Source organism: Lepidochelys olivacea (genome assembly GCF_965140295.1).
Source record: "Lepidochelys olivacea isolate rLepOli2 genome assembly, chromosome: 6".
NCBI classification, from domain to species: Eukaryota; Metazoa; Chordata; order Testudines; family Cheloniidae; genus Lepidochelys; species Lepidochelys olivacea.
Window position 1 is genome coordinate 109,167,919 of NC_140416.1, and position 227,949 is coordinate 109,395,867.

The 227,949-nt window shown below is 44.6% G+C and overlaps 2 protein-coding genes and 2 long non-coding RNA genes across 8 annotated transcripts; 2 read left to right on the forward strand and 2 right to left on the reverse strand.

The window, feature by feature from the left end:
* Positions 1-41,206: 41,206 nt before the first annotated feature.
* Positions 41,207-52,743, reverse strand: CKB (creatine kinase B). 2 transcript variants are annotated; one of them, XM_084632388.1, is made up of 8 exons: positions 52,592-52,743; positions 50,776-50,991; positions 49,496-49,650; positions 48,069-48,201; positions 47,008-47,179; positions 44,986-45,109; positions 43,862-44,051; positions 41,207-41,577 (listed from the first exon to the last, which is right to left on the reverse strand). In XM_084632388.1, the coding sequence occupies exons 2-8, from the start codon at positions 50,966-50,968 to the stop codon at positions 41,399-41,401; spliced, it is 1,146 nt and encodes a 381-aa protein (XP_084488514.1). In that variant the 5' UTR covers positions 50,969-50,991; positions 52,592-52,743; the 3' UTR covers positions 41,207-41,398. The 2 variants fall into 2 exon arrangements, with proteins under 2 accessions (XP_084488514.1, XP_084488515.1); XM_084632389.1 differs by lacking the exon at positions 50,776-50,991 and adding an exon at positions 50,138-50,325 and having other exon boundaries at positions 52,592-52,685.
* On the forward strand, positions 51,021-58,231 carry LOC311522853. Its single transcript, XR_014712195.1, has 3 exons — positions 51,021-51,938; positions 54,966-55,061; positions 57,678-58,231. It is a non-coding gene; the product is annotated as an uncharacterized lncRNA (long non-coding RNA).
* A 3,161-nt stretch (positions 58,232-61,392) lies between these two features.
* TRMT61A (tRNA methyltransferase 61A) lies at positions 61,393-97,621 on the forward strand. 4 transcript variants are annotated; one of them, XM_084632451.1, is made up of 4 exons: positions 61,393-61,457; positions 64,480-64,844; positions 86,213-86,479; positions 97,052-97,621. In XM_084632451.1, exons 2-4 carry the CDS (start codon positions 64,514-64,516, stop codon positions 97,378-97,380), a joined length of 927 nt encoding a protein of 308 aa, XP_084488577.1. In that variant the 5' UTR covers positions 61,393-61,457; positions 64,480-64,513; the 3' UTR covers positions 97,381-97,621. The 4 variants fall into 4 exon arrangements, with proteins under 4 accessions (XP_084488577.1, XP_084488578.1, XP_084488576.1 ...); XM_084632452.1 differs by lacking the exon at positions 61,393-61,457 and adding an exon at positions 61,541-61,572; XM_084632450.1 differs by lacking the exon at positions 61,393-61,457 and adding an exon at positions 62,025-62,164.
* An 18,084-nt stretch (positions 97,622-115,705) lies between these two features.
* Positions 115,706-193,279, reverse strand: LOC311522895. The gene is made up of 3 exons (XR_014712209.1): positions 193,202-193,279; positions 173,994-174,036; positions 115,706-115,815 (listed from the first exon to the last, which is right to left on the reverse strand). It is a non-coding gene; the product is annotated as an uncharacterized lncRNA (long non-coding RNA).
* Between the last annotated feature and the right edge of the window lie 34,670 nt (positions 193,280-227,949).

Sequence of the window (227,949 nt, forward strand, 5' to 3'; positions counted from 1 at the left end):
TTTCTAAAAATGTTTGTTGGCTCTTGACTAACACACTGTGCGCTCTCCCACCCAAGTCACTGCCAGGTCTGATTTTGAAATCAAGCTTTTCTTCCCTTGGCTCGCAGGTAAAAAAATGTTCTGAGTTTTTCATGGCATATTTTAATTACTATATTTTGCGAAGCTTTCTTTAAGTAATTCAATTCAAAATATTTCTTGTCATACATGGAAACTCAGGAGTAAGTGAGAATTAATAAGCTCAACCAAGCTTTTCTCTCAAAGGTTACAATTCATTGAAGCAATCTAGAAACCAAAAAGGCATAGCTCTGAGAGAAATAGCTGCATTTGCCTGACCAGATATGTTTTAAGACCTTGGACCTTGCTGTGAAGGAGATGGTATATAATTCAGCGTAAAGGGCAGTACTAGCTGTTCCTCCAAACTTTAGTTTTCAAGTATGTTACCACAAACCTTCATCATTGATATCCCTGAAGGAAGTGACCCCTATAGAAATTGGCCTGGTCAGTGTGGGTTCAAGGAACCTCAGCCTTAGTACAAGTAGCACAAACTCTGGGGTACTAATTCTCTTATTAATCATTTGCATTATGGTAAAAGCCATAACCAAGATAGGGGTCCTATTATGCTGGGTGCTATTGAAAACAAAAACAGTAAGATGCAGTCCCAAAGATCTTACAATCTAAAATAGGCCACGGTCTGAAAAAAGAGGTATTGCTTTCCATATTTTACAGATGGGAATAGAAGCACGGAGATTAAGTACCTTGCCCATGGTCACATAGGAAATCTACGTTCAATTCCCAGGTCTGCTACAGACCTGAGTTCTAGTCCAGTCTCTTAACTATAAAACCATGTCTAAGGCCCTGATCCAGCAAGGTACAGAAGTACATTGCTTAATTTGAATCATGTGAGTAGTCCCATTAGTGTGAATGCTAGGCACATCCTAAAGCACCTTGCTGGATCAGGGCCAAAGCCACTCCCTTTGAATCAATGTAACAACATTTGTGTATTTCAGCGGCTCTAGACTGATGGGTTATATTGTGGTCTTTGTGCTTCCCATGCCCTAGAGCCTTTTGGTGGCAGTCTGTGTACAATGAAATATTTGGGAACCATATAGTGGAGAAGGAGGAGGAGATGTGTGATGTACTCCACTAGAGCGTGTTTCTTTAACCAAATGTTTTGTTTCAAATTTATATCTTTAAGGGCGTAAGACACTGCTGTGTTAGGACATTGGTCTAAACATTGGTTGGAAGAACAACCTCTTTAGGAATGTGAATACACATTTCAAATTTATATTAATGTATAATTTTTCAAATAAATTTGTGCAGATGGTGACTGTTTTGATCTGCATTTTACTCTCCTGGCTATGTGTATAGTTCTCATTTCCTTCACTCTTGCTAGAGAAGCCTTGGAGCTTTGCAGTGGAGAATGGCTTCATTTTATTAAAAATCACTAGTACTGCCAATTTCATCACCATTTCAGACATTGTGGTAAGTCAGGGACTGTTCTAGCCTTCAGTTTGAGTAGCAGTAAGTTATCTCTTAACAGTTTCAATATTATGTTTCTTGAAAGGCTCCCTACTTCAATAATCGCATTATTGAATTCTTATCCAATTAGAAAACTCTTAGGATCAACACTTTGCTTCAGTATGTAGTGAATTTTCAGGTAGAAACTAATGGAAGAAATAAAGTCCATCCAATTTGTTGATCAGCTTTCCAAGGTTCCTATCCTGTTGGTGTTTTCTTTCCAGGCATTGACACTATACTGTGTTCTCTGGATGCGTTCTTGCTGGATGTACACCTTTCCAGCAGAGGCACTAAGAAAAGCAATGGCACTAAAACTGCTGCTCAGAATTTGAATTATTCTTAAATTGTCTTTCTCAGACTTTCAGATTTGTCCTAGCGCTAAGAATAAAGTTTAAACTCGGCTGAATATGGTAGGCTTTTTGCCCCGGTAATGGTTGAGAGCAGAAGAGCTGTAGATGTTAATACAAATCCCCATTGCAATCTGTGTGGAGACAACTTAGTGTCAGCAACTGCTACCTCTGGTTTACATTTACTTATCTAGAACTGTTAAATGCAAATAGTAGTAGTGGCAATTCATCAGGTAAGTTGTTTAATTCAAAAAATGTTAAACATTCCTGATGGAAATTTAAAATGATGGTTATTTCTTCAGCAATTGCTGCTCTGCGTCTGTGGAGTGTTTCTATCAAAATCTGTTAAAATGCAAATATAATACATGCATACAAAGTGGTAGAGTTATGGTTGCTGGGGGAAACCATAGCACTGAATTCCCTGGCTTTGGGGTTTTTCAGTTCTCAATCACAACAGTCTATTCTTCTTACACATTAAATTTAATAAAATAAACATTGAAATCATACATTTCGTGTTTCAGTGTAGTTCTTAATCACACTGAATGCATTAGGTGCATTTAATTAGATATTCTCACAAGTAATCAGAGATTTAAATGATCTAATCAAAATAATCTTACCTGTGCTTTTCAATCTGTGGCAATGCAAATTGAATATAGTCATGAAGGAAAATGCTATTGTGTGTATGTACAAAACGTTATTTTCAATCATTCGACTATTTCTCAACCAATATTTTTCTAAGTTAGAGGCATTTCTCATTAAGAACTGGTTACCTTGAGCACTAGAAAAAAAATCCTTTTTAATTGAGTGCAAAAAAATCTGAAATTTTTTTGTAAGTGTAACAAGATTTGGGGTTTTTTCTGATTCAAAATGGGCGAATGACATTTAACTAATCTCTGCACAAATATTTCCCTGTGATGCAGAGAATAAACATGAAAACTGCCAGCCAAATAGGTAATTCATTTGGAAAGTAGTAGATCTTGAAGGTAGGGATGTAGAATGAAAGTGCCTTGAATATAATTACTCTGCTCCTGTGGCACAATAATGAAGATTAATAACAACTTGATACTTATAGAGAAAACAGTAAATGAAAGGCACGGCAGTTCCATTTTGTGCTTCAGAGGATGAGGACTGTTTGCTGGAATGGTCTTTCTTATGGTATCTATCTATTCAATCTTGTATTTAGCTGAGATGCTAAATACAAGGTTTTCCAAGACCTGAGGAGGAGCTCTGTGTAGCTCGAAACCTGGTCTCTCTCACCAGCAGAAGTTGGTCCAATTAAAGTTATTACCTCACTCATCTTGTGTCTCATATCTTGGGACTAACACAGCTACAGCAACACGACTTTCTTACAGTAGATTCTCATGAAACAGAGGTGGAGTTGTAGTGATCGTAATGGTTACAGGATGTCTCTCGAATTCAGAAACAAAAAGGAGCCACCATGGCTTGGTATTACTCATGATGTTGAGCAGTGACTCCAGAAAATACTCCATATGTTATAACTTTCATATGAACAGTAGAAGTATTGTAATTAACTTCGGCTTATTGCAAATCTATTCTAGAAAAATCTAGTGGAAGATATTTACTTGTATATATTTGATTGACAAATACCCTGGTGTTACATAATGCTATCTTTATCTCTTCATTACATCTCAGGGTCGTTCATAGGATTAATTTTTTTGTAAATTATGATTTTATCTTTTACATGGGAAAACAGCAGAGGTGCAGAAACCCTTTGAACTCCTCTCACCCTGTTTCTCCTCCCACTTCCCTATGAATTCATCATGATGCCCAATATAAGGGCTTGTCTACACTTACCAGGGGATCAATGCGCAGTGATCGATGCATCAGCAGTTGCTTTAGTGGGTCTAGTGAAGACCCGCTAAATTGACCACAGATTGCTCTCCTGTTGACTCCTGTACTCCACCTGAATGAGAAGCCCAAGGGGAGTTGATGGGAGAGCATCTCTCGTCGACACAGTGTAGTGCAGACCCTGTGGTAAGTAGATCTAAGTACGTCAACTTCAGCTACATTATTCCGTAGCTGAAGTTGCATATCTTAGACTGATCTCCCATAGTGTAGACAAGGCTAAGATTTGTCTGCTGGGAAGGGCAACAGCAATGTTTTTAAGATGAAATTCCTTTCCTGTTTTGTAAAGAGTAATAATCTCCAATTTCCTCTTTCTGAGATTTAATTAAATGGAATTATTTGCTTTGGTGTTTGTTTAAATATTATAATGGACACTTATCTGTGACTGTTCTAGTTAAGATTGTGAGCCAAGGTATTCCATGGTAAAAAGGCAACGTCAATGCCGAGTTATGGTTGCTTGGTTGGTATGTCATCCCCCTCAGAAGGGTGCAGAATAGGGTTAATGGTTCAAATTTAGATCCAAATTTCTATCTCCCTTCTGTTGATGTACCAAATTTCAAAGGAATCTGACTAAGCATGTTAATTTTAGAGGACTTAAAAATTTCAATCTTTTAAACATGTCACAAGCTCCCATGCCGCTGTAATAATATGATCTCTGATCAGTTTCCATTTCTGTTCCACTACATAACTTTCTGAAGCTTTGTGCCTATAGTTATCCATGTTTGCTCTTACAGAATGTTTTTATTTTTTAAATCTTCAGCTAAATCTTGCTAGCTGTATTTGGAGTTATGAGAGGGTTATGGGGAAAAAACACTTCCCACATTCTTCTGTTTTTAAAAAAAAATCCTCACTTTACCGTAGCCTTAATTATTTTAATAAAGTTTGAAACTTTAGAGGGAGCTAATTTTCAAAGGTCTATTTGTTTACATGATGATAGATGTGTCTGGATTCAGCAGGCATGGAAATTTGCAAACTGCATAACGCAGCCATTGTCAAGCATTTTCATTGGATGGCCATCTTATAGGAGAGGTTTGTGCTCATCTTGTCACCCAATTGTAATTGCATAATTGTGCCAACTGTAGCAATTGTTTACTTGGAAGAATAATAGGGAAGTATTATATATTTTTAGCTTTAGATGCTTTTTGCTGTCAGAAACATGGATGAGTCAGCAGAATGTGACTGACTGTGCCCCCAGTTTGGGCCCTTTGAGTGTATTGAATGTGTGCACTAAACTGAGTGTTCTAACTGCTGTTCTGCTCTTTACGTACATTCTGTAAATGTTGCATTACAAACGGTCCAAAGCAAAATTGTGCAGTCTGAACTTTAAAAACTGTCTTTATCTAACTGTTCTCTCTACAGACTTCCTCTGGGATTTGAAACCTATGGGCAGGTGCTTTCCTTCTCTCATCATCTCCACTATCCATTCTGTTGACCAAACCCTCCCCTAGTTACACTTGTGCTACCCTACATCTCTTTGAACTGTTCCAGTGGTGCAAAAGCTCTACAAAGTTCCTTTAACTAGCCACATAGAGATTCCCCTAGCCAAGGGGAAGACGTGTTTAAGAGCCTGCTTTATACCACTGTGCAATGCCTCTTCACAGCCCTTAGGGTCAAGTGTGCAACCGGGAGAGAGAGGATGTGGCCAAAATGTTGCTGCGGTTAAATTCCTAGCTACTGGAATGGTGATTCTTTGAGTACTTGCGCGTGTCCATTCCACATTAGGTGTGTGCGCATCTCATGCACAGTCACTGGAAATTTTTCCCTCTGTGGAACCTGCTGGGTTGACTCGAGCGCCCTTTGGTGCCTTGTGCTTATCGCACTGTAAAAGGGGTCGCCCGACCTTGTACCCTCTCAGTTCCTTCTTGCCATCTGTGACAGTTGCTGGAACTGCTCCTCTTGCTTCGTTAGTGGTTCTCGTTTGTCACTCCATCCCTTCCTTTTTTTTTTTCCTTCCCAATAGTTTTCTCAGTTTGAACTTTAGTTAGTAGTTGTAAATAGTTGGACTCTCACCGCTTTAGCTGAGATTCCTCTGCTTCCTGAGCCGTGCATGCCTCGTTCTCCAGGCTTCAAGCCCTGCGCCTCCTGCGCAAGGCCATGCCTTTGAGGAATCCGCATTCCAGTTGTCTAAAGTGCTTGGGTGAGACTCATATCAGAGATTGCTGCCAGTTCAAGCTGAATACAAAGAAAGAACAGGAGGCCATGTTAAAGTCCTCCTGATGGAAATGGCGCTTAGACCCTCCTTGGAAATGAGCTGGTCGGACTTGGCACCAAGTATCTCAGTGTCAGTACTGAGTGCTCCACCCACTGTAAGTGACTCTTGGCACTGTTCCCTGTCACTGATGCAGAGAAAAAACAGAAGCAGCTGGCCAGGATGTTCCCCAACGCTAAAAAGGCCATTCATGGGGTGAATAGCAGAATGCTCCCTGCGTCTGGTCACTCGTCTGCCCCCCGCACAGCAGGCTGTACTGTCAACTCCATCCTGTTCACAGGCTCCACTGAGTCCAGTCCCAGGTCAGCCGTCATCACCGGAGGGACAGTGTGGCACCAGTGAGATAACGGTGCCATCCACTCCAGAGGCATTAGTTGTGGCCAGAGACTTTCTTTCACTGTTCGTACTGCCATCACTGGCAGTCCAAGAATCGGCATCATCAGTGCTGGAGAGCAGAAGGAAGCATGTTGCCCTGAGTTCCCATTTGGTACTGGGGCCATCGGTACCATCTAGAGGGTAACTGTCCCTGCTAGCATCGACGTGGGCTTCTCCATGTCGGCACCAATCCCCTGATCCTTTGCACCAACCCCTGGAATCAGTGGATACCACATCTCCATGATCCCTGGAGGAAGGCTAATTTTTGGAGCGGAGGTGGAGTCATTCACCCAGACAAGAACTCACTACCAGTACGCCACCTGTCAGTCCTATTCGATGGGGGATCCCAGTGTGGGGGTACCTCTGAGTGATTGGCCCAGTGGGCACTGACCTATGCAAATGCAATGGCCAATCTAGAACCCATAAGGCTTCACCTTGGTTCCAGTCCCTGCTCTGCGCGCACACACACACAAACACACTTAGTGGTGTCGGAGAGAGGCTCCTCTGTCTCACCAAGCAGCAGCGGACCCGGACTCCAGTACCGAGCCCAGTACTGACATTCAAGACCTGGACCTATGGGATTTGCGCCATGCAGAGGAAGAAGAGAAGGAACCCGTGACAGTGCAGGCCACTGCCGCCTCTTCCCCAGTGTCAGGGCCAGCCACATCGCACCCTACCCCCAGGATGACTTAAAAGCTTATCAGGGGCTATTGAAGAGGGTGACCTTAAAGCTAGGTCTGGAAGTGGAGGTCGTAAGAGTTCCCCCCCACAGCCTAGTAGACATCTTGGCCATGGTGGCCCCATCAAAGGTGACTCTCTTGCTCCTTCAGGAATCCAGGCAGGAGCTAGTTGGCAGCCGGTATCAAGTGGAGTGCCCCAAGGGTCGGTCCTGGGGCCGGTTTTGTTCAATATCTTCATAAATGATCTGGAGGATGGTGTGGATTGCACTCTCAGCAAATTTGCAGATGATACTAAACTGGGAGGAGTGGTAGATACGCTGGAGGGGAGGGATAGGATACAGAAGGACCTAGACAAATTGGAGGATTGGGCCAAAAGAAATCTGATGAGGTTCAATAAGGATAAGTGCAGGGTCCTGCACTTAGGACGGAAGAACCCAATGCACAGCTACAGACTAGGGACCGAATGGCTAGGCAGCAGTTCTGCAGAAAAGGACCTAGGGGTGACAGTGGACGACAAGCTGGATATGAGTCAGCAGTGTGCCCTTGTTGCCAAGAAGGCCAATGGCATTTTGGGATGTATAAGTAGGGGCATAGCGAGCAGATCGAGGGACGTGATCGTTCCCCTCTATTCGACATTGGTGAGGCCTCATCTGGAGTACTGTGTCCAGTTTTGGGCCCCACACTACAAGAAGGATGTGGATAAATTGGAGAGAGTCCAGCGAAGGGCAACAAAAATGATTAGGGGTCTGGAACACATGACTTATGAGGAGAGGCTGAGGGAGCTGGGATTGTTTAGCCTGCAGAAGAGAAGAATGAGGGGGGATTTGATAGCTGCTTTCAACTACCTGAAAGGGGGTTCCAAAGAGGATGGCTCTAGACTGTTCTCAATGGTAGCAGATGACAGAACGAGGAGTAATGGTCTCAAGTTGCAGTGGGGGAGGTTTAGATTGGATATTAGGAAAAACTTTTTCACTAAGAGGGTGGTGAAACACTGGAATGCGTTACCTAGGGAGGTGGTAGAATCTCCTTCCTTAGAGGTTTTTAAGGTCAGGCTTGACAAAGCCCTGGCTGGGATGATTTAACTGGGAATTGGTCCTGCTTCGAGCAGGGGGTTGGACTAGATGACCTTCTGGGGTCCCTTCCAACCCTGATATTCTATGATTCTATGATTCTCTCCACTCTGGTGGAAGAGGAGAAGGCAATAGCCAGGGCTTCCTTGCAAGCCACCCTAGATGCAGTAGATGTGGTGGCCCTGTGAAGATGCTCTTGGCTCTAGTCCTCTGGCCTACTGGCAGAGGTGCAGCAGTCCCTTCAGGACCTCAGGTTTGAAGGGTGCTCACTTTCCTCAGAGCAAGCAGATGCAAAGCTCTACAGCCTGAAGAACTCCAGATCCACCTTCAAATCCCTGGGTCTCTATGTCCTGGCACCTTCAAGGAAACATTTCAGGCCCCAACAGCCCACGCATTTCTCTGCTCTGCTGCCCTGTCAGGACCTGCAGAAAGCAAAGTAGAGGCTTTAGGTGCAGGTAACTGCCCCCATCCACATCAGCATTGCTACCTGACCCTCCCAGATACTCGGGGGGCTCCAAACAGAACTTTTGATGGGGCGCCTGAGGACATTATACCAGTTCCCACATCAGATCCAGTCCCCTATTATTTCCAAACCATTTGTCCCACTTCAGCTCAGCATTGTCATGCATCACCACAAACTATTGGGTGCTGAGCATGGTGGAAGAGGGATATACCCTCCAATTTTTTTACACCTTGTCCCCCCCACCCCAGTCCCTCTTCAAGGACCCTTCTCACAAGCAGCTGTTAGTCCAGGAGATGCAAGCCCTCATCCGGGTAGGAGTTGTGGAGGCGGTTCCTCAGGACTTAAGAGGGAAGAGGTTTTATTCACATTATTTCCTAATCCCAAAGTGGTCTCCGACCCATTTTATAGCTGCACTGCTCAACAGCTATCTCAAAAAGCTGAGGTTCCACAGGGTCTCCTTAGCCTCCATCATTCCCTCCCTGGATTCCAGAGGCTGGAGGAATGCCTCCCTCAATTTAAGAGATGTCTTTTTCCATATCCCAGTTTTCCGAGGCCACAGAATGTTTCTCAGGTTTGTTGTGAATCAGACCCTGTTTTCCCATTTGGCCTGTCAGCAGCCCCATGGGTCTTTATGAAATGCATGGCAGTATTGGCGGCCTTCTTGAGAAGGTGAGGAGTACAAGTTTACCCATACCTTGATGACTGGCTGATGGAAGGCTAGCCCCAAAGCATTCGAGACTAGGGATATTGAGTGCTGGTGCCTGATGAAGGGAACGCCTGAGCCCACCAGTCGAGGGTCCCTCCTCCAGTCAAGGACCAGAGTGGGCACTGTTAGCACTGTGTCCAAATGATGGTGATTTGGCAAGTACACAGAGGCCATATAATATTGAAGGGATGTGAGGTGCAGTCTCACATGTATGCGCCATCGTCTGAAAGAGGTCTTCTGGGAAGAAGGCCCTGGCCTGGATAGAATCGAGCACCTCTCCTATAAAACTCTATCCCCTCTACTGGGATGAAGGTTGACTTCTGACTGTTTATCAGCAAGCCCAGTGCTTGAAAGGTTGCCTGAATGAGGAGGATACTGGCCTTCACCTTGAAAATATCCATTGAAAAGCATTGTGGAAGAGAACTATAATGAGGTGTATCCTTGGGCTGGGATTTGGCAGCTGTAACACAACCTCAGCATAGGTTTCGTGGAATTAGTTATGTTTCATCCTGTTTGTATCAGCCTTTTTTTCCTCCACTGACACTCAAGTTTCTGGCCTTCTATCTTCATCCAGCACAGAGTGTTCAAAAGCCAAGATCTGTGGGGGCAGTGGGGAGAGAGGGCCACTTGTTGGTGTAATGGGATGTATAAACCCCACATGGGCAGTGACAAGGTTAAAGGGAGCTGGAGAGCCCAATTAGCCCATTCTATGGCACCTGGAGGGAAACAAGTAATTGAGGATTAGATCCTGCTGGGGAGAACAAGACTGGGCGGTTCCGAGAACAAGACTGCAGGACAAGTACAGAAAGACGGAGAGAGGAGACCTGTAGTAGGGAGCTTATACCCTGGGATTGAGCATGAAGGGAGACGGTAGCAAGGCTCAAGAGATTCCAGGCAGCTGCTCAAGAGGCTAGGAGCCACCCTGAGAAAGCAACTCAGTGACAAACTGGGGAAAGCTTCACACAGAGAGACAACTCCAGGGAGAGAGGGCTGGAGAGTGCTGCTCCATGACAGATGCCTGCAAACATTGCAAAGGCAGGGAGTAGTGAGGGATCATAAGAAACAGACCCTAGCTGCTTTTCACAAAGGCCCTGGGTTGGAACCCAGAGAAGAGGGTGGGCCTGGGTTCCCTACTATCACCCCTCTCTCGCCCCGGCAGGAGGGTGATGTATGCCTTAGGAGTAAAGGGGCAAGGACTACTAAGCCCAGCCAGGGCCAAAGGCCGGGTACATGGTCACTAAGACTTTGGGTTTTCGTTTGGCCTCTTTGTTACCCCACAAGGGATGAGGCTGTCAGCGTCCTGGTCGGAGGCTTGTATCGCAAGAAGGAATGGTCTATGAGGGGCACACACAGCTGCTGACGGGGGGTCAGAGACACTTGAACTTGCCTTACCTGAGGCGCCTCTCTTGGATTCGATGTTTGCAGAGATGATTAATGCAGTGCTGCCTGCCATCTTTTGTCCATGTCTGGGGTGTACCAAGTATCCCAGGGAGGTGAGGGGGCTAGCACAGGGCTTGCAGCGTCATCCATCCAAGTCTCAGTGATGCAGCCTATATCAAGTGCTTCATCACTGCTAAGGTCGCTCATTGTTTGCTGGCAGAGCTTGTTTTGATCAGCATCAGCTTTAGTTCATGTTCCTTTGTGCTGTCTGCTTCTGGCCCATGCCTCGGTAGTGCTCCGGTGCAGTGTACAGACATTAGGCATCTGGAATCTGGCTTCTTATGTCTGCTTTTCTGTTTCCATGAACAGTTCCTCCCTGTGGCAGGTGACGCAGTGGATTGTGCCCTGGGAAGGTCTGAGTGGAGGAGTCTGGGTTGCCACATGCCATGGGAAGGGTGGGTATCTTTTGGAGCTGTAACCTGGCTGAGCCCAGGGAATGGGTGCAGCTGGAGCAGGGTATTCCTGGAGTAGTGGTGGGTGGCCTGGTAGCATGGAACAGCAGTGAAAATAGTAATAAGCGGAAGAGCAAATGGCATCACACACCCATTTCCTCAAAATACACTGGCTGTGTTATGGTGCCCCTGGGGCTCTTACCTGCCTTGGGCGAGAGGAAGGGAGATAGCTGAGTCCCAGCTGTCAAGTGGACTCCTGAGCAGCCTGTAGGGGCCAAGGATGGGGCTCCAGGCTCCTCCCCCATAAGACAGCAGCATTCTGTGGCAGCCTCCTTCCAGGTGATGGTTTCTGGGTTGGGGAAAAGAGTCACAGCATCATTTTCACCTTTTTAGAAAATTTCTCTCATTTCCGTTTCCAAACTTTCAAAAGTGAATGGCGGTCCCTGCTCAGCAATGTCTGGTGGTTTGGCAGAAAGCTGCAGATGGTCCCTATTGATAATGAATATTCAATAATTTGCCAATAATCAATAACCAATTAATTGTTAGTTAAAGCTTGCATCAATTATTGGTTGTGATTATATGCTTAGTGAGAGGGGTACTTTAGAGTTCGGATTAATTTAATAAAAAACCTCAGCTACATTAGCTTTGATTAGATTTATTGATTTAACACATGGCACATACACAGAGGAATACGGTTAAAACAGCTGCAGAAGACCTTTCTCTGTAGCCTACTGAGAGCCAGCGTCCAGTCTGCGAATTATAGGGACAATTATACCCCTATCATTTTTTTTTTATCATTCCAGTCCTTATGTAGGTTGTTTTCTAAGTTCCCCTTCCCTTATAAGTTATAACTTTCTAGCTGCCTGAACAGCTTACAGTTAGTGTGACAAAGTGGGAATTTTTTGTAATTTTTTTATGACCCTTATGTGTGCCTCCATTTCCCCTATACTGTGTGCTGCTAGCAGGTGTGGGGGGAAGGCTTATGTTTGCTCTCAGGGCTGGCAAAGAGATATAGGTGGCTGTATGGGTGTATGTCACTTAGCTGCCTGAACAGACAGGATAGGTCATTAAAAGGACAGGCTGAAGCTGACACACATCAGTGAAAAGACCACGCACCAGAACACTGACATGCTCCGCCAAAGACCCAGAGGAAGGAGGATTTCCCTGTCCCTCAGCAGGGAAGGTGAACAGAGGCCTTAGCTCCAGAACAAAGGACAGTGAGCTGGGGAAATAAAGAGCTGGCTTCCGAACTGACTTAAGGAAGCAAGTCGGAGAGAACCTGAAAATGGAGTTCACCACAGTTTGGCTGGTGAATTGCTCTGGGCTGACCAGAATGGACTATGCTTTAACCTTTATTTTTTCTATACTAACCTAAGGGGCTTCCACTGGCTATGTTCCAGTTGACTAATAAACCCCTACTGTTTTCAAATCACTGCTTGAGTGTCACTGCAAATACTGGGTGAGCCGCAATCGTTCCTAAAGCACGTACCAGTCTCTAACCAGAGTCTCTCAGTTGGACTCACTGAGCAGAACACACAGCATGAAGCAGGAGTGCTGACACCCCAGAGGGTCAGTTTGAGTGCCAGTGAGGCTGGGTGGCCTACCCTGAAGTAAGAGTGAGACCCCCTTGGGGGCCTGCCATATCGAAGGGGCTCTTCTAAGAGACTGTTCTGAAGCTGGGAGCATAGCATCGATCTTGTGGATTTGAGACAATCATAACTTAGTCTTTCTTTGAGGGGTAATGTTATTCATTGTACCTCTTGGACACATTTTGCAGTTATTAAAATACCTGTAGCAACAAGTTCAAAACAAGTTAAAATTTAGCTGCTTGATAGGCTCCCACTCCTTAAAGTTAGCTTAACTGCAAGGCATTATAGGAGTCTTGCTCCCAGGCAAACTTTCTTGGTCTGTCTTAAGTTGGCTGGAGCAGGTCTCCACTGCTGCTGTCCAACTCCATGATTTCCACGACTTGAGCGTTGCTAGGAATTGGGCTTGAGCTCATCTCTGTTAGCAGTACAAAATGAAACCGCGACACCCAAAGGGAACTAAACCGGACGTGCAATAGCAAGTCTGTATTGCTCCAGTACAGCACCTTTCATGTGAGCATCTCAAAACAGGTCCCAACCTCCAGCTTCACCACACCACTGAGAGCCAGGTAGAAAGTCACAGGAAAGTGCTAAATTAGTTGTTTCATTTGTATGAATAAGAACATAGCTGGGAGATTTAGCTACATCCCTCAATAGTCACAAATCTGCAACCGGAGACAGTAGGGGGAGAAAAGCACATTCCCCATTCAAAGCCTAAAGCCTGCATTCAGCAAATGCAGCGAGGAGCTAAGAGCTCTGATATGAAAGTCATCCTCTCCAGCCTGCTGGTGGAAACGCAGCATTTTTGAATGGCAGTGCCATTCAGGGGAAAGTGATTACAGTTTTGACTGCAGAACGGAAAGTTGAAAGCCGCCTGTTTACTATTCTGGCTTCAGCAAACGTGACTTTGAACTAGAGCAGACAGGAGTTACAACTGACTTGTCAGAGCCTGTTTTACACGCTGGGCCAGGGCTTGACTTTGCTTCCATTTAAGGAACTCAAGTCGGCTCCCCGATTAGATAGCTTTGGCAGATCTACAATATGCTGTTCTCCATTTTGTGGCTTTGACTATCCTGTTGTGCCTTGAAATCTAGTCCCAGATCCTACAGCAGGGAAGGTATTGGTACCCTGGACACGTCAGAAGAGCCTTGATTAAACACATCAGCAATGGGTCATTACTTGTAGGTGAATCTAAGCATGAGTTATATTTAAAAATCAGCAGCAAAACCAGCAGAGCTAGAGGGCATTGCTTCTGTTTCCATGGGAATGAGGAAAATAAACCTGGCAGGGGCGTGCCCTTCTGTGCTGCATATTTCCTACAGCAACCTCTCCCCATGCTGAGATTTCTCTCTGACTATTCTCTACCACTGTACACCATTATTTAGCTCCTCACTACTCCTATGGTGGAGGTGCCGGGGAACAATTCATTTTACATTGGTTCCTTCTATCAATAATCACTTCAGCGATACAGCACTGCTCCGTCATGCATTATTCTTGTCTATTAGTTATATTGCAACTAGCAAACAGCTATGCTGGTCAGGATCAGTGCCCATTGTGCTGGATGTTGAACAGACAAGGCCCTGATCCTGCAAAGATTTAAACACATGCTTAACTTTATGCACTGTGAGAGGTTCCATCAGCCTCCCTTTGCAGGATTGGGCTCACAGAAGTAGATACAGGCCCTGCACCAAAAACCTGACTGACTAAGATCTACAGGCAGTGAGAGAGTGAGATAATTAAGTACAGTTCTAAAATACAATTTGTTTTAAAATGTTGTAGTTAATAAATTATCACCCAAATATCAGCTTTCCTCAATACCCCCTCAGCCCAGCCACTAAACGCTGGCTCCTTTCTTGTAGGCGTCAAAGCAGGAGTGGGTATTGAGAAGGGATTGAAGGAGGACAGGGTCATGGCCACTCTTAACTCTGTAAGGAGTAGCATGGGAGGAAGCAAAAAGCCATCTCAGAGAGGCAGAGCAGAGGGAACCAAAGGACATGGGATAAAAATGAGTGTGGATACAAAGGTTGGAAAGATGGGTGGTCCAGTGGTTAACCTAGGATGTGGGAGACTGGGATCTGCCATAGACTCCCCGTATGACTATGGCCAAGTCATTTAATTGCTATATGCCTCTATTTCCCATCTGTAAAATGGGGATAATGCCTACCTCACAAGGCTGTTGTGTAGTTAAGTACATAAAAGAGTATGAAGTGCTCAGATACTAACGTGATAGGAGTGAGATAAGTATGATAGATAACGAGGCAGAGTCATGAAGGATCTTTATAGGTTAAGCTCTCTAAGTTCTTCATGAACATTTAGTTAAGCACCCTCAAACTCAGTGAAATAGGCATTTGTCACCCCGGTTTACATATGGGGAAACTGAGTCACACTGACGGGACTTACCAAAGTCACATGAGTAAATGGCTGAATAAAGTAGAGAGCCTAGTAGTCCTGACTCCTTGTTCTAATCACTAGACCACATTGCCACCTTTCACAATTTTCTTTTCTTTTTATACCAAATCTTATAAATGGTTTCAGAAACATCAGAACTTCTCCTAGAACACAACAATGAGCTCGCCTGCCACACTGTTATAAACAATATGGTATTTGCCTTTTTTCCCCTCTGACACAAAGTGGAGGACAATTTGTTGCCTCATGCTGTAGGACAATTTTTTTCCCCCTTTATGTTGCAACTTGCCACTCCTACAATAAGATGCCATAGGCTGTTATGATATAAGATGTGATAACATTGCATAAGACCTGGAGTAAATCTACAGAGCTCTGTATTTGAACGTCCTGGGCATGGACCAGCCACACAGACACGTGGAAAGGCCCAGGAATGTCAAAATCATTGACAACACTCTGAGGTTGGTGCTGAAGGGATGGAAAGTTACTTCCCAATATGCAGAGCTGTTCTCCACTTATTGGATTGGAGGCGGCCTGAGGTATTTTTTGTCCCTGGAGAGAGAGACTCCTGAAATACTTCCTGTTTCTGAAGGGAAGTGGGGAACCGGAGCTCTCTTGAGGCTTGTATTTTTATTTTAATCATGAGAGAAGGAAACTAAAGCAGGGCGGGGCGGGGGGGACTCCAAATCATCTGTGACAAAAATACTGAATGACTGGCCCAGTGCAGACTGTGTGAGACAGGCTAGGGTGAAGGATTTTGCATGTCTGACAACAGAATTAGAAATGTTAGAGCATTACAGCAATTTCTTATGTAGTGTTTCTCTGGGGCTGAGGTTGTAGAGTGGAAAATAGGTGACCCCCATCACTCCACACCAAGTTCTGGGAGTATATCACCACCAGCGAGGGTGGGCTGGAGGAATGAGTGCAGGCTTAGAACTCAGCAGGCACTTAGCTCTAATCCTGGCTTGGGCCTGACTTGTTATATGGCTTTGGACAAGTCACTTTGTATTGGTCTCTGCTTCCCTATCTGTAGAATAGGGGTAGTGATACTTGCTTTGTGAGGATTAATTTAGTTAATGTCCATATGGCGCAGCTAAATGCTGTTATTACTAAACTCGACAGAGTTTAAGGAAAGAATATTCTTTCCAGGATCTGCTGGAGTTTGAGGATTAGAGTGACTATCTTCTCCATGCTCTGCAAATTTACATAAGAACAGCCAGACTGGGTCATACCAACAGTCAATCTAGCCCAGTATCCTGTCTTCCGACAGTAGCCAATGCCAAATGCTTCAGAAGGAATGAACAGACCAGAGCAATTATTGAATGGTCCAGCCCCAGCTTCTGGCAGTCAGAGGTTTAGCGACACCCAGAGTGTGGGGTTACATCCCTGACCATTTTGACTATCTAATGGATAGACCTATCCTCTGTAAACTTAGCTAATTCTTATCATTTTATTTTTAACCCAGTTATACTTTTGGCCTTCACAACATCCCCTGGAAATGAATTGCACAGGTTGACTGTGTGTTATTGTGAAGAATTACTTCCTTATATTTGTTTTAAACATGCTTCCTATTAATTTAGACTCATAGACTTTAAGATCAGAAGGGACCATCATGATGATCTAGTCTGCTCACCTGCAGATTGCAGGCCACAGAACTTCATCCACTGACTCCTGTAATAGACACACAACCTCTGGCTGAGTTACTGAAGACCTCAAATCATGATTTAAAAACTTCAAGTTACAGAGAATCCACCATTTACACTGGTTTAAACCTGCAAGTGACCTGTGCTCCACACTACAGAGAAAGGTGAAAAACCCCAGGGTCTCAGCCAATCTGACCCAGGGCAAAATTCCTTCCTGACATCAAATGTGGCGATCAGTTAGGCCCTGAGCATGTGGGCAAGACCCACCAGCTACATACCTGGGAAAGAAATTGCTATAATAACTCAGAGCCCTCCCATCTCTGGCCATTGGATATATTATTGCAGATCAGCTACATGCCATTATATGCAGTCTTGTCTTACCCACCCCTCCATAAACTTATCAAGCTCAGTCTTGAAGCCAGTTAGGTTTTTTGCCCTCATCACTCCCCTTGGAAGACTGTTCCAGAACTTCACTCCTCTGAAGGTTATAAACCATCATCTAATTTCAAGCCTAAACTTGTTGATGGCCAGTTTATATCCATTTGTTCTTGTGTCCACATTGGCGCTAACTTAAATAACTCCTCCCTGGTATTTATCTCTGAGGTATTTATAGACAGCAATCCTATCCCCTCTCACCCTTCTTTTGGTTAGGCTAAACAAGCCAAGCTCTTTGAGTCTCCTCTCATAAAGTCGGTTTTTCCATTCCTCGGATCATCCTAGTAACCCTTCTCTGCACCTGTTCCAGTTTGAATTCAGCTTTCTTAAATATGGGAGATCAGAACAGCGCACAGTATTTCAGATGAGGTCTAACCAGTGCCTTGAATAATGGCACTAACACTTCCCTATCTCTACTGGAAATACCTCGCCTGATGCATCGTTGGTCTGCATTAACCTTTTTCGTGGCTGTATCACATTGGCGGCTCATAATCATCATGTGATTAACCAGTACAACCAGTTCTTTCTCTTCCACAGTCACTTCCAACTGATAAGTTTATAGCAAAAATGCTTTTTGTTAGTCCCTAAGCCCTGGTCTACACTGCGGGGGGAGTCGATGTAAGGTACACAACTTCAGCTACGAGAATAGAGTAGCTGAAGTCGACGTACCTAGATCGACTTACCACGGCATCTTCACGCCGGTGAGTCAACTGCTGCTGCTCCCCCGTCAACTCTGCTTGCACCTCTCGCGGCGCTGGAGTTCCAGAGTTGATGGGAGAGCGCTCGGGGATTGATTTATCACGTCTAGACTAGACCCGATAAATCAACCCCTGATATATCGATCACTACCCGCCAGCCCAGTGAGTAGTGTAGACCTACCCTTAGTGCATGACCTGCCACTTTGAACTATTAAATTTCATCCCATTTCTATTACTCCAGTTTTCAAGGTGACCCCTGGTTCTTGTGTTATTGTGAAGGAATAAGTAACACTTCCTTATTCACTTTCTCCACACCAGTCATGGTTTTATAGACCTCTCTCTATCTCCCCTCAGTCGTCTCTTTTCTCTCTCCTCATGGGAGCTGTTCAATATCTTTAGGGTGACCAGATGTCCCGATTTTATAGGGACAGTCCTGATATTTGGGGCTTTTTCTTATATAGAGGCCTATTACCTCCCACCCCCATCCTGATTTTTCACACTTGCTATCTGGTCATCCTAGATACCTCTAATCATTTTTGTTGCCCTTCTCTGTACTTTTTTCTGATTTTATATATAATATATATAAAAGCGGGGGCAACCAGACCTGCACACAGTATTCAAGGTATGGATATACCATGGCTTTATATAGTAGCATTATGATATTTTCTGTGTTATTATCTAACCCTTCCCTAATGATTCCTAACTTTCTGTTCACTTTTTTGACCTCGAGTGCACATTGAGCAGATGTTTTCAGAGAACTATCCATGATGACGCCAAGATCTCTTCCTTGAGTGCTAACAGCTAATTTAGACCCCATCATTTTGTATGTATTTGCAGTCTGTCTGGCAGACTGACTCAACCTCGGACCCCTTTTTCTGCCTTGACAAGGAAGAAGGAATTCAGTCAAGTTTGGGCCATGTTTAAAGTACAATTTAATTAAATGTTTTACCTGAAGTGTGAATGCCTTAGTAGAAAAGGAATCTGTGGAAAACACATCATTTCACTGAAGTACCCTGGTGTGTCTGCCTGGCTTTATTACAGCATTTCACCTAAGGTTACTATTATTAAAGCAACCCATTTTGGAATATATACTAAAAGGCTGTTTTGAAAGTGCTGTGACTCTAATAAAGACAATATCCCCTATTCCCTTGACAGAAATTGAAACTTTGCATTTAGCAGTGATGCTCTGAGTTAGTTTCCCAGACCTGAAGAGCTCTGTGTAAGCTCAAAAGCTTGTCTCTCTTACCAACAGAAGTTGGGCCAATAAAAGATATTACCTCACCTACCTTGTCTTTCTAAAGTCTGGTCAGCTAGGGCCATCTGAGTTCAATTAAGGGCTGCCTGTGACCTTTATGATCATCTAGTCTGAAAAGCCGCTCTTCTTGTGAGAGAGAGGGAGGAGAGATGAGCTACAGCAGGGTGAAAAGGCTGCTCCTAAGTAGAAGGCTGCTCTCCTCCCTGTAAAGGAAGCAACTGAGCTAAGGGACTGTTTAGGGAAGGACTGGCACCCAGAGGCCAGCATAACAAGGCAACACCCCAGAGAGGGAGCAGGAGAGGAAGTTGGAATTTGCGTTAGGAACTTGGTCCTTAGTGTTTGGCTGAAGAGTGCTCCATAGGCCTACTCTGAGGCCCACCTTGTAAATACTGAAAAATAAAACCCAAGTGAGGCATTAAAGCTCTGCGGAGTGGGACTGATTTACTCCAGGCACCCCACCCCCCTCCTGAGGGGGGGACCCTGAGCCCAGAGAGGTGAGGAAGGTGTCTTGTATAACCACATACCTCCATGGCAAGCTGGCTGCTGCCACCCATGACTACCTCTACAGATGGAGTAAAGGGTCTTTTATCTCAGCGGGGTAGAAAGACAAGAAAGAACATGTTATGAATTAGCACACTGAGAAGTCTATGCTAAGATCAAAGATTAGTGGTTTACTTATTACTGCCCCCTCCCCCAAGCTTAGCATTAACTCGTGCTAAATGACCCACATGGGGAAATCAGAAGCAACAATTAATAAAGGTTTAATGGTGGAGGTTTTGTGTTTGAGAGTGGCAGACTCTAACAGCGCTAGGAAACTATAAAGCCCTCCCTTCCCCTCTCCCCCCCCCCCCCGTTAACCAGTGGGAGCTGTGTGCGTGCACATTTTACCACATGGAATGAGCTGCTGTATCTTGCCTAGTAGAATTACATTCCTTTCTAGGCTATAATTATCTCCACACTAATCCAGTCTTGAGTACTTTTTCTAACGTATTCCATTGTTTGCATCTTCTTGACACCTGTCTTATAACACCACTTAAAGATCATTTTCCTAGTCAGGGTTGGCTTTTAACTAAAGGGTGAATATAATTGTGCTGAAAAGGTTGGATTTTAAACAAGCCACATAATACACTGTGAGTCTGTACTGGTGGTTGTTTTTGGTGTAAGTTTCGCTCTGGTACTAGGTTGTCTAGTAGCTAAACACAAGCACAACAACAAAAAGTGAAATTGAAATGATCACGGTACAGCAGGAAAACACACACACAAGTATGCACTGAGAATAACAACTGAAAAAAGAGAGAACCAGTAGCTTGAAATAAGTTTTTGTTCTTTTAATGTTGACTTATAAAAAAAATCTTTGGTTAGAGTTTCTATATAAAATCCATTAAAATTTTCCTGGGAAGGAATAGAAACCACCTCTTGTGTTACCTGTTTGTGGGGAAATAACATCCTGATGTCAATCAATCCAAGCCATTCCAGAGGGACATGACTACAGCACAACCAACTTATCTTCCAAACTCCTGTAACACGGATGGGATCTAGAGTCTTTCCTCCTCATGTCACTGGTCCAAATTCAGCCCTGACTTGTAGTGACTGAGAGCTATTGCTGGCTGAAGGCTGTTCAGGGGCTTCTGTGAAATGAGTTGGTGAATGCAGAGCAGTTCCTAGAGGTAGGAGTCTATGTCACTAACCTGTCACCAGAATGACCTCCATAACTGGCACCCTGAGAGAGACTAAGACCCAGGACCCCAACTTACCTTCTTGGCCTCTAGAGGTTTTTGGTGATCATTGCAATGCTGATGTGACATACAGTTAGTCCAGATGAGTCATGGCAGATTGATGGGGCAAGGTGCAAAACCCGGTGCTACTGCTCCAACCTGCTGTGCCTGCTCTTGGCTAAACAAGGACTTCTGCCTCAACAAATGTAAATCCAGCACTAACCCTATTCAGGACCACAAGGCCTGGCTCAGTTGGGAGCTGTGTGTTCTAGGAGGGCTGCTCCATTTGAGCATTCTCTCTTCCATGCACTTGAGTTGAGTAGCCTTTTCCCCTAGTAACCAGTATATCCAGACAACAGTATCTTTCTGTCCCATCCCCCATCACACTATTCCTCTGGCATGTGTTAAATATGCGTGTTTTAAGGAGGCATCACAGAGATCCCCTCTCTAATTGTTAATGTCTCGAGGAGGCACAGAGGGGTTTGGACTGGATGGATCTTGGAGGTACTTGTAGCCTTCTGTAGGAATTGTTTTTTCTTTTTATAAAGCAGTGGCGTGATCCTCTTCTGCGGAGCGGAAGCAGCTTGAAAAGGCCATGTCTCATCCTGAGGGCAGGTGCAGAGAATAAAGATTTCTGATACAGGAAAGAACGCTTTGTTTTTGAATGGTTGATATGGTGGGTGGTTGATGAGAAATGCACTTGACCAAAGAGAAGGTCACAAGCAGAAACCATTTATCCCTTACATTTTTTATTCTGAATAACATAAGTAGGTGGTGGTTGATTTAACACACACAAAGTACAAAGCATTGCTTACAAACCAGCGGTGGCAGAGCCATGTATACAAGACGAGAGGAGTGTCATACTGCACTCTGTTATACCTGGATGTAATTCTCCATAGGATCATGATGCTGGGACTGGGCAACAGTGGATGGATCACTTGATCATTGCCCTGTTCTGTTTGTTCCCTTTGACGCAGCTGGTACTGGCCACAGTAGTCTAGATGGACCATTGGTCTGACCAAGTATGGCCATTCTTGTGTTCTTATCATCCACTCCAGGCATTTGTACCTAGAACTCATGGATGATATTGGGTGGTAGCTTTACCACACCCAGCTGAAGACCACTTTTTAGCAGCCAGCTATCACATTAGCTTTCCACCATATCTTGGGTATCATGTTCTTCTGTATGACATGGGACCCGAAAATAGACAGCCCGTATTGGCTTTTCTTCCCAAATCAAATCAGTATCTTAGATGTCTGTATACTAATGTGAGAAGTATGGGGAATAAGCAAGAAGAACTTGAAATGCTAGTTAATAAGCACAACTATGGTATAGTTGGCATCACAGCCTGGGATAATACGCATGACTGGAATATTCCTATAGAAGGGTACAGCACATTGGAAAGTTGGTGCCTGTCCAAGAAGCTGCATGTTAACTTCTGAAGAGCCATATGTGGCTCTGGAGCCACAGGTTGGCCACTCCTGATTTAGATAATGGCATAGAGAGTTTGCTTATAAAGTTTTCAGATGATTCAAAGATGGGAGGGGTTGCAAGTGCTTTCGAGGATAGGATTAAAATTCAAAATGATCTGGACTGGAGAAATGGTCTGAAGTACATTGGATGAAATTCAATAAGGACAAATGCAAAGTACTCCACATAGGAAGGAACAATCAGTTGCACACGTACAAACTAGGAAATGACTGCCTAGGAAGGAGTACTGCGGAAAGGGATCGGGGAGTCATAGTAAATCACAAGCTAAATATGAGTCAACAGTGTAACCCTGTTGCAAAAAAAGCAAACAACATTCTGGGATGTAATAGCAGGAGTGTTGTAAGCAAGACATGAGAAATAATTCTTCTGCTCTACTCTGCGCTGATACAGCCTCAGGTGAAATATTATGTTCAGTTCTGGACACTATATTTCAGGAAAGATGTGGACAAATTGGAGAAAGTCCAGAGAAGAGCAACAAAAATTATTAAAAGTCTAGAAAACATGACCTATGAGGGAAGATTATAAAAATTGGGTTTGTTTAGTCTGGACAAGAGAAGACTGAAAGGAGACATAACAGTTCTCAAGTACATAGAAGGTTGTTACAAAGGAGGAGGGATGTAACTTGTTGTTAACCTCTGAAGATAGGACAAGAAGCAATGGGCTTAAATTGCAGCAAGGGTGGTTTAGGTTAGACATGAGGAAAAACTTCCTGTCAGGGTGGTTAAGCACTGGAATAAATTGCTTTGGGGGTTGCGTGGCACCTCTGTCACTGGAGATTTTTAAGAGCAGGTTAGACAAGCACCTGTCAGGGATGGTCTATATCAGGGTTGGGCAAACTACAGCCAGATTCAGCCCTTCAGATGTTTTAATTTGGTCCTCAAGCTCCCGCCAGGAAGTGGGGTCTGGGACTTGCCCCGCTCCAGTGCTCCAGCTGGGGACTTGCCCCGCTTCATGCGTGTCATGGCTCCACACAGCTCCCAGAAGCAGCAGCATGTCTCCCCACCAGCTCCTATGCATTGGGGCAGCCAGGGGGCTCCGCACTCTGCCCCGACCCCAAGCGTCGCCCCTGCATCTCCCATGGAAACCATGGCCAATGGGAGATGCAGGGACAGCGCCTGCAGACAGGGCAGCATGCCGAGCTACCTCACTGCGCCTCTGCATAGGATTTGAAGGGGGGACATGCCGCTACTTATGGGAGCTGCTTAAGGTAAATGCCGCCTGGCATCTGCACCCCTGACTCCTCCTGTGCCCCAACCTCTGCCCCAGCCCTGATCCCCCTCCCATCTTCTGAGCCAATTGGTCTCAGCCTGGAGCACCCTCAGGCACCCCCAACCCTTCATCTCTAGCCCTACCCCAGAGTCCGCACCGCCAGCCGGAGCCCTCACCCCCCCCGACACCCCAACCCCCAATTTTGTGAGCATTCATGGCCCGCCATACAATTTCCATACCCAGATGTGGCCCTTAGGCCAAAAAGTTTGCCCAGCCCTGGTCTAGATAATACTTAGGCCTGCCGTGAGCGCAGGGGACTAGACTAGAAAACCTCTCAAGGTTCCTTCCTGTCCCATGATTCTATGACATTGTAGTAGTTCTGGTGAGACGTTGTTGAAGCCACAAGTTTTCCCTGTTTTAATTTATTTCAGTGCCTTTTCCGTGTCTTCCCTAACGTGGGGTTGGAAGTTTTCATCTTGGTCAAAAGTGGAGATTTCTTTTATTGACTCCAGTCCTTTTTTGATTGACACCTCAAAAATTGTATCTTTTTCTGCTTTAGCAATGTTGATCAGGTATGTGGGGACACTCTTTGGAGAGACCTTCTGTTGACGTGTATCTGGTGGGTTCTGTGGTGCCCCAAACTTCCTGACTGTCCATGCTTTCCTGATAGAACTTGATATGTCCGTTTCTGAGATTGCTTTTTCCCAGCATGCTCTGTGGGCTAAATTCAGGCTCTCTAGAAGATGACTGGCTATTTCTGGGTTAATGAATATTTTGAACAGCTAAAGGAAGTTTTCACATTCTTTGCCCAGACATGGTATACAGATCTTTGGCAGCCACATTGGATGAACTTGGAGATGATCTTAAAGATTGCTGTGGTAAACCTTGAACATGCTTAAACTACTGAGATTTTATGCAGCATGCAGAATGTATACTAGTCAATGAGCTTAGTGTAATTGTCCCAGTCTTCTTTTTGTAGTTCCAACTTAGTATCCAGGAGTAAAGTGGTTTAGTCTGTACCCTGATTGCTGACCAAAGCCTTCAATTATTTCTTGTAACACTAGCCCCATTTTATTTATATCTTGTATAAAAAGCATAAGGCCATCAGCATATAATGAAAGCTTTTCTATTCCCAATATTCTTATTCCCTGAACTTCTTCACCTCAATCTTTTGTTCTAATAGTTCCATAATTAAATCGAATAATAAGGGTGATAAGGGACACCGTTGGCTTGTTCCTCTGCATAATGGCATTGGCTCAGTCTTTGTGACATCATTTCCCCAAATACCTAATGTGACCCTGGCAGGACAGGTGCCAGCTCATGCCAAGGCCCCTTGGCCACAACTGAACACTGACAAATGCACCGCTGGAAAGCAGCCTGGCTCCCCTGTGTGTTAGTACTGTTAAAATAGGTATTAGATTTATGAAAAGGTGTTTCGACTTTATGAAATGCTTGTAAACTGCTGCATGCGTTAATCTCACATATCAGATCTATGTCCCATGTTATAAGGTAGCACTTTAGTGTTTGCTCTATAACTGTAAAACCACTTGTCAGGAAAGAAGTGTTGCCAAGTGTGAAATACTAGTTTATCACAAGAGGTGTTATCTCCTGCCCAACAAAAGAAGGCCCTGAGGCACCAGACAAGCCATTGTGGAACATCAGAAGACTTTGTTGATTGCTCCTCTCACATCCATGAAGAGGAGATGTGCATGGGGCCTCATCCCGACAGCTTGAACTCTGGTGGAAGGGAATAAAAATCCCAGACAGGAAGAAATTGTATGTTTATGCTGCTTGGACTCTGCGGGGCAAGGATTACTAAGCATAAGCAAAAGATCCCAAGTGCTTGGCCTGGATTACCCCTGAAAGACAAATAGAGCTTGATTATTATAGAAGTTGCTATTACCTTTTGAAACCTAAGACTGTAACTCATTTGTGTGTATTTTTATCTGCTTTAACCTTTTAAATAACTTTAATTTCTTTTTCTAGTTTATATATCTTTAGTTCATTTATTATAGGATTCACTTCAAGCATTATCTTTGGTGTGGGATCTAAGGTGCAATTGACCTGGGGTAAGTGACTGGTCCTTTGGGAATGGGAGTAACCTGAATATTATAGTGATTTGTTGGGGGGGAAGGGACCATCTATCACAAAGGCAGGCTAACCTGTTTGGCAAGATAGACTGGAGTGCCCAAAGGGACTGTCTGTGACTCCATGTCAAGGCTGTTATAGTGCTTGAGGAGTTCACATTTGATTCTTGGTTGGTGAAATCAAAGTATAGAACTCATAATCAATTTGGGGTGTGTGCCCTGCTACTTAACAGTCTGCCCTGAGGTTGGTGCTCTTGCTCCTGAACCACTCCAGACAGTTTGTCACCCTAGGATTTCTATAGGTTATTTTAATCCACTTCTGAAAGTGTTCCCAAAAACTGTATTTCTCCACCTTTCTAAACAAAAATGGTCATTCTACCAAACCTCTTCTGCATCCATAGTTAGAATGCAGATGTCTTCATTAGTGCTCTTAGAATGCTTTACCACATGCAGGAGTTTTCTTGTGTTATTTAAGTGGTTTCTTCCTTTTTATAAAAATCAATCTGTTTTTGATGCACTACTTTAGGCATTCTTGTGTCTAATCTGGATGTTAGTATTTTTGTTAAAATCTTACTATCTGTATTTGTTAAACAAATGGGCCTATAAGATGCTGGATCTGATAAATCCTTATTTGGTTTAGTTATCAAAACTACATCTGCCTGATGGAAGGTATTTAGTAAGCACTTTGTTGTCAAAGAAGACTGAAATATCTCAGCTCACAATGGAGTTACCTATATTTTAAACATGGAAGCTGCGGAGCCAGTGCTCGGGGCTCGGTATGGGCAGTGCGCAGAGCCACCTAGCCGCGCTTCTGACTAGGAGCAGCCAAGGATGGGTCACCACTTATGGGGAGCCGCCCAAGGTGAGTGCCCTCCGGATTGGGCACCCTGAAATCCCTTCTGCACCCCAACCCCCTGCCCCGAGCCCTCTCCTGCACCCAAACTCCCTCCCAGAGCCCACGCCCCACACCTCCTCCCACACCCCGCACACCCTCCCACACTCAAACTTCCTCCCTCTTAGTTAACTGGAATTTTTCACTTTTTCACCCCCCCCATTCCTGCAACATGCTGGATAAAAAGCTTTTACTGTACTACCCTTTCATTCTGTGTCAGTCTGGGCATTTTAAGAACTTGCAAAATACTAGCTCCTAATTCTTCCATGTTAACACATTTGCTAGTATATATCTCTTGGAAATATTCTTCTAGTATTTTGTTAATCCCTTTGTTTTTGGAGTATTCCATTTTTTGTCCTTAAGGTATGGTATGGCTGTTCTGGGTCTTCTGTTGGAAATCAGTCTGGTTAGTAATCTATGTTCCATTTCAGAGTAACAGCCGTGTTAGTCTGTATTCGCAAAAAGAAAAGGAATACTTGTGGCACCTTAGAGACTAACCAATTTATATGAGCATAAGCTTATGAAGTGAGCTGTAGCTCACGAAAGCTCATGCTCAAATAAATTGGTTAGTCTCTAAGGTGCCACAAGTACTCCTTTTCTTTTTATGTTCCATTTGATGCCATAAAATAGTTTCTGCGTGACTGACCAACGAGGCAATCATGAGTTCCTTTCCTTGTCATGGTACCTTTTTAGGTATCATTTTTGCTTTAGCTTCTTAGCAGTCCTCAGTAATTTTTCTTGACCTGCCTGGGCTTTTCAAACTGTCAGCCACAGTTTCTTCTCACTTGTTTTAACACTTTCCCTGATTTGACACCTTGTTCTGCTGTTATCACTCTACAAAGAGACTTTGAAATTCTATATTATCAGTTCAAGAGACTCATTATACAGAAAGTGCTCTCTAATTCCCTTCCTCTTATCCCAAATCATTTGCATATAGGCAGCCTTTTAATTCCTGCTATCATATTTTGGAAACCTTCTTTTAGTAAAGTGAGAACTGGTTGGCTTCACTGCTTGCAAAGGGATTTTAAATTCTCAGATGGAAGGCCCAATGTACAGCAAGTGCACTATAAATGTGTTTCGCACACAGTGGTTGTGGAGCACTGGCTGGTGATCTGCGGAGTGCTGACTGGTCACCTGGTGCTAGCACTCCTCCTTGTTTCCAAATGTTAAATTGCATTAAAAGAAGCTGAAAATATAACACTTTCCTACGTAAGCTAAGGCTGCATCTGCCAAGGTGATGTTATGTGACCACAAATGCAATGAAAGATGGGCTGCACATTCGAAAATGGCCCAAGAGGCAATCCCTCTGTTAAGCTATGACCCATTCTAGGGAAATGTTTGAGATCCCCTCCCCTGCCATATGTAATTTTTCACGATTAGTCAGAGTGGAGCATTAAGCATTTTGTGTGAGTCCTAGTACAAAATGGGGCCACAGCCTGGAACTCCATGAAATCTTGGAGTCACCCCACTGCAACAACAGTGACGAAGTCTTCAGAGAAGAGTAACACTCTGGGAAAACAGGACCTTGCGCAGAGAGTTCAGTAACATGAGGTAGGCCCTGAAGCCAAGCCCAGCAGCATTCCACACACAGTATTAATCTACACACACAAGCCTGACTTTCACTTCTCTCTCTTGCTTCATACCAGACCTTCAGAACAGCCGTAGGAAATATTCAAGTCTCCCCAGAAGGATTTCTTAGGCCTTCTGCAGATCAGTCACAGTATTTCTGTAAAACTGCAAAGCGATTGATTTGTGATTTCAGGTCCCCCACTTCCTGAGTCAGCAGAGCAGTGCAGCAGGGGCACTAGCCTGCTGCCATATACAACAGCAACATCCTCGGCCAGTTAGGAAGCGGTATTGACAGGTTCTGTGAGGATCTCCATCCTTGCCACTGGCTGGCTCCTAGGGGTAGGCTGCAGAGTGGAGGCAAGCAAACACCAGGCTCCTCACAGCTCCACCAGAAAAGCATCTCATGGCATTGAGAGGCGATTTCCCTTCTTAAAACCTCTTTAGAGAGATCTCTAACAAAGAAGAATGTAAAACTGTTTTCTTCCATTGGAAGAAGCCTGTTCTAAGCCCAGAGGTAACAAAGAGACCTTGAGTCCATATGAAATATCTTGTTCCTGCTTATTCCAGTTTGTGCATTTCTACTCAACTACTTCTGTACAAGCTTAAATATGGATGTTGCCCAGAGATTGCTATACTTCTGCACCTGGATATTATCATCTGCTGGTGCTCTTACCCTCTGCCAAAAATTCTGATCCTGCAGTAATGCAGGCACATTGAAACCTAAGCTCTTTGGAAAATACTGGAAAGCCTTTCCTCAGAATTAGCCTCATCGTGATACATGTGAACCGGAGTGTTGTGGAAATGTTCAATTACCCATTTTTAAAATGTATCTTAGGAGTTCAGTCTCCTGTGCAAGAAATTCCTGCAAATTCTCTGTCAGTCTCCACATGGTGCTGGGAAACAGACTGAAAAAATGCAGTCAGCTCAGACAGAGATTATTAGGGATTCGTGTGACTTCATAATGGCTGTTAAGCATGACTTGATAATGCCCATTGCAGTTTGTGGACCCCCCAGGGCACAGTCTGGCCCATTTGTCTGAAAGGCCAATTTTCTTGCTCTAGATTATTAAATTACAAAGAGCTTTGGGAAACAATCTCATTTACTTTTCACAGTAAAGGATGCTGCCTTTACTTTTGCATTTCACACAGTTGAGACAATGAAAATAGTGATGCTATGGCCCTGCTGAAGTTGATGGCAAAACTCCCATTGACTTCAGTGCAGTCAGGATTTTTTTACCCACAACTCAGCTTTGCTTTCTGTTCTCATGCACTTGGCACACATCTGTAATGTTTGCGTTGCAGAGGGCTGCTTAAATCCAAACAAAACTTCCATCTCTCCCCTTCATTTTCCATGAGAACATTTCTTGCAGTGTTAGATTTTTGCATAATCTTTTCCCCCCTTGCAAAGTCTTAAATTTCGGGCCCTGACAACATCCCCTTCCATCAATGAAAAGGAGTACTTGTGGCACCTTAGAGACTAACAAATTTATATGAGCATAAGCTTTTGTGAGCTACAGCTCACTTCATTGGATGCATCCGACAAAGTGAGCTGTAGCTCACAAAAGCTTATGCTCAAATAAATTGGTTAGTCTCTAAGGTGCCACAATTATTCCTTTTCTTTTTGCGAATACAGGCTAACAGGGCTGCTACTCTGAAACCTTCCATCAATGAAGTGACGTAGATTCAAGTGCTTTTGAGGGCAAGGATCGGCCTTCTGGTGTCATCATGATATTTGTAAATGATGGAAAACACCATGCATATGCTCAGTAAATTGTGAGGAATTAAAAATGAGATTCCTTGTATAAAGCAGCCTTATGTGAGTGAGACACTCTTGCAATAGAGAATCTCACTCATTGAGTAATGCAGAAAACTGTTGCAGTATGTAGAGGAGGTTTTGGAACAAATTGATCAATTGAACAGTAATGCGTCCCCAGGGCCAGGTAGTATTCACCCAAGAGTTCTGAAGGAACTCACGTATGAAATTGCAGGACTACTAACTATGGTATGTAACTTATCATTTAAATCAGCTTCTGTATCAGATGACTGGTGGATAGCTAATGTGATGCCAATTTTTGAGAAAGGCCAAAGGTGATCCTGGCAACTACAGGCCAGTAATTGTAACTTCAGTACCAGGCAACTTGTTTGAAACTGCAGTAAAGAACAGAATTTATTAGACACATAGATGAACACAATTTGTTGGGGAAGAGTCACCGTGGCTTTTGTAAAGAGAAATCATACCTTACCACTCTATTAGAATTCTCTGACGCCAGAGGCGGATTACATTTTTATAGGGCCCTGGGCCAGAGTAAGTGGGGGCCCCTCCCCACTGCTTCTATCTGCAGTCTTCCTCCAGCTTCCCCCTGGTGCTCCCACTGGGGAGCGGGCTCAGGGCGCTTTCCCCGCCTACCCAGCGCTCCTGCCAGGGGGGAGAGGGATTGGGTGTAGGGGCCTGGCTCTCCACTCGGCGGGGGGCCCCAGGGCATGGGCCCTATTGGCCCAGTGGCTAATCTGCCACTGTCTGAGGTGGTCAACAAACATATGCACAAGGGTGATCCAGGGGATATAGTGTACTTGGACTTTCAGAAAGCCTTTGACAAGGTGTGACGCTGGTAGACCAGGTCAGATCAGGGCCACGAGCCAATTCACTTGTGTATTAGTATAGATGAAAATGAGTGTAAATGTAAGAGTGTATTCAGGTCTTTAAACTCAGTGGTAGCGGATGACAGGACAAGGAGTAATGGTCTCAAGTTGCAGTGGGGGAGGTTTAGGTTGGATATTAGGAAAAACTTTTTCACTAGAAGGGTGGTGAAGCCCTGGAATGCGTTACCTAGGCAGATGGTGGAATCTGCTTCCTTAGAAGTTTTTAAGGTCAGGCTTGACAAAGCCCTGGCTGGGATGATTTAATTGAGGATCGGTCCTGCTTTGAGCAGGGGGTTGGACTAGATGACCTCCTGAGGTCCCTTCCAACCCTGATATTCTCTGATTCTGTGAAACTTCATGAAAACACGTGGAATGTTACTTGTATTGTTTTCACTTATCCCGTGGGGGGAGGGGAGCTGTGCTCCCACCAGCAATGCCCCAGGCCTGGTAGGGGCCCGAGTGCACAGGGAGGAGGCGGGGACCGTGCCACGGGGGAGCCCAGCAGTGCGGCAACCAGAAACCCCCGGGCCTGCTGCTAAGCCTCTCCCCTGCTTGTACTACCAAGTAGTACGAGCCTCTGTGGGGAGGAGGTGGGCTGGGGCTGGAGCGGAGCCGCAGTGGCTGAGGGCTCCTCTCCACCCCCACCACTGGCAGGAGCCCTCAGCTGGCAGCCAGCTGGCCAAGGGGAGCAAGTGGGCAAGGGCGAGGGAGAAGACAACCCTGGGCCCACCAGCTGAGAGCACCCAGGGGGAGGGGCTGGGCCGGAGAGGAACTAGTGCCCCAGCCAACATTGGGCCAGGCCAGCACATGGCACCCTCTTTGGCGGGCGCCCACCCCAAAAAGGCCATCCCTGGTCCCAGTGGTGCCCCAAATTTGCTGGTGCCCTATGCAGCCTCGTATGCTGTTTACGCTTAAGGACTGCTCTGCCCCCCTCACCACATGACCCCACTGTCACCTCCTGTAACACCACCCTCAGCTGTGACCCCTCCAGCCCCCTCGTCTGGAGCAGGGGGCAGCCAGTCAGATCCTTGGCAAAGGGGGGGGACACGCGTGCGATGGGGCTCCAGGAGGGAGGATGTGCCTTGCTCCAGAGCAGATGATGCCTCTTGCATACTCCTGACTGAATCCCCACACCTTCACACCCCTTTGGGCCCCACATAACTCCTCCTGCCTGTAATACTCCAGTCTCAGTCTGCCCCAAACTTTGTGCTTTCCCACTGCAGCCTCAGGCTCCACAGTGCCCAGGAGACCAAGGCACGTGAACATGGAGGTGCCCACGCTGCAGTGCCAAGGAGTCCAACTCCTTTTTCTCCTGTGCTGATGCTGGAGCAACTCACTGGGATGCCAGAATAGTGCAGCGGGGGGTCATGGCCCCATCACTTTTAGAAGTGGGAGGTCTATGCCCTCCCACTTGTTTCCTGCCTTAAGGGTACGCAATGGGGGGAGGGGATGGAGAGGAGCGAGCAGTGGGGGGGGGGTCTTGGGGGAAAAGGTGGAGCAAGGGCCGGGCCTTGAGGGAAGAGGCAGACCAGTCAGCACTCCGCAGATCACCAGCCAGTGCTCCACAACCACAATAGCTGTTAGTCTAGATAGTCAGGGATGCAACCTCATGCACTGGGTGTCCCTAAGCCTTGGGGAGGAGCATGGGCAGCTGTACCCTCCCTCACCCCCATTTCTAGAGAGCTTCCGGCGCTCCTGCTGGGTCAATGCGCCTCCAAAAACAGGTGACCCACGCTTGAATACTGTGTGAGTTGTAGTCACCCCATCTCAAAAAAAAAAAAAAAAAAAATTAGAAATGGAAAAGGTACAGAAAAGAGCAACAAAAATGCTTAGGGGTATGGAACAGCTTCCATATGAGGAGAGATTAAAAAGACTCTGAGTTCTCATCTTGGAAAAGAGAGAATGAAGAGGGGATATGACAGAGGTCTATATATTCATGAATGGTGCAGAGAAAGTGACTAAGGAAGTGTTATTTACCCCTTTACATAACACAAGAACCAGGGGTCACCCAATGAAAGTAATAGTCAAGTTTAAAACAAACAAAAGAAAGTACTACTTCTCCCATTGCATCATCAACCTGTGGAACTCATTGCGAGGGTATGTTGTGAAGGCCAAAAGTATAATTAGGCTCAAAAAAGAATTCTATAAGTTCATGGAGGATAGATCCATCAATAGCTGTTAGTCTAGATAGTCAGGGATGCAACCTCATGCACTGGGTGTCCCTAAGCCTTTGAGTGATAGATGCTGGGACTGGATGACAGGGGATGGATCACTTCATAATTACGCTGTTTGTTTCATTCCCTTTGAAACATCTGACACTGGCCACAGCCAGAAGACAGGATAGTGCGCTAGATGAACCATTGTTCTGAGCCAGCAGTTCTCAAACTATGAGGCAGGCCTCCCCTGGGACAGAGGGGCAAGAATGTGTCAAGGGAGGTGTCATAAATATAAAGGGAAGGGTAACCACCTTTCTGTATACAGTGCTATAAAATCCCTCCTGGCCATAGGCAACATCCTGTTACCTGTAAAGGGGTAAGAAGCTCAGCTAACCTGGCTGGCACCTGACCCAAAGGACCAATAAGGGAACAAGATACTTTCAAAACCCTTTCAAAAAGGGATTTTATCGCACTGTATACAGAAAGGTGGTTACCCTTCCCTTTATATTTATGACAGGAGGCCTGAGCTGTGTTTTTTTTTGTTTGTTTGTTTGTTTTTTAAAGAGGTCTGGCTGTCAGCCCCAGATGGCTGGGGCTCATGCAGAAGGGCCATGCACAGCCGGGAGGTGGGGATACAGAGGGCAGCCAGAGACCCACCTCCCGGGCTTGGGTTCTCCTCCTCACACCTCTCAATCCCTCACCAGGGGGCAGCCTGGGCTCGGCCTCTCCTTCTGTCACCAGTCCCTCACCAGGAGGCAGCGGAACGCCAGCTGCCAGCCCCGCCGCGCAGAAGTAAGGGTGGCAATGAAGTGCTAAGTCTGCTGTAAAAAGTGATCTCGCTTTTCACATGGGCACCCTTACTTCTGTGCTGCTGCTGGCCCGGCGCTGCCTTCAGAGCGGAGTGACGGTATAGGTACTTGTGGGGAGGGACAACTACAAGACAAAGTAGTGGGGGCCAATCAAATAAGTCTGAGAACCACTCGTCTGACCTCGTAAGGCCATTCTTGTGTTATTTGGATACCATTATTAAACACCCAACGCAATGAGGGCTAGAGCCCCAATGTGCACTTCAGTGTTACAGTGCTGAGTCTAACTTTAGACACCCTGCTGCCTGGTGGAATCCACACCCCAAGTTAGGTGCCCAAGCTCTCTAGAAAATGAAGGGGGAGAGTTAGATGCCTACACGAGCCAGCAAAGTAAGTGGAGAGCTGCCTAACGCAGGGTATGTCTACACTACAAACCCAAGTCAACCACCACTGCGATGCTGCATGTCTACACTACCCTCCGTGGGTCAGTGGTGTGCGCCCTCATCGGGAGCACTTCCACTGACCTAAGAGGGGCAGTGTGGGGAGCTGAGAGCCCCATCTCTCAGCTCTGCTAGCAGCTCCCTGCCAGAAGCCAGACTGCCCCACAGGCCCCCTCTGCTCCCCATTCCCTGCAAGGAACAGGGGAAGCTGTCCGGGGCTTCTCCCCCCCATGCACTATTCCCCGCCAGGAGCGTGGGGGAAGCCGCTTGGGGCTTCTCTGTCCCCCTACCCGCTTCCCACTGGGAGCCTGGCAGCCTTGTCAATTTCACAGCTCACCAATGACAAGGCTGCCAGGCTCCTGACAGGGAGTGGGTGGGGGGCCCCTTGGGCTTTTTACTCCAATTCCCAGCTGGTATTGGCTCTGAATCAGCCCCAGTTTCTAGCTCCAGTTCCCAGCTGGGATCGGGGTCCAAAGCGCCATGAGCTTCTCACCCCGGCTTCCAGCTAGGATAAGGGTCCACAGTCACCCTAGCGTCTCGCCAGGGATCCCAAATGGGATAGGGGTCTGAAGCCACCCCAGGCTTTTCGCCCCAACACCCATCCAGGAGGTTTGTCCAGCCACCCAGCTCTCAGAGGAGATCAGGGGCTTTCTTGTCAATTTCATGGCTCCAGCCGTGAAATTGACAAGACAGCCAATGTAAAGGATGCAGTGTCTACACAGACACCTAACTCCACATGAGACTCTCAGCCATAAACCTTCTCCTGGAATTAGGTACCTAAACCAGTGCAGAGAGGTTTTTAAGGCCTGGCTTGACAAAGCCCTGGCTGGGATGATTTAGTTGGGGTTGGTCCTGCTTTGAGCAGGGGGTTGGACTTGATGACCTCCTGAGGTCTCTTTCAACCCTATAGGGTATTCTGGCATCAGGCACTCTTGCTGAATCTGTTTCAATTTGAATAAAATACTTAAATATTCATTGGCACAGGAGTGCTTTAACCACTGTGCTATAGACTTGCACACTCTCTCTCATACCTTCGGTTAGCTGATCACAGGTGGCCTGATAGGAAAAAAATGTACTTGATAGTTTTTGCTGTTTTTCTCTGTTTATTTTTAACTTGTCAGTTAAATGGAGCCACTCCATGTAAAGTATTAATATAAGTCTGTGGGCACTCAACCAATTTAACCATTGACATCAAACTGTAGAATGAAAATACCACTTCTTACCTGTCTCTCACATCTTGGGCCAGTGCATCATAGCAGGGGACCCTTATTTAATTCATGCAGGAAATGCATTGCTTACCTGGAAAGAAGACTCGCACCACCTGAAAGTTTTGTTGTCTACTGTGAAGGGAACCATTTCTCCAAATGTACTATTGTAACCCAAGAAGTTAGACACCACAATAGCAGCATGCCATGCTTCTAAGTGGCCTGCAATTGCTGAAAAATGAAAGATTAGCGATCAGTGTAAGGTCAAATAGCTGTGGGGGAGGTCTTCAATTGAAGACTTAAAAGGTAATTGGGATCTGGAAAAAAACAGGAAAAGCAGAAGTATGTCTTGTTAATTCTGTTGTAGCACCTAGAGGCACCAGTCCCATTATGCTAGGCACTGTACAAACAACTGTAAGACAAATACTTGTTGTTGTTATTTTTGCATTACAGTAGTAAGTGGAGTCCCCAACAAAGATCAAGGCCCCATTCGGCACTGAACAAAGACATAGTAAGAAACAGTCCCCAACTCAGAGTTTCTGATCTAAATAGGCAAGACAAACAACAAGTGGGAGAGTGAAGAACAGCGCCTGCATCTCCTGAATCCCAGACCAGGGCTCTGCCTGCTGGACCAGGACCACACTGCCTCTCTATTAAATAGGTGAAGGTGAGGGAGGTGGTAATAATGGTAGAGACAACTGAAAATAACAGTATCAGAAAAATCATCCTGGAATTGAAATGGAATCCAAAGGAAAATGGTGGAAGCCCCGTCTCTTGAGACATTTAAAAATAGACTGGACAAAGTACTAGAAAATGTACTGTAAAGAGCAATCCTATACTGGCAGGGGAATAGCTTAGATGATTACATAGGTCTTTTCCAATTCTAATAGCACTGCTTCCAAGCTGTAGAGGATGAGTAGAAGACAAAGGTGATCATGGGTGGTGGGTACCATAGGCTGGGGGAGGCTGTGCCACCCCAAACAGCCAGGCGTGTCCCCATCCACACTCTGCCCCAGCCCCCACTCCTGCTTCTACTCCATGTGGCTGCTCCAGTCTCCCTGTGGGGTGGCCCTGGCTTGGAGCTGTGTGTGTATAGGGGGGGGGGGGGTTGGCCACACCACCCACTCCAAGGCTGGGGAGGGAGGCTGGGGGTGCTCTGGGGCTGGGAGGGGAGCTAGCTGCGGCGGTGGCTAGCAGCTGCAGTCGGGGGGGGGGGGGCTAGCCTCCCCCAGCCTACGGTTCACACGCTGCCCATGAAGGTAATACATAAGAAGCAAGAGCATGCCACAGGAGCCTACAGACCTATTTAACAGGGCAAGAGCAAACACGATGCCGAACAACCGATGCCAATTAATCTTTGTGAGTCAAGATGGGTGAGATAATACCTTTCATTGGACCAACTTCTGTTGGTGAGAAAAAACAAGCTTTCCAAGCTACACAAGAACTTTTCTTCAGGGCTGGGAAAGGTATGAAGCATGTTCCAGCTAAATACAAGCTCAAACATATAGTTTAGCGTAAGTAGTTAGCACATATTTCAAGGGACCATTAAAGGTGAAGCAGCACACCCCTGTAGTCATGGGACAAAAAGTACTAGCAAACCTTTGACAGTTGTTTCTGATGTTTGAGGGGGTAGGACAGATGAAATGCCAGAGAAGTGGGAAAAGGCAAACAAGCAAAATGCTTATGAGTGGAAAGAGGATCCAGAGCATTACAGACCAGGGCATTTATCTGTGATACTAGGTAAAGGATTATAACAATTAATAAAGCCATAAATCATGGCAACCCAATTTAATATAATTATTTCTTAAACCAGGTATACTCTTCATGGATAATGGCAATGCAGACAACATACATTGTCAGTCTAGTAGGTCATTTTATACATATTGCCTCGTGACAGGCTCACAGGGCTACAAGAGAAATGTGGACTAGCTGGCACTGCTATAAAATGGATACACAAATGGTTAAAAATCATGAGCAATCTTCAGTCACATGGCAGGAAGACAAATTGCGTGGGGAGCTCACTGTGTGCGCATTTGGGATCTAATAAATACAAAGCGAGGGCTAAATCCCTTGTCAGATAAGGATCCTGGGATTATAGCGAATGCTGCATTGAATGTGAATCAACAATGCAACTTGCACAAAGGGCAACTATTATACTGGTGTGGGCTGTATTTAACAGAAGTGGTATGTAATTGTTCCACTTTACTATGCATGTGTTAGCCCTGAAGAAGAGTCCTACACTGACAGGTGCTGCAGAATCCAAAAGAGAAAAACCAAAGAAAGTTCAGAAGAGAAGAATATATATATATATAAAAACCTGACAGGGAAGCTTTTGAGAAGTGCGCACATTCAGTCTGGAGAACAGATGCCTGAGAGACAACAGGATAACAGTCTATAGGTACAGAAGGGACTGCCATAACCAGAGCAGGGAATCAATTATTCTTCCTAGTGGAGAGAACGCAACAAGCATCACTGTTAATCTGTAGAAAAGAATAATTTGTTTAAATATTAGGGGAAACGACAGGCCATGCATCCAGCAATCAAGGAAGCTTGTGACCTCACCAATTGGAGCTACTTGGGGCTAGAAATAGCACCTAGCCATTAGAAATGGCTAAGAATAATTAACGTTCGCAATATTGTTGTAGCGGTGTTGGTCCCAGGACAGTACCGCGACAAGGGGGGTGCGGTAACATCTTTTACTGAACCAACTTCTACACAGAACTGAAGAAGTAACTCAAAAGCTTTTTGCTTTCATCAACAGAAGCTGGTCCAATAAAAGACATTACTCACCTGGTCTCTAAGAATAATTGTCACTTTGGTCATGATGCAGGGAATTAAATGAACAACCTATTGGAGGTCCTCTCCAACTACACAGAGACTTTGATTACCATTAATCTAAGGAAACTGAGTGATACTAATGAATCCATTAGAAACACTTTTTGCATGGATACATTATAAAACCTCTGGCTGTTTATGATCTTCTGCTTGAATAGTGCAAGGTCCCAACAACTCACCTGAGAAGCCACTGTTGCCTAGGGTGGGAAGGGAGAGTGTGTTTACATTTGTGAACTTCACTATCTGACCCACAGCATAAGAGTAAAATATTTGCAGACCTAACCAATGATTAGTAGTCCTACAATTTACCCATGAAAATAAAACTAGGTAGAACAGTGCTTCTTCAGAGTATTGCTAAGAATAAAACTATATGTTACAACTTTTAAGATAATTTGATAGGTTTTATTTCTTTCCTGAATCATAAGCATTAGGTGGGTACCAGTTCTGTTAGGTCATTGTGCCCAGCCTTCTGCCACAACAGGATTACTCTCTAGGATATTCACAATTGCTTTATACAAGTTCAAACCAAAACCATGCTCTTATTATTCCTCATGGCAAAGAGATGAGAATTCAGCTAATGATCCAGTGGTGAAAACAAAGACTAAAGAGAATTATTTTCCTTAACTAGATCTAAGAAATAAGGACTGTCCTGCAATTTTGGCTATGGATTTATTTGCTTCACCTACAGATTCTGTCTACCTTCTTGGAGACAGCAGAAGAAAAATAAGGCCTGGCTGGTACAACTAGATTTACATTAGCAACGATTGCAGCAGTGCTGTTGTGTGGAGTGTGGACAGGCACTCTTAAATTAAAACTCCATGCCTGTTAGATGAGACTCCAGCCACCTGCCAAGCATGTGTGGAATCATGAAGTGGACAGAAGTCTGAAGTCTCCCAAGAATGTACAGAAATAGCAGGTGGGTTTTACCCTCTCTCCCCTTCCTCCATAGCCTTGTAAAGAAAACATTCTTTTTCTGAATGCCTCCAACATGTAAATGTCACACTTCGTACATAGCATCAAGCCTCTTGTGAAGAAGCTCCGCCCCATCTTCAGCACTGCATTTTAACCATGCTGACAGAATAAAGAAATACCACCTCTAAAGCCTGGTCTACACTACAGCATTAGGTCAATGCAAGCCCCTTGCAGCAGGCTAGCTGTGGAAGTGTCATCACTTAAATTTGGCTCCCATTGACTTAAGTGCCTCTCTGTGCCTATTTAGCAATACCACCTCCCCAAGCAGTGGAGAGTCACATCTGATGTAATTAGATTGATGCAGTGTCCATGTACACCAGGGATAGTTGATTATTTTCTGTCAAGGTCCAAATTTCTTGGCCAAGGTATAGTCAAGCTCCAGACTCCAGAGAAAATTAAAAAGATTTTATGGTCCATTCAAAAGCATCTGACAGTCCAGATTTTCCCCTATTGTAGGCACAGTTTTGCCTGTTATTGGCTTTTAGGAACCATCCCACAATGCCCCCCCCGACAATACAATTGATACAAATGCTCCTAGTGAGGATGCGCATTGCTGACAAAGAGCCAAGTGTCCATACACACAAACAATTTAATAACTACAATGGCTGCATACTGACATAAGTTAGGTCAACAATTTTATAGTGTAGACATGGTCTAAATGGGAAAGCCACCAGCCTTCCTTCACTGAGATTTACATTTACACTGACTAGCATCTTCACTTATTCCAATGTGAGACTGAAGTTCTGTTTATGACATTTAAGGATACAGCAAGGTAAAGATTAAATCAGCAACATGAGTGTTCTAAAAACCACACATACCACACTTTATGAAGCACAACTTTGCATGCCCAAACTATCAGCTTGCCTCTTCTATATAACTGTTGGTTTAGAAGAGAGTACAGCTATGAGCTCATACTCTGGGGGGGTTGTATCTGAGCTCTGGCCCAGTACCAACCCTGCTACCACCATCTCTGGGATAATTGCTTGTATGAGTAATTATAAGTGCAGGTTAATTATAGTAATTCTATAGCAGGAGAGACTGAGTTGCTACCACATACAATGTTTTCACCCACAGCTTGAGAATGGTTATGGAACCAACAAGCTGCATCAAGATCCAGCTTGACTAGATAGTTTGTTTTAGGCTGGTGTATTGCTCTGTTTCAGGTTGAGGAAGCTGACTGAAGCCCAAGCTCTTTGTTAGCTCTCAGCTGAGAGCTATTTGTAAGAATAGGGAAAGACTCTATAGCAGGCAGCGTATTAACAAGCAACTGACACTCAAGTCAGCATCTCCCAGCTTCCCCAACAGTTGGTGTACAAGTCTCTGATACATGTTGAAACTAGGAGAAAGTATTTAGTATGCATGCTTTTGGAAAAGTAATGTAGTTAAGGCAGGTTTTTGACTACTCCTTTAGCATTCCTTCAACATGTGATGGATTAACCCTTCAAACCAAGAACTGGGGTGGGGGGGGGGGGGAAGATAATACTGGTGACTCAGTTTGGAGCCCTTTATTACACCCACTCTCCTACTATCTATTGTCTAGACTTAGAGATGTTAATTCCTTAGTTTCAATTCCTACTGACCTAGAGAGCAGTAGGGCTATTAGAACAAGCTTGAGGCCATGAGAAGCAACATGTATTGGCTGCCCATCTGTGTGACTGCAAACAGCCCCTTTAACAGTAAGGTGGCCCTGGTATGACAAGCCACAAAGCAGTTTACCATTGTCAAGATACTGAAAGGATTTACAAACAATACAGCAAGTGAGTCCAAGGGCTGACTGCACATGCTCAGGTCTTAGAGATGTGGCAGTTTTACAGGAGAATATTTTAACTGAAGCCTGAACATTTGTTCTTTATGCCACTTACCAGGATTAAAAAAAAGTTACAGCAACAACTAACATCACAGGTGGTGGAAAGACTGTTCCCCTAGAACTGCAAGTGGGTGTATCAAGTTCAGAATTCACTTCGAGGGAAGCAGCCCAGCTAGGAAGATACAACACTAAGTCCTGCCACTCCAAAAAGCTGGAAGAAACAGCCAAATGTCACTCTGCCTTGTGCTGCCATGCTAGATTTTAGTATTCAGACAGATTTGGTTTAATTAAGACACATTTGTCAGGCCAAAACAATAGTTTATTTCAGTTTTTTCAGCAACATCTCAGCCATCAAAAAAATAAACTCTAACACAGATGGATGGAAGACTGTTCTACAGTGTTACTAGTGGGTTTTTGACCCCAGGGCTTTGATTGGAGTGATGTTTATTATTCATCCAATAAGTTAGGAAGCATGGAATTAAAGTGCTTTCATTTCTGAGCTGGTATGAGGTCATCAATGGACTGGCCTTTTTCAAGGCGTTTTTCCATTTCAATCAGTAGCTTCACACCATCAACCACCATCTGCACCAGCTCTACCTCAGAGAAGCCTAGCCGGTCAGCATTGGAGACATCAAACACTCCTCCAACAGCAGCAGTATCCACACCCCCTGAAGAAAGAGGAGATTCAGTTTAGATTTGTGAAGTCCTTCACATCTTGTGTACTGCTGGAGAGACCACAGCAAGAGTCCACTTGGAGCAAAAGCGTTTCCCTTGCTGGCCTGGCAACTGGGACTACTGCATTCATACCTGGTTATGGACAGGAAGGTGGATGGGCATGGCTTGAACAGAGGGATGCTTCCAGTTTGCTGCTGAGTTAGTAGTACAGTACAAGTTCTGTGACAGGACTCTCCCCCTCCCAGCTTTACCACTACGAGTGACCCTTTGCAAGTAACTCAGCCTCTGTGCCTAGGATTATCTGCCTCATTGGCATAGCATTCTACTGGACAGAAGCCAGGTAGCTTGATGCTTTTAGAGTGTTTTGATATAAGTGATGAACTGTTCTTGTGGGACCAAAAACAAAAACACACACTTTCCTTAGCCATGACTGTAGCTGTGGGCACTCACAGTGGGTAAGCTGTCTATTCCATAGGCACAAGGGGAGGATTTGGACACGGACTGTAAATGGTGCTAACTAATAGCATGCTGCAGTGCAGTTCTGTAGACCTCTATGCCATTTGCCTCCACATAGACTATTTTTTATAAGTCATCCTGGAGTGCTGTCCCTCTACTGAATGCAGAGCCATCCCTTGGGTAGGGCAAATTGGGGCAGCTGCCTTGGGCCCCTGTGCTTTGATAAAAATCAGGACTGTCCTGATATTTAGCCCTTTGTCCTGCATCCAGAGGTGAAAGTAAGCTGGTACAGTCTGGCATACTGTACAGTATGCTGTGCTGGACTGGCTTCCCTGGTGGTGATTTAAAGGGCTGGGTCTCTAGCCCTGAGGGGAGCCCTGGCCCTTTAAATCACGACCGGAGCCCCAGGGTAGTAGCAACAGGGCTGCCAGTGATTTAGAGGACCCAGAGCTCTGCCATGGGTGGCGCCCCATGCCCTTTAATTTGCCCCTGAGCTCCCAGCTGCCTCTGAACCTGGTAGCTCCAGGGTGATTTAAAGGCCCTGGGGCTCCCAGTCACAGCTGGAGCCCCAGGGCCTTTAAATCAAGATTTAAAGGCCCCACCTCTTCTGTTTGAGGCCATGCCCCTGCTCAGGACTCTGGTGTACCGGTAAGTCCTTTAAGTTACTTTCACCCCTGCCTGCATCCCAACCGATGCATGATCAGGGCACCATTTGTCCTGATATTCAGGTGAGGAGGTGGGCAGGGAGGTGAGGCTGGAGGGTGAGCGAGGTGAGGAGGTGAATGGGGAGGTGAGCAGCAGACAGGAGAGGAGGCAGGCAGAAAGGAGGAGAGTGGTGGTCAGGTGGATGTGGGGGGAAGGCATGCCAGATGGACAGGTGAGTGGGGAGGCAGGCAGGAGGTGGGGGTGGTGTTGTGAGGAAGAGGTGGTGGTGAGCAGTGGCTGGGTGGGGCAGATTGTGAGGAGACTAGTGGGGAGGCTGATTTGTCCTGGGCCCTGCACCCCTACTAGGGATGGCCCTGACTGTATGAACTGGGAACTAGTCTTCTAGACACTGCTTCTGAGTAATTCAGGCTCCAAACCTACTTGCCAATAGAATATTTAAAGGAAGTGATTAATGCAGTTCTGTGGAAAAGGACCTGGGGATTACAGTGAATGAGAAGCTGGATATGAGTCAGTGTGCCCTTGTTGCCAAGAAGGCAAACAGCATTTTGGGCTATATAAGTAGGAGCATTGCCAGCAGATCAAGGGACGTGATCATTCCCCTCTATTTGGCATTGGTGAGGCCTCATCTGGAGTACTGTGTCCAGTTTTGGGCCCCACACTACAAGGAGGATGTGGAAAAATTGGAAAGAGTCCAGCGGAGGGCAACAAAAATTATTAGGGGTCTGGAGCACATGACTTATGAGAAGAAGCTGAAGGAACTGGGATTGTCTAGTCTGCAGAAGAGAAGAACTGGGAGGAAAGGGGGATTTGATAGCTGCTTTCAGCTACCTGAAAGAGGGTTCCAAAGAGGATGGATCTAGACTGTTCTCAGTAGTAGCCCATGACAGAACAAGGAGTAATGGTCTCAAGTTGCAGTGGGGGAGGTTTAGGTTGGATATTAGGAAAAACTCTCTCACTAGGAGAGTGGTGAAGCACTGGAATGGGTTACCTAGGGAGGTGGTAGAATCTCCTTCCTTTGAGGTTTAAGGTCAGGCTTGACAAAGCCCTGGCTGGGATGATTTAGTTGGGGATTGGTCCTGCTTTGAGCAGTGGGTTGGACTAGATGACCTCCTGAGGTCCCTTCCAACCTGGATATTCTAGGATTCCATTTCTCACCAGTGCCTCGCTTCTGCAGCCTCAGCCTCTTGAGGATTTCTCCAAACTTCTCATGCTTGCCAAGGTTAGGTAGTTTGATGTGTACACCACCACGGAGACCTGTCCCAAGGTTGGATGGGCAGGTCAGGATGTAGCCAAGGTGTGGATTCCACATGAACTCATAGTTTTTGGTCTTAAAGAGAGTTTCAATCTAGAGAGAGAAGACAACAACTTTAGCGGAGAAACAGACCAGGCAGTCTCTCAAAGGTTTAAGAATTTGAGGTTTGAGGACCATTTAGTGTCTCATTAATGTATCTAGCTCCATGATTCACCGTCCCTCCCCAGATAGTAGTATGACCTGAGTTGAACAGCTGCTATCAGTGGGACCTCTGAAGCTAAAGACCCCTGGATTTAGAAGTGGGGGCAACCAGCAGGGCATCCCCCCCAAACAGATCTTTGAACTTACTTTGTTCCCCAGTGTCTGAATGAGTCTATATTTAGTGGCTTTCAGGGTAGCATCTAAGCCCAGCTGTTGACATGGGCTTGTGGGAAGAGCGTGGATATTTAGTGATGTTGCCAAGCTTGATTTAGTGGCGTGTGTTCCTCTTTGCATGGGTGGACGTGGGGAGGAAGTGCTGGCTTTACTTCCCCCTCACACTAGTGAGTTAGCCAAGGTACCTAGGGCTCCAAGTAGGTGCTTGATGTAGTGGAGAACCACTACACGTTTACGGAGCCTCAAGACATGTTCCATTATTTGTCTGTAGCCAGTGGTAGTTCATATGTTTTAATGAAAACCCATGTAAGAGGAGGAAGCCAATCAGGACATTAGAGGACCTTCCTCTAGGCTTCATAATAATAACCTACTTTGTCAGAGTAGGTGTTTGAGCCTGTACACCCCTGGAATTTATTTGTGGAAAGATACACTAAGATGCTACCAGATGCCTAAGCTACATTGTCAGATGTTTACACAAGCACAATACAGGACTTCTACTTGCACTGAGACTCCATGCCACACAGTAGCAGTACATGGCAGTATATTTTTAGAGCCTGTTTTAAGTCAGCACTCTGAGCACTGCATCAAGTCCTGCACCATTTAAGGCAAGAGCAATTCTCTTTAGGCTTCTTGTTACAAAGGTTAACTTCACCTGTGTTAGCCCAGTACAGAAGCGGGTGAACACTTCCTTCATGTTGCCACCTTTCTGCATGGAAATAACTCTAAGGTGATCTTCCTCATTGATCCAGACAAGGAAGGTCTTGTTGTCATTGTGCCTGAAAGACAGAAGCCAAACAACCCCTTTCTCCATTTGCAGTAGAGTTTTACTCACTTGGATTGCCACCTGGAAATCTAAATCAGTCCATCTCTTATTTGGACTAACCCATTGTAAAGAGTTCATGTTGTACTGAAGATATGCTTTGACTTTAGTATCATTTACTCTTACATGACAGTTACATTAGATTTAGTTTTAACTCTGAATCTGCCCTTGTAGGTTAAAGGGTCAAATCAACTCCATATAGAGACCTTCCCAAAACATCAAAGGAAGATGCAATTCAGCTTTTTCTGCCCTTAACATCTGAAGAATGGTTATTTGACTCCTCCACCCTGCTTAGACATGACCTAAGTCTTAGACTATAGCCATCAAGATGTGCACATCCTGTGCACCCTTTCCTATGATCTTATTGCTCAACCTTGATGCCATGTCAGGTCTTAAATTAATTTGCAAGTCCCCTGGGACAGAGATTCAGTCCCTTTGTTCTATAAGGAGTCACTGTCAGGCAGCGTAAGGGGTGAAATACATTAGCAAATATTCCTGCTAGGGCAGCAGTCTGCACCTTCTATCTCACACCATCTATGGTATGCAAGGAAACATGAGGTGCAACCTAACTGACTTTGACAAGACAGTTAAGTTACCTTACATGCAGCAAGGACTCGCATGTGGAGTAGATTTAAGAAACAAATTTTGGATACTAATTTTAAGCTGCAGTTTCGAAGGAAGAATGCTGCAAGCCTGGTGACCCATTGGTCCATCTGCCCTTGCCTTTGGATTTTAGTTGCTGCTGCCAGATTAAAAAAAAAAAAAAAAAAAAAAAAAAAAATCTATATTGCAGTACTGATAAGCTAGTCCTCGACAGCAATCAAGTTGGGTACTGAATTGGTTAGCTGTCAAGATGAAGGTTACATAGCGTGTTAAAAGCTTCCATTTAATCAGAGACTAAGGTTTTTAGAGTCATGGCTCAGTCGACAAAGCTATCTAGTGTTATCTCTTGCAGGCAGGTGATGAGTGTTCTCTTGGAAAGGTGACCTACAAATGCGTTCAAGATCCCACTGTTGCATAAGACTGGAGGAATTCTACTGAGTGTAGCAAGAAGCTTTTAGTGACTCTTGTTGACCTGGGAACATTTGCAGGAGTTCAACCTTCAGTGTAGAGGAGAACAAGATACTTAAAATGTTCTTGTGAAAGCTTTTCTTCCACTAGTTGGTTGGGTGTTAGAGGTCTGACAAGTTAACTCCTTCCCTTTACTTGTTCCTGTGTCAAGGCATACTGCTAGCTTTCTAGACAGAAAAGTGAAGGCCTGATGTTTCCAATGCAAAAAAAGCCACGTAAGAGGCCAAGTCTTCTCTTCACCATAAGCAGAAAGACTGACACTAGTCCCCTTTTAGGTTTGCTTTGATTATATTGCTGCAGAAGGCATTGCTTTTCCTGCCTTGTGTTTTCAGTGAAGCCATTTTTACTGCAGTTATTTTTTTCAATTCCAAAAAGCTAGATTGCGTTAGTCATCATAGTGACAATGCCACTAGTTCACCATTAATGGATTTTAAGCTGCCTCCCTGCTCCCTTAAATGAATTATTTCTGCAGTGGAGCAATTCTTATATCCCCAGTAAAGAGGCTGAGAGCAACAGCCATACCAATGGGGGTGAACTTAAAGTTTGAGGGCTTTTTAAATTTTAGCTTTATGGGCTTGATCTTGTGGCCCACTGAAGCAGATATTAAAGCTCACATTTAAGTCAGAGCAGATTCAAATACCCCTTTAAAAGCAAAGACAATATGCAAGTTTCTGCCAAGTGAACACTGTTTCATTCAGCTAGATTATTCAGAACCACAGATTTCTGCCTGGTACCCACTGCAGACATTTTTAAAGGATTCTGGTTTCCATTGCATATACTCACCAAATGCCTCTGCCATCAGGCCAGTCTCGTGCCATTCCAGAAGCCAACAGGAGAGGAGAAACTGGTTTATCAAATAGGAAGTGATCATCGATCAGCTGCTGCTGCTCTGCATCAGTCATGTTTTTCAAAGCATAGTACTTTCCATTAAGGTCACCTTCCAGGCTAGCCAGGGCTGAAAGCAAGATTCATGTTTAGGACACAAACAGGATGCTAGGTGGTATTTTGATACAGTCCCAGCAATTGAGAGGCTAGACACACAAGCCTGGTGGCATTTCTGAAATGGATCTGTTTTGTTTCCTTCCTCCCCTTACTGTCAGGGACCATGCAGTGTTTGGCTCTTTCACCTTTGAAGGAACTATCAGGCTGCTGCACATTGTTGGGAGTTACTGTAGCCTTTATATCTTTAAAAGGGCATTTGTTTTCTTATGAGCTATGCAACTAGGGTTATTTAATAGGACCTATATTGCTAGCAGGAAGTGGTATTAGCTATGAATAAGCAAGGCCACTCCAGTCATTTAGAGGTTAGAGTAATATTACTCTCTGTATTGAAGAGTCCTGAGCAGAGTGGTCTCAGTACGAGGACAGCATTGCCACTGTACAAGACAATCTCCTAAAATACATCCCATTGAAACCTACAGCCCACTCCCACAGTGTCATCCTAGTGGAAAGCTAGGTGGCAAGAGCTGTAGTTAAGACCATGAGTGTTGCAATACATCACTGGATTTGAAAAGTCTAACACCTGCTCTAGTTGAATGCATGCTCACTTGTTATCCCACACAGCCAGGAAGGCCATCAAGGTCAGAAACTCATTACTTAATACAATCCAATTGCCCTCTACTGGCTTCCAATTCACTTCCAGTTGAGAAATAAGCTCTAGTTATTAGGTTAGACATCCAGCTACATGTGATAATTTGTCAGATTCCTAATTCTGCATTTGGTGCCCTAATATTTGAAATTTTTGAAGTTGAGGAGGTAAGCAAAAATATTCTACCTCCTCAATTGTTAGCCTCAGTTTGACACACATCGAAAGCCAGTCCATAATAACTGAACTTTCATTTTACCTTCAACAGAAAGCTTCTCGATAGCCCGTCTCTCTCCTCTGCTACAATGAGGGGGAAGACAGAATCCACGGATGCTCCTACCAGTTCTGACACGGGAACTTAGCACATAGCTGGGGTCCAAGTCATCACCACCCTATAAGAGATTGAGAAGTGCAACATGCCATCAAGTTCTACCCTGAATTATGCACAGCCCCTATTGGTTTCAGAGCATGATTTGACCCCAAAGCCTTCAATATTTGCGTAGGCTTTAGCATTAACTCAAACACAAGACATCATGTTACTACTTCATATTTTTAAGTGGATAAGCTAGTGTACTGCATGCATACAATCCCCTTGCGTCAGTGCTCTCAATACATTAGAGCTGCTTTCTTTTACTAATAGTTGGAAAAGATCAACTCATTAACAGAAGTTTAGATCTGTATTTGTCTCTACCCAAGTTTAGGGTTTTATTTCCCCTCCAGAAGTGGGCTGTAAATAAGGCAGCTCCTTGTTGTGTTTAGGTGCTAGTCAACTCTTGTAGGTAGCAAACAGAGTTATGAACTCAGGTTGCTACAGTTAAGAGTCTTCCCATTCAACTTTAAGAATCTACTTTGGCTACAGATCGTTCACACATGTTGTTAGGGATTCCCAGTAGTTTAATATTTCTGGAACAATTGGAAAGATCCTGAACTCAAACTACATAGTAGTGACTTCAACAGGTCAAGTCGTTTGTAAGATCCACTTGTGTACCAGAACCCAGCCTAGAGTTATCCTTAAGGATCCTGCAGGGTGAGACAGGGCTGCCCCAGAAGTCAAGTACAAATGTGGATGTTGAAGCTCACAGCGTTGAGAAAGCTGTGACTGTTCCACTAGAGCAGAGGGGACTAAGGGCTTGTCTACACTACCCGCCGGATTGGCAGGCAGCAATCAATCCAGCAGGGAGGGGGAAGTGGGGGGGAAGGTGTCGATTTATCACATCTAGTATAAATGTGATAATCGACCGCTGAGAGGTCTTCCATCGACTCTGGTACTCCACCAGGGCGAGAGGCGCAGGCAGAGTCAACGGGAGAGCGTCAGCTGTCAACTTACCACAGTAAGTAAATCTAAGTATGTCAACTTCAGCTACGCGATTCACATAGCTGAAATTGCATATCTTAGATCGACCCCACGCAGCAGTGTAGGCAAGCCCCAAGTCACAGCAGTATCTCAGGTCAGATAGGACAGGAGTAGTCATTCAAAAGTGGTTCCACCCAGCCTGTGCTGAAGAGTCCTTACTGAGAGACAGGCTCCAGAGAGCAATAGGATAGGAATACAGATTCTAACAGGTGGTCACACAAGTCACAGGAACAGATTCTGAATGACAGGGACAAGCAACTACACTTAGTTTTGCCCAGGTTTTTCTATACTTTTGTCAGATGTCTGACCACTGCTGATGAAAGACTCTATACCTGTAGGTGATCAGGATTCAAATCAGTCTTGTGTTGGTCACTTGGTTTGTAGCCTCCATGTCGGTCCTTGATAATTGGGTCAAGGAGATCCTTAAACACTTCATAAGATTCTTCATCACCAGCTACACATCCTACTGTCATAATGAAGGGATGGCCTGGAGTGGTAATAGAATTGTAAGAACCAGATTTGGGTGACGTTTGACTGTATCCCGGAACAGCATTAACCAGATAAATTTGTCCTTATAATGGTAGGTCTAGTCACTTAGGAATACATTCCTACACATACACACAAGACAAGAACCAGTTGAAGACAAATCTTAGACACTTTACATTTCATTAGCTGGATGAAATGTAAAGTTACTGAAAACCTATAACTGTTGCCAATAAGCTACGTTTGGACAAGATTTTTGTCCATGGTCAATTTTACTAGCTATAGTTTAATCAGATATTTTATGCTCAGGCAGCTCAGATATTGCATCCATTATAGTACGCTGGGCTTGGACTTCATGGACAACTTGATTTTTGGTTCAGACTGCTACTGATGGAGTTGCATTGCTCACAAGAGTCAACTCCACAAACTTAGTCAGCATACGCATGACTGATTTCAGCTGGTTCACATATAATATTCTCAATGCATTTTACCAGGATTATCAACCCCAGTCTGAATGACATCATCCAGGGTGAAGCCACTGGGTGTAACTCTGTCTCTCAGTTTCTTGTACAAGTCCAGGGTTAACACCTTGGCCATGTGGTTGTTGTGGGCGCTCAGGTCCGGGTACTCCTCATCAGAAGGCAGTCTCTGATTATTTAGTTGGGCCATTTTGATATTGCTAGAGTAAAAATAAATACTGGAATGTTAACACATTAATCAATCTGCTCCCCCTTTTTTTAAAAGAAGTGCCACAGAACTTCACATAGCCAGTTTGGAATAGGAAAGATCAGAGCAGCCAGGTAGGCCCTCAGAATGTCAAATTTTTAGTCATGGTGTTTGTAACTAAGTTACACTTTTAGTCAGATTTTGTTTCAGATCAAAGCATTTAGCAGAGAAGTTACATAATTTGAGTGTTTGGTCTGTCAGAACACTGCATGCATTTATAGTGTTCTCTGCATTGCTCAATGGGAGAAGGCCACCTTTAATCCTTAGTGGGCAGTGCTTTTGGGCCAGGACTCGCTGCTTGAGAGATTTTCACAGCTCAAGGAACCTGGGTGCTGTTATCAAGACACACTTCCTGTAATGAGGGAGAACAGATGTTTGTGGATCAAGAGGCTCGGTCCTTTACCTGGGTTGTCAACCCCAGTTTGAATGACATCATCCAGGGTAAATCCACTGGAAGTCTGTTTGTCCCTCAACTTCTTGTACAGGTCCAGGGTCAGCACCTTGGCCATGTGATTGTTGTGAACACTCAGGTCTGGGAACTCATCCGTAGCAGAGTACTTCATCTTCAGGAGGTTGTGGCTGTTTGAGAATGGCATGACTGACGCCTGACTGCAAGGTGCTAGGGGAGAAGAAAGGGGAAACCTCACCTTCAGTGCTTGGCACGCCCTTCCAGGCAGCCGCTGGAAGGACGCCATGGCCTGCACCAAGGTCACCTTGGCATGTACTCCACCTGCTTGCAGCCCAGTTAACTGCCTGGCCTCTAAGGCGCCTTCCACGGCCTCCTAACAAGGGCACCCTGTGGGCAGGGCTACCCCCTTCTCCCCACAGGGAGGGTGCAGAGCCAGGGGTGGGGGACTTGCCCTAGTCTGGGGAAGGGGGGCCAGGTCTCCCCCACAGGGGCTGTATAGGCAGTGCCCAGCCCCGCTGCGGAGAGCTCTCTCCCCGGCCCTACCCCAGCGGGGCCCCTTCAGGGGAGGGGGAACCCGCCTTAGCCCCAGAGCCGCGTGGCCGAGCTGCCCCCCCCCCCCCAGCAGAGGTGCCGGGCTCAGCAGCGGCCACCCAGCGGCCGCTCCTTGAGCTCAAGGCACCGGGCCACCTCCAGGCAGGGGGCGCAGCCGCGAGCTCGGGGCTGCAGCTTTTCTAGGCAGGAGAGCTGCGGCGCACCCGGCCCGGCCGCGTTACCTCCCTCCGGCACCGGGCGCTCGGGAGGGCGATGCTGCACCTGCCATGCAACCTGCCTGCGCCGAGAGGCAGTGGGAAGCGCACAGCAGCCGTTCCCCAGGACCCAGCACCGGCGGGGAGGGTGCAGTGCAGTACAATGCAAGCGCTCCCCCCCCCCCCCCGGGCTAGAAGAGGGAACGCAATGCAGCCCCTCTCCCCAGGCTCAGCAGCCGGGGCCAGAAGGACGATGCAATCTCGCCCCACCTGCAGGGGGGAGAGAGGGGAACGCAACACCCCGGCAACCACCGCGGGGAGCCGGGACCCAGCTGCAACCGCAATCAAATCCCGCAGGGAGCGTCCGGCTGCAGCAGATTGCCTGGGCCAGCCAGCGCCGGAGGGGAGAAGGTGAGGACCGGGGAAAAAGAAATTCCTCCGGCTTCCCCAAGCCTGGGGGGGCAAAGATCCCCAACACCCAGCGCAAGCGAGCCCGACCCTCTCCAATCCCTGCGGGAGCCCCGGCTGGGGAGAGCTCGCCCATCCCAAAAGCACTGTCTACCCACTTTGGGGAGCGGGTTAAACAATCCCCTACCCCAAGCCATTATGTAACAAAGGCCTCCCTTCGGGTCACCCGAGTGGGGGTGAATCTATGTAAATACCCTGCTAAATAGCGGCTTAGCCTGGCTTTAAAGTTAGAGCCGATCCAGTTTAACAAACCCTCCAGTGCCTGCATCGGGTTAGGTTTGGTTTTTCCTTGGTTATATTCTGGGCGTCCATATTATAATCTGTTTCCATCTCTCCCTTTATCTATAAGCCCCCCCCCCGCCTCCCCTCCTTTTTTCAGGTCCGGAGACACATTCCGGACCCTTTGGTAGCTAGCACTAACAAACAATACATTCAGCTGCAATACAATATTGACCCATTGGATTACAATTTCAGGGGGTTTTTTTGGGCGGGGGGGGGTTGCCTCGAAATAGTTGTATTAAATCAAACTGTCTAAAACGGGCCAAATAGATCATCCTCCCATTTTAGTATTGCCAGTCAGCTCCCCCAGCACTTACCGGGTACCACAGAAAAGGAAACCGCCCTTGTTCTTGCTCTTACACCCCCAAAGCTGTCACAGGGAGACCTATATGAAGTGGAGTCTCACCCCCACAGCCTCACCAGTTTTATATACAGCAGGAGCTGGCCTCCCATTGGCTGGTATTTATATTCCATTCATTCCACTGGAAGATTGTAAAAGGGAGGGGCGAGGTCCCTTAGTCTATTATAACCTATTGTTGCTTCCATTTTGCCAGGCCTCTTAGTCTCAGGGAGATGCTGGCTGTCTCCAGTTTCTCTGTGTTAGCCTGAGCCTACAACTTTCCTTCCAGGCGATCTGAAAATGTGAGGTTTTTTGGCTCAATGGCATCTAGTTGCTCTGGTAAAATGCAAATACTGTATTAATGCACACCCACTTTCCATTATTACAGTGTTTCCCAGCACTATTAGACCCACACAGCTTTTTTGCCATTCAGACTTGCTGCCTTTAGTAAATATTTAACAATGACTATAATAATCTGATGTAATAAAAGTACGGTCTTTGTGATGTTAGGATCAGCCTGACCTAAGAATCATGTGAGTGATTAACTGCCTCTGAGTTCACTGGTTAGAAACTATGATAAGAATAATGGCTGACGATCTAGTACCTATTCTCAGCCTCCTTGAAATATTAAAATAGTGAGTTTGTCTCACAGTTTAATTTGAAGGAAAGCATACTTGATTAATCAAGTACACCAAGCCTCTTATTTTACTGGGTGCAAAAAAAAGAGGGGGGTAGGTAGGGGGGAAGCTGCATTAGAGAGTTGAAAACAGAAATTAAAAGACTAAATCCTGCTCACTTTACTCATGAAAGTAGTGCTGTTAACTTTAATGGGATTACTCAGGTGAGCACAACAAGCAGGATTTGGCCTAAAGTTAGATGCTACTGAGGCTAAGGAAAAAGCAAAGTTAATGACTTTACTTTCAACCTGATACTGTTACACTTTATATTTCTTTCTGAAACATAGTTATTACAGTAGGCCTTACATTTGTCTGAGTGGAACAGGGGATTATACATTTATATAGGCTCAAATAAGAGGGCTTTTATTTTAATGTAAGTTATAACTGTCATGGGATATAAACCCAAGTTCCTCTCCCAATTCCTACTCCTACCATCATTATCCAAATTCAGGTAAAGGAAGAGTCAAAGTATTGTAAATAAAAAGTATTTGGGATAAGGAATGAACGTAGAACATGACTATAAAATAAAAACTCAGACCACTACAAACAAAATTGCATTATGTTTGGCACGGACGATATCTGAATTAATCAGGATCTATCTGATATTCAGAGGTGCTGAGCACACAGAACTCCTGCTGAAGTCATTGGGGGCTGCCAGTCTTCGGGCAGGCCCTTTGTCTCCGGGAACAAAGAAAAATCCTCTCAATATCCTTTCTATCTTTCAAACCATATTAAATCTCCTCCAAACTTTCTAAAGCCCCCATCTGTATGTACCAGTCAGGTGTGTTCACAGTTTGCACAGACTTCTAGTGCACAAGTCTTATCTCAATTATACTAGCATCAATTGGCAGTGATGACAGTAAGTTACACTATGGTAAAATGAATGTAAGTGCAAAATCAGAGCCATAGTCCTTGAAATAATACATTTGGCTATGGATGCTCTTAGTAACAACTTCTGTAATTTTGTCAAAGTTATTATGTCCCAATGTCATGTACAATTCGGATTCTGGATCATTTGGTGCAAAGTGCCAAGAACATGTTTGGTGCTATATTAATAATAATAAATATAAAGAATAATACACCAGTAATTTAATATTGTATTTCTGTGGTCTCTGATTTCTTCCCAGAATTGTTATGCACTCTTCTCCTCTGGTAACAGCTCCAGCTGTGATAATTCTCTTTAATTCCAGCCTTATGCATCCCACTGGGCATCCATTATGTTACAAAGGTCAGTTTTAGGTTATTCACGGATAAGGTCACATGATCTTCATTGCATCATTGCTAACCCTATTTTTCATTTTCAGCAAGAATTTTATAACTCTTTCATTCAATCTGCTGTTGCTTGGCTTCACTCCCTGTTTCCACACCAACAATGGAAAAACATCAACATATACAGGTCCCTTTGGTGGGCTCTGTATATGTTGATGTTTTTCCACCAAATGAACACTTAGGCAAGAAATCATCCTTTATTATACCCATTTTTAGATAAGCAAATTGTGGCATAGAGAGGTTAACTTGCTCAATGTCATGCAGCTTCTCAGTGCAGAGCTAGAAGACCTGATTCCAAGGCCCCTGCTCTAATCACTAGACACACTCTTTCCCTTCCAATATTCTAGAAGCAGGAATATCACTATTATTATAATTATTATTTATTATTATTTTATATTCCATCAGAGCCCTTGATCTGCTAAGCATCATCAACACACAGGGAGAGAGACGATCCCTGCCCTACAAAGCTTTCATCTGAAGAAGACAAGCAACATGCAAAAGGTGGGGGAGAAGGAGTCAAACTATGTACAATTCATATGTATAATAAATACATATGAACTGTACCCAATAGTCCCTCATTCTGTCCTTCATTATTTGGCAAATTTCTTGTAGTCAATATGACAGAAGTGGTCCCGTCTGACTTAGCTATCTTTGGATCACCTAGAATTTTGAGATTTGCTGAGAATTTTGCCTACATTGGATCCATAGTCTTTCTGTTACGTCAACCCCCCCGCCCTCCCCAGACGTCCCCAGTGGCTTAATTGTAAGTGTTGTTCAGTAGACTAAAGCTAATGCGTCAACAGACAGTGACTGACCATTATATCTAGTTCATCTGCTGAAAAACAATATTTTCTTCAGGTAAGCCCGTATTTGCTTATCCAGCTGCAATAATGGCAGCATTATATTGCCTTATATAATGGAGTAATTAACGTCCTGATGCTTGCTGATTTATACAGTAGGTTGCAGTAATGCAGCCCAAGATGGAGATGTGGGGTAATGATCCCAGATATTTCAATGTTGAGCTTTAGATGGTTGAGAATTTAAGGGAAGTCAGACACAGGCCGCACAGTGAACTTCCTAAGTGGCTTAATTAGAAAAGTTGTCTGTATATGAGTTCAAAAGGAGATGCATGTTACACATCTTCTGAAATGACCCAGGTAAACCTAAGATGAGTCTGGAGAATTACAGGGTAAACATTTCCTTGAGCATTCAGAAGAACATCCAGAACAGAGGAGACAGCCATAGATGGTGAACTACCATCCCCAACAGTTTTGTGTCCAATTCCTGAGCTGGCAAGCTGGGTTATAAATTGCCATAAAACAGTACTTTGAAAACAAGCCAGAATGTATGTGGATCAATATACTGGAAGGATTTGGCTGTTGCTGCATTTGTTTAACTTAACTTCTCTTCCCACACAAATGGAGGATAAATTTATCTTAACCATTAAATATACCTGCCTGACTATCACATTTGGCATGTTTATTGGCAATTTGTTTCAAATGTTTTGTCATCTTTGGCCCATTCATGCGAAGAGCTGAGCACCTCCTGTGAGTTGCTGAGCATTAACAGCTCTCATTGAAGTTAAAGGTAGCTCGGGGCTGGCAATTCCCTTGCTGGATCAATTCTTCGAACAACCACCTTTTCCCAGAATGCCATTACTCCAAAATAGTTACGCAATGTGGTAGGTGCAGACATACAGCCATATGGTTGTAAGGCAGAAAGGCTGCAGGATATCTGGGGTAACACAATCTAAGAAACTGCATTTGTTATGTCCTGGTCAGAGGAGGGTGTAACAAACTGGTTAAAAAACAGTTGTATTTGAACAGGCATAGTTGGCTCAAGAGGTAAACCAGACAACTGCTCCTGCTCCTGCTGACGGCAACGGTAAAGCTCCCATTGATTTAAAGGGGAAAAGGGTGGAGGTTCATCAGTTCTTTCCCATAGACAGAGTTTCCATCCGAGTTTGCACTGATCATGATTTCATTAGGTTTCAGGTCCACCCGCAGTCCTTGATCCTTTTACTTAATGCCCAATTCTCTGCTCATTGCTTCAAAATGTTATTGCATTAGATACCTACAAGATTTTTTGCCTTAATTATTGTGTATTATAAATTATTAGTTAATGAAGAAAAATGTATAGGATTATCTGCCTTGTCAGCATAGACAAGAATCTACAACTCCAAGCCCTGGTCTACACTACGGGGTGAGGTCGAATTTAGCCGCGTTAGGTCGATTTAAAAATGAATGCATCTACACAACCAACCCCGTTCCATTGACCTAAAGGGCTCTTAAAATCAGCTTCTGTACTCCTCCCTGGCGAGGGGAGTAGCACTAAAATCACCCTTGTTGGGTCAAATTTGGGGTAGTGCAGATGCAATTTGACGGTATTGGCCTCCGGAAGCTATCCCAGAGTGCTCTAATGTGACCACTCTGGACAGCACTTTGAACTCCGATGCACTAGCCAGGTACACAGAAAAAGCCCCGGGAAATTTTGAATTTCATTTCCTGTTTGGTCAGCCTGGTGAGCTCAGCAGCACCGGTGACCATGCAGTCCCCCCCAGAATCGCAAACGAGCTCCAGCATGGAGTAAAAGGGGGACACTAGATCTGATTGCTGTATGGGGAGAAGAATCTGTGCAGGCCAAAATCCGATTAAAAAGAAGAAATGCTAATATATATGCCAAAATCGCACAGGGCATGGTGGAGAGAGACTACAACAGGGACACACAGGAGTGCCGCGTGAAAGTCAAGGAGTTCAGGCAAGCCTACCAAAAGACAAAGGAGGCAAACGGTTGCTCCGGGTCACAGCCCCATACATGCCACTTCTATGATCAGCTGCATGACATTCTAGGCAGGGACCCTACTACTACCGTACCACTGTCCGTGAACACCTGCAAAAGGCTTACCATGGCTGCCTGAAAACCGAATTCTGTTGCCCAGCCATTTGTGATGTGTCACCATACTGGGAGGTACTCAATATAAAAGGCAAAATGTGACCTTGTACATAAAGCACATGTGCTGTCTGCTGTGAATTGCTTGATTCACTGTGGAAGAGCCTCCCTTTTGTTCTCAGAAATGTATCATCTTAAATTTTACTCTCCCTTTTTATCTCCCCCCAGGTGCAAATGTTTCTATACTCCCCCTATCATCTCCATCCGTGAGGTTATCACAGATTAGAAGGCAAAAAAAAAAGCACTTATGATAACATGTTTTCTGAGATCATGCAGTCCTCCCTCACTGATCGGGCTTAATGCATGGAGGCATTCAGTGGCAGAGGCCAGGAAACACTAAGTGAGCATGAAGAGCAGAGGCAGGAGGTGATGCTGAGGCTAATGCGGGAGCAAACGGACATGATGAAGTGTCTGTTGGAGCTGCAGGAAAGCCAACAAGAGCACAGACCCCCCCGCTGCATCCATTGTATAACCGCCTGCCCTCCTCCCCAAGTTCCATATCCTCCTCACCCAGATGCCCAAGAACGCAGGGAGGGGGGAAGGCTCTGGGCACTCAGCCACTCCACTCCAGAGGATGGCCCAAGCAACAGAAGGCTGTCATTCAAACAGTTTTGATTTGTAGTGTGGCTGCAATAAGGAATGTGGCCTTCTCCTTCCCTCCTCCCGCACCCCACCCCACCCAGGCTACCTTGTCAGTTATCTCACTTTTTTTTAATTAATAAAGAAAGAATGCATGGTTTCAAAACAATAGTTACTTTATTTCCTTTGCCAGCTGTGATCGAAGTGGGGAGGGTGGTTGGCTAACAGGGAATTAAAATCAACAAAGGGGGAGGATTTGAAGCAAGAAGAAACACACACAGCTGTCACACCGTAGCCTGGCCGGTCATGAAACTGGTTTTCAAAGCCTCCCTGATGCGCAGCACACCAAGCTGTGCTCTTCTAATCGCCCTGGTGTCTGGCTGCTCAAAATCGGCCACCAGGCGATTTGCCACAACTTCCCACCCGCCAAAAAACGTCTCCCCCTTACTCTCACAGATATTATGGAGCACACAGCAAGCAGCAATATCAATGGGAATGTTGGTTGCGCTGAGGTCTAATCTAGTCAGCAAACAGCGCCAGCGGCCTTTAAACATCCAAAGGCACATTCTACCACCATTCTGCACTTGCTCAGCCTGCAGTTGAACTGCTCCTTACTACTGTCCAGGCTTCCTGTGTACGACTTCATGAACCATGGGAGCAAGGGGTAGGATGGGTCCCCAAGAATTACTATTGGCATTTCAACATCCCCAATGGTAATTTTCTGGTCTGGGAAGTAAGTCCCTTCTTGCAACTGCTCAAACAGCCAGGAGTTCCTAAAGATGCGAGCGTCATGCACCTTTCCCGGACATCCCACGCTGATGTCAGTGAAACATCCCTTGTGATCCACCAGTGCTTCCAGCACCATTGAGAAGTACCCCTTGCGGTTTATATACTGGTTGGCAAGGTGGTCCGGTGCCAAGACAGGGATATGTGTTCCATCTGTCTCCCCATCACAGTTAGGGAACCCCATTGCAGCAAAGCCATCCAGTATGACCTGCACATTTCCCAGAATCACTACCCTTGATAGCACAACGTCAGTGATTGCATTTGCTACTTGGATCACAGCAGTCCCCACAGTAGACTTGCTCACTCCAAATTGATTCCGAACTGACAGGTAACAGTCAGGCTTTGCAAGCTTCCACAGGGCTATAGCCGCTCGCTTCTCAGCTGTCAGGGCAGCTCTCATCTTGGTATTCCTGCGCTTGAGGGTGGGGGAAAGCAAGTCACAAAGTTCAAGGAAAGTGGTCTTACACATGCGAAAGTTTTGCAGCCACTGTGAATCATCCCATACCTGCAACACTATGTGGTCCCACCAGTCTGTGCTTGTTTGCTGGGCCCAGAATCGACGTTCCACTGTATCAACCAGCCCCACTGCCACCATGATGTCCCAATTGCCACAGCCCATGCTTTCAGGAACATCTGTGTCCATGTCCTCATCACAATCATCCTTGTGCTAGCTCTCTTAGCCCAGTTCTGCACATACTCCAGGATAATGCACGAGGTGTTTACAATGCTCACAACAGCAGCGGTGAGCTGAGCGGGCTCCATGCTTGCCATGGTATGGCATCTGCATGGGTAACCCAGGGAAAAAGGCGCAAAATGATTGTCTGCCATTGCTTTCACGGAGGGAGGGGCGACTGATGACATGTACCCTAAACCACCCTCAACAATGTTTTTGCTCCATCAGGCATTGGGAGCTTAACCCAGAATTCCAATGGGCAGTGGAGATTGCGGGAACTGTGGGATAGCTACTCACAGTGCACCGCTCCAGAAGTCGATGCTAGCCACAGTATTGTGGACACACTCCGCCGACTTAATGCGCTTAGTGGGGACATACACAATCGATTGTATAAAATCGATTTCTAAAAATCGACATGTATAAAATCAACCTAATTTTGTAGTGTAGACATACCCCAAGATGGCTCAAGTGCTTTCTATTTGTGTGTACCCTTCCCATTCAAGGTCTCTGGGGCTCCTTTGCAAACAGAAAATGAAGTATTCTTCTACTCTTTCCTCTCTACAGAGAAATTTCCCATTGCCACAGGCCCATGTATAGGTCTACACCAGTGATCTTCAAACTTTTTCCATCACCCCCCCTCTTTATCCATAATGAAACCTGTCCATGCCCCCAGAAGAAGCACAGTCAGGAGGCATGGCTGGGAGCAGGACCAGAGCCATGGGCCGGGTCCAGAATGTGGCTGGGGTCAGGAGCCAGGGCTGGGAGTGGGGTCATGGCTGGGGCCTGTGTGCTGTGATTGGGGCCGGGAGACAAGGCTGTGGCCAGAGCTGCAGCTGAAGGCAGGGCGGGAGCGGAACGGGGACAGAGCGAGGCTAGGTGGCACTCCCTCCCTGCCCCAATGGGGACCGGCCTGGGTCCCGCTGTGCCCTCCCCAAATATTCCTCCATGCTCCCCTGTGGGGCGTGCCCCACAGTTTGGAGACCACTGGTCTACACACTATTTAAACCTTTAACATGCAATTTAGGTGATGGTGAGAGTTTATCACTCTTGGTCTTTAGAACATTGATTCTATTTCTCCTGAATTAATGTCTTTTTTCCCTATAGCCTATGTAATGGCTAGTTGTCATCAGCTCTTTCCCAGAATTAGATCCTTTGTATAATAGCAATGTATTCTAGAGAACTTATTTCTGAATTCTGCCTATTTTCCTCAATAGTTAGCATGAAATCTTGATCCCATTGAAGTCAATAGCAAAACTCGAATGACTTCAGTGGGCTGAGGATTTCATCCATAAAGTTTAAGATTGTGCCGGTGCATCCTTACTCTTAAAAAACACCACCAAGACAAAAATCGTATATTTTTTAAAAAGTCTTTAAGTTATTATTACCAGCTCAGATTATTGGTAATAACAACAATCTTTATAATGGGCTCCATAGAAAAGCAATTTACAAAGGAGGTAAGTATCATTATTAATATTGAAAGAATAAGTCACTGAGGCTCTGTGTGGGTGCAGGAAGCTGCCTGCACAGAGCTCAGTGTGGGATCAGAATCCTGTTGCATTTCATGGGCCTACCAGAATGAAAACAAACTAGGCAAATTCACTTTCATGCACTAGCAAAATGTTGCAAAAGCCTGTTGATTTTTTTTTTATTTCAGGAAAAAATGATATTACTAATAAGTTTAGTAAAATCTGTTCTTTTAATACAGCCACTACATTTTGGACCCAGACTACTTCAGTGTTCTTTCATTCAATGTCCTCTAAAGTCTCATTGAAACACAATGCAAAGTCCTTCATCAGCACAGGGAGATACTATTAAATACGCCCTTTCAAGGGATCCAGAATGAGCCCGTTCCCTCTTCCTCCAGTTGAGCAAGAGTGGGCAGATTAGATCTGAACACACAGCCAACTCCGGTGAGTTCATCCCTGTGGCTCTTGGTTTAGGGGGCGGGGTGCGTAAGGGACAGACCCCTGCAATGACAGCTCAGGCTCTGATGTGAGTGAGACTCCCAGGACCAGGGCTTAATTGGTAATGAAAGAGGAACCAGGGCTCAAGCAATTTTCTTTTACTTTAAGAACTTACATGGCAAACCCGGTGGGGGGGGGGGGGCTATGAACTGCTAAGCCTAGAAGTGCCGGGGCTCAGCCCGCCCACAATTTAAGCCCTGCTGAGGACTGATCCTCCCCGAGACAAGCCCACCGCAGAAACCTCCTGCTGATAGGAGAGCTTTAAAAATGCGCCTTACAGGGAATCCAGAATGGGGGAGTCTCCCCCGTCCCGGCCAGGAGCTGGGGGGGGGGCACTCGGGCTGCTCCCTGGGGCGGGGCTCTCCCCAGTCCCCGGGTCCCCACGTGCCGGGAGCGGGGTCCGGAATCGCAGCGCTGCCGGGGAGGTGGCAGGGGGCCGGGCTCCCCGCACTGACTCTGCGCCCGGCGGGGTTGCTGGGCCGGCAGGTGCCAGCTCGCTCCGGCGCAGAGGGCTCATGGGGAGGGAGGGAAGCGGAGCGTCAGCAGCCTGCGACCAGGGCGGAAGGAGGAAGCGGGGGTTTGAGCACCACGTGTGTGAGCCGAGCCGGGGCCGGTGGCTCCTTTAATGTCCCCGCCCGGAGCGGGAAGCCCAGGCAGGTAAAGGCACCGGGTGGGGCGGCTGCGGCTGGGGGAGGTGGGTGTTGTGTTACCCACTGGCCTAGGCTGGGGGACTCTGGCACCTGGAGAGGGGCGGGCACCCTGCGGCAGGGAAGGAGCCTGGGCCATGGGGGGAAGGAAGGGGCTGGGAGACTGTGAGGCCAGCTCTGGGTCATCTGTCCCCCTGCTCGCCCCACCCTCGAGTCTCCCCGCTTGAGTGGCCAATGTTAGCTTGACCCGAGCTGCCTTGAAGCATGTCACTGCGGTGTCGTCGCGAGCTGGACCCTTCGCAGCTTAATGCTGCTGCTTTCTAATCCCTACAGCATCTTCCTGCCTCCCCTCCCCGCCTCCTTTATTTGAGCGTCTAATTCTAAGGCTAGTAAATAGAGAATCAAGTTAACTAACTCTAAAGTGGCCTTAAAGCAGCCATTAGGTTTTCAAAACTGCTCTTAGCTAATTTGCCTCTAGATTCTAGCAGCTGAGTTTTTGTGTTTATAAAAAGTAAGTAGATAAAGCAGTTCTTCCTCTAGGGCTCTGTTCAGGAGTCAAAGATTTCCTTTGCTTACAGGCCAAGGAGGATGATTATAATAAACGCTATAGCTGATAGCCAAATATTGGATCTCGTGGCCCGCATATTTTATAGGAGTGTTTGTAAAAGAATGCTGTGTTTCAAACCCAGATGAGGGACTATGCAAGGCACCATAAATGTTATGCCTTACTTCTCTTTGTTGCTCCTGGTTTGTGCACCAGATTTCTGTTTTTATAAGGGGGAGTCTCTATTTTATATTGCACAATTTAACCCTTCAGTAATGTTTAAACAGCTACTTTTCCCCAGTCTGCAGCTGGAGATACAAAGTCTGTTTGGGAAAGAACTTCTTGAAGGCTGGAACTATTTTTGGTTTACAGGAATATAAAATATTTTTTCCATTTCATAGCTCAGGTTATTCTAGCTTTATACAGTTAAGTAGCTAGTCACTCAATAAATACAATGGGAGAAAAACTGCAACTACGGTATATGCACAGCAACTTGAGAGTTAACTACTTCTATCGTTGCAGGGAAACCAAAACCCAACAGTAAATAACCTGATATCTTGGGTAAAAAGTATATCCAAGTTACCACATCAGCTAAAATCCACAATTAATTGATATTTGATAGCTGAAAGTTAACAGCCCCACAAAGCTTTACTCTTCTGCTCTGGCTTTTAAGTTCATGGAAGACTGTTTAAAGATACATATTTGTAAATGGTTAATTGTTTAAAGGGATCACATTAAGGCTCTTGGATGACCTGACCTGAAACCTTCATGCCAGGGGAATCCCTCACTCCTCTTTTTTTAAAATCGAACATGGGCCATCCTTTGGTTATGCTGAAGCTTTCGTGAACCAGAATTTGAAACCAACTGAGTAGAAATTTTCCCATTAACTTCTATCCATGGTGTCAAAAGCTAAGCTTGCCCAGTTCTAGGGGTGGCTCTTACTCTGGATAAAATGTTTGTTGTCTTAAGTCATAAATCACCAAAGAGAGAGAACAAAAGTCACTGCCTAGCAGGCATGCTCGAGAACTTGTGCAGTGGGGTTTAATAGACAGCTACAGTTCATATTTCCTTGTAGCTCGCTCTGTAACAATGTGGAACAAGCTGAAGAAAGAATTTGTTTGCTTAAACTTGTTTAAAATTATAAATGCGTTCAGTGTACAAAGGGACAAATGTTGGTCACGTTGAAGTCAATGAGAGCTTTTTGTGGGCAAGGATTTGGTCCAGTGTCTTTTGTTACATTTCTAAATGTTTCCAGATCGAAGTTAAATTTAGTAGCCATTTTGTGTATAGTTTCTTCAAGCTTTAGATATAGAACATGACTCATAGAATATCAGGGTGGGAAGGACCTCAGGAGGTCATCTAGTCCAACCCCCTGCTCAAAGCAGGGCCAAGCCCCAATTTTTGCCCCAGATCCCTAAATGGCCCCCTCAAGGCTTGAACTCACAACCCTGGGTTTAGCAGGCCAATGCTCAAACCACTGAGCTATCCCATAATGAGCTATCCCATAATAAGCTATCCCATAGCTCCGTGGTTTGAGCATCGGCCTGCTAAACCCAGGGTTGTGAGTTCAATCCTTGAAGGGGCCATTTAGGGATCTGGGGCAAAAATTGGGGCTTGGCCCTGCTTTGAGCAGGGGGTTGGACTAGATGACCTCCTGAGGTCCCTTCCCACCCTGATATTCTATGACATATTCTTGCTTTTATCATTCATAATTACATATAAAACTCCATCATAGTCTAAAGGTATAAAACTTTCTTGTATGTTTCTTTTCCTTTAGGTGAAAATATCCAGCCGACTAGAAGATTATCACAATGAGTTTTGTTGACTACGGAGATACGATAAAAGATGGAGACACAGCTATTGTGTTCTTGGGCCATGAATCAATGTTTCCTGTGAAAGTCCAACATGGCAGTAAAACTCAGACTAAGTATGGGGTCATTAGACATTCCAGTGATCTCATAGGCAAAAGGTACGGCTCAAAGGTGACCTGCAGTAAAGGAGGCTGGGTGTTTATTCTTCATCCAACCCCAGAGTTGTGGACTATGAATCTTCCCCACAGAACACAAATTCTTTATTCAACTGACATCTCTTTAATCACCATGATGCTGGAATTGAAGCCAGGATCCATAGTGTGTGAATCAGGTAATAGTTTTTAATAAGGGATTTTAGTATATTAACTCAGGGGTTCTCAACCTTTTTCTTTCTGAGGCCCCTCTAACATGCTATAAAAACTCCACAGCCCACCTGTGCCACAACAGCTGTTTTTCTGCATACAAAAGGCAGGGCCGGCATTAGGGGGTAGCAAGCAGGGCAATTGCCCAGAGCCCCACATGACAGGGTGCCCCGCAAAGCTAAGCTGCTCAGGCTTCACCTTCAGGCCCGGATGGCAGGGCTTGGGGCGGCTGGACTTTGGCTTTTTGCCCTGAGCCCCAGTGAATCTAATGCCGGCCCTGTCTGGTGGACCCTCTGAAACCTGCTCGTGGTCCCCCAGGGGGCCTTGAATCCCTTAGTTAACCCAGCAGTTCTCAACAACGCTTTAACTAGCAACAGACTTTGTTTTAAACTTTATATAGATAGATATAGAATTGTTCTGTTGCTGCTAGAGCCTTCCTGGCCTACAGCTTGAATAATTCTACTTCGTTTATGAATGTTAGCAAATGTTCTGTTTTTCTGTACTGAAAAGACACTTATGTGGCGGGGACCATGTGCAGAAGCGTGTGTAACAAGGTTATTGAGTTAAAATAAATAATTTTATACTTTTTTTCCCTTTGGGGGGTGAATTAGGTTTTTTTTGGGGGGGGTCCTTGGGAATGTGCCAGTTTCAGATGAAATAGTTCAGTTTGTTTACATAGTATTAGGTGTGTTAATACTCACCTAATTGTGGGGTTCAGTATTAGGTTCAGTATTAGGTGTGGGGGGAGTTGTCTACAGAACAGCTTATCTGACAAACCTCAGATATAAATCCTACATTCTTCTTCTAAAATAACTTGAGCATTGGTAGAACTTATACAGGTTGAAAAAGAAAACAAAATGGTATGGGTTAAACGGGTAATACGTGGGATAAAATGGGAGCGTTCACCAGGCCACATAATCCACATATTTGGCCTTTCTTACACGATGTATGTGCTATATGCAGTACTGAAACAGCACACAAAGGTCAGCTGCAATGGAATGTACAATGGGTGGTTTGATACCAGTGGTGATCTGTGCACTATGTTCCACTGCTTTTCATACAGATGATTTTAACCCTCTGAATGGATTAGTGGTGTGTTGTGTTTAGCTTATAAAGTGTGCTGTAAACATTATAAATGCTAGGCTGTTGCTTGCGATGCAAAAGGGGAGTTGTTGTATTTTATACTAAATGTTCATTATCATATTGATTAAATATATTATATGATGCTTTAATATTTTTTTTTTACTGCAGGCAGCATTATTAGGGCTACATAATAATTTCCTGCCATTTGATTACTTTCCTGTACTGTAGGGGAAATATATAATTTTTATTAATGTATATAGCTGCCTTTCTTTTTGAGGGATTTATTCTGTCTGCCTCCATTGAATCATTTTGTAAACCTGCTTGTCCCTTGACTCTCAAGAGCAGATGCATAAAAGGAGTGCACAATGTTGTTATGCTGTATTTTTGGTTAAGGTTTCCCATTCCCAGTCTTGCATAATAATTGGCAGCCTTTTAGGCACGGCTTTTTTTCACACGCAACTAAAATTTCATCTGTCATTCTGTTTCAGATTTGTGGGTCAGGGAATGTGATGTGTATATATTTAACCCCTGAATACTGGAAACTGGTATTTCCAGATGCATAAGGCACTATTGCACAAGCCCTTGATTCTGCAGAAACTCTGAACCCCACAAGTCCGGATTCTAGTTTGTACAATGGTAGTCTTAGGGCTGGAATTGCAGAGTTGTTGTAGACGTGTTGGTCCCAGGATATTAGAGAGACAAGGTGGGTGAGGCATCCACATGGCCAGGAGGGCACAGAGGCAATGTGCCATAGCATGGTTTGACCTGGCTAATGCTTTTGGATTGATGCCCCATCAGCACATTTTTGCCACGCTGCGAGAGTTCAAACGTATGCCTGAAAACTCTCTCCAACTGGTCCGGGAACTGTGTGAAGGCTGCACCACCACCATGTGCTGCACGGAAGGAGAGACACCCAAAATTCCTATCCGTAGTGGCGTGAAGCAAGGCTGCCCCCTGAGCTCCATCGTTTTCAACTTAGCCATAGAGCCGCTCATTCGAGCGATCTCCAGCGGTCTAGGTGGTTTCAATCTATATGACAACAGAGTGAATATCCTGGCCTACGCAGACAATCTGGTCCTGATTGCAAACAACCCACAAATGCTAGACATCACCAGCAAGGCTGCCAACTGGATGGGATTCCACTTCAATGGCAGGAAGTTTGCATCCCTGCATATCAATGGCAGTAGAACGGATTCAGTCCAGGTGACATCTTTTCAGGTCCAGAGTGAACCCATGATCTTCCTCGAGGACAGGCAAGCATACCAACAACAAGTTTCTACGTCCAGCAGACATCTGAGGATACTATCGCAGAGATCCTATGAGATGTGGCCAGGATCGACTCCTCCCTACTGGCGCCATGGCAGAAGATCAACGCCTTGAACACCTTCCTGATCCCCCATATCTCATTCGTCCTGAGAGGATCTGCCATGGCGAAGGTACCTCTGAACAAGGCAGACAGCACCGTCCGGCAGCTGGTGAAGAAGTGGATGTTTCTCCCCCAGAGGGCCAGCAATTAACTGGTGTATATCTTGCACAGGCAGGGCGGCACCAACGTCTCTCGAATGGGTGATCTGTGCGATGTTGCCGTGATCACTTCCGCCCTTTGATGTGCCCGGACACCATGGTGAGGAACATCGCAGAGAGTGCTCTGCAGGTGCTGTCAAGAAGCAAATTGCCAGAACCCCCTCCAGCCAAGATGTCACCACTACCCGAGTGGCTCGCTATAAGGTGAATTTGGAAGAGACAGGGGAGACTTTGCTTCGCTCTGGACTCGTGCCTGCAATGCTACGATGACTGGAGAAGCGTATCTGCTGCCACTGGATGTGGTGCAAGGAACACCAGGAGCTAGGAGTACTGGTACCACAGGTGAAGAATACAGATCACGCTATCATCACTCCAAGAGCTAGAACCATGCTGGAGAGGACCTTGAAGGATGCCATCCACTGCCAATACGTGGAAAACCTGAAACAAAAGCCGGACCAGGGCAAGGCGTTTGAGGTGACGTGCAAGTGGGACGCCAGCAACGACTTTCTCCCTGGGGGCAGCTTCACCTGATTTGTCGACAGGAGGTTCATCCTTAGGGACTGGCTCAACTGCATCCCACTGAACGGAGCCGTCTGCCATGGGAATCGGGACAAGCGATGCAGAAAGTGTTGCTACGCCAACGAGACACTACCCCACGTCCTATGTAGCTGCAAGCCCCATTCCAGAGCTTGGCACCTGTGACACAACGCCATCCAAGATCGCCTGGCCAGAGCCATCCCGCCACCCATGGGGAAGGTTGCTGTAAACTCCGCCATCCCCGGAACCGACAGCCAACTGTGACCGAACATCGTCATCACCAACAAGGACCGGAAGAAGATCATCATGGTGGACATCACAGTGCCCTTCGAGAACAGGACCCCGGCCTTCCACGATGCCTGAGCTCGAAAGGTAGAGAAATATGCCCCTCTGGCCGAAACCTTGAGAGCTAAGAGTTACCAGGTCCAGACACACGTACTGATTGTCGGAGCCTTAGGAGCATGGGACCTCAGTAATGAGTGAGTGCTGAGAGAATGCGGAATCAGTCAACGCTATGCTCGACTGATGCGGCAACTCATGGTGTCTGATGCCATTGGGTGGCCAAGGGACATCTACATAGAACACATCACTGGCCATCGACAAGGAGGAGTGAGCTAGAGTGCCGATGAGAAGCGCAGTCAGGAAAATAACAAATACTTTCCTCATGGACTGTATTTTCTAAATGGACAACCAACCTAATTCTCAATTAGTGAGGGACAGTCTCCACTCGCTGATATATTTTGCTTTCCACAACCAAATCTCGGTTCAACTTTTCACGAATGATGTACCCAGGTATTCAGATTCTAATACCAAAACTGTATTGTTAAATCTATTCACTTAAATTTTAGTTATTGCTGATTATGTATCATATAACTTTAAAAAACTAACTTTGTATTTGTGGATAATCTAAGCACTAAGTACAGACACACTTTTTCCAAACTATGTATTATATAATTTTTTTAACATTAGCTGTAAATAAAATTTTTAAATCTCTTACTGAACCAACTTCTGTTTGTGAATGTATAGCTGGAAAGTTTGTCTCTGAGCTCTTCCTCAGGTCAGGGAAAGGTACTCTCAATGTCACAGCTAAATACAAGGTGGAATAGATTGTTTAGTAAGTAGTTAACACACATTCTAAAAGACTGTTCAAGATGTTGTGGGCCGTTAACAATAAACTGGGGGTTAGTGGGTCACAGATCAAATCAGCAGACAAAGAGGGTCATTGTAGTTCTCAGCCATGATGACTATATCAATGAGGTCAACCAACAGCTCTGACTCCACTTATTATGAAGAATTCGAAGATTCCACACGACAGTTCACCCAGGAATTTAAGGATATCCTCAAATCCTTCCCCAGACCACTCCAGGAGAAACTCTACAACCTCATCACCCATGATCCCACACCAAGAACCTTCTACATGCTTTCTCAGATACACAAACAAGGGACCCAGACAGACCCATCGTGTCTGGCCATGGCACTCTTACTGAATGAATATCAGGACTCTCAGAAACCATCCTCATGCCACTCATCACACAAGGGACCAGCTTCCTCCAGGACACAACCGACTTCCTCCACAAACTCCTCAACATTAACCAACCATCCTCAGAAGACCATCCTTGCCACCATGGATGTCACCTCCCTATACATCAACATCCCTCACAATAAGTGTGTCACTGCATCTATTTCATCCTCACCCGTAACAATTTTATACTTTATCCAAACCATGGGAACAGCTATGAGTACTAAGATGGCTTCCCAATATGCCAGCCTATTCCTGGGCCACCTTGAGGAAGAATTTCTGGACAAATGCACTATGAAATCAATTATATACCTGAAGTGCATCAATTATATTTTCATCCTCTGGACAGACGACCTACATTCCTCATCAGTTTCCACTACATCTTCAACAACCCCACCTTTTCTCCCCAAATTTTTTCCATTTTGACCATTCTAATAACTAACTACTATACCTGTGGCCTGCAGTGCCTGAAGGGTTGGTTGACTGTTGATAAAAGAAAAAGCATTGCTCCGGATTCATTTGGTTACTCCTTGAAATAAGTGAATTTATTTAAAAAAGGAGTACTGGTGGCACCTTAGAGACTAACAAATTTATTTGAGCATAAGCTTTCGTGAAGTGAGCTGTAGCTCACGAAAGCTTATGCTCAAATAAATTTGTTAGTCTCTAAGGTGCCACTAGTACTCCTTTTCTTTTTGTGGATACAGACTAACAGGGCTGCTACTCTGAAACCTGAATTTATTTAGAAGCACAGTGCAAGTGACCAGAAATGACAATTTGAATAAAAATGTTACAAGTATTGACAAGTAGGGGCGAGGCTGGTATGATGTAACATACTTTGGTGCGATCTTAAATCAGACTATATTCCAGCAATCCTAAATAATTAGTTCTAGATTAACCTTTTGTGGCCTAACAGGAAACAAGCCTGCAGTGATTAACAGAAACAAGCCAGGAAATCTAGTCTAGTAATTACATTCTGAGTCTGCTTCCTACTGATGCTGGTATTATATGCAACTAGAGCATTAACGACCATTTGGCTTTTATTTTACTTTATTTTATATTGCTGATGTAATAGCAATGAATGGGTCAAATTTTGCTTTGTTACAATGCTGTAAACAGAGAGTAACTTGACAGACTGCAGCAAATTGCTCTGCATTTACATCAGTGAAACAGAGTAGAATTTAGCTTAATGTTTATATTAACAGCTAGTGTTGAATTTCCTCATGTCTTGTGTCATACCCATAAGACTGAAATAAGGAGGGAAAGATAAAATGCTTTCAGTCTGAAATGAAATGGAATAAATTCTGCATAATACTATATCTCAAGCAATTTAAGTAAAAGGATTTTATTTTTCTTTTATGGGGGGAAAAAAATAAGATGACTAGAATCTTTAATTTTGTACCATTGAGTCTTGGAAATGGGTTTAGATTAAAAAACACAGTCGTGATATAAAAGTATTACTACAGCTTATTTTTCTACTGACTTTATTTTTGAAGAGTAGCTTGCTGCCAGTATCTCCAGATATTTGCCCTACTATTAAAATGATACAAATGCACTATTCCCAGGTTTTGAAGGATCTAGGAATCTGGCTGATGTCTCATCTGTGATACTTAGTGGGTGAACCTTTCTCTTCCCCATCTCCTGCTGCTATCTAAATTTAAAAAATTTATGTTTTAACTATAGCCAGAGCTACCTTTTAGAGTTAAGGTTACAGTAGAACCTCAGAGTTACAGACACCTCAGGAATGGAGGTTGTCCGTAACTCTGAAAGGTTCGTAACTGAACAAAACGTGGTTGTTCTTTCAAAAGTTTACAACTGAACATTGACTTAATACAGCTTTGAAACTTTACTATGCGGAAGAAAAATGCTGCTTTCCCGTTATTTTTAGTAGTTTATATTTAACACAGCACTGTATTGTATTTGCTTTTCTTTTTTTTCTTGTTTTTGTCGTCTGCTGCTTGATTGCATACTTGCGGTTCCAATGAGGTGTGTGTTTGACTGGTCAGTTTGTAACTCTGAGGTTGAACTGTACTTTTTAGAGTACTGCTCGCAGAATTGGGTAACTTCACAATGAGAGAACCTGCAAAAAGTCAGATACAGGATACACAGTCTGAGCTTTGCAGAGAAGAAAGACTCAAGATAGCCCTGAGAGGGTTAAAATACCTGTCCGTTGAAAGTGGCCTTTTCTCTCAGACTTCCATCTCTGTCAGGTAGCTTTAATCTCAGTCAATCTCTATACTTGGTAATTGCTGCATGTTGCAAACTATGTCTACGCTACGAAATTAGGTCGATTTTATAGAAATTGATTTTTAGAAATCGATTTTATACAATCGATTGTGTATGTCCCCACTAAGCGCATTAAGTCGGCGGAGTGTGTCCACAATACTGCGGCTAGCATCGACTTCTGGAGCGGTGCACTGTAAGTAGCTATCCCACAGTTCCCGCAGTCTCTGCTGCCCATTGGAATTCTGGGTTAAGCTCCCAATCCCTGATGGGGCAGAAACATTGTCGAGTGTGGTTTTGGGTACATGTCATCAGTCGCCCCTCCCTCCGTGAAAGCAATGGCAGACAATCGTTTCGAGCCTTTTTCCCTGGGTTACCCATGCAGACGCCATACCACAGCAAGCATGGAGCCTGCTCAGCTCACCGCTGCTGTTTGTGAGCATTGTAAACACCTCGCGCATTATCCTGGAGTATGTGCAGAACTAAGCTAAGAGAGCTAGTACAAGGATGATTGTGATGAGGACATGGACACAGATGTTCCTGAAAGCACGGGCTGTGGCAATTGGGACATCATGGTGGCAGTGGGGCTGGTTGATACAGTGGAACGCCAATTCTGGGCCCGGCAAACAAGCACAGACTGGTGGGACCACATAGTGTTGCAGGTATGGGATGATTCACAGTGGCTGCGAAACTTTCGCATGCGTAAGGCCACTTTCCTTGAACTTCGTGAGTTGCTTTCCCCCACCCTAAGCGCAGGAATACCAAGATGAGAGCTGCCCTGATGGTTGAGAAGCGAGTGGCAGTAGCCCTGTGGAAGCTTGCAATGCCTGACTGCTACTGGTCAGTTCAGAATCCATTTGGAGTGGGCAAATCTATTATGGGGACTGCTGTGAACCAAGTAGCCAATGCAATCACTGGCGTTGTGCTATCAAGGGTAGTGACTCTGGGAAATGTGCAGGTCATACTGGATGGCTTTGCTGCAGTGGGGTTCCCTAACTGTGGTGGGGAGATAGGGATATGGGTTCTCTCTATCTTGGCACCGGACCACCTTGCCAACCAGTACATAAACCACAAGGGGTACTTCTCAATGTTGCTGGAAGCACTGGTGGATCACAAGGGATGTTTCACCGACATCAACGTGGGATGTCCGGGAAAGGTGCATGACGCTCGCATCTTTAGGAACTCCGGGCTGTTCGAGCAGTTGCAAGAAGGGATTACTTCCCAGACCAGATTTGGGGATGTTGAAATGCCAATAGTTATCCTTGGGGACCCAGCCTACCCCTTGCTCCCATGGCTCATGAAGCCGTACACAGGCAGCCTGGACAGTAGTAAGGAGCAGTTCAGCTGCAGGCTGAGCAAGTGCAGAATGGTGGTAGAATGTGCCTTTGGACGCTTAAAAGCTTGCTGGGGTGTTTGCTGACTAGGTTAGACCTCAGCACTACCAACATTCCCATTAAAAAGAAAAGGAGTACTTGTGGCATTTTAGAGACTAAGAAATTTATTTGACCATAAGCTTTCGTGAGCTACAGCTCACTTCATCGGATGCATTCAGTGGAAAATACAGTGGGGAGATTTATATACACAGAGAATATGAAACAATGGGTGTTACCATACACACTGTAACAAGAGTGATCTGGTAAGGTGAGCTATTACCAGCAGTATCGGGGGGGGAGGGGGGGAACCTTTTGTAGTGATAATCAAGGTGGGCCATTTCCAGCAGTTGACAAGAACGTCTGAGGAACAGGGGAGGGGGGAATAAACACGGGGAAATAGTTTTACTTTGTGTAATGACCCATCCACTCCCAGTCTCTATTCAAGCCTAAGTTAATTGTATCCAGTTTGCAAATTAATTCCAATTCAGCAGTCTCTCATTGGAGTCTGTTTTTTGAAGTTTTTTTGTTGAAGAATTGCCACTTTTAGGTCTGTTATTGAGTGACCAAAGAGATTGAAGTGTTCTCTGACTGGTTTTTGAATGTTATAATTCTTGACGTCTGATTTGTGTCCATTTATTCTTTTACATAGAGACTGTCCAGTTTGGCCAATGTACATGGCAGAGGGGCACTGCTGGCACATGATGGCATATATCACATTGGTAGACATGCAGGTGAACGAGCCTCTGATAGTGTGGCTGATGGGATTAGGCCCTATGATGGTGTCCTCTAAATAGATATGTGGACACAATTGGCAACGGGCTTTGTTGCAAGGATAGGTTCCTGGGTTAGTGGTTCTGGTGTGTGGTTGCTGGTGAGTATTTGCTTCAGGTTGGGGGGCTGTCTGTAAGCAAGGACTGGCCTGTCTCCCAAGATCTGTGAGAGTGATGGGTCATCCTTCAGAATAGGCTGTAGATCCTTGATGATGCGTTGGAGAGGTTTTAGTTGAGGGCTGAAGGTGATGGCTAGTGGCGTTCTGTTATTTTCTTTGTTAGGCCTGTCCTGTAGTAGGTAACTTCTGGCTCTGTCAATCTGTTTCTTCACTTCAGCAGGTGGGTATTGTTCCCATTGTTATTGCTGCTTGCTGTGTGCTCTATAATATCTGTGAGAATAAGGGGGAGATGTTTATGGCGGGGTGAGAGGTTAAGGCAAAATTGCTCAGCGGCTGATTTTGAGCAGCCAGACACCAGGGCGATTGGAAGAGCACAGCTAGGTGTGCTGCGCATCAGAGAGGCTTTGAAAACCAGTTTCATGACCGGCCAGGCTACGGTGTGACAGCTGTGTGTGTGTTTCTCCTTGCTGCAAACCCTCCCACTTTGTTGATTTTAATTCCCTGTAAGCCAACCACCCTCCCCCCTTCAATCACAGCTGGCAAAGGAAATAAAGTAACTATTGTTTTGAAATCATGCATTCTTTCTTTATTAATTAAAAAAATAAGTGAGATAACTGACAAGGTAGCCTGGGTGGGGTGGGGTGCGGGAGGGTGGAAGGACAAGGCCACATTGCTTATTGTAGCCACACTACAAATCAAAACTGTTTGAATGACGGCCTTCGGTTGCTTGGGCCATCCTCTGGAGTGGAGTGGCTGGGTGCCCGGAGCCTTCCTTCCACCACCACCACCCCCCTCCTCTCCACATTCTTGGGCGTCTGGGTGAGGAGGATATGGAGCTTGGGGAGGAGGGCAGGCGGTTATACAATAGATGCAGCAGGGGGTCCGCGCTCTTGCTGGCTTTCCTGCAGCTCCAACAGATGCTTCATCATGTCCGTTTGCTCCCCCATTAGCCTCAGCATCGCCTCCTGCCTCTGCTCTTCGCGCTCACTTAATGCTTTTCTGGCCTCTGCCACTGACTGCCTCCATGCATTAAGCTGTGCCCTATCAGTGCGGGAGGACTGCATGAGCTCGGAAAACATGTCATCACGAGTGCGGTTTTTTTGCCTTCTAATCTGCGATAACCTCAGGGACGGAGATGATGGGGGGAGTATAGAAACATTTGCACCTGGGGGGGATAAAAAGGGAGAGTAAAATTTAAGATACATTTCTGAGAACAAAAGGGAGACTCTTCCACAATGTCTCAAGCAATTCACAGCAGACCGCACATGTGTTTTATGTATAAGGTCACTTTTTGCCTTTTATATTGAGCGCCTGCCGGTATGGTGACACATCACAAACGGCTGGGCAACAGAATTGGGTTTCCAGGCAGCCATGGTAAGCCTTTTGGTACGCGGGGTTAGAATCATGGAATATCAGGGTTGGAAGGGATCTCAGGAGGTCATCTAGTCCAACCCCCTGCCCAGAGCAGGACCAATCCCCAACTAAATCATCCCAGCCAGGGCTTTGTCAAGCCTGACCTTAAAAACCTCTAAGGCAGGAGATTCCACCACCTCCCTAGGTAACGCATTCCAGTGTTTCACCACCCTCCTAGTGAAAAAGTTTTTCCTAATATCCAACCTAAACCTCCCCAACTGCAACTTGTGACCATTACTCCGTGTTCTGTCATCTGGTACCACTGTGAACAGTCTAGATCCATCCTCTTTGGGACCCCTTTCAGGTAGTTGAAAGCAGCTATCAAATCCCCCCTCATTCTTCTCTTCTGCAGACTAGATAATCCCAGTTCCCTCAGTCTCTCCTCATAAGTCATGTGTTCCAGTCCCCTAATCATTTTTTGTTGCTGGATACTTTCCAATTTTTCCACATCCTTCTTGTAGTGTGGGGCCCACAACTGGACACAGTGGTGAGGCCTCATCTGGAGTAATGTCGAATAGAGAGGAACGATCACATTGGTTGGCTTCTTACGCCTTCATAACATGTGGGAATGGTTTCAAACTGCAGCGCCATCCTTTCCCATAGCAAACAATGCCGGTTGGGTTTCACATTTAAAAGGAGGGGCTGCGGTTTTCGAGTGGATGTGCAGCACACACCTCTCCCCACCCCACCGCGTGGCTATTCTCTGGGATTATCCCTTTTAGCTAAGCGCAAACAACCCAGCATGAATGGGGTCCTTTTACTGTTCCCTTACAAAAATTCCCCTATTTCAACCAGGTGAGCATGAATGATACCACTCTCCTGAGGCTAGCACAGAAAGATAAAGACCGAATGTTGCTTGAATGCAACCAAACCCAGGACCATTCACTGCCATGCTTTGTGCTGCAGTGATTCCAGACTACTTGCTACTGACCTGGCGTGGTAAAGTGTCCTATCGTGAAGGATGAAATAAGGCAGCCCTCCCCAGAAACCTTCTGCAAAGGCTTTGGGAGTACCTCCAGGAGAGCTTCATGGGGATGTCCCTGGAGGATTCCCGCTCCATCCCCAGACACGTTAACAGACTTTTCCAATAGCTGTACTGGCTGCGAATGCATCCCAATTCTTCAGGGCAAATCAAACATTAAACACTATTGCTTTTAAACCCTATACTGTAGTTACAATGTGCACTCACCAGAGCTGCCTTCTCCAGCTTCAGGGCCGGAGAGCCCACCACGGGAGAGTTTTGGTTCCAGGGTGATGAAAACGTCCTGGCTGCCGGGGAGAACGGATTCACCGTTTCCCTGCTGCGCATTTTCCTCCTCATCATCATCTTCTTCTTCCTCATCCACAAAATCCTCCTCCCTGTTGTGTGAGACTCCCCCCTTGCAGGTGTCCACGGACAGTGGTGGGGTAGTGGTAGGGTCACCCCCTAGAGTGCTATGCAGCTGATCACAGAAGCGGCACGAATGGGGTTCTTACCCGGAGCAACCGTTTGCCTCCTTTGTCTTTTAGTAGGCTTGCCTGAGCTCCTTGACTTTCACGTGGCAATGCTGTGTGTCCCTGTTGTAGCCTCTCATCATCATGCCCTGTGCGATTTTTGGCATATGTATTAGCATTTCTTCTTTTTGATCGGAGTTCGGCCTGCACAGATTCTTCTCCGCATACAGCAATCAGATCCAGTGTCTCCCTTTTGCTCCATGCTGGAGCTCGTTTGCGATTCTGGGGGGGACTGCATGGTCACCTGAGCTGCCGAGCTCGCCACGCTGACCAAACAGGAAATGAAATTCAATATTTCCTGGGGTTTTCCTGTGTACGTGGCTAGTGCTTCGGAGTTCAAAGTGCTGTCCAGAGCGGTCACATTGGAGCACTCTGAGATAGCTCCCAGAGGCCAAATCCATCAAATTGCGTCTGCACTACCCCAAATTCGACCCAGCAAGGTCGATTTTAGCGCTACTCCCCTCACTGGGGAGGAGTACAGAAGTCAGTTTTAAGAGCCCTTTAAGTCGATGGAACAGGGTTGGTTGTGTAGACGCATTCATTTTAAAATCGACCTAACGCAGCTAAATTGGACCTAACCCCGTAGTGGAGACCAGAGCTCTGTCTAGATTAAGGGACAGAACTGAATCTTCTTTCATGTCACTACTTTCTCCAAAACTACTCTTGACATCAACATCCCAGACAGGGCTATTTTCTATTCAGTGATCAGAGCTGCCCCAAGACAAATTCTGTTTTGCAGCAGCCTTTGAAGATTCAACATTTTATTTTTGTTCCCCATTGGAATTTAAACAAAAACATTTTGAATGTTTTTGCAAAATGGAATTGTGTCAAAACAGCTGTTTTCTGATGGAAAACCTGAGCTTTTCAATAAAGGTCTCTCTCTGGTCAGAATTCAGTCTTGGACTTCAGAAAACTTCCTCGAAACAGATACATCTCTGAAACATCTTAGCTTTGATGAAATGACATTTAGTTGAAAATGTTCCAGCCAGCTCTACCAATGATAATGTAACAATCAGCAGTCCTAGGACAAACTCAAACCGACTTGAGCCAAACACCCGTTGGAGTATCTCTTTCTCTCTGGCTAAATCCTGTATTCAAAATTGCTAAATCTTCCTTTAGTGCCATATGAAAATAGATTTTGGATTCCTCAATATTGAGAGTAGTACAGCTTCTTGATTGGGTGACTGTGGAGATCTTAAGCATTACACCAAGCTAATCCCAAGCCTGTTCTAGAGGTGCTGTAAATCAGTTATGGAAATGTTTAAATTCATTCTGGTCACCGTTTATATTAAGGATACATTTATATATAGTTTAATAAAGGGTTAACACAAGATTAATTTGTGGTTTCAAAGTCCAGCAGGTCAATTGGCTGCTTAAAACTTTTGATAACACCTTCTACTAATGTGCTTATGACACTTCTTACACATGCTAGCATGTCTATAACATGATTATAGCATCTGTTAATCATTTATAAACTGTTTATAAATGCACTCCTAAGGTAAAGCATGACCCAAAGCCCTGTAACGATTCATTCAACTTGGGAACATATTAACGCTAAGCCTAAGCTTACAACTTCTGCCATATCTATCCTTCGGCTACTGCATGAGCAAAAGGAATCTGAAAAGAAAGTGAGAAGCTGATCTCTGTTTAAAAACGTCTGTGGTGTAAGCCTGGCCTCATCTGTCAACACATGGGAGAATGTGGCACTCTGCTGATGTACAAGTAGGTCTAAACCAAAGCCCACTGACGTCAAGGGAGTCTTTGCATTGACAGTGGTGGGTTTTAGGAAAGGCCCTTGACTGCCAGAGTGTTTGACAACTGTAGTTAATGAAACTAGCCCTGCTGACAGTACTGTAGCCCAAGAGGGATATTACTGTATAGCTTAAGAACTGGCCAAACATCTCCATTTTGGCAGAAGATTACTTCCTGTGGGAATCTGACTTTGTCGTCTCTAAAAAGGAAACCTCAGTCTTCCCGTTCCCCATCCCTTTTGCTCATGACGCCAGCCTGGATACCTTCTTCACCACTTTCTCCCACTTCCTTCCTGTATGACTAGAGCCCTACCAAATTCACGGCCATGAAAAACGGGTCACAAACCATGAAATCTAGTCTCCCTCTATGAAATCTGGTCTTTTTTGTGCTTTTACCCTATACTATACAGATTTCACGGGGGAGACCAGTGTTTCTCAAACTGGGGATTCTGACCCAAAAGGGAGTTGCAGGGGGGTCGCCCTTCTGCTCTGCCTTCAGAGCTGGGTGGCTGGAGAGTGGTGGCCGCTGACCAAAGGTCCAGCGCTGAAGGCAGCAGAGCAGAAGTAAGGGTGGCAAGACCACACCATGACATCCTTACTTCTTTGTTGCTGCTGGCGGTGGCTCTGCCTTCAGAGCTGGGCTCCCGGCCAGCAGCCTCTGCTCTCTAGCTGCCCAGCTCTCAAGGCAGTGCCACCCCAGCAGCCGCGCAGAAGTAAGGGTAGCAGTACCGCACCCCCACCCCATTACCTTGTGACATCCCCCACCCCGCACAACGCCTTTTTGGTCAGGACCCCTTCAATTACAACAGGGTGAAATTTCAGATTTCAATAGCTGAAATTGTGAAATTTACTATTTTAAAAATCCCATGACTGTGAAATTGACCAAAATGGACGGTGAATTTGGTAGGGCCCTACGTCTGACCCTATGCATGGGATTGCACTTTCTAAACCTGTTCAGGCAATAACCCTCTCCTCATTCATCTCCCTTCCTAAAAACCCACGTCAGTTGTGTCCTCCATGAGAGAAGAGAGAGTGGAGGGGAGAGCTGTTCTTCTCTAAAGGAACTCTCTGAGATGCGTGTTTACCTTACTGAAGTAACCCTGAGGCGGTATTATTGTAACTGCTCTCTTTCCCTCCCTTTTCATTTCTGTATTATCCCCACTGCATGTGTCGTGCCTGACTTTGGACAGTAAGCTTTTTAGGACAGGAACTGTGGCTTGAATTATTTCTGTGAAGTCCATAGCATGCCTTTGGGTGTTCAAAATAATGAATAATAATTCTCCTGTTCCCAGCATTTATTGTGCGTATTCTTGTAGTCCCTGCCTCTTGGCAAACATTAATCTGTAGTGGCACTAGGACTGCCTTGAGACTAATTCTTTCCTGCCCTGTGAGGCTCCATCCGTTCCCAGTGCTGACTGATGGCCTGCCACTACTTATTATTATATGCTAGCTTTGAGAGTTGTAGCTAGGAGACAGACAAATGGGACTGCGCTGTCGTTATTTTATTGTATTTACTGCGCCCAAATGTAGGATACGTGTGACCAAATCTTGCCGGCAACACCACCGTTCTACTGATAGCTTGTATGATATGATACTGACATGGTATTTGATAACGCTCTTTATATTTTAAACTTTTCTTACCTTGGAGCAATCTGAGATTGCCTGTGGGTTTGTGAGCTTCTCTAACTTTAACCCCTGAATTACTGGGATGGCAGTGTAGACAATCCATCACACACTCACATCTGTACAGCTGTACACATGTATAGTTTTAAAAATTTAAATGCTTTGTTTATTTAAAAAAAGCAGAACCCTAGGATTAGAGACTCTGGGGAAGATCCTGTGCACATAGGTGCTGCTGGAACTAGAATTGCAGGGGGTGTTGCCGTACCCCCTGGCTTGAAGTGGTTTCCATTATATGCAGGGTTTACAGTTTGGTTCAATGGCTCTCAGCACCCCCACTACACAAATTGTTCCTGCACCCCTGCCTTTGCACATAGCCTGTGGCAACGAAAGCTAATGCAACTCAAAATCTGGCTTCCTACATACAAGAGTTGGTGGGTTTCCAGGTCGTCACATTTAAATATCGCTTTCAAGGTGAAAACCAAGCTAACGTGATTTAGAAATGGTTAGCAATCACTTGTTTTCTATCAGTTGTCAGGTAACATAATGTTGGGGTGTCTGGAGGTGGTGCAGTCATGTGAGCCTGTCTTCGGACTGCAGTGTGATGTGCGTCTACATAGATTTGAAATATCATAAACTATTTTTGTAAGGGACCAAATATGCCATTCTGCCACAGGTGGGGAACAAAATAAAACATGCAGACCAAGAGGGCTGGGGTCTGTGCAGAGGTTTTGCTCTGAATATCTTCTTATTGCAATAAGGAGAAAGTGAAAAGAACCGTTTTGCCTGAGCAGCAAATAAAATCTGTGTGGTTATTTAATCACTAATTTGCTGCGTTTCCTACACAGGAATGGGAACAGTTGAAAGATGCAGAAATACTGCATGGTATTTTTTGGCACAAATCCTTCTAGCCATGGAAGGCTGAACCATTGCAGTGCCCTGCAGCAGGGGAGGCTGGGAGGAGCACAAACCGAGCGCCCCAGAGCTTGAGGCTCATCAGGGGAGAAGACGGGATTGTGAGTGAGCTGGTGGAGCGTGACCCATTGGTCTGCAGAGTTACTAACCAGAAAGTCCGTGAAGTTTGGGCACAGGAGCTTAATCCCTGCCTCTGGTTCCTTGATCCTTAGGTTGGTCCCCCCCATACAATGTCTGTAGCTGGGGTTATGAATTTCACCCACAGTGAGAGAGATCTGTAACAGGAATCTGCCTGATGCCATTATGTGCACGCTGCAGTAATGTAACTCTGTGGCTGAACTTTTAAATCATAAAATATTTAGTCAATAGAGAGAAACATCAGGCTTGCAAAGCTCATTAACAATGACCATAGGCTTAGCCTGGACCTGCAGCAGCTTGAGTGGGATTCACAGATGGTATTTGTATGCATACCTGATTTCTAAAGCAGTAGCTACAATTAAGAACAGCTTTTTAATACAGTGTAAAGTAACCTAGATTTTGCTGTCTTTGTACTCCTGATACATACATGGTAATGTGCTCTAGTCACACGGGCATTGTTCTCTGCTAGAGACCAAACTTAATTTTTAAGACCATTTGTAATACAACCTATCAAAAACTCAAACAACTTGGTGTAAAACTTACAAACTGTATTTGTCCCAGAAATGATCCTGCTTTCAGCACATACCCAGCGTACACCCTTCTGGGACAAATTGACAAATAGTGTTTGGGAATGAAATCCTATTGAAGTCAAGTGCTGAATTTAGCTCTTCTGGTTTTAAATATTCTTGGTGTTGAGGGGGTATTTTTGTAGGGGGGGAAATATTATTTTGGAGACATTATTGCCTTGTCATAGTATCATAGCACAATTTGTGCAATAGATTGCAGAAATCCAGTGCCCCCCTGCGTTTTGCTGCTTGCATAAATGGTCCTGTATCCCAGGGACAGCAGCCTGAACTGATTCGATCCAGTTTCCTGCTCCTGGCAAAAGCCCACTTTGGAGTGCTGCTGTTTGAAACCATTGTAGGCAGAATTTTGCTGAGTTCTACTCTTCAGTTGTTGATTAGAGGACTCAGGAAGAAATTGAAGAACAAATCAAGGAGACGAGAGAGGAGGAAACTATCAAGGAATGTAACTGTTACAGATCAGTAGCTGAGGAGGAAATAACCTTTTGAAGTAAAATCTTTTCTTCCCTGGCTCTACACCAGAGAAACGTACAATTAATGCCCTGCATTCTGAAGATACTGCAGATTGGGTAGTGGTGGCTGTGTTTGAGTACCCTGTGGACAGATGCTGAATGCAGTGAACCGCTGTGAATGCGGGGAGGGGGAATGCTAACCTGTGAAGGGCCCTATTCTGTGTGGTGTTGAGTGCCCTGAACTCTGACTGAAGTCAGAGCAGGGCAGGCACTCAACACTTCACAGAATTGGGTCCATAATGTTCAGTCCCTTTTGGAAATTTCTGTAAGGTTTTGTGACTCATAAACACTTTGTTCTCATAACAATGGGAAACCGAGAACGTTGGCACAGGTCTGCCTGTGAGCATCTTTAGAAAGGAGAGCATTGATGACATTAGCATAATGGAATTTGATATGGTTACATGTATTCTTCTTATGTTCATAGTACTCAACTGATGACAAAGTGATTCCTGGTAAGTTCACTTAAGGAATTGCCCCGTTCAGAATATCCACCTGCAAATGCCTCCCTTTAAATTCAACATCTAACATCCTGTTTTTTGTTCTGGTCTTGGCTTGGAGCATTTGTGGGGGATCCTAGAGGGGAGAAAAACAACATCTTCTGTGGTGGTTTAAGAGCAGATTTAAAAGGAAGATCATTAAAAATGTAAAAGAATATGACGAAGGAAATGAGATACACACAAGCTGCCTCCTTTTCTGCTTATGTCACAGCTGTGCTGACAGTCCTTCTGTTTGCTTCTTTAGCTAAATCGGGGATAGATCCAAAGAAGGTGCAACATTAGCCAGGTGGAAGGTAAAATAATTACATTCCCAGGGGCTGCAAAAGTTCTGTCACACAATCATGCCTTCTGGCAGGAGACATTAGGACTGGATTTCAGTCACTTTAGCATCTCGTGATCAATAACTCACTGCTATTGTCCTAAAAATCAATCAGAAGATAGTATTACACTGCTGTGCACATATGTTAGTGAGTTCTAATAGTATCCTGTTTACCATATCAGAATCCATTTTAAGAGGTGGGAATGCTTGTGTGTGCTTGTACAACTCATAGATAAAATACCGTATATTGTTCTTGGGTGCATATGTTAATTGGCTCTTGCTTGGTGTGTTTTTTAATGTCGACGTAGATGGGCTAATTTTTCCTTTGAATAAATGTCTGCAGGGAAGAACTTCAGGCACCAGACACTTTCCCTTGGGGTGCAGTGTGACTTAACGGATAGCGTACTGAATTGGGACTCAGGAGACCTGGGTTCTATTCCTGGCTCTGCCACTGACCTACAGGGTAACCTCAAGCAAATCACTTCCTCTTTGCCTCAGTTTTGCCATCTGTAAAATGAGTATAATGATACCACCTTTTTGTAAAGTGCTTTGAGATCTACTGACAAAAACTGCTATATAAGAGCTAGATATTATTATTCCCTTGGCAGTGGCCTGGGTCTGTATCAGAATGCCAAGGATCACCCTTTCCTTGTCTCTCCTTGCCTCACCCCCTTATCACAGCCACCAGGATTGGGATAGGGGTTGTGCAGTGATGTTCCTTAAGCCTGTTGGTAGAGCTCTGTGTCGCATTGCAGATATCTGGGGCTAGATTCCTTGCTGGCATAAACAGGGATGCAGCTTTGAACCTGCAATGGAGTTGCTTACTCTAGTGATGAATTTTGGCCCCTGGGCTCTACATTTAAAGTCCTAATGTCTCACTTGCTCCACCGGTCAAGAGAGTGCAATACCACCACAGTATTCCCACCCCTCTCTGGCCAGGGAGCAAGAGCCCTGGACCAACCATTCAACTCTGGTTTGCTGCATGGCAGTCAAAAAGTACTCCCATTAGGCAGCTGGGCTGAGTATGAATTTTCATTAATTTCTGCGGGATAAATGTGTTCTGATTACAAGACTACAAACCTTTAGAATACTGTGTTTCTGTCAAATGAAAATGAAAAAACAAATTTGAGGTGGTAGGGGTTTTTTCTTGTTGTTGTTGTTTTTTCGGTGTGTTTGGTTTTTTGTTTTGTTTTTTAAATTAAAATTTAGGTGGGTAGTCTGTAGTGTGAAGAGGTTTAGTAGCTTTGGGTTGTTTTTATTAAAGCGTTGCTGCTTAGTCATCCATCTGTTTATTCAAGAGGGCAGAGGGTCATTTTTTAAAACCTTCCCTAAATCAGTACGGCACAAAATCCTATGGTTTATTGATGTAGGCCCCAGTTCAGCATGGTACTCAAGCCCGTACCTGACTCCAAGCATGTGGGTAGTTCTATTTGACTTCATTGAGATTATTCACATGCTTAAAGTACTTACATACCTAGCTGAACCAGGGTCTTGTAGATCACGCTACTGCAAGGTGCTGAGTACCCTTAACTCTCATTGACTTCAGTGGGAATTGAGGGCGCTCAGCACCTCACAGGGATTTGGCCTATACCACCTTGAATATATGTAGCACTGAAGACTAAGAAGCAATAACAGTAAGGGATAGGGTTTTTGTCCTGAAGGACTTTATCTGTATGGACACAAATAGGGCTTTCAAATGTTGTGACTTGTCAGCAAAATTTCACCTTTTGTTTTAATAAAGTCTTAAGTGAGATTTAAAGATTTGTTCTTGACTTTTTTCCCCCAAAAAAGAAGTCTTGGATAATGGTTGGAGAACCTGTGATTCATATGCCTGTAGTGTTTGTTTTATTTACCCATTTATTCCTAGATCTCCTGTCACCGTTATAGGTAGGTGCTTTCCGTACCATCTAGTTTTCATTCTCAACTCACTTGTTGGCTCAACAAGTGATTTGGGGTCCCATGGGGAAATTGCCTTCAGTAACCACTGAACCAGAAAGAAAGGGGGGAAATTCATAAAGAAAAGATTAAAGGGAAATATTCAAGTCCCACGTGGATTTTGATCCGTGTTCATAGAATCTAAACATCTAGTCCATCTTCCTGCTAACATAGGGTTGTGTGCTGTTATAAATTTTACAAATGGTTTTATTCTAGTTTTTAAAATATTCCAAGCATCTGGGCTTATGCTTAGGGCCTGCCAAATTTATGGTCCACTTTGGTCAATTTAATGGTTATAGGATTTTAAAAATCATAAATTTTCTTATTTCAGTTATATAAATCTGAAATTTAACGGTGTTGTAATTGTAGGGACCCTGCTCCCAAAAGGAGTTGGGGCGGGGGGGGGGTCACAAGGTTACTGGAGAGCTGGGCAGCTGGAGAGCTGTGGCTACTGGCCAGGAGCAGCGCAGAAGTAAGGACAGCAAGATATGGTATTGCCACCCTTACTTCTGCGCTGTTGCCTGCAGAGCTGGGTCCTCAGTCAGCAGCCGCCACTCTCTAACCACCCAGCTCTGAAGGCAGCAGTGCAGAAGTAAGGGTGGTAATACCATATCATGCCGTCCTTACTTCTGCGCTGCTGCTGGCTGTGGCTCTGCCTTCAGAGCTGGGTGTCCAGCCAGCAACCTCTGCTCTCTAGCCATCCAGCTCTGAAGGCAACACAGAAGTAAGGGTAGCAATACCACATGCCCCTAAAATAGCCTTGTGACCCCCTTACAACTCCCTTTTGGGTCAGGACCCCCAATTTGGGAGATGCTGGTCTCCTCCCGTGAAATCTGTATCGTATAGGGTAAAAGCACACACAAGACCAGACTTCACGGTCCGTGACATGTTTTTCATGGCCATGAATTTGGACAGCCCTACTCATGCTGATTCCCTGGGAAGACAATTCTACAGTCACTTAGAGCTTCATGTCAAGAAGTGTTTCAAAACTGTTGGGTTTTTTGTTTTGTTTAGGTACCGGAAGTGGTTCCCTTTCTCATGCTATCATCAGGACAGTGGCTCCAACAGGGCATCTGTACACAGTCGAGTTCCACCAACAGAGGGCAGAGAAGGCGAAGGAGGAGTTCCAGGAGCATAAAGTAGAACACCTGGTTACAGTGAAGAATCAGGATGTCTGTAAAAATGGGTTTGGGGTCTCGAATGTTGCAGATGCAGTGTTCCTAGACATTCCGTCACCGTGGGAAGCTATAGGACATGCAAAATCAGCATTAAAAATTGAAGGTATCTTCTCTTGTGTACATCGATCTGTATTTGTGTGGGCATGGGGTGCATGGTTTCTGCCTTTGAGCCTACATGTTAGGGGTATCCCCATTCTGTTGTGTGATCTCCATTCTGATGTCAAGTGTGGTTTTCTTTTTCTCAGACTACAAAAAAGTCTTCACATTTACAGAGAAAGATTTAGCAGAAGAAAAACAACGTTCTCCCACAGGTTTCTGTGACAGCTGCTGCAGCTGTCATGTGCCACATATAAAAAGCTTTTGAACCTCTGTCAAGCATATTCTAACAGTTCCAAGAGTGTGTGGGAAGAACTAGTAACATAACTGACGAAAGCAAATCTCTGACATTTCACTGAAAAGGTGCGTGTGGTTTTGGGTCGGAGAGATTCAATAAACAGCACGTATATAATCCCTGGAGAGAAGTGGTTTTACTTAAGCATGCTCACTTACTTTCTTTCTCTATCCTACCCCTTTAGAGTTGGTGGGAATTTTGTCATGACGTCAATGAGAGTGGGACCCTAGGGCTTTTCTTCATGGGAAAATTTTACCTGTTACACTGGTACAGTTATACTGATATAAGCCCCTGCATGAACACTCTTATTCTGGTATAAGCAATATAACGTAAACTGAATAAAGCCACTGTTATACTGGAATAAGTGTATTAGACCAGTCTTCGTTGGTTTACAGCAGCAGTTCTCAACCCGTGGGCTGCTTGTAGCCAAATCAGCACACAGCTGCGGCCCATGTGACATCCTCAGGGCTATACAAGTGGTGTAAATATATTGTGTGGATGCGGCCCACATAACAGATAGAGAGCTGCATGTGCGGCCCACAATGGTAAATAGGTTGAGAACCACTGGTTTACAGTCACACCTTAGCTTATAACAAAAAAAACCATTCCTGTGTAGACAAGGCCTTGGATGAGTTGTGATGTCCTTACCAAATGCTCTAGTTTAGCCACAGAGAGAGTTCTCCTAATCAAGAGTCTGTTCCTGCACAATGCAGAGCACCCCTTGCTAGAGCCCTGATTCAGCAAGAGACTTAGTTGATCACATGCTGAAGTCCATTTCTGTTCATTAAGGCACAGAAAAATGTGTCTAATTTGAGGTACGTTCTTAGGTCACATTTAAGGCAAGGGGACTTTAGCATGTACTTAAAATTCAGCACATGTTAAGAACCTGGCTGATTCAGGGCCTATGTGTGGAGTTCCCTCAGCTGCCACTGAAAAATTTCTAACAGTTTGCCAAAAGCAACATAGACTTTAAAATTACAAACAAACAAACAAAAAAAATCCCATAGTGTCCTGTGCTTGCAAGGGTTACAGCTGTATTCATAGCTGCTTCCAGTGTCTGCTGAGAGAGAAACTAATTCACACTGCGCTGTGTAATGCCCTTCCCATGCTCAAATGATCTAATCCAGTGAGCATAATACTCAGCTGACCCCTCGGTTCAGATGAAGGAGCTGCATTGCGCAGTACAACTTGAATTATTTAGCCAGTATATGTTGAGACTGCTAAGTAGCCATGCTTGAGCCTTTCTAGGCTTAGAATCCTTGGAACATTCCAGTGTTTGAGATCCTGGAAAGCTGATGGATTTATGTAGATCTGGAGCTATGCCTTATTGCGTGCTGTAATGTAGCATCCACTTACCCCGTGCAAAGTAGAAAAAATGTCATGTGGTTGCTTATAGGTTTCTGTGTATTACATACCGGTAGAAAGGCAAAATTGTCAATCCCCATTTGTAGTTAGGATCATTGTAAACAAACCACAGTACCTGAGAACTGACAGTGCTCTAAAGGTATGTCTATACAGCACACTAAGCCTGGATCAGTGGCATCTGGGCTTGTGGACTCGGTGTTTCTAAGCCCGCTCTTGAGTGTCCAAACTGCTTTGTAAACTTGGGTTTACAGTTGTGGGACCTGGGTTTCTCATCCATGCTAATGTGTGCATACTGCACTATGCAGACCTTCTGACTTGGGTCTGTAGCTTGTGCTACGTCCACACTGGCAGGGCTTGGACTTGAGGCACAGCAATACTTAGGCTCTGACACCATTTCCCCACCCCCCACAATGTTCTAGGAGCCAGGTCCTGAGCGTTTGCTGACCTGAGGCAGACTGATTTGTGTGTGGATGGAACGGGGGCTGGGACTCAAACCTGAATCCGAGCCCAGACTTAGTGTGCAGTGTAAACATACCTTAAGACTCATCATTTGGGTTTTGTGCCAGCTTGTTGTGCTGAAGATTGATTTATGCTGCAATATGAAGTAGCTTTTCCATTATCAGTGATGAAAATCTATTACTTTTGTGGGTATAGTACAACTAGAAACAATGGTGATTATTTATATATTTTGGAAAGCTAAAAAGTGCTAGCAAGGTGACTGACAACCCCCAACAGAATATTTGAAGGTGCCTTTTGTTTGGCTGATTTCACATAATCAAAAGCTATTCTGCAGTGGGAATACTGGGTACACTTTAGAGTCTTTACTCACCTAAACTCTCAGTGATGAGCTGAAGGTAATTATCATTAGAGAAAATGCATTCCCACACATCCCTCCCTATGTGCGGTCACATATAAGCTATTCATAAAGGAGATTTTATTCTAAGTAAGATTGTCACAATGCATAATATAAAAATTACAACAATGCTGTTGGATACTAGTCATTTTATTTCTTAAAGTCTTAAGAACATATGCTTAAAATGAAGACTGGAATAAGCAGACAACTCTTGGACAACACCATTTTCTGGTCTCCTCCTTAAAAAAACAAAACACAACAAAAACAGGTTTCAGAGTAACAGCCGTGTTAGTCTGTATTCGCAAAAAGAAAAGGAGTATTTGTGGCACCTTAGAGACTAACCAATTTATTTGAGCATAAGCTTTCGTGAGCTACAGCTCACTTCATCGGATGCATAGATCTTCTGTATTTTCCACAGTATGCATCCAATGAAGTGAGCTGTAGCTCACGAAAGCTTATGCTCAAATAAATTGGTTAGTCTCTAAGGTGCCACAAGTACTCCTTTTCTTACAACAAAAACAGTATTTGTAATAAAAATAATACTCTCCTAGATGATAAGAGCTAACTTTTAGAGTACATGGTCAACAAAGCCTTAAGTATTTATTTTTCCTCCTCTACTCAGTCCCAAGCTCTAAATATCTGTAGTTCATTATTTTCATAGGCTGAAGGTTAATAGTCTTGTTTAAAGGATACATTTATCACTCATGATTGTCCTGGCCTCCCAATTAAAGCACTGCTATATTGTAGAGAGCTCAGAGGATAAAATGGCCAGTGGGTTTGTGGCTCGAAGGCCCTTATTTGTTGTTAATGATGGGCTCTGTGCCCATTCAGACTCCTCTGCACCTTAGCTACATCCTTCTCACTTTTCATACTTTCAGCAAAAAACATTGCCTTCTAATATCTCAGTGACTCAGCAGTGCGTCACTGCCGTCTTGCTTCCATTCCCAGATCTGTGCTCTTTTCTTGGCAGCATCTGCTGATTGATGGTTTTTCACAGTAATGGCGGCTGTTCACAGTGTCTGACCTTGATTTTTGGCAAAGATCTTATTAACTTCTTCAGGCTGAATCAAAAAAACAAAGCTAGAAATCTGTCACTATAGCGCCATAATTTAACAAAAATAACCTGATTGTATATAGTTCCTAGATATTCTGGAACTCGTTACTTACAGAAAATTAACAGCTGAATAGTGTTGAACCAAAGCTTTCTAATATTAATTTCCCAACCTCCTTTCCCTCCATCGTAAATGTTATCCAGTGCTTTCAAGGCTGCAGAAGACTAGACAGAAGCTTGCTTCTATAATTGTGTTCATGCAGACTTTTAAATTTTCTTGTAATGATGCATGCAAAGTGCAGCTGTATGTTCAGTGGGTTTTACTCAAGATCCTTGTCTTATAAACCAATTGTTGAGGCTGCTTAGATCAATAGTCTCAGTACTGAACTTATAGAAACAATCCCTTTTTTTGTGTGTGTGTGCGTGCAGTGTTAACCCTTTTATCCAGACTTTCTGCTTCAACTTAAATGTCGTACACCCATTAATTAAAAGAGAGAAAATTGCACAGTTACTCTTAAGATATCGACTGAGGCAGATGACACAGTGTTAGCAGGTTAGCCTATTGTGGTGCTTGGCCAGGGCAGGTAATTGGTCCACTGAGGTTATGCCTTGTCAGTGAAAGGTTCCTCTGAAAGTCTTCCTCTGAGGGCTTATGTCTGTTCCTCTACCTAAAATACAGTACAACTCCGATGCTCTGCACTTCATCAGAGTATTCTTTCTTTTTCTTCCCAAGAACTTTGTTTTCTTTGTTCAAAATAGGTTTAAAACAGGGCTTTTGCTCCTATTTTTCCCCAGCACGACAATATAGAATGTTGTGTTGTAATCATTGTCTGTGAGGCCAAATTATTCTCTCAGACAGCATCTATAAAAATATTACATAATCCCTCCCAACAGGCCTGTGAGGAGGGTAAGGAATTATCTGCACTGGGCTTACCTCAGCTTTCAGTTTTAAAGAACCTTCAGTGTACATTGTTTCCACCATGCGAAAGGTTTCACTGACTTTCTTTCCTAAGCCTCATAGATTATTCATGGTCCCCTGCCTACAGCCATCTAGGGTGGCCAAGGGAGAAGTGAAAACCATGCCATGGGTTTTTCCCAATTTGGGAGTTGGTGAGGAAGACTCCTGACCAGACTGTGGTGGGGAGAAGAACTCATTTACGTAAGGACTGATGCTAATAGTAGTAGGGTTTGCTGCAAGCTCCCTCCCAGCTGGTCACCTGCAATTGAGCTGATTCCTCTACTGGGCAGTCACTGTGAACTTGAGTCACAGAGGACTTGTCTACACTGGTTAACCTCAAGTTGATTACTTGCCAATTAACTAGAGGTTGCTAACATGTTTTTACAGGCTAGTACAGACACTCTTGGCCATTATAAATACTGAAGACCTTGTCATTGTGGTATCTGAGCACCTTGCAGTCTTTTATGGGTTTATAATCATAGCACCCCTGTGAAGTAGGGAAATGCTGTTATCCCCATTCTACAGATGGGGAACTGAGGCACAGAGCGCCTAAAAGACTTGCACAGGGTCACACAGAGAGTCTGTGGCAGGGCAGGGAATTAAATCTAGCAGACAAGCACCCTAACTGGAAGACCATCCTCCCCCAGGGCACGCTTTCGTCGCCACATAAGTTTGTTCCAGGATCAACTACAAACATTGCTCCCTGGAATAAACCTTTGTAGAGGGTCAGAGCTAGCCTTTGCAAATGTGTTAGCTGCCTTGAATTAAACAGCAGTCTATTAACTTGAGGTTAAAAAACCATATAAACAAAGCCACAGGGGGGAGGCTGTAGTGTGAGAGGCTATATGGTCTAGTGGGTCAGGCACAGGATGGAGAACAAGAGTCTCCTGCATTCTACTCCTAGCTGTGACACAGCCTTCCTCTTTGGCCCTGGTCAAGTCCTATAGTCTTCCGGCCTTAGTTACCCCATTTGTAAAACAGGTATTCTACACACTTCACAGGGATGTTGTGACACTTAGTGATTACAAAGCCCTACATAAGCGCTCAGATTCAGCAGACTCCACATACAGCCCCACAGTAGGTGGGAGCCTCACAGCAGCGCCAATCCCACAGCTGTGGACGTTTCTTAAAATACAGGTAACTATGTACGAACCACAGGCCCAAGCAGTTGAGCTATGCTGCTCCTACAGCAGGAAACGGGGATGGAACAAACCTGAAATACCCCCCACACAACCCCTCAGGCCAGCCTTGCACACAGTGGTGCAATAACAGCTGACTCTTATCCAGTGCCTTTGGGGAATGCACCCACCCCCAAAAAATATTAAAGCCAGGTCTGCGGAAAATTATACATAAAACTCTAGTTAACAGGCTGGCAAATGATTCAGTGAATATTTTCTGAAGCAAGAGATCTTTCATTTTCTCTGACAGCCGGACCCTCTAATTTCATTGCATCACCCGCGTGCACACTTGCTTAAAGGACATCCTGTCCCGCATTGGAAATGCCATATTTTTAGTGTCCTACTAGCACAGAGTAAATGCCATAGTGATGCTTTTCTGTGACACTGCTGCCTTGCCCCCACAAGCTATTGGTGCCTGGTTTGTTTGTGTTTCTGGGATCCTTGTAATTTAACGTTCTTATTGTGACACTACACTGAAATCCCAAAACACTGTGAATTTTGTTCTTTTTTCCTAAGAAAAATAAAATGACATATTGCGTCTCCTACATCACGGAATCACTTTCAAAGTTCAGAATAATTGGCCCCTTCATGTGGAACTTAATGGTGCTTTGCTAACTCCAGATGCTCTGCTCATAATCTTGCAGAACACATCAGTGACAAACCAACCTAGTAGAGCTCCTATATCTAGAAGAGAGAACCTGCAAAAGACAAGAGTGCATACTTTGTGTTTATATTATGTATCCTTTTGAATATTAAATGTGCATTAGAATTCTTGTGAAAGGGAGGGAGGGCATTGCCAGTTTTTCTTTTTTAACTGGGGCAATATCTAGAAATACCAGCTCAGAATTTTAGCAAAATTCCTCTTGACTGCAAGGAGATGTTCATCATTGCTCAGGCAAATAACCAAGAGCCAAATTCTGCTCTGCTCTATTTCAGTGTAAATTTGGAATTACTCTTGAAGTCAGCAGAGTTACTCTAAGTTTTCACTTAAGTGACCGAGAACAGACATTGGCCCTTACAAAGGATGTCAGGATGTGTCCCTTCATTATTAATTAGATGTCTGTCCAGTGCTTTGAACGTACAAAGCACTATGCAGGTGTCAAGTATTATCTCTTACCCCCACCCCCTTTTTGTATCTCTCTCTCTCTAATCTTTCCAACCTGAGCTGTGCTTTGACTTCTGTAAACTCTCAATCCCCTACTTATTTATAGTGGCAGCCAGCCACCCTATGGGCTCATCCCCAGCCTACAGCCTGGTGAGATTTAACCTTTGCGTTAAACATTTCCAACAAATTCACTACCTGTAACATGAAGGGGGGGGCGCTTTCATACAGATTCATTATTCTCTTCCCCTCAGCTGTAGTACTTGTCAGATGCATTATACATGAATAAACATACATTTTTAGACAGCGCCTCAGATCAAAAAGCTCACACAGATTCCCAATGTGAGCAGGATTAATCTCAGATAATTACTCTATCAATTTATGATGACACACAGATCTCATTAAACAAATTTAGTAGCAGTAGATTTTCTCAAAGGAAAGCACTCAAATGAGCCAAACTCAGTTACGAAGTTTCAGCTTTTGGGTCCAGTCCACCCCGGTTGTTCAGAATCAGAGCAGTGTGCATGCAAGCGAATGGGGAGCCTGTGTCTTTACTCCATTTATGAAGGACTCCTCAACGTGGCAGAACAAAGTAAAGCAAAGTCCAGTCTCTTAAACTCTAAATGCCTCCCTGTTTAAAGGACAACAGGGCTCATAAGAACTGTGAATGCTGGAAACTAGATTTACATCTTTTATGACAACTGTAATGTACCCAGTGTTGCATAGCTGATAATCCAAAGGGTATGACGCACAATGCAACCCACTGTCGGGGGAGTTCAAAACTATCCATCCCCAGCACTTCCATAACTTGATGTGGCGGGGGAAGCCTTTCGACCTCTGTCCTATCAGCAAGCCTCATTTCCTTTCTTAAGCTGAGCCAGTTTTCAGATGAGCAGTTATGTGTCTCAAGCGCCAGTGTTTTCCCTACTGCAGAAATACCACGTCAATCAGACCTTCTCAGTCTTTCATATTGTTTCCCCCCACCCCTCAAATCTCTTATTTGCTTGCAGAATGGTAGCCTAAATCCCTTCCAGCCTTTCACTAAGCTCCACTGAACTCCCCCTAAGCAAGTCCAACATCATAAAAGTCAAATCTGTCCTGCTGGCTGGTCTGTACAGGAAAAAGTATGTGGGACCCTTCTCCCAACTGGTAGAAGACTTAAAGCAAGATGCTTTGTGGTTACTGCACCTAGGCTTCTTTTTAGGTGTATTATCGGGTACACCTTCTATTTAATAACAAGAGGACACAGGTAATCCAAAATAGGTAGAAAAACTGAAAACAACACACAGGTTCTTATACCACCTTCATGACTGTAATATCTGCACGCCTTCCCATAGTGCACTAAGCAATGTGACCCTTGTTCTGCACTTCCCTTCTGCATGTTATCTTAGTTACTTCAAACACGTTCTTCCTTTACCACCAGGTGGTTTGAACACACGATTTGTGTAATCCCCCTGCTCTCTAAACAGTCTAGCGTGTGGGCGGTCAGTGTTTGTTTTGGTAATCATGACCAAATTTGGTATAGACATTCTGTGGTCAGCTAACCACCCCAGGAAACAAAAATGCATGTTGTTGTGGTTTCAAGGATTGATAAGAATTGCCAGTGACCAGGGTTGCAACAGCTGCTTGCAGGCTTCATCTTTTTGGCAAGTAATGTGGATTTGTGTATCTAAAGCCATCGTGAAATCTTCGGAGTCCAAATAAATCAGCAGAATCTTTACTATAAATGTAAAGCACTTTTGCTTTGTTGCTTAAACCACCAAAAAAGAAAAGACTGAATGAAGCACTAGTAGAACACGGATTTCTCTGCAACTTCTTTCTCTGAAGACAAAGAGTTGATTGTGAAATGACATTTAACTAAGTTAGACACTTGTTTGGTTTCCTACACAATGAGAATGTAATGTCTTTCTTTACAACATGCATATATCATACTAGCTTTCTAATTATATAACAGAAATTCCCCTCCCAGCTTCTCCTCTTTGCAGTAATGTCTACAAAGACTAGTTGTCTTCCCCCCCAACCCCAAAAAACTCCTGTCCGCTTCAGAGTAATTTTGATTGCCACGCAGGTTAATCCATATAACATCTTGTTTCATTGGTATTAGCTGTATGGATGTGCAACTAAATTGCAATCATCAGGCTTTGTGGATTACACAGCATCCCAAAGTCACTTTTGCAGGTGATTATTTGATTTGTTTTTTTTAATTGTGACTTCGGGGAATTGCTTGACAAAAGGCTGCTTTGTTTTGAAGATGTGTGATAAGTACCATTGACAAGGAAGACTCTATTAGAAGGCTAAAATAAAATCCAATCTGAAACCTATTTACTGCAGAATGGATTAATGGTCACGGAAAGAATTCTCCCCCAATTACCATCCGGCACATCATTGCTGCACAGTGACCGGGGCATTACAGCAGCTCTTGCATTCAAACCTGACACGGTCTTTTTTTAGATCTGTAGCTTTAAAAACAAAAAAAAAAAAGTCATAAACCAGTCCTTGTGTGGGACCAGTTTAGCCTCTATTTTTAGCAGGATGCTTTGCTGTCAAATACTTGGGTTCTTTAACTGCTTACATAACTGTGCTTAGGAGGTTTGCCTGGATTAGTAGACGTGGCGCATGAGAGAGAGAGAGAGATGGGAAGGAATGCAAAGCAGATCGATATACATCTGAAAATATTATAGCTTCAGCTTTTGTGTTCTTCCGTCATTCCTCTCCCCCGATATAAATTTTCAGGAAGGTCAGTTGCATCATGGGACATTACATTATGGGTGAGACCACATGACCTGGATTTATGGTAGACAGTGTCTCTATAATTCTTTGATCTTATTTGGCTGTGGCTTTTTTAGAGTAAATCTGAATCGTTCTATTCCCAGCTGTAAAGGTGACATTGGGGCTAATGAAAAGATGGGGAGAGGGGCTAAAAATACTCAGTATTTAAAAGCAAAGGCTGGGGGGTGCTTCAATGGGAAGGAAAGTAACAGTATATAATTTGAAGTCTTGTCTTGTAGTGCAAAGGTTTTGATGCATATGCCATGAAGCTGCCTGATCTAACAATCAGTAAGCCCACACAGGGTTGCCTTTTACAATGTGTTTTGAATTTAATACTCAGGAGACACGAGAAGAGCTTGCTTGACTAGAAGGGTGAAGCTTTAATAACACTCCATCTATGGACTAGAGATTACTTTATTCTGTCTACACATACCATCTCTGTCTCAAATAAACACAGCCAGTTTTGTGTGTGTGTGTGCTTGTATTATAAAGGCAATGCTGTAATGTGGAGCAGAGTTAGAAACTAACTTTCATCTTGTGCATGAGTTAACTTCAGTTTAGTGCATCAGTCCAGGGGTCATATGTGTTGATTCCAAGAAAATTCAGCAGTCTGAAGTGATCAGCTCTACAGCCGAACCATGAATTAAAATAATGGACAAGTGTGTATTCCAAAAATGGATTAATCTGTCATCATATTTGTACTTATAAAGTGGGCTGAAGCATCTTGTAAAATCATCTTGTTAGTCTCTAAGGTGCCACAAGTCCTCCTTTTCTTTTTTGTGAATACAGACTAACACGGCTGCTACTCTGAAACCTGTCATTTTTATGTTGACTTTTTAAATGGCATAGTTATCTCCTTGGAGATCTTTATCTCTTAGGCATATTCGGTCTTTTAATTATGTATTTGCACTGTACTAAGAGTTATGCTTTGCATAACTGAGAGAATTTGGCTAAGATTAATTAAGTTGTTGTTTTCCTCTCTCCCACGCTGCCTATCTTATTTTGTAGGTGGACGCATCTGCTCCTTCTCCCCTTGCATTGAACAAGTTCAAAGAACCTGCCTGGCTATGGAAGAACATGGTTTTACTGAGATTAACACTTTGGAAATTCTGCTTCGAGTATACAATGTTAGGACAATTAGCTTGCAAATCCCTGACCTTGGAAAAGCAGCCGAGGATAATTCTAGCACTGGGTTTGACAGCAGCAACCAATCAAATCAAGGTGGCTTATATGGTATTCTGCAGCAGGGAACTGCCCAGTTTAAAAGTGGTGTGCCACTCAAGGAAATGGTGGGTCATACTGGATATCTGACCTTTGCTACTAAAAGTCTATTTTAGCATACTTTGGGTTTGTTTGTTTTTTAAGGTCATCCAAACTTTTACTCGTCAGGGAATTCCATATATAGTCAGATCCATTTGGAATATGCTTTGTTTAAATAACACATGAGCACTAACCAGCCCAGCATAGACAGAAAGTTGAAGGTCTGGAACAGCACTCTGTTTCTGTCAGAGAGGAAAGATAAATTAATAGCTAATGGCAATTCATTGGAATTTGCAAAATAAAGCCACTTGCTGATAAGTTTTGTTTAAAATTGTCTGTTTTCTTTTTACTTTTTGCAATCCTTTCTTGATTTCCCCACCCTCATCAGACACTGTTTGGGGGGTTTTGTTTGGTTGGTTGGTTTTTGCTTAAGTTATTTAGTATTTATGTCATTCTTTGGATCTTTGGAAAGATCCTCATTGACTCATTTTAGATGCTGAAGTTGTGAGCTCAGACAGCAGTCACATTGAGCAGTCACAGAACGGGTGTTTCCCTGGAACAGTATTTGGCTGCACAGAAGATTATTTGCAGTGTGTTCAAGAACATGGTTTCTTTCTCCCATCCCAAACTGGCATCTAGTAATCAGATAGATTATACTGAAGTCTCACAAGCATGGTAACTGTTGGATCTGGTTTATAAGAATATATTGGGAACATCATTATAGAGGCTTCAGCCACGGTGGCTCATTCATACTAAAATCTTATGATTGAGCAGCTGCTTTCACTTTTTGTAAGTCATGTGTTTTAATGTTACTTAAACACCACTTTGTAAGCAATGTGTCTGAGTTCTGTTGTTTTTTGTTTTTTACTTGACCCTGCTACAACTGAATGATGGAAAAATCACGACTGGCAGGATTTATCTCTTAATAAATTGTAACAGTGATGTAAATGTAGTAAAATCATAAATCTTCATTAGCAGTAATTTACTAGACCACTTATTATTTGGTCTCTTATATAAAGCTGGTTGGTGTGGTTGATCTATTTTGAACCTCAGATTAAATTTTGTATTTACGGATTTAAAATTATTGTACATATTTCTGAGACTCTACATGCCTCTTTCCTTTTTTTTTTAATAAAGTATCTATTATGTTCTTCTCAGCCATGGTAATATCTCTCTGCTCATTGCTTCCCTGTATGTTGTATTTTCTGCAAAACAAAATACATTGGTCCATGCTGGGCATGTTCTTTTTATATTGCAAACTGCTGTATGAACATTTGAACCCGGTTTCTCTGTGTTCTTGACAAAAATAAACAAAGCTAAGCTTTTAACGTGTCACAGCAGAACACTAATCTGTAATGGTTAAAGAAAGTTCAACCAACCAGGACAGCACAGATAAACGGTTGAGCAGATTAAAGGCAGAAAGCAAGTCTGTTTAATTCAATCTGTTGTAAGAAGTTCTACAGATGTAGCTTTCCTCCTGAAATGATATGATTCTATTCTCTATGAATGTTAATGGCCTTGGAGGAAGCAGTAGGTGGGTTGCTATACCATTCGCTTAGATATGTAGTTATAGAGTGAGTGAGTGAGTCTGTGTGCGTTTTTAAACGCAGAGCTATTGAAGTAATGCTCAGGACCTAACTTAAACCAGAAAAGACCAGAGAAATGCCAAGTTAAGACTGCCAGCCTGTCCTTACCCTACCTTGTTGAGCAGAGGTAGTGCTGGGTCTCTGAACAGTGACAAGGTTTACATTCCACGTGTGCTGAAATACCTGGGACCGACAGGGTGAGTTAAGAATGGGATTCTAGGATCCAAATTATTTCTTTGATACAGATATTTTTAATGACTTAACATTTAAATTAGAACAAAAAAGGAAAAAGCCAAGTTTCAGTCCCACAAGCAGACTTGAAATGGAAATACTGAAGGCCCTTATAGAGTGACAACCAAGCTTGGCTCTGTTATATCCTGATCCAAAGTCCCTTGAAGTCAACCATAGTCTTGACATAGACTTTACAGATCATTGATTTGGTCCCATATTGAAGAAGAGCAAATATTCCAGCAGAGGAGAATGATCTTCTCTACCTTTAAGGTGCTCTAATGGTAAAAGGCCTTTGTGTTTCAGATACCAACCACATTAATTCTTGGAAAGCCAGGTCCAGCCCCATATCCCTTCCTGCTGTCCTTTATGCTGAAGGAAGTAGAGAGAATTCAGCATAGCTTCCACTGATAAGGGGCTGTGTAACTGGATATCCGCTGTGCAGCGAGGAACATCCCTAATTTAAACACCTTTATGATCTCCCTTATTATAAACTTCTTTTAACACTCAGTGCTGCCAAAGCTATGTCCAGCCTCCTGTTCTGGGTAAGTCTGACTGGTGTCACCTTGTTTATGTCCCACACATTGTGGCTCTGATGTCCATTTTGAATCCATTTTTAGTCTTCTGTCTAAAACGAAAGGTGTGTTCATTCCTCGTCTCCCGCTCCACAATTCTGACCAGTTCAGGTGGGCGCGAGCAGCACCTGCACTTCGTGCGCTGATTGTCAGAGGCGCTACTTCAGTTCGCATTGTTGAACTTTTATATTGCAGTAGCATCTAATAGCCACAACCAGCTTGGTATCCATTAGGCTGGGTGCTGTGCAAATATATGATGACAGTCCTGTCCCAAAAAGCTCCCAGTCTAGGAGATGGGAAGTACCAAGTTGAGATGAACAGGTGGGATGGGGTAGCTTGGGGCATATGGGGTAACAAATATAACAGCATGGGCACTGTATTATTATTATTTTGGTATAATAATGGTAATGTCAGTCATGGAGCAGGACCCCACCGTGCAATTCTTTGCCAGCGATCACAGCTCATCGCCTGCCTAGCTGTTATCATGTAAGTGCAAGTTAGCTTTTAATGTCTTTGCTGTAGACAATATGATCGTAAAAGCCCTTTAACTGTCTTGAAGGGGGACAGGGCAGCACAAAGTTAGTCAATATTCTTCCCCTGCCCGCAGCAAGCAGTGTACTTCTTCAAGGAGCATTCTTCTCCTCTGGGTCATGCAAGGGTGGTTTTCAGAGGGGCTGTGCACGCGAGGCTCCCCATTGACGTCAGTAAGAGCTGCAGGGCCTCTGAAAAATCAGGCCATGTGTTCATTTGTTTTAAAAAAAAAAAAAAAAAAAAAGACTGATTCTGCTGTTGCTGCACTTGGAGCACCAGTCGTGGAAGACTGTAGGCCAGGGATGGTGACAGCAAGTTGTGCAGATGTTTCACAAATCCAGTGTATTGCATTTCTGATTATACCGAAGTGCTGACAAACCAGGCTTGGGATACTGCTTGTGTTCTCCTGCAGCCACTGGATTGTAGCAGCTGCTTCCGATCACTTGCTGTGGTGACAAAAGATGACGTTAGGCTTCCTTCTTCTTTAGTAATGGGCAGCGCTTAAAAGGCAGATAGATAAAGGGTAGGATTTTCATAAGCATTCACCAGTGGCCTAACTCGGCTCCCGTTGAAGCCAACAGTAGTGTTAGTTGCAGCGGGCATTTAAAAAATGTATCCACTTTTCAGGAACTAGATAAAGAGAAAAGATAATAGAGGAGAATGGGAGAGACATTGCAGTAGAACTATAAGACTGCAACACTGTACACACAAATGTGGCAAGTCAAATAAGGGGGGTAGGAGGGACACCACAACAGAAAGGTCTATGTATGCATCAGAGGGAAATGGTTCTTCTGTCTCAACAAGGAGAGCATTTAAATGGATCTGGTCACTTGTTTGCATTTAAATAATTGTTTTGTTCAAGTTTCAGAAAAAAGAAGCCAGATTGTGTTATTTCCTTTCTCTGTACGTAATTTCTTCTGATTGGAATTAGTCTGTGTTAGTATGAACGTAGGGAACAAATGAATCGTCCATGAAGCTGGTTTAAAAATAACACTGATGAATACCCAGTGGGCGTCATAGGCAGCCCTTACCTTCACCTATGACGCAGTATCCTTTTGTTGACAATATCAGCATGTAACGCTGTTCTTCTGATTTCCATTGGAAAATGGTTTCGAATTTTTAGATTAACTCTATGAGAAACCTGTAAAAATAATTACAGGGACAAGCTGAAAACACTGAAGTGTGATGATTCCCTAAATAGTTAAGTAACTTCATATGCAGAATGAACACATGCTGGCTGGTTGCTTGGACGGAATGCCTGTTGCGGATGTCATAACTGCACCTCCTTGCAACTGCGCTCTCCCTTCCCAACATTGCCTGCCATGAGCTTGTCTTCAAGCAGAGGGTTGGCAGGAATGTGCTTCTAGCACATGTGAGGTCCAAGGTGCTGCTCCTAGGTTTCGCAGGTGATTGATACAGTGCAATCTGTTTCTTTGGCAGCCACAAGTGCTCTCCTCTTCCTTTCATCTGCTGTCCAGGTGGGGGTTGGGATGTCGTTTGACATGCAAGCGTCAATGTGTCTACTTGTAAAGACTCAGCTGGCACTGCTGTTGGAGAGTAGAGCACCTGCAGAGAAGATGGCACTTGCAGCGTTAGCAAGGTTCCCTGTCTGAATCCATCTGCAGTGGGCTAGCTTTTATACACCCTTGTGAAAATGGCATGCCACCTTGGCAACAAGCATAGTGTTATCCAAAGGGATAGTCATCTATGCACATCCCAAAATACATGTTTGGTCTTGGCTTGACCAGAATTTAAAGGTGCATTGCAAGATCATGTAAACTAAACACATTTTAAAAGCCTAGTGTAGCCAGGCAGTGTTGATTTTAATACATGTTAAGTTGATCGAGTTGTAACTTAGGTTCTCTTTTGGTTTTATCTAGCGTAGGACATGCTAAAGGGCAATGAGCTTTGCCTTGACTAGAGATTAGAAGATGTTAGATCAAGCTAGCAAACTAGAGAAAAATGTAGCCTAGACAAACCTACTGTAAGGTGAGTTTCAGAGTAGCAGCCGTGTTAATCTGTATCTGCAAAAAGAACAGGAGTACTTGTGGCACCTTAGAGACTAGGCTGGAAAACCATACTCATGGAGTAGTTATCAATGGTTTATAATTGAGCTGGAAGGCCACATTGAGAGGGGTCCCACAAGGATCTGCCCTGGGTCCAGTTCTATTCAATATCTTCATAAATGATTCAGATAATGGCATAGATAATGCACTTAAAGTCTGTGGATAATACCAGGTTGGGAGGGGTTGCAAGCATTTTGAAGGATAGGATTAGAATTGAAAATGATCTTGACAAACTGGAGAAATGGTCTGAAAGACATAGGATGAAATTCAATAAGGACAAATGCAAAGTACTACACATAAGGAAGAATAATCAGTTGCACAAATACTAAATGAGAAATTAATGCCCAGGAAGGAGTAGTGCAGAAAAGGATCTGGGGATTATAGTGGATCACAAACTAAATATAAGCCAATAATATAATACTGTCACCGAAAAAAAAGGGGAACATAATTCTTCCATTCTACTCAGTTCTGGCCACCACATTTCAGGAAAGATGTTGACAAACGAGAAAGTCCATAGGAGAGCATTAAAAATTATTAAAGATCTAGAAAACAGGATCTACAAGGAAAGATTGAAAAAATGGGTTTGTTTAGGCAGAAGAAGAGAAGACTAAGTGGGGACAGGATAACAGTCTTCAAGTATGTAAAAGGTTGTTATAAGAGAAAGCTGATAAATTGTTCTCCTTAAACCCCGAGGACAGGACAAGAAGCAATGGGCTTAAATTGCAACAAAGGAGATTTCAGTTAGACATTAGGAAAAACTTCCTAACTATAAGGGTGGTTAAGCACTGAAACAAATTACCTAGGGAGGTTGTGGAATCTCCGTCATTGGAGGTTTGTAAAAACAAGTTAGATAAACACCTGTCAAGGATGGTCTAAATAATTCTTAGCCCTGCCTCAGTGCTGGGGACTGGACTAGGTGACCTATTAAGGTCTATTCCAGTCCTACATTTCTGTGATCAACACACCTTTAAACCCTAGGCTAGACCATGTCTGCACTAGCAAACTAGCCATGATTCTCTACCAGTGGTAGAAATGCTGGAAGTATGTAGTGTGTCATGACTTACGGGTCTCAAACCTGGGTCTGTAGGAGCAGCCATGCTCTAACCCCCCATTTGCTCTAACCCCCCCTCCATGCGGATGCTCACTTATCTCAGATCCATGAAGCCTAGTTGCAGTTTGAGGCTCCACCCCTGCAATCGTATTGGCCGAGCCCGAGAGTAGCTGATTAGCCTGCTGGCCCTACTTAAGCCAGCAGCAGGAACAGGAAGCTGCCTGAACAACTGGGCTCCATACTGTTCTGGATTTTGTTCTTTCCTGGCTTGATTTCCGGACCCTGAATGACTCCTGGCATGTGATTCATGGTTCTGACCTCCAATTTGTCTCCTGCTTCTGACCTGTTGGTATCCTGACCCAGCTGACTCCTGTCCTGTGATTGTGGATTCTGACTATTAGGTCTAGCTGCCCATGACCCAGATGTGACATAGTGTAGTCAGGCATTAAGTGTTTATGCCACCATGTTGTCTAACCCTAGCTGCACTGATGGTGGTTTATGGTTACGGTAAAACATGCATCAAGAATCACCTGCAATAGGCATGTCTCTTTCTCAAATGACTACTGTAAATTGTCCCCAAGATTTCCTCTACAACTTTGACTTTCAAGCTGTGTCTGCACTAGGGCTGAACCAGTGGAAGGGCGTCACTGGTGCACTGTCTACCCTTGCGATGTTCTTTTGGTTCCAGGTTTTCCCAGCAGCCACCCTAACTCTGTGCTACATTAGAGCAGTTGTTCTGCCCTGTACTACCTATCCCATAGTTCTTGTTACAAATTCCTGACACAGTGACCTATGGGAGATTTCAAAAGCTCCATATAGCCTAGGAAATTTGCACGAGCACCTTGGTGGTCATGCTGTTTCCTACTCATTTTTTCGAAAGAGAGACCTGGATGAATGTTCTTGTTCAGCAATAAAAGTTTGTGTTGAGAATTTCAAAAAGTTGTGAGCCATCTAGGTGGCTGCAGCAAGGTGATGGAGGATGTTGTGGCAGCAATCAATACCAGCAGACCTTAGTTATTGCTGCATTGATCAGGTACCCTTCTTCCCCACTCCCATCATCAGACAAGGCGTGTTGATCAAGGATTATATTCACCGGACGGAGCATCGCCTCTGGGTCTAAATCACAAGCATCAGCTGATGGGCCTGAGTTGTCATGGAGGCGTCAGCTGAGTGGTAGCTGCTGCATAACTTCAGTACAGATACGAGACTTTTTTTCTGTCCTCCTCCAGTGAATGAGCCTTGTCATTGTAGCATCAGGCTTACAAGGAGGGAAGTTCCCCTCCACATGGAAAATAGTGGTGATTGCTCTGTGGAAACTGCCTGCCTCAGATAGCTATTGGTGAGTAAAGCATCAGTTGAGGGTGGGGAAAGCCACACTGCGGCTTCCATGGAGGCGTTCATGCAAACACCCAATGTGCTGTATAGAGGTGTGTTATCAAAGGGGCCAGTGAGGGTTTGTATTCTTGAGCTGTGCAGGAGCTACTGATGGAAACTATGTGCTTGTTGTGTGTTCCCCCAAGAAGTTTAGGACCCTATATTAACAGGACTCACTGGTGATGCAGGTCTTAGTGGATCATCATGGCAGGTTCCTGAACATGTACAAAGGATGGCTGAGCAAAGTATAATATTCCAGGATGTTCAGAGTCTAGACTTTCTGGAGAAGGGCTCATTGACAATTATAGGGTTTGTTCCCTCAGTGCTTCTGGGTGAACCCTTGTATCCATGTTTACTGTGGCTAATGAAGCTATTCCTTAAGCAATCAGCATTTGCTGGTTAATTGTCTGGTTGCTTAAGACTTATTGCACTGTTTCAGATATTCCCTCTCAGCAATGAGTAATGCACACTGTATCTTCCACTGTCTCCTCCTTGTAACTCAGCAGCAAAAGTAAATATTCATGTCCATCCCACTTGTTGGCTCTTTTCTTTTCCTCTGTAGTCAAAGTTGGCTGCCACACTACATTCCCCCCACACACACCTTTCTATTAGCTTTTTTATCGGATGCACTGTTCTATAAATGAGTAGACACCAAAGTGAAAGTGAGTCCAGATCCCTGAAGCACTCTCTGCTACTTTAGAGCTGGGGGATCTTGAAGAATGCAGGAAGAGCAGAATGCCTCAGAGTACATCAGCTGTGGAGACGTGAGCGGAGCAATGGCTGGAGCTGGAGGGTGAGAAGGATGAAAAAATGAGCCAGATAAGCTGGAAGGAAGATTTTAATCAGAAAAATGTGAATTATAATTGGGAATCATTAAAGAACACTTTACTAGATGTCCAGAAAGCCACAATTGAGGAAGAAGGCTGTACAGTTTAAAAAACAGACCAGGTTTAGAGAGAAAGTGAAGGTATAAAAAATAATATATAACAAATAGAAGAAAGGGATATTAATGAATATACATCAGAAGTTAGGAATTGTAGAAAATTGATAAGGAAAGCAAAGGCACACAAGGAGAAATGTATGGCCACAGAGTTATGGACAAAAAGGGCATTTTTAAATATATTAGGAGGGAAATGAATCCTGACAATGTTATTGGTTCATTACTAGATGGAAATGGTAGAATTCTCAATAATAATATAGAAAAGGCACAAGTATTCACCAGATATTTCTATTATATATTTTGGGAAAAACATGACACAGTCTCATCATATGGTAACACTCTTTCCATTCCACTGGTATCTCTGAAGGATGTTAAACAGCAACTACTAAAGTTAAACATTTTGTAAATCAGTAGGTCCAGATAACTTGCATCTAAGTATTTAAAAAGAACTGGCTGAGAAGCTTGCTGAACGAATGTTGATTTTTCGATAAGTCTTGGAGCACTGGGGAAGTTGCAGAAGACTGAAAGAAAGCTAATGTACAATTTTTAAAAGGGCAAGTGGGATGACCTGGGCAATTATAGGCCTGTCAGTCTGACATTGATCCTGGGCAAAATAATGGACCAGCTGATATGGGACTCTTTTTTAATAAAGAATTAAAGGATGGTAATGTAATTAATGCAAATAAACATGGGTTTATGGAAAATTAACTATATCTTTTTCTAATGAGATTGCAAGTTTGTTTGATAAAGGTAATAGTATTGACATACTATACTTAGACTTCTGTAAGGTATTTGACTTGGTATCACGCAACATTTTCATTTTTTAAAAAACTAGAAGGACATAAAATTAACCTGGCACATATTAAATGGATTAAAAACTGGCCAACTGTTAGGTCTCAATGTAACTGTAAACAGGGAACTATCAAGCAGTGTTTCTGGTCGGGTCCCACAGTGATCGGTTCTTGGTCCTATGCTCGTTAATATTTTTATCAATGTCTGTAAGAAAATTAATTCATCACTGATAATTTTTTTCAGATGAGACAAAAATTGGGGAAGTGGTAAATAATTAAGATGACAGGTCACTGATTCAGCCTGATCTGGATCGCTTGGTAAACTGTGTGCAAGCAAACAGTATGTGTTTTTAATATAGCAAAATGTATATATCTAGGAACAAATAACATAGATCATACTTACACTGCTTCCCAGGACAGAGTCCTCCATCCTGTATTGGAAAAAGATTTGGGGATCATGATGAATAGTCAGCTGAGCATGAGCTCCCAGTGTGATGCTGTGGCCAAAACAGCTAATGTGATCATCAAATACATAAACAGAGGAATCATGAATAGCAGTAAAGAGGTTAGTTTATCTCAGTATTTGGCACAGGTGTGACTGCTGCTGGAATACTGTGTCCAGTTTTGGTAAGAATGTTGATTAATTGGAAAGGGTTCAGAGAAGAATTGTGAGAGTGATTACAGGATTAGAAAATAAGGCTTATAGTGAGACTCAAAACCTCAATTTGTTTAGCTTAACAAAAAGAATGTTAAGGAGTGATTCGATTACAGGCTATAAGTATGTACATGGGGAACAAATATTTCATCATGGACTCTTCAGTCTAGCAGAGAAAGACATAACACAATCCAATGGCTGGAAGTTGAAGATAAACAGATTCAGAATGGAAATAAGAGGTACATTAACCATTGGAATAATTTACCAAGTGTTATGGTGGATTCTCTATCATTGACAATTTTTAAATCAAGACTGTATGTTTTTCTAAAAGATCTGCTCTCGGAATGTTTTGGGGAAAGTTCTCTGGCCTGTGTTATACCGGAGGTCAGACTCGATCAGAGGTCAGCAACCTTTCAGAAGTGGTGTGCCGAGTCTTCATTTATTCACTCTAATTTAAGGTTTTGCGTGCCGGTAATATATTTTAACATTTTTAGAAGGTCACTTTCTATAAGTCTAGAATACACAACTAAACTATTGTTGTATGTAAAGTAAATAAGGTTTTTAAAATGTTTAAGAAGCTTCATTTAAAATTAAATTAAAATGCAGAGTCCCCCAGACTGGTGGCCAGGACCTGGGCAGTGTGAGTGCCACTGAAAATCAGCTTGCCTGCCACCTTTGGCACGCATGCCATAGGTTGCCTACCCCTGGATTAGAAGATCAGAGTGATCCCTTTTGGCTTTGATGTCTATGACTCAGTGAAACCAGCTGAACCAGCAAAGGGGCTGAGCAGCAGGAATGGGAAAAAGAGAGAATGAGAATGTGGGGAAGGGGCACAGAACATAAAGGAAGAGAATGAGAGGAGGGCTGTTTGAAGGATTCTCTGCTTCTTCTTGCATTCATCAACCCTTCACTCTATCCAGGCATGGAGGGGATCTTCAGTGCACAGATCTCTCTCTCCCCCCCCACCCACAAGGAAGCGGGCAGTCAGTAATCGCCACACCTCCATTGCTGGGACCCTGAGGAGGGCTCTCCATGGGGTCTGGGATTCTGCATGTAAAAGGGGAGGGGAAGAATAGGGGACACACGGGATTGTGGTATATATATTATTCCTCTGCCCCCAACTTCACAGGGATTCTGCACTGCAGATAGGGCCCTGGCTGTATGCCGCCCTTTACATGGGAACCTCTCTGCACTGGAAACTGGCCCCCTCCCCGTTAAAGTGCTGCCCCAAAGATCCACTCATTAAGGGGAATGAGCAGAATTTGAACCTCCAGATCTGCATATGGGGGAGGGAGAAGGGCAAGGGTTGTTGTGAAAAGAGTAACTTCACACATAGGTACTTGGAGAAAGCTCCTTCCTGCCTGCCTAGGGCTTCCCAGGGGGTTTGCCAATGAAGGACATGTTCTCAGAAGATTCCTATTTATCACCTTGTCTAAGCACCAGAGATCAGAAACCTGGTCAATGAGTCAGGAAATCTAAATCTTGCATTCCCACTGTTTTGTTTATTTAGACCACTAAATATGTGTTTTAACTCTCTGAATAAGCGGTGACACTGCTGTGATCTAGAACTGATGGGGAGAGAAACAAAGCTTCTTAGTCACTCCATTCAAGTTAGCATGTTCAATATGCTAATATGCAGGCCATGACTCTGTGATCCTGCCACTATGCCATTACAAGACAGCCACAAAGCAGCCTCAATAAGCTTTGGACTACATGCCCTAGGAGGGTTGCCGTCTCCTTTGATGTGCATGATCAGCAAGACGAGGACTACCAAGACTCAGACATGGGCATTGGGTGAGATCATTGGACAAAAGGTAAATTTCGGTTATCTACCTCAATGGGTCTATTTCTACTGAACTGACTCTAACTCTGTTCTGGTGGGCAGTTGGGTGGGTTGGTTTTAATTGTTTTGTACTTGTACCCAGAGACAAATGTGGTGGATGCATTTAGAAAATAACATTATTGCATATATAACCCCCACAAAGGCATACAGTCATTTGCATATTAGGAAGGCTGCTTGTTCTTATGGACCAGCACTTCCAAATTATTGTTAATCTTCAGCCAGCAACAGTAAAAGAATGCAAAGTTACACAGTATCTGCTTATATACAACTAGCGTACAAACCCGGCTTTTGCAATGGTGACAAACATCCTCAAGTGTTCACTGTAGCCTGGGGGTAGGGGCTACAGGATTCTCCCTGTTAGACATTCATATTTAGAACATGGAAGGGAAAATAAAATAGTTGTATTATGCTAGCACCTGGAAGGCCCAAGCAAAATAGAGGCCCTGTTGTGTTAGGCATTGCACAACCTCTAGGGTACGTCTCCATTGCAACTCGGAGATGTAATTCCCAGCTTGGGTAGACACAGCCATGCTAGCTGTGATTGAGGAAGCACACTGAAAATAGCAGTATGGCCACAGCAGCATGGGCAGAGTTTGGGCTAGCTGCCCAAGTACGTACCTAGGAACTTGGACAGGACTGTATTAGGGCAGCTAGTCCAAAGCCTGTGCAACATTTTTAGTGGGCTAGCTCAGTCAAAGCTAGCATGTGTACATCTACCCAAGCTGGGAAATCGCGGGGGCCGGGGAGGGACTTGGGGGGGCTATAGCCAGCCCAAAATTTGCCTGTTATCTTTTTCCCCCTCCCCCTCCCTGCCCCAGCAGCTGCTGCTCCCCGACCACTCAGCTCTGAGGGCAGAGTGGAGAGAGTGGCAGCTGCTGGCCGAGTGCCCAGCTCTGAAGGCAGCAGTGTCACTGCCAGCAGCAGCCCAGGAGTAAGCCCAGGCAGCGGGGCCGGCATGCTGCCCAGGGCAGATGGAGGGTCTGGTGCTGCCCAGACCCACCTGCCCCAGCCTGGGCTTCTGGGCCCCGCCCCCCACAGTCTCTGCTCACCGAGGGCTCAGCCGGCTCCAGAGCCAGGTCTCTCTGCTCTGGCGGCTGTTACTGTCTGCGAGCAGTCAAAGGCGGCAGGGAGCTGAGGAACAGCCACAGCCGGGGGCAGGGTCTTGGGGCAAGGAGAGGAGGAGGAAGTACTGGAACTTAGGAGGAGCAGGGGGTGGGGCCATGGAGAGGGGGACAGGGACCCCTCCAATTTTCTGTCTAGTCCACCTCAGTCCCTCCCACCGGGAAGAGGCTGGAGCCACCCCTGTGGGAAATACACCTCCCAGCTACAAGGGAGATCATAGAATCATAGAATATCAGGGTTGGAAGGGACCCCAGAAGGTCATCTAGTCCAACCCCCTGCTTAAAGCAGGACCAATTCCCAGTTAAATCATCCCAGCCAGGGCTTTGTCAAGCCTGACCTTAAAAACCTCTAAGGAAGGAGATTCTACCACCTCCCTAGGTAACTCATTCCAGTGTTTCACCACCCTCTTAGTGAAAAAGTTTTTCCTAATATCCAATCTAAACCTCCCCCACTGCAACTTGAGACCATTACTCCTCGTTCTGTCACCTGCTACCACTGAGAACAGTCTAGAGCCATCCTCTTTGGAACCCCCTTTCAGGTAGTTGAAAGCAGCTATCAAATCCCCCCTCATTCTTCTCTTCTGCAGGCTAAACAATCCCAGCTCCCTCAGCCTCTCCTCATAAGTCATGTGTTCCAGACCCCTAATCATTTTTGTTGCCCTTCGCTGGACTCTCTCCAATTTATCCACATCCTTCTTGTAGTGTGGGGCCCAAAACTGGACACAGTACTCCAGATGAGGCCTCACCAATGTCGAATAGAGGGGAACGATCACGTCCCTCGATCTGCTCGCTATACCCCTACTTATACATCCCAAAATGCCATTGGCCTTCTTGGCAACAAGGGCACACTGCTGACTCATATCCAGCTTCTCGTCCACTGTCACCCCTAGGTCCTTTTCCGCAGAACTGCTGCCTAGCCATTCGGTCCCTAGTCTGTAGCTGTGCACTGGGTTCTTCCGTCCTAAGTGCAGGACCCTGCACTTGTCCTTATTGAACCTCATCAGATTTCTTTTGGCCCAATCCTCCAATTTGTCTAGGTCCTTCTGTATCCTATCCCTCCCCTCCAGCGTATCTACCACTCCTCCCAGTTTAGTATCATCCGCAAATTTGCTGAGAGTGCAATCCACACCATCCTCCAGATCATTTATGAAGATATTGAACAAAACCGGCCCCAGGACCGACCCTTGGGGCACTCCACTTGATACCGGCTGCCAACTAAACATGGAGCCATTGATCACTACCCGTTGAGCCCGACAATCTAGCCAGCTTTCTACCCACCTTATAGTGCATTCATCCAGCCCATACTTCCTTAACTTGGTGACAAGAATACAATGGGAGACCGTGTCAAAAGCTTTGCTAAAGTCAAGAAACAATACATCCACTGCTTTCCCTTCATCCACAGAACCAGTAATCTCATCATAAAAGGCGATTAGATTAGTCAGGCATGACCTTCCCTTGGTGAATCCATGCTGGCTGTTCCTGATCACTTTCCTCTCATGCAAGTGCTTCAGGATTGATTCTTTGAGGACCTGCTCCATGATTTTTCCAGGGACTGAGGTGAGGCTGACTGGCCTGTAGTTCCCAGGATCCTCCTTCTTCCCTTTTTTAAAGATTGGCACTACATTAGCCTTTTTCCAGTCATCCGGGACTTCCCCGGTTCGCCACGAGTTTTCAAAGATAATGGCCAATGGCTCTGCAATCACAGCCGCCAATTCCTTCAGCACTCTCAGATGCAACTCGTCCGGCCCCATGGACTTGTGCACGTCCAGCTTTTCTAAATAGTCCCTAACCACCTCTATCTCCACAGAGGGCTGGCCATCTCTTCCCCATTTTGTGATGCCCAGCGCAGCAGATGTACCCATAGTGAGAGACAGTCCTTACCCCCACTAGCTTACTATCTAAACAGGTCGACAGACAAGAACTGTAGCGGAAACTGAGGCATGGAGCAGTGAGGTGAGTTGCCTAAGGTCACACAACAAGTCAGTGAGAGAACCACGAATAGGACTCAATTTTCCTACTCCCAGCTCTGTGTTTTATCCACCAGACCACGTTGTCTCTGAAAAAACATGAAGGATTCTACTTTCTCTTCAAATCTGATGGACTCCTTTACATCTTCCTACTCCTTGCTTTATGTCACTTCTGGTTATGGAAACAGAGGTATCAAAGTCAATGTGAATGCAACATTCCTCCTGAATAGAACCAAATGTGATATTTCAATAAGATAAAGATCTCTCTGGCACACAGGTTATTTCTGATCCATAATGAAACATCTACTGTAATTTCTAGTACAGTTTGGGCTTGATCCTGCAAACATTTAATCCTCTAGATAAGGATTTGCCTGATCAGGGCCTTAGATGGAAATGTTTGTAGCTGTAATAAGACCTTGATATTTTGGGTGGTGCTCAAGTAAAAGGATGAAGCTAAATGAAATCCTAAAACAGATAGTTACAGATGGCTAATATTGTGTCCTTCATATCATGTGTGTTTTACTGAAGGATCTCAAACCATTTCACAAATACTAATTTAGGTGGAGATGTTCAGAGGAGCTGAAGAAAGTCAAGAGCACAAGTCCTATTAACTTTCACTGGCAGTTGGGCACCTAATTCTCATAGGCTCCTTTGGAAACGGTAAGTCTGTCTCACAGCAACCCTGTGCAGCAGACACTTATAACATTATATCCTCATTTGAAGGGTAGGGAAAACTGAAGCACGGGAGTGCTAGTTGTGCAAGACCACGAGTCAATTGCAAGGTCAGAAACAGAACCTAGGAGTCCTGGGTCCCAGTGCTGTGACCAACAATTATGCTCCTTCCTAAATAATTACAACTTTCTAACATCCACCAAGTATTCTCATCCTCTAAAGCAAAGTTATTCCCACTCTCCCATGATAGGGATGGCTTTGCCCACAAGCTCCTACAGTACCTGAATGATGACTATGTAATTAGACAATTTTCACGATGTCATGACTCACTACCAAAGCAGCATGCACAACCATATCAATGCACAATGATTTTCTAAAACTCTAATTCATTTTACTCAATAGTCACTTTCATTAATTAGCTGAATTAATTTAACACAAGATTAAAATATTTATGGCAATCTCTTCTTTGAAGCAGAAAATGTTTTTATTTTATGTTCTTTCCTAAGCCCATAAATACATATCCCCCCCCAAATCAGCTGTTCATGGCTGGTCTTGTAGCAAAAGAGATGAGTTAAAGAAGCTTATGTGATGTGGTGTTTTACTGGAGCTACAAAAATAATATTCCCCAGGAATTAGAAGGATCAGTGACTATATATAGCTCCCACTCTTTTTCCATGTAAAGCTAAATTCACAGCATCTGCCAGATGAGACATGGTCCTGGTTTCAGCTCTACTCTGTGACCAATATAATAAAGCCAACAGCGGATGGTCATATTTTGTTTTACTTTTATAGACTGCAAGACAGCACTTAATTTCCTCAGGTAAAATTAACGAAGCAGAAATACCAAATAAACTTTCTGTGATCTGAAACCTCATGCAATCAGCAGCTTCCTTCTCCCACTCCCATTCCACCGCCCCCACCATTTATTTTATGGCACGTAACAAAAGCTCTATTAAATTAAACACTAAAAATTATGTTAAAAGAACATTATTCAGATTGCAGAATCAAGCATTCAAAGGTGAGGAAATGCCAGAATGAAGGTTGCTGGGGCAACCTTAATTCGGTCCCTTTGCGTGTACATATTATGAGACAGGCTTTAATTACATGATCACATACCATTATTTCCACTGGACCCCTGCCACATTCAATGCACAGAATGGATGGCGCTCATTTCATGAGCAGCTATTCAATATTTTGCTTGCTCCTCATTGTTCAGTGTGTGACCCCTGCCTTATTTACTGCGCACTATTCAAACCCAAAAGCAAACTGAAAAAAACAGAAAATCCATTGTGTAGCACCATATTGTCAGCCAGAGGGGTCATCTGCAGGGTTGGAACCTTTCGATCCTGTGCACAGACCTCTGCCACTTGAGCTAGCAGGGTAACGGATAGCAGCAGTAAATTGTCCTCGGTGTGGAGCAAGTTTGGGGTCAGGGGACGCTTTGCCAGGGGGTTTCACAGGGTATTTGCAGACAGCGGAGGAATGGTGAGGCTCAGGAATCTCTGATTCCATTCCAGGCTCTGGAGTGGAGTGTGCTCTCAAGGGAACAGATTCTTCTGCCCCCCCCCTCCCCACTTCTGCCCCCATCCCTGCCAAGCTGTCCCTAAGTTATGTACATGCCCTAAGTTATGTACTCCTCTACGTATCCCCACCCTTCAGGCATATCTTTACTCACCTTACTGTCTGCCCTGCTATTTATATCCTTGCTGGTGTGGGGGCTATGTGCATATGTCCTCTGCACACCACCAAAAGAAGCATGCAGTTTTGACATACCTATACAGCCAGATTGCTATATCCTCTGGACCCAAAACTGGGTTGCCAGAATGTTTCAAAGGGTCAAGCAGCAGCTCCTGTGGCTCTTGTCCCATGGGCCTGGCTGGGACCTCTGGGGTCCCAGCGCCACTCAGGGTTAACCCAGCAGTCATGAGGACAGGATTCCAGGTAGACCAAATTTGAGTGAGCGGTACTACAACCCCATGAGCCAGCTCACAACTCCACTCACATGAATTTGGTCCAGTCAAGGGGATGGGGCCAAACCTGAGCGGCGCTCCAACCCTGGAGGTTGCAACGCCTAGAGCAGAAAGCCAAGGCCAGCCAGTCCCAGAGCAAAGTTGCTGTCATTGTGGGTGAGTGCTCGGCAGGCCCCGATTGAAACCACCCCAGGACCTCCACCCCCAGACTATTTACTTGGTTGTGACAGACCACAAACATTTACAAATGGGTCCTGAGGCCAAATGGGTTGAGAACCACTGCTGTAGACCCTTATTCCCTGAGTAGCCATAGTCAATGGGACTGTTCAAGGTACTATAACCATTCTGGCTCTTAGTAGCAAGATAAAACTTCTCAGGTCCCCATCCCACTTGCCATTTTAAACTTCCTAATGAAGCATAGAAGAATGAATGTAACTAATCTGTGGGCCCAGCTGCCGTTTACACTAAGGCTCTGGTAGTGCCATTTTAAAGCCCACTGACACAGCCAGAATAGGGTAATAGGCCTTTGGTGTCTGTGAGAATCAAGTCCCAAGGCTGTTGGCTGGCATGCTGCTCTAACAGAGCATATGTTGTTGTGAACCAAAATTGTAGTGCTTCTTAGCAGCATATTTGCCCACTTGTACGATGGGAGGTTTTTCATTATTATTTGATTTCCTGAGCATTTAAAACCCTTTGAAAAGTGCTGAGCTCACTCAGCTGCATCCATAAACATTCAAATTATGCTTGGCTTATTTTCTACCCTGTATTTATCTTCTAAATGAGCTTGTCCTGGTAGAAAAGGAGATCAGCCCTGTGAGATGACTGGTGTTACGGAGGAAGTGGCTATAGCACAGTCAAGGCAGTTACTCGCCTGGGTTCTATTCCTGACTCTGCCATTGACAACGTGGGCAAGTTGTTTAGCCTCTAGGTGCCTCAGTTTCCCCTTTTATAAAATCAGATGATTTGAGGCTCTATGCATTAGGACCTAATTATTACCTTCCTGCACATTCAAGCACAGAAGATTCCCCTCTGTGTGGATCTTCTCTAGCTGGCACAGAAGGAAGAGGACATAGGCCTTTGTATCAACGTCCTTCGTTGCAGGATCTTACAGAGAAGCTCAATGTGGGAAGGTGGGGCAGAACCTGTGTGTGGGGTGAGGAGATACTTTATTAGCTTTTCCAAACCTTCAGGGAACCCTAAGGAAAATACAGTATATGAATGTTAAAATGTTACGTTCAACCCTACACAAGCCAGTTCCCACAGGAATCCTGTTCACTGATCTTTCTGTCTCCTGCGATTTTTTTTTCTGTGAACATCAGCAGGTGAGGAAGCTTCCCCTAGGACACCCTGAAGAGATTAACCATCCAGTGAATGCACCTTTGGGATGAACTCCAGTATACCAGGGTTACTACGGGAACCATGTATTCATAACATCAGGGAGCTGCCATGTTTGTCTATCTCCCCACACTCCGACAGCTGGAGTGACCTTGTAAAATGGCACAGTGCAAAAGATGCATTTTTATTCACACCCTCTGGAATACTTAACAGTTCTGGGGTTTTTTAACACCCCTCTGCATAAGGAGCAAGCAACACAGCAGTGGCTGATAATCATGCTCTGTGTTGTGAAACACCCCACTTCAAATCTTCCAATGGAGCCACACTACCGAGAAACTGGACAAGGCCAGGGGTCCTAGCATCCAGCAAGTCCTTTAGATCTGTGTGTATCCAGGGGCACAGCTAGAGTTTGGTACTAATCGCCCCTACTTCTCCCATAGGACGAGCAACTTCATCTTTTGTGGAAGAATTTGAAGGAAATTCCATAAGAGGAACTCTTTCCCCAATCCCTCCTGGGAGTTTTCCCATAGGAAATGGTGATCTGGGATTATCAGCTGAAAGGTACGGGATGGTAAAGTATTCCTATTCTTATCATTCATGATTAGCATTGCCTAAGGCAAGTCGGCATCGGCTGATGACTACTACATTCTGACCTTCCTTTCAGATTAGAAAAAAATAATAACAAGGAACCTGCACTGCACCTTGGCTGAGCGTTTTAGCAACAAAAAGCTAAAATAAGTTTTTTACATTTTTGTGATTTATTAATGATCATTATTGTAACGCACACAAGGTCTGAAGGGGTAAATTAGGCCAATTAATCTATTGGCCACACCTAGAGGAAAGTGAGGGAGTGCTAAAGCCTAATTTCCTGATGAAGTCCAGCTGGGGGAGGAGCTGGGTCAGATTTATAAAGACAGGAAGTTGACAGCAGAAAGGGACTGCAGGAAAATGGTGTGTAGCCACTCCCTTGGAGTAGAAAGTTGTGTTTGAGGGTACAGGATTCAGTAGTCTACAGCTACTCCCTGAGAGGAGGGAGTTGGAGCTGATACACCTGGGGTGGGGAACTAGAAGTTGTAGGAAGAAGTCCAGGAAAGGACCAACAGGCCTGCGGGAAAGCAGACCACAGTTGGCCTGGAACCTCGAGTAGAGGGCAGGCCCAGGTTTCCCCACCAGCCACTGGGGAAGTGGCACCATCAGGGCAGTGCATGAGAGGAGTGCCTGAGACTGGGTGTGGCAGGACTTTGATACCCCAGATGAGGAAGACTATAGTGACCTGGCCAGAGGCCCAAGCCACGACGACAGAGAACCCTGAGTCACAAGGAGAAAAAGAGAGATGGGTGGAGAGACTGCCAGAGGAGGGCATAGTGTCTGGAAGTATCTAATCCCCAGAGCACCCAGGAGGAGGTGTCTCTTGCGGTGAGTAGAGTTCCCCATGACATGATCACCTATGCACTTTTTTTTGGCCTTTTACTAATGTAACCATTTGTGGTATTTCAATTTGAGCTGTAGCAATTCTACAAGACTTCCAGATCTGCCCTGCAGATCATGCAGAATAAATAAGAACACCAAAAGAGTTTTGGATTTCTAACTCAGAGCTTTGGAAAAGGTTAGCAATGGAAGGGAGGGAGGGGAATCATTGCAACCACATAAAGAAATCCTGCCCCACCTCCCGCCCCCCACAAAAAAACCAAACCCTTCTGCAATGTAGATAAATGCTGGAGAGGTGGCTGGGAATTTAGCTATATGGCAAGTTTCTGCTTAAGGAAAGCAGAGAAATTAGGAGATCTGTACAATAGCAACCACATTTTTTTAAAAATCCTGTAGGAATAGGAGCCTTATTCTGATTTTTACTTACACCTGTGCACTTCAAGAGTTACTCTGTTGGAGTGAATGGGGTTACACCTATGTAATATCAGAACCAGGCCCAATAAGGACAAAGAAGTGGCCAGGAATATCCATACTGATTTTACAAAGAAACCCATTCAAAGAAAATGGAAGGTTGTAAAAGTAATAAGAAAAAGAAAATGACTACAGTAGTGGACAAAACTGAGAATAAAGCCAAGATCATTCTGCAGAGCTATGAGAGAAGACTCCTTCATCCAGATGCATCCTTGTAGTCATAGGAGAAGCAGCTGAGTGGATCACCAAGTCACGAAGATGGTGTTATAACAGATGTTATATTCAATGATGGAGAATGAGAAATCATTCACTACAGGTCTGGGCCAAAGACCACTGCAGTCAATGGAAAGTCCCCCAAAGATTTAATAGGCTTTGGATCAGACCCTAAATTCACTAAATATTTGACGAAGGGGTAAGAGACTGTCTGTCTGTCTGAATGAATGACTGAAGCCATGATATTAATTAATAAAAAAGGGAAATCTGAATGCCTCAAGAATGAATGTTCCATCCAAACAACTGTTGATATCAAACAAGAATTTGACAAATGCACTGACAAATTAGGAATTATAACATTCAAAAACCAGTAGGAGAACACTTCCATTTCCCTGGTCACTCAATAACAGACCTAAAAGTGGCAATTCTTCAACAACAAAACTTCAAAAACAGACTCCAATGTGAAACTGCAGAACTGGAATTAATTTGCAAACTGGACACCATCAAATTAGGACTGAATAAAGACTGGGAGTGGTTGGGTCATTACAAAACCTAAACCTAATTTCCCCCATACTAATTTCCCTCTACTGTTACTCAGACCTTCTTGTCAACTGTTTGAAATGGGCCACTCTCATTACATCATTACTCATCATTACAAAAGTTGTTTTTTCCTCCCTTGATATCCTACTGTTAATTGAATTGTCTCATTAGGCTGACCTCACACTTGGTAAGGCAACTCCCATCTTTTCATGTATTTATACCTGCTTCTGTATTTTCCACTCCATGCATCTGATGAAGTGGGTTCTAGCCCACGAAAGCTTATGCGCAAATAAATTTGTTAGACTTTAAGGTGCCACAAGGACACCTCGTTGTTTTTGCTGATACAGACTTACACAGCTACCACTTTGAAACCTGACAAATTAAAGTGTAGTTAGTGCTGGTTCTGGAGAAAACTGCTGGACAAATACTTCTGAATAGGTCTTTGGGCACATCTTTTACAGGCTATGGAATTGGTGGAACTTCACTTGATGGAAATTGAATAGTAATGGAAGAACAATGTGTGTGTGTGTTTTGAAAGCTATCTTTAGAACTCGCACAGTACTAGTCTTGTCATTTGCGCTGTGACATTTAGTCACATCTGAGCTAAATTTAAGAGGTTTGGTTTTGATTTTTTTAACGCATCTTTTTGGCCTGTAGTAAGTTGTAAGTTCCTGATTCTGATCCCACTTATGCTGGTTTTAGTCTAGTGACATAATTGGAGTCCTGATTTACACTAGTGTAAGTAAAATCTGAATAAAGCTTCTGTTAGGCTTGTAAAATTCTGTTAGTTTATCTGATTTGATTAATCTCTGACCATTTCACCTTGAGGACTTATTCCAGTAGATGTACCTATATTATATAATTATTTTCCTCAATAGTTTGGATTTTCCCTTCATGTTTACATAAGGACTCTTCTGTTCTTAATGACACTTAACAGTTATTGAGCAAACTTCATCCCTAAACTTGGCCCATGATCTTTGAAATAAAAAATAAAATGGGGAGTGGGGGGAAAAAAGAAAATGTCTAAAGAGATTCGAGGGACCATTTTCTGATCTCTGTGGTACTGGATTAAATCCCATGCAACTCCATGGGGCTACTCTAGATGTACACCAATGTAAATAAAATCAGAATCTGGCACTCGGCGTATAGAATTCTCTGAACTGAGTAGACTTGCAGGGGAACAATCAGTAGGTACCAGAACAGCATTGCAATGAATTTCTGCTCAGTTTAATCACAGCTTCTCAGCGACTGATTTTATGTAAACAAGCGTGTAACCGGTTGATATTGCAAGGAGTTAAATATAAGGGAAAAAAATATTTTCCTACCTCTTCAGGATCAGTATTGTGTGTCAGTTGTCTTCTGCAGAATGAGTGGTAACCCAGTGAACTTCAGTGTCTTCCCAACAGTTAACATACCATCTAACCACAAATGCTTTTAATTGGGATTTAGTAACTTGGGGGAGCTGGCAGGACCTAACTAATCTCTAATGAAATCTACATATTTTAATACCTGTTTCCTTCCTTCTGCTAAAAAAAAAGTTTTGAAAAGAAAACTAACAAGTTAAATGCCACCCTATCCTGGAGAGCCTTCCTATAATCTTAAATATCAGTAGAGACCTTTTAGTTAAACAGGAAAAACAATATGAAATTAGGATTCAAAATTAGTCTATCCTCTGGGCTTTTCAGTATGTCCTGTCCTGTCTTCTCTGTTTTGTAAGTTTTCTGAAACAGGGACAGTCTTGTTTTGTCTTGTGCTGTATAGTACATTTTTGTTGCATAGCAAATCAATAATACTAATAAATCCTGTGTAAACATGTACATTACAAACATGCTGCTTTTCCAAATTCTGATAATTGCTATATGTAAAGGCATTCAGTGAAATAAAGCTTTTTTCAGTGACGGAACAAATATATATTCAGTGGCCTTGAGCCCCTATTGCATTTTGAACTCCATCAGGAATTCACTTTTCCAAATAGTTATGTAGAAATATAGGTGGTAGGGTGTACATAAGCACCCAGGTGATTTCAGAGCACAAGTCCCATGGACTTCTAAGCACACTTCAAAACCAGATCTATAGCTTTTAGGTTTGGTCTGTAAGTTTTAATAAACCATTTAAAAACCTTTTCCAGGCCGTTTTAACACTGCATGTTGACTTTAAAGGTCATTCTTGAAAGGAGCAATTCAAAGTATTCTGTTTGCTGTGCCTTCTCATTGGCTCTCGGTGATGTCATGGTTTTGCACACTCATAAGTACAGAGTAGGTCAGTCCTATGTCCTGAAAGCAGATTGACACTTCAGCATATGTGAATGTAACACAGTCAGCAGTCTTTGCTTTATCTCCTTGATCACCTTTATTGCTTTAACTGACTGTACCGTGTACAGAAAACTCAGAAACCAGTTTGTTCTTTTCTGCTTTAAAGATTTAGCTTTGGGAAACCAAAGTCATACCTCAAATACACAAAACTACACTCCTTAATGGATATGAACTACAAATCAAATGATGTCCAGTAGCCCAGTTATCACTGGAGATAGAAATCCCTCTCAGTGCCATAGATTTCAGTGTGGCAATGAGCAGATTCCATGCTTTCACCTTAAACTATGAGGTTATATTTATTGGAAAAAGCCTGATGGAAGGAGTAGGTAAAGTACTGTGTGTATATGTGTACGTAAATCAGTCCTTAGCATTATTCTCAACATTCCTGAATTTTCACAGTTGAAGTAATGTCACTCCTCCTCTGTCACATTGAAGGAGCTGTATGTGGCACTGGCAATAAGCTAGGGACCACGAGAATCTGCAGCATCTTGAAAAACTGCAAATCTCAGAGCCTGAAATTGGGAGGTTTGGTTTTTCTTTTCCTTGCTGAAATTAGTCCCATTGCTTCGCTGCTCCACCCTTTTCCTTCCAACCAAAACTCCTATTTTAAAGAATAGAAAACCAGAAGTGTTAGTTGTAAAATAGATCTGGGCCAAACTGATTCCTTTTTGTGTGTGTCTGGTTTAAACAATGACTCCATTTGGGTTTGGGTAGTACTGACCTGGTCCTGCTTGCTCAGTTTCTTGAGTAATTCAAAGAAAAGAAATCCAGAAAAATATTAATACACATCCATGAGACTGTCACTTGGTAGCTAGACCAGGAGCCAGGTGTCACTGCTTGGCTTTGTCCACGGATTAATAATGTGACCTTGGACTAGTCACTTAGGACACAGTCCTGTACCAGGATCCTGGGACTCTGCACAGGTGCAGCCTGACATCTACGCTAACAGATTTTGCTGCAGGATCAGGGCCTGAACAGTTTTATGATTCAGTTAACTGTTCCCACTAAACCCTCTAAATGTTTTGTTTTTGTTTTAATGCTTGCCTACCTTGCATAAGTCTTATGAGGGTTGCTCAATTAATGCATGCTGATAAATAATATATTTATAAAAAAGATGATGAGAGAGGTGCTTTATAAGTGCAAAGTATTTATTGTATTATTCATTTATTTCATTATTTCTTATATGTAATGAAATTAGCGGCAGGTGTGAGCCACATATTTCACACCTGGGATTTAGATTCAAATTTCCCCAAAGTCCAGAAGTGATCAGATGCAGTTGATAATTCAGTCTCTCCTCGATTATGAGACAGGCAATCAATATTGTTTGTCCTCTTAGAAATTTGAAAGCAAACCATTTAGAGGTCTCTAAAGCATTGTTGCTGTAGCCAGGATCACTTAAAAATGTGCACTAGGTAGGAAATACATTAACCTAGCATCAGACAGGATTAAAGAAGAGCGATGTGTGCGTGTGCCATGTATACCTGCTTTGTTTGTTTGTTCCTTTCTCTTTTATTCCCATCAGTCAGCTCAACAGTGACAATGAGCCCGAATGAAGTCTTTCCACCACTTTCTATCTTTTATCAGCTTCACAGCTTCATTTATCTTCGCTGTATCTATCCAATGCATCCTCAGTCTTCCTCTGTTTCTAGTTCCTTGCTCTCTGGTATGTATCACCAGGCATGGTATCCTTTCCAGGTCTATTCTTGACACATGTCCAAACCATCACAGTCAACTTTCTTAAATCTTCTGTAACAGATTTATTTCTTTCCCAAACTGTTCTCTTATCTTTTCCTTTCTTTTATTGTCTGCAGTCATGAAATTCTCATTATTCCACTCAGTCAATCCTTTTCTGCAATCAAAATCTTTAATTCACCAGCTTTCCTCAAACTCCAGCATTCCAACCCATACAGCAATATCGGCATGACAGTTTTCTCATATACGCTGATTTTTATTTTTATTGTGATGTCTTTACCCTTCTGGATCTTGCAGAGTTTTCTGATGCAGAAGCTGCTAGTTCAATTCTTCTTTTTCATTTTCACTATTCCCATTCTTCGATACTAGTCCTCCAAGGTATGTAATTTTTTCCATGCCTTCTATTTCTTTATCAAAGTTTGAGCTGTACCTTTTTGTCTTGTCTTCCAATTGCCATAATTTTTGTCTTTCCCATGCTGATCTTCAATCTGAATCTTAGGCTATCCCAGTCTGCCTTGTCAGTTATTCTCTGTAAATCTTCCTTGTTCAATGCTGTGAGTCAATCTAAAGTTATGTGCTGTCCTACCACATAACATGACTCCTCCTGTTTCATCTCTCAGTGCTACAGCCATTACTAATTCCAGTACCAAGTTGAACAAATCTGGTGATAACATGCATCCTTGTCTCACTCCTACAGTCATCCTCAACCATTCCATCAGCTTGTTTGCCTTATGTTAATTGCTCCCAACTAACCTTTAGAACATCGGTGCTATTGCCCAAAATGAGGGTGTAATGACATCCTTCTCTGAAGAGCTCTCACCAGCTGAATCAGTTCTTAAAATAATGTGAAGAACCTTTCATGAGTTTCTAATTATTATTAAGTGCATAAATTATATATCTTAAATCCTTTCGCAAATAGCACCTGATTGTGAAACACTGCAGTCAATAAGGGCCTTATCCAAAGCTTATTGAGTCCCATTGACCTCAGTAATATTTGGATCAGGCCCTGGAAGCTTTGCCATTGTCTTCAATGGGCTCAGGATCAGACCCATGATGGAAAAGTCCATCAAGCATTTATGCGGTTCAAGCTGGCATCTCAGCTCCCAAAGGAGGGGTTAGAATATTCAGCCAGTGGAGCCATGTTATTGCCCAGAATATACTAAGATGCTTGTCTTATCAAACTCCTGGCGATTCTCTTAAGCAATATGTTATCTAATAAAAGATGTCAGTGAACAAGATGTTCATTCATTTTAATTTTTAAAAAACAGCCTGAAAATGTTCTCCAAATACAGCCTGTTCTCACTATAAATACACAGCAGCAGAGTTGGATGAAAAAGCCACTTCTTTGTAACACGGATGTTCTAGGTGGTTTTAATGAACATCGCCTCTTCAGGAGAACCTTTTATTTTTTAATAGAATATCATTTAAAACTGAAATAAAGTTTTTATGTGTGTTGGCATATTTCCAAAGTAAGAGCTTCTTTTTTCACCCCACCTCCAAATCATGCTTCGTCTGGAAAAGAGCATCAATTATATATAGCACTGCATCTAACTCTACCAAGGCAGCTCAGCAGGGCTGTCAAAATGCTGAGTGGAGCCAGTTAGGAAATATCACAAGGGAACATCCATTTTAATTAGAAGACACCCAAAGACAAAGGTCCTGATCCTCGTACCACTGAAATCACTGGGTGTTTTGCCACTTGCTTCCATGGAAATAAGGTCATACTCTGAGAATTAATCTATTTTATCAGCGTGACAGTGCTAGGAGCCTGGAGCTGACCCAGCACTCTGATCACTAAGGCCTTGTCTACACTACGGAGTTGTTTGATGCAAGTTAGAGCGACAATCAAAAACCTGTATAATTACATCACTTGTGCATGTTCACACAACACTCCTTCTGTCAACTGGTGTATCCACAGTTGGTGCTCTAGCATCGACAGTGAGAGCAGTTCACTGTGGATGCTATCTCATTTTGCTACTTGCCACTTGCTGCAGCTAGGAGTTGTGGGAAGGCAGAGTGGATCGCAGTGTATCATGGGTGCAGGCTCAATGTCACATGATGCGGTTCTTTTTGTCCCAATATTCCATGGGCTTCCAACTGTCTTTCCCTGCATTTTTCAACAGCCCCTGTTTACTGTGTGCCCGCCATCTCTGTCTGAGAGGATGAATCTCATATTGCTCTCTACTGTTGTGGTCACTGTTATAAACACATCACGGATGGTCATGCAGTATATCCTGAGCTCCCAATGTGAACAGAAGTCAGAGTTGCCTGACCTGCTGTGCGCCATGGAAAGAGAGAACACCAGTTTGGTTTTGGCATTTACGGTGCAGCTGAACACAGTTGACTGTCACTTTGGGGCTCAGAAAACAAGCACTGAGTGGTGGGATCACATCGTTATGCAGGTCTGGGATGACGAGCAATGGCTGCAGAACTTTTGGATATGGAAAACCACCTTCCTGGAACTGTGTGTGTAGCTCGCCCCAGCACTGCAGTGCAAAGACACCAAAATGAGAGCTGTCCTCTTGGCGGAGAAGCGCATGGCAATTGCTGTGTGGAATCTGACATCTCCAGGCTGCCACTGATCAGTCACAAATCAGTCTGGAGTTGGGAAGTTGAGCATAGGGGCTGCAGTAATGAAAGTGTGCAGGATCATTAATCGCATCCTGCTACGAAGGGCTGTTACACTTGGCAAAAGTGCGTGAAATAATTAATGGCTTTGTGGCAATGGGATTCCAGAACTGTGGTGGGGCAATAGATTGGCACAGATATTCCAATTTTGGCCCCAGACCATCTTGCAACGGAGTACATCAATACAAAGGGGTACTTCTCTATGATATTGCAGGCACTTGTGGATCACCATGGGCATTTCACTAACATCAGTGTGGGGTGGTCCAGGAAGGTGCATGACACATGTATCTTCAGGAACACTGGCCTGCACAGAAAGCTCCAATCAGGGACTTTCTTTCCAGACCAGAAGATTCCAGCAGGGATGTTGAAATGCCCACAGTGATCCTGGGAGACCCAGCCTACCCCTTACTCACATGGCTCATGAAGCCTAACACAGGAAACCTGGACAGCACAAGAAGCATTTCAACAATAGGCTGAGCAGGTGCATGATTGTTAACTCACACTCAGCATTGAATCATTATAGTAAAATACATATCTTTTAATATATGAATCACTTTCTCACTGTCCCTTCGCAAGCACACAGCTCAGCGAATGGCCTAAACATTGTGAATTCAGCCTTGGGGGTGGGGTAGGCATTGGGCGTTCGAGATTGGGCATAGGAGTCTAGGTGGTTTTTAAGGGGATCACTGCTAGTGACTAGGGACAATATTTAAACTCTGCCACCATTTGCCACAGGCGCAGGTCACTGAAGCTGATATCTCACTCCTGAGGGTAAGCAAGGATGCCAGGGCGCAGCTCCTGCATGCCTGCGGCTTCAGACCCGGTCCCTAAGCTGCTCACCTGTGTGCCTCTTTGGTCCCTGCACAAGTGATTGCCAAGTGGCATGGGAAAGTTTCCTACAAGAGGGGAAGGAACAAAGCAGCTCTGCCAAGGAACCTTCTGCAGAGGATTGGCGAGTACCTCTAGGAAACTTTCCTAGAGAGCTCTGTGGAGGATTCCCATGAAATCCTGGTGTGTATTAAAACACTGTTCCGGCACACTGCTCAGCTGCACAAGGGAATGTGGAGCACACTCAAACAGAGCTAGTCCTGTGCATTTCTATCCTTCACCCACTTCTAGAATATACAGAGCAAATGACAGCTCCACCTCATAATCGAGGAGCATCAATTCAAAAAGATCAGTTACCAGAGCTCTCTTCTCCTGCATCATGTGCACCAGAGACAGACTGCTGGGACAGGCCAGACCTCTCTGCAGCGGAAAGGGGTCCTGACTCACTGTGCTACTGGACGACCCTGTTGTGTGCTCCACATCGTCCCCCAACTCGACCTCCTCATCCATGACTTTGTCCTCATGTTTGAGTCCACTGTCTGCTGTCTCCAGCCCTGCCAAAGTATCCAGGATGCTCTTGGTGGTGGAGGTGGAGTCGCTACCAAGGATGGTGTCCAGCTCCTTACAGAAGCAGCAGGTCCTCAGCAAAGCACCCTTCTGGCATGCCTTTAACTTCGCATGGCACTGATGCATATCCCATTTATAGCCCTTACCCAATAAGCCATGAGAAATCTGACTGTAGCTATCTAAATTTCTATGGCTGAAGCGGAGCTGGGACTGCACAGCCTCCTCTCTCTACAGTATCAGCAGATCCAACAACTCAGGTGTGCTCCAAGTAGGAGAGCATTTGCTGCGTGGAGCCGTCGTTGTCAGCTGGGAAGATGCAATATGAGATGTTCATGCCTAGCAAACAGGAAGTGGAATTTCAAAAATCCCCAGGCCTTTAAGGGGGGAGATACTTGGGTGTGGGGCAGCAGAGTTCGAAGTGCTGACCAGAGCAGTTGGGATGGGCATTATGGGACACCACATGGAGGCCAATTATAGTGACATAACCAAGCAGTGTCTACACTGACACTTTGTCACTATAACTTTGCCACAAAAAGCTCTACGCCTCTCGTCGAAGTAGCTTTATTTTGTCGGCAAAGCAGGAGAGTTTTGTCAGTGGAAGGAGCATTGTAGTGTGTACACCTCCACTGTTATATCGACAAAAACCTGTAGTGTAGACAAGGCCTAAGGTACTAGCTGTTTTCCCCTCTGGAGTGGATGTAATTGCGAGGGATAGATGCTCAATGGCTTAACTAGACAAGAGGCTGACAAGGTAATGAGAGCAATCAACCTGTGGGGTGGGAACAGTTAAAAGGACAGGAAGGCTGTGCAGGGGAGAGGCTGGGGGATACAGGATTGTGTGAGCTCTCCCTTTCCAGAGAGTGGACTAAGGGGGAAGTTTACTTCCAATTGGATGTTGCTATGTACAGTTTACTGTTGTAAGGGACCCAATAAATAACACATTGGGGCCTATAAACTTGGAAGCCTCCAGCCTGGTTTCTGGTGATTCAAAGGGTTGAAAAGGAAGCCAATTACAAGAAGCACTTGTGTCGAGTTTCTCCCAACCTTCATCTCTAAGGCCCCGATCTTGCATCTTGTTGTATGTGGATAGTCTGCTGTGCCTGAGCAGAAAGGTCACTGAACAAGGCTTGTATGCAAAGAGTTGCAGGACCAGGGCCGTAAGTAGAATTTTCTAGCCGCTACGATATGTCTTTAGCTATAGCTTTTAGTGTAATAACTCCTGTAAGTGTGAAATAACTCCCCATTCCTCTCTTCTCAGGCTGCGTGGCCATATATTGCTGGAGAACAATGCCCGCGTCACAGCAGGGATAAAGATCTTCACAGAGCTTTTGCCCTTGTTAAGCAAAGTGAACTTTGCTTCTATGGTAACACACTCCAGATGAAAACTTTTTATTTGCATACATTTTTCTTGCTTTAGGCTGATAGAAAATGTAACCATTGACCTTCAAACTCCTTTTAATTCATGTGTTGCCAAGAAATTGCAAGGTGAGTGCCTGTCTTTAAATTCACTCCTTAGCCCTGCCTTGGTCTGCTCCACCCTTGAATTTATAACCTTCAATTGTTGACTCCTGTCTCGCTGCTGATATTTTCACCACCTGCTGTCTAACTCTTTGAAATGCCTTTCAGCCACATTGAAAATAATGGTACCAGTGACTGAGCGGCTGCTATTATTTTTTGATAAAATAATCTAGGATGTCAGGAGTGTCAAGGGATCTCTCCAGTTCTGTCACTATTTTATTCGAGCATATTTCACCACAAATCATGTAAAAATCCATCCTTTTTGTGCATATAGTTTTATCAACAGATAAATCTGCATGTGCTCCCAGTCCCAGCCATATTAGATTAGGGTATCATGATCCAACGGTAATGCATGGTACCAGGCTGAGTGGTGAACTATATACACGTCACTCAATGATATATGGATACTTCTTTGACTGGAAAGCCATGTGTTAACCTCAAGATCACTTTGTCATACAGGTTTTCCAAACGGTTTACCGCAGCATTCTGTTCTTCATAGAGAACCATGGGACTGGCTCCCCCAGCCTAGCCAAGCTGTGCACAGCACAGAAGAACAGCAAGGGGAGGAAAGCTTTAAGATTTTAATCCTTGGGATGGCTAGGAGCCGAGCCAGGCCAGTCCAGTCTCAAGCATAAATTAGATCAGTGACAGGGCTGAGGTAATTTACCATCAGCTTCCCACAACCCCAAGGTGCTGTTTGGTAGCCACACTGCTGAGGTGCTGGGACATCCCAGTTATGCTTCCTTTCTTGCAGACAGGCTCCCTACACTGGGGGCTGGGAATGGAACAGGTAATATAGTAGCCTGCAGAGTAGTTTCCAAGGCTGCCATATACGTATGATGTGTGTGTTTTTCAACTAACTAAATTGAAAGGATCTAGTGGTAATAGTCAGGCTTTACATGCCTGATCCAAAATCTTTCCATTGACTTTAGTAGTCTTTGGCATAGGTTCCATCCAAATCTTCCTGTATGATTTCCCAGTCCTTCTCTAAATTGGCAATACCTCTCAGCTTTGTATCATCCGCAAACTTTATTAGCACACTCCCACTTTTTGTGCCGAGGTCAGTAATAAAAAGATTAAATAAGATCGGTCCCAAAACTGATCCCTGAGGAACTCCACTAGTAACCTCCCTCCAGCCTGACAGTTCACCTTTCAGTAGGACCCGCTGTAGTCTCCCTGTTAACCAATTCCTTATCCACCTTTCAATTTTCATATTGATCCCCATCTTTTCCAATTTAACTAATTCCCCATCTGGCACGGTATCAAACGCCTTACTGAAATCTAGGTAAATTAGATCCACTGCGTTTCCTTTGTCTAAAAAATCTGTTACATTCTCAAAGAAGGAGATCAGGTTGGTTTGGCAGATCTACCTTTTGTAAAACACATTGACCTCAATGTCCTTAACTACTTTCTCCTTCAAAATTTTTTTCTAAGACCTTGCATACTACAGATGTCAAACTACCAGGCCTGTCTATGAGTAATAGGATGAAATTTAATAGTGAGAAGTGTTAGGTTATGCATTTAGGGATTAATAACAAGAATTTTAGTTATAAGCTGGGGACACATCAATTAGAAGTAACGGAGGAGGAGAAGGACCTTGGAGTATTGGTTGATCATAGGATGACTACAAGCTGCCAATGTGATATGGCCGTGAAAAAAGCTAATGCGGTCTTGGAATGCATCAGGCGAGGTATTTCCAGTAGGATAAGGAGGTTTTAGTACCGTTATACAAGGCACTGGTGAGACCTCACCTGGAATACTGTGTGCAGTTCTGGTCTCCCATGTTTAAGAAGGATGAATTCAAACTGGAACAGGTACAGAGAAGGGCTACTAGGATGATCCGAGGAATGGAAAACCTGTCTTATGAAAGGAGACTCAAGGAGCTTGGCTTGTTTAGCCTAACTAAAAGAAGGTTGAAGGGAGATATGTTTGCTCTCTATTAATATATCAGAGGGATAAATACCGGAGAGGGAGAGGAATTATTTAAGCTCAGTACCAATGTGGACACAAGAACAAATGGATATAAACTGGTCATTGGGAAGTTTAGACTTGAAATTAGACAAAGGTTTCTAACCATCAGAGGAGTGAAGTTCTGGAATAGCCTTCCAAGGGAAACAGTAGGGGCAAAAGGCCTATCTGGCTTTAAGATTAAACTCGATAAGTTTATGGAAGAGATGGTATGATGGGATAACATGATTTTGGTAATTAATTGATCTTTAAATATTCATGGTAAATAGGCCCAATGGTTTATGATGGGATGTTAGATGGGGTGGGATCTGAGTTACTACAGAAAATTCTTTCCTGGGTATCTGGCTGGTGAATCTTGCCCATATACTCAGGGTTTAGCTGATCACCATATTTGGGGTCGGGAAGGAATTTTCCTCCAGGGCAGATTGGAAGAGGCCCTGGAGGTTTTTCGCCTTCCTCTGTAGCATGGGGAACAGGTCACTTGCTGGAGGATTCTCTGCTCCTTGAAGTCTTTAAACCACGATTTGAGGACTTCAATAGCTCAGACATAGCTGAGAGGTTTTCGCAGGAGTGGGTGGGTGAGATTCTGAGGCCTGCGTTGTGCAGGGGGGTTGGACTAGATGATCATAATGGTCCCTTCTGACCTTAGTATCTATGAGTCTATAGGTTCCAAGTTGTGGCGGGGGGTACTCCGCCCCAGGCCTGCCCCCACTCCACCCCTTCCCATAAGGCCCCCACCTCTTACTGCCCTGTTCCACTCCCTCCCCTGAAGGCGCCCCATCCTTGCTTCTCCTCTCGCCCCCAGTGCCTCCTGCACACCGTAGAACAGCTGATCCACAGTGGGCGGGAGCTGCTGGGAGCGAGGGGGAAGTGCTGTTGGGGGGCTGCCAGTGGGCGCTCCAGCGCTGAAGCACCCACGAAGTCAGCGCCTATGGTCTTTGGATCAAACCCTAGCTTCTGTGGGTCATGTTGGCTTTCCAGTTGGAGAGGAAATTTGTATTGCTTTCCAGAGTGTATTTATAGAGTTTACCCTCCCGTAGAAATCGTTCTCACTTTATTAGTGAGATGGGATTTGGAGTAGCTGGAACATCCTTCATCCCCCTGCAATGAGTAAACTTTCCTCTCTATTATTAGTACATTTATATGTGACAGTTAATTGCTTTTAATTGTTCAGGTCCTAAAGGTTTTTAATCACTGCTTGTCGTATCCTGCCTATCAATATATCAGCTTGCTAAATTAAAACATTATTTGCTCCTCGGGCAGCCAATAACAGGCCGAAAAAGCAATCAATAAATGTTCTTATACAGAACTCGGTCTACAAGCAGAAGTATTGTTTAAAAAATGTGGGGCCAGGAGAATGAGTCCTTTTTTTTACCCCCCTCCCCCGGGCCATTGGCCTTTTTAAAATTATTCACTTGGTCTGCTTGTCACTTCCTTCTTAGAATGTCCCTCTCCCAAAGTACAGCAGATGGCAGGAGGAATGGTGCATCTGGGGAGTAGATTCTAACGGGTATCAGAAGGGAAAAGTCAGAGAGATGAGCTCATCTTATATGGGTGACCCATAGCACTTAGGCCTCCTCCACTAAATCCCCAAACTCTCTTTCAGTAAGACTGTTAAATGCATGTGAATCAAAACAGCACACCCCTCATGAGTCAGTATGGACCTGAAAGTCCTGATTCTGCTCTTGCTACAACCAGGGCCTTTGGGATTAACTCACTTTAGTCAGAGGAGTTACACTGGTGCAAGTGAGGAAAAATTGGTCCCAAATCAATTAGCCATCACGCTTCCTCCAAATGCCGCTACCCACCACTTCCTCTGGTCTGCCTCCATCCTAGCTTCAGTTTCCTCCTCTTTGTCTCCTTACAGCTTCTGAACCTGCCTCCAGCCCTGACAACCCCAGAAGTGCTTACTCCACTGTAACTGAGAAGCAAAGTCTTCTGGGGCACACTGGCACTGACAGCTGGAGAGGCAGAGAAGGGAAAACAGACAAGGTCAGGCAATCTGGAGCCTTTAGTGATGCTGCAGGCAAGGAAAATAAATGTCTAAAAAACAGGAACAAAAAGCACTTAATTTTGCTCCTTGAAACTTCGCATTGATGGGAGGGGTGGTAAGATACCTGGAGAGACCAAAATCTGGGGGAGTAATTGCTACCAATGACATTTGTGTCTACAGCTTAGGATCATAGTTACTGCCCTGTTAGGTGCATCTGGCATTAGCAGCTGCTGGAAAGTGGAAATTAATGCCAGATGCTTGAGAGGAAACTTAAAACACCCATGATGCATGTAATTGTGCTGTACCACACCACTGGGAGCTGGGGACTTCTTCCTGACTCCAGCTGGTGAGAGGTTTGTGCCCTGAAGCATGAGGATCAATAACCATTGTCACTTTCACCCTGACTAACGTAACTACAAATGCTATCTGTAGTCTCCTAAATAGCTATTCCTCCTAATCCTACTTTAGTTCTTGTTGGCTGGTATTCTCTGAAAGCATATAAAAGTCATTCTCTCTCCAGCTGTCATCCTGGAAGCTTTTTAAGAATATTCTTCCTACTAATGCTTGAACAAAGTGCCTATAATATAGCAAAGTGCCTATAATAAAACAAAAATTCATCCCCTCCTGCAATTAAATCTATCACTCTAGACTAGAGTTTTTACTCCTGTTGTAACTTGTGTTAATTGACAGTTCACTCATGTTAACCAACGTCTTTGTAAATGCTAATCTAGAAACTCCACAAACATTTCTGGCCTGCCCTAGGCTGAGCCTGATGTACAGGTTTGATATAGACTTGTAAACAATTTTGTACAAGACCGCGGTGAGGTAGGAGAGTATTATCTCCATTTTACACACACGGAAACTGAGATTCGGCCACTCACAGAAAGTCACATAACAAGTCTGTGGCAGGGCCAGAACTGGAACCCAGATCTCTCGATGCCCAGTCTGCTGCTTTAACTACAGGGCCAGACTTCTTTTCCTGTTCTGCAGCTCTGGAGAATAAACCTTATGCTCTGTTTCGTGCATGTCTCCAGGTTCGTTATTAGGGAAAAGCAGTTCATCTCAGTTTGTTTTGCTAAAACTGCACATTCTTGTCAAGCTAGGGGACATGAGTCAGCAGTCAACTTCCATTTTAATTCAGCCAGAGAAACGGAATTTCCCACAAGTAATTCATTTGAAAAAAGTGATCACAGATTGAAATGACTAAAGGCCTGACTCCCAAACACTTACCAGCTGGGATACTGCTTGCTACGGTGAATAGGCCTCTTGCACTCAGCAGGACTGCTCACAATAATAAGATCTATGGGCCAGATGCAGATACCCTTTTTCATGCTGAGTAGCACTTTACTCCACAGGTAGCCCCATTGATGTCAATGGACCACTCATGGAGTAAAATACTGTATACTAGGGATTAAAGGGATCAAAATCTGGCCCTATATCACTAGCAAGTGTTTGCAGGATTGGGCTCTGTGCTTGAGCGGATTCAAATGTCCACTGTTGATATCTCATTAGACACACAGAAAATGCATCAACCATATGGAATGGGAGTGTGTGCCCTCTGTTTTACCCAAGATGCATTATGATAATCACCATATAAATTGCATCATAGTTTGTACATTTCAACGCAGTGAAAACTAACAGTGTCTCCTTTTTACACACATACATAGGTTCCTGTCATTTTAGGACAGAAGACCGAAAGTTGGTTGCATCTTCTTGCTTTCTGGATTATGCACTTGTATGCTTGGCTCTAAGGGTTTCTTGATGTTGTAAAATCCTCGAGCCTCATGTGGTGTAGACTTATGGCTTGTTCTATTGCTCTGCATGCAGGTGGCATATTATTTTGCATTTCAAGCCTTTCCCTTTGTCTGCAACCCCTACTAAGCATTATTCAAAAGCTGACTCCAGAGTTGACCTACTATACAAAGCTAGGCAAATTAGGTTATGTCTACACTGCGTACCTTACAGCCAGGGCTGTCCTTACCCATAAGCAAAGCACGTGCTGCTCCAACCCTGCCCCAGCTCTCCCCCAGGGCCCCGCTCCTGCCCCAGCTCTCCCCATAGCACCCACTGGCGGCGTGGCTGAGGCCGGGTCGCTGCTCTCCCGCTGCCGGTGAGTGCAGGCCCAGCCCTGCTCCCCTGAGCTCTGCAGCCAGGCTGGGCCTGCACTCACCGGCAGCTACCCGGCCTCAGCCACGCCGCCAGTGAGTGCTGGGGGGTGGTTCCCCCCCTGCCCCCCAAAGTCAGCCCTGCCTGCCCCCTGTGGAGGCCTGGGACCCGCCCCCCTGCTTCCCCCCCAACTGAGGCCTGCACCCCCCCCCTCCCGGGGGGAGGCTGCGTAGGGCCGCAGAATTGCTAAGGCCGGTCCTGCTTACAGGAGCACAGCTGTGCCGCTACAGCCCTCCCGCTGTAAGGTGCGCGGTGTAGCCGCTGTTTGCCAGCAGGAGAGAGCTCTCCTGCCAGCAACATAAAACCACCCCCAAGGAGGGCTGGTATCTTTGTCAGCGGGAGAACATCTCCCGCCGACGTAGCGCTGTCCACATGGGCACTTTTTGATGTTAAAACTTTTGTAGGTCGGGGTGTGTGTGTGTTGTTTTTTTCACACCCCTGACCAACAAAAGTTTTAACAACAAAAGTGCCATGTAGACATAGCCTCAGGGTTGTTTCATAGCCAAATACAATGAAACAACCCTAAGGCTACGTCTACACTACCACTTACGTTGGCAAAACTTACATCACTCCGGGGTGTGACTATTCCACCCCCCTGAGCGGCATAAGTTACACCACCATAAGCACTAGTGTGCCCAGTGTCTACCACCGCTCATTGGGGGTGGATTAATGATGTCGATGGGAGCTCTCTCTGCCACTGGCATACAGCAGCGACACAAAAGATCTTAAAGCAGCGCCACTGTATGCTCTCTAGTGTAGACATAGCCTTACGTGTGGGAAAACGTGCTTCTCATGAATGTTCCTTTTAAAAGAACACTCACATTAGAAGTCCTACATGTATAAACAACCAATAGTCTTTCCTCATAACACTTTAGATTATAAACTGTAAATTCTATCATGGAAAAGCTAACTTATTTTTCACTATTTGTGCTGTTCAGAAGCTGACGATACCATTCAGTTATTTATTTGTTCATAATTGCTGTTCTCGTAGCTCCCAACAGCCCTATTATGGGTGCTGTACAAACATACACAGAGAAAGTACCTGCTCAGATAATGATAGATGAGGGATCTGACCCAAAGCCCATTGAAGGATTCCCATTAACTTCAATAGGCCTTGCATCAAATCCTAAATTAAGACAAGATGCAATAGTTGGGTGATCCAGGCAGCTGAGCAGCGTGGGAGGGAAGACAAGGGGGAGAGTAAAGGGAAAAATAAGATTACATAGATCAGCCTTGTGCAGATGATTACTTCCAGGCTTCATAGATTCCAAGGCCAGAAGGGACCAATGTGATCATCTCGTCTGACCTGTACAACACAAGCCGTAGAACTTCCCCAGAATAATTCCTAGAGCAGATTTTTAAGAAAAACGTCCAATCTAAGTTTAAAAATTCCCAATGAAGAAGAATCCACCACAACCCTTGGTAAATTGTTCCAATGACTAATTACCCTCACTGTTAACAATCTACCCCTTTTTCCAGTCCAAATTTGTCTAGCTTCAGCTTCCAGCCGTTGGATCACATTATACCTTTCTCTGCTAAACTGAAGAGCCCATTATCAAATATTTGTTCCCCATGTACATACTTCTACACTGTAATCAGTCACCCCTTAACTACCTTCTTGTTAAACTAAATAGATTGAGTTCCTTAAGTCTCTCACTATAAGGCAGGTTTTCTAATCCTTTAATCATTCTTGTGACTCTTCTCTGAATCCTCCAATTTATCAACATCCTTCTTGAATTGTGGGCACCAGAACTGGACACCGCATTGCAACAGTGGTTGTAGCAGTGCTACATACAGAGGTAAAACAGAGATTCCTCTGTTTATGCATCCCAAGATCGCCCTAGGCCTTTTGGCCACAGGATCAAACTGGGAACTCAAGTTCAGTTAACTATCCACCACAATCCCCAAATCTTGCTCAAAGTCACTGCTTCCCAGGACAGTCCCGCATCCTGTAAGTATGGCCTTTGTTATTTGTTCCTAGTTGTATACATTTATATTTAGTTGTATTACGCCACATAGTGTTTGCTTGCAACCAGCTTGCCAATTTATCCAGATCTCTCTATTCATGATCTGTCCTGTCCATTATTTACCACTCACTTCCCCAATTTCTGTGTCATCTGCAAACCTTTTCAGTGATGATTTTGTTTTCTTCCAGGTACTTGATAAAAATGTTTAATAGCATAGGCCCCCAGTCAACCCTCTCTCAAACCATAATACATCTTCTACTCAAGTAATCTTACGAGATTCCGTTCTGCCTCCTTTCCCCTCTCAGGTCTTTTGCCGTTCTCACAACTGAATCAGACACAAGAAGATGAGGCATATTGTTCACTGTTGTGTTTGCAGGTAGGGAGAACCACATCAAAGTAAACCAAAAAAAAAAAAAAGTCAGGCAATCCTGGCTGATGTGCTTATATATAACAAACTTCAGCTGTTAGCAGTAAGACATGGGGGTACCTTCTCCTCTCATGCACTAAAAATCACAGCGCTATGCACAGGTATCTGAGGGCAGAGTATGACTCACACTTTTTAATTAATTACGTTTTTCCTTTCTCCATTTTCCCCCCCACCTAGCCCACAGTTTATAAAATCAGTTAAAATCCTTACAATACAATTCCAAAAGTTCCAGGAACTTCCATATTCCTGGCTGGTTCTCGCAATAGTAATATTGCACTGTGGCACCTCTCAGACACATACAGGAGCGTGAGAGGATGATTCCACCCTCGCCTGCTGGAAGAAAATATGTCTTGTCAGCTAAGTTCTCAGATAACAATAAGTGTTGCATGAATCTTAAGGATGTCACCCAGAGAACACCATTAATGTCAGAGAGAATAATAAATAAAGTAAGGAGTGTGGATGAGTGCATACAGGAATGCCGTCACCCTGCAATTATTCCAGTCACTAGTATGTTGATGGATTTAAGAAAGACAGAGGAGTGAGCCACAGTTGCAAACTTTCATGCGGTGAATAAGCACCCCGACTTTCACAATAAGCCAAAAATCAAGCTAATCCCATTTCAAAGCAAGCAAATCACTAAGAACACCAACACTCTATGTGACTAGATTCCCCCCGGTGTGCAGTCTGGGACTGTGGTGGCCTGCTGTGCACCCCAGACTTTCTCCCCCACCCTTGCCCCTACTTGCCCCCCCTTGCCCTGTTTGCCAGGAGCCAATCGAAAAAAAAAAGAAGAAGCAACAAGCTGCAAGGCAAACAAGCAACAAGCTACAAGCCAAAAAGTAGCCAACAAGCAACTCACAAGCCAATTAAGCTAAAAATAAGCCCAATTTCTGCTTTTTTTGGAGCGGGGAGGGAGGGTTGGCAGGTCTGGAGTGAGCACAAAAAGACTGGCAGACTGAAAAACATCCTCTCCATTTCCAAAGGATGTATCTAGAGAAGGAGAGAGCCCATGATCACCATGCTATTGGGAGTGTATTTGCAGGGAAAACAGGGCTATGAATATATATTGAGAAGGGATGAGCAAGTGGGTTAAGGCATGAGGGACACGGGTTCAGTTCTGAGCTCTGCGAAAGACTCCCTGTGTGACCTTAGAGCAGTCGCTTGATCTCTCTGTGCCTCAGTTCCCCATCTGTAAAATGGGGGTGATAATACTCCCTTTCATTGACCTTTTGCCTACTTGGATTTTAAGCTCTTTGAGGCAGGGCCTCTCTTACTGCATGTATGTACAACATCTGGCACAATGGAGCTCTGATATCCCCTGGAGCCTAGAGAAACCACCATAATGTAAACTGTAACAGCAGAAACGACATCTCACTGGATCAGCTGTATGAGCAGTGAAGTATAAAACTTCATAGAAAACCAGAGGTTAGAAGAGCACTAGTTGTACTAGTTGGAATGGGAAGATATCACCAGAAAGCCAAGGGGGCTCTTCTATTTAAATAGACATGTGATTCCCTCTTCAGGAGTGTCCTTGAAGCACCAAAGATTCCCTCCCTTCTTTCCCACCATTCTCTCCACACTGAATGTCCATATCACAGTAACTGTCCTTTTAGCCAAGGTCTGGACCTGGCTCCCTCTGGAGCCTGTCAGTGCTGTTTTTAAGCCATGTGGAAGGATCACTGTGGAGCAATATGAGGCTCTCCCTCTTCTCATCTCCCCTACCTGGAGACTGAATGTGTTGCCTTCCTATTATGTTAGTTCCGTCTGATCTGGAATTGGAGGCCTGATTCAGATCCTGACTCAAATCCTCCTGATCTGAGAGGGAAGGCCAATTTCAGAGTCTGATTCAGATCCTCCTGGTGTGAGGGGGGAGGGCTGTCTTGATCTGGGAGTGAAGGACTAATTTTACTTATGATTCAGATGCTCCTGACCGGGGACGTACTGATTCAGTAGCAGATGGTGTTATAGCTGGAAGGCTGGGCTGGCTGGCCACTGCTAAGAAAACACTTTACAAGTGAATGTCCTGCTAGTGAAAAGGGCTGACAGCCCTAGACCCTGAATTCCTGTATTGACAGAAGGGCTGCAGAATAGTTACCACCAATGCAAAATTCCTTATGCTGCCCTAGCAATGTGCCCCACCCCAACCTGGATTGGTCACCTCTGTGACTGAGCAGATTTTAAAGTCCCATGCCCATTCAGTCTTCAACCTCTCTGCTAAGACTGCCCGCTAGGTGCCAGTTAGTGGCACTTGCAGTGATGTGTTTTGGGATGTGATATGGACATCTGTCCATTAAGAACTGGACTGAGACCCCCAATTCCTTCCAGAGAAGCTACACAATAGTGTTCCCTAAAGATATAAAACTGTTCAGACTGACAAACCAGGCATTGCAGTTGTACAGCCAGACAGTGATCCTCATGACCTTGAAACCAGCAGAAGGGACCTGTCTAGCAGAACCCCTTGTACTGACGCAGTGCCAGGTCTTACTATGCAGGCTCTCCTGGACAGGATTCCCTCTGTGCCCAAGCAATTCTTTCTGAGGGAGTCCAGATCTTTTTCAGCAAGGTTATGGGCCTGTTGCAGGAGTGGGTGGATATGGTTCAGTGACCTGCAATGTGCAGGAGGTCAGACTAGATGATCCTGATGGTTCCTTCTGGCCTTAAAGTCTGAGTCTATCCCCAATTCAGGGGGGTTATACCTTGTGCTTTCATTTACAGGACCTGACCGTGGCCCTTTAACTATTAACCCCTGTGAGGAGCAGACTGGAGTTTCCTTCCAACTCAAAGAATTCTGGGCTGGAATGTTTCTGGCCCTTGAGTGTATGTGGAGCCAGGCACAATTGCAAGCCCCTTGCAACAGTGTTATTACTGCAAGGCCCCATGTCTTTTGCAACAAGCTGGACCTAAATTTGGTGGCAAAACTCCTTGTATTCTCAGACAGCCAATGCTGAAGAACTGAAATTCCTTCCAGGTTCCTTTTAAATAGAAAATGGAGATTTGTATTGAATTTGATATGAAAATGGGCAATACAATCAATGCAGCAGCCCCTGTGTTCAGTTTGATTTTTTTTCTGTCCACTTTTTCAGTGTCAAAGATTTGTGCCTGGACAACACATAATTGTGATCAGTGGAGACTGGGGCTTTGGTAGCTGAGTATGAGTCAGCTGGGACGTGTAGCACCCAGAAATGTGAGAAAAGTGCACTAGCTGGATGGTTCTGCTAAAATGATCACCAGTAGAAAATGTTGACAACATTGATATTTACAGTCACAGAGAGGTTTTGGGGTCAACAAACAAACTGAGAAGGGTAGGACAATTCACAGCTTTGAGAGCTATTCTCTCAGACTCTTTGCAGACTCAGGAAGACAAGATTGAATTTGCTTACACTCAGTTCATATTTTTGAAGACTTTGCAACAATGACAACTAAAAACAGCTTTATGCAAGAAAGCTTGGATTCTGAAGCACAATTCTACATAAAGGGCTAGATTTCACACAAATTGCAGCATACAGGGGGCCGTGACTACCATGTTTGGGGCTATTACCATAGAAAAGCTGCAGTAATTAGGAACTTTATAGCAAGAATTGCACAGCTCACATCTGCTCTTTAAGTTTTGCTTATGTACAGTAGATTCGATTTCAGAAGGGGGATAAAATGTCTGGCATGCATGAACGCACTGTTCTGAGTAAAAAGTACAATCATCATGGAAAGAGGCAGTGTTTTTCTTGGGTACTGTCGCCCTGCCACTGTTTACCTTATTACAAAAGTGCTGGTGGCTTATCTTAACCCTATAAACACTAGCATTTTCCATATGGCAAGCCCATGGAATGCTTAGGAGTATGAGTGTGATATTATTTATTATGTGACAGGTTTCAGAGTAGCAGCCGTGTTAGTCTGTGTCAGCAAAAAGAACGAGGAGTACTTGTGTCACGTTAGAGACTAACAAATTTATTTGAGCATAAGCTTTTGTGGGCTAAAACCCACTTCATCAGACGCATGCAGTGGAAAATACAGTAGGAAGATATATATGTATATACACAGAGAACATGAAAAAATGGGTGTTGCCATACACACTATTACGAGAGTGATCAATTAAGGTGAGTTATTATCAGCAGGAGAAAAAAAACCCTTTTGTAGTGATAATCAAGGTGGCCCATTATACCTTCTTGTCAACTGTTGGAAATGGGCCATCCTAATTATCACTACAAAAGGTTTTTTTTTCTCCTGCTGATAATAACTCACCTTAATTGATCACTCTCCTTATAGTGTGTATGGCAACACCCATTTTTTCATGTTCTGTCTGTCTGTGTGTGTGTGTGTGTGTATATATATAGCTATATCTATATATATCTTCCTACTGTATTTTCCACTGCATGTGTCCGATGAAGTGGGGTTTAGCCCACAAAAGCTTATGCTGAAATAAATTTGTTAGTCTCCAAGGTGCCACAAGTACTCCTTGTTCTTTTTATTTATTATGTGTGAGCACTGACAGGGAGTTTAGCACTGTACAATACCTGTCTCTCCTGGGTCAGTACAGGCACATAATACATCAGTCTGCCAAAGGAGAATCCAAGCTGGTATGATTTATTTATATAGGGTAGAATTTTCAACAGCACCCAGGTGACTAAGAGCATGAGTCCCATTGAAAATCTAAGCTCCTAAATCACTGAGGCATTACTGAAAATTCCACCCTTATTAAGATTTGTTTCCCTGGCAGATTATTCATCCTGTTTATTACTATAGTGCCGAGGGACCAACCAAGATTAGGCCCCACTGTGCTAGGCACTGTACAAACACAAAGTAGCAGACAGTCTCCTGCTCTGAAGAGCTTACAAAATAGAAAAGACAGACAAAGGATATGGGAAAGAACATACAAACCACGCAATCAATGCAATGGTGGCAAATGGCATGTTAGTGCCCTAAATATTTTTGAGGAGGAGCTAGTTAGAAGCGGAGCAAAGGGAAGGGAGATTGGTCAGATAAGGGAGGGAAGGAAGGTAGGAGAGACAGCTGTGGAGTGAGGCACAGGTGAAGAGATTATCATTGACGGTCTCCAAGGGAAACGTGTGTATTAAGGGGAGATTGAAAATATATACTCCACACATGAAGAGAGCACTCCATTTCCCCCTGTGCTAAATATGCAGTTACGTAGCTCATAGTATTTTAAAAATGCAGCAGGGCCTTAGATTGACTTTATCTGGTGATACTTATATAGCCGCACTCTCCAAGAGTTTTCATGCAAAACAAATCTTCATATCCTCAAATAACTCCTGGTCTAAAAGAGGCAGCTGCATATTTGTCCTCTGAGTTCATTATAACTAAGCTGCTTGGAAGTAACATTGTTGGAATCAGATCACGATGGATTGATCGATCCCACTACTGCTGCTGCCTCCAATTTCCTTCCCCCGCCCCAACCTGAGAGTCAGGGTTAGTTGTTTGCCTTCAAGTTACCTGCCTCTCAGATGGCGACATGATCAATGGAGTTTCACTTCCCTGATTTTGGAGATAGGTTACCAGACAAGTAATATGTATCAATTATACTACCACTTTTTCATTGATTCAGTTACTGTCGCAAATCAATATCAGCTAGAGTACAGAAATTCACACAAATGGCAGAAGTAATAGCAGGGCTGTTGTAACATTTGCAATACTTCCTATTATATCCAGTAACCTTGGGCAACCTTGTTAATTAAGCAATGCACTTAGTTTATCTGAGCAGCGTGCAAGCCAGAAGTAAGTCTGTGTACTGTAAGCCGTGTCTGGATAGTCTTTAGTGAGTGACATAGTTCTGTGTACCTTTTGTATTAAAATGCTTCTTGATCTTTTTAGGTGGCTTCAAACCTGTCTGATCAGGTAGAACCAAGATATGTACAGTCAGCCTGAACAACGTCAAACAAAGCACTAGCCATGGGTGTAACTACGATGAATTAGGAGCCACATCCTCAACTGATTATAATGGGCACAGCTCCACTGACTTCACTGGGGCTATGACCATTTATACCTGCAGTGAATCTGGCATCAAGCCCATTTTCATTAATTTACATTTGATCCAGCACTCCGTTCCACTGAAGCTAATGTCCCCCTGAATGGGTGCAGGGGTCTGTCTGCCTGTAGTTCATTGCAGGGGCCTTATTTATTTAACAAAACAATGAAAGAAAAAACGGTGACCAGGGAGATGAAGATAATATATTATCTGACGTCCCCTTCCCTCAGAATATGATCATGTAGGAAAAGTTCTGAAACGATGGCAATGAATGTCCGTTTCAACAACAGCAGCAGTATTGGATTCTAATTCTTGAATTAGAGTCAAATCCAGTGTGTTTGTTCTAGGTCAGTATCACTCTCCTCTGGACAAGTCTGTTGTCCAACTTCTTTGGTTTGGATTAACTTTTGCTGAAAGAACCTGTCTATTCTGAAACGTTCCATCAGTGCTCTCCTTCCTTACCAGCTGCACATGACTGATTTATTTGCCCTTTGAGAAAACCTTCTGTAGATGTCTTCCTCTAATTACCAAAATCTTTGTTTCCTCTCCTCTCTCTGACAAATGTTATTTATACTCACAGCTGTTAAAGTATCTTCTTTCCAAAGGCAGGTGGAGTAAATTCCTATCATGCCACATTCCATGAAAATTCCAGCCAATAATATCTTTTCTAAAGCCACCCATGCTGCCTGCATTTTGCCTTGCAGGAAATGCCACTCCATATCATTGAAGAGGGTATTTCCTGGGTGTGCAGGAAATGGTGTGAACTTCTTTAGAGAAGGAGTAGTGCAAATTAAGGGAAAACGCTACATTAGATCTTTGTTCTGGTGTAGCAACCCCACTGTAGCTGCACCTGAGCACACTCCCAGCGTAGATGTATTGCATCAGTGTAAAATTGTTTCAAACTGAATAAGCCTCATTCTGCATTATTGCAGTGGATCTATACTGGAGGCTTTCATGAGTATATCTACTCCAACACAAACATCCCCCTGTCATTGCAGAATTCATATTTCCAACTACCACCAGCAACAACACACACCATCCTCCCTAAAGTTCAGGGATTTCAAGATCTAGAGTTCTGGTTTGGCCCATTATAGAACTGAAATTCAGCTCTGGATCTGGATTGCAAGTATTCAGCTCCTTTTTTTGGTTCATGCCATCTTCAAAGTAAATGTGGTTAAAATTGACCCGTTTGTTAGCCTTTATACTGATGCTTTTTACTTCATTTTGAACGCCACTGAAGTAAAAGTACTTTACTTACCTTTGGCTGATTAGGGCATGGAAAAGAGACTATGCCTTTTTTTTTATTTTTTAAAAGTAAAATAAAACCAAAACATTGGAACTAAGAGTGTTTGCTGCCATCGTGGTGTTCGGTCTTCTTTCCTGTTTCCCCCCTTACCCTTTGTCTGTTGTGTCTATTTAAATTGTAAGCTGTTTGGGGCAGGGAGTGTTTCGTATTCTAACCAATTTATTTGAACATAAGCTTTCTTGAGCTACAGCTCACTTCATCGGATGCATACTGTGGAAAGTGTAGAAGATCTTTTTATACACACAAAGCATGAAAAAATACCTCCCCCCACCCCACTCTCCTGCTGGTAATAGCTTATCTAAAGTGATCACTCTCCTTACAATGTGTATGATAATCAAGTTGGGCCATTTCCAGCACAAATCTTGGGAGACAGGCCAGTCATTGCCTACAGACAGCCCCCCAACCTGAAGCAAATACTCACCAGCAACCACATACCACACAACAGAACCACTAACCCAGGAACCTATCCTTGCATCAAAGCCCGTTGCCAACTGTGCCCACATATCTATTCAGGGGACACCATCACAGGGCCTAATAACATCAGCCACACTATCAGAGGCTCGTTCACCTGCACATCCACCAGTGTGATATATGCCATCATGTGCCAGCAATGCCCCTCTGCCATGTACATTGGTCAAACTGGACAGACTCTACGTAAAAGAATAAATGGACACAAATCAGATGTCAAGAATTATAACGTTCATAAACCAGTCGGAGAACACTTCAATCTCTCTGGTCACGCGATTACAGACATGAAAGTTGCAATTCTTCAACAAAAAATCTTCACATCCAGACTCCAGCAAGAGACTGTTGAATTGTAATTCATTTGCAAATTGGATACAATTAACTTAGGCTTGAATAGAGACTGGGAGTGGCTAAGTCATTATGCAAGGTAACCTATTTCCCCTTGTTTTTTCCTACCCCCCCCCAACGTTCCTGTTAAATCCTGGATTTGTGCTGGAAATGGCCCACCTTGATTATCATACACATTGTAAGGAGAGTGGTCACTTTAGATAAGCTATTACCAGCAGGAGAGTGGGGTGGGAGGAGGTATTTTTTCATGCTTTGTGTGTATAAAAAGATCTTCTACACTTTCCACAGTATGCATCCGATGAAGTGAGCTGTAGCTCATGAAAGCTTATGCTCAAATAAATTGGTTAGTCTCTAAGGTGCCACAAGTCCTCCTTTTCTTTTTGCGAATACAGACTAACATGGCTGTTACTCTGAAACCTTTCTTATTCTGTTTGTAAAGTGTCTAGAACAACAGGGTCCCGTTCTCATTAAGCCCCTAAGCGCTACCCTATTAAACATGAGTAACATAAAAAAGATCATTCCAGACAATTAAGGTGCTGTGTTAATTAAGAGGCTCAGAAAGGAATCCTAACCCAGGTTGCCTTGACTAGAAGGATGGTGGCTGCAATGTGGGAACTTGAGGCTGAATCATGAGACCGGTGGGGTCCACGAAGAACAGTAACAAAAAACTATTATAGCCAACCTCAGCCCTTCCACTCCAGAAATAATCAATGCAATATGATCCATGGTGGGCACAGTCCTGCAAGCCCACCTATAGAGGATTTTCACAGAGGTCGTACACAGAGCCATTCCAGAACTCAGCCTTTAAAATACATATTAATACCATATGCAGTTATCCATTTCAATGCCTTAAAAGTTTGAGGGTTGCCTGGAGTGCTGAGAAGAGAATGAAGAAGCTGAAATTCTGCTAAGCGAGGTCGATAAATTACACCCAAACCCATTTGCCAATCTGATTACTTCCTAGGCTGGCTTATCGGTTTCATTCCAGGCCCTAATGTGCTGCAGCAATCAGTTTCAGTTCAAGTGCCAGCAGCTGGTGCTCTGTGGGCTGGCAGTGCATGTGAAACTGACAAGACACGTCATGGCTCCGGGAGTTATCTGCTTGACACTTTCTTCCAAATACTTTATAAAGGGATGTTGATTCAGAAACAATTGCTGTGAGGTGTCTGTGCTAGCTGCAGCTTTTAGCAGAGCCTGAACCTGCTCCATTAGGGGCTCCACAACACATTGGCACATTGGCAACCTGGGCAGAGCCCCAGAAGTGAAGAAAAATAAAAAGAGTAAGATGTGGATGAAGGACGTGTCCTGCAAGGACAACTTGAATTGATTTAATGTGTTCCTCTTAGAGAACAGAGTATAAAGAGGGGACATAACTATATACAAAAATACTGACAAAAGCAAGGAATTATCCATATGAAAATAAGTCAAGATACAACAGTTAGAAGCTGGAAAATGTAAGATTGTTCATACACAATATTAGGAAAAAATCCCTCACAGAGAGGTGAACCATGGGCAATAGAATAATCTCCAGAGGGAAGCTGAAACAGTACTGCTAGATATATTTGACAGACAATTGAGTAACCTTGTATATAAGAAAAGGAGGACTTGTGGCACCTTAGAGACTAACCAATTTATTAGAGCATAAGCTTTCGTGAGCTACTGAAAGCTTATGCTCTAATAAATTGGTTAGTCTCTAAGGTGCCACAAGTCCTCCTTTTCTTTTTGCGAATACAGACTAACACGGCTGCTACTCTGAAACTTGTATATAAGGTTTCAGAGTAGCAGCCGTGTTAGTCTGTATTGGCAAAAAGAAAAGGAGTACTTGTGGTACCTTAGAGACTAACCAATTTATTTGAGCATGAGCTTTTGTGAGCTACAGCGCTCAGATAAATTGGTTAGTCTCTAAGGTGCCACAAGTACTCCTTTTCTTCTTGTATATAAGGAGACTCTCAAACTGTATTAGCAATGTCAGGGCTCTGAAAATACCCCGGGAAGGGAAACACTTATCATACTTTGTTACATCTGCAGTGCCAAGCGAGCTTGCCAATCCACATGCAGTCACAGAATTATACCAGTTAGCTAATGTTCATAAAGCACTTTGAGATCCCTGAATGAAAAGTGATTATAGATATATGTACAATTAGGGGTTGAGGGGGTGTGTGAATTATCTTATTTCATTTATTATTTATTTAGCATGTGCATAGTCGTCTAGCCAAGCGATGGCATCTTCAGTGGCGTGATGCAGTTCTTCTAAGCCACCGCTGACCCTAGTCGTCAGGCATTCCTCAGCAATGTGCGTCATCTTCTGGCTTGCGCCACAGCTGCCCAAAGGGCTGTCCCAAAGGCCCCAGCGATACTGGTTGGCTGCACAGAGACCTTGCACAGTCCAGAACCTGTTCGACAGGGACCATTGGCGACAGGGCAGGTCAAAACTAGGCGGGCAAATTGTGGGATCAGCAACAAGGGACTGGATGGGGATTAAAAGAGAGATCCATTCCTCTTGCTCTAACATCCTGGCATGGCGGATGAGACCATCATGGGCGACGTAATGGTGAACATGCAGCTGGTGGTTTTAAAAGCTCATTGTGCAGTGGCAGGCTTGAGTTAGCGTGTATGTAACCCTTCTGCCCGTCAGAGTTGGCAGCAACAAGGGCCGGGTTCAATATCTAGGGGTTCCATTCCAATAACACAATGCAAACCGGCTCGAGCCCCCACCCAGTGACCTGGGACAAATATATACCACCCCCGCTGGGCGCCTCCAAGAGGCAATACTTCCCCTCTCGCAAGCACATAGTCTGAGTGTAGCAAAAGTCTTTTAATAACAGAGAGAAACAATGTGGCATTATGTTGGGGAAACACCACCAACTGGATTCATAACACAACCCATGAGCAAAAGCAACCCCACCCCAGGCAAATTGGGGCATGCCCTTTTCCCTTTGGTTCTTGAGTCCAGCAACCCCAAAAGTCCAATGCCCCAAAAGTCTCTGTCCCTGGTCAGGGCAGCCCCAGAGTTCGAAAGTTTATCGGCGGAGCTTTACCTCCCAACCTGGGTGGAAATGGGACGGGGGTAAGAGGCACCTTACGTGATCTGAAGCTGACCGCCCCATAGCTCCATAGCGGCGCTCCGCTCCGCTCCGCCAGCCGCCCCACAAAACTCCTTCGCGCAGCTGCACTCCGCTCCGCCAGCCGCCCCACGAACTCCTTCGCTCAGCTGCGCTCCGCTCCGCCAGCCGCCCCACAAACTCCTTCGCTCAGCTGCGCTCCACTCCGCCAGCCGCCCCACGAACTCCTTCGCTCAGCTGCGCTCCGCTCCGCCAGCCGCCCCACGAACTCCTTCACTCAGCTCCACGGCCCACAAGCAGCTCCTGCCATCCACACACTGCTCTGTGTCGAACTGCTTCACCAGCCGTCCCGCAAACTGCTCCACAATATATCTTCAGGCTCCCCCACTGCTTAACACAACACTCAGTGATTTCAGCTCTTAGGTGAATTCAGCTTGTAGTAGGGGAGCCCCAGTGCTAGTGCACTGTCAGCCCAAAGTGAGCTCAGCAGCCTATAACTAGACTTCTAATGAAATCAAAATTAGCTCTGATATTCCACAGTGGAGAGAGGAGGAAGTGCAATCAGCATGTAAGGCCCTCACCAAGGGGCCCATGCCACCAAGTATTAATACTTGTCCCCAGCCTCTCTCCCTTCACACAGTTTTGGAACCCATGACCCTTGCCTAGCGAGTGCTACTTAGATGATGGTGAATCCCTCCATCGTAACAAAAGGCCAAGTACAGTTCCAAGCACAGTTCCCATAATCAGGGTAATAACAATTTATTCTTCCTGCCCCAATAACAGAGACACTGGGGATCCCACAGCAGCCAAAGTGACCATTTGGGCAGCTATGGTCTCATTCTAGGCGTGGTGGGTGTGCCTATGCAAATGAGATCGGCCCCTGAAGTTCTTTTCCACAACTTGCCACACCTCACCACCAGATGTCAGGGTGGAGCTCATCCTGACACTGCTTACATGTACTTTTTCCAGTAACTTGCCAGTGGCAACCTCCTGTCTGATATGAGGAGGAGCAATATTGCTCAGAACTGGGAGCCATGGGAGTGAAGTCGGATGCAGGGTACTGGAGATGATATGCATGGTGTCATGTAACTGTGTATCTACCAATTTGGTGTCTGACGATCCACTCCATACTGGGGTGCAGTACTCTGCCACTGAATAGGAGGTGGCAAGAGCTGACGTCCGCAAAGTTGGAGCACGAGCACCCCATGACGAACCTGCCAGTTTGCTAAGAAGATTGTTGCGTCTCTTAACTTTAGCTCCTGTCTTCTTCAGGTGGGCATGGTAACTCAGTGTGCGGTCTAAGATCACACCTAGATAGACCGGTTTTACTTCATGCTTCACCTTCTAACCATTCAGATAAACATCCAGGTCTCGGGTTGTGCTGGCGTGATGAAGATGGAACAAACTGGAGGCTGTTTCTATGATGCTTGGCTGGAGGCGCCAAGTCTTACAGTAGTCAGCTGACTCTATCATGTCCTGGTTTAAGGTGGCATCAAGCTTGTGAAACATCTGGGCCTGGGTACCACAACAGATATCGTCTGCGTAAATGAACTGTCGTAACTCCATTGTTGGCAGGTCATTGATGTAAAGGTTGAACAGGGTTGGAGATGGTTACAGAATCAACAGCTTCGACCTGTTGTGCCATGTGGCACACTCGAAGCATGCCCAAGACACATACATTGAGTCTGATATTGAAGATGCCATTCAGCTGATGTCTACTGAATTCTGTGACACCATCCAGGTTGGCAGTTTCTGGCTGGCAAAGCCTACCAAGCGTCAGCTGGAACCAACAGGTTCTACCAAGGCTGCCACACCCAGCTGTCTACGTCGGAGACTTCAACAGCCATCACATAGACTGGAGCCTTAAGGAGGTTGACACTGACGGCAAACAACTTGCAGACTGGGCATCTCGAAATGACCTCACCCTTATCCATGATTTCATTTATTATTTGAACCTAAAAGCCTAAATGTTCAAGTGACTAGTGATTTGGGGTTGTCTCTGTTTTGGGGTGTCCAGCTTGAGACACTTTAAATGCACCTCCCTGGCAGAAAGTGCTGAGCACCAACCCTCTGAAAATTAGGCCCCTTCAAGGTGTCTCAAGTTGGGCACCCAAAATCACTAGTTACTTTTGCAAACTTAAGCCACAGGTGTTCGACATTAGATACTGACATCATTTGTACTACCCAGCAACATACGCCTGCTCAGATGGAACTCACTGGCAACAGTCCCACCGACTTCAATGCAAGCAGGAGCAGGTCTTGCATGGGCTGGTTACATTGGTGAGTGAGTGCCCTTTGTATTTGTTGTTGCTCGTTACCTACTTTAGTGCAATGTTGGTGACCGATAATTCTTCTTCTTTTTTTTTTTTTTTGTAAACAAAGGGTGGGGGGGGGTGTTTATCGCAGGCAAAGCCTGACTTTCCTGGGAGGAGCTGCGACAGCAGGGTGAGCAAATGCAGCACAGACCTCCCCGTGGTTAGAAGAGCTATGCTGCTGCCACAGAGCTGGAGGCAGCTGCACCAGGTGATCAACTGCACATTGCTGCTCCTTTGAAAAGATGCAGCATGCCCTGCCCCACCCCACCTCCCCCATGCGCCACACCCACCACATGTGTTGCAGATGGCAACTTGCATGCCAACCAGCTATGTGGGGCACCTCCTCCAGCCGGAAGAGTACCCCCTCCTGGAGGCAGTGGGTTACCATTCAGCGCGGTAGCCAATTCCCTCTCTTGAGCTCTCGGTGTGAGCCCTGGCCTGCTGCTGCAGCAAGGGTTGGCTCCGTCCAGTACTCTCTTCCAGTGAATCCACCCATGCAGCATAGATCGGGGTAAGCCCTATACTTGTAACCACACTAAAAGCCAGATTATAGCTGGCCATTGTATGGGACAGCAAGGGAGAAAGGGTTCAAGAGGTCTTCCTGCCCTCCCCCCCCCCCACATATACATGGAGGCTGCTCACATTTGGTGTCCCTCTGGCCTACTGAGTGCCCCACATTGGCTAACCTGTGGGGGAGAGCCACTCCAGAGGGAGCGGGATGGGGGGGTGCTTCCTAGGAGGTCTGTCCTGCTTCAAATACAGGCCTGTGCCAAATAGACAGAACAATGGCCCTCTATGTTCCAGTCAGCCCCTAATACCACAAACGTTCCCATTGGCCCCAGCCTGTTTGTCAGGGTTAATTTTGTATCGCTCAGACATGGCAGAAGACTTTGTATTGCTATAGCCCAATAGCTGGCAAGGCCTTTGGCCCCTGAGCACCTATGGTACCAGAGCTGTCCCTCCTTAAATGAAATGGCTGGTCCCCTCCTCTCCCTGAGGGCTTTGTTTGATTGTGCTGATACCGACTGACCTAATTTTTAGCAGTTTCCTGAAAGGTGACACACAACCCTCCAGATTGTTGTGAACTGTGACAAACAGACCCCATAATAGTGTTCAATAAACAAGACTCACCTCCCCTTTAATGGCAGCCCAATAACTATGTACATGAAATCCCAAAAGTCCTGTCCCTTCCTCGTGCTGATTTGAATATTGGGTCATGCAAGTGTATGCAGCAGCTCTGGCTACAGGCAGCTCACTGCAATATTATTATTTGGGACTGAACCCCCAAATTACTTCAATATAAGCGTACCTCTTCCTTTGCTGCCTTTTGCCTCCCTTTGACTTTAAAGAGCACTGAAATCCAGAGTTGCTGAAAGAGCGTTTCACTTAAATTGTGCTAGGACTAGGACATTTCAAAGTCAGGACTGAGAACAGTACTAAATGAGAATAGATGCCTGGCTCCTTTTCTGCTCCATATATAATGGCTACTAGAATAACACCAAATGCAATGAAATAGGTCATCATTGCACTTTAATTCAGCAGCAAAAGCCCCATTTTAAACAAACCTAATAAGCCTTGTTCTATGCAAGCCTTTTGCATCTATTAATTTAAATATAGAGAGATTATTTGGGGCCACATTCTGATAGGCTCTTACATGGTTGCATAGTTGAGGGGGGTACACAAGGATCATCCTCCCACCCACAAACCTCATGCAAGGACTTGTCAGTGCTATATAGTCTACAACCTAGGAAGTACAGGGTTACTCACTCTGTGCAGCCCTTGGGGACACACGTTGGCCAAAGGAGGCAGGGACTGTGGGCAAGGGGCAGGGCCACAGCACCCTGTGAAGAAGGATAGTAGCAAGGGCACTCCCATAACACACCAGGGGCCTCTGGGGCACTACAGTGATGGGCTGTTTGGAAATGCAGGCAGATGAGCTTGCTTCCTGGAGCTTCCTTTGGAACAGTGGCATATGCCCCACCCCATAACACAGGGCTATATCTAACAGGCACAATAGAGCTCTTACATATACAGCTGGCAAACCAAAACTGCTAGCACCAAGGTGGTGCACTGGGTATCTCCAGGCAGGAGGTTCAGACTGCTTGTTGCCTGAGGCCTCCAGCCTCCTGATTTACAGTTACATTGGCATCAGACGTGTAAGAGAATACTGATCACCTGCTCTCTGGGATGGAGGATGAGCACCATGATTTTCAACACCTAGAATCAAGCAAGTGGAGATATGGGCTCAAGGGCAGACATTACTTAAGCCCCAGCAGGAAAGAGTCTGTAGAGGAGGAGACTATATGGTCTAGTGCAGTAGTTCTCAGATTCTGCACTGCACTTGCCGTTGGTCCACAGAGAGGTAATTGGTTACATGGTCCCGGCTCTCCTGCTTGTTTCAAGTTGCCTCTACGGGTGTTAAGGTCTTTCATTGCAAAGAAGAAACTGGAGATCTGTAAAAGCAGCTGGCAACAAGGAGATGGAGCCAGCTTTCCTGCTTTAGGAGACAAAGGAGGAAACTGGAGCTGGCCTCAGAGATCACAGGCACGGTAGCAGTGGGATAAGAGTAGTGGATGGCTAGGGCAGGGGACCCAACCAATCACATGTAGTGAAGAGGTGGAGAAGGGGACCAGGCAGCAGAGAAATATGATCAGAAGAGAGAGGATCAGAAGAGGCATGAAAGGGAGACAAAATGAAGAACCAAATGATTACCTTTTTTCAAAAAGCACAAAATGCCTGTTTTGTTTAGCAAAGTATTTAATATACTTATCGCTGCCCTGAAGATACTCTTCTAGATACGCAACTGTCGTAGTTGCCACAGCAATATTATGCAGTCATGAATGGGAGAGGAGGTGATTTGGTGACCTTGAACTGGGAAGGGAGGTGGCCTGTTAGACAATCTCTCTCTATTTTTTGTATATTATAAATCAAAATAAATAAATGACTCTCAAAATATGGTCCCTGCTAAGAAAAACTTGATGAATGCCTGACCTAACAGCACTGGGAACCAGTAGGATTCCTGGCCATAGACTCACTTCACTATCTGGGGCAAGCTATTTGGACCTCATTGTGAGAAACTCAGAAGGCTAGGTAAAAATGCCAGGACCTTGCTGAAAGTTAGATACTGCATCTCAGCTGAGTTTCCCTGTACCAATTAATAATAATTATCAACACTACAGCAATCCGCTGACTTTTTATCCTAAACAACAACCGGGAACCTGCAGCAAGAACAACCAAACTTTGCCCAACTGTGGGCTGCATGTATTTTGCATAAAATGAAACGGACTACTGAATGGCAGCCCACAAAAATTGCAGTAATGCTCCATCTTGGGCTAAGTGCCCTACCACTCAGGTCAAAATGGAGTATTGCATTGTGGGACCCATAGTCTGTGCAGGCCACATTGCTCTATTAACGGTGGTGGCAGCCATGGCCTATGTAACAATATCTTTATTTGCACAATATTATTCTATGTGCATAGAGCTCCAGGCAGGGTGTGGTCTCTGGTAAACAGAGAAGACAAAGATGAAACTTAAGCTGGGTAGAAGCCTATTGGTCAATAATTTTGAGGTAGGCTTTTTGGTTTTGTTTTCTTAAAATAAATGCCTCCTGTTTAGGATGAACTGCAAATCCACATATCCATGACAGACTACAGTGCAGCAGTATATAGGTCACTTAGCTCTATCTAAATAATCTATGATATTTCCTTGCGGTACTTGGTCTCTCTCTTTCCAAAGTGCATTGGTATATTTTGATACCAGCAAGAATAGCAGCGTATATTTAAGCACTAAAATATCTCTTGGATCTTGAATTATTTTTTGACCTAAAAATGGAACATTTATTTTATCTGGAAGCAATACTGTGTTTTGCAGTGTCAATTTTAAACAATTTTAAACTCAGAATCCCAAGTGCTTCTTCTAGGCTAGTGAAAAAAGTGACTATTAAATGAACTCTAGATTGCTATGTCTGGTTCTATAATTTCAAGACTCCTTGTGATCAAGTGTCTGAAATACTCTAAATGCATTTATCATATAGCACTGCCCCCTGCTGTGGATTCAGGATTCTCACATTCTTTATTCTCAGTAAACTCTGCAAAGGAATCTGTGACATCATGAAACACCACAATATTGATTGTATCTTTAAATGCTGGATGCAGCCCTGGGACTCTAGCAAACATGGAGGTTTCCCAAGATATGAATAAGAAGAAATAAAATTTACCCCGCAACACTGCAAGAGAGAGAAATATGGGACAAGGAATTAAATAAACATATGTCTTTTTGTAAAAAAAAATCCCTGACTGATACCTGATAGCTGCAGGCACTCAGTAGCAGCTGCAAACCAGCCTTTGACGCCATGGCTTAAACAGACTCTTAAAGTATGTTGCATGACTAATGTGACAGGCAGGAGTGTGCAGGACAAATTTACAGCAGGGGCAAAAGATTTTTGTTGTAATTTTGCAATCTGATACCCAGATGAAGCAGTCAAGTAATTTTGTTTTTCTGTGATGATGCGGGATATACAGCAGATAGGGAGATGCCAAAAGGCATCACACTTCTGCGTGCTAATAATGTGCCCATGTCAGGTATTTGGCCAGACTTCTCATCCATTGCTAAGCAAGTTGTATTCTTCCTAGACAGCAGTAGAAAAGCATTGCCATTAAGTCAGTAACCCTGTCTGCACTGGGAGCAGAGCATTACTGGTTGCAACCAACTTGACTGATAGTTGTTGCTCTCAGGGCTCTAGTAAAGTTTTCCCTATCAGTACAGATAGGAATTATTTTGTCTAAGAACTTTATTAGAATTCCAATGATATTAATACAATATAATGTAGTTTAATATCCTGTAGGTAGCTGCCCAATCCCAGAAGAAACATTTCTGTCAACCCAGATCTGGGAAACTGTGCTAGAACGCTGCTGGTACCAGCCATGTTTTAAAATGGCCGTAGTTCCTTTAACATTGTTCTGCTCTCCGTGTTGACTTGACGGATTTATAGAACCTTACCTATAAATTAGCAAACAAAGCTAAGTTTAAGTCTAATTTCTCGTAACTAGCTCTTGCTGAGTAGCTCTGTGTGACTGATCTGTCTATAGCTATGCTGTTCTGAATGGGTTGGGTAATTTTCATGAAGGCTAACAGAGGTGATTCTTTTTCTCTCATTTCTGAAGCAAGAAAATAGTTTTGCGCTTGACTTCAATGGGAGCTGGTTTGGGCCTTTTTATTTTATTTTATGTGTAAGGGTTGGTCTATTTGTAATAATGAAAGAAACCGACGTAGCACAGTTACTAAATGTGGAGCCTCAGTCATGAGTCCGAGCCTGTTGCAGATAGGGGAGCTGCAATTCTGTATAAACAGAAGTTACGGAGAGGACAGGAAGTTTACAAGACAGTATGCATTATAGATTTTAAAAAGATTAACATTTATTTACCCTGAGTAAACAATTGAAACATCTTGACAAAAATCTGTCCTACAGGTTTTTCAAATACAAATTGCAAAATGACAAATGTGGAGAAATTCACCCTTGATTGGCTGATGAGAACCTGTGACTATTATTCGCACTATTAAACCCCTGGAAAACATGCATTGCAGAACAATCTGAAGCAATAGCTTGAAGGAAAGGAAGGATTGATAAGGGATCCCTATGCTGCAGTGACAGATGCTTTGGAAATGCAGATGGGCTCGATTTAGAAAGAGCTTTTTACCAGGAGGATCACTGATGTGTGGAACACAGAATATCAGGATCAAAGAGTTTCTAGATAGGCTGTCTCTATAACTGGAAGTTTCATATCTCTGCTTATAGCTGAGGAGAAGTAGGTTAGCCCTGCTGGGAGAAAACTTTCAAACCAGAGGCTTTATAGTCAATGCTGTATGCTGCCATGTGAGAAATTAAGCTTTGCTCCATGAACATGGCATCTTATTCTGTAGGTTGGCAATGGTAGCCCCTGGCAGAAGAGAATGCCATGTGTCACACCATAGTGACTCCTGTGGCTGAGTTACTAGCGGTGACAAGAGGCTCTGAAGAAAGTCTGTCTCTCAGCCAAGGAAGGTCACTGAAGTGATGGGGAAAGGAGTACATTTCTACCACCATTTCTACCAGGGCCGTCCCTACCCATACGCAAAGTACGCAGCTGCGTAGGGCACCAGGAAATTTGGTGGTGCCCTACACAGCTGCGTAGTCCTCCAGCCCCTGCTCCGCCTCTTCCCCATAGCCCCCACCCCTGCTCCACCCCTGCTCTGCCCCAGCCCTGCCCTCACTCCACCCCTTCCCCTGAGGACTGCAGCAGGGGTCGGGCCTGCCCTGCACTCACTGGGCAGCAGGAAGTGGAGTGACCTGCCTCCCAACCTACTCCATTCTGCCGGCTTGTGCTGGGGGGCAGTTTCCGCCCGTCCCCCAAGCCTGCTCCTCCCCCGCTCCCTCCCCAGAGAGGCCTGGGGCCGGCTCCCTCCCCTCCACAGAGGCCTGGGGACGCCCTCCTTCCCCCCCGCCCCACGGAGGCCTGGGGCTGCGTAGGGAACCAAAATGGCTAGGGACGGCCCTGATTTCTATGCTCATTTTTTCAAAACCTTCTCTTCCATGAGAGTAGAGCAGAAATAGTTCTTTTCCCCATTGTTTATTTTGTTGGTGTGACTCATTGTTGACATTAAATTAAATGTATCCAGTTCAGAGGAGAGCAAATGGGCCTTTGATGCTATATTTATCCAAGGGTTAAAAATATAGAAATGTTACACAATTGAACAAATTATTTAGCATTCTACAAACAGTTGTGGAACAATGCATTTTGCTGAACGGCACAAGTAGTTGTGTCTATGGGACAAAATCTGTCCTAAGTCACAACCAAGAAAATAGCTGACAAGGAGGAGGAGTACTGGGATGAAATTAGGAGAGGGAAATTATCAGGAGATCTAATAGCCTGTGAAATAACCCTCTAAGGGGTGTGATGGAAGCCCCATTGCTTGGCACATTTGAAGCTAGACTGGACACAACACTAGTAAAGGCCTGATCCTGCACACAGTGTATAAATTCATGGCAAAAGTGAGACGCAGGACAGGAAACCTGACCATGCATTAATGAGAGTATGGCTTTCAACTTAAGTCTGCTACTAGTCAGGAGTGAGTCTTGTCAGGGGAAATGCATAGCCAAGCACTTGAGCTCATCCCCTGCCAATGTCCCTCTGCTTTTTTTTTTTCACACTTCCCATTTGTGAGGAAGGGGGTGAGTATACAGGGGGCCTAAGACTTGCTACCCTCAGTGCAGCGGGCTATCCCTAGCACTTCTCCTGTGCCCCTGTGTACCGTTCTCCTACAAACATGCTAGACAGCACTACAAAAAGACCAGCGGCATCAAGTCCTGATGAACAACAAGCAACCACCCCGAATTGTCAGGTGAATGACCTGGGTGATCTAACTAGTGTGTTCCCCTCTAACAGCTAGGATTCTATGGCTGAGATTTACAGAAGATGCTTTCCAGAAGCCAGATCTTCAGCTGGTGTTCGTGGATTTTACACAAGCTGAGGAGCTGGTCAAAAATAGTCTTTTATGTGTGAAGTCCAAAAATGGGAAAGATCTTCTTGTTCAAATAATTTGTATTAAAAACTTGAGGACAGCAAGGTCATTGGGCTGGATTCAGCCACTTTGCCTCGCAACGAGTAGTACCTTACTCTGCCACTAGCCCCAGACATTTTAAAGTGGTCGGCTTACCAACAGGTTTAGTAGCAGTATAACCATGTCAGATAGGGGGTGTGAATTTTTACCAATAGAGTTATACTGGTAAAGCTCTAGTGTAGATGCAGTTATACTGGGATAAATGTGCTTTTACTGGTATAGCTCATTTCTCTTTCCATGTGGGAATAACTATTCCAGAAAAAGCATCTTTATACCAATTCCACACAAGAAAGGGTTGTATTGCTTTAATTACACCAATAGTGTGTGTGTGTGTGTGTGTGTGTGTGTGTGTGTGTGTGTGTGTGTGTACACAAGACCTTAGAGGCCACTCAACATGGGCAAAGTTGGCACAATCTAACCCTTAAATGTTTTTTCAATTCAACCAAACTTGGTCCAAAGCAATGAAGTGCTGTTTTAGCAGAGAGATTGCTATTGATATGCCTGTGTCTTGCTGCCAGTGATACTCTCTGTACTTAGAACAAACTCATGGGAGGGTGACCAAGAGATAAAACCAGCTGGGAACCAGGGAGGCGTTTGCCAACTAATATCTAGAGATATCCTTCAAAGCAAGGGATAGTTCTTTTCTCCGGTGGAGATGGTGGGATTGTTGTTTTTTTCCCCTCCAAACAGCAGCAGGTAATTAAGATGGCCAAAAGTACGGCCCCATTTGGCTGAGTCAGTAACAGCCTGAATAGTTCTCTCATGTTGTTCTGCTGTAGCAGAATCCAGCTCACTCTGCTGGGTGATACACAAGGCCAGAGTATAATGGGTGAATCACCCCGTTACTAAGGATACCTCAGAGCAGCTTAGGAGATTGCTGCTCATTAAACATTCTTCTAGAGGTTTGCAAGCAGCTGGGGGTTGCTTTAAGCAGTCAGATGCCTTGTCTCTGCTTGTGCCCTTGGACTGACACCTGTCTGATCCTGTCATTCCTTGCTGAGCCAAGACTCTTTCTCAGCATTTTACGCCTTTGATATGAATGCTGCCTACTCTTATTTTTGGAAGATTTAATAACTGCAAAAGAAATCTGCCTGTTCAATTTCCCTCTGAAAGCACAAACGCTGCCTGCATAACTAACCAGCAGAGTGTTTGGTACTAAATTATCCAACATAGCCTCTTTTGTAATGAGGGACCGATTGTACAGTTTTTATGGGTGAATAAAAATAGACCGAAAAATGGAGAAGGCCAAGCCAAGGATAACATAATGCAGCAACAAACTGCCTTTGATTGAGATTAGTTTCTCCACTTGCAGTCATGAGGAATTAGTAAAGAAGGACCTAATTTCTCAGATGTACAGAATTTAAACTATATTTATGCCTGCGTCCTTGCTCAAGCAAACTCCCATTGAACTCTATAGGCATTTGACTGTGTAAAACCTGAACAAGGACCTCCGAAACTGGCTCACGTAACTTATCTGGCCAGTCACCACACAGCTCAAACCATGAATCCATAAAGATAACTGTACGTGATCAATCCATAGAGCTAAAAGGGAAAAAAACAAGTACTTTCAATGAAATAAAATCCTAGGGAATCACAATCTGCTCACAGATATTCCAGAAGCAGAAAGAGGCTAACTCAGGGGTGGGCGAACTATGGCCCGCGGGCCAAATCCGGCCCCTCAGGGCTTTGGATCCGGCCCAGGAGATTGCCACCCCTGTGGCATCACGGGCTCCGCTCCGGGAAGCGACAGGCACCACGTCCTGCCCTGAGCCCCCTCCAGCACCCCACAACCCTCCTGCACCACAACCCCCTGCCCAGAACCCCCTGCTGCACCCCTTCTGCACCCCAACCCCCTGCCCTGAGCCCCCTCCCGCACTCAGCATCCCTCCCTGCACCACTGCCCTGAGCCCCCTCCCTCACTGTGCACCCCCCCTACACTCCAACCCCCTTCCCTGAGCCCCTTCCTGCACACCGCACCCCCTCCCACACCCTGCACTCCCTCCCACATCCGAACCCCCTGCCCCAGCCCTACATTCATGACTCTGAATACAATTTCCCCACCCAGATGTGGCCCTCAGGCCAAAAAGTTTGCCCACCCCTGGGCTAACTCCATTAGGGTACATTTGAAACTGGTGTAAATTGTCCCAGCTCCACGGACTTCAATGGAGCTATGGCAACTTAGACTACCTAAGGATCTGCTTCATTGTTCAAATAATGCATTATGAATTAAATTATGTGCCCACTTATAGGAAAGATTTTGGTCATGGTGTTACAGGTGGGGACAATAAGGTACAGAGAAAGAAATACAAATACTATAAACTTAATCTGGTTTGCTACTAGTTACATCTGGAATTTTTAAGCCGAGTTGCCATACTAAATAGACTATTAATGTCTGAATCCCTTCCCCATCCTCTGTGAATTTTCACATTGACAGTTGTTATTGTTTGCTTTTTCTTATTGATGAGTGAAATATTTTTGGAACTTATGTCTGGTTGGTTTATTTAGCAATAACAGCTGAAAAAAATGAATGATTATGGAGATGAAATATAATTAAAATAGTATAAAACTTCTGGCAGATTTAGAGTAGGAAGTAAGGCAATGGTTCTTTTACTTAAATGCCATAATTTATTCTCCTGCAGTTTACACCACTGAATTACACTAAGGATGAATTTGGCCCTTTGACTTTACAAGTTTTAAATGATTCTGGAGCATGTTATTTAGAAAAAGGCAGAAGGTTTTTAATGTGACTACTAGATCAGGGAAAGAGAGACAGAGAGTACAAATTTCACCCAAGTTAGTCCTACAAGGGACGCGTGATGACTGACCTCTGGCATAAACACATCTCTTTCTTTCTCACAGTCCCTTGGCCCTTGACCCAGCTCATTACTCACATCAGGAAATTTATCTTTCCAAATAAGTTTTGCTTGGCTGTACTGCTGCCAAACTTCTCGCAAGACAAACCTTCAACACAAAAGATCCCCAAAGAACTTTGTACTTTAAAGTAGCCCACCATCTACAGTTAAATTTGTCTCCTCTCTGTGAAGGTATTAATGGTGTAATGGACAGACATAGTTTTTCTAATAGGGGAGTCATTGTTGCAGAGTCAGGGCCAAATATACTGCTGGTATAAATCAGGGAATATCCTAATGGGGATGCACCAGATTACAGCAGTACTGAATTTGAGCCACAAAAATTGGTACATGGTAAATTTATAAATGCCTCATGAGTATAACTCAAACTCATACTGGGTTCTTAAATGTATTTAAACTAATGAAATAAGGTAACAAAGTGCAGTAGAGCATGGTATAGCTCCTGTTCCAAATTGCCAGGAGAGTACAGATATAGAATAAAACTAATGGCAAAGATACCATCAATGCCAGGGGAGAGAGGTGTAAAATATGCTTGTTTACTAGCTCCAGTAGCCCTACCCAGGAGTTTTGCATAGGAAGCGAACAACAGCAGATAGCAATTGAAACCACAGGGGGAATTTAGGTTCAGTGATCGTGTGGTCTGGAACTCAGTTTTATGTCTTGCCTTAAAGATGGCGCTTCCGGCCATGCAATGCTGAGGCATTGACTCAGTAATGAAGAGTGACACACAGCTTCCTGTAACTGCTGGGATTTCCTTAGGAGTCTTCCTTACAACTTACAAGTAATAGTAAGGGCCAGACTGTGCCTGGCCACAGTATATGTGAGCAGGGGAGGGAGTGGGGGATCCCCTCATGCAGCTGATAGGCATGTTTGCTGTCTCCCAGGAGCTCAAACCACCCTAAAGAAATTGGGGGAGGCCACAATATATTTTCCCATGTTGGAATTGGGCCCAGACACCAGGGCTGTTTTGCAAAGTACTCTTCGATCTTTAATTAGCAAAAGTGGACAGGACCTAATTTAAACATTTTGGCAGGGATTTTCAAAAGAGCGCAAGGGAGTTGGGCACCTAACTCCCATTTTCCTTTGAAAATGATGGCCTTCCCCTAAAAGATGGTCTCTCTCCAGCCACACAATGCCTTTCAACATTCTATTGTACATAGGTTCTTTTTCCACACTCATTATCATAGTATCTGAGCACCTTCCAGTAGCGCATTAAATGATGACCAACCTGTGTCATGTGTTGTTTGTTCTCTCCTCCTCTTCCCAAGGGGAGAAGTGTGTGTAGCAAAGCGTTTTCCTTTGCAATGTTTTTTTTATACACGTTGCAATGTGTTTATGTTAGAGAAGGAAGGTCAAAGGAATATGCTTTGCACTTGGGAGTGGAAGGTGGTGAGGTTTGTGATGGTCCTTGCTTCCTGGGGGACTGACAAGCTTTACCCTTGTGGTAGAAAGTTCCATTGTAGCAAAGGAGCCAAGCTATTGACCATGGTCCTCATCCTGGAGCTTTAGGGAGTCTTTTAGACAGCCTGGGCCCAGGCTATGAAGCACCTGGAAGAAAAGGACTGAGACCTTGAACTGATGTTCTATGGGAAGCCAATGTAGGGAGCAGAGCTAAGTTCCCTCTAAGCTGTGTGGCTGCACAGCCATGCAGCTGCCTATTAAGCACCGTGCAGGCGCTCAGGGCTGCGGCGGGCAGAGATGCCTCTCCTCAAGCCCTGGACCTGCCACGGCGCCCCTCCCCTGGCCCCGACCCAGTCCAGCCCCAGACCTGCCATGGCTGGGGAACAGGCGCCCCTCCCCCACAAGCCAGGTGCTGCTGCAGGGAGAGAAAGCTAGGCGGGGTCCTCTCTCCCTAGCCCCACTGCACCCCAAACCCATCATCCCCAACCCCATCCCAGAGCCCACACCCCCAGCCAGAGCCCTCACCGCCCCCCCACACACCCCCCCCAATCCTCTGCCCCAACCCTGAGCCCCCTCCCAGACTCCAAACCTCTCGGCCTCACCCCACCACATGAATTTTGTTATGTGCACCAATATGGAGGTGATGTGTCACACATCACCTCCATATTGGTGCACATAACAAAATTTATTCCTCACATGGGCGGGAAAAATTAGAGGGAACACTCGAGCAGAGTACAGGTCTGATGTGGTCATGATCACCTGTGCTGCTGAAGAGACATGCTGCAGCATTCTGTACTAACTGGAGTTTCCTTAGGGCTGAAGGCTTCATAGCCAGGTATTGCATTGCTGTAATCCAACCAAATGGTGACAAAGGCATATATAATAACTGAGGTCTGGGCATGCTCCACCAGGAAGGAATGGAGTCTCCTAGCCAAGGGGAGATGGTACAGAGTGTTAATCATGGATACTGCTAAGTGAGAACTCAGCGAGGAAACTACGACCATGGGGGTGTACCTTCAATCGAAGGAGACAGCACCACAGCTTCAAACTCTTCAAAATGCATTCCTCTGCCCACCCCCATCACCTCTGTCTTGCTCTGGTTTTGCATCAACCAGCTGCTCTTAGTTCAAGAATTGATCTCATCCAAGCATTTGCCATCCTGGTGGTCTCTTACAGTGGACAATGTTGAATGCTGCTGAGAGGTCCAGGAGGCTGAGAATGGATGTCTGCACTCTGTTCTTTGACAGGGGGAGAGCATCCATCAGTGCCATTAAAGCAGTTTCCATTCCATCTCCTGACCTGAATCCAGATTATGCCAGTTCTAGGAGATTAACTTCACTTAGATGAGTTTGTAGTTGGCCTTTGGCTAGCTTCTGTGTGAGCTCGGTCAGGAGAGGGAGCTTTGACATGGGGTGGTAGTTGGCTAGAATGAATACATTTAGGGAGGGTTTCCTTCAGTATTGTTTGGACTACTGCATGTTTGAAGAAGGAAGAGAAGATTCTGAGAGAGGCCCAGGCTCTGTTTGTATGACTGTCAGCTATGTCTTCTAGCAAGCAAAGCAAGAGCAGAAAAATCAGACCCCCATCAGGAAAAATTCATGAGAGTTTCACACAAACATTGGGAAGGGGGGGAATAGAGCATGTTGGAAATCAGGTGTCATTACTTCTACTTTGGAATTTTAGTGATCCAGTGTGTACAAATGCTAATAATAAGTGCAGCGAGAAGTTGATATCTGCCAGGTTTGAGATGGCACTTTTCCATACAAGTAGCAAAAAATGGATCATGTTTAATTTTAGCTTAATGGGAGACCTATATGGAATACAAAGCTCAGAGTTTCCTAGTTAGCTCCAGTACACATCAGATACTCATGTGCCTGATTTGCAAAGGGGAAATCAGTAGCCCACAGGAGCAGACTCCTCTCTCCCAGGTCCAGCCAAAGTATGGAGAGTGGTGCCATTTATTGAAGAGGGTTTATTTTGATGGAAATACTAGTCTCTGGACCTGTTTATTAGCTAGGTGTTCACATGGCACAATGAAGACCATGGAAGTGAATTTCAATCTTTCCCAAACAGCTGGTTGCAGCTAGACATTGAGTTACGGGGGACATGAGAATAGCTGTACTGAAGCTATGGTGACAAAGCTATGGTGACACTTCCTGAATGGAGTGTTGGATTACGAGACTAGGTTTCACGTTTTTCACAGCATGCAATACATTTTAACAGAGGCATGTGGACACTATAACCTCCTGCTCTTGATCACACAAGCCACCTTAGTCACTATCCCTGCACAGAAATGTCAGTTGAATAACTATGTTCAGTATCTGCAAATAACAACTGTCATGGGGAAATATTTTCTCAGGTTAATTTCACTCTTTATACCTTAAGTGCCCTTTATGTCATCAAAAAAGGGAGTGTGTTAATAGCCCAGCACAAGAAAATATTGCAGGCATGACCTTAGTCCTAGAATCTACTGTTCAATTCATTATTTCCCTAATGGAAGCACTCTGCACTTTGTGGAGCAGAAATCTGCAGTCATTTGCTTTCTCAATTCCCGAGGCAGTCTTGCTGTTTCTTGACAGTATCAATGTTAGTGCAGTACTTCTCCTGGAGGCTAACAGGATTCTAAATGGTTCTTCACAGCCCACTGGCACAATATCACTCATTATGACCTCCTGACTTTTCAAGCCAACATGGAATCAACAAAGCATAATGAACAACCTGCCAGCTTAAAAAAAATATGAACCAAGCTGCAAACATCTTCATAACAAAAAATAGCGTTCGCATTTAAACAGCCAGAATTGTCATTTGTCCCCAAACTGGCCCTGTGCTCTAGTCCTTGGGGTACTTGAGACTGATTCCCTTACATCATGTCACTTGAGAAGCAAAGGGGAATCTTATGTAAGTTTAGACAGGCTCTTGGTAAGAGCTGACATAATTTATGTTTAATAAAGTTTCTTCAGCTCCAGGAAAGTGGGGCCCTGCCAAATCACAGGCCTCTTGCAAGCCTATCCCATTGTTATGCAGCCAGGAACACTTTTTAGGTTCCGTCTCCATCTTTGTAAACAAAAAGACAGCTGTATGCTTGGCTAGCTCGGGATGTGACTCTTTGTGTGCGATTAGTACCCTGCTCACATCATTCATAGCTCTTGAATAAAGATGACCTCTCACTGGACAAAAGGGGGGGAAAGTCTCTTTGTTCAGTGGTATTTGAATGAGCACATTGACAATGAAACCATTCCTTGGAAGTCACAGATAGCACTGTAGAAACAAACAAACAAACAAACAAACTACATGTTTTCTACAAATAAACTGCTTTCAAGATCCAGGAATTTAAAACTCTAAAAAGCCCACAGTTTCAAACAAGTTATATATACATACACACTCAAGCATGCGCAGTCCCTCACTTACTCACACTGAGCTCCTGTTTGCCAAGCTTTATGCCTACTGCTAGAAAACTGCTTTGTCCATAGGAAGATATGGCACAGAAGGAAGCAGAATTGAAGGATTCCCTCTGTTGAAAGTGAACTAATTCTCGACACCAGATCTTTAAACCAGTCCCTATCAAGGCAGCATTGAAGCATTTTAGTATTCCAGAGATATTACTTAGTGGCTTCTTGGATTTTAGATTAGAATTACATAAATTGCTTTTAATTTGTCTGAATTTTGTCTAGTTAGATTAGCCGTGTATACCTTCTTGGTTCAGTCAAGCTATGTATCTATGTCTACATGAAACAGACAGCTATAGGCATAATTTTTTTTACATGCAGTGTTTCCCTGCTGTTTCAGTGTAGTTCTTTGGATTATCATCATCTATGCTGCTGCAATTAACTACCATGAGGGCTGCAGCAAATCACGTTCCCCTCCTACTGTTTATTTCCCTCTCTCCTCTCCTCACAGGAAAAGAATGTCTCCACCCCCCAAACAATCAAAATCCTTACACTTAAGAGTTGAGCTGCATGGATTTCATTCTGGCCCACCAGCCAGTGATGTGAATGTATAAAACAGGGTATCCAGTCCACCAGCCCCAACTTTCACATCAGATTCAGTTTTCACCTGACGATCTACTGTGCTTGGCCCTTGTAAACTTGTGTGTCTGTCCTAGCAGACTTAGCAACAATCAAGCATCTTGGATTTGGCCATAGACAGCCGACTTGACATGAAGCAGGTTTCTCTGATTGTAACCTCTACTGAAATTACAAAAATTGCCACTTCTTATGATATTATTGTGACTCTTACAGTATTTGGAATTTTTTGTCAACCTTCAGCTCCTAGAATCAAGTGATATTGTGAGAATGATAGAGTTTGTTTTTTTAAAAAAATAAGTTCCTAACCTTCTTGGTTGCAGAGAAAAGCCAGCATATATATGTGACCCAAGTGCAATCTAAAGTCTCCAAACTCAGAAAGCAAATAAAAATAAACATTTTGATATAATTTTAAAGAGCTGATTATTTTAAATCAAGCTCATGATTTTTAAGCCCTGGTGGGTGGCAAAATTATTAATAAATAAAAGCTTTACATGTAACCTTAATTTTTTTTCTTTAAAAGTTTTATGAGGCCCAAAGGAAACTGCTGCAGAGAAATATTTATTTAAAAAACACAAAGCAAGGCTATTTGCTGAGGTGTTATCCCAATGCTCTGTAGTACTTTGTGGCAAAGATTATAATACTAATAATTTTTAATCATACATTTCAAAGGTGATTATAATTTCGCTCATATACATAAGTAGAGGTAAGTAACATGGCCATGGCCATGCAGCTAGTCAGTGGAAGAACTCAGAGTCCCAGGCCAATGCCCCTTCCAATGAGCCATACTGTCATATATACCAAACCACCATTTTTTATCTGGAGATAAGATTCAAATTACTCCCAACTGAGGGATTTTCTGGTTTGGGGTTTTTGTTCATGCCTCTTTACCATGTGAGAAAGCTGAGCTCAGTTACTGTCCTGTTCTCTCACTCCCTAGGTTTGCAGTTGTAACACCAACAGACCCCGGTCATCAGCAGGCGGGATCGAACCTGCAACCTCTGGAGCTAAATGCATGAGCCTTTACTGCATTAACTAAAAACCACATGGCTCTTAGCTAAGGCTGTAGAGCAGACTCAATCTCTAAGTGGTCTCACTGCCACTAGAGGGGACAGAGCACCACACGCAGGAGGTGGGGACAGAGCACCACACCCAGGAGGTGTGTGGGTTACACAGTGACTGATTGGAACAGTGCACAGGACCCCAAAAAGGGAGAGGAAAAGAATTTCCCATCACTTAGCAGTGCCCCGTTGGTAATTCCTCCTCTTCTGGATAGATGGAGGGCTAAATTCATCTCTACCAGTTCAGAGCACATCACAGGAATTGAAGGGTTAGCCGGGCATGCATTTGTGCCTTCCTGATCTTGGGGCTGTTAGAGATCAGTTCAGCCTTTGGCACTGGTTAAGCTATGCCTCAGGACTGCTTTAATTTGCTCCAAGTTGTAGACTAGCTGGAGCACAGGACCACTTTAGCCCCATCCATGGAATGCCCCTGCTCCAGAACCACCATGCCAAGGGTTCTTGCAGGGAAAGCTCTCTGTGGTAGCTGATTGTTCAGTAGCAGCAAAATAGATACAAATACAAAAGACAAAACAGCGCAACCAAAGTATTTCCTGCCAGGTCATAAGAGTCTGGGTCATTCTGGTTATTGAAAAATTAACCTTGTTGTCAGTCAGCAAGACAGCCAATAGATAGCATATGGACGCTGTGGTGGGTAGGCCTCCATAGGACAAAGATTTGCCTTCTTTTCCTTTTATTCATAAAAAACACCTATGACAAGAACATCACATATTTGATTTAAGAACTCTGCCAGTGGATGACATTTTAACTTCTGGGATATATTGTTGTAATAGGGGTCCTAGTGGGGAGCCAGCTGTGGTCACGCAGTTAGGGTGAACTGCAAAGAATGAGGCAGACAATCCCCAGAAAGCTGGTGGAGATTCCAATATTAGATTTACCAAGCCAGCTTAAAATAGCTTTTTTATTACCTTACTGGTTATTCAGAAGTCCAAACAACACAGTTCCCTTAAAGTGATCCAGCCTCAGGCCTCCATCCAGGTACCCACTTCAAATATGATGAAAATTTCTGTAAATCTTATTTCATCATATAAAAGAAAAGGTTCTATCATTACCTCCCAGGTTAATGAATTTTTCAGATCTTACCCAAATACACACTACAGCCAATTCTTATTAACTAAACTAAAAGAGAGGGACTATGGTTAAAAGATCAATATACATACAGACGTGAGTTCAGTTCATTGAGATGCAAATTCATAGCAGAGACGGTGAGCTTTGTAGTTGCAAAGAGTTCCTTTAGAATTCAGTTCGTAGGTTATAGTCCAATGTCCAAATATCATATTTCAAAGAGAGATGAATACCGAGATAGTCCGTGTTTGCAATTCATTTAAATTCTAGGATGTTCTTTTGATCTCTGAACTATCAGAATATAGCATAGCCAGGGACTGTTGATTACATTGTCGACCCTACTCATACATATGTAAATACACAAAAACACAAATATTATCTCTCCACATGTCTTTTGAAGGTTATTTATGTTGCAGGATGTTTCTAGCTATGCATCACAATTGTATGAACAAAGATATTTTCTTTTGCAAAGTTACCCTTTGGTCTTGGATTGACAGAAAATAGGCCATTGAAAAATATCTCCCATGAAATACAATTGTTTAGTTGTTCCTCCACCCCTGCTTACCAGCTTTGTTCTGTATATTCTTGTCATGTAAAAACTATAAAACCCATTGTGTCCATGGATTTGTTTACTAAGCCTGTAGCTGTATTTACAACAGTGGTATGTGATAGGGGACCACGATGGGAAATCAGCTTTGATCAATTAATGGTTCTGTTGAATCATGACAAATCAAAAAAGATGTTCCTAAAGTTTTAAAAGGGCTAAACCTTAATTCAAAGCTGTGATTGTCATTGTGTATTTAAAAAAAAAATCTAAAGTGCTTAAAAGGAGAGAGGTGAAACTGAACCAGGGGTTCCTGAGCAGTGTGTCAAGTGACAATGGGAAAGAATCTCAGAAATTTACTTTTTTCTTACACTGGACAAGTAATTTTATTTATAAGGGAACCATTATTATCCTTATAGCTCATCTGCCTCCCTGTTTTACTGTAGAGCTTCTTTATGTAGTACAGTCTATCTGCCTCTTTACAAAATTTGATGACTTCACACTCACAAGACTGCCAGGAGGTAGATAGGCATTGCTATCCCTGTTCCACTGAAAGGGAAACTGAGCAATGGAGTTTAAATTACTTGTCCAAGGTCACACAGGAAGCCAGAGAGAGAATCCAGATCTCCCAATGTATCCATCCTCCAATATTAACATTAAACAGAAAGAAAACAAAATGGAGCAGTTTCAGACTACAGAGATGTTGCCAATTTGATGAGAAAAGACCAAGGAAGGCAGAATGGGTGGTGAAGGACTGCACCTTCCGTAGCAAAGGGAAAAGGTCACCAGGTGAACCCAAGAGGTGAGAATATAGCCCTGTAAGGAACATAAGTGCCCATTAGACCCTTCGATACCAAGGTGATAGGAAGCTTATAAATACTTGAGATAGCTCAGTAAAAGCACCTTATATAGATGACATGAATTTGGAAGACTGTATGGAGGATCAGAGTTCCAGAGGCTATGAAACATAACATATTCCTTCACCACTTCTCATTTCAGTGCATATGGGGCAGCAGGGCATGAGATGCTGCATGTGCTTTCAAGGGGCATGGAAACGCTCCTGATGAAGGACTATATCAGTGCCTTGTAGGTAGATGAGCTTCTTACTAGGATGGAAGGAAGATGTCTTTAGAGGGGAAAGACATCTAATTTCCCTCACTGCTCCAGTGACAAGACTTGTATCCTCTCCTAGCTGTGGAAAGGCATATCCACAGGAAAGGTTGCCAATGGCTGGGATAAGGTAGACTCCAAAGTCGGAGCATGGTTGTGACTACCACCCACCCAAAAAGTAAAAATAAGCTAGGGAAAATGGGTGGTGGAATGTGACCTTCAAGGATGGATTAGTTTGTACAGCCAGCATCTTCCAGAAGCTGTTAGTTACAGTATTCTGCACCCAGCATATGATCAGCCAATGAGAGTTTAGGCTGAAGATGTAATGCTTCTATTGTATTTCACTGGCTGAGTGTGTCATTCAGTATCCTCCAGGGTGGGAGGGTGGAGTGCTGGAATCAGACTGGATGTTCCTTCACCATCTTGAACATACAGTTGAATTAATCTGCCTTAATAAAAGCATGTGTTTCTTTGCACCTTGCCTGTGAACTCTTAACTGGGGGAGTGGGTGTGCTACTCAAGGTTTCCTCAAGGATTTAGAAGAACTCCTGCCTCTTTCCCCATGACTCCAGTAGTTACCATAGTATATAGCAAGAGCTACATCACTAAGTTGATAATGTAAAGTAATGGTCATTGGGAAACATAATCCCAACTATACATACAAAATGATGGGGTCTAAATTAGCTGTTACCATTCAAGAAAGAGATTGTGGAGTCATTGTGGACAGATCTCTGAAAACATCTGATAGACTGCAGCAGCAGTCAAAAAAGCTAACAGAATTTAAATAATAATTTTAACAGGTAATAAGACAGAAAATATCATAATGCCACTATATAAATTCATCGTACGCCCACATGTTGAATACTGCGTGCAGTTCTGATCATCCCATCTCAGAAAAGATATATTAGAATTGGAAAAGGTACAGAGAAGGGCAACAAAAATTATTAAGGGTATGGAAAAGCTTCTATATGAGGAGAGATTAAAAAGACTGGAACTTTTCAATGTGGAAAAGAGACAACCAAGAAGGGATATGATTGAGGTTATAAAATCATGACTGGTGTGGAGAAAATGACTAAGGAAGAATTATTTACTCCTTCACATAACACAAGAACCAGGGGTCACCCAATGAAATAAATAGGCAGCAGGTTTAAAACAAATAAAAGGAAGTGCTTCTTCATAGAATGCACAGTCAACCTATGGAACTGGTTACCAGGGAATGTTGTGAAGGCCAAAACTGTAACGGGGTTCAAAAAAAGACCTAGATAAGTTCATGGAAGCTAGGTCCATCCATGGCTATTAGCCAAGATGGTCAGGGACGCAACCCCATGCTCTGATTGCCAGAAACTGGGAGTGTACAACAGGATCACTTGGTGCTTGTCTGTACTGTTCATTCCCTCTGAAGCACGTGGCATTGGCCACTGTCAGAAGACATAATATTGGGCTAGATGGACCACTGGTCTGACCTAGCATGGCCGTTCTTATGTTTAGGCCAGGGTATAAACTAATCATCTTTCAACTTCAATCATTCACTTTGGGACCCAGAAACACGGTAAGTTACAGGAGCACTAAGAAGCTGAACTGATCTTTCTATTCTTCTTCACTCTTCTCTCCTCTAACATTTGTCAAAACAATTTACAGTATTTTAAAACCCCCTCCTCTAACTAGCTGTTTACAGTATTACTGTTTACAGTATTTTAAAACCCCCTCCTCTAACTAGCTGTTCCTTCATCCCTGTGGCCTATTTCTTGGTCTTTTGATCAGGAGAAGTATATAGAGTTACACTGCCTCATCCAGGAGAGCCGCAGTACAAGCACTCAAGTTGGAAATGAAACTGGCTACTTTGTGGCAGAGATTATATGGAACAATTTGATAGTGTTTGGTTCAGGAATGTGAGACTCTCCTGCAAGCACAGCTTTATGGGACTGAAAGGGATGATGAGCCAGAGCTTCTGCAGCCCCAGTGGGGATGAAGTCAGCACACTGGGCTTTCCAGTGTCTTGCTCAATACCGATAGTTAAATAAAATTTCAGCCAGTTATAAAATTTCTGGTCTCTAGATTTGTTATGAAATGTTTTCCTCCAATTTTAGATTCTTTGTGTTATATATTTATAGGTCAGGGGAATCTGCTGTATCACCTCCTCTTTTAAAGGCCTTGCTGTGTGTCAATATACTAGGGAAAGCATTTCCCCTGCCCCACCATCTCCAGTGTGGAGCAGCTGTCATTGCTGTAAAAGGATGAGGCAGCAGGGACCAAAGGTCATCCTCCATTTTGGAAGATGGGGCTGACTTCAGACTTGTATTTGAGCTGTAATCACTTCCTGTATAACAATATACTAGGCAACGTGGGTTCAACATCGGAGCAGCAGCAAGGAGCTATGAGCTCTAAAAATCCCAGATCTGATGCTAATTTCCTTCTGCTCGTTTGGGCAAATCAGTTACCCACTCTGTGACACAACTGCCTTAGGTGTATTGGGATAACACATCCCAACCTCAGGGATGTGTTCTGAGAATTAGTTAATGTTTGTATAGCACTTCGTATATGTAAGTGCTAAGCACTGTTATTAAATAGTCATGTTTACTAATCTACTATCAGATGGTGAATCCCCTTTTAGTGATGAGAATTTACCTGAGTAATCTTATTGACTCATATCACTGTGATTAAGGTGTTCACAATTTGCTCCAAGGGATAGTTTATTTGGGGATGGAATCTATGGTGCCTATGCTATACATCACATAGCTGGAGCCCCTATAGTACTCTATACATTTATTATTTACTATTTTCACCATAAGAGTTTGGCCATTTTGCTAAGGTACCATTGATTTTTCTATTAAACAAGGGAATGTATTTGTAATGTAAATATCTATCCATATGTTTATTAACTGTCAGCTGGGATGGTTCCTTAGGGTGCAGAAGAAGCTTGATCTTGCCTGTTTTGAGCCAGATACAGCATGATCTCTGGCTGCTGCTGGGAATTGGCTCTGAACAGGATCTTTAGGTGCTAGTCCTGCTTACTCACTCTCACATGTCGCCAGCTATCACCCTGTGTTAGACCTGGCTATTGAATTATGCCTATGGGTACTGATGGAGGCTTCACCACCACAGCTTACAGCTACAGAACCTTGGCAATAACATTCAGATTTTGTGCCCAGCAAATACTTAAAATCAACAGAGAAACCCACCCTTTTTTATGGAGTGTCACCATACTGGGTCCAAACCCAACTGCCATTAAATCAATGGAAACACTCCAATTGATTTAAATTGAGTCCCTAATTTGTACTATTCTACTTTCAGAGCTGAGAGTTGGTCTGATTCTGTAACAGCAATTAGTCTGTAGCTTCATGTTCTATTTTCGTGCCATCCCTTCCAAACCTCTCAACCCAGAGATGTAAAATGTCTATGAAAAATCATCCCACATACAGACACAATAACAGCATCATTTGCATGGTGGCTCATAACACTGATTGATATTGAAATTGAAGAATCTGGCATTGTTTTTATAGTCTTTATCCAACTTTGCCTTACAGGAGGCAGAAAGGGATGTTGTGCTAAAAGCCTTCCCTACTCTCTTCTCAGGCATAAAGAAAAGAGAAAAACCAACCCTGATTAAAAGCATTTTTCTAAAGCAGGCTCCACAGGCAAAAATTTGGTTCAAGGAGCATTAAAATCACTGTCGTCAGTTCAGAAACAAGAGGCTGGAGAAAATCTAGGACATTGGCATTGTGTGAGGGTTGCTATGGCAATTCTAACAGAAGGGTTGCTTAATAGGCTTTATTCCCAGGAAACTAAAAACTGCAGTTAGCACTCTGCAAAGCATCAGAAACTATGTTCATGAATAGCGTCTCTGTGGAAAATTTTGCTGGCTGTTTACATCATTCTTTCAAAATGGAGCAGCGGATGAGGTGTTTGAAGAATCACCTACTGGTTATTAATGATATAAGCAAACTATAGGCAACCTTTGCATAACAAGTCACGTTCAGATGCAGCAGTGCAAGAGGAATGCTAAATTTCCCTGCACAAGACTAGCATTGTAATGTACTTAAGGACATATATTTGTGATACACTGTCTTTGTGCGCTGATAAATGTGTTATTAAACAGACAATATTTACCAGTAGTGTTTCCTGAATTCCATGTCTTTGCATAGTCTTGTCCCTGAAAATAACAAAACATTAAATGCACTCTGTTGGCTTTTTCACATACTATTTACCACTCATAAGCAAGGCATTGGCTAAAATATTCACAAATCTTGGCTGATCATGCTTACTTTGGATTATGATGCATTTGAGTGTCTCCAGTTCAGAGGTTACCTGCAAAACAACTTAAATATGGAAATATTTTATCTTCATGGTGGGAGACAGCAGGACTAATGGTTAAAACACAGAGATGGGAGTTCTAAGTTCTATTCTTTGCTCTGCCAGAGCCTCACTTTGTAATATTTGGCAAGTCTTTTCACCCCTCTGTTGTTCAATTTTCCACCCCTATCCATGTGTAAATTGGTGACAGTATTTACCTGCCTCACTTGTGTATTCCAATGCTTAATTATCTAAAGTATTTTGAGTTCCTTGAATAAAGGATGCTATTAAAAATGCAACTTATTGGAATAATCAGGTTAATACACATGTATCACTGCATCCTAATAGATAGAATAAGAACTGCTCAGTTGTGTGTCATGGGCCCTATATTGCCAAAAGAGATTCTCCTTTATCTCAAGTGGTAGGTGCCCTTTGCTTCTGGATGGTCTGAGTTGCAACACTGCGTAAGCCAGGAACTTCCAAACAATATAGTCTTAGATAGTCACAAATTGGCTATAGTAATTATATATTCTGCAGTTGTTCTATTATTTGCTTAACTTACACCCATTTTAGATTAATTAGTTAATTATTTGAATAGACACTGGATTTAGCTTTTAAAATGTTCCAATAATACAGAGAACTTTTAGAGAGGGTAGCTGTTTTGTAGATGGGAGATATATGAACTGTCTATTTTTTTTAATGGACAACCATAAGAAAATGGCTTCAAAGGGGTTTATCTCAGTGGAGAAATGATAAATAAAAATGTGAGAACTCTCCACTCTCTATTCAGTTCACTGCCACGTCAGTTCACTGCCATTTCAGTGTGTTACGTAAACAGATTATTGTATTGTCCTAATTAATAGCAAAGTTCAGAGATAGGCCTGTTGGGGTACCATTAAAAGCAATGAAATATCAAGGTCCTAAAATTAAGCCAGCTTTCAAAATGTATTCACAAGAAAACATCTAATGAAGTTTCTTTGTAATGACTCACAAACAAAACTGGACTTTGAATGAAAAACATGTTTAAAGAAGATAAGAAATGTTGACAGTAAAGAATCATAGCGTGCTCTCCAAACTCCCCTCCCCAAATAGCTTAAGGGGATAACATACACTGACTTACAACATTGAAATATAAGATGAAGGATTGTTCAATGGTAAGATTAAAAGCTTTGTTAGCTGTATTTTAATGATTTGCAATTATGAATAATGAATTAATACAGATAAGGTAACACTTAGGCCAAGGTCTTGCTGGCAGAAATGTGGTTTTGCCAATTCTTTTACACAGAATTGCTGATCTGCTTAAAATGTTGTTACTGCTGACAGAACAAAGGTAATAGATTGTGTTAGGAGATGCAAGTAAAAGCTACACAAACATGCAATGATAAATTTTAAAAATCCCTTTTCTGGGAAGGCTCAAAAACTGGAGAAACACCAGACCAGAAACTGAAAGATAGGGCTGAAGAATCAGACCAAGGGATCAGAGAAGGCAATGACTATCATGGACTTCCCAGTGCCCCAGAATGTTGTAATTTGGGCTCGTTTACCAATTCTACCTTGTCTATTATTATTTGTCTTTTATAAATATGTGTTCAGACATTATAAGTGACAATAATTCTGTCTGGAATTGTATAAATAAAGGCAAAAATCGATTAAGCCTAAATTGTGTGAGCAATGACTCAGTTTCCCAAGTTTTACCCCCAACAGATCAGAGGTAAAAAAATTTGGATCTGGATCCTGGTGCAGATTCCAAAACCCCACCTAGCAAAGTATAAGGGCATATGCAGCTGGGTTGTTTTTTTTTTTTTTCAGGTTCAACTCAGTTATGGTGGAGTTCTAAAGGGGAAACACAAAAGGGAAAAAAATGGGTTGGGCCCTTTTGCTTTTCTACAGTTCGGCTTTGGCAAAATTCAATTTTTATTTTAATAATTTCAACAGCTATAGATGATTATTTGTAAGCATTTCCCCCCCGATTTTTATCAGTTTAAAGCTTTATAATGTTTAAAACATGAATTGTCAACATCACGTGTCAAAGGAAATATCTTTAAATCAAACTTATAAGTGGTTCTCAAACAGCAATTTTTTACTTTGCCTTTCTGAATATTTTTATTATAGATGGACATTTTTTGTCCATTTGTGTGTGTACAGGGAAATAGATGTTTACTGACATTTACCAATAAACATCTAATCCTGCCTATATGAGTCTTGCGATTGACTTCGGAGGACTTTGAATCAAACTGTTAGAAAGGAAAGTATCAATATCCTGATTTTTACAGATTGGGACATTGGAGGTATAGAAAAGTGAAATGACTTTCCCAAGGTCACACAGCAAGTGGGGAGCAGACCTCAGAATAGAATGGAGGTCTTCCCACTCGCACCCTAGCATCCTGAACCCTGGGCTCATTTCTTATCTAGATTATATTGAGATAAAAAACATCTCATGTTATTTTATGCTTTCACACACATGAAAATATAGGATGGAGTTACAGCCCCAACTGGCAAACACGACCCAGTTGTATCCATGGGAAAATTCGTGCTGGTCTGTACTGCTCTTGCTAGTAAACATCTGCAGGATCAAGCCCTTAGTTTGCCCTTTGGTTGTGTTGTCTTTTCATGATCTCCAGCTGATCAGTGCGTAGCATCCATCAAGCACTGGATTGCAGGGAACCAGGTTGCAAGGCACCATTTTATCCAAGTTTTCTACTTCACAGCTTGAGCAACTGGTGGAGCAACTGCATTGCTGAAATGCTCTACACTGAAAGCAAAGCTAATCCAATTAAAATGGGTCATTCCCATACAATTATAACTCATCTACATGAAAAGCAGCTGTTAGAGAAATTCTCTGACAGTTTAAACCTCCGTAAATTGTATCTTTAACTTCAAAACTTGCCAATTTGCATTTCTTCTTTTATCACCTTTGTTTCACTTCAGTCCTGAATGTCAAGCGATGAAAGGATTATCTAAGTATCAGATTGTATGGATGCTCACAAACTATACTCTGATACTGCTTCTCTAATCCTTTGAGAGACTTTGCATTTTTAACTGAAACTGAACTGTATTATATTAACAGCCAGTGTTTCCCAGCATTCAGAAATCCTATTCTTACATCAGCTATAAGGCTGCAATCTACTCAGTTTTACTCTATGAAGATTCAACCCAAGTTTGTGAAGCACTAGTTCCCCTGTACACATTCATAAATTGCCACAAAACTTCACTTTGGAAGAGGAGCCAAAGCAGTAGAATGACTACAATGGATGAGCTCATGCCCTGCTTTGTAACAAGCACTGCATTGTTCATGCCTTTGGAGATTGGAGTTTTGTGAATGGCTGGGAATATATTGAGGTTTTGGGGTCAGATGATGTAGGAGTAAGAACTGAGCTTTAGAATATTTAAATGATCTTTTCAATGATCAGACAGGGAAGTTAACAAGTAGATTTTTACAAACACAGGGAGAAAATGACTGAATACTCCTGTATTAAACTCTGTTGCAGGCCCCATTTTCTTCTTGCAATGAATTATATTTGCATATGTACTAAATACACACCCTTTGGGCCTGATCTTGCTCACATTGAAGTCAATGACAAGATTCTGGATTCAATAGCAGCAGGACTGGCCTGTTCATTACATGGCTGTTATTGAAAGTGAAATCTACAGAGAGATTATCAGGAAGGACAATCATAATATCTGCAATAGAATTTGTACATTGCTGTCAATGGTACCTTGTCACAGTGCTAGTTTGTAGTCATTATCTTGTGTTGTCCTTTGCTTTACCACAATACATCAAGTTCCAGGATTTCTTGCTATTTTACAGTGACTTTCTGTGGTGCTGATCAGCAGTTCTTTAATGTGGTCATTCCACTTATCCACTACCGTCCCTTCAACTTGATTGCAATAACAGTCATGCAGGACAGTAGCTAATAACTACTTTTATGTACAAGCAGTAGATCCTCCACTGCTAAAGCAAAGAAATTCAGTGGAAAGGCACTTCAAATGCTGTGTTCGGGTCTATACATTTAATCCTAGAAAAGTGCTGGAGCAAGTTGTGATATTTTTTTAAAAAAACAAAAAAGAACAAGGGAACGAAATTCTTCCTAAATTGAAAGCTCATACAGCACAAGAGAGGAAGACTGTAAAAAATAAAGTTACATCGCCAAAAAAATTAAGAAGGGATTATTTTGAGATCAACTAGATGACAGGAGAATATTACATTAAAAAAAGAGATGCCAAAAAGTGCTATTTTAACTGCAGAAAATGCGTAGAAGAACGAGGATGTTAAGGCAAAACTGTTAGAGTATATAATAAACAATTAAGCAAGGGCACATCAAGAAAACAGTGAGTTAATGTGCCTTCTTCTTTTCCCCCTAGGATTTTGAAACACTGAAATAAATGTAACAACTGTCTGAGTAATTATAGTTTCATGGAAATGTACATGAAGGAGTGCTACCCTTAAATTAATCATTATTCATCTGGTTTAGGTTGTGTTATTGGATGGAAGGAATTTCCTCAAACACCTTGAAAGTTTTAATTAACACCTCAGCTGAACTATATGCTGAGACTGCCACCTTGTGGCATAATGCTGTCTTTTTTCTTCCCTTCTTAAAAATTTCCATGATCCTCCATCCTCACATCTTCACTGTTGAACTAAGAAAAAAATACTCTTTATTTCAATCATTAAAATGTATTTATCTAGACAGGAGTATCTCTGGTGTCATATTACTATGAGCTGTGATAGTGTCAGACTTAATAAATTAAGCGGATTGCTCTGGGTCAGTACTTTAATGGGAAACTTCTAGGGACAAATGTGCTCCAGTAGTGATTAAGTAGGCACAATGCTTGGAAATGCTTATTGTTGATTGGATGAGATAGGAAAGTGAGGCCCTGGTGCCATGTGGTCATTCAGAATCCCACATCATTTTCACAAGAGTAAGAGGTAACCCTGGTGTCTCGAATACCTCACAATTTGGATAATGTTCCATTCTACCTAATATTTCTCTAGAGTTTCAAATGGAGAAGGACTTGTTCTTGTGCAGTGTTGCTGTATGAGGTATTTTAAATACACCATGCTGCTCCCCAGCTCTGGCTGAATTTTGTTAATGTTATATAGAGAACATGAGATTGGGTCTGACTTCTGCAGAGAGGGCACAAGGAGTCTCTTCCTTCCTGTGTCAGGAATGATGGTAGTCCTGAGAGCAAAGTCATTCCCGGTTCTCCTCCCCCCCTCCCCGCAGCATCATTGCATGCTCTAGCCCCCATAAAGCAGCAGTAAAGAGGTGGTCCCATGGTCCAAACTTTCTCTGCACCAACCAGCAGAGATTGCTGGCCTCAGGGGAGAATGCTTGCTCCACCCTTTAAGGGATGTAGCAGTGGGCACGCTCCTATGGGAGGTCTGAGAGGCAAAATGGAGAGGGCGAGATCCTGGACCCCCTGTAGTCAATGGCAAAACTCCCACTGAGTTCATGGGGATGGGACTTTTCCTTATTTACCTCACAAGCCTCCTAAAGAGCATGGTTCTAGTTCTACTTTAACCCCCTCATGGGCCAGTGTCTAACAGACACAATTTAGCCCATGGTTTGGCTCTCTAGATGAAAGAGGCAAAAGCAATGTCAATCATTGTTTATTCCAGAGAGACTGATAAACTAGCTAATGTATCAAATGATAGTAGTTATGGAATATTTCTTTGATTATTTAAATTATAAACTGTTGGGTGTAAAGGCAATGGTGAAGCACAGTAAATTATCATTTTATCCTTCCCAAAAGGGATGGGGATGAAATTGGTGGATTTGTTTATCTTAAAAGTTGAACCATTTTATTTAGTTAATTTTTAGAACATACAGTAACAGGACAGCAGAGGAGCAAAAGTGAACCCCCCCCTTACCTCCTTCACCTTCAAAGAGGAAGCAGAGAAGGAAGTAGAGGTCTGTAGTAAATATTCATTAAATAGGGAACCAACGTTAAATACAGTAACTCTGAACAGACCGCTTATGTAAGGATTTTTAACGGCAAAATGTGGATCTCTCTAGGATCTCATTATGCAGGTCATCATTACACAGCCCTCATTTCAGAGTTCCATATTTTATACAAAGAATTAGGAGAGCCAATTTTCTTCAGATGTAATCCAGTGGCTAGGGCTCCCAAGTGTCATGCTGGGCAAAATTTTCCAGCCAAACAGTTTATGCCAAAAAATGCAGTTTTGGTCAAGTGAAACTATTTGCGAATTTGATCTGATTAGTTTCAACTGGGAAAATGTATTCCTGGTCAGCAAAGTGGGTGGGAGTCTGTCCCTTATAACATTTAGCACCATACTGACCATCATTTTCAAATTAATTTCAGAGAGATTGAGTGAGTGGCATTGTGTCCTGTCATACAGGATTGTAGTGCCATTCACGTTTGGCCCCGCCAAAAAGCAGTCATGTTATGGACCCAGGTGTCCCCTACTTCCTGCTCCGCAGCCTCTGCTGATGTGCAGCATGGCTGATGCATATGATTCTGAGTAATGTTGTTATATTTTTTAATTTGGCATAAATTGATGCTTTTTGTTATTTTTATGCAGGAGGTAACACTATTAAATCGGGCTTTTTTTGTTGAAAACAGGAGTCTCCCAGACATATCAGAAGATTTGGTCAGTATGTTCATCACAATGGTTAGGACGCTTGCCCGGAATGTGAAAGACCCAGGTTTGAATACCCATGTTAGTGCAGGGACTTGAACTAAGATGTCCCCATTATAACGTGGGCATCGTGCCTATGGGCTATAGATTATTCTGGAGTAGGGGGAATTTCATACTTTCCTTTTGACACTGTTCCCCTTTGTAGAACTGTGTAAATATTCATTGGGCCAAAGAAAGAAAATGACTCTTTCGTGCCGTGGTTAAGACCAAAATGAAGTTGACCTAACTTACATTGGCATACAGTCAACGCAGTAATTACATCACTTTGCTCCTTATGGCAACAGGGAGCATCCTCACCAGGAGTGCTTGCACCTATTGTACTGTCAGTGTGGGGCATTGTGGGAGGGTTTCTGAAAGCCAGAAACAGTCAACGTAAGCAACCAGTGTCTACACTGACACTGCATCGACCTAACGACATCAACATTGACTCATGTAAAGGTGGAGTTATTAAGTCAGGATAGCAGAAAGTTCTGTCAGCAGGAGCAAAATTTTAGTGTAGACACTTACATAGTTAGGTCAATGTAAGCTGCTTTGCATCAACCTAACTCTGTAGTGTAGACAAGGCCTAGGGCAAACATCTGGGGGGTAGAAGATTTGGATTCAAATCCCTTCTCTGAATCAAATAGAGAAGAAATTTTAATCCGCATCTCCTACCTCCCAAGTGACTACACAGAATTATAGAAAAGTAGGGCTTTTTTTGCAACAGCATCACATTGTTGGCTCATATTCAATTTGTGATCCACTATAAACCTCTGATCCTCTTTTGCAGCACTATTGCCTAACCAGTTATTCCCCATTTTTTAGTTCTGCATTTGATTTTTCTTTCCTAAGCATAGTGCTTTGTACTTGTCTTTATTGAATTTTATCTTGTTGTTTATCTTATCATTCAATGGGTTGTGTACCCACCTTATAGACCACATTTCTGTAGCTTCCCCAGTAACCCTGTCAAAGAAGTAAATTAGGTTCGCTTGGCATAAGTTATTGTTGACAAATGCATGTCAGTTATGACTTATAACCTTATTATTCTCTAGGTGTTTCTAAATTGCTTGTTTAATAATTTGTTCCAGTCTCTTTCCGGTTATTGAAGTCTGGCTGACTGGTGTATAGTTCCCTGGTCCTCTTTGTTCCCTGAAGGGTTCATGTTTAGTTATTCCACCTGGAAACAGTCAGGGCACACCCTGACTGTTTTGTAGAAGCAATGCACACATTGCTCTATTCAAGGACAAGGACTAGATATGAACCATGAGAAGTTGATTAAAAGACAGTGACCGTGGGAAGCTTTCTTAGCCTGCGATCAAGGCCTGAGAACCAGCATTGTAGTAGATAAAAGTTGGTAAACAATTATATTAATTAACATCATACATTCCTTTGTGTGTCTTTTTGTGGTAGAAGTACGTAATGCATAGGGGGGAGAAATATAATAAAAGGGGAAATTGGAAAGCTGGGGGCAGCAGCCCATTTCAGCTGACCAGCCTGCTTGCTTGCATAAAGCTGTGTTCTGTCTCATCATTGAACTGCCACAACTGGCGCCCAACGTGGGGCCCTCAGCACTCACCTCGCCCGGCAAGGGTTTCAGACGCGTCACTCATCCGCTTCGTGGATCCCGGTGAGTATTTTTCATTGTGGTAAGTATGGGAAGCTCCCTCTCTGCTTTGCAAGTGCAACACCGCAATGAGCTACAGTATTTGCTGCGTAAGGCTCAGCATGACTGCCCCGCTCGAGCACTCACTCTCCTGCTACAGGAGGTGTGTGCCCAGTGCCCGTGGTACCCTGAAGCCGGAACCCTTAAGCTAGCGGACTGGGAGCGATTGGGCCAGACATTGCACAAAGAGCCTCAGGCGCCCGTGCAGGCTTTACATGCCTGGCACCTCTGCCGCAACGCTATACTGCGTGTCGCCTCGGACAGGCCCTCGCCACGCCCGTCGGCTCCTGCAGCCATCCCCCCTTCTACCGATGCAACACAGCATGTCGCCTCGGAAAGGCCCTCTCCCGCGCCAACAGAGGGGCTGCCGATCCCACCACCCCCATCCGCTCCTGCAGCCATCCCTCCCCCTGCTTCGCCCCCAGTGCCTCTATTACCACCTCCTCCCTGGCCTTCCCCACCGGAGCCGGTGTGTGATCACCCTCCCTCCGTGGGGCCCCATGCTTCGGGGCCCCCCGGAGGGTCGTCCGCGTCTGCTCAGCGGCTTTCGCTGGTGCAACAAATGGTTCACGCAGCGAAGACTCACTCAGATATTACAGCGGAGGAGCTGGCTGATCTGGTCTCAGTTTGTCCAGTGACCTGGCAGAATGATGACCAGGGCAACCCCGTTGGAACCTGGGTCACTTTGCCTTACTCGGTGATTAGAGAGGTAAAGAAAGCAATTCGTGAGTTCGGCCTGACTAGCACCTTTGTGCGTGGTCTCATTGAAGGGATAGGTACTGGGTACTCCCTAATCCCTGAAGATTGGAAATCGCTGTTGTGCATGATGTTAACACCCAGTCAGTATGTTATTTGGATTAGTGAGAATCGGCAGATGGCGGAACACCAAGCCCAGGTATATAGAGAGCAAGGTATCATTTATGAGCATTTGGCAGGGGAGGGCCAGTTTGCTACTGTTGAGATGCAGTCTCAACTCCCTCAGGCCATCTTCCCCATTATTTCCACCTGCGCCCAGCATGCTTTCCGGAAGGTCCCGGATTCAGGCAAGCCTACCAAAAGCTTTGTCAGTATCCGTCAGGGTGCATCAGAGTCCTTTCTGGATTTTACCAACAGATTGCAGGAGGCTATCCTCCGACAGGTGGATAACACTGAGGCAGCTCAAAAGATCCTGTTAAAACTGGCGGTTGAAAATGCAAACGAGGATTGCCGCCGTGCTCTCCAGACGGCGCAAGCCTCTGACATTTTAGAGCTCTCAGATATGCTGCGGGCGTGCCAGAACATCGGCACACAAGCCCATAAGGCTGGAGTTCTGGCTGCCGCCCTGAGAAAAACCAGGAAGGAGGGGAAGCGTTGTTACCGCTGTGGTAAGGAGGGTCACTTTCAGCAGGAGTGCCACTCATCAAAGGCACCCGCCCAACCCTCAAAGAAGTGCCCCAAGTGTCGGAAAGGTTATCACTGAGCTAATCAGTGTCATAGCGGGTCGGGAAACCGTGCGACGGGTCCCCCCCGAACCCAGGGCCAAACGGGGGTGTTTCCCACTCATACAACCGTTCCTCTGCCTTAAAATCCGTAGACTCTATGAGGGCGGCGACTGCTGGAAGTGCAGGGCTTGATTTGATCATGCAGGAGGACACTGATTTTCGGCTGCCAGGGGAGGTCTGCGCCATACCTACACAGGTGACGGGACCTCTCCCTGCCGGCTTTGTGGGTCTCGTTCTCCCTCGCTCACATGCTGGGAAACAGGGCTTTTTTGTCATTCCAGGGGTCATTGATGCCGATTGCACCGGCATTATTAAGGTTCAGGTGTGGACTCATCTTCCACACTCGCTCCCGCGTGGACGGTCAATTGCACAATTGATTTTAGTCCCCTATCAGGTGCAGCTGCAGAGGATCGAACTCGGGGCGGAGGCAGCTTTGGATCAACGTTGTCTCACTCGCCATCTCACAGCACGTCCTCTCCACTTGTTGCTCTGACGATGTCAGTCCGCCTCTCGAAACCTCAGTTAACACTTCTCTTAAATGATGTTCCTTTTACAGGGCTGGTGGACACTGGAGCTGACGTTATGGTGATTCGTGATCCGGAGTGGCCGGTCAGTTGGCCTATGGTTCCTTCTAAAGAGTTGTGGGGGATGGGGGGTAGTAAACCCGGGCGCCAGAGTTTGTCTTGGGTCACAGTCTCTAAACCGGGAGGCCGTACCTCCACTAGGGAGCACAAAAGGGCTACTATCCGCCCTTTTGTGCTCCCTGTCCACCTCAATATTTGGGGCCATGATTTACTTACAAAGCTGGACACCACCCTCGATATTAATATCTGATGGCCCAAAACCCTCCCTCACCCACCGTGCCCTCCGCATTACCCTTGGTATGGCAATCCTTAGAGCCCGTATGGATTGACCAGTGGCCCCTCCCTCTAGAAAAGCTGAAAGCGGTTCATTCGCTTGTGCAGCAGCATTTGCAAGCACAGCGACTGGAGAGCTCCACTAGTCCCTGGACCCCCCCGGTGTTCGTTATCAAGAAAAAATCTGGAGCTTGGCGGCTGTTACATGATTTAAGGGAAATAAATAAACGCATCCAACCTATGGGCCCCTTGCAGTTTGGCTTACCAAATCCAAATTTAATTCCTCAAACCGATCAGCTTTGTGTGTTAGATTTAAAAGATTGTTTTTTCACCATCCCGCTTTGCCCACAAGATCGCGAAAAATTTGCGTTTACGGTGCCACAATATAATAATCAGCAACCCTCTCAAAGGTATCAGTGGAAGGTCTTGCCCCAGGGAATGCAAAATAGTCCAACCTTGTGTCAGCTTTTTGTGGATCGGGCCCTCGCCCCTTTCCGTGCCCGGTACCCTACGCTACAGGTCTACCATTATATGGATGACATTTTGCTTAGTGGTCCCCAGGTCACGGCACAACACCTTGAATCTTTGTCTCAGATTCTCGGCCAAAATGGCCTGTTAGTGGCACCAGAAAAAATCCAACGCTCTTATCCCTACCACTACCTCGGACATAAGGTTTTACAAACCTGTGCTGCTCCGGTTCGTCCGGAATTAATTCTACCTCAACCCCTAACCCTTGTTAAATTACAACAGATTTTGGGTCATTTAAATTGGATTCGGCCCTACTTTCGTCTCCCCACCTCAATGCTGCAGCCGTTGTTCGAGCTCCTACGTGGAGCCCGGGCACCGGATGCAGTTATTGCCATCACTGAGGAGCACATTGCCTGCATTCGACAGATCAATGCAGCATTGAGTCAGCAGTTTGTGGACAGACTCCCAGAGGTCCGTCCCCTACGGTTGGTTCTTCTTGCCACCCCTCATACGCCCACTGCGGCTCTGTTTGTACCCCGTACGGACACAGCCATCTCTATCATAGAGTGGCTATACCTCTCATCCACTCCTCCTCGGAACATTTATCCATATTTAGATGCCCTGTCTGATCTTGTTCGTAAAGCCCGCCACCGTGCAGTGCAACTCACTGGCACTGATTTAGTTGCCATTGTGTTCCCCTTGTCCCGTAGTGAATTTGATTCTTTGTGCCACACCTCCTTGGCCTGGCAGGTTGCTCTTTGTGATTATGTGGGAGAGATTTCTTATAATCCCCCAAAAGATCCTCGGTTGGTAATTACCCAAAAGGTGCCCCTAATTGTCCATTGTCTTAGCCACTCTCAACCCATTGTTTCCGCTGTCACTCTTTTTACTGATGGCTCTCCACACCGAGGTGTAGTCACTTATCAATTGGGTAAACCCCCTCGTTGGCATTCTCGTTTTACACTGCCTCAGCGTTCCGCACAGCGTTCAGAATTGGCTGCTGTTATTTTGGCCTTTCAACTTTTTGCTGATTGTCCCTTTAATTTAATTGTGGATACCCATTATGTTTATCAGGTAATTGATCATTTACCCCTTGCCCTCATTACCCCTCAGGTTGATGCGGACCTCCTTCGCCTGTTTTTGTCTTTGCAGTATCTCATTGCCACTCGTCATTTCCCTTATTTTGTTGTTCATATTCGCAGTCATACCCCTCTGCCTGGGCCACTCACTGAGGGCAATGCGCGCGCCGATTGCGCGTTGCGTGGTCAGGTAAATTCCTTTTTTCTGACCCCATTGAAAGCCAGGCCTTTTCTCATCAGTCTGCCTCTGTTTTGGCCCGGCAGTTTCACATTCCTGCTGATCACACACATTCCATTGTTCGTTCCTGCCCCCACTGTGCCGCTGCTGCCCCTACCTTTTCTTATGCCGTTAACCCCAGAGGCACTGCAGCGAATCAGCTGTGGCAAAGGGATGTCACTCACGTGCCACAATTCCACCCCTATTCGTTTTTACACGTTTCCGTTGATACTTATTCGGGGTTCCTTTGGGCAACCCCACAGCGTGGGGAAGCCACTCCCAAAGTTATTCACCATTTGCTGGCCTGCTTTTCTGTTATGGGTCGCCCAAGCCAGATTAAAACGGATAATGCCCCAGCCTACTGCTCCACAGCCCTCTCCACCTTTTGTGCCCGATGGGACGTCCATCTTAAACACGGGATCCCTTATAATTCCACGGGCCAAGCCATTGTTGAACGTGCCAATCGCAAGCTCAAAACCTTGCTTGATAAACAATTAAAACAAGGGGAGCTGCGTCTCCGAACCTTAGGAGACATTCAACAACAAATGCATATCCTTTTGTTTACTTTAAATAATTTAATGCTGAACGCAGATCAGCAGACCCCTGCGGATCGGCATTTTCACAAATCTGAGGTACTGGAAAGACCGCATGTCTTTTACCATCAGCTGCCCGATCCGCAGTGGCTGGGCCCAGTACCTCTAATCACTTGGGGTCGGGGATATGCTGCTGTGTCTCTTCCTGCAGGACCGTTGTGGGTTCCAGCCCGGTGTGTGCGACCGGCACTGAAACAGCATGGCATGTCACCAGGGGCTGTCGAATCCCATACCAGAGTTTCAGCTGACTTTGGAGGAGACCGCGTTGCCTCCCGAGTCGGCAACGGCGGGACGGAAACGGAGGAGGCGTAGCGTCCCAAGCCGGCCCGTGACATGGGGAGCAGTAAAAGCATTGGTCGCCGCGGCTCAACGAAGACTGGCAGCAGATCAACAACCAGAGGCTCCTGAGACTTTGTGGCGATTCTCGCCCAAATCACTGCTAATTCTGTGATGATTGTATGCCTTTTGTGCCTGCTATTTCCTGTAGGGGTTGGCTCGGGAGCACTTCCCCCATTACGAGCCCGAATGACATATAACATATGGGAAAGATTGGCTTCAATAGCAAATGTTACCCACTTTTGTTTATCTGATTCTGTAGCAGCCGGAGATTTGTTAGGTACATGCCTTATTCCAGTATGTCATCACCCTGAGGAGATAGGGAATGAGACAATGCTCTCTGCTTATGCAAATCTCTCTTCCCAGTACTCTGGCATGGCTAATTGGGGCCAGGCCAACTATACTCTGCCTCACACGGCTATATCCCTCCACACACCGTACCCGGCCGGGGCCGACAATGTCACCTGTACGCGTGTGATTAACTGCACTAGTACAAAGGTGCCCTTGGGCTGTCGAAAAATTTCTCAACCCCTTTTAAATTGTTCCCATGCTGTCAATGTTTCATACAATTATGGCCATATCATCCTACCATCAGGGTGGTTTTTTACTTGCGGTTCACGCACCTTTAGTTATATTCCCGCAAATTTAAGTGATGGCACCCTTTGCTGTCTTAGTAGAATGACGCTTATATTGCCTTTTGCCGGTCAAAAGCGTAGTAGAAGAAGTGTACCCCTTTCAGATAATTGTGTTGCAGATGTTGAGATTTTTAGTCGTGCTGAGTATACTGCTTTAGCGGCCTCTATTGTTAGGGTCCCCACTCTTGCCACTTATACAGCCAGAACTTTAAATACCCTGGCATGCTTTGCAGCAAAGGCAATTAATACAACATCCCAGGCAATTGCCCTACTTAACACAGAGCAACATGAATTAAGGGATGCAATCTTGGATAACAGAGCAGCCATTGATTTTCTGCTCTTAAAACATCACATAGAATCATAGAATAGAATCATAGAATATCAGGGTTGGAAGGGACCCCAGAAGGTCATCTAGTCCAACCCCCTGCTTAAAGCAGGACCAATTCCCAGTTAAATCATCCCAGCCAGGGCTTTGTCAAGCCTGACCTTAAAAACCTCTAAGGAAGGAGATTCTACCACCTCCCTAGGTAACTCATTCCAGTGTTTCACCACCCTCTTAGTGAAAAAGTTTTTCCTAATATCCAATCTAAACCTCCCCCACTGCAACTTGAGACCATTACTCCTCGTTCTGTCATCTGCTACCATTGAGAACAGTCTAGAGCCATCCTCTTTGGAACCCCCTTTCAGGTAGTTGAAAGGAGCTATCAAATCCCCCCTCATTCTTCTCTTCTGCAGGCTAAACAATCCCAGCTCCCTCAGCCTCTCCTCATAAGTCATGTGTTCCAGTCCCCTAATCATTTTTGTTGCCCTTCGCTGGACTCTCTCCAATTTATCCACATCCTTCTTGAAGTGTGGGGCCCAAAACTGGACACAGTACTCCAGATGAGGCCTCACCAATGTCGAATAGAGGGGAACGATCACGTCCCTCGATCTGCTCGCTATGCCCCTTCTTATACATCCCAAAATGCCATTGGCCTTCTTGGCAACAAGGGCACACTGCTGACTCATATCCAGCTTCTCGTCCACTGTCACCCCTAGGTCCTTTTCCGCAGAACTGCTGCCTAGCCATTCGGTCCCTAGTCTGTAGCTGTGCATTGGGTTTTTCCGTCCTAAGTGCAGGACCCTGCACTTATCCTTATTGAACCTCATCAGATTCCTTTTGGCCCAATCTTCCAATTGGTCTAGGTCCTTCTGTATCCTATCCCTCCCCTCCAGCGTATCTACCACTCCTCCCAGTTTAGTATCATCCGCAAATTTGCTGAGAGTGCAATCCACACCATCCTCCAGATCATTTATGAAGATATTGAATAAAACCGGCCCCAGGACCGACCCTTGGGGCACTCCACTTGATACCGGCTGCCAACTAGACATGGAGCCATTGATCACTACCCGTTGAGCCCGACAATCTAGCCAGCTTTCTACCCACCTTATAGTGCATTCATCCAGCCCATACTTCCTTAACTTGGTGACAAGAATACAATGGGAGACCGTGTCAAAAGCTTTGCTAAAGTCAAGAAACAATACATCCACTGCTTTCCCTTCATCCACAGAACCAGTAATCTCATCATAAAAGGCGATTAGATTAGTCAGGCATGACCTTCCCTTGGTGAATCCATGCTGGCTGTTCCTGATCACTTTCCTCTCATGCAAGTGCTTCAGGATTGATTCTTTGAGGACCTGCTCCATGATTTTTCCAGGGACTGAGGTGAGGCTGACTGGCCTGTAGTTCCCAGGATCTTCCTTCTTCCCTTTTTTAAAGATTGGCACTACATTAGCCTTTTTCCAGTCATCCGGGACTTCCCCGGTTCGCCACGAGTTTTCAAAGATAATGGCCAGTGGCTCTGCAATCACAGCCGCCAATTCCTTCAGCACTCTCGGATGCTATAGGCTGTTCCTATAGGAACATAGGCTGTTCCACATTTCGGCATATGTGTGTTTTAATTTAACTGATAATAGTTATTCCATAGAAAGTAGACTGGCCGAATTGGCCAATCTTACGGCACACATACACCAGGATCTGGGGTTTGAGGGCTTTTGGAATTGGCTTACAGGTTGGCTGCCCTCTCTAGAATGGCTGCGACAACTTTTTGGTTATGCTGTATTTGTGATCATTGGGCTTATTTTTTGCTGCTGCTGTGTACAATGTATTCCCTCCTTGCTAAGACTTTGTGGAGATTCGCCCTGGCAAGCTCCCCGAGTTATGTCCTTGTCTGTCTGGGAGTTAAATAGCATGCCAAAGCAAATTGATGGCTACCATGAGATGGCCGAGTATAATTAAACAAAAAACGGGGGGATGAAGGGTTCATGTTTAGTTATTCCACCTGGAAACAGTCAGGGCACACCCTGACTGTTTTGTAGAAGCAATGCACACATTGCTCTATCCAAGGACAAGGACTAGATATGAACCATGAGAAGCTGATTAAAAGACAGTGACCGTGGGAAGCTTTCTTAGCCTGCGATCAAGGCCTGAGAACCAGGATTGTAGTAGATAAAAGTTGGTAAACAAGTATATTAATCAACGTCATACTTTCCTTTGTGTGTCTTTTTGTGGTAGAAGTATGTAATGCATAGGGGGGAGAAATATAATAAAAGGGGAAGGTGGAAAGCTGGGGGCAGCAGCCCATTTCAGCTGACCAGCCTGCTTGCTTGCATAAAGCTGTGTTCTGTCTCATCATTGAACCGCCACAGTTCCCCCTTTTAAAGATAGGAACGACGTTTGCCTCTGCTCCTGCCTTCCTGCACAAATGGCTCTGACACCTCCAGTTTGTAACCACACCTGTGTACTTTGTGTTATATCAACCACTACCTTCTTATAGACCTTGCAGCAATTCTATATACAGTGTCATACAATCATGAGAGTGGGAAGAGAGTTCTCAAAGCAGAAATCTCCCTTTACTCCAGCCCCTGTCTTTTCACATTTCTTTCATGTGCTCTTTTTCTATTCTTACAGTTAATGGGCTAATTATCATCTTAGCTCTCCCCAGCCCAGGCTGATCTAGTAATTAGCCACTCCGTCCCTCAGTCAGGCCCTCTGGGGAGGAGGGGATTGGATTTACAATTGCCAGAGTGCTGATTCAGCTGCTTGTTCTCAGCACTCTGTCACACTGCCCTTCTCCAAGCCTCTGGGACCTTACCTACCCTCCATGAGTTCTTAAAGATAATTGCTAAGGGTTCCAAGATTGCTTCAGCTAGGGTACATTTCATCAGGCCCTGCCGACTTGAATACATCTAACTTATCTAAATATTCTTTAGACTGTTCTTTCCCTATTTTAACTTATGTTCCTTCCCCCTTGTTGTTAATATTAATTGTATTCAGTATCTGGTCACCTTTTATTGAACACTGAAGCAAAATGGGCATCAAACACCTCACTCTTCTTCAAGTCACCATTATTAGCTCTCCTTCCCCAAGATCTTAATTACCAGGCTGTAGAGTTGTTCTCACACTCTCTCATTGGCTCAGGGAATAATTATGTATTTATATAAAGTAGAACAACATGAACAGGAGAGACTGAGAGCAGCATAGCCTAGAGGTAAGGGTGCTCACCTGGCAGGGGGAGAACCAAGTTCAAGTTGCTGCTCTAATAATAAGTAGTTATACACAGCTTCAACAGGAGAGACTGAGAGCAGTCTATCCCAGTATATCCTAGTGATTAGGCTGCCCACCATAGAACTAGTAGAGCTGAGTTCAACTGCCTGTAGACAGTGAATTTAATTTTGCATCTCTCTACAGAAAGGTCAAATGGATCATGAAGCAAGTTTGTAGATGTTTCACCTAGCAGTCATGTTAGTTAGTTCCATCCTGTTAAGAAGTGACCCAGGATGCTTTGGCTGAGGTTAAGCTCTGTGTGTGATCTTTGATTATTCATCCCCTGTAAACTTCACCCATAGACCATTTCCCTCTATCCTTAAAAACCTCCAAATACAGATATAACTTGCCTCTTAATGCAACTCTGCCAAAAACAAAGTTTAAGGGATAGTATGATTCAGTCAATCCCACTGAAAATCCCCACTGACTAGTGGTGACTTTTGCTCACTGACCATGTTACAGTTCTTCTCAGGTACCTTCAGCACACAAAAATCTAAGTCCTCTCAGGGAGAACGCTCACTTCGCACCCTTCAGACCTGGGCCCCTTTTCATTTTCTGACTGCAAAGCCTTTTTATAAATGCAGCTGCAGGTGAGTTCTAGCCTTGCTTCTTGTTGGGGTCTGTATTAACACCTTTTCTGCCTGAATGGTGTGTTGGGTCTCTGACACCATCATAAAGCAAACTTGAGGTTGACATAAATTATGAGTTCCCAAGAAAACTTTTAGAAACTTTGTCCCAGAATTATGATAGGACCTGAGATCCCCTGGTTCAATATTATATTTATCATCATAGTTACCATAATTTTATATAGAGATTTTTAAGATACACATCCTATAACTACAATCACATACATGCACTGGGTATCTTCCAGTTAATGAAGGTTATGTGTTTGGTTACATATTTCAATCCATTGTTTATCAGAGAATTCCTGACCTAGATCCCTTTCCTGCTTGATTTCAGCTTTCAATTTGCCTACCATTATAGTTAGTCATAATAAATTGATATAAATTGCAGTCTTTATACATAATTAAAACTATCTACAACAGCATTGTTCTGTCAGTGCTCAGTATTCATTAATGACTAATAGGACATAAGCATTCCCTTAATTTAAAATGTTACTCAGCAGATTAAGAATATAGGATGCAATATGATGGTCTGTGGGGGGATAACAGCAAAAACTATGCAGCACAATAAGTAGCATATGTGCACACATAGGCAGAGGTACAGTGAGGAGAGACTAGGCGACATTGGTACTCTGCTACGAAGTCATCTTCTGAAGTAGTACTGAGCAGTGTTAAAAAATATGTTGCATTTCACACTACAAATGGCTGCAATTCAGTGGTAAATTAAGTGACCTCTGTATAGTTTCAGCTTCTTTAGTTTTCAAAGAACTTTAGAATACATTGGAAAGAACAGTATTACATAAATGTATATTATTATTGATCATTATCCTATCTCAGCACAAACCTCAGAAATACCTGATTATCCTCTCCCAAGAAGCCTTGGACCTCTGTCTCTCTCTCAAACAGATCCACCTACTTAAACACACTCTGTGCCTGTTTTCCTCCCTCAGCGGCTGTACTTTACACCTGGGAAACCAGTAGTGCAAGGCTCCTGTTAGATTGCATCATTTAGAAAGGTGGCCTGGCCTTCAGCCCTTTTTTGTGTGTGCAACACAGAGGTAACACAGAAAAGTCTAAGAGGAAGAAAGGTTGTTTTAACCCATATAATACTCTTAATGACTATCTGAAGGCCGTGACTGCATTGCATCTTTAACTCTTTCTATGGAGAATTTAATCATGGATGCTTATCCATCAGTGACCCCTAATGTTCAAGACTTTTTGCTGTAACAATATTGAGGTTCTGCTCTATTTGGAAATTAAAGTCCAGTCATTCCACTTTGACATGTACAGATACGCTGGTGTCACCCAGAATACGGCATCTTTAAAACCAGTCACTATGAAAAGCCATCTGGCATTTTCTTCACTGTGTTTCACAGGAGGGGACCCAGGGCTTACTCTAGGTGGCTTGCTCCTCTTTTCATCTGATACTTTGTTTTGGATATCCCTTGAGGCCGTTGGATAAGTGAGGTTCTACTGCAGCACTATTGTAATTATTTGGTATTGTTACTTTTGAAGACAGCTCTTTCTTCAGGCTTATACATTACAATGAGAGCTCTTCTGGTTTTGAGAAGAAGCACTTCATAGACCTGAACATGCACAGGACTCCTGAAGTCAACAGCTAAGTCACTCACCAGACACAAAAGATATATGCCACATATAGAAGTTGTGACATCAGCCCTACACTGAAGAGTTTACAATCCAGGAAATAAGGAAAATAGTGGCATGCATTAATGCAACAAGCTCATTTTACAGCACATTGAACATCTGTAAAATAAAACTACTATGATTCTTAAGAACAATCCAAACTGTTAATCAGTTTATCTCCCACAGAAGGAAGAAGGGCTGAGTTTACCTTGCCAAGATCTAAATCTATAGTTCCAAGGAATGCAGTTATGCCAAATCTGATGCTTAGACCTCTAAACCATTCCCTCCATTTTATAGAAGCTGTTGGACTATCAGTATATGCTCTTCAGAATGCAAGACTAATTGAAGGCCAAAAAACTCCAATGTAGATGTAGACCCTCTATACTAGTTACAAAAGAGCTATTCATTGTCACCATAAATTATTCCAGAGCACATCTCTTTCTATTTTAATTCTGTTGGAGTGGCTGTTGTGATTGCCAAGGATGCCTTAGAGCCATTTTATGCGTTAATGGAAAGAACTGATTTCAGCTATAAATTGAATCCCTTACATCACTAATACTTGTGTTGGCTTGCAAAACTGCTATGTGTCTCAGCTGGAATCACTGGTCCAAAGCTGGCTTGAAAAGCAAGGATAACAGGAAATAGAAACCCTCAGTCAGCTTGCATCAAAATGAATGCTGCCTCCAGCATGGCTATGGCAATTTGTGTTGGCTGACCTCCTCCTTCCCTCAGCGTATGGCTACATGTCTCCCATTCAGACACCAGCAATGTTACTGAAGAACAAAGTATCAACGTAAAAAGTATAACTGGTTACACTGCTATAGGTGTGTAATGGGTCTTACCTGAGGTTCCTCCAAGGAAGAGTTTCGTGTATATCATTTGTTATCATGCCATTCAAGGAAACAGAGCTTGTGTACATATTGTACATAAAGAAATGACACTAAGAAAATATCCTGATTCTGTATCCCCACTTTCCGTTCCAAACAGGAAACTCCAAGGCCCCAAAAATCTCCTACTTCTTGACAATGGGGCACCAGAAAAACACCCAAAAGCCCCAGATATGTTCAAATTAGTGCAGTTCAGCTTATCTGCCTGAGAAGCAAAGAGCTAAGTTCAACCTGTCTGAATTTGAAGGTATGGTGCCAGGCAGTCTGGGTGTTTAAAACCGATGCTTAGATCACTGAGCCAACCCCTCCAGCTGCAATTACTTGATGCTGTGTTTAGCCTAAATAAAACAGAGGTGGTGGTGATTGCTTGGGAAGTATAAATGGATGAACTGGGAAAGAGTATACCTACGAGTGTCCATATGTCGTTTGTTACTGAAGTTAACAGTCTGATTAGATTCCCAATTGGTGGTTATGTACTGCAGTGGCTAGGGTGGCCTTGTTTATCAACATCTGGACAAGAGGTTATATAAACCATTTCTTTTGCCTGTGGATCTCATTACCATGTTCCATGCCTCTATTGCTTCATTATTAGACTACCGCAGTGTACTCTATTTGGTATGCACTTTAATTCTCCTTGGAAACTGAAGCTGCTTGTTAAGTGGTGCAGCTCATTGTAAACATATTACGCTGACACTCAGGGATCTGCATTGGCTGCCTGTGGGTTTCCAGCTATATTTGAGTTTGACCTAGAAAGCGCTAAATGACATGGGACCTGAGAGTTGACCTCTCCCCACATGATACTGCTGCAGACAACATCAGCAGGGGTATTCTTTGCTCAGAAACTCATATCCTCCCACATCCCTTGGCCTGAAACTTCCCATACATGACCTTTGGGGCATGTTGCAAAGCTCATCTCTTTGCAGGGGATTTTCTTGAGGGCTGATGTAAGGGGAAGAGAAAGGTATTTTCATTGTACTATAGGGGTTTCTGCTTATGGGAAACATGTGGCCTAGTGGATAGTGCACTGGACCAGGCCTCAGGAGACCTGAGTTCTATTTCAAGCTTTGCCATTGGCCTTCAGCATGACACTGAGCAAGTCACTTCCTCTCCCTGTGGCTTAGTTTTCCCCTCTGTAAAATGGAGATGATGACACTGACCTCCTTTGTAAAGCGCTTTGATTTCTAATGATGCAAAGAGCTAGGTATAATTGTGATTAATATAATCAAATGGTGAAGAATAGCTGCTGGGTTGGTCTTTATTATATGATGTGTTTCTAAAGAAGCATGAAATCTGTGCAAAGCAGGGGCCAAGAACTTTTAAAAATATTTTCTTGTTCATCAAAATAAACAATTTAACGACATTAAAACACTCCCAGAATTAAAAAAAATAACCCAGGAAGGATTTATCTCCCCTTTCCACATTCATCACAACCTGGGGTATCTGAAATGCATGAGAGGATCTTTGCAACAAATAGCAAGTGGATGTGGAAGAGCGAAGGCAAAGTGAGACCTTCTCCATCTGTCTTCTGTAGCCTGACCCAAAGTTGGGTATATATAATTGTAACTTGAGGATTAACAAGTTCTTGTCCCAAAATCAGGCCCAGTAAGATTATTGTAAAATTATCATATAACTTGGGAACCCTGATGTGCACAGGTGCAACACTCACACTATAGGAACTCTTTCTATATATAAATATATGATTTATTAATAATTTAGCAAAGTTATACACACACTTAAACTCAACAAGGCAGATAGAAATAATACAGAAAGTACATTTGGACATCCATACTTAAACCCTTATCTTTCATACCTAACCATTATTTTTCTCATCACTGTCATTGTCCTCATCTTTCCCGGTAGCCATCATTCTGGCCCCTCCCAAGGTCTACATTTCTCCAACCTATCTGCTGCCTCTGGGATGTTACTTTTATAGTAGATTACTTGCTGATGCTGCCACATCCAATGCATATTTAATAGAGGTTCTTATTTGTATGTCCTCTCCTTCAGGTGTCCGTTTTCTGTAGGTTAGTATATGTATGATGTTACCCTATTAGCATACATGTTAATTTGCTGTCATGGCACCATTACGGTCGGAGGTTCTGTCCGGAACCTTCCGGATGCTGGTGTCAGTGATGTTCTGTGGGTGGTGGATGTCAGTATTCTGGACAAAATTCCCCCTCAGGCATGCAACTTTCAGTTCCCTATAAGTTACTTAAGTTTATCTATGCCAAAGGTTATAGGCCTCAAGCCTCACACTATCTACTAAAGCCAAATCTTACAGGATAAAAGCCTGTAGGTTCCTTGCATTACTACTAAATATAAGAAAGCAGGAAAACAAAGCAATGAATGTAATACAGGTAAGCTAGCCCACTGGGCTACAGTCCCCCCCTTGATAGGGTGATTGCCAGTGAACCCTCTCACATACATCAGGGCCTTACTGTATGTTTAAAGCCTGTGCATTACATACACTAGATGACTGATGGAAGCACCACCTGCCCAATCAACATGTGGGTAAAAATGCCTGGGGGGGGTGTAACAAAATTTAATGTGACCATACACTCCAGTTGAGCATAAAAATAATTTGATATTTGGTTATTGCCATACTCACCGCTTCCGATATATGTCACCCTCTATATACTTGATTAACCAGGCGGGTTACCAATGATGAAGATGACGATGGATCCCGTTGGTACATTCGTTCTGGCCACACTGCAGTGTGTTCACCTCAAACGTTACTCTGATGCACTGATCCCCTTGTTAGAACACCAGGCCATTAGTGAAATTTTCCACATTGGGAGGAATACAGTACCACCAGAGGAGGTACATTGCTGTGATAGTTGTAGACATTCTCTTCAAGGTGACCTACTGAGTAGAGCTGCCAAATGACCAAATACATCCCCCAGTTAAGGATGTACCATAATGTAATCTTAGTTAAATAAGAGTTTTAATTAGGGTGTAGTGTCACAGACCCCCGTATTTGAGCTGCTGTCAGTAGAGAGCAGTGGCATTCCTCAATAAGGATTAGAGCAAGTGGCTCTTCCTGATTCATATTTAAAAACAACTTTAATACCACTATTTTATCACTATATATATTTTTGATTATATGTGGGGCTTTTCCAACCCATAATTATGCTATATGTTTTTCTGTATGCAGAAGTTGATATATGACATATGGTTTTCATTAGATCTCTGATATAAGTGTAGCCACCTCCCACCCTGGAGTTACTGATGAGAGGATGGGTTTTTTTTCCAAGTTACTACAGGTGACATGGTTACATTTGTTAGTTGAGGGTTACACCTTTACTTGGTATGCCCTTTTACCATATGTTTAGTTTTTATACATATTGTATTTCAATACATATATGTACATTGATATTATTAGGTGAGGCAATAAACTTAATACTGTTAGTTTTGATTATTAATTTTCCCCAAGTTCGACATACTGGGATGAAATCATATGGCTTCAAGGAAGGCACCCATGTACCAAAGAGTGTCCTTGTACCAGAGCAACAAAGAGTGTTCTTATATCCTTCAGCCCATGGTTACTTTAGCATTAAGAGTTTATCATTTGGAGGTTTACAACGAAGTTTGTTTTCTTTGCTTCCTTTATATGGTACAAACACTGGAGCTTGTGAGTTTGCCTCTCTGAACAAACTGTTAGGACCTCAAGACTGCTGCAGAGGAGGACCAGTGCAGTGTCAGCATAGTGCTGTATGCCTGATGTGGGTCCCCTCTGAGGGTCTTGTCTTATTGCTGAGTACCTGTAAAGACATGTCCTTCTTCTGGTACAGCATAGTGAGATTTCATGTTATAACATTTACTAATTTAGCAATTTAATGTCTTTTGCTATTTTTAAACAAAACGTTTTACAACAGCAAATCCACAAATAACAAATAACTAAATAGTTAACAAGATTACTTTTACTAGACATATACACCCCCCTTGTTGGGGTGATAGCCATGATGGTTTAATACCAGGTTACGTTAGCTATCTTATAAAGCACCATAGCTATAATATATTTATTAATTATACAGTAATAGGATGATGGTCTGCTCAAGGAACTTTTAAATTGTAATTTGGGTTTTGCCAAACAGCTGGCCGCATTGCCTGACAAATTCCAAATTAAAGCCAATTATATATATAAAGTTAGTTCCACATAAGTTGTTCATTGAGACAAACATACCTTTATCTTTGACTGATTTTTTTGGAAAGATTGAACCACCCCAGGTGTCATAGAAGGACAGACACCATGGTAGTTAGATTCTAATTTTACTACTGAAATAGTGTGGTAGCACAAATAAAAAATATTACTAATAATTGTGCAAAAGATTATTGTTGCAACAAAAACTTCCGCAACATGTGAGGAGAAAAGAAAAAAAGAAAAATGGTTTAGTCACGTGACACAAAACATAAAAATAACTTTAAAAGAAAAATAAGTTTATAAAAAGTTTAAACAAGTAATTACAACATACCACCAATGGATTAAACATTGTTATTTTGAGCAGGTCCAGGAATTCTAAGGGTTGAAATTATTAGGTATATATATATTGTTTTAGGTAAATAGCCTTGGTTTGCCTATAACATAAATGTGATTATTAAGTCAGGAACCTGCTTTTCTTGAATCTTTAGAGCCTAGATTAAAACAGAAATGGGTAGGAAAAAAAAGAATTAAAGCAGGTGCTAATATTTTTCAGGAAATATGGAGGCAAAACTGTAATTAGATTAATCCCACATTTTACATTGATGAATAAGGACCTATAATGATAAGCACAATTTATCTTGCGGGTAGTAAAGTTTGCTACATGTTGAAGAAGCTTCAACACTTCCTTAAAATAATGATTCCTGCATAAAGCAGAAAGATTATATGTTGCCAGCTTCCTTTCTTGTTTGGGTACGTCTGGAGTTGCAATTAACTTGATACCTATGTATGGAATAATAATACACAACTGATTATCTAGATTAAGAAGGTATGTAGAATATGAACATGCAAGTAACAAGTACTGAAAGCTTGAACTTGTCCTAAAGGCATTACCTTGCTTGCTCCCACCACTTACAGGTTAGGAACAGTAAAGGTTTTCTTACCTTGTACGTGCGCATTAGACATATTAGACATGACCTTTTTTTTAATCTAAAAGGAATCTTTTTTACTCTTCCCCTCTGCAACATCCAGTTGTTTATTTCCTAAAATGAAAGTATCTGACTTACTTAACTCCTTGTCTAGCACTGTTGCCAGAGGACTTCCCATATACAATTAAATGTTTAGGGGTTTTTAATTTTAATTATTTGTTATTATTTAATTATTAATTAACTGCTAACCTTGGGTTAGAAGCAGTTTGCTTTGCCTATTTCCCTTTTTTCTCCCAAGCTCAGCCCTGGTCTACACTAGGACTTTAGGTTGAATTTAGCAGCGTTAAATCGATGTAAACCTGCACCCGTTCACACAATGAAGCCCTTTATTGCGACTTAAAGGGCTCTTAAAATCGATTTCCTTACTCCACCCCGACAAGTGGATTAGCGCTTAAATTGGCCTTGCCAGCTCGAATTTGGGGTACTGTGGACACAATTTGACGGTATTGGCCTCCGGGAGCTATCCCAGAGTGCTCCATTGTGACCGCTCTGGACAGCACTCTCAACTCAGATGCATTGGCCAGGTAGACAGGAAAAGAACCACGAACTTTTGAATCTCATTTCCTGTTTGGCCAGCGTGGCAAGCTGCAGGTGACCATGCAGAGCTCATCAACAGAGGTGACCATGATGGAGTCCCAAAATCGCAAAAGAGCTCCAGCATGGACTGAACAGGAGGTATGGGATCTGATTGCTGTATGGGGAGAGGAATCCGTGCTATCAGAACTCCGTTCTAGTTTTTGAAATACCAAAACCTTTGTCAAAATCTCCCAGGGCATGAAGGACAGAGGCCATAACAGGGACCCGAAGCAGTGCCGCATGAAACTTAAGGAGCTGAGGCAAGCCTACCAGAAAACCAGAGAGGCAAACGGCCGCTCCGGGTCAGAGCCCCAAACATGCTGCTTCTATGATGAGCTGCATGCCATTTTAGGGGGTTCAGCCACCACTACCCCAGCTGTGTTGTTTGACTCCTTCCATGGAGATGGAGGCAACACAGAAGCAGATTTTGGGGACGAAGAAGATGATGATGATGATGAGGTTGTAGATAGCTCACAGCAAGCAAGCAGAGAAACCGGTTTTCCCGACAGCCAGGAACTGTTTCTAACCCTGGACCTGGAGCCAGTACCCCCCAGACCCACCCAAGGCTGCCTCCTGGACCCAGCAGGCGGAGAAGGGGCCTCTGGTGAGTGTACCTTTTAAAATACTATACATGATTTAAAAGCAAGCATGTGAAAGGATTAATTTGCCCTGGCATTCGCGGCTCTCCTGGATGTACTCCCAAAGCCTTTGCAAAAGGTTTCTGAGGAGGGCAGCCTTATTGCGTCCTCCATGGTAGGACACTTTACCACTCCAGGCCAGTAACACATACTCGGGAATCATTGTACAACAAAGCATTGCAGTGTATGTTTGCTGGCGTTCAAACAACATCCGTTCTTTATCTCTCTGTGTTATCCTCAGGAGAGTGAGATATCATTCATGGTCACCTGGTTGAAATAGGGTGCTTTTCTTCAGGGGACACTCAGAGGAGCCCGTTCCTGCTGGGCTGTTTGCCTATGGCTGAACAGAAATGTTCCCTGCTGTTAGCCACGGGGATGGGGGAGGGTTGAGGGGGTAGCCATGTGGTGGGGGGGAGGCAAAATGCGACCTTGTAACGAAAGCACATGTGCTATGTATGTAATGTTAACAGCAAGGTTTACCCTGAAAGAGTGTAGCCACTGTTTTATAAAATGTGTCTTTTTAAATACTGCTGTCCCTTTTTTTTATCCACCAGCTGCATGTGTTTCAATGATCACAGGATCTTCTCCTTCCCAGAGGCTAGTGAAGATTAGAAAGAAAGAAAAAACGCACTCGTGATTAAATGTTCTCCGAGCTCATGCTGTCCTCCCACACTGACAGAGCAAAGACGAATGCGTGGAGGCAAATAATGTCAGAGTGCAGGAAAGCACAAAATGACCGGGAGGAGAGGTGGCCGGCTGAAGAGAGTAAGTGGCGGGCTGAAGACAGGGCTGAAGCTCAAATGTGGCAGCAGCGTGATGAGAGGAGGCAGGATTCAATGCTGAGGCTGCTGGAGGACCAAACCAGTATGCTCCAGTGTATGGTTGAGCTGCAGCAAAGGCAGCTGGAGCACAGACTGCCACTACAGCCCCTGTGCAACCAACCACCCTCCTCCCCAGGTTCCATAGCCTCCACACCCAGACGCCCAAGAACGCGGTGCGGGGGCCTCCGGCCAACCAGCCACTCCACCACAGTGGATTGCCCAAAAAACAGAAGGCTGGCATTCAATAAATTTTAAAGTTGTAAACTTTTAAAGTGCTGTGTGGCATTTTCCTTCCCTCCTCCACCACCCCTCCTGGGCTACCTTGGTAGTTATCCCCCTATTTGTGTGATGAATGAATAAAGAATGCATGAATGTGAAGCAACAATGACTTTATTGCCTCTGCAAGCAGTGATCGAAAGGAGGAGGGGAGGGGGGTTAGCTTACAGGGAAGTAGAGTGAATCAAGGGGCGGGGGGTTTCATCAAGGAGAAACAAACAGAACTTTCACACCGTAGCCTGGCCAGTCATGAAACTGGTTTTCAAAGCTTCTCTGATGCGTACCGCGCCCTCCTGTGCTCTTCTAACCCCCCTGGTGTCTGGCTGCGCATAACCAGCAGCCAGGCGATTTGCCTCAACCTCCCACCCCGCCATAAAGTCTCCCCCTTACTCTCACAGATATTGTGGAGCACACAGCAAGCAGTAATAACAGTGGGAATATTGACAGGTTTCAGAGTAACAGCCGTGTTAGTCTGTATTCGCAAAAAGAAAAGGAGTACTTGTGGCACCTGAGAGACTAACCAATTTATTTGAGCATAAGCTTTCATGAGCTACAGCTCACTTCATCGGATGAAGTGAGCTGTAGCTCACGAAAGCTTATGCTCAAATAAATTGGTTAGTCTCTAAGGTCCCACAAGTACTCCTTTTCTTTTAGTGGGAATATTGGTTTCGCTGAGGTTTAAGCAAGTCAGTAAACTGCACCAGCGCGCCTTTAAACGTCCAAATGCACATTCTACCACCATTCTGCACTTGCTCAGCCTGTAGTTGAAGAGCTCCTGACTACTGTCCAGGCTGCCTGTGTACGGCTTCATGATCCATGGCAGTAAGGGGTAGGCTGGGTCCCCAAGGATAACTATAGGCATTTCAACATCCCCAACAGTTATTTTCTGGTCTGGGAATAAAGTCCCTTTCTGCAGCTTTTGAAACAGACCAGAGTTCCTGAAGATGTGAGCATCATGTACCTTTCCCGGCCATCCCACGTTGATGTTGGTGAAACGTCCCTTGTGATCCACCAGAGCTTGCAGCACTATGGAAAAGTACCCCTTGCGGTTTATGTACTCGGCAGCTTGGTGCTCCGGTGCCAAGATAGGGATATGGGTTCTGTCTATGGCCCCACCACAGTTAGGGAATCCCATTGCAGCAAAGCCATCCACTATGACCTGCACTTTTCCCAGGGTCACTACCCTTGATATCAGCAGATCTTTGATTGCGTGGGCTACTTGCATCACAGCAGCCCCCACAGTAGATTTGCCCAATCCAAATTGATTCCCAACTGACCGGTAGCTGTCTGGCATTGCAAGCTTCCACAGGGCTATCGCCACTCGCTTCTCAACTGTGAGGGCTGCTCTCATCTTGGTATTCATGCGCTTCAGGGCAGGGGAAAGCAAGTCACAAAGTTCCATGAACGTGCCCTTATGCATGCGAAAGTTTCGCAGCCACTGGGAATCGTCCCAGACCTGCAACACTATGCGGTCCCACAGGTCTGTGCTTGTTTCCCGAGCCCAGAATCGGCGTTCCACAGCATGAACCTGCCCCATTAGCACCATGATGCATGCATTGGCAGGGCCCATGCTTTCAGAGAAATCTGTGTCCATGTCCTGATCACTCACGTGACCACGCTGACGTCGCCTCCTCTCCCGGTATCGCTCTGCCAGGTTCTGGTGCTGCATATACTGCTGGATAATGCGTGTGGTGTTTAATGTGCTCCTAATTGCCAAAGTGAGCTGAGCGGCCTCCATGCTTGCCTTGGTATAGTGTCCGCACAGAAAAAAGGCGCGGAACGATTGTCTGCCGTTGCTCTGACGGAGGGAGGGGCGACTGAGGACACGGCTTACAGGGTTGGCTTCAGGGAGCTAAAATCAACAAAGGGGGTGTCTTTACATCAAGGAGTATTTCAGGCAGGACTTCACGGAGGGTTCCAGAAAGAAATGGTGCACCTAAGTTATTGTTCTTATTGGAACAAGGAGGTTAGTCTGGCCTCTGATTGATACATGGCTAGATTTACCTCGCTGCACCTTCTCTGTGAGTGACTGCAGTGTGACCTAGAGGAATGAGTCCCTTGACGGGGGAGAGGGGGGAAGCAAATGAGTACAAAACAAATCTGGTCTATTTCTTGTTTTGTTACACTCCATCTATCATTTACATCTTCGGCTGGGCAGCAGACGGTGCAGAAGGACTGCATGCCATCCACATCTCATGGCTGCTCGGCAGAAGATGGTACAATGCGACTGCTAGCCATCTTCATCTCTTGCCTGCCCGGCAGAAGATGATGCAATAGGACTGCTAGCAATCCATATCGCCTGCCTGCTCACCATAAGATGGTTCAATGGAACTGACTGCAGGACTAAAGAGAATGACTTGATCAAGTCACTCCAAATTTAGTCCCTGCGCCCATGTCTGCCCAGGCACTCCTGATCGACCTCACACAGGTGACCAGGAGCACCTCGGACATGATGATGATGGCTACCAGTCCTATTGCATCATCTGCTGCCACAAGGCAATGGGTTGCTGCTACTGTGTAGCAATGCAGTACCGTGTCTGCCAGCACCCAGGAGACATACGGTGACGGTTACCTGAGCGGGTTCCATGCTTGCCATGGTGTGGCGTCTGCACAGGTAACTCAGGAAAAAAGGCGCGAAACGATTGTCTGCCCTTGCTTTCACGGAGGGAAGGAGGGAGGGAATGGGGGCCTGACGATATGTACCCAGAACCATCTGCGACAATGTTTTAGCCCCATCAGGCATTGGGATCTCAACCCAGAATTCCAATGGGCAGCGGAGACTGAGGGAACTGTGGGATAGCTACCCACAGTGCAATGCTCCGGAAGTCGACTCTAGCCTCGGTACTGTGGAAGCACTCCGCCGAGTTACTGCACTTAATGCACTTAGAGCATTTTCTGTGGGGACACACACTCTCGAATATATAAAACCGATTTCTAAAAAACTGACTTCTATAAATTTGACCTAATTTCGTAGTGTAGACATACCCTCAGAGTACAAAAGCACTTCCCCTTTTTAGCAACATATTAGCTGCTGGTCAAAGCCTCAGTGATTTTTGCTGCTGAAGATTTCTTTGACATTACAAGTTAAAGGCACAGAAACTATTGGCTTGGTGGATTACATGATATGGTATAAAGGCATGGTTACAAGGTCTTTATGACCTGTGGGGGAACAAATCTTTTGGTACCTTCTGGTAACGATTTTTCTGGTTTCTTTAATACCTCTTAATTAACCAATTTTACATTATTATTTAATTTAGTCTTCTGGAATTTTAACACCTTGCTTAGGTGGAAGTTGGACTTATACCTATAGCTGTGCTTAGACAGTTTTGTAACTATTTATTTATTTATTTTATTAATTATTATTTAATTAATTTGAGTTATTACTCACCAACAAGCGTTAGTTGGTATATTACTTTATATAGATATAGATATACTTTATACATATGATCATATGATGTATTAGACATAGGACATATTAGATGTATACTTTTTATATTTTATATGATACGGTTTTGGTTGACCACAGAATTCTCAGCAGAATTCTCTACTTTACTTTCTTTAACTTCCACGTAAAACTTAAGTAAATTATATTACACATACACACATATATACAGGGACGTCTCACCTTAAATAATCAACCCCTTAACCGGTTCAACAATTACTTAAACAAGTCTCAAGAAAAACAGAGGGGAGGAGAAGTACATGGAGAAGTATCTCTTCCCCCAATGGACCAACCCACCGAGAGGTATCTTTGTCCCCAACTTCTCTCAGGCCTTCTCCCGTACAACCCCTCTAACCTTTTCAGGGCCTGTGTGAGGTACACACCCCATCACATTGTGCAATTCCAATACAGTAGTCAATACTTAGTGCCCGCTTGTGATCTCAAACCACTAACACCCATTCTTCTGGTCTCTCATTTTGCATTAGAACAGAGCCCACATTCCCACAGATTGCCAAGTGACCAATTCTTGTCACTCGCAGAATCAGCAGTTAGAGGTCTGTCAAATATGCTCGACATTCATTCCTCCTAGAATTGAACGAGCAGCCTAAGGGCAGATCTGCTTTTGTAAATCATTTGTACACAAAATTATGTAACATAGGTTTTTTGGTTTGGTTTGGGGTTTTTGGGGTTTTTTTTTTTTGGTTTTTTTTTTGAGGTCAAGAAGAAAATCTAAGAGTGGCAAAATCTGGGCAGGAAGTTCAGGAGATCAAGAGCAGCTAGATAGATTTAGATTTTATCTGAGCCAAGTCAGTACAATTATAACATCTGTTCTGTGCCCCATATTTATGGCTAAAAAGGAATACCAGTGGTAAAACTGGTCAAACAAATGCTTTCTCCTCAAATTAAAAGAAACTTGCTGTTCACAGAGGATCAACTTATACTTGGACATCAAGAGATACCAGATACCTGCAGCAGGTGCTGAGAATAAGGACATAACTAGAGTGGAGCGGGAACTGGATTTTTTAGTTTTATGGGAAATTTTGAGATTTTGACATTTTTTCCACTGCAAAATGGAATGAAAAGAAAAAAAACAAATTTCTTGTGAAACCAAATTCACCCCCACCCCCCAAAGCTGTTTTGGATCTATCAAAATGTTTTGTTTCCATAAAATTGAAACAAAATATTTCATTCTGATTTTGACTGATATTATTTTATATTTAAAAATTTAAATGAAAAGTCATTTCTAAATGGAAAAGCAAATGCTCTGTGCCAAAAAGATCAACAAGTTCCATTTCGACTTTACGGAAATGCTCTTTCTTTCTTTCTTTCTTTCTTTCTTTCTTTCTTTCTTTCTTTCTTTCTTTCTTTGTTTATTCATTCATTCATTCAATTTTTCTTTCTACATGAAACCTCATCAGAATTGACATGATTCCACAAAACCATTTAACTTGCAACTATTCAGCATTTTCCAAAAGACAAATACTCAGTTGGAAAATGTCCAGCCTCGGTCCTTATACGTTGCTCTGAAAGAGTGTCACAGAGATGGAGTGAGGTTAAACATGAGAATTAACGCAATTCTAAATAGGAAAGATGGGCACTTTTTTAAAACAATTCTTTGTGCTTGAGTATGTTTGATCACGGCATGCCCTAGGCTCTCTTTCTGCTACAAGGACAACCCTGTTGGTCTGACACTCTCATCTGACCTATTTACAACACACACCCTGGAGCTAAAGCCACAGAGCCACTTTTTTTCCACAGCATAAACCCCATTTGTGCATCTGTTCCTATCACAGTTGCCTAATTGTGTTGGTATCATTGTATTCCGAGAAGATGGGGGCAGCTATCCCACCCTCTCAGCATGAGAGGGAGGGCCTGGTTCTCTAGCCTCCTGCACCTTGTGTAATCATTTGCACCCAGTGTGAGCTGGAGCTAGTTCGCACCAGTTCGTGCGAACCGGTTGTTAAATTTTGAAGCCGGTTTAGAACTGGTTGTTAAAGGGGTGGGAAAACTCCAGCCTGCGGGACCATCCTGTCCGGCCCGCCTGAGCTCTCGGCTGGGGAGGCTCCCCTGAGAATCCCTTTTTAATTTTTCTCACCCAGCAGCGCTCCGGGTCTTTGGCGGCACTTCAGCGGCGGGTCCTTCACTCACTCCGGGTCTTCGGCGGCACTTCGGTGGTGGGTCCTTCAGTGCCGCCGAAGACCCAGAGCGACTGAAGGACACGCCGACGAAGTGCCGACGAAGACCCGGAGCGACTGAAGGAATCGGTTTTTCAGCTTTTGGCAGCTCATCGCTGTTTACACCTGTGTAAAGTAAGTCAACTGCTACCAGTTCAGAATAGTAGCCTGTTACATCAACTTTGCACAGATGTAAATGACTACACAAGGTGCAAGTCAATGGAGAATGAAGCCTAGAGCAGCATTTCTCAAATGCGGGCACCCAGGCTGTGTGCATCCACCAGTGGATTTTTTGTGGCCACGACAGCCTCCAAAGCATGGGCAGAGATATGGGAGGGAGGGAGAGAAAGCAGTGGCCACTCCCTGCAGCATCCAGCTGTTGCTCCTGGATGCACCGCCTTGGTGTTTGCACTGGTGCTACCAGGAGGGATCAGCACCTTCCACGATGCAGCCTCCTCCGGGGCTCCAGGCAGCACCTCTGGACACATGGGGCTGGTGTGCACAATGCCAGAGGAATCTGGCACTCCGCAGGTGGCTGGTGAATTCCCAACCTATCTTCCCTGGGGTGCTGGGGCTTGGGCTTTGGCTTCAGCCCCAAGATGCTGAGGCTCAGGCTTCATATTTTAGGAAAACCTGTCAGAGCAGCCAGCAGGAGTCACCAAAAATTTTGTTGTGAGAACTCCTGACCTACAGAACAGGCATAGACAATGACAACAGCAGTTCATGGGACGGTGCTCCCTGGCCTCTCCTGCTATACACATAGTTGTGAGGAGGAAGGGCCAACCAAACTGGTTTCACTGGCACAGTTACGGGGTCCTGTCAACAATGCAAAAAACCAAAACAACAAAAAAACAGTTCACCAAACCAGGTACAGGAAGAAAACCACATATGAGCCTCAATCACTGACAAGAGTTGTATTAAATTAGATGGAATATATGGGCTAAAGGTATTAACATAACTCTCGATATATCTATACTGCAATAAAAAACCCGCAGCACTGAGTCTCAGAGCTCAGGTCAATTGACTCAGGCTAAAAATTTCAGTGTAGATGTTTGGACTTGGTTTGGAGCCCAAGCTCTGAAACCCTGTGCATGGGGAGGGTCTCAGAGCCTGGGCTCTAGCCTGAGCCCAAACACCTACACAGCAATTTTAGCCCCACGGTTCAAGACCCAAGCGCCTGTATCAGTTGATCTGGGCCAGCTGTGGCCATGCAGAGGGTCTTTTATTGCAGTGTTGACCTACCCTTAGTTATTGTCCAACATTAAACAGTTTTAAACAAGGTTCAGGGGTTGAGATGCAGAGACTTTAGCCTGCATAGTACAATGACAAATGCACTATTAATTTTGTAAACCTTTTATTAAAGATACAGAAAAGAAGGGAAACAGTTAATGCATTTGAAATGTAAAATATTAAGTGAGGCTGTTATTTCAATGTTATTTGTTCCCTTTCCCCATAGCTGGAGAGAGTTTTTAGAAGTAAAAAACTCTTGTCTGACAGTTTTTTAGATAGTATTGAAGATGGTAATAACTGTCCTTTTGTGGAAAAGAGAAGTCGTTAGTCAAGATGGGTTGGAGCTGTTGTTATTGCTGCTTTGTTAAAGTTTGATGCTAAAGTTAAAGTTTAACTTTGTTAAAGTTTCATTTCCTAGAAGACAAACGAAGACAAACACATGCAAAAGGGCAGAGAAAAGAGCAACAAAGACAGAAAATGCAGCTGCTGTTTCTGGTGTTATCTTTTTGCTTGCACTCTCACTGATAGAGAAACACAGGCACTGCAAAAAGAAAAGGAGTACTTGTGGCACCTTAGAGACTAACCAATTTATTAGAGCATAAGCTTTCGTGAGCTACAGCTCACTTCATCAGATGCATATCGTGGAAACTGCAGCAGACTTTATATATACACAGAGAATATGAACCAATACCTCCTCCCACCCCACTGTCCTGCTGGTAATAGCTTATCTAAAGTGATCATCAGTGGCATCAGATCAGGTGGCACTGCACCGGCTCTGATCAGCTCCTCCAAAAGCTGCCAAACTCATACCAGCATCAGGCTGTTGAGGGCATTGCTTTTAGCTGCCTATTCTGGTCACAGGCTTACAGCAGCATTTCAAAACATGTCATCTTGGCGAACTAAGCCAGACTGTTAGTAGGCAGCAGGAAAAACAAGGATAGGAGAGAGACGAAAAAGGGTGGAGAGGAAAAGGATACACAAGTGTTGGGGGCGGAGACAATGTGTCTCACATCCCAGGTAGCATTTGGGATTTAGTCGAAGCTGGTGGACGTGACAATGTCAGCTGGCTCCCACTCTCTGGCCTGGTCTGGTTGGGATATCTTTCAGGATTGGCTGAAGACGATCCAGAGTCCCAGGAGACTGGAGTTGGCAACCACGATAGTGAAGCTCACTCTATAGCCAATTTTTCTCCAAGTCTCTTTCTTTAGGGACTGCCAAAAGGAAGTGATGGATAGAGTAGCTTGTCTTCTCATTATTTGGTCCACTAACTAGGCCTAATTTCTGACACGCCAATTTTGGTTTGTTGATTTTTTGTCTCATACTTTGTTCTCGTTTACCAGGCATGATTTTAACACAGTCCTTGAATTATATCAGTAAACCTTTTTGTTTAGACTAATTTAGTTTTTCTCTCTTCCATTTGCAAATGTTCCCATTATCATTTATTGGTATAATTTATTTTGACACCTTATGAACTTTCATTCACTTTTTGCAGTTGAGCTCACAGTTAGGGTAAATTTGTAAGCCAAGTTACTGTAAGACTGTAGTGCTATTAGCTATCATTGTTACTAATTGAATTGATCATGTGGGCACAAACCATGGGCTAAATTCTGCCTCTTGCTATGACCCCCTGTACATCACTCCAGTAGCATGAATGAGCCATAAAGGGGATAGAACAGCTCCCAGGGGAATTCCCCTAGCACAGGGTACACAGCCAGTGCTGCCCCCTCACAGCCTCCTACAGAGAGGCATGCCATCAGAGGCTGTTATTGCTGTGATGTAGAGATATCTGGATACACCTACTTTTCCCTGGGAATGACCCTATGCTGGGGCCAAAAGAAGGTGACATAGAAGTCACTACAAAGGGGGTGTCCCCAAGGAACTAGATCTGCCAGCTTTAGGGCTGTTTTGTGCCATGAGAGCTCCACAAAGTCGCTGGAGTAAGGCAGTGGGTATGGCCTATGGTAGTTTACAAGGTATGTAGAAAGATTATCTTGATTTATTTGAACTATTATAAAAACAATATAAGAAAATGTCCTGGGATTTGCATCAACTTCCCCATATGCTGAAACTGTTCCATCTGCCACAGCAGAGGAATGAAATCTCCATTTCTATGCTTGGCTTTGCCAGTGCAGATTAGACAGAAACTTTGGATTGGACCACATTTTCAGGTTAGGCTTCCTAGCCTGTGTGCCCAGTTTTGCACATGCTAATGACTGTGCTGGCAAAACGTGATGAGTACCCACTTCTAAGGGTGTAAATAGCTAAATGATCCAAGTCACAGGCTGCCTTCAGGTTGGCTAAAATTTTAGATTCATAATATTTGTAAAGGGACATTATCAACATAAACCTCCTATTTGTTAACAATACCTTTTGCTCTGTTCCTTGCACCATCTGGGTTTTTCAAAGGACTTTTAAGTTCTAAATTACTTTCCCGCATTTATGCTGCTGAATTACAGTTTAGAAATTCACTCAGCATGGACCATAAAAATGTAACCCTTCTGCCCGTCAGAGTTGGCAGCAACAAGGGCCGGGTTCAATATCTAGGGGTTCCATTCCAATAACACAATGCAAACCGGCTCGAGCCCCCACCCAGTGACCTGGGACCAATATATACCACCCCCGCTGGGCGCCTCCAAGAGGCAATACTTCCCCTCTCGCAAGCACCTAGTCTGAGTGTAGCAAAAGTCTTTTAATAACAGAGAGAAACAATGTGGCATTATGTTGGGGAAACACCACCAACAGGATTCATAACACAACCCATGAGCAAAAACAACCCCACCCCAGGCAAATTGGGGCATGCCCTTTTCCCTTTGGTTCTTGAGTCCAGCAACCCCAAATCACCCAAAGTCCCAAAAGTCCAATGCCCCAAAAGTCTCTGTCCCTGGTCAGGGCAGCCCCAGAGTTCGAAAGTTTATCGGCGGAGCTTTACCTCCCAATCTGGGTGGAAATGGGACAGGGGTAAGAGGCACCTTACGTGATCTGAAGCTGACTGCCCCATAGCTCCATAGCGGCGCTCCGCTCCGCCAGCCGCCCCACGAACTCCTTCGCTCAGCTGCGCTCCGCTCCGCCAGCCGCCCCACGAACTCCTTCACTCAGCTGCGCTCCGCTCCGCCAGCCGCCCCATGAACTCCTTCACTCAGCTCCACGGCCCACAAGCAGCTCCTGCCATCCACACACTGCTCCGCGTCGAACTGCTTCACCAGCGGTCCCGCAAATTGCTCCACAATATATCTTCAGGCTCCCCCACTACTTAACACAACACTCAGTGATTTCAGCTCTTAGGTGAATTCAGCTTATAGTAGGGGAGCCCCAGCGCTGGTGCACTGTCAGCCCAAAGTGAGCTCAGCAGCCTATAACTAGACTTCTAATGAAATCAAAATTAGCTCTGATATTCCACAGTGGAGAGAGGAGGAAGTGCAATCAGCATGTAAGGCCCTCACCAAGGGGCCCATACCACCAAGTATTAATACTTGTCCCCAGCCTCTCTCCATTCACACAGTTTTGGAACCCATGACCCTTGCCTAGCGAGTGCTACTTAGTTGATGGTGAATCCCTCCATCATAACAAAAGGCCACGTACAGTTCCAAGCACAGTTCCCATAATCAGGGTAATAGCAATTTATTCTTCCTGCCCCAATAACAGAGACACTGGGGATCCCACAGCAGCCAAAGTGACCATTTGGGCAGCTATGGTCTCATTCTAGGCGTGGTGGGTGTGCCTATGCAAATGAGATCGGCCCCTGAAGTTCTTTTCCACAACTTGCCACACCTCACCACCAGATGTCAGGGTGGAGCTCATCCTGACACTGCTTACATCCTCCCCCCAGCCGAGACTTTGTCGTCCCGACAAATCACACTCCCTTTATACCAACTCATTGGTTTCCTCCAAAGGGCCTCAGGAAGCCCACTTTAGCTTCCACAAGCCTGTGTGCTAAATGTATTGGCTCCTCACTAGTCACCCCAGGTGCATCATAAGTTAACCGTTTCACTGGTCTTATCACCCTGTCTCGTCTATTGAGAATCTCTGTTGCCGAAGTAAGGGGAACATCCTCTTGAGTGACGGATGGAGAGGCTTCCCTGGAGGGTCCCTCGGCTACTGGCGTAGGCCCCTGCACTCCTAGTTCTAACGCTGGAGGGTCCAAGGTGCCCAGGACATCCTCTACCTGTCTGTCCCCATTGTCCAATAACCTGTGTTTGTCATCACAGGGGGGTCTCATCAGCAGCACCGGGGTATCAGAAAGGGGCCTAAATAGTTCCGCCAATGGGTTTAGGGCGGAAAAGGGAGAACTCTCGTTTGGTTCAGCTGATCGAGACTGAAATCTTGTCTCCATCCCAGGATACACCAGGGTTGTGTCTTCCTCCTCAGACTCACTCTCAGATGTGCAGAATAGGGGTAAGTTAGCTGCAGGGGGCCCACTGTCTGTGTTGGATGGCGGCTTTGGTCTAGCACCTCTGTTCTGCCCGGCGGCCCTGCCGTGGCCCATCTCACAAGGGGTGCTTACCAATTCCCCCACAGGGAGCAAAAGGTTTCTATGCACCGTCTTTATTTGCCCTGGACCGTCTTCAGGTTTGATCTTGTAGACCGGCAGATCTCCCAGCTTTTCCATCACCAGGTAAGGTATTGCCTTCCATCTGTCAGCTATCTTGTGTTTGCCAGCAATACCCAAATTTCGCAGCAGGACTCTGTCCCCCGGCTGGAGCTCCTGCGAACGCACTCTAGCATCATATCGATGTTTGTTGCGGTCTGCGTTCTTCCGAGCCGCAGCGGTAGCTAAGCGATAAGCATCCCGCAGCTTTTCTCTTAGTCGGGATACATATTGCTGATGAGTTTCATAGCTATCTCCATCCTCTGATACACCAAAGCACAAGTCTATGGGTAATCTTGGTTCTCGCCCAAACATCAAGAGATATGGGGTGACTCCCGTAGCATCGTTCTTTGTGGCATTGTAGGCATGCACCAGAAATGCGACATGCTGGCTCCAGGTTGCCTTCTGCTCTGGTCGCAAAGTTCCCAACATATCTAATAGGGTTCGATTGAACCTCTCTGGCTGAGGATCACCTTGGGGGTGATAAGGCGTTGTCCTAGACTTTTTAATTCCTGCTATCTTCAGCACCTCCTTGCTTCACAAAAATATCACGACTCGTTTCATTAGCAATCAATATAGTCACCCTTTCCTGGGCTTCAGCAGGTAGGGTTATGACTCCACTGGGGACCAGCACTCCTTCAGGGAGCTCTCCTCCCATCGGCTGCTCTATCATTGCTAACGTCCCTTTACTGCCTTTCAGACAGGTACTCATGACAAGCACTTCTTGCTCCGTCCTTGCAGGCATTACTAAGGGGGTTGTGCCCGCGTACTTCAGTGCCCCAAGCGGTAGCTCAGATGTGTCCCTTTTAGCGCTCTCAATTTTCCTATAGGCTTCAGCACAAAGCGTATGGATCATCAGGGTATTCAGGTACTGGTCCCCAGCCCGCCTTCTGCAGTAATCCGCGAGTACCTTGAAGAGACTGGAGTTGGTCCCTATCAGCACAGACACATCAGAAGTCCCTTTAGGGTCAGGGCATATTAAGGCAGCTGTGTCTACCTCTTCTCTTACCCCAGCAACCTCCTCTGGGAATTCCAGGTGCACTATGACATACCCTTGATAGGGGTATTCATCCATGCTGAGGCCACATAGGCCAAGGCCAGTCAGTGGCTGTATAGGCAGGTGCCTAAGCATCTGTTGGTAGAATGACTGAAATATAATAGTCACTTGAGATCCAGTGTCAAGCACTGCTTTACACTCCACCCCTTCGATCCTCACCATGACCTCTGCTCAAGGCCCTATCAGTCCTGCAGGGATCCCAGCTGGACAGTCTTTTCTGGGGGAATCTTCAAATCCTGCAGACCTGGGGGGTCCCCGTCCCCAGACCCTCTGGCAGCTACCGGATCTCTCCCAACTGATCCTCAGCTTTCCATACACTAAGGAGGGGTTTTCTTCATTACGGCACTTGGCAGCACTGTGTCCATCCTGATCACATCGGTAGCAGAAGAATTGACCTTTCCCCCTTCGCCTGGGGGGGATGGTGGCTCTAAGTGCGGGCTTCTCAATCGCCACAGTTTGAGGCTTCTTATTCCTAGAAGTCTTAACTCGGTCAACGGTACTTTGCAGCTCAGCTATTCGTTCCGTCAGGACCTGCATTTGTTGGGCAAGTTCCTCTCTGGTGCTCACCATCAGTACACTGGCCATTTGCAGTGGTGTTGTGCTGGCTGGCTCCGATGTTTGGGCTTCCCAAAACTCACTGGCAGCCTGCCTTTCTTCCTCCTCTCGGACCTCTTTTATCAGCTGGGAGTAACTTGGGGGATGTTCCCGTCGTTCTCTTAGCCGGAGATGAAGTAGAATCGGGTTCTGATACTGAGTTCCTCTTACAATTTGAGCCAGTCTGGTCTGATCCATCTGCTCAGCAGTCACTGCTCCCCTCATGACAGCTCTCTGAAGCAGTCTCTCCAGTCTCTGTATGTAGGCTGAAGCCTTCTCGCCCTTTTGTTGTCGGGAATTAAGGAACTTACAGTAGCTGTCTTCAGGGCCCTCTACGCTCCCAAAGTTGTGTTCAAGGGCCTCTAGGCAGTCCTTCACACTGACCCCAGGGTCAATGAGCTTCAGGGTGCGAATCACATCTAATGCTGGGCCGCCAAGGCTCTCTATAAGGCATCTTCGCTTTTCTGCATCTGGTACGGCCCACTCTTGCAGCATTTCAGTGGTATGCTCTAACCAGGGTTCAAACTCCTCCTCCCCAGCAAATAATCTTAACTTACGACAAGAGTCTGACTCAGCATGGGGAAGCACAACCTTTTCCAATATTTGCCCCAGAGCTTTTGTCCAATCATCAGCCGAGGCTGCAGCCTCTGAGCTAGAAGCTGCTGAGCCAGGGCCCAACAAACCTGACATATTAGCCATTATACAAACAGTAATTTCCTCAAAATATAAGCACAAACAAAAAAAAATATAAATTGTTTCCCAATGTAGTGGATCACTCAACAGGTGCTTGCGAGGGGTACTGACCCAGGCGATCCCGGACAAGCCCCCAAAAATGTAACCCTTCTGCCCGTCAGAGTTGGCAGCAACAAGGGCCGGGTTCAATATCTAGGGGTTCCATTCCAATAACACAATGCAAACCGGCTCGAGCCCCCACCCAGTGACCTGGGACCAATATATACCACCCCCGCTGGGCGCCTCCAAGAGGCAATACTTCCCCTCTCGCAAGCACCTAGTCTGAGTGTAGCAAAAGTCTTTTAATAACAGAGAGAAACAATGTGGCATTATGTTGGGGAAACACCACCAACAGGATTCATAACACAACCCATGAGCAAAAACAACCCCACCCCAGGCAAATTGGGGCATGCCCTTTTCCCTTTGGTTCTTGAGTCCAGCAACCCCAAATCACCCAAAGTCCCAAAAGTCCAATGCCCCAAAAGTCTCTGTCCCTGGTCAGGGCAGCCCCAGAGTTCGAAAGTTTATCGGCGGAGCTTTACCTCCCAATCTGGGTGGAAATGGGACAGGGGTAAGAGGCACCTTACGTGATCTGAAGCTGACCGCCCCATAGCTCCATAGCGGCGCTCCGCTCCGCCAGCCGCCCCACGAACTCCTTCGCTCAGCTGCGCTCCGCTCCGCCAGCCGCCCCACGAACTCCTTCACTCAGCTGCGCTCCGCTCCGCCAGCCGCCCCATGAACTCCTTCACTCAGCTCCACGGCCCACAAGCAGCTCCTGCCATCCACACACTGCTCCGCGTCGAACTGCTTCACCAGCGGTCCCGCAAATTGCTCCACAATATATCTTCAGGCTCCCCCACTACTTAACACAACACTCAGTGATTTCAGCTCTTAGGTGAATTCAGCTTATAGTAGGGGAGCCCCAGCGCTGGTGCACTGTCAGCCCAAAGTGAGCTCAGCAGCCTATAACTAGACTTCTAATGAAATCAAAATTAGCTCTGATATTCCACAGTGGAGAGAGGAGGAAGTGCAATCAGCATGTAAGGCCCTCACCAAGGGGCCCATACCACCAAGTATTAATACTTGTCCCCAGCCTCTCTCCATTCACACAGTTTTGGAACCCATGACCCTTGCCTAGCGAGTGCTACTTAGTTGATGGTGAATCCCTCCATCATAACAAAAGGCCACGTACAGTTCCAAGCACAGTTCCCATAATCAGGGTAATAGCAATTTATTCTTCCTGCCCCAATAACAGAGACACTGGGGATCCCACAGCAGCCAAAGTGACCATTTGGGCAGCTATGGTCTCATTCTAGGCGTGGTGGGTGTGCCTATGCAAATGAGATCGGCCCCTGAAGTTCTTTTCCACAACTTGCCACACCTCACCACCAGATGTCAGGGTGGAGCTCATCCTGACACTGCTTACAAATATAAATCAGTTTCAGTTTATTTTATTTTTGCACAATTACAAACTCTTTTTTTAACTGGTAGTGTGCTGTCTAAGGCTTGGTCTACACTAGCAACTTATGTCGGTGTAACTATGTCATTCAGGGTGTGGAAAATCCACACCCCTGAGCAACGCAATTATATCAGCCTAATTCCTGGAGTAGACAGCACTATGTCAACAGGAGGGCTTCTCCCGTCAACATAGCTACCACCACTTAGGAAGCTGTATTACCTATGCCGAGGAGAGAAGCCCTTCCATCAGCATGGGTAGCATCTTCACTGAAGCACTGCAGCGGCACTGTGTAGACAAGTGTAGACAAGCTCTAACTCTTTATCAGATATCTCACAGGCACAAGAATTTAACAATTATTGGCCAGCGTCCAGGGCCAAAGACACATTATCACCCTTATAAGCATCAGTCAGTTCCTTTGTGGTCTGATCAGCAAGCTTTCCTCCCATGCATGGCATTCTGACATGAGTCAATGGGAGTTGGAAGTTTTACAGAACTGAGCACCTGACAGGTATGCACATCCAGCAAAAGGTATTGAAGTGAGAAGAAAGGATACTTGGAGCTGAGTTCTTCATCTAAATAAACTGTTGGGACCAATCCTGCTCCCAACAAAGTCAATGGCAGAATGCCCCTCGACTTCGATGAGCACAGAACCAGGCCCAGTGTCTAAGAGCAGCCGTTACCAACATGCCATTAAGGTACATCTGTTTGATTAGATTTACTATTTTTGTTTTGTGAGGAGGTGAGGGAATTAAAGGAGTAGAATCCCTGCTGCTTTCAGTAAGCAGACTTGAAAGTCTGATTAGCTGGCAAAGCACTCACGGAAGTTGCAAAGCTAGGACTCTGCTCGCAAATTAATGCAGCAATTGCTGGGTACTACAGTTTATTTTGGGAAGTGTGTCATGCATTCCAGTTGTGTATAGAAAATATCATATTAGGCGGTGCCTGGTTTCCTTCATGATGCTCTTGGGTTTAGGGGATATAATGTGTCTGCAGCTTAAGTGAAGGAGAATGTCAGGCAGAATTGAAAAATACAAAATGAAACAGCTGAAATGGAGGTCCCTACAGTAGTGAGGTGGTAATCGCATGAGAGGAATTAAATTATTTAAGATCTCTATGTACTGAGGGATGGCAGGACAGAAACAGAATCCTTCCTTCCCCTCACCATCAAACTGGAAAACACAGCAGCCAGCAAACAAAGCACATGGATTATTGCTTCAAAGTAGAAATGTCCTTGTGATATAAAAAGAGACACAGCAGATACCGAACTGGAAAGAGAATCTCTGAGCTGCACAGAGCACTCTCGGGTCTTGCCAAAAACGGCCAGCCACCTGTGCCGAAGACAAAAGATATGAGAGAGCCCACAGCAGAAAGTGAACTATTGCTGCTCCAAAGGAGAGCACTTCCTAAGGGAAACAAAAGACTGCCTGCAGCAGACAAAACGATGAATCACACTGTGCTAGAAGTGCCTGAGTGTCATATTGTAGCCACTGTAAAAAGGCTGAGTCCTGCTCCCTTGGCAGTGAGAATAAGTGACCACTTTCTTGTATATAGGTTGCACAGAAAGCACCTGAGTGTAGAGTGAGCTGCACTGGTTCCCGGAGCCGGAAAAAGAAATTGATAATGGAGTCTGATACCTTTGATCCATTTTTGTGTATTTACAATGAATGGACACATTTCTGATTCCTGGAACACAGGAGGAACCAAGCAAAAGGAGGCAGCTTCCTTGCTCACAGGATCAAACATCTGTCAGCCAGCACACATCAAAAGCTTTTTCTAGGCTTTTCTCAGGGTTATACTACCATCTGCTTGTCCAGGTTCTCTCATTTTCTGCTTCTTGTGTCTCTGTGTGTGTCCCCTTGTGCTGGCTTTCTCTTTCTCTCTCTGTCTCTCACACAAGAACACAAAGTTCCCATCAATCAAACCCTACCCCCAGCATTTGAAACACACTGGGGGGCATGGTTCGCCTTCTACTCAATCTTCATCGTGGGCCCATGTTTTGGGTGCTATTACTCTTGTTTCAGCCACTTCTTTACAATAGCTTCTTTACAGTTATCCTGAATATAAGGCAGCAGTTACACCCAATCCATAAATATATATTTATGCTTGACTGAGAGACAGATGAGATTAATGTAAGGAAAAGGAAAAACAACAAATCTAAATTTAAAAATTATATCCAAACAACCGAAAGTGAGCCCAAGTGTACTTTCCACAGTGAGGAGGTTGCTTTGTTTGTTGCTTTCATTTGTTGCATCTTGTCTTAGGGCTAGACCCTGCCACTAGATCTACCAGACACACCAAACTCTATGGCTCAGGCCCATTATTAAATGCAGGTGTGGAGTGGAAAGTTAGTGTTCCGCCTGGGAAGAGAGGGTGCGGGAGCCACTCAATTCATGTATGTGGGTAGCTGAAGCCCTTATTATTGTTATTTATTACTTCTATTGTGGTGGCACTCAAAGGGCTCAGTCAAGATCAGGGTCCCACTACGTCAGAGACTGTACAAACACATAGAAAGACATAGTCCCTGCCCTGAAGTATTTATGATCCAAGGGCTAGATCCTGTATCATGCTCTGTCAGGGCACACAATTGTTCTGACACTCAATATTATGTTCAAACTACTAGATACCATCCCCTCCAGAAACAGTAAAGAGAAATTACACAAGACTCCACCTTAAAAACAACCAGATAGTTAGTCTCTAAGGTGCCACAAGTACTCCTTTTCTTTTTGCGAATACAGACTAACACGGCTGTTACTCTGAATACTATCTGAGGTGACATAATGCACAGTCCACCTTGGTCCAAATCTTATTGAAAAAGCTATTGCATTTGGTGTCAATGGACTAAACATGCCTACAAAATGCAAGAGAACTCTTTATTACCTAAAAAGACCAGCATGCAGTACAACAGGAGACAATCCTATTGTCAGCAGCTGAACATCTAAAACTAAGAAAGGGTGTGGTAGAATAAGAAGAAAGCTCAGGGACTACGAAAGAAAGAAAGAAAGAAAGAAAGAAAGAAAGAAAGAAAGAAAGAAAGAAAGAAAGAAAGAAAGAGAAAAAAGGAGCCAAGATTTTCAAAAGTGGCTAGAGTTTGGGTGCCTCAATTTTTGAGTGCCCAACTTGAGCCACCTGAAAGAGTCCTGGTTTTCAGAAAGTGCTGAGCACCCACCGTCTGAAATTCAGGGCCCTTTAAGATAGCTCAAGTTGGGCACCCAAAATCACTAATCACTTTAGAAAATCTTGGCCAGAATGAATATATTGTTTTTACATCTGTTATTGTAGCTATTTAGATGCTTATTCCATGGTCTACATTTATTTTACAACAAATGGCAAAGTATGAGTCAGTCCCCTGAAAGATGAGTGAATACATATAAATATGTAAGGGAGTAGCATTAGCATAGGTACAATAGAACGGGACAAAAAGTAGATGAAGAAGACCAGTTGTGACAAAGGCCACAAGTTATGGATACAGTAGAACCTCAGAGTTACGAGCACCTCAGGAATGGAAATTGTCTGTAACACTTTGGGGGAGGCATAGCTCAGTGGTTTGAACATTGGCCTGCTAAACCCAGGGTTGTGAGTTCAATCCTTGAGGGGGCCATTTAGGGATCTGGGGCAAAAATTGGGGATTAGTCCTGCTTTGAGCAGGGGGTTGGACTAGATGACCTCCTGAGGTCCCTTCCAACCCTGATATTCTATGAAATGTTTGTAACTCTGAACAAAACGCAGCTACAGCTCCAGCAGTTCACGCTCTGGGACAGTTTCCAGAGGCAGCTAGTCAGCTTCCTTGCAGGCAGCTTCTTTCACAGGGCCCAGGCAAGCTTTGAGTGGGAGGGGGTGCTGGAGAAAGTAGCAGGTGGGTGAAAACAGCAGACCCCGTCCCAGCCAGGGGAGGGGAGGTGAAAACAGAACCCATAGCTTACAGGAAAGCAGTGTTAGACCCCAATGCTGCTCGGGCTGCCTTGGGCTGGCAGCAGGGGCTCACAGCTTTGCCTGCAAATCTCAGCATCTTCAACTCCTAGCTGTAAGTGGGTGCCAATTTAAGTGGGTGTAGGGGTGGGGGTAGGGATAGGGATGGGGACAGGCAGCCCAGATGCGCCTACCTTTAAGATGCAATATAGGCACAGTACAATATTTGTTTTTGTTTTGTCTCCACTGCTGCCTGATTGGTTACTTCTGGTTTCACATGGTGTCCAGTTGACCGGTCAGTCCCTAACTCAGGTGTTCGTATATTTGAGGTAGTCTAAAGAGATTGCCATAGCAAACATAAAGGTAACAAATAGTAATATCAATGCAGTCTAATAGATCAGTTTACCAGACACTTGTCAGGAAAACATAGTAAGAACAAGTACCTCTTTCCATTATAAGGCCCTGCTTATAACTTTGCCAGACTTTAACCATTTGAGCTGAAACTTTCCATTCTGGGTGTCTGCCTCAAGATAAATATTTTGGGGAAGATTCAGGTTAAACAGTTCAGCCATTTCTCAGAACTACACAGTCACATATGTGAAATGAATTTTTATTTTTTATTTTCTTTGAAATAAGGCGTTAAACAATTACCTGCTGAAAGATATTAAGATGACCTGATGTCCTTAAAAGCATTATTTTTAGATGCCTTTTAGTGGTGTATTGAAAACTGTGTTAAAATGACAAACTATCACTTTAATATGTAAGTGGTTTCCTAGTCATCCTTGCAGGCTAGAGGGCTTTGTAGGGAAGTGTGCAATCAGAATCAGTTTCCAGCAAGTCATCCTAGAGTAAGGTGGGCTGAGGTATACCTCTGCATTTTAGGGAAAAGTCTGCTTTGTCTCTTTCTGTTTTGGGGTTCTTGTGTGTTATTGTTCTGAATCTAACAAATAAGATAGTGTTATGATGCACCTTTCAGCAAGAGTCTTTAATGCAGGTTGAACCTCTCTAATCTGGCACTCCGTGGTCCAGCATAGGTGCCAACTCCATGGGTGCACCAGCCCCGGAGCACCCATGGGGCAAAATTTGTGGGTGCGGAGCATCCACCGCAACCACGCACCCTTCTCTGCTGTACTCCCCCCGTGCGCCGGCATCCCTGCGCTTACCAACTCCTCCTCCTCCCTCCCAGCGCTTCTGGAGCACTGCGAACAGCTGATTTGTGGCGTTCAAGCTCCAGAAGGCGGGGGAGGACCTGGGGCCGGCGCCTGGGACCTGGGGCCGGCATCGGAGCCCCCAGGTCGGGGGCCAGCGGCTGGGACCCTGGGCGGAGGCAGGTCCCCACACTGTGCACAAAGCCTGGGGATGCTGCAGCACCTCCCACCCCTACTTCCCATGCCTATGGAGACCTGTTGGCACTCTGCATTGACTTCCCGTGGTTTGACAAATTCTCTAGTTCGGCACTGGTCAGGTCCTGAGGGTGCTGGACTAGAGAGGTTCAACCTGTATTTTTATCTAACTTCTCTACATGTATGCATTGAATATAACACTTTTAGAACCTCTGAAGATCTTGAAAATCAGAAATAGCAGTAGAGAGTTCACCTCTGTTTCACAGGCCAGATTTTCAAAAATGCTCAACAATCCATTTAGGCATCAAATTATGAGCCAGATTTTCAAAAGAGCGTAGTATGCTGAGTGCATGGTGAGTCCTGAGTGTCATACTGGGATATGCTGGGTGCTGAGTATTTCTGAAAATCTGGGTCTTATCAGATGCCTAACTGAGAGCTGAGCTCTTTCAAAAATCTGATGAAAATTGTGGAGGTTTAAAACTGACTTTAAAATCTGGCCCTTTATCAGTATTACTTGAAGGAACCTGTGACACAGAGACCCCTTTGCAAAGGGTCCCCTGTTCTTTGCAAACACTTCTCACCTCAGACCTGACAAATTTACTGCACCAAACATGTCTTACAGAATATTTATCCATAAAGAGCAACCTGTAAGTTGTCTACAGAAAGCTCATAACTTGTCAAGATTCATAATCATTGTGGGGTGTACATACGGACAACGTTTAAGGAATAATGTATTTATATTCAAAGTATGCTTTATGGCTTTGGAGTATAAATTAGTCACCAGGAGATAATGTATCTTGGTGGTGGCCCATTCAGGCACGGGGGAGTTGTTACCCCCACTCTGTTTGGCCAGTGATGGAATTCAAGGCTCTCTATTGTTTAGCCTTGCACAACTGAAAGGCTATGTCTACACTACATACTTAGGGTGCCCCTCTTGTTAACCTGCAAGGTGAAGTTAGAGCTGGCATAGCAGGTTAACCACTTGAGTGGCTGAAAAGCTGGTGGTGTCAGGGAGCTGACACCCAGCTATGCGAGTCTCCCTCTTACTAGAGGCAAGGGCTAACACTGTGACTCTCAATGCCCTGAGTACCCTGGACTCTGGGTGCCGCAGAGAACCCTTCAGGTAAAACATAAGCATGTGTTTGCCTGCTGGTAGGCTATAGACAGAGTTGATGAGGAAAGAAAGAAATTAATTTTATGAATATCATTTCCTAAAAAGCCCAAGGAAACCCTTAGACCAGAGGTGGGCAAACTACGGCCCACAGGCCACATCCGGCCCACGGGACCCTCCTGCACAGCCCCTGAGCTCCTGGCTCTGGAGGTTAGTTCCCGGCCCCTCCCCTGCTGCCTCAGCACGCCGTGCCGCTGGCGCAACGCTCTGGGCAACCAGGCAGCGCAGTTGTAGAGCCGCGGCCTGACCTGGTGCTCCAGGCAGTGCAGTAAGGGGCGCTGGATAGAGGGCAGGGGAGTTCGGGGTGGTGGTCGGGGTCGGGGGTGTGGATAGGGGTCGAGGCGGTCAGAGGGCAGGGAACAGGAGGGTTGGATGGGGCAGGGGTTCTGGGGGGGCAGTCAGGAATGAGAGTGGGGGGTTGGATGGGGAGACAGGTGACAGTCAGGGGTGCGGGGTCCAGGGGTAATCAGGGGACAGGGAGCAGGCGGTGGTGGATGGGGCAGGAGGCCCGGGGGCGCTGCAGGGGACGGGGGGGTTGGATGGGGCTGGAGTCCCAGCGGAGCCGTCAGGGGGCGAGAAGCGGGGGGGGGGGGTCAGATAGGAGGCGGGGGCAGGGCCACACGTGGCTGTTTGGAAAGACACAGCCTCCCCTAACCGGCCCTCCATACAATTTTGGAAACCCGATGTGGCCCTCAGGCCAAAAAGTTTGCCCACCCCTGCCTTAGACTATACTTGTAATATTGTACTCTTACCTGGTCTCAGTTACTGTACTATCCCTTTAGATTACAAGTTTGTTAAGGCAGGGACTGTATTTTGTGTATTGTACAATGTCAACTACACTGGTAGTGGTAGGAACAAAGGAACTGCCATCCTGCTTCAAACTAGTGTAGGGATCTCAAATTCAAATCACCATGAGGACTAGTATCATACCACATGAGGACTAGTATCATAGAATCATAGAATATCAGGGTTGGAAGGGACCTCAGGAGGTCATCTAGTCCAACCCCCTGCTCAAAAGCAGGACCCATACCCAATTAAATCATCCCAGCCAGGGCTTTGTCAAGCCTGACCTTAAAAACTTCTAAGGAAGGAGATTCCACCACCTCCCTAGGCAATGCATTCCAGTGTTTCACCACCCTCCTAGTGAAAAAAGTTTTTCCTAATATCCAACCTAAACATTGGCCCAAGGGCTGCATCACTGAAACCTTTTCATACAACGATACAAAATATAGTCAAAAATGAAGAGTAATATAGTATGCTATTAAAAGTCAATGTATTAACTTTTTTAAAACTGTAACGAGAAGAGGGGTTTAATAAAATATAAACACTCAGTAATGCACCTCACTCAAACTATAAAACATGCATTTACTTTTAGAATTACTTCGGTTAAAGCCTGCCCCCACTCCACCCCTTCCATGAAGCCCTGCCCCTTCCGCACCTCTTCCCACCCCCATTCCAATCCCTTCCCCAAAGTCCCTGTTCCAACTCCGCCCCCTCCCTGCCCCTATTCCAACCCCTTCTCCAAAGCTCCGCCCCAGCCCCGCTTCTCCGCCTCCTCCCCCCTCCCTCCTGGAAAGTCCTAAGTGCTGCCAAACAGCTGTTTGGCAGTGGGAAGCGCTGGGAGATAGACGGAGGAGCGGGGATGTGGCGCACTCGGGGAAGGGGGGAGGAGAGGGGGTGGGAGCTTGGCTGCCGGTGGAGTCAACGCCTATGGCGGGCCACTGGAAATAACTCCACGGGCCGCACTTGTTTGAGACTCCTGGACTAGTGGCCCATCTAGTTCAAGATCTTGTCTCTAATTACCATTGCAAGATGCTTCAGGGATAGGTACAGTAACTATGCCATAGGCCGGGTGGCCAAAATTACTGACCCTCTGAGCTGCATCCAACAATCTTCAGAAGTTCGAGAGCTGGAGCACCCCTGCTGGGGCTCAGGACTTCAGCCACGTGGAAGGCACCTTCTGGGGCTCAGGGCTTCAGCCCCACAAGAGGTGCCTGCTAGGGCCCAGGGCACCCTGCGGGGCTAAAGCCCCATGCACTGGCAGGCGTGCCCTGTGGGGCTGAAGCCCCAAGTCCCTTCCTCACCCCACCCCATTGGGCAAGCAATGGGGTCACGTGTCCCCCACCCCCAGATTTTTGCCAGGGTTTGCTGGCTCTGCTCAGTCACATGTTCTAGCCGGGCCTCCTCCCTGCATGACAGCCTGAGGTGCCACTTTTGATGTGATCAGTGGGGGGAGCAGCCGCTCCCCCTCAGCTATGCTCCCCCATCCCTAGGAGCCAGAGGGACCTGCCGGATGCTTCCTGGGAGCTGCCCCAGGTAAGCACTGCCCGGACTCCCCACCTCGCCCCCCTGGCAGGCGCCTCTGGCTCTTAGGGGTGGGGTGGGCACCCACTACGGTAGCCCACGAGATCCTCCTGCCCTGTTCTGGGGGCAGTCAGGGGACAGGGGAGGGAGGTGGATGGGGCAGGAGTCCGGGGGTGTGTGTCAAGGAATGCAGGGGGGTTGGATGGGGCAGGAGTCCCAGGGGGTGGGGGTGGGCAACAACCCCCTCGTGGGGTGAGGAGGGAACCCGTTGTTAAGATTTTGGCAGCTTATCACTGGGGTTACCATACGTCTGATTTTTCCCATGAGGAATTTTTAAAATTTAAAAATTCCTCCCGGTTGGCGATTGAAGAACCAAAAAGTCTGACCTGTCCAGGAAAATACAGATGTATGTTAACTCTGCCTAAAGTTCTTTTTTAAAAAGATGGGTCTGAACTAAAAATGAGCTCCGTTTCACATGTGTGGGTCCCCACCACTCCCTGGGGGTGTGCTAGGGTGACCAGATGTCCCAATTTTATAGGGACAGTCCCGATTTTGGGGTCTTTTTCTTATATAGGTTCCTATTACCGCCCCCCCCCCGTTTTGATTTTTCACACTTGCTGTCTGGTCACCCTAGAGTGTGCACGTGTGGGTCCCAGCTTCTCCCTGCCCTCCTCATTGAAGCAGGTGTGCAGGGTTACTGCCCTGGGAACCGCAGGGCACCAGTGGACATAGGGCCAGCTGCAGACAGGGGAATGGGGAGCAGGGCTGGCAGGGCAGGGGGTACGGAGCTGGCTGGAGACAGGAGGGTGCGGGGCTTGCTGGAGACAGGGCAGGGGCTGACTGGAGGTAGGGGCTGGCTGCAGGCAGGGCAGGGGAGTGCAGGGCTGGCTGGAGACAGGGGCTAGTGCGGGCAGGGCAGGGGGTGCGGCAGGGGCTGGCTGCGGGCAGGAGGTGCGGGGGTGGCTGGAGGCTGGGCAGGGGCTGGCTGGAGACGGGGGCTGGCTGCGGGCAGGGTGGTGGGTGCTCACGGGGAGAGTGGCTTGGAGCAGCCCGAGCAGCAGGACGCGGCCCAGGCCCAGCAGAGCAGCCGGGGACCCTCCAGGCAGCAGCAGCAGCCCCTGGGCCAGGGGAGCAGCAGCAGCAACAGGGCTCGTGCCCAGGGCCAGGCAGCAGCTCACATGGCTCCCGCAGTGCAGCGCCCCCAGCGGCCAGAGGAGGAATTACATCACTTCCCAGCCAGAGCCCATCAAAGCCTCAGCGCCCCCTGCAAGGAAGCGGGTTAACAACCGGTTCTAAAACTGCTTCAAAATTTAACAACCAGTTCACACAAACCGGTGCGAACCGGCTCCAGCTCACCACTGCTTATACTACTCATTTGTATTCCTGTATCGTGTCCCCTTCACTAAACTAACATTCCTCTCTATCCAGTTTCTCTTCCTAGGGAGGTCTTTCTATGCTGTTAAAAATTTTCACCACCCATCTGTAGGCCTCCTTTTTTCTACTGGTAGGTTTTGGGGGGGGGGGGGGGGGTTTAAGAGAGGATAATTAAAACTGAACAATATTTTGGATGGAAGCATACCACTAAGATATACAATGATTATTTCAGTATTATTTAAATACATCATA

Excerpts from the sequence above, each read along its gene's own strand:
- CKB (XM_084632388.1), bottom strand. The coding sequence starts at position 50,968 with ATGCCATTCTCAAACAGCCACAACCTCCTGAAGATGAAGTACTCTGCT. Across the intron at positions 48,202-49,495 it reads TGAATCCTGATCACCTACAG|GGTGGTGATGACTTGGACCC; the intron begins GTATAGAGTCTT and ends AATCTCTTATAG. Across the intron at positions 47,180-48,068 it reads CGAGAAGCTTTCTGTTGAAG|CCCTGGCTAGCCTGGAAGGT; the intron begins GTAAAATGAAAG and ends TCTTGCTTTCAG.
- TRMT61A (XM_084632451.1), top strand. The coding sequence starts at position 64,514 with ATGAGTTTTGTTGACTACGGAGATACGATAAAAGATGGAGACACAGCT. Across the intron at positions 64,845-86,212 it reads ATCCATAGTGTGTGAATCAG|GTACCGGAAGTGGTTCCCTT; the intron begins GTAATAGTTTTT and ends TGTTTTGTTTAG. Across the intron at positions 86,480-97,051 it reads ATCAGCATTAAAAATTGAAG|GTGGACGCATCTGCTCCTTC; the intron begins GTATCTTCTCTT and ends CTTATTTTGTAG.